The sequence below is a fragment of the Numenius arquata genome, chromosome 16 (genome assembly GCF_964106895.1).
Source record: "Numenius arquata chromosome 16, bNumArq3.hap1.1, whole genome shotgun sequence".
Lineage (NCBI taxonomy): Eukaryota > Metazoa > Chordata > Aves > Charadriiformes > Scolopacidae > Numenius > Numenius arquata.
This window is the reverse complement of record NC_133591.1, coordinates 14,625,707-14,857,458: the sequence shown is the minus strand read 5'-3', so window position 1 is coordinate 14,857,458 and position 231,752 is coordinate 14,625,707. Positions and strand designations below refer to the sequence as shown.

At 54.1% G+C, this 231,752-nt stretch overlaps 9 protein-coding genes and 1 non-coding gene across 29 annotated transcripts in view; 6 read left to right on the top strand and 4 right to left on the bottom strand.

The window, feature by feature from the left end:
- The first annotated feature begins 42,835 nt into the window (after positions 1–42,835).
- ASCC2 (activating signal cointegrator 1 complex subunit 2) lies at positions 42,836–71,578 on the top strand. Of its 8 annotated transcripts, none has more exons than XM_074159314.1 (19): positions 42,836–42,895; positions 45,810–45,909; positions 47,655–47,813; positions 48,257–48,427; positions 50,175–50,304; positions 52,189–52,256; positions 53,819–53,929; positions 54,999–55,111; positions 57,142–57,216; positions 57,760–57,867; positions 59,427–59,495; positions 60,382–60,456; positions 60,704–60,890; positions 61,431–61,645; positions 63,246–63,365; positions 67,593–67,817; positions 69,570–69,681; positions 70,241–70,317; positions 70,809–71,578. In XM_074159314.1, the coding sequence occupies exons 2-19, from the start codon at positions 45,829–45,831 to the stop codon at positions 70,975–70,977; spliced, it is 2,265 nt and encodes a 754-aa protein (XP_074015415.1). In that variant the 5' UTR covers positions 42,836–42,895; positions 45,810–45,828; the 3' UTR covers positions 70,978–71,578. The 8 variants fall into 8 exon arrangements, with proteins under 8 accessions (XP_074015415.1, XP_074015414.1, XP_074015413.1 ...); XM_074159313.1 differs by lacking the exon at positions 42,836–42,895 and adding an exon at positions 64,041–64,043 and having other exon boundaries at positions 45,829–45,909; positions 70,809–70,977; XM_074159312.1 differs by lacking the exon at positions 42,836–42,895 and adding an exon at positions 64,041–64,043 and having other exon boundaries at positions 45,829–45,909; positions 69,570–69,682; positions 70,224–70,317; positions 70,809–70,977.
- A 2,681-nt stretch (positions 71,579–74,259) lies between these two features.
- On the bottom strand, positions 74,260–75,813 carry UQCR10 (ubiquinol-cytochrome c reductase, complex III subunit X). The gene is made up of 2 exons (XM_074159682.1): positions 75,658–75,813; positions 74,260–74,540 (listed from the first exon to the last, which is right to left on the bottom strand). Exons 1-2 carry the CDS (start codon positions 75,796–75,798, stop codon positions 74,493–74,495), a joined length of 189 nt encoding a protein of 62 aa, XP_074015783.1. The 5' UTR covers positions 75,799–75,813; the 3' UTR covers positions 74,260–74,492.
- A 79-nt stretch (positions 75,814–75,892) lies between these two features.
- Positions 75,893–93,887, top strand: ZMAT5 (zinc finger matrin-type 5). The gene is made up of 6 exons (XM_074159703.1): positions 75,893–75,954; positions 80,463–80,695; positions 82,357–82,419; positions 82,631–82,711; positions 89,636–89,747; positions 93,354–93,887. The coding sequence occupies exons 2-6, from the start codon at positions 80,569–80,571 to the stop codon at positions 93,481–93,483; spliced, it is 513 nt and encodes a 170-aa protein (XP_074015804.1). The 5' UTR covers positions 75,893–75,954; positions 80,463–80,568; the 3' UTR covers positions 93,484–93,887.
- Positions 93,888–100,148: 6,261 nt separating this feature from the next.
- On the bottom strand, positions 100,149–107,086 carry CABP7 (calcium binding protein 7). The gene is made up of 5 exons (XM_074159702.1): positions 106,978–107,086; positions 102,743–102,886; positions 101,221–101,333; positions 100,419–100,572; positions 100,149–100,276 (listed from the first exon to the last, which is right to left on the bottom strand). Exons 1-5 carry the CDS (start codon positions 107,084–107,086, stop codon positions 100,149–100,151), a joined length of 648 nt encoding a protein of 215 aa, XP_074015803.1.
- An 11,484-nt stretch (positions 107,087–118,570) lies between these two features.
- On the bottom strand, positions 118,571–173,853 carry NF2 (NF2, moesin-ezrin-radixin like (MERLIN) tumor suppressor). Of its 4 annotated transcripts, none has more exons than XM_074159621.1 (17): positions 173,618–173,853; positions 159,854–159,979; positions 158,689–158,811; positions 156,288–156,371; positions 151,110–151,178; positions 150,202–150,284; positions 148,859–148,934; positions 148,444–148,578; positions 146,105–146,179; positions 144,077–144,190; positions 141,751–141,873; positions 141,189–141,406; positions 139,685–139,790; positions 133,684–133,811; positions 131,608–131,767; positions 129,690–129,734; positions 118,571–119,917 (listed from the first exon to the last, which is right to left on the bottom strand). In XM_074159621.1, exons 1-16 carry the CDS (start codon positions 173,729–173,731, stop codon positions 129,699–129,701), a joined length of 1,770 nt encoding a protein of 589 aa, XP_074015722.1. In that variant the 5' UTR covers positions 173,732–173,853; the 3' UTR covers positions 118,571–119,917; positions 129,690–129,698. The 4 variants fall into 4 exon arrangements, with proteins under 4 accessions (XP_074015722.1, XP_074015723.1, XP_074015721.1 ...); XM_074159622.1 differs by having other exon boundaries at positions 118,577–119,917; positions 129,675–129,734; XM_074159620.1 differs by lacking the exon at positions 118,571–119,917 and having other exon boundaries at positions 129,655–129,734; positions 131,592–131,767.
- A 6,183-nt stretch (positions 173,854–180,036) lies between these two features.
- Positions 180,037–183,148, top strand: NIPSNAP1 (nipsnap homolog 1). 2 transcript variants are annotated; one of them, XM_074159535.1, is made up of 10 exons: positions 180,037–180,104; positions 180,830–180,957; positions 181,084–181,129; positions 181,454–181,548; positions 181,709–181,779; positions 181,907–182,047; positions 182,199–182,230; positions 182,336–182,430; positions 182,518–182,601; positions 182,726–183,148. In XM_074159535.1, exons 1-10 carry the CDS (start codon positions 180,049–180,051, stop codon positions 182,788–182,790), a joined length of 813 nt encoding a protein of 270 aa, XP_074015636.1. In that variant the 5' UTR covers positions 180,037–180,048; the 3' UTR covers positions 182,791–183,148. The 2 variants fall into 2 exon arrangements, with proteins under 2 accessions (XP_074015636.1, XP_074015637.1); XM_074159536.1 differs by having other exon boundaries at positions 180,047–180,104; positions 181,730–181,779.
- A 685-nt stretch (positions 183,149–183,833) lies between these two features.
- On the top strand, positions 183,834–199,023 carry THOC5 (THO complex subunit 5). The gene is made up of 20 exons (XM_074159335.1): positions 183,834–183,879; positions 184,927–185,040; positions 185,715–185,858; positions 186,481–186,594; positions 187,254–187,351; positions 188,003–188,149; positions 191,081–191,195; positions 191,698–191,830; positions 192,742–192,819; positions 193,145–193,185; positions 194,067–194,166; positions 194,651–194,759; positions 196,244–196,345; positions 196,634–196,730; positions 197,031–197,145; positions 197,659–197,762; positions 197,846–197,933; positions 198,073–198,188; positions 198,390–198,580; positions 198,814–199,023. The coding sequence occupies exons 2-20, from the start codon at positions 184,945–184,947 to the stop codon at positions 198,875–198,877; spliced, it is 2,052 nt and encodes a 683-aa protein (XP_074015436.1). The 5' UTR covers positions 183,834–183,879; positions 184,927–184,944; the 3' UTR covers positions 198,878–199,023.
- Positions 199,024–200,545: 1,522 nt separating this feature from the next.
- NEFH (neurofilament heavy chain) lies at positions 200,546–205,719 on the bottom strand. The gene is given in 6 exon segments (XM_074159679.1): positions 200,546–200,701; positions 200,894–202,460; positions 202,814–202,938; positions 203,666–203,865; positions 204,931–205,029; positions 205,032–205,719. Coding segments are annotated over 6 exon segments (2,835 nt in total).
- Positions 205,720–213,892: 8,173 nt separating this feature from the next.
- The window catches only part of AP1B1 (adaptor related protein complex 1 subunit beta 1), a 21,872-nt gene continuing 4,012 nt past the window's right edge, over positions 213,893–231,752 (top strand). For 2 of the 9 annotated variants that reach the window (XM_074159270.1, XM_074159269.1), the window contains exons 1-17: positions 213,919–213,955; positions 214,974–215,079; positions 219,332–219,467; positions 220,213–220,458; positions 221,278–221,468; positions 222,036–222,257; positions 223,790–223,910; positions 224,142–224,237; positions 225,233–225,348; positions 226,183–226,348; positions 227,267–227,365; positions 227,746–228,005; positions 228,396–228,597; positions 229,481–229,501; positions 229,930–230,082; positions 230,580–230,725; positions 231,289–231,418. In XM_074159270.1, the coding sequence (XP_074015371.1) occupies positions 213,919–213,955; positions 214,974–215,079; positions 219,332–219,467; positions 220,213–220,458; positions 221,278–221,468; positions 222,036–222,257; positions 223,790–223,910; positions 224,142–224,237; positions 225,233–225,348; positions 226,183–226,348; positions 227,267–227,365; positions 227,746–228,005; positions 228,396–228,597; positions 229,481–229,501; positions 229,930–230,082; positions 230,580–230,725; positions 231,289–231,418 (2,448 nt within the window). Of the gene's footprint in view, positions 213,956–214,973; positions 215,080–219,331; positions 219,468–220,212; positions 220,459–221,277; positions 221,469–222,035; positions 222,258–223,789; positions 223,911–224,141; positions 224,238–225,232; positions 225,349–226,182; positions 226,349–227,266; positions 227,366–227,745; positions 228,006–228,395; positions 228,598–229,480; positions 229,536–229,801; positions 229,840–229,929; positions 230,083–230,579; positions 230,726–231,288; positions 231,419–231,752 lie in introns of all 9 variants that reach the window. The other 7 variants (XM_074159268.1, XM_074159272.1, XM_074159271.1 and 4 more) reach the window with 7 other exon arrangements.
- Positions 230,835–230,939, top strand: LOC141472721 (small nucleolar RNA SNORD125). Its single transcript, XR_012463543.1, has one exon. It is a non-coding gene; the product is annotated as a small nucleolar RNA SNORD125 (small nucleolar RNA).

Sequence of the window (231,752 nt, the reverse complement as noted above, 5' to 3'; positions counted from 1 at the left end):
TAAAAGATCTGATTTGCCTCATTCTTATGCAGTCCCTTCGGTAACTCACAGACGGGTGCTAGAGCATCTGAGCTGCTCCGACAGCTCCAGTCCCGCAGGACACCCGGTTCTATACTAGAATATCCCAACACCTAAAATTAAAGTTCCGGACTAAACCCAGCCATTCCTAGAGCACACAAACAGCCACACTGATGGATTCCCACTCCCTTGCACCCAGCGCAGCAGAAGATTTGCTCTTCACACTCACTTGGAAGCCACGGCAATAGCACACTGTGTATGTATGGGCCTGGGAACTCAAACTTACATAAACACACAATCCCGCTGCTCAAAATTGTTTGCTTGTGCTCTCACAGGCCACAACTAGTGGTAATTTTCACGTTCTGGTCCATTAAAAAAAAAAAAAAAAATCTCTCTTCTGCATTGATTATGTTCTTTTGTTTATGGCTTAGAACAGGAAAAAAATAAAAAATACTTCTAGTACAGAAAAATGGCTATATAATTTTAGGACCAACATAGTAGAAAGAAGTAGTTTAAAAAGTAAAAATGCATCAAGCAAAAGCAATTCTAATATTTCACACGCTGGACACCCTTCAAGGGAATCTCGTATGCATCTGCATTCAGATAGTATTTTAAAAAACCTGTGACACGAGGATGCTCTGCTTTAGCAGAAAACACCCCCTGCATGACCCCAGCTGTTAAAAACCTCAGCTGATCACAAGTCACGATTTTATAAAACAGTTTCTAAAAGCAACGTTTGGTTACCTGCAACAGAGGTCAACTTTTTTAAAATAATTTTCTTTTAAAATCTCTCTCAACCAACAAGCCAAATGCTGGTTCCAAAAGCTTTACGGGTTGATAACTAAACATGGCAGACGAAGCAGAGGACAGAGCTTTGCTTTGAGGTACCAGCTTGGTCACGCGATAAGTTGAATGTTAGAGCTGCTCGGGTGGGTAAAGTCACCTTTGATGGGGAATACTCAGCTTATTAAATAAAGAAAAAAAAACCCAACCCACGAAGGCAGACTATGCAACTGCAGAACGACTCTTCAGAGACACTTCTCTGGCCACGTCCTCGCTTTTAAAAAGGCAAGACACACATTTAGGGCAGGAGGAGGTAAATTTGTTTTGTGTATTTTAGGTCCAAGAGAAAAAAAAAAAACCTTCACAAAATCTGCAACAAGCTTTTTATTGAATTTAATGAGGTTTGGAAGAAGCCACCGAATCTCCGGAGTTTTGCAAAAGAGTTTTAAAAACAGGAGAAAAATGTTCCAATATAAGCATTAATAATTCCGCTGTGTTCCTGCCAGCATTCAGCCAGCACTCGAGGAGACGCTCATCAGCATTCCTTGCGCGAGGCTGCGGCTCGCAGATAAGCTCCTCCAATGTTATCGCTTCCTGAGTCAACAACGTGGGCCAAACTAAAATAAAAAAGAAAAAGCTGACTGCAAGAAGAAACATGGCTATGAATTTTACCGCCACCTCCAAAACTCTAATTCCTTAAGGGAGGCACGATCCCAAAGACTGGTGTGTGACTTTAATTAATACAGCTGAGCACATGGAAGCTCGCAGGCAATGCAGCCTCCCCCCATATGCTCCCCCCCCCCCCCCCCCCCCCAACTCCCTCGCTCTTCTCTTTGGCCCCCAAAGAGCAGATTCAGCACCGCTGGGAAAGCAAGGGGTCAGAGATGGAAAAGGGACCAGGACAGGACCCTTTTCTTTCAGTAAAACCTACAAACTCCAACGTGTCTAATAGAGGAACCGCCTGGGCACCATCTTTCTCATTAGGCTGTCACATCCTCACAGTTGGCTTCATTTAGATTTTTTTAATTTAAGCACAGGTGCTGAAGGACATATCGGACACATTGTCCGATTTTAAACATGTAAGAAGTTATTCTGCTACAGGGGTCCAGCAGTTAAGGTGATGTAAACAAGAACACCCCAACTAAGCTCTTACTTTGAACCATCTTCTTAGGATCCTTCTCTGTTGACTCCTTTGGGAACTCAGACATCAGCTGAGCACAACCAGCACATGGGTCTTGCCTCCATTGCTTTTTCTTAGAAGAGTGTCCAGAGAAGTACAGAATAGGCCAGGTTGGAGGGGGCTTGGAGCAACCCGCTCTAGTGGGAGGTGTCCCTGCCCAGGGCAGGAGGTGGGACTGGATGGGCTTTAAGGTCCCTTCCAACCCAAAGCATTCTATGATATATCAATCATTGGAAGAGTGAAACACAAGGAATATTATTGTGGGGGAAAATTCAGAATAAAGGTTGAGCGCTGCAACAGGTCCCCAAGCTGCAGAACCTCCATCCCTGGAGCTATCCTAAACCTGAGCAGCCCCTTAGCAACTCCATCCATCATCATAGAGAATCAATCAATCATAGAGAATCAATCAATCATAGAGAATCAATCAATCATAGAGAATCATAGAATGGTTAGAGTTGGAAGGGACCTTAAAGATCATTGAGTTCCAACCCCCCTGCCATGGGCAGGGACACCTCCACTAGAGCAGGTTGCTCAAAGCCCCATCCAGCCTGGCCTTAAACACTTCCAGGGATGGGGCAGCCACAACTAGGTTGGAATCATCCAGGTTGGAAGGTACCTTTGGGATCATCAAGTCCAACCATCAACCCAACACTGATAAAAACCATCACTAACCCATGTCCTCAGCACCACGTCTACTCATCTTTTGAGTATCTCCAGGGATGGCGACTCCACCCCTTCCCCGGGCAGCCTCTTCCAATGCTCGGTAACCCTTTCAGTGAAGAAATTTTTCCTAATATCCATCCTAAACTTCCCCTGGCACAGCATCAGCCAGCCCCTACTCTGAGCAGGGTGTTGTACATCACCCCCAACCTCACTGATACCATCAGTCTGTGACAATGTTTTTCTTGACATTTATTTAAATACAACATTGGCACATAGTTACGAAAAACACTCTTGAGAAGTTTTAATAAACATGTTAGTTTAATTAGAAGATTGGCAAGTTGTCACTTGATTTTCTCAGCTGAAAGGCTGTATCTAGCAAGAACAAAGCTAGGATTTGATAAGCATAAAGTGAGATGACAGGAAAGAACAGCAGCTTTGGAAAACAACAAATCCAAATTTTCTCTACCCACAGACAAAGCTATCTCATAGAGACGCAGACAAACAAAACCAAACTTGCTGCTGGTAACTATTTTTTCCTCCCTTGGCTGAAATACGGTGTTTCTACATTGCTTATGCCACACCATGGCACAACCTTCATGTTATGCAAGTGCAGCTTCTCATTATTTCTATTTCCATTTGCATTTCTAACTTCGCAACACCACCGCTCCCATGTAGCCCAGCTTTGCCGGGACTGGACCTTCTCTTGCACCATGTTGTCACACACTTACCATTTCGTCACCTTTTTGTTTGCCCACTTTCTGCTCAGCTTTAACTCGCATAGCGGCTCGTTCTTGTCCCCCTCGATGTCCTTCCTAGCAGATTTTCCCTTTTCTGTAAAATTATTTTTACCCTAAGGAATAGGAACAAGAGTCCTACTATCAGGTACCTCCCACTCGGGGTGACGCGGTTGGCTTGTGGCTGGAGCTAAAAGCCGCAGAGGGGATGAGAGCCCTGGGACTGGCCCTGCAAGGTTACTGCTGTCTACAGAAGTAGCAAAACAGAGAGAGCAGAAGGAATGCTGATTTTCAAGGAGGTATTTTACGGTTTCTACTGCGATGTGTCTTTATCATACACTTCCCCAGATTACGGCACATGATTTCCAGGTGGAAAGCATCCAGACTGACACTCAAACACAGGACAGAACAAGCAGAGCTCAACAACCGGACCAAACATCTCCTTTTTCCACAGGGAAGCATCCCACACAAGAGCATTTTGAAACTGTCTTATTCCATTTTCCATTCACCTGTGCTTCTGTGAGCGAAGAATAAAATTAATTATAAGAGTCCAAAGCAAAAATGTTTTGTCAACATCTGTCACCGCCCTGACTCATGCCTTAATGGTACGTAATTTAGTTTCCTGCGGTAGCCTTATGGGGAGGCACATTAGTTTCCTTCATCTTCCCACTCAGAAGAGGCATTAATCTGTTTTTAAAGCGGTTGATTAAGCCGATTATCTGTGCATACTAATTTAAAAAAGATCACTTCTCTTACACTCTTCAAAAATCAAAAGGCAGAAGAAACTGTTCAAAGTTGAAGTGAAAACCAGCTCAAACCGTGAGCACAGACTGCAAGGATGAAGAGTGCAGTGGGAAGGGCAGGAAAACATTCTCTAAGCAATCCTGCTCATTCTCTAAGCAATCCTGCTTCAGCAGGGGAGTTGGACTAGATGATCTATACGGTCCCTTCCAACTCTAAAAAAATTCAGTGAAATTCAGTGAAAAGCACTGCTGGGACTGCAGCTCTCCAGTAGCTAATGGGAGTAAAGAGAAATTGGATCTTGCATTAAGAAAGGTCCATTTCTCTAAAATTGATGTAAAGAATAAAAAAAAAAATAATCAGTGGAACTTTAGGTGGGATTAAAGCATTAATTATTCCAATAAATATGAGGGTTTTCTTAGGAAAGAGTGTGTCTGAATAGAAGATTATACACCTGTATTCTCCTTCACTGTCTCAAAACCACCCAGGCCAAAACACCACAGGAGGCTTGAAACCAAAATCTGAAGAAAATCTCACTTTTTCTTCTAAGATTTCAGGTTTTCTTTTTTTTTTTGAAATCTTTTTTTCATTTGGCTAAAAAACCCCGAGATCCAAACGCTGCAACTGTTCATACGTAAGCCAGGATACAATTTACCCAGAGATGGGTACAATTACCCATCTGATGAACGCCTAGAAGTTTAAAGCTCAAATTAATAACCCATTCCACTATTTTCCTTTTATTTCAATCACTCTGCGTTCCTCAATTATGTGCACAACAGGCAAGCAACATCTACCAAGAAGGATCAAGGAACTACATAAATCGGTCTGACCTGTGGAGAGATCTACAAGGATGGGATGGGATCCGAGTCTCTGAAAGTTGCCAGGACACAGGATGGTGACCGGAGCCCGAGCTGGTGGACACCAAGTAGAGTTGTGTAGGTTCTAAGCTAGAAAGGTGACCAAGTGTTGAGGAGGGATAAAATTATATCCAAAAGGTAACCAAAAAGCCATTAAAATAAGGCAATATTAGATTAAAATTATGAAATGGAAAAAGCAAGTGAGCAAGACTGAGAGTGGGCAGCAAAAGTTTCCATCTGAAATGGCAGAGCGGAGTGAGAAGGGAATAATTTCCTCCTCATACTTCCCATTTTTCCACTAAAGTCCTCACAGCCCATTTGCCATGAGTCACTCCCTCACTTATTTCTTCCTTTCTAGACAAAAGGCAACAAACAAACAAACAAACAAACAGGGATAAGAGGTTGTTAATCAAAATCTCAAAGGTTTTACTCATCCTCCCCAAACTCTTATTCCTCCCCTTTCCCTCCTCCCTTAGGGTTTCGCTTGAACTCGGTTATTTCTATTAACTGGCTGAGTAGGAGCTGCTGGTCCAGGAGAGCAGCACCCAGGGAACAGGCTCCTCACATGTATTTATTTTAATCTACTCCTACGTGTAGATTGGAGATCTACAAGCAACTAAAAAAGAAAGCCTTGAAAACAGGAAGAACTAAGAAGTAAATTTGATTTGAAGACACCTTTGGAGTTTCAAGTTCCACTCCCATGAGATTTTTTTCCCCACTGAACAACTTCAGGACAGTGTCCCCAGGGACAGCCATCAGCCCCCAAGTGTGGAAGGTGACCTCATTCTCACCATACTTTGTCTGGCACAAAGCTTTTAAAACCTCTAACAAAGCACCACTCAATGCTTTTGTCATAAGACATCTTTATTAAAATACCAAGTACCTGCTATGAATAAACATTTAATGTATGGAGAAATAAGTAGGTTCAGTTATTATAAAGGGTCAGTAGCAGGAAGGAGGCTCAGAGCAGTGGGGTCCATCAGCCCCACAGCCAGGAACGGGCAGGACACAGGTCTGGGCCCTGCTGTTGAAGCCTGTAACTAGACATCACTTTCACTGCACACCTTGCCCAAAGCAATTATGGGCCACTTAAGTTTTAATCCATTAATTCTTAAATTGCATTGAAAAAACGGTTCTGTCAAGGAGGCCATTTGGGCAAGATGCGTATCCACCTTCACTGGATTCATCGAGGAAGAGAAGGCCATGTGAGGCTGAGTGTTCAACGACTGACACGGGACTTCCTTACACAAGTGTGAAAGTTGATCACTTCTAACGGCCTAGCACTTGGTAAAACTGTGGCACACTCCTAAAATGCTTTTTTTAAACATGAAACCTAAGGTATTTTTACTTTTAAAATAGACTACATCTGCATTCCCTGAAACCTGGTGAGCCATCAGGAAGGGCACTGCTCCCATACTCCTCCCCAACAAAATCCTCTCCTTCCTTACCTTAAAGGAACTCTGATATTTCAGACCCCCCGTGACCTAATCCAAGCCCTAGATGCAAGACAAAGCCAATCCAGAAAGAAGTCAGGTTACAGCACCACTACTCTACAATGCTGCATACTTTGTTGATAAAAAGCAGAGCCTGAAAGCAACTGCATGACATCTAGCTTTTACAGAACCTGAGGTAGGTTATAAAATCACCTCAGCACCTGCAGAAGTGACACTTTCTTTACAGAACTAGTCACTCAGCTTTGCTCAGCTCAAAGTACTCACGTATTTATTTCTCAAAGCATTAAGTGGCCTAAGTTTCAGGGGGCAGAGTTTCCATTTCGAGCGGCAGTTGCCCTCAGAAAGCCCCGCTCTGCACCGGAGCTACGAGCACACAAGTGTATCCTGCACCACCAGGAACTGGAGCCAGCTTTGGGTCTAACACACAGCGGTGATATTTGTGCCAGCAGCAGTGAACTCGGGGGTGAGGAGCTCCTCTCTCCCAACCAACCGTGGCAGGGGATAAAGTATGTTTGATCACGGCATTAGTCCTACCGTTTGTTTACAATATAAACTAGTAAGTTAATTCAATACAAGAAAAACATGAGTTCGGGTATTCCTTTATCGGTACGTGCAGAACAATCCTGGTAACACAACTGAGCCAAGTCATCGTATTCAAAGAGCTGACCCGGGCAGAGAGCCAGCTTTAGTCACAAGAGACCCCTTTTTATGAACAGACCACCTAAATTTCACATTTCGGGAGTTAATCAAGGGTCAGGTTAGCTTTTCTAGGATCATAAAGAGCTGTTTTGTAGAGGGCAGTCCAAGTACTTGTTTGGGCATCATCCACAGAGCGCCAAGGCATCAACAGCACTCGCTACTCAACCACCCACTTCATGTGTAAATACTCAGAGGCAAAAGTCAAATTAGGAAGAGATAAAGCCATGTCTGCTCATGCATGATAAGGAGAGCAGCAGGAGCTGGGGAAGGAAACACCAGTAGCTGGAGTATAAGGAATTTTCTGCCAGCTCTTACTTAGACAGCGAGTTCCAGTTTAAAGCCAGACACCATTTATTGGACTAAGTTACTGCCTTCCTTACATTTAAGCAGTGAACCCCTTCCAGTTTAGAGCAAACAGGTTATTGCATCAACCCAGTTCCAGCTTCAACTTCTCCAAACTCCCAGCAGTATGGTCTGTTACCGGTCAAGTTTCCTACAGCAGGAGAGAAAGCTCCCACTGGCACTGCCCTCCAGCTGGGCACAGCCGGGAACCCGACATGAATTAAGACATAGAGAGAACTCGGATGCCTTCCCCAATTAAGGAGGCTTCCTATATTTAGATCACAAGGGACAAATAGACTGGTTTGGCTGATCTACCAGCACACTGCCTCCCCCCCGAGAACCCTGCTACTGGATGTCCTCCCTCCGGTCAGCTGAGCCAATTTCACTACAGAGAAAGTGCAGGAGAACAAATACTGAAGTGATTTTAACTATAGGAGAAAAGGTATCTCCCAAATATTAGAAGTTGTTTATTCCCATCTTTTTCCATTCGTGGAAAGACATTTCTACTACAAATAACTGAAACCGGCAAAATATTACTTTCCATTTGCAAGTTGCACTTAAAGACCTAAAATAAAAGGCAAGCAGAGCAAGAGAGCCTTAAAAAGGGACCTACAAACAGGGGGAGAAGGGCACTGAGCCACCTGCAAACTGAGCTCCAGCGGGGAGCTCGGAACAGCCCGGACTCTGGCGTGAGAGCTAATCAAACATCAGGATTTAAACAGCATCTGTACATGCCCTTCCTCAATGTACGAGGCACAACAAGTCATCTTGCATCTCAAAATCACCTAAAGAAATCTGAAGCCAGTCTTAATGTGTTTCAATTCCGTAACTGGTTTTGGGGATCAATTCCGTACATTATCAGTATCTAGTATTAAGTACAGAGGGCTTCAAACAGACTAGTTAATGTTCTCAAACTGCAAATTTATTCCTCTAAAGGCGCAACAGTGGTGTTTTAGAACCACTTGGCTCTATTATGTCCATTTTTTTTAAGCTTATTTACTTTTACATCCAGTACCCTCCAGTTACTAAACCAACATAATACGTTCTGTGACCATCTTGCCATACACAGGCTCTCTCGGCCACATTCCTCTCCCTGGGAGCCTGGTGCTCTCCCCACACCCACTTAGAATCATAGAATCGTCCAGGTTGGAAGAGACCCTTGGGATCATCGAGTCCAACCATCTACCCTACACTACAAAGTTCTTCCCTATATCATATCCCCCAACACCACATCTAAACGGCTCTTAAACACATCCAGGGATGGTGACTCAACCCCCTCCCTGGGCAGCCTGTTCCAATGCCCAATCACACTTTCTGTGAAAAATTCTTTCCTAATGTTCAGTCTAAACCTACCCTGCTGGAGCCTGAAGCCATTCCCTCCTGTTCTGTCATTAACTACCTGTGCGAAGAGGCCAGCGCCGATCTCTTGTCTTGTTCAGATCTTCAGCATCTCGGAGGCGGAACAATGACAATTTCTAAAGTCATGGCTCCAGACTGGCCAGGCAGGAGGGGTTCAGTCATGACAACTCTCTAAAATCTTTTCTCTATATAACAACTTCCATAGCACTGGAATTCCACAAGATTGTCGGTTTATATTGATAGAGCCAGGAAAGAATTTACTTGGATTAACAGAATATGCTTATTCTAAAAAACTAAACAGCACGAAGCCAAAGTTAAACATATTTAGGCATTTCAGAGGCACCAGAGAAGGTTTTGCGGTTGTTTTCAAGGCACATGTGTATCCAAACACTGAGCTTCAGTTAGAATTAAAATTAAGTTCTGCAATAGAGTGTGACTCTGCTGGTGAAACAAGGTTTGACGTATCCCCAGTCAATATTTACTAGCCACAGTCTCTCCCCCCCCCCCCCCCATATTTAGTTAAAAGGTTAAAAATCCATCAACCTAAACATTCAAGCTTCCTTAGGAGGGTACCAGCAGATGTTTGCCTTCTTTGCAAGGGGGAACCAATCCTATATGGTAACTATACCCCTCTGAAATCACTTTTTCAACATCCAGATCAGCCAAGGGGCACGAGTTTCTCCAGGGAACATGAAGATTTAGGTCTGGATTTCCTACCTGCTCACTTACATCAACCCACAGCAGGTTCTGTACAGTCCATTAATTTTTACCATAAAAGAGGTATTACTCCAGTATCACATTTTATACTAAATGTTCTTTAAAAAAAAGCATAACATTAGTAATGCAAGACAGTAACAAGTATCTGTATGTACCGGCAAATGCATTCCTACAACAATTCAGCCCTAGAAGCACTTCATCTACAGCAACCTCTGTTTCTAGCGTTGCACCCTGCAGGGCTGCATCTGCCTGTACATACAGACACCTCCGTCCCACTGGACTCCAATGGGATGATCCAGAACATACTTTTCCCCAAAATTTCTGTTGTGTGGATTCATTCAAGTCAGGCAAACCCTGACTGAGAACCTCTCCCACTTATTTTCTCTAGGAAACTCATTCCTATCAATAGGTATAACAAACCCCGAGAAGGACGAACACTAAAAATAACTTAACATTCTTCATATTTAAGTGTTCTGTCCTCTAGAAACCATCCACTCCTTCCCTCTGTGACTCAAGACAAACCTAGTATGCTAAAAAAGACTTGCTTGTAATTAAGGGATTAATCGCCTTTTTAAAGAAACAAAAAGTTTGGGCTCTTCAAGTTATCCAAACACAACATATCCACATCTTCTCCACAGGCACTGTAGAAGTGGGTACAGTTCAACAGCTAATTCTGTTACAGATGCATCAGGTAAGGTGATCTGCATTTTAAATATGGTTTAATCCCAGATTTCATAAAAATACGTCCATCAGGATGCAGGAAGCTTCAGTTACCCACTTCAGTTTTGTTCTCCATTTGAGTCATTATCAGCCAGTAAAACTTAACCTTTCTTAAAAAAAATAAAAAAAATATCTTTATAACCACCCCTACAGTAAATTTAGCACGTCCCCTTCAAGTTGTATTTTATAAAGACATGCAAGAACATGTGCATATTAGTCCACGAGCTTGCTTAAAGATATGAAAATAGCATGTTACACATTTGTAACAGTTGAATTCTTACCTGTGACTTGCGATATCAAGCCTCAATTAAATGCACAGAAGTAGCATTTCACAGTAAAAACTACGTAAGGTCAACTGAATTAGTACTTCTATCCTTTATGCTTCAGTTTGAACTGACTTAACAGCAACAGCAAGTCTGTACTTAGTGAACGTGAACTCAGAGACATCTGTCTCAGGAGAAAATACTCAAGTTGCCTTTGCTTAGATTCAAAAAGGAATGAGGAAAGTTTTGGCAGAAAAGTAGATACAACATAAATAAGGAGTAATAAGAGGTTTCGTACATAATTTTTGGGTCCTAATCTACTGCTTTGCACCTGATGAAATTAAATGACAAAACTTCCTGACCTCAACTGACAACATCTTGTTCCATGATGCATAAGCAGGATGAAGCTGCTGATAATGCATGAACCCAACACCGAGGAAGTCCGCTTGCTCAGGTACTCCAGGATCTCCTTAAAGACCTTACGTGGCAACCTTGGCCAAAGCCCAAACCAAAAATGGGCAGGAATTTCTGCCCTTCCTGTAACTACAAAAATCCAAGCTGCCTGCAGTAAAGCTTGCCATCAGGTCCAGGAGGACCGGACTTCATGGAAGACATCCCTTCTGAAAGAGGCTTCAATTCAACACCAGAGGTTTCCGTGCTGGTAAGTCACAGGAACAAGATTCAAAATTCAATTGCAAAAAAGCAGAAGTTACTTCTGCCCCTTTAAGTCCAAATGGAAAAGCGTAAAGAACCAGGATAGATACACACGCAAAAAGCTCAGAACAATTTGAGTTGAATGGGACAACTGAACACCGGTTAGTCCAAGCCCCAACTTGACCCAGTTCCAGTTAGATGAAGTTGCTCAAAGACTTGTCCAGCCAAGGTTTGAACATCTCCAAGCATATTCTTTCTAGACAGCTTTTTCCAACATCAAGGTTTGAATCTTAAAGTTCAGACAAACACTCAAAGGCAAAAGGAAGCCTTCACACTGAGCAGAAACAGGGAGAACAACAAGGGTTAGAATGTTCAGAATACTTAAGTCTACCTCACTTTTATTGTAAGCCTTTATTTCAAGAGGTTACGCAGTTGGTGTGACAAATTACATGTGAAGGCAAATCTAGAAGCAAATGCTCAGAGCCGAGCTGAAAAAGCATTTGCAATTTAGATAAATAACAGCTTGCCGTAGGAACAACCTCAGCATTCAGGTCTTGTATTTCTGACAGAGCTCGCATAGTTCTGTACAGCTAGACTCAAATGCCAAAAAACAGCCAAACACCTTTCCCGGATGAAAGATTAAGCTTTCCGAGTAAGCTTTCCCACATAAAGAGGTAAATTAATCTGTCAACCAAGTACAAGGACCCAAGGTATGTATGTTTTATTGCCAAGTTAATGACACAGATGTGGTATTTTTAATATAACTTCTCTGCATCAGCTTCAGGTCCAGCTGACAGAACTGTTCTGAAAGTCTTCCCTTAGGATAGAGGCTTCCAGGATAACCAGTGAAATCCATGAAGCTGCTCTTAGAGCTGAACTTCTGTGCTCAGTCTGAACAACTTAAAGCTTGACATGAGCTGAAGACGTCCTTTTTACCATTCCCATGGGTGCTGAAAGATGGATCTTCCAAGAACAAGGAAGAGACAATGGCCTGGTTTGGTATTTTGCTACTTTCCATACAGCAGCTCCAGAAGGCAGAGCACTGGTGTGTAAATGCCGCTGTTAAGGGAGAGATCCTGGGCAGGGCAGGCAGGCTCTGGGGAGGGAATGTTGGACTGGAGTTAAGGTTGTTACAGGTAGTTGCGCAATAAAGCAAACAAGGAAAGCAAAGCTGACAGCCAGAGACCTGGGTATTAGTGACACAGGAGACATTTTCACTGCTCACACACACCGTGGAAATCCACTTGTAATTGCATCTTAAAATCTCTCTCTATAAAAAGCGTGAAGAATCACACATTAGAAAGTGCAAGTGCTATGATCACCTGTGAGGCTTCAGTGCAGCTTCTCCTGGAATATGTACGATCCCCAATTCCCTTCTCCATCCTTCCCACCCTCAGAGAACTAGGTGGACAATACTCCCCAAACCCAGAACTTTTCCTTATATTCATTTTTATTAAACCCTGTAGTCAGTGTGGGGTTCTGAACCATGTCCACCTTTTCTACGCTGCTCATTCTATAGCACCTCTTCTGGTGAGATCCACAGCGCTTACCGCAGTTTGCGCACTCTCCCAGATAGGTAAGCGGTAGTAATGTATTTTTAAAAGGTTGAAGAACTAAAGAGTTCAAGGCATCAGAAGAATCTTCTAGTTTTGGTGCCCCAAACAGATGCCTAAAGTCGAGTTCTTCAAATACTCCCAATTTTTATAGTATTTTGCTCTGTATTTGGGAAATACAGCTCCGCTAACTGGGGGTCTGAGCTGCAGAGATGAGCACTTGGGCCCAGAGTTGTGTATTTGACACCAAACCAGTAACTCCACCCCCACCTGCAGAAGTTCCCAGTGACTACCAGCCAGCACCACAACCCACAACAGGGCAGGGACACATCTGGTTCTCCAGGATGGCAGCCACCTGACTCACCAGACCATCACCTACAACTTCTTCCCAGATAAAAATCGCTATTCCCTCACCCAGCACTTCTACAAATACCGGGTAATTTAAGATCTTACTGGACCACCTGGAAGTTCTGGATTTCTTCAGACATCCAAGGCTATTGCAGCCTCTGCTCAAAATGACCTCAGTTATTACCTGTGGGGATGAACTACTAATACCAGTGCACCCACAGCAACACTCAAAAGACCAGACAGTTCGTTAGGCATTTGAATATCCAACCATCATTCCTCCCACAAACAGCTTAATCTGATTATATCAGTTTATTGGCTCAATTGCACAGCCCAGATAAACCTCTTTTGGAGGGATGTGAGCTCCCTGGCAAGCCTTCGGGGCAGAACAGGCCTCACATTTGGTGTGGCAGCTCGATCAACAGCCACAACCATATTTAGCAGGAAGCCCAGGTCATTAAGGACTCACATTAGAGCCAAAAATGAGACAATATGCCTAATTCCCAAACCCTCCTTTAAAACGGTCAGCCCTAATGCTGGGGTAGAGTAGTCCAGTTCTATTATTTTGAACATATTAGTGAAAATCCCTTAGCAAATGAGGTAATCTTTCTCCCCTTCAAAGTCCTCCTGCAGCACAGCATATAGCAGTTTAAGCTGACAGAACTGCATATATCACAGAATCTTCACCGTTGGAAAAGACCTCTGAGATCACCGAGTCCAACCATACACACACAAAAGACCCCAACAATCTCCACCGCTAGAGTACGCCCTGAAGCGCCACGTCTACACGTTTCTTAAATATCTCCAGGGATGGTAACTCATGATATGAGGGAAAAGAGTGCACAACACTAGCATTTAAGAGATATTCAAATTTTACACCTGCTTAAGCTACATTAATGCTAAAACTAGAAACCCAACAAGGTTTGACAGGCTCTTGTAGCAACATTTTTATAGAAATCAGGAGCAGCTGCCCTTCACCAAGATGCTGTTCCCTCCATACGCTTTTATTGTTGCGGGTCTCCAGTTCATCTGTTGGTGCCCACACCTGATGCCCTTCAATGGGGGCTGAACACCACCTTTCCGTACAGCCAGCCTCCACGTTAAGGAAGACCATTTGGCTTTAGGCACTAGTTATTTCTCCAACAACTTTAAAGGCAGGCTATTTTCTTGAAACCACTAAAGAAAAAGCCATTAAATTAGTTTTGAAGTCAGCACGTGTAATATACCACATGCCACCTGCCTCATCGAGGCATCACTGCCATGCTTTAACTTGAGTCTGCCATAGCTGTAACTCTTGTTTATCTTATCAAAAGGATGTCAGAAGTCTTGTGCAAGTTCACCTCTAACGTACTCGTTATCCTCTTAGAAGCCACTGAATGAAATGGGAGTTAATGAATAACCCAGTAGGAATTATTTCATTATCCCCATGGTGAAAGAGCCATCTCATTCTTGGCTATGATGTCAGCCTTGAGAACCAGCCAGTGGTACTTACTCAGGCTTCCAGTGCTCAATCAGCGGCTGCACCAGTGGAGTTCAGAGTGAAACGCTCACAGACCGCCCCAACGGCTCAGGCACGGCTGCCAGAACATGAAGCAAAGCCTCTCTGATGGCAGCAGCCTTCAGAAACACCACCGCAACAGGAATGAGGAACTGAAGCCTGCTATTTCACCTCCACAGAAGGGAGCCGAGGAACAGGAGGTTTCTAGCAGTGTGCACTTAACGTCCAGGCCTTGCACAGGGATAGAAATCAATGCAGTAACAGCATGTCAGCTCTTCTCATTCCCCTCTGGCCTTACCTTCACCTTTACCGAGCCTCGACTCTCCCCTCTCCAAGTTACCACCACTCTTGCACTCCCCAAGTCAACCTGTCCGCTGCACTCCAGCAGAACGCCAAGGCGTCTTTGAAGGGAAGTCTGAAGCGAGGTCTAGATCCTTCAGCCACTGGCAGTCCTTTCAGGCATTCAAGGCTACTTCACTTCCACATTTAGTTAAACTAATGCTTTTCTCTCTAGAACCCGACACCTTATGACTTCAAGCAGATGCTCGCTCCCCTGTGACAAACACACCCACCTCCTGCTAGTCTGGGTAGGGAGGAGGACAACTGCAAGAAGGACTTTCTCACCCTGCAAAATTCCTCCTTCAGGTAATCAAGACATGTGCCTGCAATAAAAACCAAGCTTTAGGTGGCCTGAAAGAGTTTGTATGTTCAAAAGACCGCCTAGTTCTTCTAGGGAAGACCAGACAGTTTAAGAGTGTTTAGAGAGATAATATTTTACCAGAAGTCCATCCTCACTGATATCCAGAAGGCTACGCTGGGCAATGTCTGTCAGATAGTTTGACTCTTGGGATACGTGTTTCTTCCTGGTCAGAACATCTGTACTTCCTTTAAATTAAAGAGTTCAGGAGCAAGCCCAGAGACAGAAAGCAGCAGACATTTGAACAGTTCACACCAATCCATTACAGAAGCCTGTAAGTACTACATACCAGCTATTCCCCTCCAACAACTTGACTCAGTAAACCAGTACACGAGCAAGCAAAAAACCTAAGAGATAAAACCAGAAAGCCTGGGAGACCAGAGCTACAAGATGGACTTCTCATGCAGATGGAACAGCAGAACTGTCTTCCCGACATGTCATACCCCATAAAAGAGTGCAACACAAGCTTTGCAAGTGGTTTTCTCTAGATGGGACTGCAGGAATGGAGACACATTCATCCTCTTCTGAAAGAGGCAGCCAGCAGTGACTTCTGACCAGCCACACGTTACTGGCTTTGTATAACGCTTCAAAAAGCAAAGGCTAATTGTACCACACTCCAAACGAAACACTATCTTCAGGCCTAGCATGTGCTGTTCTGTCATTCTCACATGAGCGTGCACATGGAAGATGTATTCGAGTCCTGGCATCACAATTACTCTGTCAAGAATGCACTGCTGAAGTATATTTAGAATGGTTGTGTCAACAGGAGAGCCAGCTTCCATAGAGCCGCTAAGGTATCCTAGACTCTGAAACCACTATTGTTCTATAAGCATGCACCTTAAATTCTTCAATAATTGCTCAAAATACCTATATTTTAAGATACAATACTAATCCCATGGCAGTATCTGTAAAATTAATGGAAAATTCAGTAGGATATACTATCAAAAGTTGGCTTTGGGGCAAGCTTCTACTATACCAGAAGCTTCTGAACTGGTACAGAACAGCACCAACACCCAGTTCTGCCAGTAAAGAGCATTTCCCTGCATTTGAAGCGCACCCGTGTGCAGGCACTGCCTGAGCCTCTGAGTGACCATCTCCATGCAGGCACTCGCTGCCGAACAGAGTCTCAAGGCGCTTACCCAGCAGATAGCGCCCATTCACCGCCCAGCAGGTCACACAGCTGAAGCCCCAGAGAGCTGGAAACCAGTGCCCAAAGGTAAGCACGGTAATACAGAGCAAGGGAAGAAATAAGTTTTGGAGATGGTATGCAATTTAAAAGGGTAATAGGACAGAACCGATGCCCTCACTTGCGAGGGTGGAAGCCTTAACAATTCTGACTTGTACAGTGATACTGCTTCAAGTTTAATCACGTGCTGACGTTCCCCACTGAGTCAGAGCTGGCCTTACACAAGACATCAAGATAAAGCTCTTCAGAGAGGTCTCAAGAGGCTGTATCTAAGGCTATTTCTACAGCAGTGCTGCTTACCCAAGCTGCCATGCCAAGAAAACTGGCAGAGCCACCCACAGCCAGAAGAGATGGATCTTTACTGGAAGCATCCTTAGCGCCACGGGCTGTACACAAACACTGCCCTGGAGCCCTTAAGTAAGGTTCTTCTCACCTAAAGCCAGATCTGGTGTCTGACCTTGTTTCCTTTTTAAAAGGTCCACATTCTACTACTTAGTGGGACTCTTTGTCAGGAGATGTAGTGACAGGACAAGGGGTAGTGGTTTCAAATTGGAAGAGGGGAGATTTAGATTAGATATTAGGAGGAAATTTTCCTGTGAGGGTGGGGAAGCACTGGAACAGGTTGCCCAGGGAAGCTGTGGATGCTCCATCCCTTGAAGTGTTTAAGGCCAGGCTGGATGGGGCTTTGAGCAACCTGCTCTAGTGGAGGTGTCCCTGCCCATGGCAGGGGGTTGGAACTAGATGATCTTTAAAGGTCCCTTCCAACTCTAACCATTCTATGATTCTATTTTGGACACCCGCTGCAGGAGACAAACACATGCTTGATTCAACGGTGTGGTTTGGTGGGAGGACAAGACAGCAACATCCAAGTGTCCTTAACCCTGCAGTTTCCAGCTTAAATACATCTACACAGAATCACTAGAAGGAAGTAAACAATGTCATCCAGGCCGTCTGCGGAAGCATCAGTAATTAAAAAACTTAAGTGGATCCCACATTCTTTGGTGCTCAAACGCTAAGAGCGAGCAGCTCCCCAGACATTCCCTTCATTACCATAACAAACAGCTCCTATCCTCAACAGCTATAAAGCCACCACAGTTCTTCCTACACACCTCAAGCTTTTTGCCAGATTTAAGTAGCTGCCCCAGTGAGAGTCAGTTATCAAGCCGTCCTATCACCAGCACTATTTTCTCAAAGCTTAAAAATTAAATCAAGTATTCCGCTACTGGAATTTTCATGACCAGGAAGTTGCAATAAAGCTTATTGCATTATGGTTATTGGTTTGTTCTCTCAATATGATAACTCAATCAGTTCAATGCTTTGAGTTAATTATTATTGCTTAGCTAAGGTAAATGCAAACAGAAAGCTGAAAAGCATGAAATAAACAATAGGAAAACATGCTCAAGCACTTAAAGATGAACTGAATGCCTCAGGATTGCCTGCAAGTGCCAGGGAAATTCTCACACAGCTCTAATACGCATGAGAAATTGAAAGCCCTGATGATTAGAGCTTCAGAAAATGGCTACGTGAAAATTAGAGAGCGAGGTAAAGATTCAGGCTTTTTACTTTATCTAGACACTGGGGATTAGCAACAAAGAAGAAAGGTTTATCGTAATACATAAAAAGAGCTAGAACCTAGATGCAGCATTTCCAGGATATGCTGCCAGGCTCTGATTCTCTCAGCAATGAAGCATAAATAAAGCATGAATGGTTTTCTGGAAAGTCCACCAAAACCCCAGAGACACTGGTTCTCTAGAGCTGCTTCTGCACTGATCAAAAAGCACCTTCAGTCATACTTTTCTCTGGTTCGATTGAGGGAAAGGAGATACAGCCTCAAAGATTTGATGGAGGCAGCAGCAAGATTCAGCCCTGGCACAGCCTTATGTTACAGAAGGGCTACCCATTGCCAGAGAAGTTGCAGTTATTTCTGCTGACGAGGTTGACCTTGGAACTGTTCCAACGGGTACCTCATTTGAAATTGCCAGTATAAGATGTTCAACCTATAGATGAAAGCCTTTGAACACCGACAGCTGAAGTGACTTCTACAAAACCATGAGCTTCACTCAACAAGACCAGGGCGTTAAGGACGTAAGTGAATAGACAACCAGAAAGAGCGATTCAAGTGCCAGTCTTCAGGAGAAGAGCCAGGACAAAGTGCCTTTTGTTTCTACCTTGGAGATCTTGACAAATCAAGACTAGATTAAGTGTGCTGGCAGGCTTGCGTCTACCTTGGAGTGATACGTGATCTCATGGGAGAGACCTGCCAACCCTCTGAGGTACCTTACCCTGGAGCAAACCCAGCACTGCCAATGCAGATCTGCTGTTTTCCTTGCAAGAAGTTTGAAGCAAATCATGTCATTTCAGCTTTAGAGTAAGCTGACAGGTAATCATTTTGCTTACAGTTAAGATAAAATAAAACCTCAGAAATAAGAGCTAGAGGTGCTAAGTATATAGGCTTTAAACATTAATAACAATGTTCAGTCGTGTTAGAGCCAGGAGGAATATCTGCTCAAAGACAGTCACCAACGGAGGCTTTATTTCCTCTAGGAACAGGCTCTGAAACACGTACATTTGTGTTTTGTACATTTTTCATTTAACCTTGCTAAGTTCACCAGCGTTATTTCTTGCAGCTCAGTGACCAAAACAAGAGTTACTGAATAACTTTCCAGTAAGAAGTTTCAGGGCACTAGTTCTCACTGCTGAATAAAACACATCACCACCTTAACATGCACAAATCCAATAACTCACTACTCCGTAACCCACAAGGACGAAGCACATCTTATCTGCGGAAAACACACGAGAGTTTCTCAAGTAACATATCAAGTCTTACCACAAATACTGAACAAAATCCAGCAATTCAGCTGGTTTCAGTTAACAATTAATAAAATAGTTTGGAGAAAAAGGAATGCATCTGCTTCCACTTCCTGCATAAATCTCGAGTACAACCCGAGCAGCACCACAGGTTCCCAGCTCAGTGCTGGAGCTGGAGAGGCAAACCCCAGGAGAGCTGCGTGTCCTGCAGGAGATGCTTTCAAACCACAAGTGACTGAGATATGGAGCAGCTCCAGGAGTTCCATGTTTGAGGGATAATTTGAAGTCAGCAGTAATGGTTACCCTTGCAGCATTTAGGCTTTCCCGCACCAGAAGTTCAGCCCAACAGACCAATGCATCCTCGGCTCGAGTCACACGATGGCCAAAGCCCTGTCACTCTGTACCATCCTGGAGCGCAGCACACCAGTAACACCCCACCCAGGGAAGGTTGTTGTAAGTCCACAGCTTCACCATGGGATAGGGACCGGTTTACCCACAGCAGCAGGATAAAACAAAGGTTAAGTTGCAGATTTCTACCTCAAATCTGTCCACAGGGAAGGCTGTGTCACTTGTGACAAGGAGTTAAAACACTGGAAGGAGGAGAAAGAAGCACATTTGAGTTGTGATGAACTTAACTCACCTTAACTCCCACCCACCAGCCCAGTATGAGCAACATTTCTGTGAAAACTTTACACCAAGCTACTTCAAAATACTAAGAAAAGATACAACTCAAGCCTACTGTTTTACACACAAAAAAAAAAAAATCTCCTACTTCTCCCTTCGAAAATTCTGGGAGGCTTGAAAGTAGGGCAAACCTAACTAGACAAATCAGAAGACTTATTCCTTACTTCAAAATTGAGACCTTTGGACCCTTCCATTCGACCTACTTCAGCATCCAGCATTTCATTTTTAAGATAATCCATATATCCGGTATATGTGGATATAGGCAAGTATTCACCCTGCCTATTTTATGTAGATGAGACATTAGTAAGTGCTTTTCGTCATCCCTCCCCAAAAAGAAAGCCTGTAAAATTGACATCAGATACAACGTAAAATATATCACTTCCAAGACAAAAATGAAAACTCTTTATCTCAGGTGTATTTGAACAAGTCTCCAGGATTTCACAGGCAAAAACTTACCAGCAGAGCAACTCCTAAATCCTATTTTAGAAGTTGAACAGTGTATGTAAACAAAACAGAAGAATGAAAAAGGTGTAACAAGAGAGGCACAGCTGGTTGTTTGCTACAGGTCACATTTAGCTCTATGTTAAAGGAAAAAAAAAAAAAACCAAACCAAAAAAAACTTACCTACCCAGTAAGTTTAGAGTGACACACACCTTGGTATTTAAATAACCGAGATGGAGAGATGTAGGCCATAGGTGAATAAGCAGGAGCTAACTCCTGAAACAAATGCAGGTTTTAACAGGACAAACTCCTATTCTATACTTACAGAGTTCAAAGGTTACAAAAAGCTCTGTGTTGGAGGAACAGATCAGCACCAGGCAACAAGCTTTTTATAACGTGGCAAAGATGCTCTGAATTCCATTTAGAGGCTGAGCTGTCACTCACCCAGCACCATCTATGGATTCCCAGCTTCGCAGAGATTCACAACTTTCTCTTCCACATTCTTATAGGTAATAAACTACCAGTGTGTCAGTTAAACTCTTTACCGGTTGTGGTTAAAGTGTTATAAAAAAAAAATAAATCAAAGTAACCAAGTCATCGGCCTGACTTTTGAGGGGTTACAGGTAAAGTGCCTCTTTGGAGGCCAGCTAACAAGCAGCAGGTCCTCGAGACAAGTTTCAACCCATCATATTTGTTTCGACACGTACAAACTCTCTAAGTCAAGTCTTTCAACAATACTTCGCATAAAGTCACCTAGGGGAGAACACAATGGCAAAACCTGACTAATTGCTATTGAAATATGGTGCTGATCGGATTTTCTTTTGCTAACGTGATGGATGCACCAAGTTGTTTTACCACAATTCACCTTCATTCAGCTGCACAAGCCTTCTCCGAACTGGCCCCAGGGTATTCCTTCACCTTTTTGCATTTCAGTTAGTAATAGAGTTAAGCAGATCTTAACACCACCAACCCCTCACAGGGACCCTATTCTTCCGCCCAGGTTTTCCAGAGTCACAGGAGGCTTGAAGTCCCAGAAAACAGGTGCTGTAACACTAGTTTGAAGTCAGCAATTCAAAATTCAGTTCAAAAGCTGACCTTTTACAAGCAGTAAAAAAAACCTCAACCAGCTACATCTGCAACTTCCCCACAGATGTGCTGCACAGCAACCTCTTCAGCCTCCTAAAAACCCTTCCAGCCATAAAACTGAATTTCACTGAATTTCACTGAATTTTTTTAGAGTTGGAAGGGACCATATAGATCATCTAGTCCAACTCCCCTGCTGAAGCAGGATTGCTTAGAGAATGCTACTCAGGGCTGCATCCAGGCGGGTCTTGAAAATCTCCAAAGAAGGGGACTCCACAACTTCTCTGGGCAGCCTGTTCCAGGGCTCTGGCACCCTCACCGTGAAGAAATTCTCTCATATTCGAGTGGAACCTCCTATGTTCCAACTTGTGCCCGTAAAACCTCCGAGACCAACCCACCTGAACAGACCAGAGCATTCTCTGCACCTGCAGCAGCAGCCATCAGGCTCCAAACCCAGACCAGAAATTCAAACTAGCTCCAGGAATCCTTTCATTGTCTTGGCAAGAGTCAGTATAAAAACTGGTGAGTTTAAGCACATAAAATTAATTTTTGGAGGGTTTTTTGGCATTTAAACTGTAAACTTCACTAGATTCTCCCCAGCCCACCTGCTCACTGCTAATATGGTAATTCTTGCACAAAAACATTAAGTCCCTGCTTGCCCTTTTCATTATACAAGTCACTTAAGACCAACTTCTTTTGACAAGGCATGTTTTAACTTATCACTCCTTGCCCACAGCAAGTGAATTTGGTTTAGCTCAGTAACAAAGGTTACTGAATCCACAACGTATTTTTCGAAGAAATACTTCTTAACCAGTTCACTGCTTGGTCTGCTGGGACTGACACATGGTAGGAAGTGTCTACCATGAGGCTAAACTGAATTTTGTTGGAGTTGGAGGAACCAGAACAAACAGTAATAGTTATAAATATTTAGACATTGAAAAGAGACAAGATGAATTAAGCCATATTGAAATTCTAGGGCTCTTAAATATGTTCAAGTCCACGAGGCTCAGTCCTACTAAGTCTCTAAAAGAGACCTAGGAGCAAAAAGTATGCTAGAAGCAGTAAAGCAAGGGCTGGCCAGATAATCCCTACCTCTGCGTGAGCAGTGGCCCAGTCTCAGACAGCTGAACACGCTGCTAGGAGTTTAGAGAGCTGGAAAATAACTTGAAATAGTAACATTCAGAAAAATAAGCTACAGGGCACAGCAGCGTGCAACTTACTCTTCAGGGAGCTGCCCAACTGTTTCCTCCCCAACCAGAACACATCAAGTTGTCTTATGCAAGAGGAAAAGTCTTCATACCTTCGTGCTGAATGGGAACGTGGCGGTCTAAGCGATGATGCAATAGCACTATTAATTTTAATGGGACTGCTCTCTGGGTGTGACCCTCAGGAAGGACGGGAGCACCTCAACTCCTACCTTACACAAACAGCTTATTAAAAAACTAGTCTTAAAAAATGAAAGCGAGAAATAGCTCTTATTGTCCCTGTTATATCAATATTACACTTGTCAAATTAAGCAAAATCCTTCTGCCCTTTGTCCCCAGCTCCGCACGAACACCGCACCCAGCCATGCAGTGACAGCGAGGAACCACCCGCCGCAGGCAGCACCACATCAAGCGGGTTTCAAGATCACTGTTGTAATCAGCTTGCAGTAGGAAGCAGCTTCAGTATTGTTTTTTATCTCTTAGTGAATTACTAAAGAATTCCTACCCGTAGACCCTTCTTCCACTCTCAGGTTATTGCCAGCCTTTCAAGAGTCCATAGGAAGAAGTTCCTATGGGATAAAAATATTTCAGAGAGTCAGAATGACCCAGCAGTGGAAAGCTAGACAAGTCTTAAACCAACCAGTCAACACTTGAGAAGCAGAAGATAATTTGCCTGGAGTAATGAGCTAAGTATAGAGCCACAGGACTAGAGCTCCCAATTATTTTTGCATTTCTTTCGATGGGAGTGAAACAGCTCGGGAAGAAGCCAGCTTCGGCTGCTGGTAGAATTGGTTTATTGAAGCTACTTCAAACAAAGCAGCAGCGATCTGGTACTTCACACACCACATTCTGCAAATAGCACCAAGAGTCAAGATCAGCATCTTCTACAGCACTGGAAGTTTTTACAGTTTTCAGTTTATTAGCATATTTCACCATTTTAGGGAATCCTATTCTATTTTAGAAAACCCCAACAACATACTCATCTTGTCTAGCCCTCTCAAGAAATCAGTGTTTCACAGTTACCCTCGTCAAGAATCGTTTAAAAGCTAAAATTCCAGGTACATGAGGAAGATATTTTGGCTCCCGCTCCTAAAGGCTGTGGAACTGAAAGGGGAGAAAAAGTAATAATGACTGTGACCAGACACGACGCTACCATTGAGCGGCTACACAAGAAGCTACTATTTTCTGAAATTATGTTAATGAATATTTATTTTTTCTTTCACTTTAAGAAGGGTTTATGAGTATTACTTATACAGCTATATATCCACTGATGTCCCACACGGTCACAGACTCTGAAAGAAGGATCTATGATTAGCTGTCCCACCACAGTTTTCCTGCAAGGCAGTTTCCATACAAATACCCTAATTGGAGCGTTTGTAGGAATATTGACTGTACAGGTAAACAATCAGCATATTGAAGCTGTAGTCCTTTTTATCATGAACTATGAGTTTCAGGGCAGAAATCTGATCTCCTTACTTAGAAGTCTGACCAGATGCTTCCCCTTGGTTTGCCAGAACGCAATCCAGCAACAAAATATTAAGAACATAGATATGGATCACCAAACCTGAAAATTTCCATGTGGCTTCTCCCTGCAGCCCCGATTTACTCATCTGTTACATACAGGGATGCTCTGCAGCAGTGAAGTACACTAACCAAACACCTCCAAATCATGTGATACTCATGCTTGAGTCTGAAGGGATTAAGAGATTCCAGTCCAAAGTAAAAGAAAACAAGCAAGCTATTGTATCCTGCATTAGAAAACAACTACGCCTTGACCATAATCCACTAGCCAAACCTACAAGGAAAGCCTAGCAGACCTCAAAATATTTACCTTGTTCCATCTTCCTCCTTTTTCCTCAGAGAGCACAGATTTTCCCAAAGTGCAAAAAGGTGCATTCTTTTGGAAGTTACTCAAAGAAAGGTTCACTGAACATAGACAAAGATGAGCATTTAATTATAATGGGTATCCAACCAGAATATAATGTCCTGTTCACAGCAAATTCCTGCTACCAGCAGTGAGAGAAAATTAAGAATCTGAATTCTCAAATGTGCTCATGACTCATGATTAGTACGTCCACCAATCATCATACAATTAAAGAACAGGAATGCTTAATTTTCAAGATGAACACTTGTTTGATAAGGATTAGTCATTAATTTGATGAAAAGCTTATCCACTCTTAAACAGGCACAGTGTTTAGATGGAAAGCAGTAAACCATCTGCAGGCAGAGGCAGTAAACTTGCAAGTTTACATTAAGCACACTTCACTTGCTTTCAGCTTCCAGTTAGTAAAGGCAAATAACCAAAATTACCTAGAACTGCAATCTGCTTAGACACTGTAGTCGGGTTTTTGGGATCAAAAGTTTAACACTGGGTACATTACACTAACATATTTGTTCTCAGAAGTGAAAAAAAAAAAAAAGGAAAACTGAAGTAGAATAAAAGCAAAGCTATCAGCTCACAACACTTCAAAAAAGTGCTTCTACTTTATTCAGACCATAGCAAGCTTTCTTGACTGCAGAATGGCTACAGCCATGTGCTCACGTTGATTATCAAGCAAAGCTGCTCTGTGATACGGCAGATGAGCTTTCTTCTCATAGCTTCTCATTTTGGATCGTCTGTTCTTTGTCAGGAGATTGAGAAGTGTTTTAAAAGCCTAAACTTACAGAATCCACAGGACAGTAGAAGTCAGCTTTGGTAACAGCAGTTTTGAAAGCGGGAGGAGACGCTGAAGGCAAGTAAAACCGAAGACAGTTTTCAGCTGCAACAAATCCAGAACTAGGTCTGAAAAGGTCTCAGAGCAAACACCCTACCGAGGATGCAGCAAAGAGTATAATTACAAACAGCAGAACTTCACAGCATCTCATTTTATGTCAGGTCTAAGTTTCAATGATAGCAATTACAAGCTTACAGATAGCAAATGCAATAAGTAAAGCTTTCACAGGTACACATTTAGGTCAATTAGGGCTACAAGAGATGAAATCAGGCGGCCACAGCAACTACCTCACTCCCTTTCCTGATCTACTGGCAGAGAAAACAAGGAAAGTCAGGCTGCTGGTCCCTTCTACCAGATAGGAAATTCCAGGGAAATGCTTTCCACCCATTTCAAACCCAGCTGCAACCACCTCCATGAGCAGCTCAGGACTTAAACTCAGTTTGAAGGCACACAGTGGTAGCATAAGTGATACGACAGAGCTTAACACTAGACCAGCTCCTAGACTGGGTCATTCTAACATCTGCTGTACAACAAAATTGGGGCTTCACTTCAAAAGTACTGAAAGTTATCCTAGCCGTTAACATGGGCTGTAAGATGTTAAAGCATTAAGACTCTTCAGTCACTAATAATTCCACTGACAGTAGGTACAAATCCTTTTTTCTTTATCACTCTGGGTGCTCAGGCTTTGCTAGATTTCTTTAATTCCGTTTTACTCAACTCTTTGATACTTTCAGCTACAAGTTGTAGCAACTAAGTAACTGAAATCAAAATTCTAGTAGCCTTCCCCTTTCCTATGAGGTGTTCAACTCTACACAGAATAAAGACTCGAGGAAAGATCTGATTTTCCATCTATTTTCTGAAATCCTGCCACCAGCTGTACAGAAACCCCCCAAAAATAAGACAGAACAGCCAAACCATGGAGAAACAGAGGAGTCATACTCACAGGACTCGGGAAGCTTGTGATCCACATGCCCCCTCCACCAAAGGCTGCTGGCAGGGGTGAGCTGGGGAGACTGGAACAGCAACATGCCCTACAGCGAGTCCTGCCTTTGCTCTGCTCTCCAAGGGTGGTCAGGAAGCCAACCAAGGGCATCTCATCTTCACAGACCGGATTTCAACCCACACCTTTCAGCACGCAGACAGGCATTTCTGTCCTCTCCCCGCACGGGTGGCTGGGACCAGTTTCCCCCAGGCACCTCCACCAGTGGAGAAAGTAGTACTGGAGAAAACAGTCCCATTCTGTCAAGAGCCTGTCTTGTCCTGGTCGATAAAAGAGTCAAAACCTTCTTTTAAAGGCATAGGGAAAGAGAAACTATTTTTATTTCTTCCTGAAGCTCTGCCCTTTCAGGTAACACTACAGAATTAATGCTTTGATTATAGCCCTAGTTTCTAGTCCCAAAGTTGGAGAAGCAAATGAGGCCCACAAAAGGGCAACAGAAAACTGTTCTAACAGTGTTTCTATAAATAATGTCTATACCAGTGCATAAATCTCTGGTATTAGAAAGAAAAACTACAAAAACTTAATTATGGCAACGCAGCAGTCTTCCTGCACAAACTCAACTTGAAGTGCGTTAATTCCCCCCATTCTGACGATATATTCTAGGAACTAAATGTTGCAGAGTACCAGAACAGCCAAAAATACGTCAAAAGACTATTAGAGTTTTATGCACAAGAGGCCTCATGCTACAGACAGGCACCCTAGCTAGAGATCCCTATTTAAGCTATTTCGTTTTCACAAGTCTCAGTTAAAGCTTGATGTATAGCTTTTCACTGGTTTTCCCAAATGAAAACCTTTCCACATTCTTAAAATAGCATACGAAAGGCCATAAACAAGAGAGCCTTTAGTAGAAAAGTCTTATCCATGGGGATAGTGTGCTCACAGCACAGGAGAGGCACACACAGGTAGTGAGCTACTTTGCCAATCTTGTTTCCTTGAAAAGTAGGAAGCTAAGATTGACGTGAAAAGCATTTTCCAATTTTTTGTCCCAGTAAGGGCTAAATAAAGTAGGACCCAAGAGGAGCCTGCACATCTGTTAGGGGAGGCATCAGTAAAGAACAACTTTAGTTCTGAAGTTAAACCAATACAAAAAAAAAAAAGCTGAAGATATCCAACATTCCCTGAGTATCTTCAGCCTGGAGTTTGCTAGGTCCCTGCAGCTGTAGATCCATGTGTCTGCAGAACCGCCCCAGCTCAAGACACCGAGTACCCGAGTCCTGCTTCTGCCTGATGGGATGCAGTAGATCTGCTGGTCAGCCCATGCCTTCTCAGGGACGCCATCCAGCAGGCAGAAAAGCCCATTGAAATTGATTCTTCCCATAACCAAGTTAAAATGCAATCACAGCTTCTTATTTTAAAGCTCTGCCAGAAGATAAAAGAGACAGTACTGCAAGAGCTTTAACATTCATGTGCTTTCCCATGAAGCAGGAGAGCTTTCTAGCCCTCTGCACACTGGAGGCTTCCACTTATTCTGCCCAGAAGTTAGGCACCAGCCACACCAGAGGAGATGATGTGGAGAAGTCCTCTCCAGCCCTATGGAAATGCAGGAGTGATTGGACTAAAAATCAAATGGAGGGAGCCACAGAATATACAGCTTGAAATCAATACACGCAACAGTAAGGAAGACGACAGTTAAAAAAAAAAAAAAGTCAAAGCTCAGGTGGAATACAAGTCTTTCCTACACGGATATTCACAGCCTTCTGTGGAAGTTCAGAGCCCCGTGACAGCCCGCCTTGCTGCCCAGGCTCAGAAGTTCAAACATTTAAACATTAAAGCTCTCACTATTCGACTACACCCCAGTCAGGATGGTGGTGTGGTCTGGTCTGACTGCCCTTCCCAACACCCAGCTCCTTCTAAGGAGCCAAGGACCAGCACCAAGTTTCCGATTTCATTTCAGCATCAAGCTAATTCCATAGGCAACATGACCATCTTCCACGCTAAGCTCAGCCTTCACTGCTAGCACTAGTTCTAACGCCTCACAAGATACATAACAGCTAAAAACCCTGAAGTTGAGCCACTACCATGCTATTCCCACACTAGAGAATAACGCGATGAAGAACTGATGTCACAGAAGTCAGTGAAAGCATCAGCCAGATCAGCATCTCAGATGAGAGCCAACAGCACAGCCAACTTCATTTTCATCAGGGCTACTCAGTCCATCACAGTGACCACTGAAAAGGAGCGAGATGTGCTGAGGGGAGGCAAAGGACAGTTCACTTGGCATTCTCTAAGGCTTTGGTCTTTGGTGTTCTGTCCACTTTCAGCTAACACCGAACTGCAAAGTTATAATTTAAAGTCTTTGCAATTCAATATTTTTGGTTTCACATCTCTAAAAAGGGAGTTTAATACTTAAGATCTAGCAGCGTGTGTTACCAAGGACACTATTTAAGCTCTCGGTTCATTACTGGCATGACTGGTAGCTCATATGACAGTCTGCCCCCAAGCCATCCTATCAACGCTGCCTCACAGCCTTTCACTCCAGTCCTACTCAAGAGGAAGAACAACAAAATAATTTCTCTAAAAACTAAATACCACTAGAATCTTGTTCAAAGGATTAACTTTTGAAAAAGCGGTAATACTTCAGTACAGCAGCTCGTACAAGTTTAGCTGCAATATCGCAAAAGCCATCCAGCTTCAAGTCTTCTGAAACCCAGCTCTCCCAAGGAAGGGCGAGAATTACCTATTTAGGCAGTTCTTGTTCAGAGTTTTGGCTGGGTTGTTTTTTTTTTTCCCCTTATCAGAGTTTGGAAGGGTTCCACCAGCAACACGATAGCTATTACAGTGTCATTAGTTGCCTCACTCATGCATATATATATATATATATATATACACACACACAAGTTTCAGAAAAACTGCAAAGGGGATCATACCAAGCTTACTTTCTTGCAACTATTTTCATCATTAGCACCCACCAACACCTCCAAAGCATTTAGTTGCCCCCCAGTAAGACCTACAGAGGATACTTCCAGTTAACAGCTTAACTTGCAGTCACGTTCACGTGTTGAACCATTTCTGCACTTCAGATTAAGTTTCTCAGTCAGAGGTGTTTCTGACAACGAACTGAAGCAAAGTATCAGCAGCTGTATTTTAAGTTAAACCTGTAAAAACAGTGCTTTCTGATGGACATCAATGACTCCAGAAACAGCTTATCTGTTTCAAATAACATTCCAGAGAGCTGCCTTTGCTCTTCCCCGCCAGCTCACTCCGCACGGCGTGGAGCTGCAGTTCCACGCTTCACTTCTAGGCAAAACACTGCTACTTGCTGAAGAGAGCACCTCTAGCTCAGAGCAACACAATCCACACCCTCCACAACAGGCTAAAGGTGAGACACACTACTGCCTTCAACAGGATAACGCCACGCTCCTTCCCTGCTACTACAGGCTGTTCCTCTCGGTCTGATCAGGAGAGACCAATTTGAGGCTTTCCTTGTGGGATAAAACATTATCTCCCAGTATCACTACAGCCAGGTGGTGTTCACCTCCTTTACACCACTACCAGAAACTATTAAGCAGAGGAGGGGAAGAACAGGTTTAGGCTACTCATGCTGTAGATGATGATTAGATTTCTATGATACCAAGTACCTTCTGCCAGTCCTTCTCAACCGCCCACCCCAAAGCAAGGGGACAAAGTCTTGGCTGTTGCTGTTAGCTACATTCAGAATACAGACAGTTGACACCAAGCGATGCTGTAGTTTGTGCCTGCTGCTTGCGGGATGGGCAAAGGCCACAAGAAGCCAACATACATGCAAATCAGTAGCCCAGCCTGGCTACAGCAATCCGGCACCGGTCAGGAGTAACACGTCCAAGGCAGAAGTTGTAACGTTAGCACCAGGAGCTGAGGGCTTCAGTTCTTTACCAGACACAGCAAGCCTCAGCAAGGAGTCAATATTCCAAATTCCTGAATTAGTACTAACTTCAATTCTAGGTCTTTCACACAAGCCACTCGATCGCCCTGAAATTTTGAATCACCACAAAGATAAAGAAATAGTTATCTTTTAAACAATCCAGTTAATTCACACTAATTACAACATGAATTGAGTGCTAGGCATGTTCCTAAAGTTCTCCTGACAGCACTGGGAAACTTATGGCATCAATCTCTAGAAGAGGGGTGGAATTATGAATCACGAAGCTCATTTCTCAGCATTAAAACCCATATGGGATCCAAGAGACAGATCTTTACAGCACCAGCTACTCAAGACAGAGACAAATGCAGCACAGTTGCACTTTATGACTTAGAAGCTTATTTTGAAAGAAACAGAACTTAAGTGACTGTGATTCAGCCAATGAAAGCAACTATGAAACAAGTGTGAATTCAAGTATCTGGACTTTCCATTCTAGCTTACAATATTTGATAGGCAGTAATGCACTATTTGGAGCCACATGCTCTGGTAGACACCAGCAATATCAAGCAGAGGAGACTTATCTCATTATATCCAGTTCCACGCCCCATAGGAAGCTACCAGAGCAGGAACAGCCATCGCATCCCTTTGACCTCTGCAGGTAAAGGGATCTCAAACTTCGTGCTGAATGCTAACCCAGTTCCTCTGATTCACTCCATGGAGACAATTCCTTCTCCCTTGCTACAGCAGACTTGTCAGGCTTCTGTTCATTACTCCAGCAGCCTAACGATCCCCTTTTCCTTAAATTACTCCTTTTTTACAGGTTAATTGCCAGCAAAGCACTGCATAGCCATGTTCTTCCTACTCTTGAAAGGCTGACGCCATACTTCACCATCCTGGGTTGCATGTAGGTGGAATGAGATCTGAGATAGAGTATCCTCTTCACAAGCTCGGGCACGCTCCATTCCCATCTCCAGCTGCAGATAGCCATTTTTGCAAAAAAAAATAAAATAAATAAATGAGAGCTTATCAAGCTGACCTATTCCACCTACTTGGCATCACTTGTGGGTTGTACAGCATATTACTTAAGCAGGCTAACGTTGATACTTCAGTAATTTCTACTGTATTAACAGTACCCTAGATAGGTACATATAACTGCCAGCAAGAGAACTAAGCTTGGTTCTCAATATATCACTCCTATAATTTGAGGTAAGGCAAGAGCAACTTTTAGTGCAATCACTCAGAAAACCACCACTGCTCAATGTTACTGTTTCTGCACACTCGTCCCTCCCCAAACTCCAAAGCAGGCACGTAGAAACACTTGTCACTGAAGCATTTTAGAATCCCATGCCCCACCTTTACTTATCTGCAGAAAGTTTCAACACTTATGGTTCACAGTATTTCCTGTCCTGTGAAAGAAAGCACTTTTTCTATCTTCCAAAACCACTGTGATCAGTAACAGCTGAAGCAATGCAGATATCAGATGTCAGCCTCCTCCCCTGAAGTTATCTACAAGCCCTTCTTCAGAAAAACTCCTTCACCTCCACCAAAAAAGCTAATTTTCAAATACTACAGCACATGCTTTAATAACAGACGAAAGGCACTCCAGCTCTTTATCTAAAGTTCGGTGCATGACAGGTATAGCAAGAAACCTGCTGTAGTTCCTTCAGTCACACCACCATCCCTTCCCAATGGGCTCGCTGAGGCATTTAAACATGGCTTTATATTCACCATAACACCAAGCTGTACCTCTACACTCAGCACTACCTGACATGATTCACTAGACAAGCTCTTTCCCTCTAAAATAAAGCTTCATTGCACATGGTTACACGGGCTCATCAGAGAAGAAAACAAACAGGTGAAGCACACGGGAGAAGAGTGCCTATCAGATTTGAGCTCTGCAGGAGTTAAAAGCTCATACCCAGCCTTCCCCACAGTGTGCATGAAAAGGAAAGCAAGCAGTTTGCTGTACAGAGATGTGAAGGAACACAAGGTCTCATCTGCTGACAAAACAACATTCCCTAAAAGAATGAACAGGAGAGGGAACAACTCCAATGCAAAAACTTGAAACTCCATGTTGAGGGGGAACAGGACGGTGCAAGCCACCACTTACCAGAGAAGGGCAACCTCTGCTCAGATCCCATCAAAAGAATAGGGCTGTTAAGAGGAACATGGGGAAGAGGCACATTTAATGCCCCCAAACGATGTAAGTAAAAAGCCCTAACAAGCCCCACTTCTCGAGGGAAGCGGAATTTTGGCCCCCTGCACAAGGGCAGTTGAACACCAGCGACGCCGCGGCCAAAGCCGCAGGAGGAGCCGAGCAGGGCACGGCGGCTGCCAGCGGCGTGAGGCGATCCCCCAGCTGGGCTGTACGGGCAGCAGGGAGCCAGCCACCCCCGCGGCACGGCCGCCCGGCGCCAGGCGAGGCCCACAGGCCACGGACACCGGCCAGGCGGAGAGCCCACCTTCCCCCGGCCGCTCCGCCCGAGCCCCGCGGCGAAGGGACGCGCCGTCTCCCCGCGGCAGGCCCACGGCATCCCCGCCCGCCCCGGGGAGGAGGCCGCGGTGCCGGGCGAGCGCCTCAGCCCGCCGCCGCCTCCTCCTCCTCCCGTACCGAGCAGAAGGTGCCGGTGCCGGGTTGCCGCCGCTGCCCCTCACCCCGCGGGCCGAGGGGGCGTGCCGGGCCGCGGCCCCGCAGCTGACAGCCCGGCCGCCCTCCTCCAGGCCCCGGCCCGGCAGGCCGGCCCACCCCCACCCCCCCTCCCCGCCTCGCAAGACGCCGAGAGCCAGCCCGGCCGCCCCCCGCCGGCTCCTTACCGCGGGGCAGGGCATGGCGCGGAGCCCCCACACCCCCTCCCGGGGCGCGGCCTCCTGCCTGGGGCCGGGGTCGCTGGGCTCCGGGCTGCCTCCGCCGCCTCTCACAGCCACAACAACATGGCGGCCGCACGGGACGCGGGCACGGCGGGGCCGGGCGCGCTCCCGACGCCTCCTCCTCCCCCCCGCGGGGCGGGGCCGGGCGCGCGCCGTTCCCGCCCTCCGCGGCCCAGCCGCCGCCCTGAGGGGGAGCCCGGCCCCCCCCCCCCGCCCGCGCTCCTCAGGGCACCGCGTCCCCTCAGGAACCGGAGCCGCTGCCATCCCGGCAGCTGCTCCCCCTCAGCAGGTGAAGCTAACTCGCCCCTTCCTCCTTTTATAACCCCGAGGGGAAGGGTGCTTCACCCCCAGCAGCTGTCTGAGCTCCGCCCGGCCCCCGGCAGCCCAGAGCCCTGCTTGAGGCGGGAGGTGCCGTTCGGTGGGCTCAGGAGAAGGTTTTGCGGCCGCCTGGGCCGAGCTGTGAGGCAGGTGATGGGTGGGCTGGAGTTGGGTGCTGAGGGGAGGCGCGGAGCTCTGCCCCACAGCATCCTCCAGCAGCGGGGCCCGCAGCCCTGGGATCCTGCTTAGGAATCCTCCAAAGGCCCTGCGTCCCTTGGAGAAACACCCTGTCTGATTATAAAAGCGGCTCTTGCGCTCAAGGCCGCCTGCCCGATGCTTTCCGCCTTTGCTTTTGTGACATTCAGCTCAGCTGCAGGAACATGTGTGGCCCCATGCCACGGGTAGATGCACCGTCCAAGCCACCCCGAGCAGCCCGCAGCTCCTAGAGCATGAGGTAATGGAGAGCAGGGAGCCAACGCAAGGCAGGAGAGCCAAAAAATACATGGAAATTGAGAGACAAGTGATAAAGCAAAAGGGATATCAGCGTTAAGCTCATAGGGGACAAGAAAAAATGGCAGCAGTGTCAGAGGTAGCAGGGTATGGCTGGCAGGAAGCGTTGCAGCTTCCAAAACGAATCTTTAACTAAGCCTTGTGCAATGGAGTTCCTTTTCAGCAGCAGGATTTATATCTGGGTTCTGCTGCAAATGTGGATGGATCGTTAATGCTTTATTTTTATACGTATCTTTAATTTACAATGCCGTATGTAGGTCAGGTTGTTCTTTTGAGAGATATTTCCACCTGCTCCTCATGTTTGCCTTGATCTGAAATGAAATGCTTGCAAGTAACGACAAAATGCACTCCTAAATTATCCACAGGACTCTCCCTCTGAGTCCAAGGCTAGTCATTGGAACAGATGGACTTCAGTCTGTCATTAAGTCATATTTAAGCTAGAAGTAGCATTAGCGTTCAGAGAGAACAATACAAAATACAGGATCCCGTGTCTTTAAACTCAGATATAAGCCACGCAGTGAGTTGTTTTCTAGTTTCGCTCCCTTGGTCAGGGACAGTAAACATTTGAAAGGAAGTTAATCAGCCCCTCTAAAGGGAATTTTTCCAACAACAAGCCATCATCTGAATGCAAATGTGATCTGAATGTCAATATGTACCTTCAGAGGAACTCTGGAAGAAATACAGGTAACTGAAGGGAAAAACAGGATTCCCAGCCTGTTTATACCCAAAAGCAATGAAAAAATGTTCAGCCGGTCTAGCTGTATCTGGAAAGGGTATGTGTTGACAACATTAGGAAGCAGAATATGAATTTTGAAAGTTGCCTGTTAAATGGTTGCCTTTTGCAGCGTGCCTGGACAGGGATCAAATGTGACCTACTTCAGGAAGCTGAATCCTGGGGACCCGGGCCTTTTGTAGAGCAGAACCTGCTGGTTGCTCCTTCTGTTTTTTAAAGAGGGGGAACAAGCTGGAGTGCCGTCCCTGTGACAAGAAAAGCTGTGCACTTCCACCCGCTTATTTCAGTGACACAAATTATTGTCTTTGGCATTATATTTACCAATACGGTTAAACACATCGCATGGAGGCTTTCCACGTCTTGTGTTCTGAGTCTCTCCACGTCTTGTGTTCCAATCTTTTTTTTAATAAAAATTAGGTATAGCCCCATATTAAATGACTTTGCCTCTATTTTCTGTGATGACTGGGGCAAAGGATGATAATGAGAATTATTTTAAATGGAAATTACTGTACCCAAAGGAAGAGCAAGGCCAGTGAGAACCTGACACGCAGCTCAGGGAACGAGATGTTCCCAAGCCCATGGTTCTGACGGACCTGGAATGTATCCTCACTCATCCAGTCCAAAGTTTTTAATTTGTTGGGCTGAGGGTGGTAATAAATTACTGAGGAACTACCAAAGCACTATCTGTTTTTAAGCAGGAGGAAGAAAAGCAATCCAGTCACTTCAACACCTGCTAGTCTGACGTCAAGAACATTAAAAGCTTAGAAAAAATGTAAAGGAAAAAGTAGTTGGGGACAGAAAAGTGGAAAATAAAGTAAAATGTGATGTATCTTGACTAAAGATAGATTGCGTTTAACTAAGGGTATACCTTTGGTAATTGTTTTCTAGGCAATGGGTATACAATAGATTTAATAGAGTATATATAATATAATTGATGAGATTATTAATATATAATTTAGGTTATGTATTTTGTATATTAATATATAATTAATAAGATACAATGCCACGTGGCAAATATATAGTTTATTGGGGGGGAGCTATTGGTAGGTAAGAAGCTCGTTACAGACGGATGCCAATAGTTTGGCCGGAAAGGTGTGAGGGTGGAGCTGAGCTCCTTAGGAACGGACCTGGAGACTATGAGCAGGTTCAAAAATTGATTCAGTGAATGAATGGAGGGCAGATCCATAAAAAAATAGCCGCATGGAAAAGGCAGGGAAGTCACCTCAAACATACACCGCGGGGAGTGCAAGGGAGGAGAGAGCAGAGAGTGGCTGGGCTCCAGTGCTCTCCCTGGACAGCATCGCTCACTGCCCCTCTCGGGGACCGGCGACGGAGCGCTGGGCCACAGGGACCACCAGGCTGGCCCAGCGAGGGATGTCTTACATTCTTTTGATCTTGCACAATCTTTTTCAGTCAGGCCTTGGAACAAAAGGTAGGAGTGAGGTGATGGCGTTTGCTGATGGCACAAAGCTGGGAGGCGTCAGCACTACGGAGGGAATATCTGTATCTGGAAGAGTTGGATAAGCTTGAGTGCTGGCATGCTGGAAATGGGATGAAATTTAATAGTGGAAAGTACAAGGTCATGCACTTGGGAATTGCTAACAAGAATCTCTGCTGCAAGCTGGGAGCTCATCAGTTGGAAATGACAGAAGAAGAGAAAAATCTGGGTGTATTTGTTGATCTCAAGATGACAAAACTCCCAATATGAAGCAGCTCTGACGAAAAGCATAAGATCAACTGAGATATTTCCTGGAGAAGGGGAAAATGTTACCACCATTATACAAAGCTCTGCTGCAACCTTCTCTGGAATTATGCACGCAGCTCTGGTCACTTTTAATCAAGGGACACAAACTTGAAATGTGACTGGAGAATAATTACAGGGTAATCCTGATTTTTTTCTTACGTAAGGATCTTGAAATAATTTGTTTAGTGAAAAAAACTGAATGCTGAGAAGGGATACGGTTGTTCTCTGTGAAACTTCGGGGAGTAAACACAGAAGTAAACACACCTCCCTTAAGAGCAAGGGTAAGAGCAAACAAGTATCCGATGGCCATGAAAAGTCTGGGCTGAAACATGAGAACACCGGAGCTTCCAACGGTGCAAGTCCTGAGGCTCTGGGTCATCCTTCCCAGAGCTGCCTTACCGGGATGCAGCCCCCACCAACAGCCGAGGATTGACCCTAAAGACCCAACAAGTCCTTTCCGAACCTCTTTTGCTGTTTGAGACGCAGACACCGAGTTACTACTCGGCTTCTTGTGACGAGAAAAGGGATACCCGATGTGGAAAGGCATTCTCTAGGCTGCAGTCACAGCCCAAATGCCATCTGAGTTACTGGCTTTATTCAGTAAGGCTGCATTTAAAATCCGCATGTGGTGGCGGCGGAGGCTGATGGCATCCAGTTCTGGATCATCCCGGCCTGGTCCCTCAGATCACCTCCCCACAGAGCCCGGCTCTTGTGCCCACCCTCCACGGGAGCTGCAATCCTTGAGCCATCTGCGCCTGGCACGGCGAGAAATGGCAAAACTCAACGTGTGGCAGGGACTGTCCGGCCCCTGTTACCATCCGGTAACCTTTAATACACTTCACTCCTGTGATCCAACCAGCCAGACTCGGGCTCTGCGGGCTGTCTCTGTTACGATGAAAAGCTGATGGTATGGTCAGATATGTCTTAAAAAAACACAAACAAAGCACCAAATCTGTAGGAACAGTCAGGTCATGAAATGCAGGGTAGTTTCCTTTCTCAGGACTCCAAACTTCGGCCAGTTTTCTACCCAAAAGCAGCTCTCTCCATCCTTCCTCTCCCAGTTTGTTTCTTTTTTTCATCTTTCACCTTACCTTGATGTTTTACTAGTTTTACTCTGGTTCCTTTTTTTTTAACCAACACCTGGACATAGTGCTGCACCCAGACCCGTCTCTGACCACGGTATTTATCCTGTGTTCCTTTTGGTGTAGGTGCTTCCGTTCTTTCTGCTCCCACCAAACAAGCAGTAATTTCACCGTTCCTTTACTCCAAACGGCAAACGGTGAGGACATCGGGGACAGCACAGCGTGAGGCCACCCCTGATTAAAATATGCCAGGTGAGAGGCACCCACTCTCATCCCGGATGCCCTGACTCATTCCCTTGGAAAGTAGATGAATAATTTAAAAATAAGGAGATTTTTATTGCATACATATAATCCTTGTCAGAACATTTTCCAACAGTCTCATTTTAGGATTTTTTTTGGTCTTGTGACAACCCTGTTATAAAACAAGACGTGCTATTAGTGACACTTTGCTGAAGGGAACATAGCACAGTGTCTTGGCTACGGCTAGACGTCAAGATGATTATTACAGATCTAATCAGAGACCAAGTTTTGGGGGACTCTGAAAACTTCAGCTCCAGCGTTTTTGAGCAAATACTGAAAACGCTGTTTCCAGGAAGGAGGACAGCCGCCCGAGCCTGGCTCTGCGAGGACGCGGGAGCTGGTTGGGATGTGAGAACCCAGCTCCATCCAGCACTCGGCCGGAGACTCCCTACGCGCAGCACCTGTTATGGTTTGAGAGAACCCATAACAATCTATTGTCGTTAGACAATTATTCTATCACCCGATGACCCCTCCCCACCCGGAAAGGGGAATCGGGGAACACAAAGAAACACAAGGGTTGAAATATAAATAGATTTAATAGACTAAATAATTAACAATAATACTAAAGAACCAGTATTAATCCCGGTACTGATATAAGCTATACAGGAATGATACTCAGCCGACTATATCAGCAGGAGCTGTGCACTCCCAGCAGGGACAGCAAATGGCGGACACTGGGAGCGCAATGGCTTCAGGAGGAAGGGAAGGGCTCAGGGCTCCGGCACCGGGGCAAGGAGTTGTCTGGACCCGCCGCCATCAGGGAGAGAGCCCGCTATGCAGCAAACTTTTCTAATTTATATTGGCTGTGACGTTCATGGTATTATACTCCTGTTGGCCAGCCTGGGTCAAATGCCCAGGCCTTGCTCCTCCTTGTCCCTGCCCCTGGCAAGGCTCGAAAACACTAACCTTGAATCCCACAGAGCCTGGCTGGCTATAAAGTAAATATTTTCACAAATTCAGACACTAGAATCTTCTAAAAGTGCAATTTTCCCCAGCATTAGAAGAAAAGTTAGTCCTGTGTCTCTCAACCCAGGACAGCAGCTCACTCTACAGCTTCTATGGGCCAGCCTAGTCCTGCTCCTGCGCGGGTTCCTGAGCGAGGGCATCGCTCTGCGGGTGATGGACAACACCTTGTTTGCATGAGGCATTTCTGTACCTGGAATTACGAGCTGAAGACATTGATATTGAAGACACACCAGCAGTTCAGTGCCGTCTGTGTGTCTTATGTCTGCTTACCTTATTTTCTTACACTTAAAAAGGCCAATAATCCATATTGTTTGCCTAGTGAGCTAAACTAAGTAAAATGCTCAAAATATTTTATACCGAATGTGTCTTTTCTTTGGGAAAGTGAACTGACACAACTTTAAGCTGTCGTGTGCCATGTTGCTACAACAATGCTGCCTGAAAAAAATGCTTTTAATAATAAAGGATACTTATTTTTCTTAATAAGCGCACTTAAGATCCTTCCTCCTGAAGGTGGATAGTTGTTATTATCCTGTCATACAAAGGAGCGAGAGGCTAAGAAGCTGTCTGATCAGAGGAGCTGCTTCAAGCATCATTAAAAAACTGTATTATTTTAACTGATTATCTTAAGTGATAACTCTTTACTGTAGAAACATGCTGGTAACCCACCCCCGCTGTGGTGTGCAGGGGAGGGAGTTCCCACCCACAGGAACTTGCACCATTAAAGCTCTCCGAAGTTGAGCAATTCCTTCGTTCCGGCGGCCGGGCGGACGCTGAACCCGCAGCCTCGCGGAGGAAGAGGGAACTGGGGTTCTGGCCCTGCATGGACGCAACGCCGAGCAGAGAACGTGCTAAGAAGTATCTTGGGCCATCCCTGGTGTCCTTGGATAAACAATATCCAATGATGAGACTTTATGCTAGGAATGTACTTAGAGGAGGTTAATGGGAGAACGATGGAAAATGGAAAAAAATAGTTAATAAATTACTGTAGGATCCATCAGGTCCCCAGTTTGAGGCTGACACCTACGACTATCGAGAACATGCTGTGGAAGGATTACAACTCCCACTAGTCCTTGATAAGCTAATGTATATATCATCAAGATAAAATGTAAAAAAAAAAAAAAAAAAAAGGAAAAAGTAGAGCTGGGTTGAAAAATTGCAAAGCCCAGGGCTACACCAATTCATCATCATTACTGGGATTGCATTTCAGCTGCTTAGAAACTCTAATGGTCCATTTCCCCAACTTTGCACTTGAGCACTATCGCTGTGTCTTTCTCTAGATTACACTGACATTTCCCTAACTCTTTCATTTTATTTCTATTTTTTTAAATGTGTTTAGAAGTGACGGTCCTTCAGGGTGTCTTGTGCCCTCAGACCTGCGCTGTCTCTCAACCCTCCGTGATGTCCTTTGGGAAAGGAAGAGGGGACAGCAGGTCTGTGTGCGGGGAAGACGGTCGCTTGGGCCAGTGATGCTGAGACTGCTGTGTGAGGAGGAGGAAACCCACGGCCTTCCGTGAGTGCACAGAAGCGAGGCGGATCTTCTAACCGGCCCCCAGGCTGCCGTTTGGGATTTTCACAGAATCACAGAGTGCTATGGGGTTGGAAGGGACCTCTGGAGATCATTCAGTCCAACCCCCTGCCAGAGCAGGTTCCACCCAGAGCAGGTTGCACAGGAACGTGTCCAGGTGGGTTTCTAATGTCTCCAGAGAAGGAGACTCCACCACCTCTCTGGGCAGCCTCTTCCAGGGCTCCACCACCCTCACAGGAAAGAAGTTCCTCCTCATGCTTAGGTGGAACTTCTTATGTTCCAGTTTGTGCCCGTTTCCTCTTGTCCTGTCACTGGGCACCACTGAAAAAAGACTGGCCCCATCCTCCTGCCACCCACCCTTGAAGTATTTATAGGCGTTGATCAGATCCCCCCTCAGCCTTCTCTTCTCCAGACTAAGACTCAAGTCCCTCAGCCTTTCCTCGTAAGAGATGCTCCAGGCCCCTCATCATCTTTGTAGCCCTCTGCTGTCCCCTCTCCAGCAGTTCCCTGTCCTTACCACATTCCCACATTTTGAGGCGGAACGTGAGAAAACGCAGGAGCTGTGGAAGCCTGGGTGCTGCTCGGGAAGCAGAGTGCCGCGTTGCAGCGTTCGTGACAGACCAACAAAGCCAACAGACCGACCTCCAACGGCACATTCCCGGGACGGCTCCAGCCTCTCAATCCTCCTCTTGGTGCTTTTTTTTTTTGCGCTGCTTGAAATGAAAAGGCTGCTTTCGTGTCCTGTCGCTCTCCGAGTCGGGAGTGTCCTCACCGCACAGACAGCGTCCCGGAGATCAGTGGTGTGGATCTGTCAAAACACTGACAGCGCTACCGGAACCGCGGCACCCTTCCCAGCCTCGGACTTGTGACATCTGATGCTCCGCGCGGCCACATTCAGCGCTGAGCAACTTCCTCCCCCCGCGAGTCAGACCGAAGAAGGACCCTTTTAACAAAAGCTCCTTTTCCAAAAGCTTTTGGCTGGAGAAGTTCTCTGCTTCGGAACCGATCCGAAGCCCGCTTGCCCAGTAACTTCAGGTTACAGTAGCTCCGTATGGAACCTGGAGAGCGGGATTTTCCGGCGGAGCTCGGCGCTCTGCCAGCTTTTAATGCTTTGCCTTGTCTGCACGAGAGGGGCTGGCAGTGACCCTGCGCGGCCGGGAGAGACAGCCTGGGATTTGCCTGAGGACTTCAGATCTGGCTTCTACTGCCTTGAGGTGTGAGAGGTCTCTGGCGCGTTGCACACAAGCGAACGGATGAGAAATAGAAATAATAAATAATTCACTTCAAAATGAGCAATTCAAAAGGTATGGCAAAAAAACAAGGTGAAAACGGCAGGTTCCGAACAACCCATTGCGACATTTAAAGTGCAGATCAGTGGTGGCCCACCAGAAGTATAACCAGCACTGCCCTCCTTCTCAGGACAGCGTGCCAGCGGCCAGCAAGGGAATGCCGGCCGGGGCCACACCATGGGGTCACAGCCAGCCTTCGGCCACCCCCACATAACTGCTGAGTCCTCGGGTGTGTGGCCAGCTCCCTGCTCCCCTCCCGCAGCTGGAAACGCCGACTGTCCGTGTTCTGTGAGCATTGGATGTTGGGATCAGGAACCTCGTTACAGCCCCATTCCTCATTAGCCACACAACAGGTGGCACGGTGGGGGCTCAGGTTTAGGCTACTTAGAATCACAGAACGGTTTGGGTTGGAAGGGACCTTAAAGACCACCCAGTGCCACTCCCTGACCTGGGCAGGGACACCTCCCACCACACCAGGTTGCTCCAAGCCCCCTCCAACCTGGCCTTGAACCCCTCCAGGGATGGGGCAGCCACAGCTTCTCTGGGCAACCTGGGCCAGGCTCTCACCACCCTCACAGCAAAGAAGTTCTTCCCCACATCTCATCTCCATCTCCCCTCTTGCAGTGTCAAACCCTTCCCCCTCCTCCTACGGCTCCCCTCCCTGATCCAGAGTCCCTCCCCAGCTTTCCTGGAGCCCCTTGAGGGACTGGAAGGGGCTCCAAGGTCTCCCCGGAGCCTTCTCTTCTCCAGGCTGAACCCTCCCAACCCTCTCAGCCTGTCCTCACAGCAGAGGGGCTCCAGCCCTCCCAGCATCTCTGTGGCCTCCTCTGGCCCCTCTCCAACAGCTCCATGTCCTTCTGCTGTTGGTGGCCCCAGAGCTGGAGGCAGCACTGGGGGGTGTCTCCCCAGAGTGGAGCAGAGGGGCAGAATCCCCCCCCTCTCCCTGCTGGCCACGCTGCTGGGGATGCAGCCCGGGGTGCGGGGGGTTTCTGGGCTCCAGCGCACGTTGCCGGGGCGTGTGGAGCTTCTCACCCACCAACACCCCCAGGTCCTTCTCCTCGGGGCCGCTCTCTGTCCATCCTCTGCCCAGCCTGGGTTTGGGCTTGGGATTCACCAACTACACCCGGGCTCTGCCGCAGGTGTCGGCGCTCCCCGCGCTCACAGAAGGGACGAGGCCCCTCGGAGCCCCCCGCCGCTAACGCCCCTGCCTCCACCTCCCCATAGCCCCCCCCGCCCCGCTCCGTCACTTCCGCCCGGCACCGGAAGCGGCTGGGCTGCGGAAGCGTGGTGCCGGCGGCGGGGCCGCGGCGGGAGGCGGCTGCCGGTAACGAGGGCTCGGGGGTCGTGTGGGGGTGACCGGGCTGGAGCGGTACCGGTGGGGCCCGGACAGGGAGCGGTAGGGTGGGGACAAGGCAGGGGGGCAGTGGCGGCGGGGACTCGGGGGGTGTCTGGAGCGACAGGGCCTGGCTGTGCTGTGGGGGCCTGGAGCGGGCGGTAGGGCCTGGGCCCGGGGCCGGGTGACGGGGCTGGGGTTGTGTGGGGCTCCGGGAGGGGCTGGGCCTGGCTGCGGTGTGTGGGTAGAGCTGGGTTCGGTTCCCCGCTGGGGAGTAGGGGGTGCCTGCTGGTGTCCTGCTGGAGGTCCCCGGGGTGCAGGAGGTCAGGGCTGGTGGCAGTAGATAAGGAGGGAAGGCTGCCTCTAGCAGCACAGCCGGGGTGCGCTGCTGGGGGTGACGCTGAGGTGTGGGACCCTTCCTCTGCCAGCCGTGCTGTGGGGGCTGCTGTGGCCCTAACAGCGTGCACCTCACCCAGGTGCCCCCCACGTCCGGGTGCCCCGGCGGTGGGTGCCCCCCACGTCGTTGCGCTTCACCGGTGGGTGCCCCCCACGTCCGGGTGCCTCCACCCTGTACTGTCCCCATGCCTGTACGTGCACCTCGTACCAGACGTCCCCATGTCTGTGCTCCTTGTCCCAGGTGTCCCCATGTCTGTGCACCTCGGTGGATAGTGGGAAGCGTGGGAGCAGAGAACATTTTTGACACTGTAGAAACAAATTTCCCTGGCAAAAGTCTGGCTTCTTGTATTCTTTGCCAGGGCTGTTTGGTTTTCATGCTGCGTGCTTGAAATGACAGGGTACCAGCAATTAATCGTGTCCTTGTAGTGGAGGCCAAAGCCCTTGGGGGGGAAGAGCGTACGGTGGTGACCCGGGATGGTCCTCTGCATTGAGGGTGTTCCATACTCAGGTTTACGCTCTTCCCCGGATGAATAAGCTTGTTGTCATCTCTTCCAAGATTTTTTTGATTTGGACTGGAGAGTGTGATCCTTGGCAGGCTTGAAATGAGACACTTAATTTTTATTTTTTTTTTTTTCCTTGTTGCAAATTCTTCTGGGCTGGTTTTGGCTGGGATAGAGTTAATTTTATCCCCACTGAAAAACAGCAGGCTGTGTTTTGGGTTTGTGCTGGAAACAGTGTGGATAACACCAGGCTGTTTTCCCGAGCAGGGCTGAGCAGCCCTTACACAGCACCAAGGCCTTTTCTGCCCCTCACACCTCCCCAACACAGGAAGTTGGGAGGGGACAGAGCCAGGAGAGCTGACCCCAGTGACCAAAGGGACATTCCAGGCCATGTGGTGTCACGCTCAGCGTATAAACTAGGGGGAAAGTTAGGGGGGGACACACTCTGCTCAGGACTGGCTGGGCATCGGCCCTTTGGTGGTAAGGAGCTGTTTTGTTTGCATCACTTGTCTGTCTTGGGGCTTACTTCTCTCTTTTTTTGTTGTTGTTTTCATTATTATTATTTCAATTATTAAGCTCTTCTTATCTCAACCCAGGAGTTTTCCTGCTTTTACCCTTCCAGTTCTCCCCACACCAGTCCTACTGGGGGAGAGTGAGCGAGGGGCTGGTGGTGTTTAGTTGCCGGCCGGGGTTAAACCACAACCGCTTCTTCATGCAGTTTTGAGAATGCCACTAGGAACTCGGAGAGCCAAATTAAATACATGATGAGAACTGAAAAGCACCTTGGCTTATTCCGCTGAAAAGTGTGTTTTTCAAAGAAAGGGTTTATCATAAAAAATTTGAAAACGCTCTTGTCAACATTCTAATCTTTAAACTCCCTGGAAAGATGCAATTCTTTTAAGTTTTCTAAGCTGGTCAATACATTGGCATTGCTCAAGTGTCATTTTTTTCCAATTTTTTTTTTTTTTTTGGTGAAAAATCAAACTCTAAAATGTTAGCTGGCACAATTTTAGCCTAAATCTGTAGGAGACAAATTCTCTGGAACCAATAATGTTCCTCTTTCACTTGCTGTCTAAACTGTGAGCTCCTGAGTCAGTTTTGTTCAGCTGTAGAAACACTTCTCTTGTTTTCACTGCTGTTCTGCCCGGGCAGTGGGAATGCAATTAAGTACGGATATAAGGAGGCTTGTGATCTTAGATCTTAATTTTTTAGTATAGTCTTAGAATGTAACTTTTTAGTTCTTATAATGTAACTTTTTAGTACCATTTCACAGAAATCGTAATACTCTAAAACCCCAAGAAATGAAAAGCTCTGTTAACCTGCAGTTCTCATTTTTTGTTAATATCTGAACTGTTTGAACAGTGCACGTAATAAATTTCTTTCTAATTACTCTAAGGTTTGAATTACAGACAATTTCAGGAAGTTAATTGAAATAATTCTGAGTTTAAAAAAACGCTGTTGTAGAATAAAATGCTGGTTTGTGAGCAGGTGGGAAGTTGGCAGGGGAAGGGAGGGCTGTGTTTTGGAGACTCGCTCTGTGTGCCTTATCTGGATGAGGACCGAGTGATTCTGCCACGTAAGCACCAAAAATATTCTTTTAATAGTAATGTTGGCAGGATGTCTTTTGATTGCCTTTTCGGTTTGTAATGTCAGGAGAGAGACTGCAGGCACTAAAAGAGACTGCAAAAGCAGAGTTCAGCCCAGCTCTTCAGGAACCAGATTTAAATATTAAGCTCCTGTATTAAAATATATCCCCAAATGCTTTTTGTTGTCCTGGAAGGAACCGGTGGCCTCTTGGTAAGGAACAGGTTCCTTCTGAGGCATGTGCCGCTGGCTCTCGGGGTGTTCCCTCGAGGTTTGGCGTTTGGGTGATGTATAAATTGCTTTGCATAAATATATTTGCCGCCGCTGCGTGTGACGTTAAGGCTGTAGCCTCTTTTGTTACGCTTTTGGTTGATTGACCATGTAAAACGCATCTTGAGCTGCTTTTGTTTTCCTCTTTGCTGAAGACAGGAACAAGTCACCAGGATGCCAGCATTGCCGCTGGATGAGCTCCAGCTGACAGAAAGGGATCCCAAGACAGGGAAGCTGAGGACTTTACCGGCATTGGTGAGCTGTGTTTTTCCTGAAAGCCAAACAGGAGCTTTAACAAATAAATGTCATATATTTGGGGCTGGGCAAAACTAGCCCTCGGTCCAGGGTGTGATGAAATTTGGTTCAGGTTGCTTGTTAAAGAAATTGTTTCCTTCGTGCTTTAGTGCATTCGGATAGTTGAGAATTTTATTTCAGTGACGGGCGAATGAAAACTTCCTGTGTTCAACATCTATAGTAAACTGTGTTCTCCCAAACCTCCTTATTCTTTTGAGGAGCAGCCTGATAGCAATGTAAACTTTGCTGCGATAGAGAGAATGCTGTGGGAGTTTTTGCAGGCTCTGTGGGAATTTAGCTCTGAGCTGTAGCACTGGGATAAGTCCATCCACTTACTGCATCCCGTGACCTCCTGCCCTGTGGCTTCAGCCACAGCTTGGGGTAATCGGAAGATTCAACCCACAGTTAGGCTTTTCTCCCAGAAATAAGGCATGGAGAGAGCTGCCTTCTGGGTGTTTGTCGGCTGAACAGGAGCCAGCAGTGTGCCCAGGAGGCTAAGAAGGCCAATGGCATCCTGGCCTGTGTCAGGAACAGCGTGGCCAGCAGGACTCGGGAGGTGATCGTCCCCCTGTCCTCGGCACTGGTGAGGCCCCACCTCCAGTGCTGTGTCCAGTTTTGGACCCCTCATCACAAAAAAGACATTGAAGTGTTGGAGTGGGTCCAGAGAAGGGCAACGTGAGGGGTGAGGGGTCTGGAGCACAAGTCTTGTGAGGAGCGGCTGAGGGAGCTGGGGGTGTTCAGCCTGGAGAAAAGGAGGCTGAGGGGAGACCACCTCGCTCTCTCCAACTCCCTGAAAGGAGGGTGTAGCCAAGGGGGGTCGGTCTCTTCTCCCAAGGAACAGGCGATGGGACAAGAGGAAATGGCCTCAAGTTGTCCCAGGGGAGGTTCAGATTGGATATTAGGAACAATGTTTACACTGAAAGGGTTCTTAAGCCTTGGAATGGGCTGCCCAGGGAAGGGGTTGAGGCACCATCCCTGGAGGGATTTAAAAGCCGGGTTGACATAGAGCTTAGAGACATGGGTTAGTGATGGGTTTTTTCAGAGTTAGGTTGATGGTTGGACTGGATGATCTGAAGGGTCCCTTCCAACCCGGACAATTCTATGATTCTATGATTCTCCTGGGCCTGTTGCAGAAGTGGGACCTGCCGTTAATGCTGCCTGCTCATGAGGAGGTTTGCCCTGGGCAGACGTGGCCTGAGGCAGAGCTGGAAGCTGCTGCTCGCTATTCAATGTGATTCTTATTTTAGGTATTTGGGCAAAGCTGTTCAGTAACCCACGGGAAGGGCAGTGAAACGTCTCTTCCCTGCATTTGATGGCCATGTCGGTTTGAACTTCATGGAATATTGTGCAAGAACCAGTTTGGAGGAAAAAGAGAGAGTGCAGGGTGCATTTCAAAGGGATGACATTAAGCTCTTGCTGGTTTTTTTGAAGGTGTGGGAGGATTTTGCAAATCTTCTGGTTAATAGAGTACATGGAGCAACATCTACCAAATTCTGAGGGGCTGAAAATATTGCTGATAAATAAGGATACAAACCCACTGCTCTGCTGCCTTGAAAGATTAGAAAATGCGAAGTTACCAGGGAACTGAATGTCAAATTGTATTAAAGTATAATTTTGTGTTGATTTCCTAAAATACAGTGCCAAGGTAACTGGGCATTCCTGTCCCTTGGTCTGCGGTTTTAATCCAGCGTTCTGGTTTTCTGCAGCACCCAGAAATCAAAGCGGATCGGTCCTTTGTGCTCTACAGACCGCCACCTGTAGTCAGAGACCCTGCTTTAGTGGAAGAATTCTTGGAGCGAGCAAAATTCATTGCAGATGACCTCAGCTGGCTTCTGGCTTTGCCTCATGACAAATTTTGGTGCCAGGTAATAATTGTTTGGTGGACGCTGGAGAAAAAGCGTGAACAGTCTTAGGTGCTTGTAAAAGCAACGAACTTTGAATTGTTTTCATAAAGACTTGTGTACACTCCTTATGTCATTTGTCAAGCATTTTAATGTTAATTACTGCGCCTCAGAGTGCAAAGAAGGTAGTATTTCCCCAAAAATATTCCCCAAAAATTGGGGAGTTGGACTAGACGATCTATACGGTCCCTTCCAACTCTAAAAAAAAAAAAAATCAGTGAAATTCAGTGAAAAATTTTTCATTGGGGATTTTAAGAGTTTGCTTGTATTTGATGCACATGTGGAGCCTTTTAGCGCTCTGGAATGTCTTAGATTTGGTTTTAAATTTAAACTGGGCTGCCCGTGAACGCAACCGACGACTGTGTGACACTTTCTTCTCTCCGTTTTCTTGTCTTTCGTCGTGCAAGGTGATATTTGATGAGACGCTTCAGAAATGTCTGGATTCCTACCTGTGCCATGCCCCTCGCAAGTTTGATGCCTTCTTGGATTGCCATCCGGAGGTGAATAACATGCAGAAATGTCTTCATCGGAGCGTCTTCCTGACTTTCCTCAGAATGTCCACTCACAAGGAGTCCAAGGTAAATATTTCTTGGCCTTGCAATAGCTCCGGGCTGTATAACTTGGGAAAAAAGACAATTGGAGAAGTTAATCGTGTTTCTTACTTGCGTGTCCAACTGCGTTCCTCTCCCTGGCTGCTTTTATCAGCCTGTGTCTCCGTAGGGAGACGGTACCCACTCAGAGCTGAAGTATCCCAAGTATGCGGTGATTTCTCAAGGAAGGAGAGCCAGGCAAGCAGCTCAGTAATAGCGGGGTAGCCACGGGCGGTGGCGTGATGCATCGCTGTAAGAGAAAACAGAGCAAGTTGGCCTTTGGATGGCTGGATGGAATGGAAGCTCTTCAGGCCACCAGTAGCCAAGCACTGGCTCCCTCGGTGCCGCTTCCTCTGTGCCGTGCGGTGTCGCGTAATCTGTGCTAATACTTGTCTCTCCTTGAACTTTCCCCAAGTTTTGGACGCACAATGAAATTACTCTAAATTACTGTTTTCTTGGCGTCCTAATTGAAAGCCATCCTCGGCCCTAATTGTGTGAGTACAATCCCATCAGCAGCCGTGGAATTCTCACGAAGCCCTTGGGCAGGATGAGTGAGGCGCCTTGTGCTTTAGCAAGCACTCCCTTGATATCCTCACGTTCAGGATGTGTTATTTCGTGAGGTACCGATTCTTTTCGTTCCCGTAACGGTGACATTGAGGACGTTTTGAGGAAAGTTCTTGGAGCGGGAGCTGGAGGAGTGGGGAGGGAACAGGTAGAAGGAATGCTGGCACCCTTTCAGCGAGAATACGACACCTCTGTGGTGTCTTTCATTCCGGGATCTGATTAAATCCTAGCACTCCAAGTGAGGCAGACGAGCATTTGAAACCATTTTATAGTTGAGTAGTTTGAAGAGAATGAATAGTCTTTTGTCGTGCAGGCCGTCAGCAGGAGTTCTGGATATTGAGCCCAGCCAGCGCAAAGCCCTGTCCCTCTGCTTTGGCGGGGAAATGTGCAAACTGCCTTTCACTGAGATTGAAAGCATTTGCTGTCATGAGCGTATTTGTCTTCTGAAAGTCCATGTTTTAGCTCGCTTGCCTCTCGGTGTCAAAGGCAATGGAATTTTTGTCATTTCAAATTTTAGAAGAAATTCCTTCGGTGTTACGAGCTGTGTGTGTTTTTGACGGTGTTCAGCAGTCAGGGTACAGAGCTGCAGCTCCTGGAGTTTCTTCCCACTTGTCACTGATGTGGTTGTCCTTGGTGCCTTGATCCTGCTCTTCCAGGGCACCAGTAACCTCAGGCCGTGATCTCGTGTGTAGTTTTTCAGTGTCGGTGCCAGTTAAGTCGCTCTTTTGCCTGGTTACTCGTTCCTGCTGCTGAGCTGAGCCACTCCTGGGGCAGCTCAGCTCTTTATCTGGACACATGGCGAGCCAGGTCTGGGAACTGAATGAATCACAGAATCACAGAATCTTCTAGGTTGGAAGGGACCTTCAAGATCATCTTGTCCGACCATAATGAACTGTCAGAACCTTTTTTTTTTTTTTTTTTTTTTAACTTCTAGGTCGATTGGTTCATTTTGTGGCCAGTGAGTGGCCTGAGGCCAGTGGGGTGGATGGGGTAGCGGCAGGGGCAGCGTGGGGCTCTGCAGAAGGTGTGTAAGCAGAGTTGCTGCCTTCTCTGAAACAAAAGCTTTAACACACCTTCGAGAGATGACTTTACAGATGTCATAATGCTGGAGCTCTTGCAGAGTAAGATATGGATTATTCTTTAAGTTGCTTTCCTTTTTTCTCCTTTGTAGGATCATTTTATCACTCCCTCTGTCTTTGGAGAAATTATTTACAATAACTTCCTGTTCGACATCCCTAAGATTCTGGATCTCTGCGTGCTTTTTGGGAAAGGAAACAGTCTCCTGCTCCAGAAGATGATTGGTTAGTTCAGCCAAGGAACGGCTTGTTGCATTTAGAGTGGGGTTTTATACCAGTGTTACTGCTTGGAAAAAGAATTGTTCAGTAGCAATGACAATTTCTAGACCAATTTTTAGATTAGATTACTTTTTTTTTTTTTTTTCTGTTGTGAACTTCACTTATGTCAGGGAATGCTTAGCTGTCCTGAGCTGGGCTCGTGACCTTAGGCGTGAGCCAAGGCTCATGCCAGTGAAATGTGTCCTCAGCCACCATCAGAGGAGGGTGAGGGCTCTGTGAAAACCTGCTGGAGATGGGAAGGAGCAAACAGCTCAGTTCCTGGGCAGGGAGGGAGGAGGGTTCAGAGATGGGGCACAGTCCAACTGCTCATACGAGTGCTTTTGTTCCCAGAGCTAGGAGCCAAGTGAAACATGCAACGTGAAGTAATCACTGGGCTATGAAGTGGGAGGACTTGAAATTTCGATGCAGGCATTGATTTATATAGTGCCTTCAAACCACAAAGCGCTTCAGAGCGTTGCTCAGGCTGTGCTTATCCCTAGATTTCGCTGTCTGTACAGACAGTCTTAGTGGCAAGTGTGTGTTAAGAAACATCTTGGCCTTGGATGCTAGAACCTGTGTAATAAAGAGAGAACATACTGGTTTAGTTTCTGTATTTATCCTGTGCTCTTTTCATGAGGGAGCTTACCTGTGATCTTTAATATCCACCTGAGCACAGATAGAAGGAACCCAGCCTGGGGTTAAGTGAGCTCTTCTTCCTAAATTCTAACCTGCTTTATCTGCTGTTCACATAACGAAACTTTTTCCTTTCTTTGGTAGTTATTTTTGTCTTGTTTCCAAGTTTACTAACACAAGACACGTTGGGCATCATGGGACGCAGCCATATTTCCAGAGCAGAAAAGCTTAGATAAAACCTTTGCATTTTTTGAATCCTTTTATCCTTTTTCAGTAACTTCCACTCTAAATTCATGTCAAGCCTCAGAGGTGGGAAGAATGCATGACAAGATGGATAGTTCTCTTTTAGATGTGAAGCTTAGATATTCTGGGTCTTAAAATATTCTGAAGAAGACCTAAGTGTCTGAAACCTCATTTGAATTATACATGTGCTTTGGAGTGCGACACAATAACGCCGCATGCAAGTGACCAGTGATTTCTTCACCTGATTATTCGCATTACGTTGTGACAGGAATGGCATGAGCAGTTCTGGCATGTAATTCATAACTTGATAAACTTTAGGATCTTCTCGGGATATAAATTTTTCTGAAACCTGTCTCGTAACTCTTACCCATGCTCTGTCCTTGCTGGAGAACTCTGTTAATTTTCACCGTCTGAGCAGTAATTCACAGGAAAATAGGCAGCCTCTGTGCTTACTCGGTGAGGATTTATGGTGTGCCATTACTCAGGGGAGTATTTTGTAAAGATAATGAAGCCCTAGTAATATAATAGCAGGTATTACTAAAGCCTCATTACCTTTAAGAAATATTCCGCAGAACGTTTTCCAGTGTATGCTGAACTGTTATCAGTAATTAAAAGTCAACTCTGGTTGTCAAATAAAGGAACTAGGAATGTTTAGCGATAGTATTTGCATTATTCATTGATTCAGCCTCTGGGGCGTGAATCATCTAACATCTCGTTGGCTCTGCTCTGATGAGTATAATCTCATTACCAGTTCCCCGGTTGCTGTGAGGAGTTGATGGGCCATCTCTGTAGGAGTAGGCCCCGTGCATGAGTGGAGACGTGAAGCCTCTGCCCGTGTCCTACATGGTTATTAGCTGTCTCTGGAGGGGCTGGGGCTGTCACTAATAACACAAGTCCATCTTCTGGTGCGAATTTGCTTGTTGGCACAAATGTCTGAACTAATGGGAAGTGGTCTCCTTCCCTCTCTCTTCTCAGAAAATATCTTCACTTGGCAACCAAGTTACTTCAGTGACCTGGACGAAACTCTGCCCACCGTCCTGCAGGTACGGCTCTCCTGCTCGGCTCAGATTCCCTCTGGAAATGTGGCATGGCTTAGAGGGTGGAAGGAAGCAAACGTGATCTCAGGCAGGCAGAAAGTACCTGCTAACGCTTATTGTCTCTCTCTAGCTCATGCTAATGTGTGTCGGGTCATTTTTGAACCTTTATCTAATATTACTTGAGGACTATTTCCTGTTACCTTACTTCGGCTTCTGGCCTTCTCTGCAGTTAAGCTCAAGGAATTTTTGTTAGTTCAAAAAGTATTCTTTATATCCCCCCCCAAATTGAGACAGTGAGAGGTAGCCAAGGCTTGTCACAGTAGAATGGGGTAGCGTTAACACAGCAGGTTCTCAGGAGTAAATGAAAATCTGTGCATTGTTGCCGTACAAAAGATACTTGGCACCTCTCCGTGTCTAAGCTCTCATTTTCATAAGCAGCTTATTCATTCCCCAGACTCGGTTAAGCAGGATTCATGTTTAACCTGAGAGGGAAATCAAGGTGCTTTGACATCTTTGTACCCTGAAAATGTCAATTTTATGTCTTCAAAAAGCTCGCCTATGCACAAAATAAACCCAAGGTACCGTTTACCCCAAGACACCTGTAATGTCACTTGACTTCTTGAAAGCCCACGTTTTTCTTTTGGTGTGTTAAGAAATGATTAGAGCTAAATCTCAGGGATGATACCACATTTGAAAAAAATATTCTAGGATGCAAGACCAAACCTTCAAATGAATTTCTGGGGAGGACAGCGGAGATTCCCTTTGCTTTTCGTGATGTACCACATCGGAGCGGTTTCTCTGCGGAATAACTGCTCTCTTTACTGGGTGTTTTCGTAACCACCACAGGGTGATACCGGTGTTTCTCAAGTGTATGGATGTACAGCTCAAACAAAGATGTGTCATTACTGATCCCTAAAGTTATTTATGTGCTTACACTGTCACTGAAAGGAGTCGATACCTGTGCAGGTCCAGAAGCCCGCGTGCCCTGTAGAATAGTAATATTAACCCCACGTGTGCAATGTCAGCACCTTTAGCCCCCATTTACACATCTCTGGGAGGAGGATTTGACAAATCTCATCGGGTGCAAACATAGAGGAGTTGCTTTAAAGTTGGTCCTACAGCAGAGTTTGTTAACAATCCAGAACCTGATTCTTTGGTTATAAAGAAAAGCCACAAAATCTGTCCCGCTGCCCACAGGGGAGAAGGCAGGAAGGCTCTGGGACCAGCCCATAAGCAGGGGGTGGTGTCAACCTCCCAGTTATCCCACTGCTCCCTTGCTAATAGGGATCCTGGGTGGCTTCCCAGCGTTGCCTGGTTTTTTGGCATAGCTAAGGGTTGGGGTTAGCTGCAGCCCCTGTCTCTGTACCAGCACCGATGCTACAGTTAAATTGCACGCAAGTCACGTAGAGTTTCAGAAGTGCAGCGTGGCCCTTCCTCCTGCAGCCTGTGAGGCTCTGTTGCAGCTTTTATCTTGCGCAGCTGCGTGGAAATAGTCACCTATTGTGTATAAAGCGTGTCCCACCGCTTCCCCCTGTCTGTTTTAACACTCTTCTGTTCTCTTGGTCTAGGTCTTCAACAATATTTTGCACAAGTGTGGCTTGCAGTGTGAAGGAGCGTCTGCTGAACCCCAGAAACTGGAAGAAAGAGTGAACGTGACCCCAGGGAACATGCCCCTCCAGGTAGAACTGTGGCTCCTTCACTTCAGGGTTTGTAGTCGTGCAGACGGAACACTCCATGGAGCAGTAAGACCACAGAGGGTCATTCTGTTCCCAAATACTGGTGGCTCATAGAGCATGTGGTTCCTTGTCATTGTTTCACTGCTTGTCATATGACTTGATGATAAAGCCTTTCCACCAGGAGCTGGTTGCTTTGCTCGCGTGCATTTCAGCTGTATCCATTGTAGAATGATAGAATGGTCCAGGTTGGAAGGAACCTTTCAGATCATCCAGTCCAGCTGTTAACCCAACACTACCCAAACCATCACTCATGTCCCTCAGCACCACGTCTGCCTGGCTTTTAAATACCTCCAGGAATGGTGACTCCACCATTTCCTTGTAGCGTGGGTTCTTTTTAAACCTGGCTTCTTTTTTTTGCTTAACCAGCTTATAAGTAACGTAGCAGAGCATCTGACAGAGGTCTCCAAATAACCCTCACAGCGATCAGAATTGATCCTTTCTTCAGAAAGGTTTGTTTAGCAGCAGTGTACTTTAACTTCAGATAATAAGAAAGGTTTTTTTTTTTTGTGCTGAGTCCTGTGCAAAGACGGGCCCCGTCCCAGTGAGCACGTTCTTCTGCAAAATCTTAGTCATTCAGTCTGTATGTGGGAGTTGTTACAGCTACCCTGGGAATGCATCTTGCCCTGAAATGGACCGCTGAAACGACCCCTGTAATTCCTGTATCACTGCTGTGCAGGGCTGCCCGGCAGCTGGGGAAGCATAGCGTATGCAGAGGATGTATAGAGGGCAAAGCCACACTCCAAACCAGCAGCCGATGAGGATTCTCATAATTTCAGAGAACTATTTGTGAGAGTGAGTGGTTGGGATTGCATTATAGATGTTTAAAGGATAGAAAATTTAGTAGAGACACCTCTGCCTCTAGACTCAGTGATGTGTAACGGGTTTATGACTGATAACAGACTCTCTTTGTGCAGCCAGGAAAAAGGCTTGGTCTGAGCGTGCTGTGTCCCTGCTTGTGTTCACCCAAAAACTTCTCTGGCTTTTCTCTCATTAATTGCTCTTTCTCTCTCAGGAGCTGAAGGATATTGTGCTGTACTTATGCGACACTTGCACGACGCTCTGGGCATTTCTTGATGTCTTCCCGTTGGCTTGCCAGACCTTCCAAAAACATGAGTTTTGCTACAGGTACATGTTGGGCTGCAGACAGAGCTTGTCTTGGCGAATTAAAAATACGGGATGTGCTGCTGTGTCCTGTCCCGGTGCCTTCATCATTAAAAGAGTAGATAGATTTAATGCAGCTAGAGACTGCTAGGTTCACACTGACAGGAATACAGAGACTCCCAGTAAATAAATTAATATGGGGACGTCTAGAGTTTGTCTGTTATATGTTCACCTTCATCATTATCTAGATCCTAGAGCCAGGCAACCGTGACAGTAAACAGTACCCGCTGTGCTTTGGAAAGGGTGGAGAGGGAGGAGCGGGAAAGAGTTGCGGACAAAAAGAGCTTCCCTGCTTCCCCAAAGCAAGAGAAGTAGAAAGTCTTGTGGAGTGATAGTCCATTAAACCTTTTTTTCTTTGCTGTTACGCCTAAGTTTTATGGTAGAGAGTATTATTGAGGTTTGGCAGCAGCGGAGCGCCTGGGAGAGGGTGACAGCCAGCACTGTCACAGCTGGGCTGACACATTCCCTGTCCCACTCTGGATCATGGTGGCGATGAGTCAGGATGGTCTGAAGGACCAGAACAGCCCAGCGTGTTCCCACAGGGACTGCAAGTCCTTGAGTGGGACTTACCGGGCTCGCTCCAGGGGTGTTGAGCCCCCAGATCACCTTGTAGAGACTTTCCATAACAGCCTTTCCTTAGCACTGCCTGAAGAGTTAATTTATTGACCCTATTTCCTCTGGTTTGTTTGCCTGTTGGTGTGAACAAGCGCGCTTTTGTGTTTTGCTTTTGTTTGCAATCGTGTTACAAACCTCTGAAGTCTTAACAGCTGGCAGTGGTTTATGGACCACAGGCTGAGTAACGCTGCGCCGGGGTGTGTGGGTTTGTGTCCTGTTTGGATGTTGCCGTTGAGTTGGTTGTTGAAGGAAGAGCAGATCGGTGGCTGTTTGGGTTGGCAAGCGGCGCTGCTTACACGCTTGGTTACTCAGAGGAGGAAGGTCTTTTGCTTTTAATTCTGCTGTTGATGTCAGAGATGTGCTAAAATAGTCTCGATCTCTGTGCAGTGGGACCACAGCAACATTTTCGTTCCTTTTCAATATGGACTAATGACTGGGTCTTTGGAGTGTGGGGAGGGAAAACTGATTTACGTGTCATCTTTTTGGAACCTCTGTGAGTCTGAATCGATCTGCCGGCGCTCCTAATTTCTCTCCCTGACTAATAGTATCAACCAGCTTCTGCTCCATTTGCCTCAAGGATACTCATTTAACATATTTGGCTCTTAATATGAGACATGGACATAATGTTCCTGATGGAGCCTCTGCTCCTCGGCTCAGCAGACCTGGCTTTTGCGCCAAGTGCTGGAAACCATTAGTTGTAACATCCAGCTACTGGTGCAGCAGCACTGGCTGATACTCTGCGAGGGCGTTTCTCCGCATCCCCTGGTGCCCTGTCCCTGAAGGAAAGGGTCTGCGTGGGCTGCCTGGCACAGAAGATGTGAAATTGGACCAAACTAACTTTCTTTGTTTCCTCCCTGCCCCATCCTACTGAAACGTCCTCTTAGGCTTTCTGCATATGGGAATCTTCATGTAAATGCCCACCTAGAGCAGAGCCGAGTAGCGAGACCAGTAAGACTTTATTGGAAATCGCATCCTGTTTCATACCCGGTGTTTAGCATACAGCAAGAGAGGGCCTCAAGGATATTGGAGGGGGGTGTTTTGGGCTGGACTGGAGCATTTCAGCTCTTTGCAGACTGCAGGTTTGTGTTTGGGATGTTTCTGGGTTGGGCAGATTGTTCTGCTCAGTGGCATGATGCTTCTCAGATGCTTTTCTTTGCCTCCGTCTTCAAAGACACCTTGATGGTTTCCTGAGAGCACCGCTCTTGTCTAGTGCCCATTTGCTTGCTTCTGTTCAGGGAACAAATACCAAAATGGGGTAATGCTAATGAGTACTGCTAGTGAGGAGAATTTAATGAAATTAACCATTTGATTTGCCTTTGAGCAGATGATTTTTGAAACCTCGGTTGACAGTTCCTATTTTGTTGCCCCTTTCTCTACAGATTAGCTTCGTTTTATGAATTGGCAATTCCTGAGCTGGAATCCGCAATTAAGAAGAGGCGTTACGAGGATAACAGGTGAAAACGGCTGCAAAAGCTTGCATTTTCTTTTCAATAAAAGTCTTCCAGGGCTTAGTGAAAAATTCCCTTCATGCTGCTTTGCCCACCTCTGTGGAGTCTCTATCTTTTTTTTTTTTTTTATGCTGCTCTGAAGAACTCTGAAGAGATGGCTTTTCTAATTTCAAATTTTCCTGGGCAGTGGGGTGACTAACGATTTCATCCGCCGCCGTCTAAGAACAAACTCGATGGGAGATGGCATTCGAATTGCAACAAAGTGTGATAACGTGAGCGATATCTATGTATAGATGGCCCTCGTTTTAAGGCGCAGATGGGATACCATGTGTCTGGCTGTTGGGGCAGTTGGTGATTGAGACCAACTTGCTTTAGAGCGTGGATTTTCCTTAATGACTGTGAAATGGCTCTAATCTCTGGTCCTTGCAGCAAAGAAATGATGCTGCTAATGAATTCCCTCCTCTAGAGAGTTAACTCTGGAGTCAAGGTGTGTTAAAGATTCCGATTTCTTATGCTGACACTAACAGTGTCTTTTTACTCTCTCTGAAGTGTTTTTGCTGATTTGTGGAGGAGAATTTCACATTCCAGAAAGAAGATGATCGAAGCTTTTCACATCCTTATAAACCAAGTCTGCCTGCAGCCCATCTTAGAAAGCAGGTATTGGCACTTGGGCGCCGTGGTTCCGGCCAGTTGTTTGATGGGCTTTATGGGGGAGATTGTTTCCTCGTTTTCAGAATTACTGGAGAAAATGAACAGAAACTGCAGTTGGGGTTGGGGTTGTAGCTAAAGACTTTGGCTGAGATCAGAAGTCAGTTGTCCTGCATAGCAGGAGTGTTCCAGATGAAGCTGTGTGGCCCAGAACTGGTGTGGTGAGCTGTGTGCTGACCCCACTGGAGTGGGATAACGCTGTGGTCCAACGAGCTTTCTAAGCCCGGTTTATGGCTAAGTTACAAATTCTGATGGTGTGTGCAGACACCTGGACTGAGGCACCGTAGTAAGAGTGATGCAGAGGTATAGATCACTGAAAACAGTCGATTTAAATCTAGATACTGGTGCCTTTACCTAGTTTCCTCCCCCCTGCTATTGTGAAAATTGTTAGCTGATAGCTCTGTGAGTAATCTCGCAACGAAGGCAGGTATAACTATCCTAATTTTAAAATAGAGACATGAAGTGACGTGAAATGACCCAAAATCGTGCTGCGGACTGGGGACAGAGCCAAGAACCTGGATCTTGACTGGAAGACCAGTGCCGTCTGGGGGTGGTCTCTCTTTGCCTGTACTCGTTATGGGTTTTGTAGATGGCTGGTGTCTGTGGCTCCTGTTTGGCTTGAGTATTTTCCCTGGTTTGGTATCAGAAGGTTGTTGTCCCAGAAGGTGAGGATGGTCTGTTGGTGCAATTTCTTCTGAGACCCCTGGGTTTGCTTCCTGGACTCTATCGCTGTGTCTGTGCTGTAAATCCAAACCTTAAAGGAGCAACAGTGACCTTGCCTTACCCTTGCTTATCCGGGCAGTGCCTTTCGGTCCCCACCGGAATATTGACAGCATAAACAAACCAAAGAGTGTACCCTGTTCAGATTCCACGCTATTAAGGACTATATATACTTCAGGGCTAATAAAGGATGGCTCTAAAAACTCATTCCCAGTTTGACTAGAGCTGGGGCCTCTGTGAAAATATGTCCAGCGTCTAGAGAAATACCTTTTTGTAACACTGGTGTCCTGCAGAGAGCGTTCTGTCTGGCTGCGAGGCTCGATGCCTCAGCAGCAGTGGGAGGTTCAGGCGTTGTAACAGAAAGGCTGCAGTAGGAATTTGCTTGGCGTGTGTTTCTTACGTACTTTCTGGGAGGTTCACTGCTATAATCCCGAGACATATAATAAGAGTGCAATTACCAAAGCGCCACACACCCTTTTCTGCGCATTGCAAGTCTGAGGCATCGAGCTATGATTTGTACAGTCTCAGAAGCCTTGTAATTCTAACTGCGATACAGCTTTAGCCTGAAAGGTTTGCAGAAGCCATAAAAGAAACTTGTTTCCATTTGACCCTTTGCTCCCATGAAAGCCAAAAAGTGGTTGGAATTCTATTTTCTAACGGGATTTTCCCTTGATGTAGGAGTGTGACTAGTGTGGCTAGTGAGGCAGAATGTGGAGATTGCGGTAGGCTTGTGTTAGGTCCCACTTGCCACTGAGTTTTTCACTCTGTTGTGCCATTCTTTTCCATAGCTGTGAGAACATTCAGCCTTTTATTGAGGAATTTCTCCAGATCTTCACTTCGGTGCTTCAGGAAAGGAGGTGAGTCTTGCTGAAAGAGGCCCAAGGGGAGGGTCAGCTTCCCTTCCTCTTCCATTCTTTACAACAAAATTGCCCGAGACATTATTATGAGGCATTACGATGCTTCTGGGAGTTAGAAATCATTCTAACTAGTTGGGAGAAGCGCTGCGATAGGATTTCAGACTGCAGTGCAGACCTTATTGTAAAGGTGAGGAGGATGTTGCATGACGCTGGAGAATGTTATTCTTCACTCTCTTTAATCCAGGCTGTCAAAGCGGAGGACAGCAATTTAGCCATTAGCTACTTTGACAAGTTAGGCTATTAGTAATAATCTGTGCTTTTCAACTGGGGTGACCAGACCAGGAAGATACTAAGTGCTAATGGTGAAGATGCAGAGTGAATAAGCGGCAGAACTGGGAGTTCGATGCTGTCGTTCCAATCATCTGCAAGTCATAAACCACATTTTCTCTGTGATGTGGCACTGGGTTACAGGTCTCAGCACCGTGAGGGGTAGAAGCGTAGAATCACAGAACGGTTTGGGTTGGAAGGGATCTTAAAGCCCACCTGGTGCCATCCCCTGCCCTGGTCAGGGACACCTCCCACCACACCAGGTTGCTCAAAGCCCCCTCCAACCTGGCCTTGAACCCCTCCAGGGATGGGGCAGCCACAGCTTCTCTGGGTGTTGTAGCTGGCTCTGGTGGCTCGGGAGGAAGTGTTGCTGCAGCGTAACGGGGGCAGAATCAGACACGGGAACCCACGCTGGAATTCAGTGTTGAGTGAGAGGTTGTGCATGTTCCTGCCTGAGCAGTGAGGAAGTCAAAGTGACATCACGGATGGCAGTGAGTGACAGGTCTGCTGATAATTCATTCTTGAGTTCCACTGATTGAACTTGTTACTGTGATTTCAGATTTCTCCGTGACTATGACGAGCTGTTTCCTGTTGAGGATGATGTCAGTCTGCTTCAGCAAGCATCCTCCACGCTGTATCCTCTGCTGTCACCGGGGGGTTTTGCAGACCTGGCTGCTCTTAGATTCCTTCATGCCAGTGGCATTTCCAGTGTGGCTGCCTCTGGTTAAGCCGCACGACTGGCAGTGAGTGATGGAAAGGTTTTTTTTCTCTTAAAAAAAGAAAGGGGGAAATGTTAATGTAGGCACAGGCTTGGGAGCTGCTAGAAGTTGCATAGGGCTGAATGTGCACATCTAGAAATGTCCTTAATGCTGTCCTCTTAGAGACGAGACCAGGACAGCCTATATCCTCCAAGCAGTGGAAAGTGCCTGGGAAGGGGTAGACAGAAAAAAAGCACAAACTGTTAAAGATCCAACACCACCAGCAACATCTAATGGAGCATCAGCCGTAGAAGAGGGCACTGCTGAGGAGGTGGAAGAGCTCGGGGCTGCCTATGCGTCAGAGGATGAGGTGAGCAGAGCTGTGTGGACGTGACTGGGCTCTGCTCTTTCTGTCCTTGCTTCATTGGTCCATGAAGAGAGGATGGGTTTGCTCGGGTTTGGGGATTGCATGAGACTTACTCTCATTTCTTACCTTTGCTAGATTTCAGTGCAGCCTCGTGTGCCTTGTGAAATGAGAAACAAAACTACGCCTGAATCCCAGCGTTATCTCTGAGCAGATTGCTTCTGACTCCCCTTGGCTTGGCTTTCCTGCTCCTGGGGTTTATTTAAATACTGTGCTTCATGCATATCTTTTAAATGCACGATTCATACCTTATTTGAGGAAGGGATTCTCCAGAACTTTCTTGCTGACTCTGGGGCAGACAAAAGTAGTCCTGTGCCCCAGCCAATGTCACCGACCTTGGGTAGCTTAAGCAACTTACCTGATTTCTCTTCTTTTGGCTTCAGTCTTTGACTTCTTTGTGTTTTGCCTTTCATAATGTCCATACCCGCCTTCCCCCAGCTGCTGGCTCTTCCCAGTAACGCCCCCCATTCTCTTTGGTACCTGCAGTGTGCTGGTGCGGCTGCTGCGCCCATTGCCAAGGTGTCAGGGGTGGAGCTGGACTCTCTGATCTCTCAAGTGAAGGACCTGCTGCCAGACCTTGGCGAGGGCTTCATCCTGGCCTGCCTGGAAGAGTATGGTTACAGCGCCGAGCAAGTCATCAACAACATTCTAGAAGACAAACTGGTGCCGTACTTGGATAAGCTGGACCGAACAACGCAAAGGTGTGGGACAGCTTCTGGCGCGGCTTTCATGCCTTCTGGTTTTTCGTTTGTGGGTTATCATTTAATATCATTCTTATTGAAGGTTAGACCCTTGCAGAGCTCTAAGAAGTCGGCTGTGCGTTTTCTTGGGGTAGGTAGCTGCAGTGAGAGCTTCTCACTGCCATCTGCCACTAGTTTTCTGTCCTCGTGGTGTCCCGGCAGAGGACTGGAACGTTCACTGTTCAGCGTTTCAATAGAGCAGGTGCTGGGTCGTGTTTTGTGATGGGGGGACAAAAATACTTGTACATTAAACACTCAAATTAGAACCGTTAAAATCCCATCACGGGGACATGGGCTGAACCTGGGCTGGGCAATAGAACATGTTGCCTTCAAAAGTTATTTTGCTGCAGAGAATGGGGTTGTAGGTGTTAAAATCCCAGCTGCCCTGTGGGAAAGGACATCTTCAAAGCAACTAATTCAGCTGAAATTCAACCTGCAGAGTCAAATTCGGTATTTGAAAGGCTACTGTTTTGTGACTGAAGATAAACCAGAGAGAGAGTGGAAATGGCAATTTAGATCCATTTTTATCTACCCTTTGACAAGCCCTATGTGGGATGTAGGGCTCTGGCTGGCAGCGGGATGGAGTCGGTTTAGTTTGCAGCTGGTGTAGCATCTGTTTGTGCTGCAACAGCAGTTTCTGCCCGAGCGGCAGGATGGGAATGTGCTGTTTGTTCACATTTCATGGAGGAACGGGCAGACTGTCTCGTTGTTGCATTAAAAAAGGAAAGCATCTTTATCAGAAAAAATGATGTAAAAAAAAAAATCTTAGTTTTGCAACAATCTTCATGCTTTCACAGTCGGATCTGCTGACTGGGGCACAAGCGATGTGGGGTGGGCTTTTGGAAGGGGTGGTTTTTTCTGCAGAGCCAGCAGCTACAGAAGATAGGGCTGGATTTTTGTGTTTTTTCCCTGCCTCTTGCATCTTCAAACAAAACTGCCGGTTCAATAGCAAATGTAGAATTTTGATCACTGCTGATTTTAGAAGTGAGCACAGCAGCCGTTTCGGATGCCCAGCTGAGCTAACGGCGCCAACAAAATGAATGTAAAAAATCACGGTCTTTTGACTTAAAAGTTGAACAAATGTAAACCTGGACCCCTGTGAAAGAATTAAGAAGGAACCATAGGGAGATAAATATCCTGAAATCAAGAGCAGCAAATTATTGGATTTTTTTCCAGCATGTAATTCATCATACTTAGTGTTTGCCTTGTTTTGAGACTAGGCAGGCTGAATATTCCGTGCTGCGGTACAGTTTTACTTAAATGAAGAGGAGAATATTCTTTCTGCTCTCTGTAAGTTGTTTTAGCTTCCCCACAAAGAGAAGCTTTGAAAACTCTGCCTTTCATCTTAGACCAATGCCATGTAGTGATTGTGGGCGTACTATAGTGTGAAATGAAGGAATAGCAGCCTGTGACCCCTTCAGCCAGTGCCACGAGGAGGAGTGTGGTGGGCTCTGGGTGACTCTGAGACTGAGAATCCAAAGTCTTGGGAAGGAGAGGACTTGGTTTTCCTCAGCTCACCTTTGTTTTTATTCTCTCTGGCTTTTTTTCTTTTTTTTCACAGGCAGCTGAAGCCAGACCCTACCCCTCTAGTCACTTCTCGCTATAATGTTTTCCAGAACGATGAGTTTGATGTTTTCAGTAGGGATTCGGTGGATGTTTCTCGGATACAAAAAGGCAAGCGGTGAGTATCGTGCGCCCTTAATTAACCCTCTCCGTCAGGAGGAATAAATACCTGCAAACCTGTAAATTTATTTCAAACCTCCTGCAGGAATTTGTTGGCAGGGAGTAAGGCCCTATCAAAAACGTTTCCCACCTGTTTCTTCTGTTTCTCTGGGAAAGTAAAATGAAATCTTATTAGGGGGTTGTTTTCAGTTGGTGTTTTTCCTAATTGGTTTTCCTCCGTGTGCTGCTGGAGTTTGCTCTGCCAAGCTCATTTCTAGTGTCGGGCTCTTGCTTCTTTGTCTTAGTTCTCGGTGTTAAACCTGACCTGAGCAACAACCCTTGAAAAGCAGCCATCTCTACGAGCCCTGGATTGTGACCCCAAACTGAGAATAAATAATGGTTCGGTTTAGACCCAAGCGAAGCTTCGATGTCCAGCTAGTTCAAAATCTCATAACGCTCAGTGACTTAGACTGCTTTTGTTGTTTCTGCTGCTGTCAGCGTCCTGCAGAAGGGCATTTCCTTTGCTTTCTGCCTGCTTTGGCGCGTTGGGCTGTGCCCCGCTCCAGGCAGGTCCTGCTGGCTCCCAGTGATGTCAGCTGTACCTCCAAATATGGTGGATTTATTTCAGATTCTTCTTATCCTCTTTTTCTAATCTGCCAAGTCTGAATCTTTATGTTGGTATCTGTTTACACAGAACGTAAAGATTGAGCTGCGTGGCCCTGGGAGCTCCTGGTTAAGGTTTTGCTTGCAAAGCTGCATCAAAATCTCAGGAAGAAACCACTTTTGTCCCAAAGTCCAGTCCAGCAGCAGCGCCGTAGTGCTTATATTGGCTCAGCTAGGCAAGAAAATTATTTCTTTTCTCTCTGGCCAAGGCAATGACTTCTGAAGTGTCCGTAGCGGAGAAATCCCAGGCGTAATCTCTCTCCTTCCTCCTCCTCGTGTTGCCTTGCTCAGAGTGCAGGCAGAGGCCAGAGAGCAGTGTCCGAGTTCAGCGCAGTGCAGCCAGCGTGAAATAACCCTGCCGGCAGTTCCCTCTGCAGATCACTTGCAGAGCTTTGGAGGTTGTAATTCATCCCTGAGCTGGGTTTCGGGACCCTCCTCCCATGGCGTTGCCCCCTGGCTGCTGCCGGGGAGGCCGTGTCTTCTCTCTGCTCCTTGAGGAAGGTGTCAGCTCTGCTGCTGCTCTGTTACCTGGCCTCTTGGGATTATCCTCTTCCTGCTGCCGTTCCTGGTGTCTCTTGGCCTCCCTCAGGCTATGTCTTCAGTTCAGAACAATTCTTACACTGAGAACGCTCTCTCTGCAGGGCTCCAGACACGTTTTGTCTGTCTTGAGTGGTTTTTGAAACCTGGAGGTAACTAGCTGGGCTGAGCAATGCTGACCCCTATGCCCAAAGTTGGGGTAGTTGGACCATATCTAATTAAATCAAAGGATAAGATAAGCTAGAGTACGTTGTTCTCTAGGATTTAACACTCAGAACTCCATCAATATGAAGAGTGTGTCCTTTCAGCACTAAAAGTGCAACTTAGTAGTCTGTGTTCCACAAGCGAGAAACCTTATTCTTTACCCAAGTATCTGGGTAACAGGGCTCCCCTACCCTAGCTTGGGATCTGCTCTGGATTCGAGAATTGTAGCAATATTTTATTTGATTTTCTCCTTAAAATCTTTCACTCACCAAATTCTGCCCGGGCATGATGCTGCAATAGTGTTTGAAGAGCCAGATGAGGTTGGGTCCCATTGCACCGGCTGCTGTGCGGATCCAGAGAAGGGCAACGGAGCTGGTGAGGGGTCTGGAGCACAAGTCTTATGAGGAGGGGCTGAGGGAGCTGGGGGTGTTCAGCTTGGAGAAAAGGAGGCTGAGGGGAGACCTTCTCGCTCTCTCCAACTCCCTGAAAGGAGGGTGTAGCCAAGGGGGGTCGGTCTCTTCTCCCAAGGAACAGGCGATGGGACAAGAGGAAACGGCCTCAAGTTGTGCCAGGGGAGGTTCAGATTGGATATTAGGAACAATGTTTACACTGAAAGGGTTCTTAAGCCTTGGAATGGGCTGTCCAGGGAAGGGGTTGAGGCACCATCCCTGGAGGGATTTAAAAGCCGGGTTGACATAGTGCTTAGAGACATGAGTTAGTGAAGAGTTTTTTCAGAGTTAGATTGATGGTTGGACTGGATGATCTGAAAGGTCCCTTCCAACGCAGACAGTTCTATGGCTCTACGATTCCATAAGCGTAAGCAGTTTAGGGCAGGGACTGTTAATGCGAAGGAGAAAGCCACACCGGGGTGAGGAGAGAAACAAGCACGAGGAAGTGAATGTACCGGCGTAGACGTGATTCTTTGCTGATCCTGAAAAGCGATCTCACCTGTCTCTGCCTGTCCAGCCGTAATTGCTAGCTGAGTCTGCCTCTTGAAGTCAGAGCGTGTCCTGAACACCGTGGGACTAGGGGAGTTATCCCACTGTTTTTCCTGGAATTGGTGCCCGGAACGTTTCATTGCAGCTCTTCTGCAGTCATCAGACCAGCTCAACGGGAAACAATTACCAAATCCTTAGCTCAGTCTCATGCTGAATACCAACAGAAGATGTTATCCCAGCCTAGGTATGTGCGAACTAACCACATGCTTTGTAGGGCATTTTGCAGCTAAATGCAGGCATGTACCAGCGTGAGTCACGTTAGAGAGGGGAACCACAGCGCTCTGTAATGTTCCTCTGCTTTGAGATTCCTAATGAAAATCAGGCTGCTTAGATCACTTCCCCCCTGCTTGCCTGGTCTAAGTCTCTCCATTCTTGAGTCACTGACAGTCTGTGTCTTCTTTCTCTGATAATATCCAGATGCCAAATAGATCACTGATGCATGTTCCTCCTAGGCTTTGAGGGCTGCAAGTTCTCCTGCGAGTACTTGACAGTGGAATCTCTTGCTGCTTTGCTGTAAGCAGCTACTGGGCTGGTCTGAAAAATGGCACTTCAAGGAGTTCATGCTTGTGCAGCGTGAGACGCAGCATCTCAGTGGCTGCTTTTTAACACATCTGTCAAAATTCTATTTCTTGGTCTTCATAGAATGGTAGAATCACGGAATGGTTTGGGTGGGAAGGGACCTTAAAGCCCACCCAGTGCCACCCCCTGCCCTGGGCAGGGACACCTCCCACCACACCAGGTTGCTCCAAGCCCCCTCCAACCTGGCCTTGAACCCCTCCAGGGATGGGGCAGCCACAGCTTCTCGGGGCAACCTGGGCCAGGCTCTCACCACCCTCACAGCAAAGAAGTTCTTCCCCAGGTCTCATCTCCATCTCCCCTCTTGCAGTGTCAAACCCTTCCCCCTCCTCCTATGGCTCCCCTCCCTGATCCAGAGTCCCTCCCCAGCTTTCCTGGAGCCCCTTGAGGGACTGGAAGGGGCTCTAAGGTCTCCCTGGAGCCTTCTCTTCTTCAGACTGAGCCTTCCCAACTCTCTCTTCCATTCTTTAAAATGACTGTCATTTACTTGCCTTCTAAATTTTTGTAGAAATTGTACATGCAGAGCTTTGCGAGAGGTTGGATCAGAATCACTAGCCTCCTCTGGTTTGTCCTTTTCGTTCTTAGTGTGATTATTCTAATTTTTATTTGCTGCATTGGTAATTTTTTGGCTCTTCCCATCTACATCCATATTTTGCATCTCAGGTTTGGAGGCTGAGGCTCCTGGCTGCAGGAACACACGTGTCCGTGCGGCAGTGACTCTGTTGCGGCCCTGGTGGGTGATTTGCAGCCACGCGTGTTACCGCAGTGAGACGATGCTGCAGCGGGGTGTTAGAGGGCACTCTGGGCCCGGCAGCGCCGTCTCCCAGACTGGAGTCTTGGAGCCGTTCAAGATTCATGGGGCTTTTTGTGTTATTTGGGTCTTGGCCAAATTTCAGCTTGAGTATAATTGCATTTGGCCTCCTGGAAAAGCTTCCTTTCTGTCTTGAGTGACAGTGGCGGTCTCCAATTCCTTGTTCTTATCTGCTGTGTGATCTTGCTGGGCTTCTGTTTAAAAATGACTTTGTTCTAAGCCAGGAGTGGCTGGTTTTAGTAGCCGGACAAACAGCCCTGTTATAAATCAGAGGGGAAATAGGTAGGCTGAAGTGTAGTGCTTGTGGAGTTTGAGATGAGACTTCTGTTCCTTCAGCTTCCCCTTGCTAACAGGAAAAACAAAAAAAAAAAAAAAGAAATAAAAAAGTAACTTATAGAGAAGATCTTCACATTGCCTTTCTGTGTCTGCCTTTCCCTCTCCCTGCTGTGGGGCGCAGGAGGGAGAAGGACACCACCCGGAGTTTGCTGAACGACAAACGCCTGGTTGCCGAGCAGAAGGAGCGGTACAGCCAGTACAGCGTGATCGTGGAGGAGGTTCCCCTGCAGCCAGGAGAAGCCCAGCTCTACAAGGAGGACTACGAGGATGAGTACGATGACACTTACGACGGAAACCAAGTGGGGGCAAATGATGCTGACTCAGATGATGAGCTGATCAGTCGGAGGTAGGTGTTGGGGCTCCGGAGACTGGGAGGTTGATGGGAATGGCCACCTGGGGTTGTCTGACCCAAACCTGTTCATCACGGGGGTTTGGTTTCCCAATGAGGACGTGCGTTGCTTCAAACCACCTTTTTTTGCTGCTGCTTTCTCTGTAACGTGCCAGGAGGGAGATTGGGGTCTCTCTTCTCCTGTTGGCGGGGAGTGCTGCCGTGGCGTGCACCCAGCACCTCCTCGGGCTCCCGCTTTGTGTCTGCAGGACTCGGCCATGGCCTCAACTCATCAACAAATCTCAGAGGGGGTTTGCTGTTGTGTTGGAACGTTGCACTCAGCGGTGCCTCTGCTTATAGAAAACCATCCTGCAGCGGGGGCAAATGGGCTGTCTTGAATAATCGGGATCGAGGGCAGCTGGGCAATGTAAAATGAGTCTTTAGCAAAGGAAAACTTCAAAATTTGGAAGATCATCCAACCAGGCTTCTCCTTGTCAATCCCCTCTTGAGTGCTGACACTTGGAATCCAGTCCCTGATGGACTGCACAGCACTCTCCGCAATGACGGACAAATAGCTTTTAGGAAGCAAAGGGTTAGTTTGGGATGAGGGTTGTAGAATATTTCTTTTAGAAGTAAGAGCTAGAGAGAGAAAACGTGTTTTAAAAGCTGGTTTAACGTTTCTGAAAGTGGCCTTTTAAATTCTGATGTGTTGTGAAGACGTCACCATTTCTAACCTCAAACCAAAATGCATCTTTGGAGTTCATTTTTCCCTTTCGCTTTATTTTTTTTCCCCGCTCCTAAAGCGTGGTGAGGCTTCAATTTAAATCCTTTTTGTGGTTTGCCTGTTACGCTGGGGCACTCGGGTCTTTTCCCCTGTTTCAGGTGCTCAGCACTCGCTGCTCCTAGAGAGGCAGCAGGAAGAATTAGTGGATGTTACTGCTGAAAACTAGATCTATAGGTTTGAAGTACCAAAGGCTTTTCTGGTTTTACATTTATTTCTTTGACAAGTGGGATGGTGGATCTGAATTCCGTAGAATTTAAGCATGCACACACACATATATTATATATAATATATATTAAAGAAGAGCTATAGGCATGTGGTAAATTCTGCCTCCAGGCCCTCTGCTGCTCTGCCTCTTGGGGGTGATTCATAAAGCCTGATGGATTTCTCCAAGTGTTTCCCCCCAGTATGAAACTGGGGCACAGCAATGGAACTGGGGCTCCGTGGATAATCACTGACCAGTCATAGTGGTTTTAGAGCAGGGCGCTTTCTGAGCATTAATGTTTCTGAGTTTGCGTGTGAGTTTTAGGGGTTTGTCTTTGTACAACAGACGCTCCCTGACTGGTGAGCTAAAGCCGAGCACAGCATCCTCCTCGCTAACGCCTCGTGGCTGGGCCTGGATCCCCTTCTCCCACAGGAACCAGTCGTTTCCTTGGAGAAATTCCTTGTGAGGTTTCAGGTTTTTCCTGACCTGCTCCTTTTTTTTTTTTTTTTTTTTTTTAAACTATTACTATTTTCAGTAACAACTTCATAGTGAACATTCCCCAGTGAAGAACATCTGTGTTCGTTAATTGCCCGTGGCAAATGTGTCATTACCTACTGGGTCTCTTTCTTATTTTTTTTCTCATTTCAGGAAAAAAACAAGTCGTAGATTCTCGTTTGTTTTTTTTTTTTAAATATATGATGCAAAACAAAAGGGAAGTGCTGCTCAGTGAAATATTTGTGGCTGTGCCGTCTTCACTGCTGACTGTTTGTGTCTGAATTCTCAGGCCGTTCACAATCCCTCAAGTCTTGAGACCTAAAGGGCAGGAGGAAGGACAGGAGGAGGAGGAAGAGGATGACGAGGAGGAAGAGGAGGAAGCTGAAAAGGAAAGAACAAAGGTGATATTTAGTTTGTGGTTGGAGTTGCATTAAGATTTACCCTATGTTTTATCTGCTTCACTGGCAGAGTGATGTGGAGCAGGGTTTCCTTTTTCAGAGAGTGAAGCTTTCAGCAGCAGCACAGAGACCGAGCTGCTCTTTGGAGTGGCTCCTTCTGTGGTCTGCTGGGCTGTGAAACGTCCCCTGAGTACAGCCACCCTCTGCTTCCTGGGCTGGCCACACCGGAGCAAGGACACTTACTCCGTGAAGAGGCTTAATCTCCTTTAGTCCATAGCCCGACGGTGCCAGGAGAACACTTTGAGGGTCACTAATGCTCCGTTGTCATGGATATACTGGAAGCAGTGACGTGATGGTGTTGCTGGCAGAGGCGGGATGCGGGAAGGAGTCTCGGTCAGGTTTTGTGTTCAGAGTCACTGACCCCAATCCTGCTGGCTCAGCCGGAGAGAGAACGAACAAGGAATTGACTCTGTTCCACGGTCCAACAGAATCTCCTCCTGCTCTAGCATTTTGCGTGATGCTGATGAGTTTACTGACTTCTTCCCTTCCTTTCCCACGGCAGGACCAGTTTGTGCAGGATCCGGCTGTGCTGCGGGAGAGAGCAGAAGCCAGGCGCCTGGCTTACCTTGCCAGGAAGGGGTAAGGAGGTGTTTCCCTCTGCAGGGAGAAGCCGGGGCTCTGCAGTTAGCAGATATTTTACTGGTGACTGGAATTGCTGAGGGGATATACCTGTTCCTTAACATTCCCGTACGACACGGTCGCTACCACAGTGGTGTTTGCTTTCTCGCCCAACTTTTACTTCACTGCTGTTTGTTCTGTCCTGTCACACGGGTGGGCACGACAAGCAGGAGAACCCTGTGCAAGTAGTGTCTTGGAGAGAACAGCTTCCCAGAGCTGGATCAGCTCCCTCGGGAATTCCAGGACAGTTTAATGGCTGCCTTTAGCTGACAGACTCGGCGTGTAGAAGGACACCGGTCACTGTGTGGCTGATGCTGATGCTCAGCCCTGCAGAGCGGGGGTTCAGCTGGGGGTTGAACTCCTCACACCCGCTTGTTTCTTGGGATTGGGTGTATTTTGTCCCCCGAGTGTGCAGCGTGCTGATTGTGATGTCCTTCTCCTCTCTGCTCCAGGCACAAGCATGACAGCTCTGCTGTTGTTGGGAACGTGAAGGGCCACGGGCAGAACCGGGAAACAGTGCAGGAACGGAGGAAGAAGGAAGCAAACAAAAGCACAAGAGCTAACCATAACCGACGAGCCATGGCTGACAGAAAGCGGAATAAAGGCATGATTCCTTCCTGAAAGACTCTCGGCGCTGCGGTGTTGCATCATCCCCGGTTCTCCGCTTTAGGAGGTGGCGGTCGTGCTCCGTTCCCTCGGCGCTCCCTCCGCTCGGGGGACTGGATGTCGTGGTTTAATACCTGGCATTTCAGCTCACGCGGAGTCGCACGCCCCGCGGGAGGGCTGTCGCTGAAGGAAAGGAGCTGCCCTCCACGCAGCCCCTGCCTGCTTTTCAATTTACAGAGCCGCATGGCTCCGGGACGCCTCGCACAGGCTGCACCAGCCGCTCCTTTCCTTTTTGTACTATTTGTAATTCTGAGAATTTTATTTTCATACTGGCTCCTTGCGCCCTCTCCGCAACTCCAGCGGGTTTCCAGGCTGCGCAGAGGGCAGCTCCGAGAGCAAAAGGCTCCCTGGGACCAGCCCTCGCAGCTTCTTGCGCCGCTGAAATGCCTTATCCCGAAGTACAGCTTGAAGGTCGATGGGGAAAAACGCTCAGGCTAATTCCCACTGCCGAGGGACACCCAGGAGTTCAGGTGGATAAGACCTTACCATAAATTTCTGTCCCTTGAGTGAGGCGTGTGAAAAAAAAGAACGTGCAAATAAATGATTTGAACCTTTTAGTTGGTGTTTTAGGCTCTTACAAACCGTATTGATTTTTTAAGTTGGAGGAACCTCAACGAGCCTTTTAACGTGCTCTGTCTGCAGGCGGTGAAATTCAGCTGCTGGTTTGTGTTGGTTTAGTGTAATGAGATCCAGCCACAGCCAGGGAGGCTAAAGATATTTGAAAATGGGGATGGAGGCATCCTTAGCACGATGACAGTGGTGCGGAAATCGGAGTTGAAGGCCGTGGGGTCGGAGCCTCCCTGGGGAGCTGCCTCCTCAATAACCACGTGTCACGCTCCGTGGAGCAGAACTGCCCTGATCGTCTTTGCTGTTGGGAAGGCTGGGAGCTAATGGTAAACAGCGGTTTGTAGCTGCTGAAAGGACTTCTGAGGGCTGTCTTTTGTTAGGGAGGCAGGGAGACGCAGGAACTACAGGGAGACACACCAGTCACCGCCGTCGCTGTGGAACCTGGTTGTAAGGTGCCTCAAACGCCGTGGCAACGGCTGCTACACCGTGCCTGGGCGAGCCTGGAGCATCTGCCGGCAGCTGGGGATGAAACTCTTCCAGTTGCTGTTGTCACCGAGCATTAGCGCGTTTTTGGAGTGCCGTCCTCGTCGTGGAGGTAAACTTACAGGTAAACAATTAGGCTTTGCTTGGTTAATGAGCTCCGAGTGCCATCTCCCCGCTGCCACGCTGTGTTTTCTAGTCCCGCTCTATGAAGCGGAGCAGGGGAAGGTGCCGGGGGTTCTCACCACCTGCTGGGGACACCAGGGGTGGGTTGTGTGGCATGAGAGCTGCCTTCCGGGGTACATCCAGCGCTGCAGGAGGAGCGCTCTGGTGTCGAGCTCCGGAGGCACGTAGGGCGCTGCCAGGATTTACGCAGAGGGCGGAACTGCGGGGCTGTGTGATGAGTGCCGCTGCCACACGCCGTTGTGCTGGGGCTGTTTTCAGAAAGGGTACAAACAGCTCTCACCGTTACGCAAATACGATGAAATCCCGAGCGCTCCGAGGACGAGATTTCCCTTTGCCCGAACCCCCTCCTGACAAGGCATAGGAAAAAGGGAATTACATTTACCAACTTCCCCAAATGCGCTGTCGGAAATCACCTGCCGGGGGGAACTAACTCTCTGCTCCCCTACAGCTCCCCTTCTCCGGGCTAATGGCTCCGTTTATTCCCCGCCAGCCCGCTCCAACGCCGCCTCCCCCGTCCTGATACCGTTATTCATCTTTAGTCCTTCCTTCTGAGAAGCTGCAACTCTCCATCGCCTGCTCAGCGCAGCGTGAAGCTGTGGGCACTGCAGCCAGAGCCGGCAGGAAAGCAGCCAGTCCCACGCTGGGAGATGATCCCAGGAAAGCTTAAACCAACTCCTCTTGAGCACCTCCATAAAAAGCACAGCTGGGACCGGGAAACCTGGAGTTGTCTTTTTGCTCAAAAAAAACCCAACCAACCCACAAGCACAATGTTGTTTTTTAAGTCCTCTTTGAGTAAATGTTTTACTCCTGACGCCTATTTGCAAACCCAATAAAGCGTCTTTCATTAGCGCTGGCTCTAATTTGCTCTGCCTCATCCATCGCCTAAAATCCCTTCTTATTAGTGGAAAATATAGCCAGGAGGGAGAGATGTGGCCTCCGGGCTGGGAAAGTGGGAAGAGCAGGAGTTGCTCAGCCAGATCTTCCTACAGCTGCCCCGAGTAATTAACTGTGAAGTTGCTGGGAAGGGAATCGCTCCTTCTCCTTCCCCTCCTGCAGCACCTGAAGGCTCCTCCCGGAGCTCAGAGACCCCCCTCCCTTCCCAGCAGCTCCCCTTTGACCAAGGAGGCTTGTAGGGTTCTGCCCTCAGGCCACTCGAAGAGCCAGAAGGCGGGGAAAGAGCTAGGAAAGAAATCCCTTTCCTGGGGGTTCTGGATGAGCAAAAAACTACAGGCTGTCCCCGTTTCCAGCCCGGCAGACTGAGGGGTGCACACCAGCACCCCCTGCTCGAAAGGTCCAGGGGTGAGGAAGATTCCTCGCTAATTAAGGCAAGGAGGCAGCTCTAAAAGGAGGAGAGGCCAAGAACCCGCACAAGAGATGTGATTTTAAGTCCCTTCTCTTTGAACAAGGCTAGAAGACAGCCCCTTACCCCTCAAAGCTCTCCTCGGGCAGCAGCCCAGGGCACTGCCAGCAGCGCCCAGCCACATAAACGCTTCCAAGTCTTTCAAACCATTTTTAGAACTTCCTGGTTTCTTACAGTGTCTTGAAACTAAGGTGCAGGGAAGCCTAGAGAAGAGAAGGCTCCGGGGAGACCTTGGAGCCCCTTCCAGTCCCTCAAGGGGCTCCAGGAAAGCTGGGGAGGGACTCTGGATCAGGGAGGGGAGCCATAGGAGGAGGGGGAAGGGTTTGACACTAAAAGAGGGGAGATGGAGATGAGATGTGGGGAAGAACTTCTTTGCTGTGAGGGTGGTGAGAGCCTGGCCCAGGTTGCCCCGAGAAGCTGTGGCTGCCCCATCCCTGGAGGGGTTCAAGGCCAGGTTGGAGGGGTCTTGGAGCAACCTGGTGTGGTGGGAGGTGTCCCTGCCCAGGGCAGGGGGTGGCACTGGGTGGTCTTTAAGGTCCCTTCCAACCCAAACCATTCCGTGATTCAAGCATTCTCCATCCCCTAGACAAGGAGAAGCCACAAGCAGGCCAAAGGGTCACTCAGGTGAACACAGAGGCACGAGACATGGACCAACATCTTTTTTTTTTTTTATTTTAACAGCGTAAGTTTGAGTGCAGCAGCAGAACTCGTTGAGTCCATCGTGGTTTACATCATATCAGTAGGTGGCTGATATAATCTGGCTCGGAGTTGTTCAATCAGGAACCCATTTCCCTTTTGATACAACCAGTTTCAGGAGGCCGAATCCTTCTCTGCAGCGTCTTTTGCCACCCCAGGCTGGATCCTGCTGCCGAGCGTTTCAGTCATCGCTCGTCTCATACTTGTGCTTGATGTGTTTCCACAGTTTCTGTATGTAAAACAAACCAGAAAAAAAACCCATAAACAGTCATCTTAACCAGCTTTTCAGTGGTCCTGGGGTCAAGTTTAGCTTTAAAATGCCAAGTTCTCATGAAACTAATCCACAACAGCAAGAGGGGAGCTTTTAATGACTATTGCAAGAAAGGAGGAGACGGGGACTCTCTTGCTCTTTACTGTATTCCCTCAGCTCACCCAACCCCTTCAGGGCAGGGAAAGCATCACTTTGTGCAGCATCAGTTTCCAGCTGGTTTCGTGGCCTGGTTCAGGAGGCCAAAGAGCAGACACCGCGCTGTCAGGGAAGGCGCAGGGCAGAACCATGCAGATGACCTGGCTGTGCTGGGAATCCACGCCCCGGGTGCTCCCAGAGACCCAGGACACACCAGCGCCACAGGGCAGGGAAGAAGACCCCTGTGCTGCAGACAGGAATGTGCAACACGCTGAGTTTTTTTGTACTTGGTGCAAGATGGAAATTACAGCACCTCTTGCCTTTCCTTAGGGCAAACATTGCGTCACCTCACCCCGTCCAGGAAACTGTTATATGTCCCATCCATGTCACTCAGTCCCCAGGCAGTTATTATCCCACCACAGCTCTACCTTGAAATATTCGGATGAGTTGACCCATCTCATCTAACCTTCATGCCCAGGACTGCAGATTCCACTGTCCCGGACACCAGCCATTATCCCTCTCTCTGCTAAAGGCAGACCGTGAAAGGCAGGGGGCTGCAGACCTAGGGAGCGCAAAGCAAGCTCAACCCATTTCAACCTTCCCGCATCTCACTGCCCTTGACACCCGCTGCCCAGCTGGAGGAGCCCAAGCACAGACCGAAGCCCCTGCCTGCCGAGTGCTGCCACACCAGCAAAACCCTCCACGGACGGGGCAGCTGCCAAAGGGCTGCGCCGAACTCTGGCCCCGCCGCCGCCTTGGGGCCCTCGGAGCCTCCTCGGGGGCAACCAAGGTCGCACTGCAGCCGGGGCACCGCCAGCCGCGGGCCCGGTGAAGGCGGGGGCAACCCGGGGCCGGGCCCAAGCCGGGCCTAGCCTGACCTTCAGGGCCCAGGCCTGCGCCCGGGCGGCCCCGCGACGGGGCACCCCCCCCCCATCCTTACCCCCTCGTTGAGGTGCTCGAAGATGGCGTCGGCGCCCTGGTCGAAGGCGCGCTCGAAGAGGACGGCGCCCAGGACGATGGTGAGGGCGAAGGTGGAGGTGCGGCGGAACAGCGCGCTGTACGCCTGCCGCAGCAGCGCCATCTTGCCCGCCCGCCTCTGCGCATGAGCCGCGGGGCGCGCTGGGGGATGTAGGCGCCGCCGGGCATGCTGGGGGATGTAGGCGTCGCCCGCCGCTAGGCATGCTGGGAGATGTAGGCCGCGGACGCCGCGCGGCCTAGGCCCCGGGCCCGGCGGGAGGTGAGTGCGGGCCGGCGGGGGCGGTCGGGCCCGCAGGAGGCGGTCTGAGGGCCTTGGGTCCCTCTCATTCCTTTTAGCGGCGTCCGCTGGGCAAGGCCGGTCGTTGTTTTCCGCTATTTTTTGAGGTGGAATCAGCCGGGTTAGGGCGGGCCGGCGGGCTGGAGCCCTCGTTCCGGCTGCGGCAAAACCTGGCGGGTCTGGGTGAGCCCGTCCCCGGCTGGGAGGTGGGCCCGGCGGCGGCTTGGGGGCCTTGCTGGGGGGCAGGAGATGCGTACTGCCAGGGGTGACACGGGGAGGAAGGAGGGTTTTGCGTTAACGGCCCCTTCTGCTCCCCGCCCTGAGGACGCCGGGGGTTCCCATGGCGTTGGGGCTGGCTGAGGAGGGCTGCGAGCGCCCTCAGCGTGGTCTGAGCAGGAGATGGACATTGTGGCCCCCAACAGCTGGGGACGCTCAGGTGGCTGCTCCAGAGGCCTCGGGAAGAGGTGACGTGGCCCCAGGCGGCATAACTGATGTGGAAACGTGCCCGTGCGCCTTCTCTTCGCGTTTGTTTTTGTGTTTAACCTGTTTTTGTGTTAATCGAGGGCACAGGAGCCCCAGGATGGGTCGGTCGGTGATGGGAAGGAGAGGTGGATTTGGGTTTGGGAAGGGAAGGCAGGCAAGGGGGGTGGGGGAATCTTAACGCTGAAGTCGTCCCACGGCAGGTTTCTTGTTAAACGAGCATCTACATTAAATTTCAGAACAGATCCTCAAGCGGCGTTCGCTCTATAGTTTCATTTGTCTCGGCCGCTCAGGAGGAGCACAGGGTCTGGCTGCGGAGTCATTTATTTTAATTTATTTATGTTTGGTTCCCTGCGTGCATCTACTGTGGAGATCCCTGGGGTTTCTGAGGTAGGGCAAACCTCTGCTTGTGCTGGAAGCCCTTACAGAGCCCGGAAGGTGCCTAACGAATTCCCGTGCATGGTGTTATCCCTTAGGCCGGCCCTTTGAAAACCTCCGTTATTGTTTTTCAAAGTTAACAGCTAGGGATTGTCTCTAAGACGAGTCTCCCCAGTCGCCCATCAACTGCTGCCACTGGGATGGGTTTGTGTAACGCTCAGGTCGGTGGCGATCCCGAATCGAGCTCCCTATTTCTGCTGGGCGTAATGGAAGTCGGAACCTGTCCCTCCGTCGTTGTGAAGGTGCTGGCAGGCTCTGCCGGCGGTTTGCCTGTTCCCGCAGAGATACCAGCACATTTAAATTGGCGTCTGAGTATCATAAGCTCGACGCTTGGATTTAATTAACTTCACATCTGCCTGGGTACCCAAAGTGGCCGAAACGGCCCCGAGCCTGGGCTATAAGAAAGCAGGAAATTGAGGTCAAGGCCCGGCAGCGACTCTCAGGGTTCAGCGTGGAGAAAAGCAGTTACACCCAGACGAAAACAAATCCTGCCATACGCCCGTTTCTGGGTCACCTTCTTCCCTCTGTCCACGGCTCAGGGAAATGGCTGAAAGAACCCCCGGAGAGTCCTAAATAAAATCTGTAGCCGGTAGAGCGCGACGGGGGGTGTTTTTGGCAGCAATTTGAGAAGGGAAAATGTAGGAAGGTGCACGTGAGATCTCGGCTGGGGTTTTACCAAGCACCTCAGCCGGACGAGTGCGACACCCGGGAGGTGTCTTAGAACGTGCCATTTCTTACAAACCGTTGCTCCAAGAGGCTTACAGCGGAGGATTTTATTGTTAATAATTTTAAGCGTGGAGATACAAAGACAAAGCCCTGGGTTTTTGGGTTTGGTTTGTTTTTTTGTTTTTTTTTTGGATTTGTGCAGAAAGACTTTTAAGCTGGTACAAAGCCTGTCTGAAGTCCTTTATGGCTGTCTGCGGGTCCAGGGGTCTGTTCGCCTGAATTCAGTTGCAAATTAGGGTCTAGAAATGTTAAGAGGAAATGGCCGAGATGAAGCAGTTCTTTATAAAGCAGCTACATTTGCTTGATTTCATAATGACTAACGTGGGTTTAATTAGAAAACATCTCTGTTTTCGACTGAATAATGCTCTTTGTTTACTGTTTGAGCCGTTTGGGAGAATGGAAATAGGTTAGCCAGTGTTGCTCGGAAGCAGCTTTTATTCCTGCGTGCTGGTTGAGCGCAAAGCGCTGTGGATTGCTGGTACTGCAGAGAGTTGTCAGAACCCAGCCAAGATAATCCACGCAATCGAATTCTTAAAAAAAAAAAAAGATGGAAAATAAGTCTTCGGTGTAATCTTTGGAGGGGGCGATCTCTGGGAGAATCCAATGCTCCTCTAATTGCTGTTTTTATTCCGTTCATCCCCTGCAATGGGAATTGCCAGGAGAAGTCGGGAGCCGGCACCTCTGGGGTGCGGGATCTGGCTGCCTGAAATCTGGAGGAGCTTTGTAGGGGAAGGAGGGGGAACGAGCTTCTGCAATTATTGCTGTCGGGGTGATGAAAGGAAAAGTTTGAAATACGATTTCAAAGGCTGGCTGCTGCTGGGCTTCTGCAGGCTGAATTCCCATGGAGAGCTGGGGAAACTTGTGTGGGACCGCTGCAGAATCTCATTTGTTTTCCCCGTTCACCGCAGCCGCTTCTGCAGAGACAGAGTGCAGGAGCCAGCAGCTGAAGCAGGGAAGCTTTTATGTTACCAGAAACTTTGGGAGACGATGGCATAAGATGGAGAAAGGGGGATTTTTCAACACTTAGAAGCGGCAGCAGAGCCTGCCAGTGGGCCAGGCGCCGAGGGGAACAGCCTTCTCCCTGGATTCCAGCAGCCCCACCGCAGCGTGGCAAAGCTGGCTGCTTGCAAAACTCTGGAATAACCTAAAAGATTGGAGGGAAATTATGGCTTAGTGTTGATTTAGCAGCACTTGGGTTTGGTTTCTTGGGCTGGAGTGGGACAATTTGAGACCTGAAGCCCTGCATTGCTGAGTTACGCCTCCCAAGCAGGAGCCAGGTCCGATTGTGTTTGCAGGTGAAGGGGTTTGCTGTCACGTCAGGGAGCGATGGCTGGTCAGCACCACCTCCCAACACAGTATTTCGCCTAAAGAACAAGGAAAGGACCTTAAAACAAAGAGATTTCCAGTTCAGTTGGGTCTCTGAACCTTTTCCCCTCAGCGTGAAGGTTCGCGAGCCCGTTCAAAACAAAACGAGATGATCTTTCCATTGAATGCAGCTGGCTGGAGATGGAGGAGAGAGACAACATCTCAGCTTGTGGCGTGAGGCCGGAGAGGTTTCCAAGGAGCTGAAGCAGGGAGTGGGGGAAGGAAGGGCGTTTGGCAGGTGTTGCTTGTGAGGTGCTGGGATGGATGGTTGGCAGGAGGGCTTGGCAGAGCTGCCGTAGCTCAACGTGCTCAGCTCTGAGGGATTGCCCATTGCTGCTGCTTTTCCCGCTGATTCTGAGGAATCGGTAGGGAAGCTGTGATTAATTCTGACCCTGTTTTATTTATAAAATCTTTATTTCTTGCGCTGGTCTCCGTGCCATTTTTTAAACCCATTTGGCTGTCAAGGTGTCAAAAACTGGAGAATTGCTTTTGGAGTTTATCTCCCAATCCATCCATCTTTGGCATTTATCAGGTATCTTGATATTACTCAGGAGAGAACCTGCAGCTCCTGCAGGGTGAACTGCAAGGACAGGCGATGGGGACAGGGCTGCCTGTAACCACAAAGCCCCCCGTGCCCTACCAGGGTCTGAGCTGCTCCAGGCCCAGCAGAGGTGAGAGCACCCAAATTCTGTCCTGTTAATTCTCAGTATTCCACAGTAGAGTCTCCACGCTACAAATACCCGCGGGATAAAGCCCCTCTTCCCTGTGGGAGGAGAAGGACCGGGCATCTCCAGGTTGCTTTCAGTGGCCATGGAGTTGTAGGTTCTTTCTTCCTGCCTGTAAGGCTGTTGTGATCTTAGTTATTGCGAGTGCTGGACTGGGTGAAGCAGACACATCTCGCAGCTGTAGGCTGGGGAGGATGAGGAGGGCAGTCCTTGAAGTACGGGAGTAAATAGGTGGCCAGGTGAACTGAACAAAATGTTGTGTCCTTTAGTAATGCAGCCTCCCGCTTGCAGTGCAGGTGAGATCAGCTTTATTTTCATCTTTGAGGAGCTGTTGAGTTTCTTCGTTACCTTGTAGAGGTGGACACGGGGGAATTTCCTTCCTCTTGCTTGTGGAAGTTGTCTGTGGTTTGAGGTTAAAGTCCCGGTGTAGGGGACCTGTAGCTCCTCCTGTTTGCACACTGGATGGTTTCTGCTGCACCTTCCCGTGGTGCAGGTGGTGGCTGGGAGCCGTTGGCTCTCTGAGGTCTCTGTGTGACCTGAACCCAGCACACTCAGGGAAGGAGAATTCTTTCAGCAGAGACACTGTTCCTTTGGGTAACGGAGGTAAGAAATGCAAATCTGAGCCTGTTCTCCCATGTACATGCAGCAGATGCCGCCTTACCAGTCTCTGATGGACAGGAATATATACTATTGGGTCTCACCTCTTTCTGTGTCTGCCAGCCCTAAATGATTTGAGTTCCTCTCCTTTGGAAGCAGGCGCTGTAAATCTTGGATCCTCCGTCCCCAGGGCGGGCATGGCTGGGCGCCGAGGATCTGTCTGATGGTTCCCAGGCCGCGCTGATGCTGCTCAGCCAGAAGAGAGATGGGGAAAAGATACTTCTGTGACTACTGCGACAGGTCCTTTCAGGACAACCTTCACAACAGGAAGAAACACCTCAACGGAGTGCAGCATCTCAGGGCTAAGAGGCTCTGGTACGACTTATTCCGAGGTGGGTACTACCAACTGTCTGCCATTCCCTTTCTGGGACTGGGGAGGTGATGGATGAAGTGGGAGGGGCGGAGGAATAGATAAAATAAATCAGCACTGATGATTTATATTCAGATTGTCTGTGCCAGTGAATTGCAGACTTGATACTGTTGCTGTGAAGCGATCTCAGAGGCAAAACCCTCATGTGGGAAGAGGAAACCCTCTGGATGTGGGAAGGGGAAACTGTAGACGTCAGCTGGGACTTGAAATGAGGTGGAAGAGGTAGGGAGGTTGTTTCTGAGAATAGGAGTTGCAGATAAAGCTCTCTTGGCATCATGAGCGAGTCTGAGACAGGAGACCCGAGAGAACAAAGGGAGTTACAGTCTCTGAAGGTGAGTTAGGTGCCTTCTGCAAACCAGAGCTGATCTCTGCCGCGCAAGGAGTGAGGAATATGGGTGTTTTTGTGGAGAAAGCGGGCTGGAAGGCAGGCTGTACGCATGCAGTGGGTGAGTGGGTGGGAAGCTGGGAGCAGTTCTCTGCACTGGGCGGAGATGTTGGGTCTTGAGAGTTGCTGTGGGGGAGGCTGAGGATGCGACTGGAGATCCCAGAAGGGTGACGGGGCTGGCTCAGAGGAGGAGGACTAGGTACACCGAGGTTTTGACAGAAGACAAGTTGGAATTCTGGGGCTGGAGGCTGCATCAGGACGTGCTGGAGGAAAGCCCTGTGTCCTCTACCCGTTTAACAGGCCTCTTCTCCCCCAGCTCAGCGCTCTGACCTGGCTTACCGTGCAGTTACGTGTGTCCTAGTGCCAGCCTGAGGAATATGGTGGGAATGTGTGTCCAGGGTCTGAGAGAGGGAGCAGGACTGTGTGTTTGGCAGTGGCAAAGACTTAGTTTGGGTTAAACCGATTGTGAAATGACTGCCTATGTGTTCCTCGGCTTCTTTCTGGTTCCTCAGGATCAGGAGCTGCAGACGGTGTCTGTCTCCTGGCTAGCAAGGTGAGGGGTACCCTGCGGAGCTCTGGGGGGCTCTGCTGGCTGCTTAACTGTAGGTGGAAGCTGGAAAGGCTCTCAAGTGTGGAGAACCAACAGCCCAGTTGTAGCTGGGGCAGTGATGGTGAGGCAGATTGCCTAGAGCTTTTCTTCTCTCCAGTCTCACCCTTGATTTCCTGATAAAATTCCTCGTCCTGATTCATCTCCTCTTGTCTCCAGACTCTGTGGCCTGTGCAAGTTCTTCTACGATCTCTGGGAGCTGCTGTGTTTTTGGGGCTCACCATCCCCAGGACATCTCTGGGAGGTGAAGGACCATTTCAGTGGTGTCCACTGGAGACTCGGCACAGGGTTCTGTGAGGTCTCGCACAGAGCTTTGCCGAGAGCTCTGTGAGTCTGCCTGGTCTTTCTCCGCTGCACAGAACTGCTGCAGAACCCTTGCTTTTCCGTCATGCTTCTTTTCCCTGACTGGCGTGGGGAAAAAGCATGAAGCAGAAAGCAAAGAAGGTGATATTTATAAGCCAGTGAGAAGCTGAAGCCAGGGGTGCAGACAGGGCCTGTTATCCGTCAGTTTGTCTGTGGCTTAAGTTCCTGGTTGTCATGGAAAACACCAGAGAGCTGACCCGTTTGGGACCATGGTACAATGGGGTATTGCTGTGCAAGAGACCTGTACCCTGTCTTTTGTCTCCCCTAGATGCTGCTGCTATCCTGCAAGAGGAGCAAACCAAGAAACCTTGTCGGAAGTTTCTGCAAACAGGTGAGTTCTTCTGAGGCAGAAATAACTGCCTGAGCTCCAGCAGCTCCTTCATGAGCCAGCCCAAGGCTGTTCTGGAGAGCCCTGGTGTGTGTCTTTGTCTTGGAGGGGGTGAAGGGCTTGGGGCTTTGTGCCCGGCATGTGGGTGTAGTAGATCTTGTGTTTGCATGCAAGAGTGTGCGGCTCTCATGGAGCTCCGTGGCTTTTGTTCCAGGGCAGTGTGATTTTGGGTCCAACTGCAGATTTTCCCACATGACAGAGCAGGACCTGGAGAAGCTGAGTGCCCAGGTTCAAGGTGAGACATACAATCATAGAATGGTTTGGGTTGGAAGGGACTTCAAAGACCATTTAAGACCATGTCCCTGCCCTGGGTAGGGACACCTCCCACCACACCAGGTTGCTCCAAGCCCCCTCCAACCTGGCCTTGAACCCCTCCAGGGATGGGGCAGCCACAGCTTCTCGGGGCAACCTGGGCCAGGCTCTCACCACCCTCACAGCAAAGAAGTTCTTCCCCACATCTCATCTCCATCTCCCCTCTTTCTGTGTCAAACCCTTCCCCCTCCTCCTATGGCTCCCCTCCCTGATCCAGAGTCCCTCCCCAGCTTTCCTGGAGCCCCTTGAGGGCCTGGAAGGGGCTCCAAGGTCTCCCCGGAGCCTTCTCTTCTCCAGGCTGAACCCCCCCAACTCTCTCAGCCTGTCCTCACAGCAGAGGGGCTCCAGCCCTCCCAGCATCTCTGTGGCCTCCTCTGGCCCCTCTCCAACAGCTCCATGTCCTTCTGCTGTTGGTGGCCCCAGAGCTGAAGGCAGCACTGGGGGAAGGGGTGTCTCCCCAGAGCGGAGCAGAGGGGCAGAATCCCCCCCTCGCCCTGCTGGCCACACGAACAAGAAAGTGTCCAGGGGTCTGTGAGGAGGGGGAGTTGCTGCAAGGAGTGTGGGCTGCAAAGAGGAGTGTGAGGGGTTGTGCAGCAGGAGCCTGTGATCCCACGCTGCCCGTATGCGGTGAGCCGAGCGTGGATTCCTCCCACCTGCCTCTCCGTGCGACATGAGCCTGTAGCGCGGCTGTAAGTGCTGCAGTTTTTCATATGCTTTCTGCTCAATCTGCTGGCAGAGACACAAACGGAGAGTTGAGCAATGCTGTTGCTACTTAGCAGCGGGCATCTGAAGCAGAGAGTGGGCTTTCTGAGCCCTCCGGGTTTTGTTCAGTCGGGGAATAAAAGCTGTCAGCAGCAGAGGGCACTGGTACATCACTTCCCCTTAGATTTATGGATTTGATTTCCCCCCACCTCTCTGCTCTTACCTGAGAGCTGCTGCTTCCAATCCTGGGAAGAGCCAGCCTGCTCTCGGTTGGGTTGTCCTGGGGTCTTGAATCCAGAAATGGCCTCTGCTCACGTGCCTTTGGGTGGAACTGGAGTTTGGGCAGAGGGTGAATGGCAGCTGCTCCCCCGCTGTGAGTCTCTGGAGCACTTTGGAACTTTCTCATTCTGGTGGAGCCACCTCCTTGCCCTAAAAGGGGTGGCAGCTCTATTTTCTCTCTAGGGTTCATTGCTGTGGTGGTTAGAGACAATGTGAGGGAGGTGTTGGTGAGAACTTATGGAGCAGTTGAGGTCTCCACTGGAGATGGTTTAGTCCCAACCCTACCTTGCTCAAAGCAGGGTAAACCAGAGCAGGCTGCTCAGGACCACATCCAGTTGTGTTTTGAGCATCTTCAAGGGTGGAATCTCTACTTAATCTCTGTGGGCAACCTGTCCCGGTGTTTGACCACCGTTTGCAATAAAAATGTTTGGGTTTTTTTAATATTTAAATGGAAATTCTTGTATTTGGGTTTGTGTCTATTGTCTCTTGCTTTTGCTGGGCTCCCTCCAGTATGCCCCTGTCTCTGTGGTACTGGGGAGCCCAGTACCTGCTGGGCACAGGACCCAGAGACAGCCTCATCAGTGCGGAGCAGAGGAAGGATCACGTCCTCGACCTGCTCTTCCTAACGCAGCCCAACTTCTGAGCAGATCTGGTGCCCACACTGCTTGCTGGAGCCAACTCTTGTTTTGCCAATAGTCTGGCAAAAACAGCCTTAAGTGTTGAAAGTGCGTGTGTGTAGGTGCATGCATAAGTGTGAGATTCGGGGCGTGCATGGGGTAGAGCCTCTCCTGGCCTTCAGAGGGCTGGGATTTGGCGCGGCAGAGCTCTGGTGAACCCGGGGGAGCGGGAGGAAGGTGTTACAGAGCTATTCCAGTCCTCGCCGTTGCTGAGTCAGTCTGCCAGTCCCCGCGGCGACTCCGTGAATCAATCGCTGAACAACGCCGGCAAGTCAATAAAACCCAGCTCCTCGGGCTGCGCGGGAGACGGAGTGCTCCCGGGAGCTGGCACTCGCTCTCCCCGTCCCCTCTGCCAGCCCACAGCCTCTCCCCGACCCTTCTCTGCTGCTCTGGGGTTTAATTCGGGGCTCCCGAGAGGTGGCAAGAGGATGTCAGCCTATTTGCAGGAACCTGTAGTGTTTCCAGTCAGTGGAGGCCGTTTATTGCAGGGGAAGTGAAAGCTCTTTGGAGCAGAGCGGAGCTGCAGGGAAGGGCTGGCAAGCACTGGGGCAGGTTTCATTGCCAATTACACTTGTTATTGAATATTGACTTCTGTCAAATGGGTCAGTTGTAAGCGGAGAATTGGCTAGTGAGAGAGCTGATTCCTGGGGGATTACTTGGAAACCTTGCATTTGTATTACCGAGTCAAACATTTAATTAAACAATTAGAGTTTGTGGAGCGATTGCCGGGGACAGCAGGCTGCCTTGTCCTTGGCTGTGCGGCTCTAACACAAATGGCTGGTTGTAGCATTAGATCCTGCTCACCTCTCTCCTGGTGTTGCTCCGTGGGAATCCCCTGTGAGCCGAGAGAGCAGGCTGAGCCTCGCACAGACCTCAAAATCTCATCACAGGATCTTGGAGGGATTTGGTGGAGGGAAGGGCTCAGCAGGACTTGGTGGAGAAGAGGTGGAGTCCATCACGCTGTAGACTGGATGGAAGGAACAGCTACAAAAGCCAAGCCGCCGTTTGGTGTGTCGTGGGGACGTTCCACCGCTCCTCAGGCTGCTGAAGCATCCGTATCTCCGATGTGAGGCTTAGGGCAGTTTAAGGTGGGATAGTGTGATGGCAGGTTGGGCTGCAGGTTGCGTTAATCACACAGGAGACTTGATCCTTGTAGCACGTCTGTCCGGCACCTCCATCAGTAATTAGCACCTAGTGACCTCGGAGACTTCCCATCTGAACCTGCAGCATCAGGGAGATTTTTTCGGGCTTGCAGCCTGGGGTGGTCAGGGATTGGAGGTGAGAACTGGAGGCTCCACAGCGCTCTCACCGTTTTCTGCAGAGCCTTGTGTGACCGAGCTGGAGACGGCCACGCTCTGCCTCTGGTGGGACAAACGTGGATGGTCTCTTGGTAGCTCTACGGTGCTGCTTCGCTCCGCTTTCCTCAGCTCGGGTGTGAGCGTGTAGAACCCGAGGAGCTTTGGGCTGTGTGGAACCCGTGTCTCCCCCTGTCCGGGGGCAGATGCTTCAGAAAAAGGTGCAAAGAAATCCTGGAGTGAAGTGGTGTAGCCCACTAACCCCGTTCTCGGGGGTGGCCTTGCATCCTAAACCACAGCAAAACCCTTTCCGCCTTGTTTTTTTAACGCTGCTAAACCCTGATGGCACTTCTTTGTCACGGAAATATTGAACCCTGTGAAGTGTTTGGTGTGTTGGTAGTTCCGTGTCAGTGAGCTCTCCTTCCTAATGATGCATTTTCATTACAGTCAGAGGAAACGTTATATTATTCTTCACATTTGGCCTTTTCAATGCAGGGAATTCACCCTGTTGTTTGTGTTAGTCTTGCGGGTTAAGGAGCGCCGTTTCTGGACGATTCGCTCTTCCGTAACAGCTCAGAGCCTGGCCTAGTTTGGCTTCAGCATCTCTACACCCCGTAGGACGTGCTCATCAAGAAGCAACAGTTTCCACCTTCAGCAGGGCGGGAGGCATATTCCCAGCTGTTACCGCATCAAAGCATTAGCCTTCTGCATCTGCTGCATCATTCATCAGCCAGACACTTCCAGGCTGTCATTTTAAGTACGGTCGTGTCAGGAAAAGTCACTGTCAAATTGCCGTCTTCTTGCTGGAAGTTATTGGCTCCCCGCTAATCTGCGTCACTTCTGCTAGTGGTATTGACACCAGCCGGCCTCTTTGGTGAGCTCCAGCCAGCCGGAGCTGCGAGGGGAGAGTCCGGGTGAGTGTTTGCAATATATTGATTGAAGGAATATGAGCGTCCCTGCTGGGGGTGGCTGCAGTCCGACCAGTTTAACTTAGGGATGAGGAGGAGAAGGAGCCGCTCTCACAGTCGGCTGCCGCTTCTTGGCTGCAGGGTGGTAACTTCTTCAGCTGCTCGTGTTGCAGGGCCTCATCAACCTCATCTCCCAGCTGCTGTTCCCGTGTTCTGGAGGAGTCCAGGCTGCCACATCTTCCTGCCCGGGGAGGGAGATGAAGGATTTCACGTGGATCTCTTTGCTGGGTGACCTGCTCGGTGCTGGTGGTTACATCTCGCTTACGGTGGCACCTCGTTCAGGAGGAAAACTCATGCTAGAAGTTGCCTGGGGAGAGAAGATAAATCTGGACTCCCACTCTGGCATCATTAGAGAGGCACTTCATGACTACAGCCACTCTTAATTGGCTGTAATTAGACTTTGAAGCAAACACCCCAGTGAGGAGGAGGGGGGAAGCACCTTCACACCCCTCTTGCTGCTGCCATCTGGCTGGCTGTGCCATCACGTATGGGGAGGAAGGGCTGGTAATCGTGTGTGAGGTACATCTTGGAATACCTGGTGACATTCAGGGGGTTTTTCCAGTCTCATGGTGGTCCCCGGATGGGACGTGTGTGCTTTAGAGGAAGAAGAGTCAAAAAATGTGCCTTTTTGATGGGTGTGTGTCAGGGTGGGCAGAGCCAGGCGGTTGCCCGTACCTGCTGCCTTGTTTCTCAGCCCGAGGGCTGGAGCGCTTTGGAGCAGTAACTCCTGGAGCTGCGTGAAGAGGGAGCCAGCTGGATGTCTTTCCAATCTGGACACCTGGGGCCTCATTTAGGCCAGCGTGAATCTGGAGTTGTTCCACCACAGCCGGTGAGCTTTTCTGGAGGAGACAGTTGAGGCTGCTCGACTCCCTGGGCTCCCACCGGTTCCTGGTGTGACACATCAGGGCAGTGGTCCGGGGGCTCCCTGCTCTAAACAGAGAGGCTTTGGCAGTTTTTGGTCTGCGCTGTGCTGGGGGCTTGGAGTGGGATCAAAAGGAAATTTTGGTGGGAGGTAGAGGTGGGAGAGGTTTCTCTCTGGGATTTTTCTTCCCTTCTTCATCAAAGCCTCTCTGCTTGTCCCCGTGCTGAGGTGGGATGTGCTCAGGTGCTCACTGGAGATGGAGAAACTTGGAACAAAGGGAAATAAAGTGGCTGTGGCCAACACTGCCGGAGAAGTCTCATTTGGGAGCTGAATTTGGATATCCTGAGTCTGAGCAGTGCCCAGCTCACCAGGCTGAGCTTCTTGCCCCCCCAGGCTGTTGGGTTGTCCCCAGATGGCTCCGCTGGGGCTTTGCTCCTTGGGAGCGACTATCGGAGACGTGAACAGTCCCGTCTCCGACCGTATCCTTATCGCCAGGCTGCAGAGCAGCACCTCGACATCAGGACCACAGCAGGCTGTCTTTGTGGTGGCAGCGAGTACATCGTCACCCCTCCCAGCAGCAGCAGATGAAAAGGCTGGATGACAAATTATCCATCTCCGGCTGCTCATTGTGTAGCACATTTCTGCCATCCTTATTAATATTCAACAGGCAGATGAATAATTGGTTGCCACCACTAGGATGAAGTGATCCTTCACTCTGCCCAAGCAATATTAATTTCACACCCTGTCTGGAAACGTATAATATTTTCCTTAAACGTGTGACATATGGTGGGAAGGTGTGGAGCAGGCTCCTGGGGGGCACGGCTGCAGGTGGCTCCCGCCGGGGTGGCGGCTTGATCTCTAAATGGGATCAGGATTCCCCCAGAGCCCTTGTTCCCGGAGAGTTAGATGAAGGGGGGCAAAGAGGACTGACACACAGCTGCCCCAGCTTCCTTTTTGTTATTAACAGTGTTTGGTTTTCCAGTGTCACGTTCCCTTTTCTGTGAGGTGGGAACTTTCCACTGGGCTGAAGATCTAATAGCTCTGAGCATCTCCTGAGCCTGACGTGTCATCAGGAGCATGACTGTGTCAAGGACTCGTGCGAGACCCTGTTCTCCGCTAGCGTCCCTTCCTGCTTTGTCACTGCTGCCGAGGGGGGAGCAGGGAGCTCTGCTAACTGGGCAGATGAGGATTTCTGCCCACTGGGAGGGACTGGTGAGTGCTGGGCTGCCCCGCTGGCTCTGTGCCCTTCTGCCTGGAGAGGACAGTGTTGCAGGATGGGACGCATCTGCCCCACGCACCCCACCCTGGAGTGATGGAGGGGTTGAAAGCTTGAAAGGACCCCAGGCTGCCCTGCCACTTGGTAGACAGCAGAGGTTTCCTACTGGTTTCCTTGCTCGTTCCTAACTCACAGGAGAAAATGCAGGAACTTGTTCCCCTCCCTCCCTCCCTCGGCCGTGGTCTGCTCTGGTTCTGCACCTCGGCTGAGCAGGGCTGGGTGACAGCCGCCCGCCCCGTCTCCGCAAGGGCTCGGGATGCATCAACGCAGCCTGTGCCTTAAGCAGAGCTGACAGCGTCTCTGAACTCCCCTCCCCTGGTTGTAGGCACGCTCTCAACCTTTCCCACTCTCGCGGCCTGCCAAGTCCGCATCGATCCGGACAGACGTCCCTGTCACTCCCACCAGAGTGGGCAGAGGTGGCAAAGTCCCTCCTGCCAGTTGGAGGGACACGTCTTTGGAAACGGCTCAGGGCTCAGGGCCAGCAGAGGCTGTTTCAGGCGAGGATGTGGACGATCTACCCCGGGGGGAGATGTCAGACTGGTGTGACTCGCCCTGCTCGCTGGCTTGGGTCTTGTTCCCGGCTCTGTCTGGCTGGAGCTGTCACCGGTGAGGAGGCCAAGCATCAGATGGCGGGTGGACAGTGGAGGAGAAGGAGGAGGGGCTGCCACAGGCATATTGCAAACTCTCCACCATAAGAAACTACGCGGGGTAATGAGCGGTGGGTTTAATGGAGTGAAAGGACTGCAGCGTGAGCATCTGATAGCCCTCTCCCTCTCTCTCTCAACCAGGGGAGCAGAGATCAAAGGAGCTGCGGCAGGAGGGAGCAGATGTCCCACCTGGTGCCATCGAGGACTGGCTGGAGAAGAGAGCAAAGAGACTGAGCGCGGCTCAGAGCAACAGGTACGGGTGGCCAGGGGGCAACCGTGTGAGGGCTGGCTGCTGCTTCTGGCCCACACGGTGCCGAGGAGGGGTCCCACGAGGAGGAATGTGAGTGGGACAGGAGAAGGCACAGGTGATCAGAGGTCCCCACTCGATGGAAACCTCTGAGCTGTCATTTAACACTCAGTGACACCGGCACTGTGTGTCTGCTGATGGCACACGCTACAGACACACGTATGGATCCAGTCTTGCACGCCCACATCAGAGATGCATGGACGTGTCTCCCCGAGTGCAGGAGGAACAAGCCAGGCCCTGCTGCCTGCAGCTGCTTCCCCGAGGTTCTTCTGCGCTCTCTGCAGAGCGCACAGACGTGCCTGGAAGGACAGTGACACCGCAATGCTGAGTTATTCATGCCTGGAGTTCAGCGGCAGGAGCCCGGTCTCATCTGTTGACAGCTTCCCCATCCTCTGCCTGTCCTGTCTGCACCGCTCTGCCTGTCCCTGCCAGTGAGAGGGTGGAATTAGCTCCTCCTCGCAGCATTCATTCGGATTCGGATGCCTACCGGTGCCTGCTGTTTCCTTGCTCACCTGACTGTGCCGCAGGCTTAATTGGATGACATTTGGGCAGGTGCCAAATCTCTCTTTTGTTCTTATTCTGTTTGCTCCTGTCCTCTCTCTGTTTGGTCTGGGCAGGATCTTCCTTCTGGTGCTTGTCTGGGCTTGTTGCTGTCTGTTCGCTCCATCCATCACCTTGGTTGCTCTTAGCCCTGCAGTGGTCCTCGCTGACAGCCATAATCTTCCTACCCCGCCCCGTACACTTCGCTTACCCCATTTTGCTTGTCCTGCCCATGAATCCCTTCATCTCAGGGTAGATTGTCTCTTACAGAAGACAGCCATCGCTGTACCCAGAGGAATTTCCAGACCTTCATAACTATTTGGTCCCTGCTGCCTCCAAAGATGCACCAGACCTGGGATTTGTAGGGTTCTTGCGTCCTACCCAGCCTCTCTGCCTCTGCCGGCCCAGAAACCATCTACTACTGGAACTAAACACCAACCATTCGAAGCTTCTCTTCCTCTCTCTGGCCTCGCCGATGCCTGTCCTTGTCATTTCTCTTCTCCCTTTGTGCTCTCCAGCCCCAGCCTTGCCCTTCTGAGCAACGGTGTGTTTTGCTCTGTCTGCCAGAGAAGTTATTTTGCATCGCCAGGGAAGAGGGGTTGGTTTAGGCAGGTCCCTGCGCTCCTGGTGCCTGGGGAGTCTGTGTTCCTCCTGAAAATGCTTTTAAGGAAAAGGAGCTCCCTCTCCCTCCTGCGGTCCTCAAGGTCCCTGAAATGTGGCAGAGTCTCCTGCAGTGTCTAACACTGCTTTGGGGAATTTGTGGGTTTGGATTTTAACCTGCCCAGAGGCTGCTTTGCCTGGCTGGTAATGTCAGTAAAGGCCATTAGTCTGCACAAAACAGTAGAGAAAATGCTCTCAAGAGCAGTCGGCTCCAAAAGGAGATGCTGGCGACACACCTCCATCTCTGCTCTGAGTAGGAAGGATTCAGGCTGGGATGGAAAAGGTCCTTGGAAGCGTGGTGCTGCCGAAGCATAGTGGGAGGATGTTGAGCCCCGGCCTGTGAGTGTAGCTGAGTTTCTCTCCCTGCCTTAACGGGGGCTTTCTCGCAGGATACCTGGCAGATACTTCAGCAGGATACCTGGCAGGCAGTCACAGGTGGAACTACTGGTCTCCAAGTACACCACAGTGCAAAGAAAACACCGTGCTGGACTAGAAGTTGCCGTGTGGCCAGGTACTGCCTGGGCTGAAGGGTAGCCCTTTCTTAAAGGCAATAACTTGAGCACCATTTGTGACCATCACCTGAATTAGCCCCGTGGATGGAGAGCTGCCACCCTGCCTCCCGCCTGTCGTCCACGCAGCCGCTCTCCCAGCGTGGCCGGGCTCGAGGGGACAATCTTCCTTTGGAAACCTCCACCTGATGCGTATTTTCAAAGTCAGGCTGTGTCGTTGCTTTCTGGAGAGCTGGGGTGGAGTTGGATGGAGTTCGTGTACTTCTTCTGACCGTGGAGCTCTGCCAGGGTGTGATTGATTTTTAAGCTGAATTCCAAAGGAAACGGAGCATGTCGGCGCATGTGCGTGTGTGCTTCTGCCATAACTGTGGAGTCCAGTTATTTTTTCCATCAGAAAGGGGTCTGAGGCCTCAAAGATACTGAGATACTACAGGTTTCATGCACATGGAAGTGGGTAGAGGAGAGGGATCCCATTAATGCTTTCAGAAAAGAAATATTCTTGACCCTTGCTAGAATCCCCAGGGACAGCCATTCGGAACTCTCCAGCTGTAGGTAAACTTTTGATGGCGCTTGTATCTTATGAGACCCCAGGGAATTGAGTACCCAGACAGCATCCTCCTTATTGATTAGTTCTGCTGCTCGCAGAACAGCTCATTAGTTGATAGCTGGGCTGTTCCCCGCCCCGCTGCCGCTGCGGGGGCTCCTGCCTGCATGAGCCTGGCCGTAACAAAAGCTGTTCCTGCCCGAGAAGGGCTCGGTGCGTGTCCTGTAGGTCTTGTCTCATCCTTGGCTCTGGAGAATCCCCATCAAGGGGAGAAGCATTAGGCCAAATGACTTTGCTCTGTGCTGGTTGCCTGGAAAACGCCGCACTCGACTTCTTGTAGCTGGCTTTGGGCCACCTCGTCAGCCCCGCGGGGAGAGGGGGGTGCTGCTCCTCGGGAGCATTATGTAAAGGAGTTTGATTAGATTTCTTCTGGCACAACAATTAAAAAGATTCATCAGGATCGGAGGTAGAGGCCTGAGAAGCTGGAAGGCTGCTGTCAGGGCTGGTGCTAAAGAACAAATGAGTTTCCCTGCACTCAGGAATTAATGGAAAAGGTGCGTTTCCCATGAATTTAAACCTTCCCCGGCCAAGCGCTTTCTTCAGCTGGAGAGAAGGGAGCGATGGCTTCTTGCTTTTGTCCTTCTTCGGTCAGGTGTGGTGTTTGCAGCGGCCCCGACTGGTGAACTTGAGGGAGAGAGACAGGAGAAAAAGTGTTTCTCGGGCTGTGAGCTGGAGGAGGAAGCCTGTTCCCTCGGCTGAAGGGTGCTTCTGTGAAAACGCCCTGGCGTTTTGGCAGTGTCTCCGTTTCCGAGGGGTCCTTGTCCTTTGGGAAGCGCACAGCTGGCCTGGGCTTGGGGCTGCTGGGAAAGAAACAGCTGCTGATTTCCTTCCTTCTTCTCAAAACTCAGCTGTGGTGAGAGCCGAGAGCAGCTGGGGATGGGAAGGGAGGAGACCAGTGCTCCCAGCACGAGGCCTTTCCTCCCAGCAGCTGTGCCTGGGCTGGCTCTCGGGGGGGCTGGCCTTGCTCTCCCCCTGCAGAGACCCCCTTACGTGATTGTTCCCACCTTGTTTTTCAGTAGCGTGTACTACGTTAGCAAACCCCAACCGCTTGAATGGGCCGGGGGGTGGTTACACGGTGGCTTTGGGGGCGGGGGGGTGAATATACCCTGCTTATACCACACACCCCCTCTGCTGGCCCCCTCCTCCTTTGGGGGCTTGCGGAGGGGTCGCGGGACCTTGCTATCAAACTGAGATGGCCCCATCTTACCTCTGCCCCTCTCCATCTCCTCGCCTCCCCAGTGCTCTGCCTGAGAAACCAGCGCCTTTCCAGTACCCGCCGGGCTGGCCGCCAGTTCAGGATCTACCCCCATCCCTGCAGGCCCCCCCACCGGGAGGCTGGCCGGTCCCCCCCAACCTGCAGTGGGGCTGAGGCACAGGGACACCTGCAGGGGCTGTGCTGGAGATGGACTTCTTCCTCGCCTGCTCTGGGAAAGGGACGGAATTATTTATATACACTTTTATATCAATAAAAGCCCCCCCCCCCCCCGCCCCAGCCCGTTGCAGCCTGCGTGTGTGGTGTTATTTCTCGCCTGGCAGCCTGCCGTGGGCTGAGCCGCTCGGGCGGTTGTCTCGCTGCCACTGGGACTGGGGTCTGCTGTCACCTGGAGCTGACAGCCCCCCTTTCCCCTGGCAGCATCCGTCCCCTCGGACCCCCGCTGTTCGTGCTGTCCCCACTCTCAGTCCGGATCCGCAGCCGGGCTCTACGCGTCTGATTTAGTCCGGGGAAGGAAGCTGTAACCAGGCTTTTAAAATTGATATTTAATATTTCCTACCATGTTTATGACTTTACCTTTGCTTCCGTTAAATTCAGTGTGTAAAACTGCTTCAGTTCAGGTGCTGCAGCTCCTAATGAAGAGCTTGGGGAGCCCCCTTAATCCCTCTGCTCCTGCTCCCGCTGCGCTGAAGGTGAAAGGCAAGGAGGAAAAAATATCCCAAGGTTTCTCCTTCTCCAGGAAACTAACTAAACAGTGAGTGCCAGCGGGGAAAACCTGGGTCGCTCCCTGCTCTGGGGGGGCTTGAGCTGGGAAGGGGTGAGGAGGGACTTGAGGCCCTTCTGCTTGCTGGGAGCCTGGGGCCTCCAGCTTCCCTTTACTGGTCTGGAAGGGCTGACCTGGAGAAGACTATAGGGGTGCTTTCAGAGCGCAGCTTTGGTACGGCCAAGCCCAGCCGCGTGGTAGCCACAGTGAGTTTTATGGCATCAGCTCTTCTCACCGGAAAAGGGAGGCATGAACCCCTTTCCTGGTGGGAAGCCCTGGCTCAGCTTCCTCGGGAGGGCGGGTAGGTGGCCGGCGTCACTGCGGAGCCGCCGATGGATCCCGGCCAGCAGCGTCCAGGGCGAGCGTCTCTCCGGCAGCCGCTCTGCCGGGGCGGCTGCACCCCCTGCCAGTGCATTTCAGGTTTGGCCAGTGCACTTCAGGTTTGGCCGCGCGCGGCGGCGGTAGCTCCAGATTCATGAAGAGCACGGGCAGGAGCCAGCTGCCTGTGGCCAAATCCCGCCTGGATCAGGGCAGAACTCGGCTGCCCAGGAGCTTCCACCTCGGGGTGTACGGGCAGACGGACACCGGGAGCCGTCACCCGTCCTGGGGCTGGATGTGACCCCAGCGGGGAAACCGGTCTTGGTCGGAAGCTGCTGCAGCTTTAATCCAAACTAAAGGGGGGTTTTATCCTGCCCCGGTGTGACGTGCCCTGCCGAGCCCTCCGCTTGCCCGGGGCTGGGCATCAGCCCCGTGTCCCATCCTCGCCTCCCCCTGCAGGAGCCAGCTTGTGTGGGCAAACGAGCACTGGTATGGCACCTGTCTGGGGACAAATTGATGTCCCCTGGAGGAAGGGGACCCCTGCCCTGAATGTGGAGGTTGTGCAGCTGCAGGAGGCCAAATAGGGGAAAAAACACCCCCCGAAGAGGCTCTGGGATGCTCTGGAGCAGGGGACGAGCTGCCAGCTCCGCTCTCGGCCACCCGCGGGAGCAGCTTTGGCCGCTCCCTCCGTCCCGCTCTATGCGTGTCCCCGTCACGGTGTGGGGACAGAGCCCCGGGCAGTCGGGGGCTGCTGCGGGGGGGCTCAGCCCATCGCCCCCACCGCTCTGCTGGCTTCAAAGGTGACAAATGGCTTCAGTGCGAGTGAGTCGTGGCAGTGGCAGCGTGTGGCACCCTCCTGACGATGCCACGGCCGCCGCCAGCAGAGGAAATCGAAGAACGACCGCTCCCGACGTTTTGAGGACGGTGGCGAAGCCTGTGCCGGCTGTTTCGCCCTCAAAATACTTCACAGTTCCTCGCCCGTGTTTGGGGACCCCCTTCCATCAGCCCCCACATCCCCTCCCTGCTCCGGGTGCTCCGCTCCCGGTGTGGTTTTGGGTCCCAACACCCACAAGTTTCACGGCTCCCAAACTGCTCCCCGGATCCGGCTTAAATCTGGTGGATAAACAGGTCTCTGCCCAGGCAGCTCCCCGGGCGAGCGGCAAAACCCAGCGGTAAATTAAAATTACAGCGTAAAACACAGGTGGCTGCTCCGCGCTCTTCCTCGCTGCCCCGGAGACGAGCTGCTCGTGATGCAGAAACTCCCAGTAAAGCCTAAAAACCGAGCACCGGAGCGTTGCCCGCCTCTCCGGGGGGAAGCTGAGAGGGGCTGGCGATGGGGGGGGTGTTAATTAAAATCAGGTTTTCCTGCAAAACCTCCTGCGTTCTCCGGCCGCCGGGGCCGAGCCGAGCACCGCTCGCAGGGTGTCATCGTGTGCTCACGGAGCCGTGTAACTCCCAGGTGCTTGTCGGAGCCTGTAAATTCCGGGCGTTTATGGGGGTGTATTTTACAGCGCGGTGTCAGGAGATGTCATGGGGAGATGTATCACCGCCCGGGGGGGGGGACGGGGACGGACACGCAGCCAGCGCGGCGCGGGGAGAAAGGCCGTTTGCGGCGGGGAGGAGGGCACCGGAGCGGGACAGGGCTCCCGGCCCCTTCCATTGCTCCCACCCAGCGGTACCCAGCTCCCCAGGGATGCTGCGGGGACATGGAGGGCCCCGCGGGACTCGGCGTCCCCGGCAGGTCCCGGGGTGGGGGGGTGAGGAGCTGTGGCCCGACAGCGACGGCAGGAGCCAAAGTGCCTTTTATAGAGCGGGAGTAATTTATCGGGAAGCTTTTAGGGAAATGAGCAGCTCCTGGGCCCCTGCCAAGGCACAGCCCCGCTGGGCTCGGCCCCGTGTCCTCTGGCAGCTCTTACTGGGAGAGGAGGGGGGACTGGGACAGGGACAAGGTGGGAAGGGGGATGGGGACAGGAAGGGGATGGGAGTGGGGACAGGGATGAGGACAGGATACGGACAGGGTTGGAAATAAGGATGGGGATAGAGGTGGGAACAGGGATGAGGACAGGACAGGGATGGAAATAAGGATGGGGACAGGGATAGGGTGGGAAGGGGGATGAGGTGGGGACAGGGATGAGGACAGGACAGGGTTGGAAATAAGGATGGGAATGGGGACAGGAATAGAGATGGGGACAGGGATGGAGATAGGGACAGGGATGAGGACAGGGATGGAAATAAGCATGGGAATGGGGACAGGGATGGAGATAGGGACAGGGATGAGGACAGGACAGGGATGGAAATAAGCATGGGAATGGGGACAGGGATGGAGATAGGGACAGGGATGAGGACAGGATGGGGAAGGGGACGGAAATAAGGATGGGAATGGGGACAGGAATAGAGATGGGGAGAGGGATGAGGACGGGATGAAGATGGAAATAAGGATGGGACTGGGGATGGGGACAGGGCAGGGTTGGAAATAAGGATGGAAATGGGGATGGGGACAGGGATGAGGACAGGACAGGGATGGAAATAAGGATGGGAATGGGATTCAGGACAGGGATGGAGATGGGGACAGGGATGAGGATGGGACAGGGATGGGGCTGAGAGCATCCCACGCTGCTTGCAGCACCAGAGCGAGCGATAACCTTTACCAACTTCTTCCCTTTCTCCCCCAAACCCACTTCTCAGCGCCGTGACAATCTCAGCCCTGCAAACCCTGCCGGTTTCGCTCTGTCCGGGGCGGGGGGGGGGACACGACACACACCGAGGGCAGCACCCACGCAGGGTCCTTCTCCCTCCCACCTCCCCCCGCCCACGGCAGCCCCGCGCCTCCCTTCATCCCGCTGCAGCGCTCGCATGCAAAGATTTATTATTTATTATTTATTTTTTTTTTCCCTTTCCTAGCGAGCGTTTAATTAAATTAGCGGGGAGCGGGGCCGTCTCGCAGCAGCCGCAATGAGCCGTCCCCGGCTGCGGCAGCGCGGCGCGAGGCCGGTGCGTGGGGAACGTGGCCGGGCCCCCGCTCTGCCCTGAATCGGGAGCTGCCATCTCCGAACCCGCCTGAAGAAATCCGTCCTCCCGCTTCCCATTAAAATTAATCGAGCAGCTTTGAAAAGCTGAGCTTGGGGGATCACATTATGCCTTTTATCTAAATTTTCTTTTATGTTATTGTATTTTCTAGCAAATTAAATTGTCCTCTTTTTCTTTTTGGCCCCCTTATGTTTATTCACGGCATCTATAATAGACCTGGTTAAAAATATATATATATATATATATGTACACACGTATCTCTGAGGCCACGTGGCTTCCTTTGGAAATGCCGGTTCATAAAAAATCAAAACTTTTCTGCGGGGAGATGGATGCAATTTCATTACGGGCGCGGAGCCTCCCCCACTTTGCGAGGCAGCCGAAATGATTTCATTGCCGAGGAGCACTTCCCATTTTCATTTCTCATTTGGACGTTCGGTTCAATTTGTTTGATAAATTATACGAGATCCAAAAAAAAAAAAAAAAAAACCCAAAAAAACCCCAAAAAACCAACCACCCCCAAATCCAAACCCCCCCCAATCAATAAAACGCAGCCGATTCTTCCCGGCATCCCAAAAATGGGGTGTTCCCCCCCCTGCCCCGTCCCGGTGCTGGGGAGGCCCGTCGGGAGGGTGGGGAATCCCTGGAAATGTGGTTTCCCCGCGTGGGGATCAAACAGGGCTCTGGGGAGATGAAGCTGGGGTTACCCCAGCCCCGACGCCCCAGGGATTGTCCCCTCCAGCCCCATTCCCCAATGGAGGGGGGGGGGGAACCCCCCTCCCAGCACCACCCATGGTGGGGGGCAGCAGCTTTACCCGCTACGCTGACGGCACCGAGAGCTTCCCCTGTTTTTATTTATTATTTTAATCTATTTGTCATTAAAAATGCATCGTTCGGGGGCTCGGGGAGGGCGATCCATTAGCCGCCCCCCCCCCCCCAGCACACGCAGCCGTGGTTGCGTGAGCGTGGCCGTGTCTCCATTAGCGGGACGGCGTCGCTCAGCACTGGGCAGGGGGGAGAAATTACACCCCTGGCCGGGTCCCACCGTGGTGTAAATCAGGAATAACAGGGATGCTCCCCTCCCTGCCGGCCTCGGGGCAGGATCCCCAGCCCGGCTCGGGGATGCTGACACCCCCCTGCCCCGCAGAGCATCTCTGAGCCCCCCCGTGCCCCTCTCCACCATGGACCAGATCCTGGTTCCCCCTAAATTTGCCATTAAGGTGGGGGAAGGCGCTCCTGGGAAGGCGCTTACGCCGCGTGTTCTCCCCGTCAAGGCACTTTTTAAGGCAAATGGTCTTAAAACATTCATCAAATGCTGACATAAAATATCAGGGCAGGGAGATGAAGGGGGGGGCGGGGGGGGCGCAGAATAAAACCACTCGGTGCTCGCACCCACCCCCAGGAAAGGACGGGATCCACAGCCCAACCAGGGTAGGAGACACGGGGGTGTAAAGCCCCCAGAGCTGGTCGGAGCCACCGGGAAGGAGCTGGGTCCCTTCCAGCCCCAGGTTTGGGGCTCCAGCCCCTCCAGGATGCTGGGGGGGGGGGAGAGGGGGTGTCACAGACCCCCAGCCATTGCCCCCCTCCCTTGTCAGGACGACTCAACCACACGTTGACAGCGGCTCAGCAGCACCCATGGGCGCTCCCATGGCCCTACACCCGCCTGGCACCCATCGTCCTGCCCCATCGCATCACCCCCCCTCCCCCCCCCCGGTGACACCCCCCCCCCTCCCCTCCCCAGCATCGCCAGGAGCCCCAGCAGCCCAGAGCACTTCAGAAATCCCAGTTTTATTTCAGATCGGAAATAACCAACCAGGAAGAAAGGAAAAAAAAAAAAAAAAAACAACAAACCAAATGCAAAACCAACTCCAAAGAACGAGAAACGGCCCCAAATCCGAACCAGTCCCGTGCCCAGGTGGGTGCTACATACAGGCTGGGGGGGCTCGGGGTGTGCAGGGCGGGGGGGGCTCCCCATCCTTGGGGTCGCTCTGGCCCTTCCCAGGGGTGGGGTCGGCTCAAAGTGCATCAAGCGGGAGGTCAGCGTCGTCCCCCCCCCCTCCATCGGGCAGGTGGGGAAACTGAGGCACAGCACAGGGATGGGGCCGGGGGGGGAGGGATGGGAGAAGGAGGGGGGGGGAAAATCCAGCCCTTGGCAGCCAAGTCCATGCAAACGCTCTCATCTCAGACTAGAAACCGTCTCAGGCGCGTGTATTGCTTAGGGATGATTTGGTTTTTTTATCATAAATATAGAGCTATAGACGCTAGTATCGGTGTATCCGACGGGATCCTGCGCCCCGGGGGGGGGGACGGGGACGGGACAATCCGCCCCCCGGGGCGGGGAGGGGGCAGCACACGGGGCTCCATGCACGTTACATGCACTTACGGTTGGGTTGTGGGTTTGGTTTTTTTTTTCCAGCGAGGGGTGGTTGGTTTGTATTTTTTTGTGGGTGTTCGTGTGTCTTTATCAAAGTGTCCATGTTCTGCAAACAGCCATGCGATCCCATCGCCCCGCGACAGCGGGGGCCCGCCGTGGGTCCTCCCCCCTCCTCGGGTTTGCCCCCCTCCCGGTGGCGGGGGGATACTTGTGTCTGATTCCAGTATATGTGTGTGTGTATATATATATATATATAATCTCTATACTCCCCGCTATCGGTGTGGCTCCCCGTCGGTGGCCGGAGGCAGGCGCTGAGGGGGGGGGGGGGGGGGGTGGCCCCCGCTACTTCATGCCGCTGCGCAGCACCTGGTTGGCGGCGATGAGCATCACGCTGATGATGAAGGCGATGGCGAAGGCGCAGATGAGGCTCTTCCGCACGCAGGTCTGCCGGATCTGCTGGCTGGAGCAGGCTGGGGGGGCAGAGCCGGGGGGTGGGGGGTTACCCCACGTTCCCCCCCCCCCCATACCCTGGGTACCCGCTGCCATCCCCGTGGCGTCGGGGCTGGGGAGGGATTGGGGGGGTGTTTGGCATCCCCGCTGCCTGGCACTCACTCTCCACGTCGACGGGGCACTCCTCGGCCGTGCCCATGTGGCTCTCCTCCTCCGTCATGATGATGTTCTCGATGTCCTTCATGGAGAGGTGCTCGCAGAAGGTGTCGTACAGCAGCCGCTTCAGCTCGTCCACCGTCAGCTTCTGCATGTCGCACTGCGGGGAGCGACGGGCAGGGGGCTGACCCCACGGGCAGGGGGACACAGTGATGCTGTGGGGTCCCCCTGGCACCCTTGGGTGTTGCGTTTTGGATGGATCTCCCCCGTTTTTGACGGGGAAAGGGCTGGTCCCCTGGCAGAGGGGAGCTGGTGGCTCCCAAGGACACCCAGTGGGTGCCCACCATCACACTGTCTGCCACCCCGTGCCACGGCAGGGACAGAAAAGCCTCAGGCTGGTGTCACCCTGACCCCGACCCCAACCCTGACGTGAGACTAAGCCTGACCTTTCCACTAACCCTAACCTGGAGCCTGAGCCCGATCTTCGCCCCTCACCCTAATCCCAACTCCAGCCTTGAACCTAATCCTAACCCTGACCCCAACACCAAACCTAAACCTGACCATAACCGTGATCCTAAACCTAACCTTGAGCCCAACCCTTGGTCACCTTACCCTGACCCTAACCTGGAGCCCGATCCCGACCTTCACCCTCACCCCAACTCCAGCCCTGACCCTAATCCTAACCCTGACCCTGACCCGACCCACGCCCTGACCTTGACCCCAACCCTGACCTGTGCCATCCCCTGCTGCTCTCAGGGAAGCAGGTCCGGAGGTGCTGGCCCCCAGATGGGAGGTGGGGGTCCCCTACCTTCCAGAAGACAGTGTCGAAGTCCGTGCCGTGGAACTTCTCCGGGATGCCCGAGGTGGACAGCTTGGGCCCCAGTAACGTCACGAACTCCTCAAAGTCCACCTGCCCGTCGCCTGTGGGACACAGAGGCTGCTGTCACCCCCTGCCCGGGCATGGGGATGTGTGTGACACCCCCCTATCCCCCCAAAGGGTCCCCATGGGGCTGCCTGGGGGTGGGGACACCCTGCCTGGACTCGGTGACGCTGTTACCCACCCCTGCGCGGCTGTGGGTGGGACCCTGCTCCAAGCCTCAGTGTTTTCTGGGGGGGCCTCCCCTGCTGGGCTTGGTGACACCCTGCTCTGGGACCACCTTGGGGGGACCCTGCTCCTGGGCACAGCACTGTGGGGGCTCAGGCAGCACCCAGAGACCCCCCCATCCCACCCAGGGGTCACTAATATCCACCCGCAATGGCACAGAGCAGCAGTCGGTATTACGGGACCTTGGAACTTCACCAGCCAGGGACCCCCAAACTGGCAGGGGACCCCCAGTACCAGCCAGGACCCCATGGCTGGTCAGGCACCTCCAACACCAGCTGGGGACTCGACTCCAACACCAGCTGGGGAGCTCCAGCAAAGTTAGGGGGTCCCCCAACATTGGCCAGGATGCCCGATGCTGGCTGGGGTCCCCAGTGCCATCTGGGGACCGGCTGTGTTGACTGGCCCCCCCCACCGACCCACCCAGTGCTGGCTGGGGACCCCCAACACCATCCAGGACCCCCAATACCAGCTGGAACCGCAACTCCAGCTGGGACCCCAATGGCAGTTGGGGACCCCCGTGGTGGCCGTGGTGCCGGGGGGGGGGACACACACTGGGAAGGGACGGGGTGCTGCCGGGCTCCTGTGGCTGCGGAGGATGCTGGTGTCGGGGCTGTCAGGCCGGCACTAACGATGAGTAATGAAGGGAGCAGCGGCTTTGGCAGCGCTGCCGGAAAGGCTTTTAAAGGGGGGAGGAGTGGGGGGGGTGGGTGGTGGAAAGGAAACCAATAAATTAACGAGCTCTTTAAGGTCCCGATGAGTGCGGGAGCGACAGGGAGAGGCTGCTGATGGTGGCGGCGAGCGCTGGAAGCACACGGCCAGCCCGGCCTGCTGGGTGGTGGGGGCATGGCCCGGGGTGCAGGGTCCAACCCAGGGTGCAGGATCCGACCGACCCAGGGTGCAGGATCTGGCCCCAGCAGCTGGGTCCCAGCAGGTTTGTGGAGCCGGGAGAGGTGCCCACTCCCTCCTGCAAGTGCTTCAGGATCGTTAAATCCTCCTGAACAAAGCTGTGGTGGCGATGATGATGATGATGATGATGATGACAGATGAGCAGGAGGCTCCGACCACAAGGGAGAGCCTGGATCGGGCCCTCCCGCATCCCACATCCCACATCGGGTCCAGCAGCCACCAGCCAGCGGGGCGGGAATTGGGCAAATGGGCTGTTTCACCAAAGGGAGGGTGTCGGTGGGGGGGGTCCTGTCCCCGTCCTGGGACGGCGGGGTCCTACCGTCCATGTCGAGGCGCTGGATGATGACTTCCAGCTCCACCTCGTTGGGCATGTAGCCCAGGGAGCGCATGGCCGTGCCCAGCTCCTGCTTGGAGATGAAGCCGTTGCCATCCCGGTCGAACACCTTGAAGGCTTCACGGATCTCTGTGGGGGGAGGATGGGGATCAGTCCGGTCAGCGCCCCCCCCCCCCCCTCCCCAGCCCCGGTACCCACAGAGCCCCCATGGGCATCGCTGGTGGCCCCAAAATGAACCACCCATCCCTCCGGGCACAGTGGGGTTTCCCCTTACAGAGGGGAAACTGAGGCACGGCAGGAGGGACTGCCACCCCTGCAGGGACCACAAACACCCCCCCAGGTGACACTCTGTGTGTGTGTGTGTGTGTGTGTGTAGGGAGGGGTCCTGGTAGGGGGGTGTTATGGGCTGGGATGTGATGGGGGGGTGTAAGAGGGTGTGAGTGGATGATGGGTGTTTTGGGGTGGTGGTTGTGGGGGGGGGGGTACCAGGAGGGGTGTGCAAGGTGGCATGAGTGTCTGTGCGCACACACGCACACACAGAGTGTCCCCATCCCCAGCAGCTCACACCCCCACAACGCCCCCCGAGAAGGGTCAGACCTCCCCAGGGGGACCCCAACGCACCCCAAGACCTTTGCTCCAGCTCCAGCCACCCGCTCGCAGCGCCCACCCTGCCTTCGTCACCGCAGCCGAAACCCCACCGCCCTGCCCCAAAAATGCCCTCCTGGGACGTGCTGGAGCTCAGGGTCCCCACCAGGGTGGGAAGACCACCCAGTGAGGACCATCCCTGTGCCCCGGCTGGTGGCACTGGGAGGGTGCTGGGTGCTGTGGGTGCCAGCACCCACGTCCCCCCCCAGGGGACCCTGCACCCGTCCCAGGGTTACAGCTGCGCTTCGGCCAAAAATAATACCAACTCCTGCCAGGGTCACTTCGGTGCTCAGCCCTCTCCCCTGCAAAGGGAGATGGGGAGAAAATGCCAGGATTTGGGGTTTCTGGCTCAAAAAGAACCCCGGGGTCGGGGGGCGCGATCCCTGCGGGTGGCAGGGAGAGGCTGCGCCCAGCTGGGAGGGCAACAGGGAAACTGAGGCACGGCGATGCCACGCCGGGGGGTATCGCCCACCCCAAAGCCTCCCGGTGCCCAGCGGCTCCATCCCTCCTCCCGCTGCGCTCGGGGGCTTCGCTCCTTTTTGGGCCCATTTCAGCCTTTTTGATGCTTCCCGGCATGCAGAGCTGGAACCAGGCTGGTGGGAAAGGAAGGACCAGGCGAGTTTGTGTCGGGAATGTCGGGAAGCCAGGCCGGGATGTCGGTGCCCTCTCCCTTCGCCAGGCAGCAGGAACGGGCAGGGCTTTGCCGGAGGGGATGGCGCTGGAGGAGCCGGGCAGGAGAAACAGGGGCTGAGGAGAACAGCTTTTTGGGAAAAAGAACCCCACATTGGGTTGTGCTATCGATCCCCGGCACTTGGGGACGTCCCCGCCCGGATGATGGCCCATCGGTGACGTATTCCAAGGTGTTTTGGGGGAGTTTTGGGGTTTTTAGGCTTCCCAGCCTGATGGCTAAAGCGTCTCCGTGGTTGGAATCACTGCCTGAGCCAGGGGGGTGCTCCCCCTCCGGCCCGGGCACCCCCAGAATTCATCCTTCGAGGATGTTCATCCCAGATGGTGGTTCCCCGTCAGCCAGCTCAGGGTGCTGGGTGAAAAGCAGGGACATGTCCCGACAGTGGCCATCCCGATGGGATGTGTGTGTCCCCCCGCCTTAGCTGGGGCACCCCAACCCTCCCCGGTCGAGCTGGCAGCTCCCAGCCCCACCGCGGAGCCGCGGGGAGGCAGCTGTGGGGCCGGGAGGGCGGCTGGGTGTCACACAGGTCCCCCCAGACCAGAGGGTGACCCCCATGGGGAGGTGGGAGCGGGTGGCAGCACGGCCCCCCCCCCACCTCCGCCACGGCGCAGGTGTCTGGCGCCCGGTGGGGTCACCTTGGGGCTCCCGCCGCTGCCATCGATCCCTGCGGCGCCGCGGGGGGGCGGCCACAGGTGGGGTGCTGGGGGGGAGCCCCGGGCTGGGAGCACCCGGGGGCCTGCCGGCACCCCACAACGTGCACACACAGGCGGCGAGTGTGAACACACACAATCACACGCGCTGCAGTGAGGCTGTGCACACACACACACACCCCAGTGATGCTGTGCTTGTGCGTGCACACACACGGACTCACACACAACCACCTTGCAGTGATGCTGCGCTTGTGCACACACACACAGCCACCTTGCAGCGATGTACTTGTGCACACGCACACACACAACCACCTTGCAGTGGTGCTGTACCTTTGTGTGCACACAGGCAGACACACACAGGGCCACAGTGCAGTGATGTACTTGTGCACACACACACAACACCCCCTCGCAGTGACGCTGCACTTGTGTGTGCACACACATGGACGCACTTACAACTACGGTGTAGCGATGCTGTATTTGTGTGTGCACACACAACCACCTTGCAGTGATGCTGCACTTGTGCGTGCACACACATGGACACACACTCACAACCACGGTGCAGCAATGCTATATTTGTGCTTGCACACGCTCACAACCACCTTGCGGTGATGCTGTACATGTGTGTGCGCACACGCAGGGCCACAATGCAGTGATGTACTTGTGCACACACACACCTTGCAGTGGTGCTGCACTTGTGCACACACACACACACAGCCACGGTGCAGCAATATACTTGTGCACGCACACATAGCCACACAACCGCCTTGCAGTGACGCTGTACGCGCACGTGTGCACACACGCAGACACACACACAGAGCCACAGTGCAGTGATGGACTTGCGCACACACACACAACCACCTTGCAGAGATGGACTTGTGCACACACACACAGAGCCACATTGCAGTGATGTTCTTGTGCATGCACGCACACCCCTTCGCAGTGCTTCCGTACTTGTGCATGCACACACACACACTCCCTCTGCAGCAGGGCTGTGCGTAGGAACCCGTGCTGCGCTGACGCTGTACGTGTGTGCACACACGCTGCAGCGGGGCTGTACATGTGCACACACGCGCTGCAGTGATGCTGCCCATGTGTATACACACACACACACACACACATCCCCCGCAGAGAAGCCGTGTGAGTGATAAAGCCATGTGAGCACACACGCAGGATGTGCAGTGGGGCTGTACAAAGGTGTGCGTGTACACACTCGTGCACACACACGCACACACAACCCCTGCAGTGAGACTGTAAATGGGCGCAGAAGCGCACACCAACACAACCTGCAGAGCTGTGCACACACACCTCCTCTTGCACACCCAGTGTGAGCCCACGTCCCTGCCTGCCCAGGGGTCCCAGCCAGGCTTCGGGGCCAGGCCCCCCTCACCCCTCAGCCTTGGGGCTCCGTGCCTCAGTTTCCCCACAGGGAGCTCCCAGGGGAGCCCCCTCACCCTCTCCCGAAGGCGCAGCGGGGCCGTGTGTGGGGTCACCCCGTGCCTCAGTTTCCCCTGTGGTGCCGGTGCCAGGGGCAGCGATGGGGGCCGGGGTTGCTGCAGCCCCTTTCCCCCCGTGCCCAGCAGAGCGGGGCTCCCCGGGGACACCCCGAGCCTGGGGGGTACCGGTAGCACCCATCCCACCGCCCCGGCAAACTTTTGGGGTGGAAAAATCCATTCTGGCGACAGCGAGCTGAGACCGGCCCCGCTCACGGCACGGGTGGGCAGAGCCCCGCCGCCCGCTCCTCCCGGCCGGAGCCCGGTGGCACCGGGACTGCGTGGGGCCGCCGTGACCCGGGTGGGGTGACGCGGGTGACAGCCGCCCCCGGGGCCCCCCGCTCCGCCAGCCACTGTCATATTATGACAGCGGGGAGGGTGGCCCCGCCACGCCGGGGCGGGGGGGGGGTCCAGCCCCGCTCCGCCACCGCCGGTCCCTGCTGTGTCATATTGTCACAACGGCGACACCGGGGCCGGGACCCCCCCACACACACCCCTTTTCCCCCCCGCCACCCTCTCCCGCTGCCCGGCTCTCTCCCACGCTTTCCTTCCTCCCCTCCTCCTCCTCATCCATCCAGCCGCATCCCGCTCGCCTTCAGCCTCCCCACGGCGCCGGGTGGGGGGGGGGGGACACACCGCGCACCCCGACCCACCTCCCCCCCCCCGCAGCCCGTACCCCACCATGGGATGGGCACCCCCCACCCCGGTCGTCGTCGTCCCCCCCCCCCCCCCCCCCAGCCCGCTCACCCTCCAGCTCGTCCTCGGGGATCTCCACGGGGTGCTGCTCGGCGAGGATGTTGGGGATGGTGTAGATCCCCCGGTACATCAAAGCCGCCGTCACCGGGTGGAAAGGCATCTTCGGGGCTCCCCAAAAGCCAAAGTTTAAACCCAAATCTCCTCGGAAGGGGAGCCGGTACCGGGGGGGGACACGCTAAAAAACAAGTTACCGGTGCCCGCCGCCCCCCGCCCGGCACCCACCGGCCAGGGTGGGCCGGGGCTGGAGGGCGCTCCCCGTCCTCCGGGGCCGGTGGCGGGACGGGGCTGGCGGCGGAGCCCCTCACCGGGGAGTCAGGGCGCGGGGGGGCTCCGCGCCGGAGGAGGCTGGGGGCGGCCCGGTTCCCCCTGGCACATGCCCGCCCGAAGTGGAAACGGGAGGTGAAAGCATCCAGGCACCGGCTAAATCCCGGCGGCGGCGGCGGCGGCGGGGGGGACGGGGCTGGCCATGCCGCTCCGGGGCCCCCCCTCCGCCAGCCCCGGGCCGCTCACAGCCCCCGGAGGACCGCTGCCACCGGGCCACGCTCCCCGGCGGGGCCCGGCATGGCGGGGCCGAGGCCGAGGGCGGCCTCTTCTTCTTTCCTCTTCCCTCCTCCTCCTCCTCCTCTTCTTCTTCCTCCCCGCTAAGTGTCCCGGGCAGGGCCGGGGCTCGGCTCCCCGCCGCTGGCTCAGCCCCCGGCGCCGCGCACACGTTCCCCCCCCGCCGCCGCCGCCGCCGCCGCCGCCGGCAGACGGAGCATCCTCGGCCGCGGCCCCGGGGAAGCGGCGGCGGAATCCAGGGAGAAACGGCGGGGCCGGGCGGGTTTTGAACGGTCCCGCCTGGCAAATGGGGCTGGGGGCGGGGGGGGTGGGTGGGTGGTGGTGCCTCCCCCTCGGGGGGTGGGTAATGAAGAGGGGGGGGGGTGGGGAGGTGGGGGGGAGTTGCGACAAAGAGGGTGTCACAGCCACCCGTCAGCGTCCCGGGCCGGATCCTGCCCCGGTGCTGCTGGGGGGGCTGGGGCACCCGGCCGGGGGGTGCCGGGTGGCGGAGAACGGCAGCTCCTTGTGGCACCCCGTGTCCGGGCAGTTGTCACCCCGGGGTCCCCGCACACAGCACCCCAAGGCTGTTATCACCAAGTCCCCGGACCGGCGCAGCCATCACCCCGAGGTCCCTGCACATGGCGCCCTGTTCCTGGGGGAGCCATCAGCAAAGGGACCCCACGCACAGCAGCCCGAGCTGCCACCACCCCGAGGTCCCTGCACATGGAGCCCCGTGCCCGGGCAGTCATCGGCCCAGGGTCCCCATAATGGGCACCCCAGGCTGCTGTCACCCCGAGGTCCCCACATTCAGCAGCCCAGGCCATCACAACCCCGAGGTCCCTGCACGCAGCACCCTGAGCATCACCCCGAGGTCCCCAGGGTGCTGCGGGTGGCAGGGACACCAGGGACCTCCTGCTCCCACACCGGGGCGAAGAGGAGCCATGGAAGAGGAGCAAAGCGGGGCCGGGAACGAAGCCCTCCGTCCCCATTTCCAGTCGCCCCCCACTTTCCTCCAAGCCCCAATCACATTTTTTTGCCTCATTTCTCCCTTTGTCATCAATTAATCACGGTTGGGCTCATAAACCGGGGCAGGTCCCCGCTGTGCCACGTCCCCATGGCACCCATGTCCCCATAGCATCCGTCTGCGCTCTGGTACCTGGGCTGGGATGCTGCCCAGGACCTGGGACTTCTCTCCCACGTCCCACCATCTGCCTGGCATGGCTTCTCTCCCTGGGGATGGGGATGGCCACAGCAGACCCTGGCCCACCGGGAGATGGGGGTCACGGTGTCCCCCATACCTTGGTGGCATCTCTCTTACCGGGCATGGCAGCGTGGGGAGGCTGCCAAAGCCCCTGGTCCCCACCAGAGGCTGCTTTGGGGGGGCTGTGGTGGGAGGGAAGGGGTTGTGGGGGGAGAGGGAGAACATCCCCAGAGCCGTAAGGGGGTGGGAAAGAGAAAAGGGGGATGGTTGGCACCTCTCAGGTGCTCATCCCAGCGCCGAGGATGCTGGAGAGTGATAGGGAAACTGAGGCACAGCTGGACAGGCTCCAGATGTGCTTCTCGCGTTGGGACTCTCACAAGAACCCCTAAAATTTTGGAATTGGGTTCCTGCCGCTCCAACCCCTTCATTAACCGCCCCCCGCCCTCCCCCGAGGATCCCCCGGCCACCTGCTCAGCCTCGGCCGTTGCCTCATTCGGTTCAAGGCTGCCGGGAATTTGGGGGCAGACGGGGACTTGGTGGCTCCAAACATCCACCTCCAGCGGGGACCCAGCACCGGGGCTCCCCAAAAACCCCTCGCCTGTCCCCAGCCGCCTCCCGGCAGCGCTGCCGGTGCAGCCGCCGTTGGTTTTAACCAGCTGGGGTCCCCTTTAAGCTATTTTTTAGCTGGGAGAAATTTCCTTCTCCGGCAGCGGAAAAGCAACCCCAGCCGCGCTCCCGAGCTGGGGAATTTCAGGGATAATCAAATCCCCGATGCTCCCAGGTGTCGGCTCCCGGGGCAGGATCCTTCCTCCTGGGATGTCACGGCTCGGAGGTGGCTTTTTCATCCTCCCCCGAGGCTCGGGATGGTGTTGGGGCACATGGGGAGTCTCCGGTGTCTAATACTGCGGTTGAGCTCACGGCACGGCCCTGAAGGGGAGGGTGGTGATAATAATAAGGGACTTTTGGGGAGAAAGAAGCCCCAAAAGGCAAAACAGCCTAATTGAAAATCGTCTCCTTTTTTCTTAGGATCAATTTCCTCCTCAATGTTAATGAAGTCGCCCTCCCAATTAATTCTCCGTTTGCCCACCGGAGGCCCCAGGGTGGAAACTCATTAATTTCTCACCGCCCAAACCCCGGCAGGAATAATATGGCAGATTTCTGGGCTTTTCCCCACACCCCACACCCCTCCCAGGAGATCTCCATGCTCGGCAGCATCGGGGACCTGTGGGAGCATCCTTCCCCGCGGAGGGGGGGAACGCAGCCGCTCCGTCCCGGCTCCGCTGCTTCATCCCTGGGGATGGAGGGCGTGAGCGGGCGGCGGCATGGGGGAAAAGCGAGAATTAAACAACAGCTTAATGGCATTTGAAGTCGTGATTGGTTTTTTGCTCATTAGGGATCCTCAGCGGAGCGGTTTCGGTGTTTCTCCGGAGCCCGACTGGAGACCCCCATCCCGCTCGACCGCACCACCCTCTTCCTCGCGGGATGAAGGCTGGGACCTTACTCTGGTACAGTCTGCGCCGTCACCCACCGCTCTGGCCCGCAGCCCCTTTGCTTCAATTTTCTCCCTTATTTTGGGGCGAGAAGTTCTGAATTAGTTTCCTCGGCTCTCAGTCCATCACTGCGCACTGTGATGATGGGATGGAAGCAGCAGCCTCCCCAAACCCCTGGGATTCCAACTTAAAATCCCAGCCACAGCTGAGTGATTTGCACATTTCCCACACCGCTGGGACGCTGCAAACGTTCCTCTTCGTAATTCCTCCGTTATTTTATTCTCCCTTTATTTTACCAGGGGCTGGGGCCAGCGGGTCAATGCCACCTCTCCTCCTGTCCCTTCGTCCCTCCCATGGTGGCAGCATCTTCCTGACACTCGCGGGTGGTACCCTAATTAGCTGATCCTGCTAACGAGGCAGGAGAAGCGCAATCCAGGCCTGGTGTTTTGCATCTTATTTGCAGCTTTGCGAGGATCTTGCTCTCCGGAGTGCTTGCTCCCGGGTTCGCATCCCGACATCATCCTCTTTATTTCTCTCAGGAAGATTTGGCGGGGGGGGGGGAAATTAAAAGGCATAAAGCCCCGCTGGCACAGAGGCGGGGCTGGTTTATCTTTAATTTAATCTTCTCATCCCCGTTTATAACTGAGCCTGCTTCCTCAGCCTCCCCTGGCAGGGCTGAGGTGCTCTCCTCGCTCCCCGCCATCCCCCTGCCCAGCAGAGACTCCTCTGCTGGATCCTCTCCCTGCCCGGAGCGTGTCCTGCCAACTCCATTTCTCCGGGCAAGTCTGGGCTCTGCCACGTTCCCCAACTGAAATTCCCCAATTGTCCTTGGTGAGGAGAGAGGGAATGTGGCAGGGATGGGATGGGGATGGAAGAGGATGGGGATGGGGATGAGGATGGATGAGGATGAGGATGGAGATGGAGTGGGGATGGGGACAGGGTTGGAGATGGGATGGGATAGGGATGAGGATGGAGATGGGATGAGGATGAGGATGGAGATGGGGTGGGGATGGGGACAGGGTTGGAGATGGGATGGGATAGGGATGAGGATGGGGATGGGATGGGGATGGGATAGGGATGGGGTTGGAGATGGGATGGGATGGAGATGGGGATGGAGATGAGGATGGAGGTGGAGATGGGATGGGGATCTCTCACAGGGGTGCGGACCAGAAGGGATGGGGATAGGATGGGATGGAAAAGGATGTGGATGGCATGGGGATGGGGACAGGATAGGATTGGGATAGGGATGGGGATGAGGACCCCTCACAGGGGTAGGAAAGCTCTCAGGGATGAGAAAACCAGGCAGAGATGGGGATGGGATAGTGCAAACCTGGGCTGGGTGCCCCCAAATCCCCCAGGACAACCCCATGGATAACTCACCCTGTGGCAGCGTGAGGATGTTGGGGTGGGGACAGCACCACAGTGTCCTCCGGGATATAACGTCGCTCACGCTGAGCACAGGGAGGGGACGTGAGTGGCCCAGGGTGGCCGTCGTGTCATTTTAAAGTCACCCGCTGGCACCGAGCCCTCGGAGACGCCGGAGGCATCAATCTCCCGGGGCCCTTGCTGTCAGCTGGGTATTTAGTGAAATGTTTCTTAAATGAACGCTTGATGGAAGAAGAGGGATGGCTGCATCGTACCCAGCCGCAAGGTTATCCCTGCCGCCGTGCCGGCTGCCAGCTCCCAGCGCCCGCCGTGAAACCCGGGGAGGGCGGCTGCGATAACCCACCGGGGGGGATTTGGGAAGCGCTACCTTGCAGAGCCCTGGCCGTTCCTGCACCGGGATGTATTTCGGAGCAAATCACAGCCACGATGGGGGAAACGCCGGGCGAAGCTCTGGGCAGCTGGTGCAGGATGGGAGGGAAGGGAGAACTGGAAGGGCTTTTAGAGCCCCATTTCATTTGGGAGCCCCATTTAATTTGAGTTCTCAAGGGGGAAAAGAGCCCCTCCGTGGGAAGAGGCAAGACTTCTGCTTTCATAAAGTTTTCTTTATGAAAGCTGGGAAAAATTGAAATGAGCCTGTTGTTAGCATCCCTCCGAGCGGATGCAGCCCGGGATGCTGAGGGCGGCAGTGATGCCACTTGCCAAGAGACGGACTGGGGAGACAGCTCCCAGAGACCTCAGTCAAGGACTTTCTTAAACTCATTAACGGCATAAAAAAAGATCCGTGGGAAGCGCAGCCTGCCCGGGAAAGAGTGCGGTAGCACAGGGCGGGATCAGGGTTTTTGGAAGCAGCACATGAGAGGGGAGCAAAGGGCTCTGGCAAAGCCGTGCTCGGCCCCAGAGCCACCACGTGAGGGTGAAGCCATCCCTGACCCCACCTGGCCGACCTCCAGCCCATGCCCTCAGTGACAGCGGCAGGAAAAGGAATAAATGCAACAAAATCCACGTTACAGCGCCTGCGTGTCGGTGACACGGGTGGGTGCTGGCACCGGGCAGGTCACTGAGCAGCTTTTCTTCGCTACAGCCAACGCTGAAGTCAGATCCCAAACCGAAACCCTTGGCCGAGCATGAAGACCGTTGAGAAATGGCTTCCATGCCTCCCTTGCAGCGTCCCTGCAGCCCTTTCCTCTCTGTACGCGGCACACCAGTGAATCTCCTTGCAATGAGCTTTGCCTTCAGGACGTGGCTGTGCCGGGCCAGGCTCTGCTCCCATCCCGCTGTTGGCACACAGGTGATGCTCACCAGGAAACACGGGCAACCAGCCGTGCCACACCGGCACAGCGGGCTCAGGTAGCGACATCGGTTCCATCTCTCCAGGATGCTGTGAGCTGCTGCCCTGGCATGGCCTGGCACAATGACACCAGGGGCTGCTTCTGCCCAGTGCCAGGATGCCAGGACCTTGTGGCACCCAGTGCCAGGATGCCCCAGCCAGGCGGTGCCCTGCAATGCCCAGACCAGCAGTAGGCAACATCCCGGCAGGACCATGAAGATGCCCAGTGTCCTCACAGCAGATGATACTGTGTCCAAGTGGGAGAAGGCGATGGGAGCAGGATTCCAGTGATCCTGTTCTGGATCCGGCCCCCAGGATCCTGAGCAGCGGTGGCAGCAGATGCCTGGGGAGACTGGGAGGGATGATGTTGCCCAAGGTGATTACTAGGGAGGGAAAATTAATGGTGAGGGTGAAGGGCTGGGATCCTGGCTGGTGGGATCTTGGCCGAGGTGGCATCTCCTTCCCCAGGGCCATCTCCCTGTCAGGGCCATGCGCTGGTCGGCAGCGCTGGCTCACACTCCTCCATTCCTGGAGAAATATCAGCCCTTGTGCTCTCAGGGCAGCAGCTCCCGAGCTCTGCTGGGCAACGGCTGGTCCTGAGCATGTTTTATGGTCCTGCACCAAACCGTATGGTCTTGCACCCCACGACATGGTCCTGCACCCCATGGCACGGTCCTGCGCCCCGTCACACCTCGCCCAGCATCCCCCTGCTCAGCTCGAGCAGCCTCTGGCGATTCATCCTCCGCTCGCAGGGAAACTGGTGGTTGGAGCAGCTCCACATGCTTTTTATTTTATAGCATCCATACATTATCCCCTCCCCTGTGCTCTGTCTCGGTGGCTGAGGGGGCACCGCTGGTACCAGCTGGAGGTTTCGGCTCTGGACTTGTGGCTTCCCTGCCAGCAAATCTCCCTCTTAGCCCGTTAAGCCCCTAATTAAGCTGACAAGACACACGTCGGGCTTTTAATTACAGCTTTGCAGCAGCTGCACCGGAGGAGGCGTCGGGGCAGAGGAAGGTGCACTGAGCTGGCCAGGTCTCTGCCATGCTGCCTCTCCCCTCCCCTCCCCTCCCCTCCCCTCCCCTCCCCTCCCCTCTCCTCTCCTCTCCTCTCCTCTCCCTCCTCATTTCATTTTCTTTCCCTTTTTTCTCCCTGGAGGACAAAGGGCCAGGAAGAGGAAAGGGTGGAGGGACGCAGACGGCAGCACTGTGCCGGCCATCAGCCCGTGCCAGCAGGGATGGATGAGGATGGATGAGGACGGCGCGGGGCTGGCAGCTGCTGGCAGAGGGAGGAGTAAGGTCCCCATGTCCCCGAAGAGCAGGACCTCAGCCAGCTTTGCCCCTGGGGAGGAGTTTTATGTTGCCGTCCTTCAACCCAGAGCCGAACCACGCGGGGCCTGAGCCCCCATGGGTGCCCTGAGCTCACCAGGGTGCCCAAGACCAAGGATGGAGTGTCCCACGGGCTGCTCCCCTAATTCCCACCCTGTGCTGGCTCCCATTGCCCGTGGGCAGAGGGTGACCCCACAGAGCCACCTGCAGCCCTGGGGTGCCCCAGTCCCCCCAGCTCCAGCCTGTGCCTGTGGTGGCCCGTGGCCAGTTGCCCACCGTGCCATGCCATACCATACCATGCCGTGCCGTGCCAGCCCGCATCCATTAAGCGGTGAGTCAGAGCCATCCTGGTGCTGACTAACGCCCGTGTGCCGGCTCCGAGCACCCGTCCTGTGTGCCAGGGCACCCGCTGAACCCCGACATCGCTGGGGCACAGGAGTGCACTTCCCTGCTTCACCTCCCCATGGAGTACACCTCCTGGGCACGCACACCCCCATGTGGATGCCTGTCCCCTGTGCAGACGCACTTTCCCTATGGAAATCAGAGAATCCTAGGCTCATAGAATGGTTTGGGTGGGAAGGGACCTTAAAGACCACCCAGTGGCACCCCCTGACCTGGGCAGGGACACCTCCCACCACACCAGGTTGCTCCAAGCCACATCCAACCTGGCCTTGAACCCCTGCAGGGATGGGGCAGCCACAGCTTCTCTGGGCAACCTGGGCCAGGCTCTCACCACCCTCACAGCAAAAAAGTTCTTCCCCACATCTCATCTCCATCTCCCCTCTTGCAGTGTCAAACCCTTCCCCCTCCTCCTACGGCTCCCCTCCCTCATCCAGAGTCCCTCCCCAGCTTTCCTGGAGCCCCTTGAGGGACTTGGAAGGAGCTCCAAGGTCTCCCCAGAGCCTTCTCTTCTCCAGGCTGAACCCCCCAACTCTCTCAGCCTGTCCTCACAGCAGAGGGGCTCCAGCCCTCCCAGCATCTCCGTGGCCTCCTCTGGCCCCGTTCCAACAGCTCCATGTCCTTCTGCTGTTGGTGGCCCCAGAGCTGGAGGCAGCACTGGGGGGGGTCTCCCCAGAGCGGAGCAGAGGGGCAGAATCCCCCCCCTCTCCCTGATGGCCACGCTGCTGGGGATGCAGCCCGGGGGGTTTCTGGGCTCCAGCGCACGTTGCCGGGGCGTGTGGAGCTTCTCACCCACCAACACCCCCAGGCGCTTCTCCTCAGGGCCGCTCTCTGTCCATCCTCCGCCCAGCCTGGGTTTGGGCTTGGGGTTGCCCCGACCCACCTGCAGGACCTTGCACTTGGCCTGGATGAAATTCCCTTGTGAAGCCCCCTTTATGCAAAGCATCCCTCATCCAAAAGTAAACCCCTTGTGCAAATGCCCATCCTATGTGCAAATGCCTTTCCCTTGTGCACACACACTCCCCATACGTGCCCCCCTGCTTCTCTCCTCACCCCCCAAGGCACCCAGAGCCAGGGCATCACCCCAGGGTGGAGGGGGGTGGCTGGGATTGCAGTTATGGATGGGGAGAGGCCATGCTGGTGCCATCCCTGCCTCAGTTTCCCCATCTTTCCTCTCTGCCCCCCCACTAGAGGCCTTTCCCTGGCAGGTTTTGCCAGCCAAAGCTGTGCACATTTTGGGTGGGCACTCAAGCAGCACCTTGACCCCTCCAAAGGGGTCCTGGTCCTGTCCTGGCCACCCAGGGCCCCCCCCCGCCTCCTCCACAGGCACCGTCCTGCTCACAGCCACGGCTTCTTGGTGTTTCATTCTTTTTCTGAGGGTATTTAATGGTTTGAAAGTGGAATAATGGGAGTCGAGGAGGCTTTGGGGACAGGGTCACTCACACATAAGATGGCCCTTATCTGAGCGCTGGGCACGAGCCCGTCCCCAAGCTGGTGACAAAGCCACCCCCAGCGCATGGAGAACCGCTGCCAAAACGCTCAGGTACTGTTTTGGGTTAGCTGAAAAAAACCCCTCATTTCCCTCCCAAGGAACCCGCGGCAGGAGGAAGGCGCTGGGAGAGGGACTTGGGAATCGCCGTGTGATGGGCTTTTTTTTTTTTTTTTCCTTGGGCAAAGCCATCAGAAGCCAAACCCCCCCCCTCCCCCCCCTCCACCGCTGCCCCCGCTCTGATGGGTTTCATTCTGCTAAAAAGGGGAAAAAAAAAAAAAATCAGAATGAGATTTCCTTTGAAAGCGGAGGAACGGCCCAGCCTGCGCCGCGGGAGGGCAGGCAGGGAGCCAGCACGTGTGCCGGGCTGTGAGTGTGCAAGGCCCCGAGCGTGCAAACAGGGAGCATGGGAGGCTGCGAGTGTCGGGTTGTGAGTGTGCAAGGCCCCGAGCGTGCAAACAGGGAGCGTGGGAGGCTGCGAGTGTGCCAGGCTGCGAGTGTCGGGTTGTGAGTGTGCAAGGCCCCGAGCGTGCAAACAGGGAGCGTGGGAGGCTGCGAGTGTGCCAGGCTGCGAGTGTGCAGTGCTAGGAGTTTGCAGGACTCCAAGTGTGCAACGCCACGAGAGTGCAAGGCTGCATGTGTCAATCCTGTACACTCGCAAGGCTACCAGCGTGCAATGCCGTGAGCGTGCAACGCTGCAGGTGTGTGTTGCTGCGAGTGTGCAATGCCGTGACCGCGTGGGATTGCGAGTGCGCAGTCCTGTACACACACAAGGCCGCGAGCGTGCAATGCCTGGAGCGTGCAATGCTGCGGGTGCACGGCGCTGCGTGGCTGCGGTGCTGCGTGGGTGCAAGGCTGTGAGTGTGCGATGCTGCAAGCGCACAGCGCTGTGAGCGTGCAGGGCTCCCGCTGTGCGTGTCCCCTCCGAGGGATCAGGGGACCCCCCCCCCCCCCCCCGCACTGGATGCGGCACCGGCCGCAGCCGCTGCATCCCCCGGCTGGGCTGGGAACAGCCCCTTTGGCTTCGCTTGGGGGGGGTTAAATCGCTGGCGGGGGGCTCTGACTGCTCCCTGTGGGCAGTGCAGGCAGCGCAGGCAGCGCAGGCAGCGCAGGCAGTGTAGGCAGTGTAGGCAGTCAGGCAGTGCAGGCAGCGCAGGCATTGTAGGCAGTGCAGGCAGCACAGGCAGCACATGCAGTGCAGGCAGCGCAGGCAGTGTAGGCAGCACAAGCAGCACAGGGAGAGCAGGCAGTGTAGGCAACGCAGGCAGCACAGGCAGTGCAGGCAGCATAAGCAGTGCAGGCAGCACAGGCAGCGCAGGCAGTGTAGGCAGCGCAGGCAGTGTAGGCAGCGCAGGCAGCATAAGCAGTGCAGGCAGCACAGGCAGGGCAGGCAGCACAGGGAGGGCAGGCAGTGCAGGCAGCATAAGCAGTGCAGGCAGCACAGGCAGTGCAGGCAGCACAGGCAGGGCAGACAGCACGGGCAGTGCAGGCAGGGCAGGCAGCACAAGCAGCACAGGCAGTGCAGGCAGGGCAGACAGCACAGGCAGGGCAGGCAGCACGGGCAGTGCAGGCAGGGCAGGCAGGCAGCACACCAGCTGCATTACCAATACCGGGGGCTGCAGGCAGCGCTCCCACCCCAGGCGTGGGAAATCGGGTCACGCTCCGCTTCCCTCACCGATTGCCTCCCCAAAATCCCTCCCTCTCCCCCCTCAGCATCCCTTTGCCAAAAAAAAACCCCAAACCCATCCCAGCGCCCTCAGCCCTGCTTAAAACAACAAAAAGTGGGAAAAAAACCAAACCCACACCCCCCAGCCCACCCGAGGACGACCCCTCGCCAGGAGCTGCGTTTCATCCCCTGGGGTTTTTGCTGCCGAGAGCAGATAAACAAGCGCATCCATCCATCGCCGAGCGCATTCCATCGCGGGGGGGGGCCGTGAGCAGCCCCCCAAGTTGGGTCTTGCCCGGCCTTGGAGACGTTCAGCGCTTGGGGGAAGCCCCACCGGCAGCTCCGGCTCAGGGCTGGCAGCTCAGCTGGGTCCCCAAAGGGGTTTTATCAGCAATTAATTAAAAAAAATGAGGTCAATGCAGCGTATCGGTTATTTATTCCAGGCGTGCCAAGATCAGGCAGCCTCGGACAGAGCCCCAGGGATGGCAAACGCAGGGCTCAGCCCCCTCCCCCCCGCCCCGGGCACCCCCAAACCCCAGGAGAGAAACGGGCAGCGGAGGAGCCCATGGGATCGGGGACAGCAGGACCCCCAGAGTGACGGGGAGGGGGGACGTCACCCCAGCCCCACAGGGAGCTGCCGGAGGGATCCCAGGGCCCCGTCCCATTCAAATCTTCCCATTAAATCCTCCCCCTGCCTTTAACTGCAGCAGCCAAGGGCTTCGGGAGGTTTTTCCCAAAGAAAAAAGACCAAACAAGTCCCAGCTCCCCCTCTTAGTGCTTTGAATTTTTATTAAAACAAATGAGAAAACGGTTATTTCTTCCCAGTACAACAGTCCAGGGGATGGGAAAGCGGCTGTGCCGGGCCAGAGCCAGCCGAGCCGCAGCCACGTGCGGGGAGTCCACCCCAGGCAGAGAGGTTTTAAATAAAAAATAAGGGTTCAGGATGTGATCTCCGAGCCCCGGGCTGAGCCTCCGGACGACTGCGGGGCGGCTGGGGGTCCGGTCAGGTTGTGAGAGGGAGGAATTGGGGGTCCCCAAAGGATACGGGGGATGCCCGGGGCAGCACCGGCTCCGTTACAGGGTAAATTGCAGCTGGAAGAGGGGGGGGGGAGGTGTTCCCCTCCACCCCCCCGAACGGAGGGCAGGATTTTGGGACGGAGACACGAAGGAAAGGTGGGGGGCATCCCCGTGTCCCCCACGGCCACTGCTGGGGGTGGGGTCAGAGCTGCGGGCGAAGGAACCCACTTAAGGACAGTCAGGAGCGGGCAGCCCCAGGAAGGCTTGGAGGAGCTGGGGGGGCCCACACCGTGTTGGGGGGCTACCGGAACCTGGACAGCCAGCGAGACCCCTGCCCTGAGTCCCCAGAGCCCCCCTTGGCCTCAAGCTGCCCAGGTTTGTCACAGTTTGCAGGAAAATATAATAAAAAGTAAAGGTTTCATTTGGTTGGCACTAGCTGTTCTCCTGCTCCTTACCCCTTGCGGAGAGGAGGAGGAGGAGGAGGAGGAGACCTTCCTCCCCACCTCCTGCCCTAATCCCCGCAGCCCGAGGTCCCCCCCTGCCTCCCACCTCCGCTGGGCGCCCGGAGCCGACGCGACGGCCCCTGATTTACAGCACTCCACTAGGACATGCTCTGCCTTCCTAATGGAGCTCCGGGAGCCGCCGGAGAAGGCTCCGGGGCCGGCAAGGAGAAGGACATCCCCACCGAGGGACACCCTGCGGCACGGCTGCCAGGCTGGGGCGGGGGGCACGGCCGTAACCCCGACCCTGGGTGGGGGGGAAGCCTGAAGGGCCGAGCCAAAAAATACTAGGCGAGGAAAAATCACAGAAAAAGGCTGGAAAACAACAAAAAAAAAAAGAGGGGGAGGGAAGAGGGTGAAGGGACACTAAGCTAGAGAATGTCACACAGTCCGTGGGCACCCAAGTCCGTCTGTCGGATGGCAGCACCCGGGGAGGACCGGGGGACGATGCCCGGCTCCCCGGCACCAGTTGGGACACGCCGGTGCTGGGGGGGGATGCTCCGGCCGGGGGGCAGCAGCGGTGGCGGAGCGGCTGGTCGCATCCTAGAGCTCCTCGAAGAAGGCCACGCGGGACTTGGTGCTCTGTAGGGTGAGCTGCAAGAGAGCAGAGGGGGCGGCTGAAGGGGGACAGGCACCCAACCCCAGATTCACACCCCCCCGGGGGGGCTTCATTCCCTCCTGGCCCAGACCCTGCCCCTCCGAAAACACCAGGGAAGGCAGAAGCGGGGATGTCGTGCACGGCCTCAGCAGCCCAGGGACCTCCACCAGTCCCCAGCTGCAACAAGCACAGCCCGAGGGCAAAGCGTGGGGCAAGGGGGGGCAGGCTGGGCTGGGGGACAGAATCACGGAATGGTTTGGGTTGGAAGGGACCTTAAAGACCACCCAGTGCCACCCCCTGCCCTGGGCAGGGACACCTCCCACCACACCAGGTTGCTCCAAGCCCCCTCCAACCTGGCCTTGAACCCCTCCAGGGATGGGGCAGCCACAGCTTCTCTGGGCAACCTGGGCCAGGCTCTCACCACCCTCACAGCAAAGAAGTTCTTCCCCACATCTCATCTCCATCTCCCCTCTTTCAGTGTCAAACCCTTCCCCCTCCTCCTGTGGCTCCCCTCCCTCATCCAGAGTCCCTCCCCAGCTTTCCTGGAGCCCCTTGAGGGACTGGAAAGGACTCCAAGGTCTTCTCGGAGCCTTCTCTTCTCCAGGCTGAACCCCCCCAACTCTCTCAGCCTGTCCTCACAGCAGAGGGGCTCCAGCCCTCCCAGCATCTCCGTGGCCTCCTCTGGCCCCGTTCCAACAGCTCCATGTCCTTCTGCTGTTGGTGGCCCCAGAGCTGGAGGCAGCACTGGGGGGGGTCTCCCCAGAGCGGAGCAGAGGGGCAGAATCCCCCCCCTCGCCCTGCTGGCCACGCTGCTGGGGATGCAGCCCGGGGTGCGGGGGGTTTGTGGGCTCCAGCGCACGTTGCCGGGGCGTGTGGAGCTTCTCACCCACCAACACCCCCAGGTCCTTCTCCTCGGGGCCGCTCTCTGTCCATCCTCCACCCAGCCTGGGTTTGGGCTTGGGATCGTGACTGCTTTCTGCTGCCAACACCACCTTCCCCCCAAGCAAAGGCTGCTGAGGGGCCACAGATTCAATTAACGCAATTAGCATGGCTGCAGCTTTCAGGTTGCATTTGTAGAACACCAAGGAGCCCTGACCGAAGGTGCTGGTGCTGCAGCATCTCATCCTGGCACAGTAAAACCTCTCAGGTGCAACGTGCTCCTTCCTTCCCTTGCCCTGATGATGGAGGAACACATGGGGCTCCCGCAAGGCTGGAGGAAAAACAACCTCCATCAACTGAGGGCAGAAGGAAAACCACGTTCATCTCTCAACCTACAGCTCAACCTACAGCTCAACCTACAGCTCCTCCAAGGGCTCTGGGCCAGCCGGGTACGTGTCACCCTCCGCCACCCCAGTTAGGCACCATCCTCTGTCCCACGCTCGTGTCCTACCCCAAACCACCACCTGCGGTGGGATGACCATGAGTGCCCGGCTTGCCCCACGGTGGTCCAAGCTGCCACAACGTGGCTCGCAGCTACCATCCCTGCACATGTGTGGGGGCTGTCACCTTCCCCTGCCCCCGGGACCTCACCCCGGAGCCGCTCCCTCCATCCCACAAGGAGGATAGAGCTAGAGAACCCTCTGTGTCCTTAGATCCCATCCCACAAGGAGGATGGAGCTAGAGAACCCTCTGTGTCCTTAGATCCCATCCCACAAGGAGGATGGAGCTAGAGAACCCTCTGTGTCCTTAGATCCCATCCCACAAGGAGGATGGAGCTAGAGAACCCTCTGTGTCCTTAGATCCCATCCCACAAGGAGGATGGAGCTAGAGAACCCTCTGTGTCCTTAGATCCCATCCCACAAGGAGGACGGAGTTAGAGAACCCTGTGTCCTTAGATCCCATCCCACAAGGAGGATGGAGCTAGAGAACCCTCTGTGTCCTTAGATCCCATCCCACAAGGAGGACGGAGCTAGAGAACCCTCTGTGTCCTTAGATCCCATCCCACAAGGAGGACGGAGCTAGAGAACCCTCTGTGTCCTTAGATCCCATCCCACAAGGAGGATGGAGCTAGAGAACCCTCTGTGTCCTTAGATCCCATCCCACAAGGAGGACGGAGTTAGAGAACCCTGTGTCCTTAGATCCCATCCCACAAGGAGGATGGAGCTAGAGAACCCTCTGTGTCCTTAGATCCCATCCCACAAGGAGGACGGAGCTAGAGAACCCTCTGTGTCCTTAGATCCCATCCCACAAGGAGGACGGAGCTAGAGAACCCTCTGTGTCCTTAGATCCCATCCCACAAGGAGGACGGAGCTAGAGAACCCTCTGTGTCCTTAGATCCCATCCCACAAGGAGGATGGAGCTAGAGAACCCTCTGTGTCCTTAGATCCCATCCCACAAGGAGGACGGAGCTAGAGAACCCTCTGTGTCCTTAGATCCCATCCCACAAGGAGGACGGAGCTAGAGAACCCTCTGTGTCCTTAGATCCCATCCCACAAGGAGGATGGAGTTAGAGAACCCTCTGTGTCCTTAGATCAGGACTTGGAAACCCAGCCCAGAAAAGCTTTCCACAGCACTAACGAGGCTATCTGAAAAATAATAGCCCCCGTCCGGAGGAACCACGAGCCCAACAAGATCCTGAGCAGCGAGGAAGAAACCACAGTATATAGAGAGAAGCACCCGAAGGAGCGGGGTGGGAGAAGTGCCACCTTCCAAGCAGCTGCTGAATCACCGCAGGAGTTTGCCAAACCAGCCGGCTAATTGCGAAGGCTTCGTTTCGGCTGGATTAAGCAGCGGTGCCTTCCGCCGGGGCCGCCGGTTTTGCTGAAACAGGGATCCCAGGATCACGTTTCAGCGAGTTAAGCCCCCGCAACGGAGCTGCCAAGCGCTCCCCCCTCTCCCCCCGCCCCCCTCCCAGCCTCTCCTCGGTAATTCCTTCACAGCTCTAATGCCATTCGGGAAAAAAAAAAAAAATAAAAATCTGTATTGCAGAGGAAATTTCTGCAGGGGCTTAATACCCTTTGCTGGCAGCATCTCCTGGGCCAGGGCTGGCTCTCCTCCTCCTCCTCAGCATCCCCTCCAGAGCTGGATGGAGGGTGGATGTGATGGAAAAGGGGTTCCATGTGCTATGGGCAGCTCTTTTTCTCTCTTTCAAGGCTGGGAGGGTTGGGGGGGGGGAAGGAGTGGGCAGCCCCAGCCTGCTGCCAGCCCCACCGACGGCTTCATTTCGGCTCTCCCAGCAGAAATCCCACCTGTGACCCCCAGCAGACACCCAGCCGGGAGAGAACTCGGTGTAGAAAACCCAAGTGGACATCGTGGTGTGCAGGATGGTCCTTCCCCTGGAGCAGAGGGGCTGCTGGCACCTCACCACAGTGACCGGGTGCAAGGACGGGGACTGCGGCCCCCGGCAGAGAAGGGGAGACCTCGGAGAAGCCGGACAACCCCAAGGAGGAACATTTACCTGCCAGCTACCCACCACCCAGCCACTGAATCATCTCATCCGCAGGCTGGATGGTGAATCAAAGCATCCCACCGCCTCTCCAGCCCCGTGGCAGCTCGTCGTGCCGCTCTGTTACAGCACAGCGAGGGGAGATGCCCCCCAGGCCCCCCCCGCCAGCAAACTCCGTGCTCCGGCGGAGAAATGAAAGGAGCCCGCTACAACCGCTGATGAGGCAGAGAGGGAAGATGTTTCCCCCAGGCTGCTGAGGGAGGTTGGATTATTTGGAGCCTGCTCTGCCTTTAGCTACAGGCAGCTCCCCGTTAATCCCCCGCGCGCTTTCGCAGTCCTGGGGTACCTCAAAGCGCGGCTTTTGCGCCCAAAGCTGTGCTCTCCTTAACCAACGCTGCGCTGGGGGAAGCACGTGGAGGCAGAGCTCCGAGGGCATCCAACACGGGCACGAGGAGGAAGGGGAGAGGCAGCCCTGCTCTTTCACTGGGGGCTTTCATCCGTGACCTTCAAAGGCTCCCTGAGCACACCGACTTTCCACCACCACGGCTCCGCTGTGCCTGGAGGGAAAGCTCTCCCCGCTTTCTCCCTCTTTCTTTCTTTTATTCTTCTTTTTCTTGCTGTTGAGCAATGGCAGGCGGGGTGATCCTTGCTCCCATCGCAGGTGAAGCATGGCGGGAGAGCTCTGCCGCCGGCCGGTGCTGTGGGCTCGAGAGGGAGCACGGCAGGGCTCGGCACAGCAAAACCCCAGGGACACAACTGGAGGCAGAGGGACAGAACCGAGGGCCAAAAACCTGAGGTACGCGCTGGAGGCAGAGGGACGGAGCTGAGGGACAAAACCAGAGGGATGGGCTGGAGGCAGAGCAAAGGACAAGAATCCCAAGGGATGCACTGGAGGCAGAGGGGCAGAGCCAAGGGATGCTCCTCGGGGCAGCCTGAGAGCCCACCCAGGGCTGTGGGGGTACCCTGGGGTGCTGCGTACACCGGTGGGTGCAGGGAGCCCCACAGCCGAGCTCCCTCGTCTCCCTTCAGCTCCAAAAGCACAAGCCCCAAACAGCTCTTTGCAGGGAAATCCCACTCCCTCACGCTGGGAGGAACCGGTTTTGCTCTTTTCTTTTCCACACCGGTCCACGAAAGCACAGCCCTGCTCCAGCTTCTCCACCATCTGTGGGAGGGGGAAAGCCCCAAGGTGTCTCTCCAGCACCTTCCCGACCCTCTGCACCCTCTGCCTCCCCTTCGCCCGGCCAGGCAAGGAGAAATAAATATATATATCCGAACCGTAACACTGTGCAGGGGAGGCAGAGTGATTAAGAGCGAGTTACATTCTCGTCAGTGCGGAGAGGGGAAAAAAAAAAATTGATTTACAAGCAGTATTATGATAATCTCCTTCCTGCAGGAGGGAGGGTGGGCTCCACAATGCACTACCAGAGTCATCAAAGAAAATTTAGAGAGAGAGGGAGAGAGAGAGAGGGAGGGAGGGAGGGAGCGCAATTAAGCGGCCAGAGCTCAAATGAATCAAGATAGGAGAAAAGGAAGAGTCCCGCTCCCTGCATTCCTGCGCTGGGGATCCTCTGGGTTCTGCTTTTACCCAGGGCTGCTGGACTGATCTGATTTCAGACAAAAAAACAAAAGCAACCCAATAAGTCCCTCATAGCAGAACGTGGTTCAGAGCGGCTAACCCAATAACTGCGGGCACGGAACTCGTGCCGGCCAGGCAAACCGAAGGGAGAGGAGCCGGCCGGGCTCCCAGCGAGCCCACCAGAGCCCTCCCCACATATCCGAGACAGGCACGGGCAGGAGAAGGGAGCTGCAAATCCCATCAACCTTCCCCCATCCTCCCAGGTCCCGAGGAAAGGTTTAAAATTTCTCATTTCCTTGCCATTTCCTCGTTTACCCTGCAGCCTGGAGGAGAGGGTGACCCGTGCCACCCCCAGCAGCATCACCTCACCCCACGCCACGCTGGGAACATCTTCCTGCTGCTGGGAGGGAGATCCACGGTCCCTGTTAAATCACCACCCTGCTCCATACAGTAAATCCTCTTTATTCCCCTCCTCATCCCCTGAACGTCTTTCTCCACCCCTACCCACCCCCCACCGGCCAGGTGGACCTTTCAATTCCCACATTCACTTTGCAAACCAAAACCTTCCTATTTTTCCCCTCCCCGTTTTCTGTCTTACTCCCACGCTGCCGTTTATTCTCTCCCCAGCACAACTTTCCCCCGGCCTCCAGTGCTTTGATGAGCGCGTTTAAAAGAGAGAGGATGACGCTCCATTTGAAGGAAACGCTTTTCAAAGGCTGCCACAAAAATAGCTGATAGGCCTGACGTTTCCTAGTTTCCTTTCGCTCCTTGTAAACAAGGAAAAGAGGCTGCCTTGCCCCAGTTTAGCTGCCAGGGAGTTTCACTTCCCCGCTCCGAGGAGAAGCGGGGCAGAAGGAAAATGAAGCCAGCAGGGACACGGCCTGGCACACACGGGTGTGTGTGGGCAAGACCCGTGTGGGATGTGACTCCGTCTCCTCCTGCGCTTGGAAAACATGTGCGCGGAGGCGTCTAGAGCTGCTCTGCTCACTGGGCATCTCCTGGCTCTCGCCTGCATCCCAGCCGGTGCCAGGCAGGGCGAGGAGCCAGCATCCTCCCTCATCTCTTCTCCCTGCTCTCCCGAGGGGATGGGAAATGCCGGTGCTGCTTCTCCTGGGAAGGCCCTCGCCGGTGGCTCTGCAGCACACAGCCTTCTCCTCTCCTGGTGGGAGTGGATTACAGAGCGACGCCACAGCAATGCTGCAGCTCGGCATGAGACCAGGGAGCATCTCATTCGTGTCCGGGTGTCACAGCATCCACAGGAGAGGATGGACCCACCTGGGTCCAGCTCAGCCTGCTCTCTCCCTCCTTTTGCCCTTCCCAGAGCAGAAGTAGTTCTTCTGCTGGTCCCCTCCCTCTGCAGAACGAAACTCCAGAGGCATGATAGTAACGTTCTCCTTCCTCTATCCCCCCAGCAAAGCAGACCCATTTCACGCAGGGAGGGTCTGCAGGTCCCAGAAGGGGAGAGGCGAGAAAGGCAGTCCCCAGGAGATGACAAAGAGACCCCAAAAAGATTTGCTGAAGCCCTCAAGAGAGACATTTCAGTGATCCCTAGCAAGATGTTAGCCAGCACAGCTGGAAAACAGGCAGAGAAGGCGTCTGCCCCAGCGCCAGCCTCCCGGAAACCTTCAACCTGTCCAGATGATTAAGCAGCCTCATGACACTTGGTGATGGCACAGCAGTTTCCTGTCTGCATCACGAGAGACTGGGATGGCAGTGCCCATCACTAACTCACCAGTGTCCTTGCACCTCTGTAGAGGACAGACCACAGCCTATCTCGAAGGTGAGAGGAGCAAAGAGAAGCTCAGAGAAGTCCATTTTCCTCTGCCTCACTCGGCCCTCCGTGCTTGGCTTGCCTAAACCCGAAGGGTACGATGCTGCGTCTGTAGGAACGTGGTAGGACACACCATTCGTGGCCCAATGATACAAGAAGCTCCAACTAGTCCACTGGTGACAAATAAGTAGATTTGCAGCAGATTATCCACACCCCGAGGGCCTCAACAAGAGAAAAAAATCCTGCATTAGCCAAGTTGAGGGCAACGCTGCACTGCAACCGGGATCAGCCAGGAGAGGAGCTGGCAAGAGCATCATCTGCACCAGCTCACCCCACCAATGTCCACACCATCACCCCAGGCACATAAAGTGCCGGCCCCCAAGGAGCTCGAGCCCCAGAGAACCAAGAAAAAGCCGAGAGCTGCCCGAGAGCCCGGCAGGGAAAGGCCAAGCCCATCCGTGGAAGGACCAGAGCCCTGCTCAAGGACAAAGCCGCTTGTCTGGGAACAGGCATGGAGATTTGCTCCTTGCCTGGATACTTCAAAGGGCTTAAATCCCAGTAAATAAGCATGACTGTGCAAGAAGAAAGCGACTGGAATGAAAGAGCCGATTGTGTTTCAGAGCAGCAGCCTGTCCTGGGAGCTTTCCTACCCCAGAGGATGCGAGGAAGAGGTGGGTTTTTTCATCTTCTACCGCAGCCTGAGCGGCAAACCCTCCCGAAGCCGAGCCAGCTCGCGGCAGAGTGCACTCCGGAGAAGGGAAATGGCTTTCCAGATGAGGTGCTTGTGCTTGTGCCGTGCCCACAGAGCTCGTAAAAAAGGATTAGCATGTTAACCACGTAATTAAACATGAAAAACTTAGCAGGCGTCTTCAAAGGCAGGCAACAAAACCCAGAGGTCACACCGCAGCACTTGCTGTGCATCTGGTTTAATTATGGGGGCTCCTCCCAGCCGCCGGATCTCCCCCAGCTGCTGGATTGGTCTTTTCACAAACTGCCAGGGCTTCATTTTACCTCCTCGTGCTGCAGCCACAAGTGGATTTTGCCCCAGTTTCACCTGCCATGGAGTTTCTCAAGCTAGCCGAGATGGGACAGTGGGTTCCAACCATGGCCAGCCTGCCCCAGAGACATCCAATGGTGTCCCGGACCTGCAGGGTCACCCCTTGACTTCACAGAATCATAGAATGGTTTGGGTTGGAAAGGACCTTAAAGACCACCCAGTGCCACCCCCTGACCCGGGCAGGGACACCTCCCACCACACCAGGTTGCTCCAAGACCCATCCAACCTGGCCTTGAACCCCTCCAGGGATGGGGCAGCCACAGCTTCTCGGGGAAACCTGGGCCAGGCTCTCACCACCCTCACAGCAAAGAAGTTCTTCCCCACATCTCATCTCCATCTCCCCTCTTGCAGTGTCAAACCCTTCCCCCTCCTCCTACGGCTCCCCTCCCTCATCCAGAGTCCCTCCCCAGCTTTCCTGGAGCCCCTTTAGGACTGGAAGGGGCTCGAAGGTCTCCCCGGAGCCTTCTCTTCTCCAGGCTGAACCCCTCCAACTCTCTCAGCCTGTCCTCACAGCAGAGGGGCTCCAGCCCTCCCAGCATCTCCGTGGCCTCCTCTGGCCCCGTTCCAACAGCTCCATGTCCTTCCTTTGCCGTGTCCTCCCTCTTCCCCAAGGAATGCTTAACAACGAAAGCAGTCCGTCTGCACCTCGCCAAGAACGCCCAGGTTTAGGGTTTAGCACGAAACCCTAAATTTGAGTGATTTACAGCACTGCCTGCAGTCTTGAAAGAGCTGGTCCGTTCAAGAACAGCACAAACCCATGCTGATCGTGTCTGGGTAGCGGCCAGGGAAGAGTCTGCACCTAAAGCTTCCTCCTGCTTCTGCTACGGAGCTCCAGAGATGCTGGGACACTGCTCTGCAATCGGCTGTACGTTCTCCCCACGCAGGCAGGGCCGCGCAAGCCCTCGGAGGAACTTTTAACGAAGCCTTTTCCCGAGGCGGTTACCACCAGGTTTGCCACCCGCCTTCCCGAGCGCTGCCGCGCAGCACCCGCCCCGCTTCTCCCCGCCGCGCTACCCCTCAAAACCCGCTAAACCCTGTGGGTGTGCGAGAACCACGGTGCAGGAAAGAGCAAAAAAAAGCTTCCCCAAACTTATCCTCCCTGCAGAGGCGAGGGCAAATCCTCGGAGGAAAGGAGGCTCTGGAAAGAACTGACGTGGTATTAAGGGAGCAGGAGTCACCAGCGCGCCGAAGGAGGCAGGGGACGGGCAGAGGCGTCGTCGCAGGCGGGAAGGAGAGTGGCTCTGACAGCCGGTGTCCCCAGGGGTGACGGTGACCAACAGCTCTCCCTGCATCACCCTGCCCAAGAGCTACCTGCAGATACCTTCCTGCCATGCTTTTACAACAGGCAAAACACCGATAACGCACCCACGTGCCGCTCCGCTCCAGGGCAGAGGTGTGCGTTTTTAGCCCGTTAGACAGTTTTGGCAGCAAGGAGTAGATGGGGGTTTGTGTTTGGTGGTTGCTTTTTAAATCCTGAATTTCTTTCCGCAGCAAACAAGGGGGAAGGTCCTGGTTTACTTCATTAAAGGAATCTTCAAAGGCCACCCTGCACCTCCAATAGATTCCCAGCCACCGGCAGCAGCGCAAAAACAGGCATGTTTAATTATTTAAGCATCTACGCCTGCACTCCCCCCCCACTGATGCTGCCAACTCAACTTCTGCCAAGAAAGATGCTTCCCAGCGCGGAGGATCAAGTACAAAAACGAAGGCAGGGAGGCTGTGAATGCCACGGAGGGAGCGACAGGGAGCCAGGCAGGGTGGCTGCCCGGGATGTGGGGACAGGCAGGGTGCTGCCAGCCCGGTGTCACTGGCACCGCACCCCGCGGTGGTGCGTATGGAGCGGTGTAGGGATGTAGGGGTGTAGGGCAGCAATGGGAGATGGATAGAGCGGTGCGTGTCGCAGGCAAGCTCATGCATGGGTTAGTATTACAGCCGGTGATCCCATCAACCCACGCCAAGAGTACCTTGGAATAACCTACTTTGAAGTCTCAAATGCAGATAGGTCTTCTGCCCTGGGCTTGAGGCTAAACCAGCAAAATAAAATGAACAAAATAATAAAATAAAAAAAAATAAAATAAAATAAAAAATAATCCTCTGTGATACGAGTAACGTCATTTGTGCAATCTGTACAGTTTGCCCGGAGCGCTGAAGGGATCAGCGGCTTCCAGGTGGGACAGAGGGCTGGTGTTATTTAAGTGTTGCTAAACATCTATCCCATTGCCAGAGTCTTGCCTTTCCCCTTCCATCACAACCGCAAAGACAAAAGCCCTCCTGACTTGCCGGTGGCAGGAACAAAAGCAGGCTGTAATTTTATTCTGATGTGCTCCGCTAACAGGCTGTTCTTTAAAAACCTTTGCTCCTCCGGCTGAGACGTGGGAGCTGGGCGGCCTCGGTCCCCTCCTGAAGGAGTGTGTGTGGCGAAGGGGGGGGGACACAGGACACAACTCCAGCTTCACAGCAACGAGGACGGACTGCACAGCCCCAATTACAGCGATGAGCCCTGACAGCCGTCGAAATGATGGCCCCGCCACCTTCTTTAAGTGAGACAAATGGGACCATCAGCTCTCTATGAACTCCTCTCTGTCAGAAGTGAAAATTTAGCATTTTCCGTTTAAACTGAGGACTCTGAGCACGGAGACAAAAACCTACCGGGACCAGAAACGGCTTCAGATTCTACAATGACAAAAGGGTTCTTGTGAAGATTTTTATATTCTCCGCTCTGGAGGGACAGAACCCGAATAGCTCAGGGCTAGCACGGAGAAACCGGGAAGTAAGACCCGCCAGATTCATTTTCCTGCCCCAATTCAGCAATCATAAACCCCCAGCCATGAAAGTCGGCGTGAACCGAATATTTTCAAACCCTTTCAGATATAACTCTCAGCAGGGAGTAGTAAAGAGATAAGGATTTGTTTGTAAAACCTGGATTTGTTACCACAACCTGCATCCTGTGCCATACAGATTTCCCGATTTTTTTTTTTTTTTTTTTTACAAGGACATAAAGCCAGCCGGGGAAAAGCCTTTGCAGGCGAGCGGAGTGGACCACTACATCCCACCACGGATGAGCCCCCAGCCCCTCGTTACGCTGAGCCCAGCTGGGAAAACAGCCGAGCTACTAAGCAAAAGGAAAAGGACTGGATGTAAAAATAAAGAAGGGGGTTTGTTGTGACATTGCAGGTGTGACTCCCGGGCTAGCAGACCCCACCACCCGAATTTTTTGGCTGAGTTATTCGTCTCAACCACCAAAGCTTCCTGGGGCTGGAATGAAATGCCCCTGGAACCCAGAGGGTGGTTTATTTTGCCTCTTTATTGAGCGGTTCCAGGGTCCACAGCCCAGGGAGCAGACACCCCACACAAACCCTGCTAGCGAAAGATTTTGCTGTTAGTATTTGAAGCTGCGCTACAGGTTACTTGAGAACAGATTAAAAAAATAAGAGGATGAGTTTTTTGGCTTTTTCCATTAAAAACATGTAAGTCAGGAGTATTTTTGCCCTTATTATTCACCCGCCGAGCTCAAGGCTGCGTCCTTGCAGCGCCTGCAGGGAACAGCTGCAATAGGCAGGTGGGGCTTTTCCTGCTCCTGGGTGGCCAGGGCAGCAGATTCTTTCTAACAGCATCCCTGTACAGCTTTTGTTAAGGTTCAGCAAGACACTGGAACCTCCAGACCTTCCCATCCCTTCACACAGAACCGAAAAGACAAGGTTTGGTTGTGGCAAATATCAACCAGGAGCCACCAGAAGCTGGAACTCCTTTCCACCCCGGTTCAAAGCTAAGCAGCCGGGGAAAAAAACCTAGATCAAACAGTTTTATTATAACAACTTGTGCAAAAGTTAAACCAAACGGAAGGGTTGGTTTTAAAGGATTTCATCAGGCGAGATACAAACTGGAGCCCTCCGATACCTTTTTAATAGTGTTGTGCTTGCTGTTGCCTCGGCTGGCGTTCTCGTTGTGCAATATATCCAGAGCCGTCTCTCTCTCCTTGAGCTTCAGCGCCTCGATTTCTGTCTTCAGCTCGTTCAGTTGCTCCTGCAGGTGCTTGCTTTTCTCCATGTATTCCACCCTAGCGCACACAAAATAAAGCCCTGGGTTAGTACCGGCACGTGGTGACACGATCCGGCGGCAGCCGGTACCGGAATTACAACAGCAAAACCTTATCTTCATCATCTCTAGCAGGTGGAACCGACAGCGTTAGTTTACAGCACACAGTAAAGTATTCGAGCAACGATTTGTTTGCTATTAAAAAGAGGACCTGGAGAGCTGACCCAAGAACAAAACTCGTAAGTTATGTTACTATAAAAAAAGTAAAGCCAAACTAGAGCTGCTGGCTGATATTTGTAGGTCTCCCCAGTTTTGGAGTGAAGCTGCGCCGTGACACAGGTCAACATTGCACAGTTTCAGCCTACGAGACACCCTTTTAAGCAGCCCTGCTCTATTCCAATTCTATTCTATTCTCTCTCAAACCCAGCTCCCAAACTCAAAGGCACAAATTCTTCCAGGAAGGAAGGACCCCGATGTACTGAATTCTCACGTTTTAGAGGGATTTAGCTTGTAAACTGTGTGGGAGCAAGCACTGCCCCCAAAACATCAGGTATCTTTTAGACACACAGCATCCCTGGGGGAGGGAAAGGTCTTCCAAAAAAAAAAAAAAAAGAAAGAAAGAAAGAAAAATACCCAGACCCAGCCATTCTCAGGATTGCCTTCCACGATGAAACATTGACCGGAGAAAACTCACACGGTGCCAGCCTTGCACTAGTGATTAAACACCGAGACCCGGCTCAAAAGTACCAGCAGACTAACGAGAACCTTTTCAGGGTGCCAGAATCCGTGGCGAGGTTTATCTCAGCACCCGAGGAAGGCGAACAGTCCCAGAGAAGTCAGGAAAAGCCCACTATTGCTCCCAGCGTTTGGCAGAGCCAAGCTCCTCCTGCTGAGGAGAGCGGGATGACCTAGTTAGCAACCTGGGGACGGAACCCGGAATTATCCTCTTATTTTCGGCTTCTATCTTTTCCCTTCTGGCTTTAGGAATAGTTTTTAACTTCTGCCTTTAGCATTAGCGGTCTGTTATTTCATCCGCGGGAGAGGGCACTCAGCAGAGGCAAAATAAAGCACCCTCTGGGATCCAGGGGCGTTTCATTCCAGCCCCGGGAAATTTTGGCCGGAGCGCTATGGCAGAGCCCTTCTGGCTTTGATCTACCACCCAATCAACGAACAAAGCACGTTATTACTACTGAGATTAAAATCTGATCTGCTTTGATTTCGGCTAAATTTGTAATTTTGAAGCCTGCACTTACACCCTCAGGAAAACACAAGATCAAAGCTCATAATCACATCCAAACTTGCTTGCGCACACTTTTTATATATAAACACGACACAGATTCCAAGAAAAAGGGGTTAAAGCCCTAATGCGGGACCTTAGCACAGACTCCTTTACGTTCCACATCAGGATATATAGCTGCTCCCCAGCTATCTTTATGTTCTCTGGGCACTCTGCAAATGCACAAGCGCAATGGCTCAGTGCACCAGCAGCCGGACTGCCGTTAATTCTTCCTACAACACGGACAATTCAAGCCTAAGCAAGAGCGGGGTCAGCCACACGGAGAGGAACCGGTTGGTGCGGGGCTCAGGGTGCTTAAACTCATTGTCCAGCAGGTCCCCACCCAGGGAAACGGTCAGCCGGCAGTTACAGCTCTACATTTACCAATGACCCGGTAAACACGAACCTAAAAGACTTTCACCTCACACCGATGCTCATCTGGAAGGCAAAATTCACACGCAGCCCCGGGGCGATTCCTCCCGCTGCGAGCGAGGCACAAACATACCTCTTTCGCTCAGGGAAATGGGTTAGTGGTGGGTTTTGTCAGAGTTAGGCTGATGGTTGGACTCCATGAACTAAAAAGTCCCTTCCAATCTAGATAATTCTGCGATTCTACGATTCTACATCCCAGCCCTGGCCCGGCCTGGACACACGCCACGTACTTCTCCTTCTCAATTTCCATCGAAAGCCTCTTCATGTCCGTATCCTTGAAGTCAAAGGACAGGCTCTCGCTGATGAGGTTGAAGCTTGGCAGGTCGGTAGGCAGCGCCGTCGTACTCGAGTTCATGGACTGCTAAGGAGAGAGAGTACAACCTAATGACTTTTTGGCAACACAAGTGTTCCTGTAGCAAATGTTCAGTAACACAGGGGTAAAATCAGAGCAGCACCAAGCACGCAGGACGAGATGCTAATTACTAAACCTGTAGTAAGGTCCTGATGTGCTCCTCACTCAGGTAACAGCACACTCCTCTTGGAGTTCACAAAATCATAGAGCGGTTTGGGTTGGAAGGGACCTTAAAGATCACCCAGTGCCACCCCCTGCCCTGGGCAGGGACACCTCCCACCACACCAGGTTGCTCCAAGACCCCTCCAAACCTGGACTTGAACCCCTCCAGGGATGGGGCAGCCACAGCTTCTCTGGGCAACCTGGACCAGGGTCTCACCACCCTCAGAGTGAAGAATTGGGTGTGTTCTACCTTGCCACGGCGCTGAACTGGAAGGATCTCATCACTTGCATGGGGAAAGCGAAGGGGTACCTGTGTTCCTCAAGCCACACTACTCACAACCTCATTTTTTCTGAACCAGCCTCAAACTTTCTGGAGAGTAGATGATGAGGTTCTTTTTCAGCTGCTGATCTTTTAACCCAGAAGACCCCCAAGCCCTCCAAAGCGCTGCAGAAGCAGAGCAGCAAACAAGCTTGGTGTCCCAAGCACCAGCTCAGCCTGAAGATCTCCTTGCTCCATCCCCAATTTGCTCTTCAACTCAGAGCCGTTGCTGCTCCGGGACCCTGCTCTTGCTGGTAGTAAATAGAAGACAAAATAACACCTGCCTTCAAAACCTATTGACAAAACTTTGTAAATTCTAGGTTTTATCACTGCTGCACCACTCAAAACAATGTGGGACAGAAGCTGCCTCTTGGGAGACATCTGACAGCTATTTAACATTAAATCAAATTTTAAAAGTATGATCTGTGAGCAGGGGCAATGCGAGACCCTGCCTGAGAGCAGAGTCCTGCGCTCCGCTGCACCCCAACGCGTGAGCAACCGGGGGTTAACGTGGGATGCAACTTCAGTAAAGTCCAGGGACACGCACCGATACATTTTTCCTCTTCACAGTAATTTACAATTCAAAGCGTTTAGGAACCACCGCTGGATTCAGTTGGAAATGCAGAGCGAACACAGGGAATCGCTCATATCGCACCTGAAAGAGGATTTGGGACTATCTTCCTCCTGCAAAATGCTGTGATACCCCCTGCTGCTGGGCCCTCAGATTTTATCTTCCCCTAAAAAAAAAAAATGACCCTTCTCTCAGTCAAAAATCCTGCCACACCTCTAATAAACGGGCTCATTAGCAGTAGAGGAAAAGCTAATTCCTACTCTAATCATCACTCCGCTCTTGCGATACAGGAGGAGGTCACCAGCAGTGGCACAAGGATGTCAAGGATGGCACAGCAGCTTCAGATCTGAGTCAGAACTGCTGGCAGTGTGCTTAGCCCTCATTTTAAATACGAAAACTCCAGCCCAGCCTCCCAAAGGTCACCCACCTCTCTGCTAGACGCTCCTTCTTGCTTTAAGGAATCCCTGTAATGAAAAAAACATCCCCAAACCAGCCTGGACCCGGGGATGGCAGGAGACGGTGCGGCAGAGACAGGATGGGATGGTTCTAGAGAACCTGCCCCAACAAATGAGATCCTGAGCTTCATCTGGCTCTTTCTTTCTTTCCCTCATTTCTTCTCCTTGGGATACTCCGGGGATTGTGGGCAGCCAGCTCTGCTACAAGGACCGCCAGCACCAGGGGTGGTGACAGATTTACTCCGCACAATAACCTGCCTCTTTCCTCGCCGCCAGCCCGGAATTCACAAACAGCCGGGGCTCAGCCCTGGCTGGACAAACCCGAGAGGGCCAGCATTTCATTCGCCCTGCAGAGGCAGAACCGGGACGCAGACACACAGTACAAGCCCAAACGAGGCAGAAACACAAATTGCACTGCTTGGCCTGAGCATTACGGGTAAGTTAGACTCACACAACAAGAAAAATGTGATTTCTTACTCTCCTTCGCGATCAAGACAACCCTGTTAATTCCGGAGCAGGCGCGAAAAGGGACGGCTCAGTACCTAAATTGCAGGCTCGAAGGAAAAGGGACAGGTCTGCCAAAGCATTAAACCGATTTAAATACTTGCATCCCATTGACATTCAAGTCTCTTCCCTGTAAGGCACACAGGTGTCGGCAAAGCCCTTCCCATGTGAGGTTCTACCTTCTCTGCTGTGCAGGGCAGTCGGGATCATCAGAACCAGCCTGATGGCCTTCAAACAACCGCCAGCTTTTTTTTTTTTCTTTCAGAACAAGCTGGTTGGGTTTTCTTTTAAAAAAACCCCAAACAACAGCAGTAACAGTTGAGCAGGGATTTCAGTTGCTGCAATCATTAAGTCCAGATGCCAATTTGTCACGGTTCCTACAGCCACCTCCTTGCCTTTCCCCAGCAGTGCTCGTTCGTGAAGCGATGAAAAAATCGGTGGAGAATTCAGAGAGCAGCAGCAGTGAGGAAGAGTAAGGAAAGAGCAAAGAGGAAAGGCATGGGAGCAATGCATTTCCCTGCCATTTGCAATAATCCTGGGTAAATCTTGCACAAGGTGCAGAGATTTTTAATCCAGGGGACATGGGGTGTCACCAGGACATGGGATGATAAAGGAGACACAGACCTTTTCCCTTACATGTTTCCTCACCCGGAACAAACTGCATAATCCTGTTAATGCATTAAAGCAATTTCGTGAGTTAATAGAGGCAAGAACCACGCTGAGAGCGGTCATCCCTCTGGAGAAGAGAGCGAGCGAGACAGACGACACGGAGGAAGCACAGAGCAAGTCATGTCACGAGGCTTCCCCCGCAGGGATTGCTCCTCCTGGCCCTGCCGCTGCCTTTACTCCGCTGCTCAAGAATTTGGGCAATCCTGAAACAGTCACTGACTGCTGCAAGAGGATCAGAGGAGAGATGAGAGATTTAAGTGCTGGAGCGTGTCCAGAGGAGAGCCACCAAGCTGGTGAGGGGTCTAGAGAACAAGTCGTATGAGGAGAGGCTGAGGGAACTGGGCATGTTTAGTTTGGAGAAGAGGAGGCTGAGGGGGACCTCATTGCCCTCTACAGCTACCTGAAAGGAGGTTGCAGAGAGGTAGGTGTTGGCGTCTTCTCCCAAGGGAATAATGACAGGACCAGAGGAAATGGTGTAAAGTTGCAGCAGGGGAGGTTTAGATTAGATATTAGGAAGAATGACTTTCCTGAGAGAGTGGTCAGGCACTGGAACAGCCTGCCCAGGGAGGTGGTGGAGTCGCCATCCCTGGAGGTGTTTAAGAAACGTGTAGACGTGGCACTTCAGGGCATGCTCTAGTGCCCGAGATTGTTGGGTTGGGTCTGTTTGTGGGGTTGGGTTTTTTTGGGGTTTTGGGTTTTTTTTTTTTTTTTTTTTTTTTTTTTTGTGGTTGGACTCGATGATCTCAAAGGTCCCTTCCAACCATGAAGATTCTGTGATGACTGCTTTTAGCCTTGCCACGAGTGGTACCTGAAGGGCAACAAAGGAGGCAAAGAGCCATCACCAAGTCAGTAAAGAATGAATTGTTCTCCCAGCCCTGACGGCCTGAGACTCAGATCCACGTCTTATTTCTCATGCATCACCTATCAGTCACATCACAAAATCAGCCTGGGCTTCAAGGACTAAAAAGACACCGAAACAAGCTTTAAAGAATCAGGATTGGAGACTGGAAAGTTAAGAAATACATATATATTTAACTGTTTTTTGCTTTTCTGCAACAGAGTTAGGTTAATGGTTGGACTCAATGATCTTAAGGGTTTTTTCCACCCTAAATGATTCTGTGGTTCTATATCCATCCACTCCCCGCTTCCTCTCCTGCTCTTGTTCCCTAGAGGAAAGTCCTGCCTGGCTCTCAGTGCCAGGGGACGACATAGTGCCAGCCCTGGGAGCGTGGAAAAGAACAACCTCAGCGTCACACCCTCATTAAGGAAGAAAGGAGCCAGGATCCTGCACCGTTCGGCAGAGCTGCCATTCGCCTGAGGGACACGAGCCTCCCAAGAGCAGCTTTTGGAATGGCTTCATCCCTCGGGCCGCTCTGGGCTCCATCCCTAGGGCTGCACTTGCCACCGGGCCCCTCTGTGTGGTGGCAGGGGAGAGGGAAGGTGGGCTTGCCCCAGCCCAGCTCTTAGGAACAGGATCGCAGCACATCCCACCCGCCTGCCCCACACATGGAGGCAGCAGAGAGTCCATAGGGGCAAGGAGAAGCAGGACAGGCGTAAGAGGGGATGGAAGAGCCCAACAAGGTGTTGTCACCTGAGTACGGGCACAACGGTCACGCTTGCCTCCTCCTGACACTGGAAAACAACAGCCGTGGAGGGGCAGGAGGAGTGTAAGCTGCAGAAGGAGACCCTGCCACCTAACTGGGAGGAAAAAAGCATGTCCCCTTCCCTCCTGGAACCGGTGGCCATGTCAGGAAGGCCAAAGCTCTTTAGGGGAGGGAGAGGACGCAGCGCCATGTGTCCAGAGGCAGCAGTTCTTCGTGGAACGTCTCCAGGCTGATGCAGCTGGAGGGGTGGAGCTGAGCTCCAGGCAACCCTACAACATTCCCGCTAATGAGGCTTTAACTCGGCAGGCAGGAACACAGCCACACAGCTGCCCACCTGCACGGGGATTCACACAGAAGGGCCTAAATTCCCTAGAAGGGTTCTGCTGGTTTGACTGGGAATGAACACAGCAGCACGAGGGAACACGGATGTGGAAGAGCTGCCCAAACGTCAGCGTTGGGCCGATGCAGCCACGCAGTAGAGTTTCAACGGGGACACTCCACCCTGTGCACAAGTTAAACCCAGAATTAAGGAACCCCAGAATCCTAGAGACTGTAAAATAAGGAGCACTCCAAAGCTAAGCTTCATCAAGCACCGAGGTAGCCAGCACTCGACTGAGCGTCCCGTAGCTGAGAGCACCTGACTATTTTCCACCACTGCCATTTGAAAAAGCTTCTGAACATTTTTGCAGGGAACTTCAGAGACTGGGGATGAAAAGTGACTTCATCTCAAGCCCTGCTTCAACCTGCTCCTCAACAGTTTCCAGAGAAGGCAGGAAGGAGCCTGCAGGTACAAATTAAACCTTCAGTACGAGGTTGGTTGATAACTCCCACGTACGGTATGTCTGTTGAGTCTGCTCCTGAAGCTGCTGAGCTCTTTCCCCTTCACCCCTGAGGACAGCGAGGAGCCGAACCGGCCGCTGAGAGCTGCGGGGAGGAGAGCACTTGATGGGTTTTTCAGGCCCCGCAGCACAATTCGAGAAGTGGAAGAAAGGAACTGCCAGACGGATGGGAGCGATGGTCACTTCGTCTGGCGTTTCAGTCCCCGGCAGCAACCGGGACCAGATGCTTCAGAGGAAGGTGTGAAATCCTCTTAATGGGCAATTATGGAATAATCTTCCTTCAAGGAAGTCTTTTTTCCCAGCAGACAGAGGCACAGTGTCTGGTTTATGCCCAAAGAATGAACTGACAGGTTCTGAACAATGTTTATCCCACCTAAAAAGAATAAGGACATCCTCCGTTTCGGAAGTACCGAACCCTATTTTAAAGGCTGTGGCTGAGCTGGCACACTTCACAGGTGCCAGCAAAGTGAAAAACTCAGACATAGTTGTTAAATTGGTTTAAAATTTGCTGCCTTTAATTTCACCAAAGGCTGCCTTGCTCTTGTAGCATGAGGCAGGGTAAGTTGGGGGAAAAAAAAAACAACAGCAAAGTGATGGTCTGTTGGATGGGGTGACTGGATGAAAAGGTCACTGCTACGGGCTTCTGACCAGCTCATACCCCTCTACCCATGGGATGGTGACATGAGACTCCTCCGGGCTAGAGGAGGGCACGTTTATGGGCTGGGAACCGGGGACTACCTTACAGATCACTCTTACTGTATAGGACGACTTGCTGGTGATCTCCAAAAGCTTCTGCTTTGCCCTCCGCTCAGACTCGCGAGCCTCCTGAAGGTCTTGCTTGAGCTGATCAGCCTCCTTCGCCCTACGAGGAAAAACAGCAAATGGCAAATATCAGATCGATGTTGAGAAAGGAACGAGGTGGTGGAGAAACAGGATTACAGCGTAGGTGTGGAACAGACTGAGATTTGTCCCGCAACAAGACCTAAACGCAGCAATCATTTGAGAAAGGGAAATGCCAGAACCTCTGACATGGGGGATGCTTTAATTAGCACAAAAATCCAAGCCGTGGAAGGGCAGCTCTGCCACGGGCTCCGTGTGAGCATTAGTGAGCAAGGCTAAGGGTTGGAGAAGCGTGCTAAGATGCCAGGGCAGGGAGAACTTCAAAGGTTAAGCTCAGACTTACAGCAGGAGAGGCAGTTTTCTGACAAGTCAGCCTCTACTAACGATTATTTATTACATTCAAAAAGGAAAAAGCACCCAAGACTGCACAGCTTTGCCTGCTCGCAGGGCCCAACAACCCCAGAACTAGTATTTACCCTCGAGGTTCAAGGAATCCCCACAAGGAGAAAGCCAAAGGAGGGAACACTTTCTCTGCTGGATTGAATTTGAGTGGAGGCTCCAAAAGACAGAGACCAAGGTAAGAAGAGATGGACAAGGGGAGCTTACATCCAAGCAGAAGGGCTGACACCAAGCAAGCTCTGTCACGGAAAGGAGTAATCAACCGGAAGGAAACAAGGATGATCTTTTACTTGCTCACTACCAAATGCACCACGGGACCTGGGCTCTGGTATCAAAGGATGGAAACACGAGTTTTCCAAGGACTCGTTTTGTTCCGAAACAAAACTCGTTTTGTTCCGGGACTTTTTTGTTCCGAAACAAGAAGCAAGGACTCCAGGAGGTAGGGAGACCTCACGGCTAACCTGAAACAGACCTCTCAACTGATAAGGAGAACTCAACAACAGAGAGGTAAATAGAGGAATAAAGAGACAAGAGGGATGTAGATCTACCTTCTGGAAGAAAAAGTGTTATTCATGTTGTCAAATACTTTGGGGAATGCAGAGGGTGTTTGCAGAAATCACCCTGAAGTAGAGCTGGCTTCCGCTGCTGCCGTCGGTGCAAGAGTGCCAAGGACCACAGTTCTTTCTGCCCCGGTAGCCGACAGCCCTGCTGCTCCCACCACAGTGTCTCTCCCAAAGAAGACTTCAGAGAAGGGTCTCCAGCTCCAAGCCAGGAAAAGATCAGGGCCACCACTGCTCTACCAGCACTGTTTCCTACTTGGGGACAGCCTGGCTGTGGCAAACAGCGAGATGGGGAGAGAAACCAGCTGAGCCTTGGGGCCCTTTGCTGTTGTACGTGCACGGGAGGCCGAGGGCTCACTGCAAACCCTTGGAAGGACTAACTCAAGGCACGAACCGCTCTCAGCTGTCAGAAGGGGGTTGGAAAGCAAAGCAGAGGCAGCTGCAAGGTTGTACCCTCTGACCTCCTCTCCGACTCCTCCGCCATTTTCAGTGCCAACATCTCTGCCTCTAGCACCTTCTGTTCCATCAGCCGCTTCTCCTCCTCCGTCCGGATGGCCGTGGCTTTGATGCGTTGCATCTCCTGTTCAGCCTCAGCCGCTTTCTGAGCCAGGAGCTTGGCCTCCTCCTCTGTGATCTGAGCCTTCTCAGCCAGCAAGTCTGCTGTCTCTTCAGACCTCATCTGAGAATTAAGGCATATTAAGCCATTAAGCGCACTGAATGTCTCCCCAAACGTGCTGACCAACCCCCAGAGCAGGATCCCGAGCTGCTCACAGCCGCTGTGGCCCACAGAGTACCTCCCTTCCATGAAAGCCATCTGTGGCCAAGACCTGGCTGTACCCAGGCTCCATCCCAAATCCTCCTCCTTTGTGCTCCTCCCATAGCAGGATGAAATCAACCCCATCCAGCCTCCTGATCACCGTCCACCAGCAGCAGTTTGAGAATAGCCATAGGACGGTCACAGTGTGCCTCCTAAAACCCGTCAGCAGTGGAAAGAGTGAGGAACACAACCTCCTGGAGACTTACCAGAGCCTCGTTGGCCATCGTTGCCTCTTCCTTTAACTGCATCAACCTTCTCTCCAGCTCGTCCCTTGTCCTCTCAGCCTCTTCTCTCATCTGCTTCTCTCGGGCCAAGCGCTGCCGTTCCATCTGGGAAAAAGGTATTGGGGAAAGCAAAGAGAAATAACACACATTAGAATGGCTTTCCGTAGGATGGATGCTGCCCACAGGTGACTATGTCCCATGACAGCACCCTCCTACGCCAACTCACAGGGCAGACTCAGACAAGGAGGCTCCCAAAAGCTTAAGGGCTCTCAAAAGTTTCTTATGGCAAGACTGGGCTTAAGTGCAGTCTGAGGGCACCTTCAAAATGTCAAATACAGACCCACCGCAAGGCAGGAGTTTGAAGGCTGTCGATAGCTGCTACTTTTGATCAGCCATCTAACCCAGCACACTGGAAACTGCACTTCCACTCATTTATAGGGGAGGTCACAAAGAGTTCGACCACCTCTATCAATTCCTAGAAACAATAAACTCTCTCCTTCCAGCTCGGTCTGCAGGAAATAGCGATGTTTCTCCAGGAGGGGAAGATCCAAGCTGTGCTGAGACAACCCACCAGAATCTGCCACCTCTTCCCAGAAGACGCTGAGAGCGTCGTGCAGACAAGAGCGTCCCCAACAACTGCCTCTCTGCCAGCCAAGCGCCCGAAGGGAGCCATTGGGCTAATTAACACACCTAGTTTAAGCACTCCAGTGTGACAGAGATGGGTGCATTATAAATATCCACGCTGAAGCGAGGACTCGCAGCACCGCACAGGCCACCCGCTGGGTTTAATAAGGGAAAGAAGTGTGACAAGACACATTTCCCTGCTCCTTGCACACCGACTGCGTTCTGAAAGCGGGACACCCACTGCTCTAACGGCTCTGCTTCCTTCTATTAAAGGTTCCCCTCATTAATTATCATTACAATCTGCATCCCACTCAGGACTTCCATTAAGAAGAATTCCCGCTATAAAAGGACTATGTGGAACCAGTTAACAACTGTGGATCCTGGGGAGGGAGGGGAGAGCGGGCGAGACAGCATGGTGGTAGCTTGGGAGAGGGCGACCAACCCCAGCAGAAGCCTGACCTTTCCCGTAGAGCATAAGAGCTCTGGATTTGAGAGCTCATGGAGACGATAAGCTCCTCCTCGCTCCGTGCCCTCACCTCTCCCTGCAGCCCAACTCAGCACAGGATCTCGGGTCTTGCTGGCGTTATTCAAATGCCTCAAGAACTCACAAGACTGTAAAACCTGTCCCTGGAGCCACCACCGCTTGGACACCACGCTGCTCCTTCCAAGGAGGACCTTTTTCTCCACTAATGCCAAGTCCTTACTGACCAGAGGAATCCCCGTGGGAAGCAAGAAGCCCCCTTTCCCCAGAGGAGCCGGCCTGGTTACACACGTAGTGACTCATGTCCTGTCCTCTCCTGCCACCCCACAAGCCCCAGGAAGGAGAACTGCTCCAGGAGATGCCTACAAAACAAGCCACGCCACACCTCCAGGTCAGTGGAGCACCTCACCACCAAGCCCAGCACCACGCAGGCACCTCTGTGAACACGCTCAAACCCATTAACTTAGCAGTCCCTTGAGCGTAAGACCCTCCTGGGTGCAAGTGGCTGCTTTGGGTTCTTCTGCTGCTATCTAGCGGCTTTATTGCAAAAAGGGACATTTATATTCTAAGCACCAGCACTCAGATTAGCCGTGCGGGTTTCAGTGAGTAGAAAAGGTCTACGAGCAGAAAACAATGATTCATACAATCCAATTTGCTGATATGTGCTCATCGGCTACACGCTGCTGCCTCCAAAGAGGCGTTTTGGCTGCCTGGACTGACCTGCGGCAGATAAAGGAGGCCAGCACCCAATTAGCATGCAGGCTGCACCCCCCGAAACGCCGGCACGCATTCCATCACCCTGCAATTAGAAAACGAGGTGACGAACTACAGCAAAGCACAGCTCCCCCTTCACAGCCCCTGCTTTAGTCACAAGCAACTGCCCCAACGTGCTACATCTCTCCAGCTACGGAGCCCAGGCATAAAGCGAGGCAGATGCACACACGCTTGTAGGACTCTCAGATCAGCTCTTCCCTCCTCTCCTCCCAGTTTCGTTCCCAAATTTAGGGGCTGGACATGGGCTGCCATCAACCTGCAGAGCCAAGTTGAGAGCGACTGGCAAGGTGAAGCAGGCTACTATAAAGAAATGTTGGGCTGGACCTTCCCTCAAAGCTGCTCCGTGTCATTCTGGAGACCATTCCTTCCCAAGTTCATTTGCATTTCTGATTTTGGCTGATGGTTCTAATTATACGAGATGTCTCTCACCTGCTTCCTGGCTTTCTCCTCCCTGGCCTGTGCTTTCATCTGCTGGACCTCCAAGGAGTCTGCCTTCCTCCTCCTCATGAAGAGGTCGTGGTTTCCAATACACAGCTGGAGAATCTATTCCAGTCAAGGGTGAAGAGCGGAGAGAAACAGCTGTACACATGATGACGATGAGGTAGTTTGTATTCTCGACACACAAAACCACTAGAACAGCTTTGGTTTGGTGCTTCTAAGCACTTCCACCCACGGATCTCAAACCCTGTGAGCTCTCATACCTATCAGAGGGGCAGGGAGCCAAGGCACAGCCAAGCCCCGTTCCAAACGCCAGCTCCTGGGCTGGTGAGGCTCTTTCCAGAAACCAATTTTCTGTTTTCTGTGCAGCCAGCACAGCACGGTTCTGGCAAGTTTTATACCAGCCCCAAAAAGGCATTAGGCCAAATAACAAAACAAAGACTTCTACAGCCCCGGCTGGTTCCCTGGTTCTCACCGGTCCCTTTCTTTAGGTTCAAGATGAACTTGCACCTCCTCCCAACTGCATGTTTAAAGCATTGAGATTAAAAAAAAAAAAAAAAAAAAAAGAAAGAAGCACTTTCCATCTTGGACAAGACTACACACAAACAGGAGCCTTATCAAAAGCTTCCTTGGACACCTTCAGGTACCTTTGCTGAAGGGTTTTGAGCACCAGTGTGGTTTCCTCTGGTGCTCAAGTAGGAAGACAAGGAAGGTGGCAATACTAGAGGAGGGTTAGCAAAGGGGTGGGTACAAGGACTGAAAGCTCTCTTCAGCAATAAAAGCAAGTTTCTAAACTCATTCTTTTCTAAAGGACTGATTCACATGCCTGTCTTCTATTTCACAAGTCATGAACGACTTCTCTGGAGTCAGAGGAGCTACAGCACTCAGAACCTGAGGAGTGCCCTGAGGCCTTTGTTAGGAAGCCCCACTTCCCTACCTCACGTGAAGTACAGGACAGGCTATAACCAGGACAGCAAAGTTCCCCTCCCTCTCTTATAAGAATGGAAAAAATATCCCCCTCTGCCTTCTGCAGGTCCCTTGTGCGACTTAACACAGTGCACAGCTAGTACAGACTCTGGATCAAAGCTCCTCCAGATACCAAATCCAGAACAATGGCTAAAGCTGGTCTCTAACACGGATGCCGAACAGAACAGCTCAACGTAGCCCCTTTCATAGAATCGTAAGATGGTTTGGGTTGGAAGGGACCTTAAAGACCACCCAGTGCCACCCCCTGACCTGGGCAGGGACACCTCCCACCACACCAGGTTGCTCCAAGCCCCCTCCAACCCGGCCTTGAACCCCTCCAGGGATGGGGCAGCCACAGCTTCTCGGGGAAACCTGGGCCAGGCTCTCACCACCCTCACAGCAAAGAAGTTCTTCCCCACATCTCATCTCCATCTCCCCTCTTGCAGTGTCAAACCCTTACCCCTCCTCCTACGGCTCCCCTCCCTCATCCAGAGTCCCTGCCCAGCTTTCCTGGAGCCCCTTGAGGGACTGGAAGGGGCTCCAAGGTCTCCCTGGAGCCTTCTCTTCTCCAGGCTGAACCCCCCAACTCTCTCAGCCTTGTACAAGGAGAGTTTCCTCAGAGGGGATCAGCCTAGGAAAAAGCCAGGACTGCGACTGATAACAGTGCATCCCAAAACAGGGAGGCCTATGTCACAGGGCAGAATGAATCTGCAGAAGAAAGGGGATCTGGAGCAAGGATGAAGGTGACGAGAAAGTTCTACTTACTAAAGCGCTTCCGCCACGCAGGTCAAATGTAACCCCAGAGCTCAGAAAGGGAGCATAAAAAACAGGAGAAGGGGAAGAGGTTCTGTGAAGGAGCTTGACTTGGTCACCCCCACTTCTCTTCACGAGGCTATGACCAAGTAGCAACTGCTGAACCAAAGCATATCTACAGTCCAGCCAGGCCAGCTCCCTCTGACTGCTCGAAGGAAAAGCCCCAAAAAAACATTGTCTCGTACCGCCGGCAGAAACTACTGCTGCAGGCAATAAAAATTACTCTGTCTGTAGACTTACCAGCTTATTCACACGCAGCTTTGACGAATTGAATTTAAAAACATCAATCTTTTTGTCCAATGGCTTAATCGTGAACTGAAAAGGAAAAAAAAAAAGAAATAAAGAGGGAGAGAGTTATCAGAGAGCGGTGCGTTTAATAAAAACGCAGCTATAAAAGTCTTACTGAAAGCTTTGGCTCGGGGGAGGTCAGCGGTGTCAGACAAACAAGGCTGAGAGCTGTCCCCGTGGCTTTTAGCCAAGCGAGAGAACTAGGATCAAAAGCAACCGAGGAGACAACCGTTCCTCCGGTCAGAGAAAGGCAAGTGCCACGCAGGAGAGTGCTGTCCACCCACAGGCTGCCGTGCCCGACAGCCGGCGTCCCCCGCAGAGCACCTTGCCGAGGGCAGAGACAGCTGAGCACCCCCCGAGGAAAGGCGAGATGCTGCTCTGCTGGCAGCTGCAGAGAAGAGAGAAGGTACGGCAGAAACTCCTGACGCTTCTGAAGGGAGGAAGAAGCAGCTCAGCTGCCCCATGGATGGGTGGGAGGGTTGCATTAGGAGCACCGAAACAGGAGCTGCTGTCCTTCCCGTTGACACCTCCACTCGCATGGGGTCCCCGAAGGGATTTTCCATGCATTTTGCTCTCCAGAAGTCAGCCACGTCACAAGGCTGCTCTGAAATTCAATGTATTATTCCCTCTGTGCCAACTCAACAGCTCCAACCACGGCCTGGGTTTACCCTCCTCAAAGACCGAATTTCCCACAGAAGGTCTCTCAAGAGGACGTAGGTGGCATCGCCAGACTCGAGGCTTTGGATAAGGCAGAAGACTCTGAGCGAACCAAAGGGTACTTGAAGAGACGGAGCGCCCCGCAACGCCGCGTTTTTTTCCCAAGGCGTGCACGTATTCCATCGCTCCCCCAGACGCTACAGAAATAACCCGCTGAAGAGGCAGCGCTCAAGCAGGCAGCCTGTGTCCATTAACGGAGCTCTATTTGTCAATACATCCCACCGCCTGAGAAGGGCTCAGCCCAACCGGCCCTGCCAGCGTTGCCTTTTGTCAGTTTAAGAGCCAATTTTTTCAGACTTTCACACAGGCAGACGTGCGTGAACATCCCCGGACTCGGGCTGCAGCAGAACCCCCACCAGTCACTGAAAGCAACGGCAGAAATACACCAGGAGAGGAATTTCAGTGCCATGTAAACAGTCAATCTTCGTTAGGACGGGTTAAACCCCTCTGTGGTGTCGACGTAGCTGTCATACCCCGCTATTAAGCCTGTTTACTATCACGTCAGGTCTACTTGTGGTCATCTTGTTACCCAGCTGATTGACCTGATGGGAAGTGGCAGTCCTTTCTCCCTGGAGAAAGCTCTATTACAGTCTCGTGTCAAGGTCTGGTTGCGAAGGCTTCAATCCCAGATTTCTGAGGCAGTGCCTGAGCAGAGACAGCTTCCACCGCACTCATCCGTCACGGGCAGGAACGCCGCCGAGAGGCACCAAGTGCCGGGCTCTTCGGCAGAGTTGTGAAGCTCCTTTTTTTTTTTTTATAAGGAGTAAAACAAGCGGAGAGAATTCCACCACGGCTTTACTCCTTATAAAACTTCACAACATTCGATAAATGCAGCTGACGAGAAACCTTTAGCTTCTACCCTAATCAATATCATGTTTAGATTAGAAAGCAATTTTTTAATTAAAAAGTCCATTTTCCTCCTTACCATGAAGGCAGCTGGTTTTCTTTGAGCAGCTCTCACAGACTGAAAATCGAGCGGCTCAGTTTCCCCTCCACAGCCCATTTCACCGCTCTTCTCAACTAGGTTTGGCGGCCAATGATTCAGAACATTCATATTTACGCTCTGGATTTAATAAATATCCATCCAATAGCGGTCTTAAATTACTTCGCCTCCTAAAAAGATTCCAGCTGTTACGCCAAGCCCAGCAGCCTGAAAACTCGAGATGATGTAACGATATGGCAAGAGCTCTCTTCTCGCCAGGAATACATCTCACCAGATTTCATAACACGCTATATATATACAGGGTAATATATACTGCAATATATACAGTAGAGATCACATTTCTGAACTTTGATATTTGGGCTGGGCACACCGACAGCAAATCTGGGTTTTTTTGAAAAAAATTACGTAGAGGCTTTGAATGTACTCTAAAACCAAATGGGAGAATAGCTCCCAGTTGACCTCTTGGACGCCCACTCCTGGAAGGTTTCGGGAAGGCTTGGAATTAAGGTTTCAATCGGAGAAGCTGAGCTGAGCTTAGCTAAGCACAGCAGACAGAGAAGCTGAGAGAAATCATTTTAAATCACAACTGCGTTCGTACTGCTCTCAGGGAGGAGGGGAGACGTATCCATACCTCTTTATCGCTGTATGAGATATTCCGGATCTCGTTCCACGGGAAAGAGATTTTAGGGGTCAACCTGTTGTCTGGGTCGTAAATGTGAAGACCCAAGGCGTCAACTCCAAGGAGCAGTTCGGTGCCCTTCTTGTTCTACGAGAAGAAAGAAAAGAAGCAGAAAACCCTTTTATTCCATTCAGAGGGTCTGAGATGAACCACTGTGAGCTTCATCAACCAGCCCCGAGCAGTGACCCACCAGCACGGTGTGTTAAAAGAGCCTCTGTCTCCCAGGGACTCCCACCACCGCACCCCAGCCCTCTCCCTGCTGGCTCTCCCAGGCTCCGCTCATCCAATCTCACACCCACACAGAAGATGAAGACTAACACAAGAGCTACGCCGGCAAGAAAAACATGACCCACAACCTACCACTCACCCTAATCGCAAAATAGTTCACTCCGTACATCTCCAAGTCCTGAGCTATCTTCAAATACTCCATTTCAGCTTCATCTCTGTCAGAGAATAAAAAAAAAAAGGCCAGTGTTACGATGTTTGGTAGGATCAGAGAGAGGGGGATGGCTTCTTGTTCCGATCCTAAGCACACACAAGGCTTTAAAGCCCGGACTCTCTCTATCGCACAGGTCAAGCCGCTCTTTGCCGGCAGGATCAATAAAGTCCAACAGCAAATCCCACTCTGCAGCTTTGCTGGCATCTTAACAGCCAGCCCAGCGAGATGCAGCACTGCAAGCCTTGCTTTGTCCTTCTCCCAATCCCTTAAGCACGTGTGAGAAATCCCTGGCTGGGAGGTCCCTGTTTCAGATCCATCTGACTTTAAGCCTATCCCCCACAAGGAGAATTTTACCACCCGAGGCAGCAGTACACAGAATCATCGGATGGTTTGGGTTGGAAGGGACCTTAAAGACCACCCAGTGCCACCCCCTGACCTGGGCAGGGACACCTCCCACCACACCAGGTTGCTCCAAGACCCATCCAACCTGCCCTTGAACCCCTCCAGGGATGGGGCAGCCACAGCTTCTCGGGGAAACCTGGGCCAGGCTCTCACCACCCTCACAGCAAAGAAGTTCTTCCCCACATCTCACCTCCATCTCCCCTCTTGCAGCGTCAAACCCTTCCCCCTCCTCCTACGGCTCCCCTCCCTCATCCAGAGTCCCTCCCCAGCTTTCCTGGAGCCCCTGGAGGGACTGGAAGGGGCTCCAAGGTCTCCCCGGAGCCTTCTCTTCTCCAGGCTGAACCCCCCCAACTCTCTCAGCCTGTCCTCACAGCAGAGGGGCTCCAGCCCTCCCAGCATCTCCGTGGCCTCCTCTGGCCCCGCTCCAACAGCTCCATGTCCTTCTCATGTTGGGGATTCCAAAGCTGCACACAGTACTCCAGGTGGGGTCTCATGAAAGTGGAGTAGAGGGGTAGAATCACCTCCCTCACCCTGCTAGCCACATCTCATCAGTCTGAAGCCCCAGTTCTTTTCCTGGCCCCAAAGGCACCCTGACCCCCCCGGGCAGGCCAGGGCTGCCCCTTTGGTCTCCCAAAGGTCTCCCTGCCCCTTTGCAGGTTACTGAGCATCAGTCCTAAATTCTGTAGTGACCAGGGGACAGCAGGGCACATTTAGAGCAAAGAAAGCCCTCTGCCCGTCGTTGACTCTGCTCCAGAGGTGTGCTGGATTAACCCTGCTGCCACCAGGGCTCATCTGCCACCTGCCCAAGCTCCCCAAAGCCCCCCAGGCGAAGGGACCGACCCTGACTCACTGCTCTAGCACGCACTCACCTCGCTCTGCCTCGGTGCTCTGCGTACCAGGCCGTTATCCTTTCCTCCCACATCTCTGGAGTCATCTGGTACAGGTTTATTACCTGTGATACGTGGGGAGACAAAGACCAGGTCACACCGCTGCTCTTGTCACAGTTCCCTTAGCCAGCAAGCAAGCCAAAGACACCCCAGCACCAAGCCACCCCTCCCCAGCCCCACGTCCCACCCCAAGACAGGGGACCCTCAGCAGGGCACGCTCAGCCCCATGCCCTGTGATCGCCCCCTCAACCCTCCCAAGCACAGGCAAGCTGTCCCCAGGCCACCCCCATGCAGCTGGGGGGTCGGTCTCTTCTCCCAAGGAACAGGCAATAGAACAAGAGGAAACGGCCTCAAGTTGCGCCAGGGGAAGTTTAGGATGGATATTAGGAAAATTTTTTACACTGAAAGGGTTATTAAGCACCGCAACAGGCTGCCCAGGGAAAATGGTAGAATCCCCGTCCCTGGGGGTATTTAAAAGCCGGGCAGACGTGGGGCTGAGGGACATGGGTTAGTGGTGGGTTTGGTAGTGTTGGGTTGATGGTTGGACTCGATGATCTGAAAGGGCCCTTCCAACCTCGACAATTCTATGATTCTACAATTTTATGCAGGCAGGATGAAACCGTGAAAAGAAAAAAAAAATAAATAAAAAAAAAAATCACCGTTTGCTCGTTTGCTTCTGTTTTTATTAAAATATGAAAGACAGAGACTGAATTCTCCTCCCTCAATACATCTTTTTGGTCGGTTTGCCTTGGTAAGGACGCCCAGGGAAAGCCAGGCGGGGTGCACCCCGCAGGCAGTCCCACACAGACTCCCTCTGCAAAGGCTTCTGTCACGCAAAACACCACCAGGCTTGGAGGAAACCTCCTCCTCCGCTCGGCTGAGCTCCTTACCCGCTTTGGAAGCAGCTCCTCTTGCGCCAAGAAGCCTCGCTTGTGGACGTTGGGATCGTAATCGCCGTACTGGAAAGAAGCACAAACATGGTGCCCACCCCAAGTTAACAACACCGGCAAGTAAAACTCTTCAGCCCTACACATCCACCCCTTGGGGAGACAGCACACACAGACTGCTTACACCCCTCACAACACGATAGAGCAGGGAACATGCACTGCTCAGCAAATTTAATAATCATACCATCTCATTTGATTACTAACAGAAACTAACATCCTCCTCCTATTCGTGCAGAAGCAAAACAAAACTTCCCACCATCAGTTGACGTTCACCATCAGTTGTTGACGTCCACCATCTGTCCACCAGCTGGACAAGATGATGGTTGTAAGTCCCTTCCAACTGAACTGTTCTATTTTACTCTAATTACCGTGGCCAGAAAACACTTCCTCCGATGCAAGGAAAGACTCACTCTACAGCAGAGAGGTCCTTGCCCTCCCACTGCTAGTGAGACAAGGAGTCAAGACACGGACAAAGACCTGTCACCCCAAAGACTGATCGATTCCAGTAATTCGGGGGAGGCGGATGGCGGTTTCTCTGTCGCTGCTCACCACCTTAACGAATAAATATCAAAAAATATATCGCAGGAGTTTGACAGATTCCTCTCGGGTAGGTATGGGCTTCTCTGCCGCGGGGTCTGTCGCTCAACTGGGTTGTGGAATCCAATTCAGAGATTTGTTAAGTGCATCCAGTAATTACCAGTATTTGTTTAGATTTACATCTTTTTGAGCAGCGTATAAAGTGACTGAGAAACAAAACCGCTTATTAGCGGATTGAAAAGCCGAGTGTCCCCGCAGTGCATGTGAAAATGAATTTACCTCCCGTACAGCTTAAGAGGGCAGGAAGCCACCAGAAAACGGCACCTCAAATAACCCCGCAAGTTCAAGGGAAGAGGACGATGGATGTGAGGCACGTACACGAAATGCAGCGATTTTTATTCACCTGGCAAACAGGGCTCTGCGGTGACATTGCCCGATTACACCAGACACGGCGACGTTTGCTCGAGTCGCTCGCTTTGGGAAGGAGACGGCCCTTCCCTCCCTGCTTTTTGAAGGACCTCAGCTCAGAGAGTACAAAACGGGGACGGTTTTTAAAGCCAGACCGAGACGCGCACACGGTGGCCACGTACTAAGTCGGGAAGCTTTCCATCTCAGCCGCCTTTTACCGAGAGAACCATCACGTCGGGTGCTAAAACCAGCATCAAAAGCCTCCACGTACATCCTCTCCGCAGCCCGGCGAGCACCGTCTCACGGAGACGGCAAGCGGGGATTAAGGACGCAAATATTGATCCGGAGCCAATGCAGATGCGAAGGAAGCGTGCAACGATCAACACTGACTCAGACTTCAATTAACACAACAAAACCGCCACGGGTTGCGTACAGGAGGGTGCTGAGCAGCGGCAACTGTCTGTCTTCCAAGGTCTGGAGATGCTGGGAGCTCCTCAGACCCACGCGTGCCTCGAAAAGGGAACAGCGATAAAAAACACGGCCCCGGCAAAGGAAACAACTCCAATAACCTCGGAGAGGCAGAAAATAAATCACTTTTAGGTGATGAAAATAATAGCAAATAGGATTAAGGCGATTATTTTTTTTTTTGCTGGGATCTACCGTGGAGATCCAAGACTAAGTATGGATTAGGTGATTTTCCTGTGGTGAAAAATACTGCCGCATCCCAAAGGAATATTTGTACTGAGAGGGAGTCTGGATGAGAACATTAATTATTCACAAGTCAAAAATCAACAAATGGCTTAAGTATTGCGGTATATGTTGGCTCAAACGATTCGGCAAACATACTTCTAAAGACCTTTCCAATTAAATCATTACTTCAAAACTGTCATGGAATTTCAGCTCCTGTTAATGGAACTCTACGATTAATATTCATGGCGACACATGTGTCGTGGTTTCGGCCGAATTTACCAAAACCAGACCGACAGATGGCCCTTCCCCCCCCTTCCTCCCCCCCCAAAAAGAGGAGAGAGGAGGAGAAAGAGATGGAGATTCAGAAGTTTAGAATGAACTAAACTACTTTAATGAAGAATTAATATTAAAATAAAAATAAAGAAGAAAATAATGAAATAGATACAATATATACAAAACCATATGGAGCTCCCAGGATGACAGTCACGTCACCAGCAGGCACTGGGGAAGTCCCAGACTGGAGTCAGCGAGAGGAATGGGAACTGGATTCCAGCTCTGGAGTCAGGAACACACGGATCGGGATCAAAGGCAGATGGACAGACAGAGTCCTCTCTGGACGTTGGCCATCGCAGGAAGGGGCTGACCCTTTGATCCCTCAGCTTTTATACTGAGCGTGGGGCAGATGGGATGGGATACCCCAGTTGGTCAGGTTTGGGTCACCTCTCCTGTCCCCTCCTCCCCACCGATGTGACCCCTCTACGTTTTCTCCGTTTCTGACCCTCTAAGGGGGCAAATAACGAAATGGGCTGCCCTTGGTTGTTACAGCAATAAGGATAAGCAAGGGCCTCCCTGCACACCGTTCCTTGGCACGGGGCACAGACATTGGGCTGATCATTCTGAGAACCAGCAGTTTTCTCCACAATACGCCATTAATTTCAGAGAGTCAGAGGAGGCCTGGCCGGGATGTAAAGTTACAGAACAGAAAATTGGTTCGGTTTTACTTCAAGCCGGGAGATTATGGAAGGTGCCTTTACCTCATTCCTACACCTGGCTTACCTCGTCCTGGGTAAACACGGGCACGTTCAGCTTCAAACTATTACCACCAAGTACTTTTGATTTGGGGAAAAAAAAAAACAAACAAAAAAACCCAAACCCAACCCAAAACCAAAAGAGCCCTCTGAGATTTTTGAAGTGCTGAGAAGCAGCGACCCGCGTTTACGGGGCGAGAAATGGAAGAACCTCCCGGACGTTACCACCTTCTGCCGGGACGTGTTTTTCAGTAGATCCCACATTTCTTCCCGGCTTATTTAAAACCTCAACCGCCTCCAAGCTCCGAAAGCAGCGTGGGTGGTTTGAAAGCAGCAGGGCTAGAGGGGAAAACACACAGTAATTCCCCAAACGAACACAATGATTTAGAAATAAATAAGCTTTTTATTTTTATGACCCACACGCGTGCTTTGTTATTGCAGGTAGGTGTGCAGCAAGACTACAAACCACCCTGGCCGTCAATCAAATGGCCGCAAACACACCGCTATGTCAGGCCATTATGCCCTTAATCAAGCAAATCAGCACGTTATTAACGAAATTACTGCGCTCAGTGGCCGCTTCCTTGTCCAGAGAGGACATCATTATCCCGTTTAACTGGAAGGAGATGACCTGCGACATCTTTCTTCCCGGTTCGGTACCAAAGATGCGCTTTCAGCTTTTCTCCTTCGCTAAAAAAAAACAAAAACCCAAACCCAATAAGCAGAAGGGGGAAACCCAGGCTGGAGGTCGGCGGCTGCGCTGGGAGAAGAGAAAGGGGACGGTGGCACAACAGCCCTCTACCAAATTACAGCCTGTTCCCGGTCGCGCCAGGAGAAGCTGCCAGGGCCAAGAATTAACAATGCTCAATATTTACCCGACGGTTGATTCACTTTGGCAACAGGAAAAGTCATCCCCTGTGTATCCTCAGCTCAGCAGGTCAAGGCAGAAAAAGCCAAGGAAGTGTTTACTCATGCACTCTAATAAGAGTGATGAATGTTTCGCGCAAATACAAACATTTCTAAAAGCAACTCGCCTTTCTCTGGCCGATGAGTCTCCCAAACAAAATATGGTTTCATCAATATTCTGACTGTGAGGAGAGAACACCTTTTTCTAGTAAATTCAGGCATTCATCATGAAAATAACAACAGCTGCACGTCACTCGGGGCTGCGGTCAGACAAAGCGGGCACGGACTAAAGGGTTATGAGGAAGATTAGCCCAGAGAAGCTGTGGCTGCCCCATCCCTGGAGGGGTTCAAGGCCAGGTTGGAGGGGGCTTGGAGCAACCTGGTGTGGTGGGAGGTGTCCCTGCCCAGGGCAGGGGGTGGAATGAGATGGTCTTTAAGGTCCCTTCCAATCCAAACCATTCTATGATTCTATGATTATACACGCAAAAAGCCAGGGTGAAACACTGAGGACCGGCCTCCGTTCCAGCCAGCCTGGATCAGAGAGGTCCTCTCAGGCCTGTCCTGCTCCTCAAGGACACACAGACGGGCCAGAGCCAGGGCACGGCCACCTGCCTGTGGTCCCACGAGCCAAAACGCCTCCCAGACTCGCATCCAGAGGCAGAGCTGACTACAACCACGAGGCTACAGCCGTAACGTGGCCGGGCTGTGATCGGACTCCAGTCACTCCTCTCCTTTTCCAAAGACATTATCTTTACACACATAAACTGGAGATTAGCTAGAAGACTCGTTAATTGAGCTGCAGCACACGTTGTGCCTATACAGGGAGAAATTACTTCCCCTCCTGCGAGAGCGTCCCCACTCCTGAACCCTGGGCTGTTCCCTCTACCCCAGGAGTCCCTCTGCTGCAAGCTGTCAAGGCTGCAAAACAGCGTTCTCTTAAATAAATCCTCTTAAATAAATCTTAAAAAAAACCACCCTGGGGTTCCAGAGCAGAATTCAGCTGAGGAACTGAGGGGAACTTAGTGACCATTGACTTCTTCCTCTGTCTAGGGAGGCCAAACACCCAATATCAAACCCAAGACGAAGGGAGAAGCCAGGAAGAGCCCTTTAACGCTGCAATCACATTTAGGTGGCAAGCTGTAGAGCTCAAAATAAAGTAGTTATCATGATGACAAGTGTTCTGGGGAAGCAGCCGAGCTGTGAGTCCCATGGCTGGCTTGCCTCTGGCTACAACGACAAGAGCAGGGAGGAGATCCAAAAAAGCAGGGGCTCGGGGGATTCACCTGCTCCAGCAGTGAGCCACACTTGAGCAGGCACTGAGAACCTGCTAGAGAGTCCTGGAAAGAGAAAGCAAAAATCTGTCCAACGTCTGAAGGCAGCCAGAAACCAGCCGTGCGGAGAAGGCAACAGTGCTGGTGTAGTTCCCTCGCTTCCCAAGTTTTATCAACTTTCCCTGCCTTCCTCTTCCTCAGGATGTGGGTCCATCACTAAGCTCCTCGCTTCCCAGAAGCAACGTCGACACATCACCAGTCCTGGAGAATCCCCCCGTGCCTACCTTGGCTTGGACGGCGTAAGAGGCCAGCAGGACAGAAGCTTCAGGAGGACAGTAGATCTTCTCATCCAGAATCTGCTTCTTCACCTGCACGGAGCAGTAAAGGACACGTAACACGCATTTAGCGGAGCAGCGCAGAGCACGGCTGTCACAGCAGATGGTTGCGGTTTGTTTTAACTCGAGCTGTCAACCACACAGTTAACAATTTTCCTAACGCTAATTACAATTCAGGCCCGGGAAGTCTCTGGTGGCTCAGAAGGGAAGGGCTCAGGCTTTCGCCGGCCACCTTTTTCAGACAAGTTTGTGAGAAAAGCTAAATTTATACGCGGAAAATGACAGAATCTATATCCCATTGCTAAAGGCAAGGGGGGGCGGAAAGTCTTGTGTGTAAACAGGGAGATAAAAGCTTTGAAGGCATAAGCCACGGATTCACACAACATCTATAAGAAGCGCTGAATTAAAACCAGAAGTTTGCAGCCGAGTCTCTGAGCACACAAAGGTTTTGCTCTGGGATATTCAGGCCCCATTACAAGTCAGCGCTCACCTCCGCCGGAGGCTGATTCCTCCCCAAACCCCCCCCCGAGATGCTGGGAGAGCTGGGGTTCCCCTCCCCGGCAGGGCTTTTAGCAGCGGGCAAAGCCCTGCGCACGCTCCCAGGAGAGGCAACCTGCAGCTCGCAAAAGCCACAGCTTCGCGTTTCCCGGCTTCTGTGCATTAAAAAATTAAACCTGTCATGTTCGATTTTTTGTGGTTTTGCACACTTAATTTTCCTGAATAAAAATAGGGGGGGAAAAAAAAAAAAGCATACTATTTCCTGGGAGACTTAAATGGATTGTCACAGAGATGCAGTAACATCAATTTGAATTTATGACATGCTCCAAGTCCTCAAAGTTGGTTACAACATAATCACAGAAGATATTCTCCTGCATTAAGATAAACACAGGAGGGTTTGCCAGCTTATGTGTGCTCCCGTTTCCCAAAAGCCTTACAGGAGCCCAGGCTCCTCTCATCATCAGAAATCCTAGTAGAAAAGTCACGGTCTGCATTTATAAAATGCAGCTTTAACTGCTTTTCCTCCCCGATTTTCCTTTTCAAAGATGCCAACAGCCCTTTTCCTCATCAAGGATAAAGCCCATGGCGAATCGGACATTTAAAAATAGCCCTACAGAGGCAGGAGCGCAGAGACAGACCTTGGAAATTAACAGCAACACTTTGCATTTAGAAGTCCCTTAGCTCTGAAGAACAAAGATGAACTTTGGAAGAGCGAGGAGCACCACGAAGGCGGTGAGCTCACTTTGATACCCGTTAGAAAGGACAGGGCGCACCTGCAGCGTATAATAAATACCTACAGCGGTATTTCCAAGAGCATCCGAACGCAGGTTGCCTCAACTTTGGTGTGACAAAGGTAAGGATGAGTGTCTTTTTTTTTTTTTTATTATTTTTACAACTTATTTATTTTAGAAACTTCAAATTAACAGCCCCAGAGCAGCTGAAACATCCCAGTAAGTACCTAGGGGTGTGACTGGGACTATTCCACTCCCTGTACAGTTGACACAACCCTTCGTAGGACATAGCTTCAGAAAATCGATCTTGGCTGAAAGAGAGCTCCTGTGACGGAAGCTCTTCCTTCCCAGCCATGCAGCAACTGCTACAACAGCGTCAGCTGAGCTGGTTTCTCAGGACACAAAGTTGTGTAGTGGACTTGAAATAAAAAAAAAAAAAAAAAAGAAAAAAGCCTGAAGATGCATTCACCAGTTTCCAAATTCTTAACATATGGGCAGGAGTTACTGGGCCAGGTGAGAGAGACCATTAGGTTTCCCCTTCTCCTCTGCTTTTGCCACCGGCGTCTGACAGGGCTGTGCTGCTGGGATTTTCTTCTGCTCCAGTTACTCGGAGGCTGTTTCGGGCAGAGGTGAACCTTGCTGTACAGCCTGAACATCAAACAGGTTGCCGGCGCTCTGGTTTTGAGGATGAAATTCCCCTGCTTCCCCTAACGAGGCTATCGCGTACAAAGGCAACCGCCATCCCTCAGCACAATGGATGCCAACACCCTGCAGAGAGGTGGGCGCCAAGGCTGTGTGTGTCGTTCAAGCCCTCGTCTGACTGATTCATCTCCCCTGGCCACCACACACTAATATTACAGATCACCTAATCACTCCTGACAGCCGGCTTACGAGGTCTGCCAGTCTGGCATCTGTGACTGCTTCGCCCAGACAAACCGGCTTTGACCTATTTTGAGAAGTTTTTGTTGTTGAAGACAACTCCATGGTTCTGTTCACACCTCGCTGAAGGAGGAGGCACACTCTGCCGACCAACTTTCTGACCCTGGAGCCTTCTCGCCCTTCTGCTCATCCTGGCTCCTTCTCCCTCGGGTTGGGAAACAGTGCACTGACAGGGCTCCTACCTGCAGGAAGAACAAGTGCTGGGTGATTTCCTGGACCAGTTCCTCCTCTGCGTTCTCAGGGTAAAATTTGGCCAGGAAGTGAAAGGTGACGGGCTCCTCTGTTGGAACATCGTGATCCAGAACCTGTAGGATACAAGAGCCATTCAGCTACTCTTCCCAGCTTCTCCAACGCTCCGTCTCATGGAGCCAACAGCTCCCTCCTGCTCAGATCGGCACATCTTCTGTCAAGCCCTTTAGACATCTAGAACAGACGAACCAACCTAAGTAGTTCAGAAACTGCAGTTAAAAAAAGAAAACAAACAAACATTTCTGACACCCCTAACGATGTAGGAAAACAAACAAGGCAGAAACAAAGAGCATGCGAAATGAGACAGCCAAGGTTGATCCTGATCTGCTGCGCATACGTTGCCTCTTCTGAACCTCGCAGCAGTGCTACGTCCTGCTACGCCACCATCCGACTTCCTCATTGTCTCCCTGCACTGCCTCCTCCTCTATTTCAGTGTTATTTCTTGCTACCTTTCTGTTGTGCTGGCACCGTCCGGTTCAGATTCAGGCTGGTTTAAAACCTTGGCATGACACCCGAGACACCCAGACCTCCCTCGCAGTCTCGATTACCGTCTGGTTTCAGCCTAACGTCCTCTGGATGCAAACACAACCACATCTATCGCTTCTCCAACCCACCCCTCAGCAGCCTGGAGGCTCACATATTTGGGAAGCGTTTCCTCCCTTACCTACATCTCCCTTCCACTCCTCTGGTTCTCCTCCTCCCCAGCTCTTTGCGCATCTCAACAACAAAAGAAGCCAAGATGCAGCTTCACTTTTCCTCTATAGGTTTTGTCATTCAGGGACAGAGAAAAAAGACTTTTAGGTTTCATTTACATCACCCTGAAGTCCAGCATCCCAGCATGGCTGCCTCCAAAAGAGGGGATTCACCGTGCACGGTCCGAGGTTTCACAGCTCAGAAGGAGCTGGGGTGGGGTATCTCTGCCAACTCTTCCCTGTTTGACTTACAGATGTCACGGGGACCAGATTTAAATACACTTCACCCCATTCGCTTTGATACCACACACAACACAACCTCGGGTAATCAAAGAAAGAGGGGGGGAAAAAAGCACATTCTCCTTTATTATCCCACACAACCCTTCAAGGGGAATTCGGTTCCAACCTTCTTGTCCATTTTGAGCCAAGCCACCGTATCCTTGATAGTGTATTGAAGCCCGAAGAACCAGGTTTCTCGGAGTCCTAGTGTCCTGCACACGAGATCGAACAGGTCCTTCCCCTTCCACTTCACCTGCAGGAAAGCAAACAGGAAGCAGAGTTATAGAGATGGATTTCGGAACTTCATCTTTAAAAGACATGTTGACATAGTGCTTAGCGACATGGTTTAGTGATGGTTTTTATCAGAATTAGGTCGATGGTTGAACTACATGATCTTTAAGCTCCCTTCCAACCTAGACAATTCCATGATTCTATCTCCGTTCAACAAAATCCTTTCTTTTTTTTTTCAACGCACGATGCCTTTGAGAGTGTGGAGAAGGCATCTGGTACAGATAAGGAAACGTCCTAATGAAGCAGACTTTATAGCCTTCCATCTGATCTCATCTGCCCATCGGCAACTCTTCCCTCACTAAGAAACTGAGATGTGATTTTTTTTCCGCCCCTGCAAACATCACCGTAAATAAACCCCCCCGTTTCTTCCACCAACATTCAACAGAGGACCTGAAGGTCCCTTTGAGGTTCCTTTTGAGCCGTGTGCTGCTACGAGCAGCCCGTTTCCAACAAGAAATAAAAATCCCTCTTAACTGCCCCTTAGTGGCTTTAACGTCTCTACCTATAGCCCCAGGAAGCCCCACACAAACTCCAGCATCATCAGCGGGGTTTCACAGACAAGGGTCCAATGTGCCCCCCCAAAACCACAAGGGAAACGAGCTGTGCATGAAGCGGGTTCGTCCAGAGCTACCGACCCCACCCAGGAAAAAGGGAAAAAAAGAGCTCAGGAAAAAAAAAAAAAAAAAAAAAAATTATCCCTGAAGTCAGCGTTTCTCCCCGAGCGCATTTTGATAGAGTCAAATTGCATTTTCTGCTGAAAATGTTAGTGACAAAAGCAGCTCAGGAGCGGAGAAAATCGGTCCCGCTCAAAGCCTGTGTCCTTCGAGCAATCTTGCAGCTGCATCTATGTTGCTCCTGAAGTTTGCCCATAAAAACAGAAGGTGTTGGGAGGCAGAAAGGTGAAGAGGGACATAAACCAGATGAATCTAATATGCCAAAGCCACTTCGGTCTTCCATCTGCACGGTGGAAACAATTGCTGGACCCAGACATATGGCCATTACTCTAAAGCCCTAGGGCAAAAGGATCTCGGCACACTCTCTTGTCACTACAACTCAATCTTGGTGCCACCTGGACGGCATCAATATTAATGCTCAGGCACGGCGGGGACCGCTGCTGCGGGTGACAACGCCGCTCCCGCTGTCACCCACTGCCGCCTTGTGGGCAAAGCCAAGGAGGACAAGCTTCCTGCCATTCCGCTGGCTTTGATTAAACGACTATATCGTTATTTTTCTCCCCCTCCCGGGGCACACACACGCACAGGCTGACAGTCCCGGAATAGAATGAAGCCGCCGCTACCCTCCCAAAAAAACACCACCCCCGGATGGCTCCGCAATTCCTATCAAGCGCCGTCAACACCTCGAGGTCAAAAACACCAGGAGGAGCAAGTTTTGCAGCGTTGTAATTATCCAACCCTAATTTCGCACATTGAGCTAGCCTCCAGTCCCCGTGACGGGCTCCAGCTCGGGGCAGGATGGCTCGGATTGCGGGAGATCTTTTTCCTGTCTATTATTTTACGAGGGAGGTTAATTCGAGGGTTCAGACAAAACAGAGCGAGACGCATTTAAACAGCTATTTTGTACCATTTCTGTAGGCACATAAAAACAGGCTGCCATCAAAGGGCTATTTCTTAACTGGAATTAAACTGCTTTGCGTAAAGAGTTACTGGCTTCTTTTTTTTCCCTTTTTTTCTGCAAAGACCACATTTCAGCCTCCGGAGGAGCGATGGGTGCCCTGCACCAAATCTTTCCCAGGACAGGCTCCTGCTCCAGCGACCAGCATTAAAGCAAGAGCTTTGTGTGGTTTTCCCTCTCTCCCCTTCCACAATTTTAATTTGGTGATGGGAATATTTTAAGCGATGGCTTCTGCTGCTAGATTTTACACCGCCGCTCTGTCACCGCACGTGGGAAATATGGCAGAAATGTATATTTAACATTCCTGGCTGCACGGTGGTGCTAAAGTCTCCAACCATAACCTCGCAGAGACATCCTCCCCGACTGCGCTGAATTACCTCCATTAAATATATAGACGGAACGGCAGCCACCTTTATTTCAACATACATGATTTCGTTCCACACCTCGGTACTTAAAATAACGATCTGCATTCAAGTGGCATCTTTTGACAGCTGAACTCCAACTGTTTTACGCACCTTCAGGACCTCAGCCCTCCTTCCCCTTCCTTGATAGGCCTCCTATCGTTAACTGCTACATTTCCTGGCCATAAAACACACAAAAAAAGCTCCCCCCAGGCATGGGGAGATGGAGAGAGCTCCAAGAGAGCCAGGGGAGGCTGGCAGCTCCCCATCCCCTCCTCTGCCTGTAATGCCGTTCCCCTGCTCCGCACTAAAGCGACACCTGAAGCACAAAGAGGATTTTGCAAGCCGTTACCAGCTCCCGAAAACATAACAAAGTGGCTTCGAGCAGGAAAAAAATAAAAAAAAAAAAAATAAAAAAATCCCCTTCTCAGCCATATGGCAGAGAGGCTGGCGCGATGCTGAAATAAAGCTCAATCTCCCAATAAAAAGCTCCACCAGGATAACCTCAACCTGACGGAGGAGGCTGCGTCACCCCCGCGTCCCCGACCATCATCGCCTCTTACACCGTCGGGTGGTGAGACACCGACGGGGAGCGGCCGAAGGAATAGGTGGACGAGCTGCTTTATGAACAGGGCAAACGCCGCGAGGCCGTTACTCTGCAGAGCTGGAATTCATGTCCTTTACTAAGTACGAGGCGCCTACAATTTATCAGCGAGAGCTTTTTAAGTAAACGGCACTAAACACTTAGAACTCAGCAGCCAGTGGCTAGAATAGAGCGCTCCCAGAATGGGTTATTGGCATCATCTTTTTCTCCAGCGGAGACATCGCATTTGGCATCTATTTAACAGGGTTTGCATTATTTATTAACCTGCACCAAGAGTCATTTCCAACTAGCAGGCAACCGGACAATTTATTTCGGCGCAGAACCTTCCTGTCAGGTTTCCACCACCCCACCCCCCCCCTCAGCTAACGAGCCAATAAACCGGCCGCAAAACCGAGCAGAAGGGTTACGAGATGCCCCTCGTCACGGGGTGACAAGGAGGGAGGGCAAGCGCTACGAAAAATGGGCACACGAGGGTGCAACCATCCCACACGGAGAGGGCTGAGCAGGGGGTCTGCCGGGAAAAGCGATTCCCAAAACCCGCTGGCACAGGCCGATGCTATTCTTCCAATGAGGTCAAACTGAATTTTCTCCAGCTACGTGGAAAAAGGGGGGAAAAAAGGACATTTTTTTAACCATTTAAGATTAAGGTTCCTCACGCGAGAAGCTCTCCTCGGACAACAGGGAGGTGCCCGAACTCCAGGGGACAGAACGTGGCTGTCTGGGGACAGAGACCCGGCCTCCTTGTTGTCACAAACGCAAACCACCGGAGCTTGAGCCGTCCCTGGGGGTCAGGCTGGGGAATAAAGGCACCAACAAGTGAGGGGAGGAGATGAAGGCAGCGCTCACCAGCTCAGCCCGGGCACCCAAACCCATCGCAGCATTCCCCCCGCACCCCACACCACACAACCACACGGCCTTGAAGAAACGACTAACATCTGTAGAATCTATTACCGCATCGATTTATCCTTAAATAATAATGCAGAAAATGGCTTTTCACCTCAGCAGGTCGTTTTATTAAGTGTTAGTTCTGTGCTAGGGATGGGAAGAGAGCGCAGAGCCCCGGCTGCGATGACACGACAGTCTCAAAGACCACGCAGAAAAGGGGCCCCGAGCGCCAGGAAAGGTGCTCAGCTTCCACCCCGTGGAAGATTTAATTTAATTTCCATTGAGAAGAAAGCTTCAACAAGAGGATGTGACACCCCTGGACTGAAAGAGGGAAGGAGATGGCAGAAGGGAAAGGGCAGGGGCTGAGCAGAGCATCCCTGCCCTTCTTTAGAAAGCAGCCCTGAGGAAAGGGACTTGGGGGTGCTGATGGAGGAGAAGCTGGACATGAGCAGGCAATGTGCTCTCGCAGCCCAGAAGGCCAATCACATCCTGGGCTGCATCAAAAAAAGTGTTGCCAGCAGATCCAGAGGGTGATTCTGCCACTTTGCTCTGGTGAGACCTCACCTGGAGTACTGTGTGCAGGTCTGGAGCCCTCAATATAGAAAGGACATGGACCTGATGGAGCGGGTCCAGAGGAGGGCCACCAAAATGATCAGGGGGCTGGAGCACCTCTCCTACGAGGACAGACTGAGGGAGCTGGGGTTGTTCAGCTTGGAGAAAAGGAGGCTCCGGGGAGACCTCATAGCGGCCTTCCAGTACCTGAGGGGGGCTACAGGAAGGCTGGGGAGGGTCTGTTTCCAAAGGCCTGCAGTGACAGGACGAGGGGCAATGGCTTTAAGTTGGAGAAGGGGAGATTTAGATTGGATATTAGGAAAAAGTTCTTTACCATGAGGGTGGTGGAGCACTGGAACAGGTTGCCCAGGGAGGTGGTTGAGGCCCCTTCCCTTGAGATATTCAAGGTGAAGCTCGACGAGGCCCTGGGCAACCTGGTCTAGTTGGGGGTGTCCCTGCTGACTGCGGGGAGGTCGGACTAGATGACCTTTGGAGGTCCCTTCCGGCCTGGACCAATCTATGAATCTATGAATCCCTCCACTACAAAAACCTGGGCAGGCTCTATCTGTTCCTCACCCCACCAGGAGATGCCCAAACAAACCACCCAGGACAGCTTACAACTGAAACAGAGATAACTTTGAGACTGTCGACCGCATTTATTTCTCCTTCTGGACTTGAATGATAACAGCAGTGCCACAGACAACCATTTATTTGGATTTAAAGCCCATTTGGAGCAAACGGGGAATCAAATATGCAATATTCTTCCATTTTTTAGCAAATAAAGTGATGTCAAATGCTTTCAATTGCCACTAACGGAGCCACAAGACAGGGCTATAAAAGTTATTTTTATTTACTAATGCTACACGACAACTCGATAATGAGCTTTTAATTAAAATCTATTTCTGTTAACCACCAAGGAGGCCAAAAACGCGCCCAGGCGGAACAACGCAGATGGTGCAGCCCGGCACATTTCGTGGTGTCTGCCCCAGACAGAGACAGAGCGGGGCACACAGCAGAACAAGCTGCTGCGACGGCAGCGGGAGAGGCGGAGGGGACAACAACCGATCATGTCCCAAAGCCTCACCTCTCCCCATAAGCTGGGGTCGAGCAATTTAAGAGGTAAAGGGCCAAGCAGCAGCTCGACGCGGGGGAAGAAGCTCCAAGAGGCCGAGAGAAGGATCTTGTTCCTGCAGGGACTTCTGTCCTTCCCAGGGATGCTGTCATGGTCTGAGAAACCCACAACAATTTATTGTCTTTTAGACAATTATTCTCTCACCTCATGACCCCTCCTCACCCAGGAGAACCACTATTGATCCCGATACCAATATAAAACACACCAGGACTGTCCCCAGCCCATTCCCCAGCAGAAGCCATGCACTCCCCGCAGGGACAGCCGATGTGGGACCCTGTGAGCGCTGCGGCTTCGGGAGGAAGGGAAGGGCTCGGGGCTCCGGCACCGGGGCAAGGAGTTCATAGAATCACAGACTCGTAGAATGGTTTGGGTTGGAAGGGGCATTAAAGCCCACCCAGTGCCACCCCCTGCCCTGGGCAGGGACACCTCCCACCACACCAGGTTGCTCCAAGCCCCCTCCAACCTGGCCTTGAACCCCTCCAGGGATGGGGCAGCCACAGCTTCTCTGGGCAACCTGTTCTCAGGGTGGCAGCCACCAAGGGAGAGAGAGAACTCCTCAGCAAACTTTCTAATTTCTGTTGAATGTGCCATTCATGGTATGAAATAACCCTGTTGCCAGCTTGGGTCAAGTGCCCGGGTCTCGCTCCTCCTTGTCCCCGTACCTGGGGAGCTGGAAAACACTGAAAGCTGGCTGTAAAGCAAGTATTTTCATTAATTCAGACACTAGAGTCTTCTAAAAGTACAGTTTTCTTAATCACTAGAAGAGAAATTAGCCCTGTGTTGCTCAAACCAGGACATATGCATAGACGTATAACATTAGTGATCCCAGAGCCGAGCCTTCCCTCTGCACAGGACCTGGCTTTGCTGACGGACACGGGGAATTTCACCACCCTGACCTGCTCTGATGATCTCTTGCACGCTGAGAACAGGCAGCTTAGCCAAGGGAAAGCCAAGCTCGGCTTTAAGAAGCTTTAGGAGAGAGGGCTGGCCTTGCCCCGGCAGTAGAGAGTTTACCTCCGAATGAAGCGAGGCTCAACCACGTACGCTGTCAAATGCCTCTCTGCCAGCCTTAAGGGCTGCGTGATTTCCTAACAAAGTGCTGCCTCCCAGCTTCAAGTAGATGTTTCCAGGGCTGCTTCCCTGTTCGAGCACTTTTAATTTCAAAAACCAGCTACTTGAAAGCCACTGCCTGTACAAAAGGAAAAAAAAAAAAAAAAAAAAAGAAAAAAGAGGTATTAAATGACGTCAAATCTGGAGCACACACACCAGAAGAGAAAGATTTTCTGTTCCAAATGCCTTCCCCTCCGCATCAACACGCCTCCTCTGGATTAACCATGGAGACTGAGGACTGACAGCGGTTTTGAACCATCTTTGGAAGGAAATGGATAACACAAGAGTTTCCTAACCAACTTAAAAGAGGTTGCAGCGGGACACGAGGGACCCAGCGAGCGTTTCAGAGGCAGGGTGCAGGCAGAGGGAAGCCACAGAGGATCCGTGTTCGTAATTCTCATCTGACTTGGGCACAGCTTAAGGCAGAACCGAACCGAGCAGGACATCTCGGAAAAATTAATTCCCAAGTGACACTGTTGTGAAGCAGAATTTCGGCCTTTTTTCGGCATAAACCCCTCCAAGAGATGAAGTGAGAAAACGGCCCTTACCTGCCGCCTCTCATATTCAAAAAGAAACCAGCAGCAAGCGAACAGCCCGAACTCCTGAGCGCTCGCAGAGAGATGACGCGGGATCGGGGCAAATGAGCGCATTAAGGAACCAGACACCGACTTGACAGCCGGTATCCCAACAATTTACTGCAGATCATTTGGTAGCTGAGGAGGATTATTTGTCGTGGCTTTTTAAAATAGCTGTTACTGCCCCCAGACTGGTCTTTTCCAGTTAACTTTCTGCCTGCTTGCAGAAGCTTAGCGGCACCAAGAGAGGTCACTGCCCCTACCAGCATCACCGAGCTGCTGCTAAACCCTTAGCTGGGGACGGAAGGATCTTTATAAAACCCCTTCCAAGTATTCAGCAACACAGAAGGAAGCTGGGGGCACTCTGCTGCCTGCTTCCCTTCTCTTGCCTTTTTATTTCGGGGCAGCGACCGGACAGAGCTCAAACCTCGACCCCGATTTACTGCGCCAGCTCTTACTCCAAAGCTTATTTGGCCCCAGATTTTCACCCCACCGAATCTTTGCTTGCTCCTGTTCCAGAGCTTTTCCAGCTCAGCTACGTGACTCCCTGCCTCTGTTAACAAAGAGACTAATGCTCGGCCACAAGCTGCTGAAATTGGGTCTCGTCTACTTACAAGCCAACAGAAAAGCTTTACAACCAACCTCATCCAACTGGGCTAAAAACATCCCTCCCAACCAGGATTATTCTCTGGTCAGAGAGGAAGAGCTCAAGCACTGAAGCAGTACCAGGACGCACATTTAGACCAGCAAATACGTCGGTCCAAACTTGCCTCTTCTTGCTGCTTGAACGTTTAAGCTGTTCCTCTAGGTCGGTTGTAAAGCTCTTCTACTCGTTTTTGACTCAAGACCCACAGAAGGATTAAGGTTCGGGAGCAGCTGGGTGCACCTCGCTGGGGTAACCACCCCTGCAGGACCTTCAGGCCCAAGATCACAGGCACGAAGGGCTAAATTAAAAAAAAAAAAAAACACCATTACGGAAAGGTGCTGTGGCTGCGGAGACGGAGAGTCGCTAACCTGACCAACCCCTGCAAGAGGGAAAAATGGGCAAAGCCATAGAATCATCTGGGTTGGAAGGGATCTTTCAGATCATCTAGTCCAACCATCAACCCAACTGATAAAACCCATCGTTAACCCGTGTCTCTAAGCTCTATGTCAACCCATCCTTTAAATACCTCCAGGGATGGTGCCTCAACCGCTTCCCTGGGCAGCCCATTCCAAGGCTTAATAACCCTTTCAGTGTAAAAATTGTTCCTAATATCCAATCTGAACCTCCCCTGGCACAACTTGAGGCCGTTTCCTCTTGTCCCGTCGCCTGTGACCTGGGAGAAGAGACCGACCCCTGCCTCTCTACACCCTCCTTTCAGGGAGTTGTAGAGAGCAATAAGGCCTCCCCTCAGCCATGCAGGAGACCAAAAGATTGATGGGTTCTCCCCATCAACCAGGGAACTCAGTTCCTGGAGGGCAAAAACCTGCACACAGGAGTGCGTGAGACCAACCTGACAGCGGCCACACTACGGCACCACCACGATGACTTGGAAGACACGGACTCAAAAATTCTGCGGGGTTTTAAGATGTTTTGCCAGAGATAATGGATAACCGACCGCCTCACCTAGAGAGGCACCACCCGAATCACATCAACCGGTGCCACATTGACTACTTTAATCTGGTTCGGGGCCACCACCAGCAGGTTGCACCATCAGGGGTGGCAACAGGAGAGGAAACTGTCAGCCACGGCAGCCTCTTGGCGCTGCTCTCCGAAGTGACATCAGGCCATTACTGCGAGTACCACGCCCTGGCAAGCTCTGCTTTACGCTACCCCTGCTTAAAATAGCTTCCCGAGTCATTATTTAAGCAGCGTACCCCCCGTCACGGCGTTAATTGCAGGAGAACATCAACGTTCAATGCCTTTCAGCAAGGTTTCTCTCGCGCCGCTCTCCAAGCACACAAAGCCGAGGGACCGCACGGGCGATTTGAGGGTGTTCTCAGGAAGGTGAGGGAGCCAGGGATCGGCTTAACGCGGGGATTTTAAGAGCTATGCAAATGCCTAGCCTTCCTCAAGATGCTATCAATTAATTAGGTACCAGGCTCAAACAGCTGCGGTGGAAGTAACAAAAAGGAAGACACTCACTTTGTGCCTTCAAGATTTCCCCAAACAAATTATACCTCTTTTAAAGTGAAACCCCAACTGTGATTATTAAGCTTCGTCGCCGTGTTAGAAAGATTAAGATTTCATTTCTATGAATTATTTTAGATTTAGGCTCAATTTAGAGACATCATTTGCAGGTTTAACAGATGCAAAGCAGGTTTAATCTCTTAAAACACACAGCTGGGGATTTCTACAAGGCAGGTTGAAAAACTAGCACAGAAAATCGAGGGTTTTTTTCCCCAGTTACAGTGGTGGCGGTGGGGTCAGAAGGGGAGGGATGGCTGGGACCGGAGCTGGGGCTATAGGGCAACCTTCAGTCCAGCCATCAAGCCAGAGCAGGTTACGAATTCAGATCTCTCAGCCCTCTTTCCTCGAGGCCCCGGGACAGACCTCACTAGCCCCAGCTGCTTGCCACACTGCCCGGTCTTATAGCCCACAGCCTCTGCCATGTCCAGCTGCCTGGCCAGCCTCGAGGTCTGGGGCCTCCGCTGTCACTGCCTCCAGGCGAGGACGTCACCCCTGTCCTGCACGGCGGGGAAGTCTATCACAGAGCACACCTTGAGAGCTCTGGAACAAAGTTTAAAGAAAAAACATCAGTTGGATTAATATCGCACAGAAAAGCTGCTGCAGCAAAGCGCTGATTGCTCAGGCGTCTTCACCAGTTACACAATCAACACCATAGACTCATAGAATGGTTTGGGTGGGAAGGGACCTTAAAGACCATCCAGTGCCACCCCCTGACCTGGGCAGGGACACCTCCCACCACACCAGGTTGCTCCAAGACCCATCCAACCTGCCCTTGAACCCCTCCAGGGATGGGGCAGCCACAGCTTCTCTGGGCAACCTGGGCCAGGCTCTCACCACCCTCACAGCAAAGAAGTTCTTCCCCACATCTCAGCTCCATCTCCCCTCTTGCAGTGTCAAACCCTTCCCCCTCCTCCTAGGGCTCCCCTTCCTGATCCAGAGTCCCTCCCAGCTTTCCTGGAGCCCCTTGAGGGACTGGAAGAGGCTGCAATACTGGTCCACAAAGCCACCACTTAAGCTATGCCAAAGACCAGCAGACGTAGCAGCAGCCCTCCCGGAACGGTGACACACAACCTGGACCGCTCACCGGCCAGGCATCCAGCCCCTGGAGAAGGAAAAGTGGGAAGAAAGCAACACGGCAGCGCTCAGAGAGCAGAGGCAGGGCATGGAAACGAGCGGTGGTGATTTTCAACAATGGTGGAGGGAGAACAGGAGCTTCGGGAATGGACAGGACTGAGGGTGTGACAAGATGGCATGGCAGGATGGGAGAAATCAGCCTGCTCTGCCCAGACCACAACTTCTCCTCCCTGGGGACCTCCAGCCCCAGCAGGAGGGAGCAGGAATTTCCCACTATCCCATCCAGCTCCCAACACCCACCTCACAGCTCCCGAGGCTCCAGCAAACCGTGCTCCCCAAGAAGACCATTTGGATGGGCAACCTGGGGTGAAGCCGAGGTGTCAGCATGGATTAGGCAGGAAAATATTCCTACGGTCCTTCCCCCGCCGGCTCAGCTGCTATTTATGGTGGGGTTGGAAGCTCGAGGCGGGAAACTGCCTCCAGCACACCAGGTACGCAACAAAACCCAACCTGAGATACAACACCAGGACCACTGGCCTTGCAGAGGAATTGCTGAGCCCCCAGCTCATTCCCTCCATGGAGCCAGGAGGTGGCCGTGGCCGGAGAGCAGCAACGGCACAAAGGGAAGGGATGAAAGGCAGGAGAAGCCAAGAGGCAGTGGTGGTTGCCCCTGCCCGGCTTGGCATGTCCCCAGGAGCAGGCTACAGATGAGATCTCCACCAAGCCACCAGCTCTCCGTCCCCGACAGCGTGAGGTACCATTCGTGGGCCGCAAAAACACATCTCAAGAGCTCCCCAAACAGCACGACAGCAAGAGTCCGACTGCACCTCCTTCCACTAATCGTCTAAAGAGCGCGTGGCAGCCGAGGTGTCACCCTCCGCAGCCTCCTGCTCAGCTCAGCAGTCCTCCTGGCCACCTGAAGGAGCCCATCGCATCGATGCACACAGATATTTGGGAAAAAATAGCTCTGCTCACTCCTCTCCCATCTTGCCCAGCCCGGCAAACCTTCAGACAGGGGCCAGATGCCTTCAAGGAGGAGCGTGGTCCTCCCCAGACCTTCGATTCTCCCACCCCTTTGACTACCAGGAGGGGCAGCCAAGACTACCACGGGAGCAAGCTCTGCTCCTGGCTCCAGGACTCTGGGCCACCGTCCCATCCCCCTGTCACCTCAGCCCCAGCGACTGGAGGCCACAGGGTGTGCCTGACCCATCTGCAGCGTCAGGCGTCGGGCTCGGCACGTTTCTGCGGAGTCAGCGAGGCAAGGAACCTTCCCCAGAGCCCCGCAGCCACGAGACAGAGACACGGAGCTGGGCTCCTTGAACAAAGCCTGAAGAAAACTCACACCTACACCAATGTTTGAGCAACACAGGGCTGATTTCTCTCCTAGCGATTAATAAAACCGCACTTTTAGAAGTCTCTAGTGCCTGAATTTGTGAAAATACATACTTTATAGCCAGCCATGCTATATGGGATTCAAAGTCTCAGTGTTTTCCAGCTCCCCAGGTGTAGGGATGAGGAGGAGCAAGATCCGGGCACTTGACCCAAGCTGCCAACGGGGTTGTTTCATACCACGAACAACACATTCAATAGAAGTTAGAAAGTTTGCTGAGAAGTTCTCTCTGCCTTGATGGCTGTGATTCTATGAACTCCTTGCCCCGGTGCCGGAGCCCCGAGCCCTTCCCTTCCTCCCGAAGCCGCAGCGCTCACAGGGTCCCACATCGGCTGTCCCTGCGGGGAGTGCACGGCTTCTGCTGGGGAATGGGCTGGGGACAGTCCTGGTGTGTTTTATATTGATATCGGGATCAATAGTGGTTCTTTAGTGTTATTAATGTTAATTATCTAGTCTTATTCTATCAAATCTGTTTATATTTCAACCCTCGGGTTTCCTTATTTTTTCCCAATTCCCCTTCCCGGGTGGGAAGGTGTCATTGGGTGAGAGAATAATTGTCTAAACAACAATAAGTTGCTGTGGGTTCCTCAAACCGTAACAGCTAGGCACGGTGTGAAACAGCCCCATCACCCACCTGCACCCAGCTATTTCCCTTCCCGCTGCCCGAGCGCTCTGTGCCGAAGGACGACACCGCAATTCCCTCGTGCACCGGCTCCGTCAAGGCACAGGGGACCCCAGCAGGACCATACGTTCCAGCTCGTGAGCTCCTTCCTGCGCTTCCAGAAGGACTGGAGAAGTCTTATCTGCAGCGACAAGCTCTTTTGGCAGGAACCTCCCCGAAAAGTCATCTGGAGATGCACAAGTTGCAGGGTCAAATCCCAGCCGCGAGCGTTGCCTTAGCGCTGCGCAAACACCCTCATCCCGACACGAAACAACAAGCGGCTGCACCATTTAAAAAAAAAAAAATAAAATAAAATTATTTACTTTTCATCATAGGTTATTACTGGCAGCCTCGGAAAAGCATGCGAGAGCTGAGCCAGGACACTTAAACTCTCCTGGCACCGTAACGGTGGGAAGCTCGCACGACTACCGTCTAAAATAAATCCTTAATCCCTGGGAAAGGCAGAAAGTTCTGCAGAGCTGACAGCAAACTTCAAGAGCAAGACCATTTACGACGACAAACACCCCTCGGTTTAAGGGCCCTGGAATTCCATCAAGATTTGGATCAGAATAACGAGATATCAGCTATTAAATTAAGAAGTTAAACCGGGTAGAGATGGTTTTCGATGTTCGCGTGTCCAATCCCTACTAAAAAAGCAGCAACAACAAACCAGACCCCCGGGGGGGGGGGGGGGGGGGGGCTGACAGCCCAGGGGAGAGCAGCTAAGAAACACCAAGGGCCCAAAAAAGGATAATATCGGAGAAAAACCAGGCACGGCGGGAGCAGGCACCGGGACGCAGCCCCCCCCCCCCGCTCCAGGAACACCCCCCTTTTCTGCAGGACTGAGCCCATAAACCATGAAAACGGGAAAATTTCATCCACGTGCCTTTGGCCGAGCGCTTCCAGCGGGATCCTGGCGGATGGGAGCTGGGGATCCCGGGGATACCCCGGCCTCCTGAGAGCTGCCGGGCGACGGGCGGCTGTAGCTGTGGCGGCAGGATAAAGCGGGATTATCAGGAAAATAAAGCGGGATTATCAGGAAAATAAAGCGGGATTATCAGGAAAATAAAGCGGGATTTTTTAACCCAGGCTAAAGGGGAGTTTTAACCCGGACAAAGCGGGATTGCAGACGCCCCGCTGCCCCTCCCATGCAGCCCCCCAGGGTCGCTCCGTGACCCCGGGGGGAAGTGGGGACCCCCCTAAACCAGGCCCGACCCCCCCTAAGACAGGCCCGACCCCCCCACACCGGCACCGGGCCGCACCCCCTCGCTCCCGCCGGCAGCCCGGCCCCACACCCGGCCTCAGGCCCGCTGCCGGCCCCGGGGAAGCCGCTGGCCGGGCGGGAGAGGCCGCGGGAACCGGCGGGGGCGCGGCCCACCTCAGCGGGGGCCCCGGCCCGGCCCTCGCTCACCTCACAGCTGAACTCCATCTCGGCGTCCATAGTGGCGATGCGCACGGTGAAGGTCTTGGGCTGCTTCCTCTTCAGCGAGCTGAAGCTCATGCGGGACGCGATGGCCCCGGCCATGGCGACGGTGGGAGTTGGGGGTGAAAGGGGGGGGGGGGGGGGGAGACAGGCGGCTCAGCGCGGCGGCAGCGCCATGGCGGCGGGGACGGCCCGGGCCCCCGCCGCTGCGGGACGCGCCGAGCTGCTCCCGCCCCCGCCGCTCCGCCATTGGTCCCGCCATGGGCTGAGCCCGCCCCCACCATGCGTCGCAGCCAACCGGGAGGGCTGTGATGAAGGAGAGGGGAGAGAAAGCGGCTATGATTGGGGAAAGCGGACGTCGCTCGAGGGAAGGGGGCGGGGCGGAACCGCCTCTCAGAGGGAGGGGGAGAGGAGCGGGGTAGGGGCAGTGGCGCCCCCTGGCGGCGGACGGAGTGGGGGCCCGCCAAGCGCATGCGTGAGAAGGGGTGGGCGGGGACGGGCACTAGGACCCGGCGGCGTCCGAGCGCCCCGGGTTGCCCACGGTGCCGCGGGTGTCGGGGGGACGCGGCCGTGACTCGGGGGTGTCCGTGACCCGGGGGACGTGTCCGCGATCTGGGGGGTGGCCGTGATGCTGCCGGGTGGCCGTGCTGCCCTAGGGCGTCCCCGGGGCTTTGGGACACGAAACCTCCCGTGGGGATGTCCCCACTCCCGTGGGGGTGTCCCCCCTCCCGTGGGGTATCCCCGGTGCCGTGGGGGGGGGGGGGGTGTGTCCCCTGCCGTGGGTGTCCCCCGCTGCCATGGGGGCGTCCCGTTCCTGCGGTGTATCCCCCCTGCCATGGGGGGTGTCCCCGCTACCGTGGGTGTCCCCCCTCCCGTGTATGTATCCCTTGCCTTGGGGTGCCCCCCCTCCCGTGGGTGTCCCCGGTGCCGTGGGGTGTCCCCGCAGGACGGGCTGTCCCGGATGACGCGGGGATGGAGTGCGCTGCCCCCCCGCCCCGGATCCCCTGTGGCCGTGCCGGGGGCGGGGGCTGCCCGGGCGGGGGGACCCAGGCGTTCCCGGGGGGGACCCAGGCGACGGGGCTCCTCCCGCCCCGAGCGGGCATTGCCCAGTTCGGCCCCGGGGCGGGCGGGGGAGAGACCGGGACCAGTATCGGGATAACAGGGTAGGACCAGTACCGGAACAACGGGACCGGGACCAGTACCGGAACAACGGGACTGGGACCAATACCGGGATAACGGGGTAGGACCAGCACCGGGATAACGGAACGGGACTAGTACTGGGATAATGGGACCGGGACCAGTACCGGAACAACGGGACTGGGACCAATACCGGGATAACGGGGTAGGACCAGCATCGGGATAACGGAACGGGACTAGTACTGGGATAATGGGACCGGGACCAGTACCGGAACAACGGGACCGGGACCGGTGCCGGGACAACGGGACAGGACCAGCACTGGGATAAGGGGAACAGGACCTGTACCGGCATAACGGGACTGGGACCAGTACCGGGACAACGGGAGAGGACCCGCATCAGGATAACAGAGAGGGACCAGTACCGGGATAATGGGACCGGGACCTGTACCGGCATAACGGGACTGGGACCAGTACCGGGGCACCGGGACTGGGAGTGGGGGTCCAGGACCAGCACTGGGATAGCGCTATGGGACTGGGATTGGAACTGGGACTGGGACTAGCACTGGATAATGGGATGGGACTGGGAGTAGAACCAGTGCTGCCATAAGGGAACTGGGACTAGGGGATGGGGACCGGCACTGGGATAATGGGACAAGGACTCTGACTGGCACAGGGATAATAGGGTAATGGGACTGGGACCAGCACTGGGATAACGGGACGGGAACCGGGACCAGCACTGGGAAAACTGCATGGGAACCAGGACCCGCACTGGGATAATGGGACGGGGACTGGGACCAGCGCAGGGTTACTGGGACAGGAACTGGGACCAGCACGGGCTAAGGGGATGGACCTGACCCCCGGCAGGAGCAGTGGGAGGCAAGAAGCCCCCCCGGACCCCCCCAGCTGGCTCCCTCGCCTGTCCCCGGAGGGGACCCAGGCGTCCGGGGAGCAGCCCCCGCCCCCGCCGGCCCCATCATCCCGGGCGCCCCCGCAGCGGGAAGAACGGGGCCTCTGTCCCCGCGGGGACAATGGCGACATTGACAGCCCCCCCCCCCCCCCCGGTCTCCGCAGGACCCCCATGGCAGACGGCAACGAGTCTCCCCGCCGGGCCCCCTCCCCCGCCGGCACCGGCGGCCCGGGGACCCAGGTGGGGGCGGGGGGCATGTGGGGGGGCGGGAGAGGGGGGGCATGGAGGGGTATAGGGGACGTGGGGGTGGTAGGAGGGGAGCTGGGGCGGCATGGAGGGGGAACTGGGGGGGGGGCAGAGGGGCATGGGGAGGTATGGGGGCTGGGGGTGGTATGGGGAGCTATGGGGGAGGGCATATGGGGGCTGGGGGTGGTATGGGGAGCTATGGGGGAGGGTATATGGGGGCTGGGGGTGGTATGGGGAGCTATGGGGGGGGCCATGGGGGCTTGGGGGCTCACAGGGAGCTATGGAGGGGGAGGGCATGGGGCACCCAAAGTAGCCCATGGGGAGCTGGGGGGGGCAAAGGGGGCCATGGAGGACCCAAGGGAGTCCGGGGGGACTGGGGAAGCTATGGGGGGGGACATTGGGGGGGCAAGGGAGCCCAGGGCTCCATGGGGACCTATGGGGCACAAGGAGGGGGGTGCATGGGGTTCCCAGGAGAGCCCTGGGGAGCTGTGGGGGGTCGCTGTGGGGTGTACGGGTGAATTGGGGTAGGGGGGCTGGTGGGGATCTTGACAGCCCCGGGGGAAAGGGGTTCGGGGGGGCCCCCCTCGGAGCCCCCGCCCTGGGTGAAGCCCCTGCCCAGCCCTGCCGGGCCGTGCCGCGGGTCCACACCTTCGGGAAGGGGGGGCAGGCGCTGCGGAGGGACCCCCGCGCCCCCCCCGCCATGAGGGGCTGGCTGTACAAGCAGGTGGGGCTGCTATGGGGCTGGGAGAGGGGGGGAAAGGGGGGTTGTGGGGTGGGGAGTCCGGGGGATGTTATGGGGTTTGGGGGGGGAGTCTGGGATGGGGAGTGCTGGGAGGGTTACGGTGTTCGGGGGGGTTTGTGGTGGGGGGAACCCTGGGAGGGATTATGGGATTTGGGGGGATCTGAGGTGGTGGGGGGTGCTGGGGGGATTGGGGGGTTTAGGGGGTCGTAGGGAGGTGGGGGATCTGGAGGCATCAGGGGGCATCGAGGAGTCCTAGGGGGGTTATGGGATTCGGGGGGGGATCTGAGGTGGGGGGTGCTGGGAGGGATTATGGGGTTTGGGGAATCAAAGAGGAGGGCCTGGGGGGTGAAGGTCCTGGCGGGGTGGATATAGGGTTTGGAGGGTGTCTGGAGTGGGGGGAGTCGTGGGAGAATTGTGGGTTTTGGGGGACAAGAGATGGTTGGAGGGGTTGTGGGAAGGGGTTTATGGGGTGTGGGGGATCAGAAGAGTTGGGGGGTCTGGGGCAGCAGGGGGTCCTGGGGGGGATGATGGGCTGGGGGGGCACTCAGCCCCGTCCCGCTCCCCCAGGACAGCTCGGGGCTGCGGCTCTGGAAGCGCCGCTGGTTTGTGCTGGTTGATCTCTGCCTCTACTACTACCGCGGTGAGGGGGGTCTGGGGGGGCACGAAACCCTGGGGGCAGAGGGACTGGGGGACGAAGGGGGCGCTTGGGTGACCTGGGATCCCGGGGGGGGTCAGGGGTCCCTGGGAGGAGTCAGGGATCCCGGGGGGATTGGCGTTCCCTGGGGTGGTTGGGGATCCCTGGGGGGGTCAGGCATCCTGTGGGATCAGGGTTCCCTGGGGTGGCTGGGGAGTCCCTGGGGTGGTCAAGAATCCTGGGGGATCGGAAGTCCCTGGAGTGGTTGGGGGTCTCTGGGGACCAGGGGACCCTGGAGAAGTTGGGGGTCCTTGGGTGTTTGGGGATCCTGGGGGGCACTGGAGTGCTTGGGGTCCCTGGGGGCATCAAGGATCCCGGAGGGATCAGGGGTCCCTGGGGGGCTTAGGGAGCCCTGGAGCAGTTGGGGGTCCCTGGGAGTTCAAGGCGGGGGGGGGGAGTCAGAGGTCTAGGGGGGCTTGAGAGGTTTGGAGGCAGCCAGGGGGACTCAGAGGGGGTCCCCAACATCCCCCCAGTGGTGCTGGGGCTCTGTAGAGGGGGAGGGCTCAGGGTGCCAGGGGCGTCTCTGGGGGTTCCACCCCCCCATGAGCCCCCCTCTGCCCCCCCAGACAGCAGCGAGCAGCGAGTGCGGGGCGGCCTCCCCCTGCCCGGCTATGAGATCCGCGTCCTGCCCCCCGCCTCCCGCGCCCCCCGCTTCCTCTTCACGGTCAGCCCCAGCCCCCCGAATCCGGGGGTGTCCTGGGTTGAGGGGGGGACACAAAGCCCAGATGCCTGGGTCCCCTCCACCATGGCCCCCCCATCCCCAGGCTGAGCACCCCGGGATGCGAACGTACTGCCTGGGGGCTGAGACCCCCGAGGAGCTGAACGCCTGGGTCTGCGCCCTGCGGCGGGGGGCAGCGCCCCTGCCCGGGTGAGCAGGGTATGGGGGGGGGGGAGGGCACGGGAGGGGGGCACCGGGGGGGCTTGTGTCCATGGGGGGGGCACGGGGGCCTGGGTAGTGAGGGGTTTGGGGGGGATCCTGGGGGGCAGGATGTGGCTGGGGGCGGGTCAGAGAGGGTTTGCGGGGTCTGGAGGGGGTCACAGAGGTTTTTGGGGGGGTGTCCGGGGGGCAGTTAATGCTTTAACCCCTGTTTTCTTTCCCTCCCAGCCCCCCCCGCTCCCTCTCCCTGCGGGCACCCCAGGAACCCTGGCGTGTGGATCCCCCCTCGCCCCCATTGCCCGCCCGCCCTCCTGACTGGTTCTCCCTGTGCCCCCCCAGTGAGGAGCTGGGGGCCCCACCCACACCCCCTCCTCGTCACCCCCCGATCCCTCCGCTGCCCCCCAGCAAGGTGAGCTCACTGGGGGGGGCTCTGGGGGAGCGACCTTCCCAGGGTGACCCCCAAACCACCCTCCTTCCCCCCCATTTCGTGGCATTTGAGGACCGGGGGGCGTGGAGTAGGTACCCCCAACCTGACCCCAGGTGCCCCCCAAGCTGCTCTGACACCCTCTGCCCTGGGGTCCTGTAGGTGCCGGGGTGCCCCATACCCCAGGGATCCCCCACAGTGGAGGGATTCTGGGGGGGGGGGGCCTGTTACCCCCCCTCCCAGCAGAGTACTTGGGGGTCCCCACACACCCCAGGGCAGGGCACCCCAGAGAGCGATGGAGCAGGCTGAGGGGCCTATGGGGCAGGCTGGGGAGGCTATGAGACGGGAGGGGCTATGGGGCAGACTGAGGGGGCTATGGGATGGGAGGGGCTATGGGGCAGATCTGGGGGGGCTACGGGGAAAGTCTGGGAGGCTATGGGGCAGGCGGAGGGGGATGTGGGGTGGGAGGGGCTATGGGACAGAGTGGGGGGGGCTATGGGGCAGGTTGGGGACGCTATGGGGCGGGAGGGGCTATGGGGCAGACTGGGGGGGGCTATGGGATGGGAGGGGCTATGGGACAGAGTGGGGGGGGCTATGGGGCAGGTTGGGGACGCTATGGGGCGGGAGGGGCTATGGGGCAGACTGGGGGGGCTATGGGGTGGGAGGGGCTATGGGACAGACTGGGGGGGCTACGGGGCGGGCCGAGGGGCTCTGGGGGGGCAGCCGTGGGGCAGGACGGAGCGGCGGGTCCCCTGTGCCCTCACGGCGGTCGCCTTCGTGGCAGGAGGAGGCCGAGGCCCCGGCCCTGGGGGGGCCCTGCGGGACCGATAGCGCCCGGGGGCGGCCGCAGGGACGCGCAGTGGGCGCGGCAGAAGGTGGGTCCCGCCCCGCCCTCTCCCCGCCCCGCCCTCTCCCCGCCCCCATCGCCGTGACCCCGCCCCCTTCTGACTCCGCCTCCCGTAGGGAGGAGCCCGCGGAAGCTCCGCCCCCCTGGAGCGGAGACCAACCAGCCGCTGCACGGCAGGGGGCCGGATGCGGCAGAGCGACACATCGCGGCCAATCAGACACTGGCTTCTCCGACTGGCTCTTTTGATTGGCTGCTGGCAGCGGAAGGCCCCGATGGGGCCCCGCCCTTCCGAGGCACCGCCTCTCCGTCGGCAGCCAATGAGACCTCGCTCTGGCGGCGGGCGGGGGCGAGTGGGCGGGGCCGGGAGCGCGAAGGAGCGGCCGCCCGCGGGGCGCGCCGGCCAATCAGAATCACCCTTCTCCAGGCCAGCTTCTGAGGGGAGGGCGGGGACGCCACGCCCCCAGGTGGGCGTGGCCGGAGTGAGGAGGGGCGTGGCTTTGTTTAACCCCGCCCCTCCGCCTGGCCCCGCCCCGCTGCGGGGGAAGATGGCGGCGGCGCTGCGGAGGCTGCGGTGGGGCGGCGGCGTCCCCGGCGGAGCGCGGTGAGCGGGGCCGGCCAGGGTCCCCCCCGCCCCCGGACACCCCCCGCCCCTCATTTTCCTCCTCCCCAGGCCCCGGTTTCCCTCGGGGCGGGCGGGTCCCGGGCCCTGGCGCGGTGCCGGGCGGGTCGAGGGGGGGCCCCCGCGGTTAATGCATCACCCGGCGGGCAAAGGTCCGGTCGGTAGCGCGGCCCCGGGGCGGAGGGGCCCTGTCTCTCCCGCTCTGCCCTTCCCCGGGAGGGCCCCCCCGCCCCCGCTTCTCCGGGGGGGCCGTGGGGCAGCGGGTCTAGGTCTGGGGAGGTCCCTTGGGGGTAGTAGGAGGGCTGAGGAGGGGGGGGCCGTCCCCCTTCCTTCCTGTCCGCCCCCCCCCGGGGCCGTCCCCCTTCCCTTCTGCCCCCCCGGGGCAAGCCTGGCTCCCTGGGTCAACTTCATCCCCCGGAGCCTGGGAGGGGGCAAGCTGCACCTTCATTTTCCCCACGCACCCCCAAAAAATGGGGGCAGGCGCTGCTGGGCCCCATCTCGTGTCTCCCCCCCCCCCCCACCGAGATGAACTGAGTGAACCCCAGTGGAGCCCCCCAAGATGGACGATGCTCCCCTGGAGCCAGGAAGGCAGGACTGGCAGCGTGGCCTCTAGTTCCTGAGCCATCTGTGTCCCCCCTGCGGCGCGGGGGCTCGGTGTCTGTCCCCCAGAGCCCCCCCCTCGCCGGGGCTGACCCGCTGTCCCGCAGGGGGTACTCGAGGGATGCCGAGGGCAGCTGGTTCCGCTCCCTCTTCGTGCACAAGGTGGATCCCCGCAAGGACGCCCATTCCAACCTCCTCTCCAAGAAGGAGACCAGCAACCTCTACAAGATCCAGTGTGAGTGGTCCCGCCATGCTGGGGGGTCCCCCTCACCTCGGGGACACCCCCCACCCCCATCTGCTCTGCCTTGAGCCCTGGGGGCTTGGCTCCCACCCTGACAGCCCCCCTCTCCTCTCCCCGCAGTTCACAACGTGAAGCCGGAGTGTCTGGAGGCCTACAACAACCTGACGTGAGCCCCGCCACACGTCGGGGGGGGGCTGTCTGACATCCCAGAGGGGTGTTGGGGTGCTGCTCTGGAACAAGAGGGGTGGCAGGGCTTGTGCAGAGCTCCTCAAGCCCCTGAGTGGATCTGTGGCCCTGCTCCTTGCCTCAGTTTACCTCCCTGTGAAATGGGCGCGCTCCCCCGGGGCTGATCCAGATCCCCATTAGGGCAGACCCTTCTGTGCCCAGACCCCTCCTGCTGGGCTGGGAGGGCAAATTGGGGTATCGGGAGTCTTTTGGGGTGGCTGCCTCCCCCTCACACACCCCCCCCCCCCACCGTGTGCTCCCACAGAGAGGAGGTGCTGCCCAAGCTCCACTCGGATGCCGACTACCCCTGCGACCTGGTGGGCAACTGGAACACGTGGTATGGCGAGCAGGACCAGGCAGGTGAGGGCAGGCAGGCAGCGGTGAGGGGCTACAAGCGAAGGCGAAGACCTCAGCTCGTGCAGGGGGGGGGCTGGCTGTCGGGCAGGGGGTGTCGGGTGGGATTTTGGGGTGCTGCCCACCCCCCCTTCCCTCTTTCCCAGCCCCGTGTTCTCCTTCCCAGTGCATCTCTGGCGCTTCTCAGGCGGGTACCCGGCCCTCATGGACTGCATGAACAAGCTGAAGCAGAATAAGGTACCGCCGGGATCGGGGCGAGCTGCCTGAGCTCTGCCCCTCGCCTCTGCCTGTCGTCCCCCCCCCGTCCCCCAGCCCGGGTCACGCTCGCCCCCACCCCGAAACCCCTGGCTGGGGCTGTCCCCAGGAATACCTGGATTTCCGCAAAGAGAGGAGCCGGATGCTGCTGTCCCGCAGGAACCAGCTGCTCCTGGAGTTCAGCTTCTGGAACGAGCCCCTGCCCCGCCAGGGACCCAACATCTACGAGCTGAGAACCTACAAGCTCAAGGTGAGCAGCCTTCGGGGGAGCAAAGGGGTCCTGCCTGGTGTTTTTGGGGGGGCAGCCCCCCAAATTCCTCCCTCCTCGGGGAGGAGACCCCGAGCAGGGGGAGCAGATGGGACTTGGCCGCTCACTCTGGTTTTTAATTCTCTATTTCCAGCCAGGGACCATGATTGAATGGGGCAACAACTGGTAAGCGACTGGTTTCCCAGCACGAAGGTGGAAAAAGGTCCTTCTGGAGCAGGGGGGGCCCCTCGGACAACTCCCCCCCACCATGTTTCTACTGCTGTGTGCCAGGGCTCGGGCCATTAAGTACCGGCAGGAGAACCAGGAGGCTGTCGGCGGGTTCTTCTCCCAGATCGGGGAGCTGTACGTCGTGCACCACCTCTGGGGTAAGCAGGTGTCCCCCCCGGCCCCGTTCCCCCACCCGTGGGGGCTTCGGGGGGACCCTGGGTGCCAGCCCCGTCCCCTCCCCGCAGCCTACAAGGACCTGCAGTCCCGGGAGGAGACGAGGAACGCGGCCTGGACCAAGAGGGGCTGGGACGAGAACGTGTATTACACGGGTGAGTGGGACCCCCGCCCGTGCCAGGGACCCCCACCCACATTGGGGACCCCCTTCCTGCACTGGGGACCCCCACCCATGCTGGGGACCCCCTGCCCTCACTCCTCTCTGGCTTTCTTTTCCAGTGCCGCTGATCCGGACCATGGAGTCGCGGATAATGATTCCCCTGAAGATCTCGCCCCTGCAGTGAGGGGGGGTCCATGCCGGGGGTCTGCCTGCACCCCAGGGGGGGCTCACTCCCTGCCCGCGCCCCTGCCCTGCTGGGGAAGGGCTGGAGGGGTGTGGGGGGGGAGTGTCTCTGCTCCCCCACAGCGCCCAGCTCTCCTTTCCCTGCCACCCCGATTTGGGGTGCTCTGTGGGAGGTGAGAGCAGGGAGGAATCTGCAGCCGGGAGCCCCCCATCCTGCGGCGTGTCTACCTGGAGTGGGGGGGGACAGCACTGCCTGGGGGGGGGGCTGGGCAAGCTGCAGAGCTGGGGGGGGGTGTGTCTTAATTATTTCTGATGGGACCAGTGGGTGCCTTTCCTGCCAATTAAATATTTAATATGCCAAAGCCTGGCCCTCTCTGGGGAGAGGGAAGGGGGTCTGGGGGTGCTTGGCCCCCCTGGCATGGGGAGCAGACCCCCCCCACCTTCATCACACCCAGGGGGACACCCCACTGCATGCTGTGGGTGCCCCCTGCACCGAGAGGGGGGGACACCCAGCACCAAAAGACCCCCACCCGTGGGTGCCCTCATACACTGAGTTCCACCCCCCAACCCCTCTGTGCCCCCAGCCCCATTGGGGACCCCATACCGTGCCCCCGAGGCTCCTGTGTGACCCCAGCCCCACTGGGGACCCCATAGTATGCCCCCCCCCCAGCCCTTCTGTGCCCCCAGTGCCACTGGGGACCCCCACACCGTGCCCTCCCCAGCCCATGGATACCCCCAGCTCTACTGCCCCCCCCCCCCCCCCCCAGCCAAGGGCCCCGCTGTGCTTGCGGGTGCTCTCCCGCACCAGGACCCCCCCAAGGCCACGCGTGTCCCGGTCGCGGGGGGTCCCGCCCCGCAGCAGGGTTTGTGAATGGGGGCGCTGGCCCCGCCCCTTTACCCAGGCCACGCCCCCTCCCTTTCCCAGGCCACGCCCCCCCGCCGCTCGTTGCTCGCGGTCCTCCGGGGGGGGCAGCGTCCGCCAGGGGACGCCTTTCCCGCTCGGGTGCTCCGCCGACGTCATTTCCGGGCGGCGCTGAGGCGAGCGGGACGGTGAGCGGGGGGAACCGCCGGCCCGGGGGAACCGAGACGGGCAAGGGGATGGGGCCAGGGCCGAGCCGAGGAAGGAGGGAGGGACGGGAACGCCCCCAGGGGCCTGGGTGGGGGGCTACGATGGAGTAGAGAGCCCCGGGGCCTGGTGTGCTGGGGGTCTGGGGGGGCTCTGGTAGGGTAGAGGCCCTCGGGCCTGGTGTGTGCTGGGGGGCTCTGGAGGAGCGGAGGCCCCCGGGCTCGGTGTGCTGGGGGTCTGGGGGGGCACTCCGGAGGAGTAGAGGCACGCACGCCCAGTGTGCTGGGGGTCCCGGGGGGGGCTCCGGTAAAGCAGAGGCCCCCGGGCCCGCAGGCCCGGTGGTATGGCGGGGGGGGGGGGGGCTCTGGACCAGCGGAGGCCCCTGGGCCCAGTGTGCTGGGGGGTCCGGTAGAGCAGAGGCTCCTGGGCTCGATGTGCTGAGGGTCGGGGGGGGCTCTGGATGAGCGGAGGCCCCTGGGCCCGGTGTGCTGGTGGTCTTGGGGGGCTCCAGTAGGGTAGAGGCCCCTGGGCCTGCTGTGCTGGGGGTCTGGGGGGGCTCCGGTACAGTAGAGGTCCCCGGGCCCGGTGTGCTGGTGTTCTGAGGGGGCTCTGGAGGACTTGAGGCCCCCGGGCTCGGTGTGCTGGGGGTCTGGGGGGGCTCTGCTGGAATGGAGGCCCCTGGGCCTGGTGTGCTGGGATTCTGCAGGGGCTCTGGAGGAGCAGACGCCACTGAGCTTGTGTTGGGGATCTATCATGTGGCTGAGAGCTGGGATGGGGGAAGCTGGAGAGGAGAAGGAGAAGGCCTGGGACTGGGTGGGTGGGCAGGAATCATAGAATGAATCACGGAGTGGTTTGGGTTGGAAGGGACCTTATAGATCATCTAGTTCTAACCCCCCTGCCGTGGGCAGGGACAAGGAAGCTGGGAGGTTTAGGGTAGGGAGGAGGCACAGGGGCTCGCTGGGCTGGGAGGCTGTGGAGCCCAAGGCAGGCTGGTGGAAGGGAGCCCGGGATAACCCCGATCCCAGGCAGCTTCTTCCCCCATGGACAACAGCTTTGCCTCTTCTCCCCCAGTCCTTGACTGGCAGCACCATGTCGTCAGACTCCAGCAAGAAGAGGAAACCCAAAGTGATCCGCACAGATGGGGGTCCACAGGAAGGCAAGCGAAGCAAGGCCGATGCCGACCAGGTAGGGTGCCCTTCTGCCTCTCCCTGGCCCCACGGGCACTGGCAGAGCCTGCTTGCTGCAGCAGGGTGCTTGTGTCCTCCTGCCGTACAGAGGGCTCTTCGCTGGCCTTATTCTCCCCTTTGGGAAGTTGTGGGACTGTTCCCCCAGAGCCAAGCCAGCTCCCAATGTCTCTGAAACTCCTGCTTTGAATTTCTGAACCTGCTCCTGTCTCCTTCAGGAAAACACTGCGCTTGAGGCATCAGATGTTCCTCTGGAGACATAGGGAGAGTGAGCACAAGACTGAAAGATCCCACGGGGGTTTGCAGGTTGTCTTAAAACTCTCCCACAAGCATCAGGGTAACTGGGGTTCCACCAGTTGGGGTAGGGATTGAAGAACTAACCACCATTCTGGTTTATCCTCTGCAGTCATGTAGACATATCAGTGCAGGACAGAATGCAATCCAGTTTAAATTTATAACAACTATATAAAAGCCAACCTGAACTTCCCGGGTGTTTTAATGCCTGGTGGTGTTTGTCTGGGATTGTTAACTGAGTCCTCTCCCTGGTGTAAAATCTCCTTGGCTGTGGGATTAACGGACAAAGCCAGGAATTGGGACCCAGCAGTTTGTTTCCCAGTGGCCTTTCCAGGGAAGGTGGAAGGAAGGAGCCACAGAAGGTGCTTTCTGCCTTTGCAGGATGGTCGGTACTACAGCGAGGAGTGCGAGGTGGATCTCCGCGACCCTATCAAAGACTACGAACTCTACAGAGAGACTTGCCAGGAGCTTCAGAGGCTGATGGCAGAAATCCAGGAGCTGAAGAGCAGAGGCATCAAGGACAACGTAAGGAGAAGCCTTGGTGCTTGATTTAATGTGTTCTGTTCTTTGATGTTTTTCCTTAATCCGAGCGAAATGGGAGCAGAAGCCGCGCCATCTTCTGGGGAGAGTCTGGAAAATGGAACAGCTTCCCTTAAATGAAGTAAAATGTGATTATCTGAGGCGTTGGGCTTGACTGAGCAGATGTTATGCAGAGTGAGTTCTTTTAAAGCATGTCTGGACTCCTGGGGAGGAAATTGAGCCCCTCCTGACCACAGTGGGGGTGACTGGGCTCTCGCTGTCCCGCAGAGGCCTGGCAGCCCTGGCCGTGGCTGCGGAAGGTTTGCACTGAGACTGCCTGCACTGTCCTTTGCGTGGCGTTATGGGCACTTTAGGCTCAAACACCTCTGTCCCTACTGCCATGAAGTCACTAGAATGAGCCCAGACACCCCCCCAATTATTTCTAGCAAGTGACTTGTGAGTCTGGCAGTGGGAGGCTCCCTCGGAAGCCCTAGGGACATTATTTGTGGCTCTAGAGCGAAGCACGGAGCCCCTTTTGTGACAGGACTCACAGGAAGTCTCCGCAGCAAAGGGGCTTTGTGGTGCGAGTCATTTCTCCTGCTTCAGACGCCTCTCTCCTGCCACTCAGGCTTCAGAGATCGACGAGCGGCGGATTCAGAGCTGCGTCCACTTCATGACCCTGAAGAAGCTCAACCGACTGGCTCATATTCGGCTGAAGAAAGGGAGAGATCAAACCCATGAGGTAAAGAGGGGCTGGGGGGGAGACGAATACGGGTCAGGATTTGGTGGGATTGGAGATGGTGCCATATTTGCCGGGTCTGTGTATGGATGTGTGAGAGGAACTGAACACCGGCCAGGTCATGGGTTTTGAATTAGGGCTTTATCAGGAGACTCTACTGCGATGAAGTGGAAGCTGTAGTCAAAACGAGCGATGGAGGAGTGCTATCTGTTTCTGCCTCAAATATAACGGGGAGTCACAAAGCTCTGTCTCAAGAGTCTGGTGTGCTGCAGGCCTGAGAAATGTGTATATGGTTGGCCCTGAAGCTCCTAACCCAGACATCTCGTAGAGCTTTTCACAGTTTGGGAAGAATGCTCATTTTCTTCACACCACTGAGGCACGGGGACAGGAGGGGACTCGGCCTGTGTGCCCCAGCAGCTCTGCCCTGTTCTGTGCCTTGTCCCCAAAACGTGCCACCTCCAAAGCAGAATCAGTTTGCTGTGATGAGGATTTGCTTTCCCAGTCCTTGAAAATGTCTTTTTACTCCCCAAAAATTGTTGCATGCCCTAAACCCCGCCATCCCTAGCTGGTGTTGTGAGGGGAGAATGTATTGGCAACTCTCCTGCGGGTTGTGTTTGTGGGGAGGGAGGTAACAGAGCTTTATCCCCTGCTGTGTCTTTCAGGCAAAGCAGAAGGTCGATGCGTATCACCTGCAGCTCCAGAACTTGCTCTATGAGGTGATGCACCTGCAGAAAGAGATCACCAAATGCCTGGAGTTCAAGTGAGTTTGGCTGGGGAGGAGAAGGAGGGAGGGTGTGTCTAGGATGGGGTGGAGGCCTCGAACGTTTGCAGTCTCTTGTCTCCTTGCCTGAGCCCGCTGTGGGAGGAGAGCGGGTGCTCCAGATGCCACCACGCAGGAGAGATGGAGTGTTCCAGAGTTCTTGTGCTGGGACATGGGGAAGGAGGCTCGTGTAGGGAGAAGGGAAGAAGGTATCTGTCGTGATAGAGGGACAGTGGAAGAGAAAATGGGTAAATGTCAAAGATGTGGCCATGCTGGTCTCTTGAAGGATTCTCTGGCCTCCATATATCAGGAGTTTTCTTCTGAAAGCCAAGCCTTCCATCGTGCCCATTGCATAGGCAGCGCTCTGAGCTGCTGCCAGAAGGACTGTATTTACACTGATGCCTCAAACAGCACTTTGGTTAACTCTGTGGGGAAGGTGGCTCTGTGAAAGGAAGGACCCTGTTCAGACCTTTCTCTCCTCTGCTGAGCTCTGTTGCAGTTCAGCTCACTGATGCTGTGGTGTTTAATGGGGCAGAGTGAAGCCAGGGCACAGGACATCGGCAACAACTGCTCTCCTGTGAGACAGGGTTGAGTTTGGCACTGCTGCAGCGTTTCCCACCCTTCCCTGACCTGATCCTTCTGTCCTTGCAGGTCAAAACACGAGGAGATTGAACTGGTGAGCCTGGAGGAGTTTTACAAAGAGGCCCCCCCTGAAATCAGCCGACCTGCCATCACCCTGTCTGAACCCCACCAGCAGACCCTGGCCCGCCTGGACTGGGAGCTGGAGCAGCGCAAGAGGTGGGTCTGTGGCGTCTGGATGTGGTGTCAGCCTGTCCTTCTGCTCTTGGCAGACCCCAGGAGCGAGCTGTGCTCACTGTGGTGGTGATATAGAATCATAGAATGGTTAGAGTTGGAAGGGACCTTAAAGATCATCGAGTTCCAACCCCCCTGCCATGGGCAGGGACACCTCCACTAGAGCAGGTTGCTCAAAGCCCCATCCAGCCTGGCCTTCAACACTTCCAGGGATGGGGCAGCCACAACTTCCCTGGGCAACCTGTTCCAGAGCTTCACTACCCTTATAGTAAAGAATTTCCTCCTAATATCTAATCTAAATCTCCCCTCTTCCAATTTGAAACCATTACCCCTTGTCCTGTCACTACATCTCCTGACAAAGAGTCCCTCTCCGGCTCTCCTGGAGGCTCCCTTCAGATATTGGAAGGCTGCTATGAGGTCTCCCCGGAGCCTTCTCTTCTCCAGGCTGAACAACCCCAGCTCTCTCAGCCTGTCTTCATAGAGGAGGTGCTCCATCCCTCTGATCGTCTTCATGGCCCTCCGCTGGACCCGTTCCAACAGGTCCATGTCCTTCCTGTGTTGAGGACTCCAAAGCTGGACACAGTATTCCAGGTGGGGTCTCACGAGCGCAGAGTAGAGGGGTAGAATCACCTCCCGCAACCTGCTGGCCACACTTCTCTTGATGCAGCCCAGGATGCGGTTGGCTTTCTGGGCTGCCAGTGCGCACAATGTGGGTGATATGTGGGTGATGAAGGTTTTAACACCCTCTTGAAATAACGAGAGTAAAACAAGTGACACATTTATTGTGTAACTGAGCCCTTGGTGTGGAGCATCGCTCTTTGTGTAGAGCTGGCCTTGGTGGGATCCTTGTTTCATAGATCACAGAGTTGTCTTTCACGTGGTTGATGAAAGGGGATCCTTGGGAGCAGAGCAACCTCCAAACCAGTGTGAGAGAAGCCCAGAAACAACCGCAGCCCCTGTGAAAGAGGAGTTGCCTGTCTGGGACCGTGCCTTGTGCTCTGGGTGATGACAGCAAAGGCCTCTTGGCTCTCCTGATAAGCCCACATACGTTCCCTCACCAAGGCAGCGAACATCAGTGCTGGCTCTTGGGTATCAAAGGAGGAAAATGAATTTTTATAGCTTGACATTTCCCTGGTGTCTGCTCGGAGGCTCGTGCAGCAGGGAACGGGGACGCCGCCAGCCGCAGGGGTGATATTGAAGGATGGGTGGTTACGTGCTTCCATCCAGAACCTGCTTCTGCAAGATGTGCCACGCAGGGCGAAGCCATCCCTGTTTTGTCTTCTGTGCTGTGGTGCGAGGAGCGAAATTAAGCCAAGCTGGTGCTGCTGCTCTTCCTGCCTGCCTGTGCTCCTGACGCTTGCCACGGTGGGGAGCTGCCAGAGCAGCCGAGCTGTGACCAGCACTGTTCTGGTGTTGTCCTGCTCCATCGACTTTTGCCCCATGCGAAAAGCAAACCTGCCCAAATATTCCTGTGTTTTCATAATGGCCAGCAGCTTTTTCAGCCAGAGACCAACCTTCTGGAAGGATCAGTCTGAACCTGCTGGTAGGTCTGCATGAGCAGAGCAGACTGGCGAGAGGTGCTGTGGGTGGGTGCTGGGTGGCTCTAACGCCTCGTGCTTCACCTCTCCCAGACCCTCCACGTCAAACCCAGCTGCTTCTGCCTGGTGGAAGGCACCCGTTGGTGCTGCAGCCCAGATCCTCCAGATGACTCTGCCTACAACGCACACTGGCAGAGGAGCGTTCAATCTGGAGATCTCCTGAGGATTCTCCTTAAAAATGATTGCTCGTTGTCAAGAGGGCAAAGATGAGCTGACCTACAGTTGCCTGTTGAATTGCTGAGAAGCTTTGCAATTCCCAGTCCTCGCCCCGCAGTATCTAGGGAACGCCACCATTCACCTCTTACCACTGTTGTGGTGGGAAATGGCCACTTCAGCTGCCTCAGGAGCAGATGCTGGTAGTGCTTTGGGCACTTCCTGATGCAGGTGGCGTTATTAGTGTCCACCTATATCCATCACGTTGCGGAGTAGTGGATTTATCTTGGACTCTACTCGGAAAGGTGCCTCTTGAATGGCACTACAGGGATCTTTGCTGCCCTCACAAGCTCAGGGATCTCAGTAGAGATGTCTGAAAGCTGGACGGTAAAACTCTGTTGTATAGGAGCCTGTTGGGGGTATAGTTTTTTCAGTCCTGCAGTGTCGGGGCTGTTGTTCCTCCTCAGAGAGGGTTGCTCTGCACTGCGGGTGCTCTTGTCCAGTGGGGAGCAAGGTCCTGAGAGTAGAGTCCCAAACCGCTCTCCTGCTGCCGTGGTGGTGGCTTCTCCTGGGCAGCTTTCCCTGCTCTATACCCAGCTTTCCCTGCTCCTGCTGGGCAAAAGGTTGCCATCAACAGCAATAAGGAGATATTCTCCCTAAACATGAGCATATCCAAGGCTCGGAGGGTTGTGGTGAACTTGCATTTTCCTGGGCTTTCTCCCCAGTTACAGAGGAGCACTTGCTAGTGTATTAAATCTCAATTTTCATGAGTTTAACTAAGGAGTTGATGTGACGTGAAGTGACTCTGGTGATACGAAGTGGAAAAGCCTCTTCAGAAGCTTGATGGGGTCGGCAGGGCTCTGCTGGTGTGGCTGCTGGCACAGAGGCTGGCGTGGGGAGCGGGTCTGCTGAGGGAAGATCCAGTTGCTGTCCCGTCTCGGAGTGCAGCACAAGGCTAAGCTTCCACTTTCTCTCCCTGTTCATTTTCCAGCTCTATTCAGTTCTTTTCTGCCTCCACTTGCCTTTGACATTAAGAACTCTTTGTTGCTCACCGTGTCTGAGCTCTCCTGGTTCCTGCAGTGACTTACCAGCTCTGGGGCCCCAGGTGGACCCCGGCAGGCTTTATAGCTGTGATGTGTGGCAGTAACCGAATTCCCACCCTTAGGCTGGCAGAGAAGTACAAGGAGTGCCTGACCAGCAAGGAGAAGATCCTGAAGGAGATCGAGGTGAAGAAGGAGTATCTGAGCAGCCTCCAGCCTCGACTCAACAGCATCATGCAGGTACTCGAGCTCTGCAGGGAGGGGAGAATGCCTTCGGGGCTGAGCTGGGGTCACACTCTGAGGTGTTAGAGAGGTGCAGTGTCTGGGCTGATTCTACTTTGGAGGCGTTTCGCTCCCGAAGCGTGGGCGAGAGGTAGATCTGCCTCGTGCTGAGACTCCTCTGGAGTCTCCTTGTTTATGCGGCAATTCCTGCAGAACTGCGGATGGAGGCATCATTAAATGGGCCTTTCCCTGGAGAGCGCTAACGCAGTTCCAGCCCCTTGTGATTGCCTTGGGAGGGAAGAACAGGAGAAGGAACTGGGTTATTTTCAGATCCAAAAGTTTTCCAGCAAAGGAGAGCTGCCAGCCCTTCCCTGGGGGCTCGCCGGGCCTGTGGCTGCGTTTAACCCTGCACCGGTGCCGCTGTGCTGGTTTCCAGTCTCCCGCTTGGGGTGAAGGAGGGGGTGAGGAGGGTGAAGTGTTGTGTTCCCAGTGATGAAGGTTAGCCCTGTTCTTCCCCCAGGCCTCCCTGCCTGTCCAGGAGTATCTCTTCATGCCTTTTGACCAGGCGCACAAGCAGTATGAGACAGCCCGACACCTCCCACCGCCTCTCTATGTTCTCTTCGTTCAAGCCAGTGCCTACGGTCAGGCCTGTGGTGAGCACCGAGGGGAGAGCGCAGTCCTCGGTCCTGCAAGGGACTTGGGAGGCACAGCTCCCCCCGTGGGCCGGATTTCACTCAGAACCCTGTTTTGGGGACGCTTTGGGAGGTCCTTTTTGTCCCGTTTGGTGGATTTTGCTGAGCGCATAGCAGCAGGGTGGCCCCATGGCCAGGTGTAATGAGGCAGCAGGATTTGAAACCTTGTTTGCTCAGCTCCCTCGCTGGAAGAACTGCTTGGGAAGCTCCCTTCCCGTCTCTGCCCCCCCTTCTCAAGGTCAGCAGGGATGTCCCTCCAGCCTGTGAACTGGCTTGGTGCTGATGTGACCTCCCGAGAGCTGTCACCCCGTGGGGTGGGTGTTGTGTTGTGCCACCCGTGGGTGGTGGTGACTCCAGAGCAGGCGGTACCTCTGCCTTCACCACAGCTCACCTGAAAGCCTTCATCCCCTATGGCAGCTTTGCATTTTGAGGGGCTTTCTGAAGAGCGGGCGGGCTCTGGGAGTGGGGCAGGCTGCAGAGCAGCATGGAAGGACCACACTGTGGCACTTGGCCACACCAGGTCCCTGCTAATAGCAGTCTGTGGCCATGGTGACACAGCTCCTCACTCCCTGTTTGTGCCAGCCATACCCCAGCCCCTCTTGGCTCTTGGTAAAGATTTGGCCTTTATGATTTCCAGGGACAGTCCTTCAAAACCCAGTGTTTTCCCCTCTTCAGACCTAACCAGGAGATCCAACACTGTGGTGGCCCCACGGAGCCCTCTGGACAACTGCCTTTTCCCACTGACCCTTCATTTGATCTTCCTCTGCCTCATGCAGCCATGAAGTGGAAGCTTTCTGGGGCAGGGCTGCTTCTAACTGCCTTTCCCATATACAAGTGGGCTTTGTAGCTTAGTTTTCATGTCTCCTCTGTAGATAAGAAGCTTGTGGTGGCCATTGAAGGGAGCGTAGAGGAAGCCAAAGCCCTGTACAAGCCGCCTGAGGACTCGCAGGGTGAGTTGGGGTGGTGTTGCAGGGCGGTTGGGTAGAGGAGTGGGTGCTGAAATGGTGCAATGCCTGGTGTCTGCGCTGGAGACCCTGGCAGCTGAGTCCCTCTGTCCCCGGTTCCTCCTTCCTGAGAGATGTTCACAGCCCCCCTCATCCGTTGGGAGTGACCCCGGTAATGGGGACATGTTCCTGTGTGTCTGCACTCTGCTTATGGGGGGACGGTGGTGTCTGGGGAAGCTGTGGCCTTGGAGAAAGGGCTGGTAGTCCCGCTGGTTGTGGGAAAGCTGCTGAGCCCCAGGGGGTCCCCGCTTACACCCCTCTCTTTGCACAGATGATGAGAGTGATTCTGACGCGGAGGAGGAGCAGACGACGGTAAGACATAGCGCTGTCTCCTTCTGGGTCTTCACCCATCACAGTATCATGGGCAAACTGATCTGCACCTGACAACTGGGAAGAGCTGGGCCCGAGTGGGTCTGGGAACTGGTCCCTGCGTGAGAAGATGTGCTGACGTTAAACCCAGCCATTTCTTGGGAGGAGAGAGGTGCCGTTTCCAGTTTCTGTCCCGAATGCAGGAGAGCCATGGTACAAATCTGCCCCGCTCGTGTCCCTCTGTGCTCACATCCCACTCAGCAGCCGCCTCGCAGCTCCCCGGCTGGAGCTGTTCCACTTTGTATAAATAGCCCTGGGCTGGGGAGGCTGGCTGGAGGCTGGCGTCCGGCGGGGAGGGATGTGTGTCCATCCCCTGCTGTCTGCCAGAAATGCTGGGCTGAGCTCTGGGGATTGTTCAGTGCTCCCTCAGTGGCCTTGAGGTCCTACAGGTTGTACCTTCTGGGTGCTGGGGAGAGGCTGTAGGTGCTGGAATACCTCAGGAGGTGCCACCCCTCCCCACCAGCAGCGCCTGGTGTATTGGGCTGTTGCTGTGGGGAAGAACAAAGGGAAGGACCTCAGCTTCTGCCCCTTGCAGTGGGGAAGGTTTTGGGGCCAGGAGGTTCTTGGCCTTGTCTCACAGGGGCAGGGTCACTCCTCGGAGCGGAAGGAATGACAGGAGCCAGAGCTGGTTTGTCCTCGCCCTGCAGCAGGGCAAGGGTTTCCTGCTCCCATCCCTTTCCAGAGCTGTTCTGTGGCTGCTGTGCTGGGGGACTGGGGAACTAGACTGGTGGGGAAGGGAAGAGCAGTGGGAGAGAGGAGAGTGTGGACTGAGGGTTCCCGAGGAGCAAGAGAAAGGTCTGACAGCTCTGTTTTGCCCTCCCCAGAAGCGGCGCAGGCCCACCCTGGGCGTGCAGCTGGATGACAAGCGCAAGGAGATGCTCAAGCGGCACCCCTTGTCTGTCACCATCGACCTGAAGTGCAAAGGTGAGCGGGGTTTGGTGACCCTTGGTGGAGAGCGTAGAAGGGGGTGTGACAGCAGGTCAGGGAACAACCCAGCAGCAGCTTGGGATCCTCAGGGAGAGCTCTGGATGCAGAGAGGCTTTCCTGCCCTCTGCCCTGCTGCCCCAGCCGGGATGACCATGGCCTTCCAGGGGAGACTGAACAAGGTGGTTTATCAGCTCTGTCTCCCAGAGCTCTTCTCGCCCATGCGGGTGGGATGACCTTGCTCTGAAGCTTTCTCCATCAAGATGGGAACTTTTCTCTTTTGTGGCTGGTCTTGGGCCTGACAGACACAGCCTGGCAAATGCTGATGGGATGGCGTTGGAGATTACGGTCCATTGGTTGGCAGTTACTCTACATGCTGCCTCTTTGCCTCATTTGCTCTTGTCCTAGCAAGGGGGCATGTAGATTCTGCAGAGTGCTCCAAGCTAGAACAGACAGCAACGTTGCCCTTTCTCTTTTGGCGCAGATGAGAACGTGCTTCACCTGACCTTCTACTACCTGATGAACCTCAACGTCATGACGGTGAAAGCCAAGGTGACCACTGCCGTCGAGATGACAACTGCCATCAGTGCCGGGTAAGCAGAGCCCTGGGGGCACAGAGCCCGGAGCTGACTGCGCTCTCATAACTAGCCCAGAGCTCATCTGGCAGCAACCCCTCTGCTTGCCGCGATCACCCTGCCCTGGTGTCCTGCCGTACTCTGTGCGCAGTTACCCATTGGTAGAGCGACGTAGTGCCAAGAGCAGGATGCGGTGGCAATGTCCCTCTGCTGAGCCATAGCTCCTGCGCCAGCCCAGGCACTCCAGCTGCCTGCTCCCAGTGGGGGAGGTTTTAACCCTTGTCCTGCCTTGCCTGGGGGGACCTTTCTGCAGAGCTGGGGTTTCCAAGTCCTGTCTTGGCTTGTCCTTTGACGGCTAAAGGACACCCCAAAGAGCACAGCTCCATCTCTCTCTCAGGGGAGCACACAAGGTGATCCACTCCCCTGCCCTGCGGTATCCTTCCCCTTAGCTCCAGGGCCCTGCCAGGCTGCTGCAGCCCAGACAGCATCCTCCTCCTCTCTGTCGTGACAAGCCAGGGGCAGGGAGGTTGGGAACCGCTTAGGGGAGCGGTGCCAGACCCGTCAGGAGCTGGGGGAGAACCTCTCCTGCTTGTCACATTCAGTCACCCTCTCGCAGCTGAACCGCTTTCCCCCCTCCTGCAGGTTGAGCCTGGCAGCTCCCTTCACCCGCTTGCTCTGCGGGTCACCTTGTCTTGAGTGCCGGAGATGCGGCTGCCTCTCCCTGGGCTCCTCAGAGACCGCTGGAGCCTGATTTGTGTGAGGAATAGCTGAAATGGCAGCCCTGGGAGCCTGCCCAGGGAGTTCTGATCAGTTGCCAGTTCTCTGCTGGCTCTCCCCGGACCAGGAGGAGGTGTCTGAGGAAGAGGGAGGTGGGAGGAGCTGGTCTGGGCTACCTGGAAGCAAATGCTGTCTCCCAGTTTGTCCCATGTGAGGCCTCCTAGGATTCTTGGGGTTCTTTTTCTCCCTGCAGGTACCCAAACCCCTCCGTGACAGCAGCCAGAGCCTCTCTGCAGGGTGTCCCCTCCCTCACAGCTACCCTTGGCTGTCATACCCCAAACCAATGAGGCTCTGGCTTGAGCCAAACCCCAAATCCTACAGCCCTTTTTGCTTGGTCGGGCTTGTGAGTACGGTCAGACATGAAGAATTTTATTTCATTAAGCAGAGTTCCTCTGCTTAAGCTCGTTGGCTGGCAAACAGCCATCAGCCCGTGCCCTGCTTACACTGGCAGTGTTTTCTCCATCAGTAGGTTTCAGAGTTAATGTACTGGAGCGAGCAGCTTCCTGGGAAAGACGGGGGCTGGTGCCCTGTGATTTCTCTCTATACAACCAGGGAGGAAACAGATTTCCTTTTGGAGTTTAACTAGGGGAAAGCTATTCTGGTCTTGAAACCCGACTTGTGGAGGTCACAATCCCCTCCTCTGGGCTCGGAGCCTGTTAGTGGCTGTCCCAGAGAGATGTGGAGCCCAGGCTGCTGCTGATTAATCCCTTCCCTCCTCCTGCCAGTGACCTGCTCTCCCCGGACTCCATCTTGAACTGCCTCTATCCAGGAGACCACGGGAGGAAAACGCCCAACCCGGCCAACCAGTTCCAGTTCGATAAAGTGGGGTGAGTGGGACGCTGACCCACACACCTGGGGCAGCTTCGCCCAGGCGGTTGGTGTGACTGACCTGCTCCTGGCAAGGCACATTCCTCCCCGGCTTGTCAGGGAGAGCTCGGCACCCGGGAAACTGGTATCTGGCCAGTTGGCACTGGGAGGCCTCATTGTGCATAACTTTGGGTGCCCAAAGAAGAAGTAGTACCTGGTTCTTCTGGCTGGCTTGCAGGCCGGGTGGTTGGGGGGACGGGGAGGGGGAAGTTCTGGGGTGGCATAACCCTTCCTCGTTGTCCCCACAGCATCCTGACCTTGAGCGACTACGTGACAGAGCTGGGGCACCCCTACGTGTGGGTGCAGAAGCTGGGCGGCCTGCATTTCCCCAAGGATCAGCCTCAGGCACGTCACACCCCCTCCCCTCTCCACCAGAACAGTGAAATGGGGGTTTGGGGAGGCTTTGGGGACAGTTGTGTCCCGTCCTTCCCCCCCCCAGACCCCAGATCTGGCACCAGCCCCTCCCAAATCACAGCCCACCCTCGGTTGGGACAAATTTGTGCCGTGGGGCCACGCCAACGTTTTTTGTCTCCCACGTGTGGTAGTTTAAGCCCTGTTACAGGCACTGAGCTGTACCTCGAGTGTGTGCCTATCCATGTGGCTGGGTGGGGTGGCTTCTGTGGTGACAACCCCTCCTGCCCACAGCACACGGTGACCGCGGACAACTCGCTGAGCGCCAGCCATATGGAGCTGACTGTGAAGCTGCTGCGGACGAGGCTGCAGTCCCGCCTGGCTCTCCACAAGCAGTTTGCTTCGCTCGGTGAGTGCCAGGCTCCCCATCCCATGCCTGGGGACAGGGAGTGCAGCAGCAGGGTCCCCTTGCAGAGGAGAGCTGACTGATGTCACCTTTAGTGCTGCTACGGATCTGCAGTGCCACCTTCAGCATTCCCAGTCGTTCCTTCTGTCCTCGGTGGTAGCGGGGCTGCGACACCTGCCATGTTTTGGGTGGGAGAGGAAGGCTGTGCCTCCTCTTGATGCCCAGCACCCCTTTGGCACTGGCCATCCCTGCACTGGGGACTGATTTGGGCCATGGTGGGAGGTGAACCACACACCCCCGTGTGTCATGCGCCCTTTGAGCAAGCCAGGCATGCGCTGCCAAGGCTGTGAGCTCCCGTGGGACCGCAGCCGAGGCCTCCCCTGCTGCTCTCTGGGTACCTGATGAAGGACGAGGATGTCCTCAGGTCCTGGTTTTGCAGCATCCCCACCCGCAGGACAGCGACAGAGCTCTGTCCCCAGCCCTCCCCTGCTCAGGTGGCCTTGTCCTTGGTTTCAGAGCATGGCGTTGTGCCAGTCTCCAGCGAATGCCAGCATCTCTTCCCTGCCAAGATCGTCTCGCGCCTGGTGAAGTGGGCTGCCATTCCCTATGAAGACTATGCGGTAGGTGCCGAGCGTGAGGCCGTACCCCTTCCAGCTCCCGCACGGTGCCGGCACCTGCTGACTCCTCTTGTCTCTCCTCACAGGAGCTGCCCTACACCAAAGATGTGATAGAGGCCGGCTTGGCTGAAGACACTCACCTCTACTACATGGCCCTGATAGAAAGGGGAACAGGTAGGCACGTTTCCTCCCCCTGGCAGTTGCTAATTCCCACACTGGACACCCCCCAGGGCAGCTTCTGGGGGCGTCTTCATGGAACATCCCTCCTGCTGGAGACCCTGTGGGCTGTGGGTGATGTTTCTTCCCTACTCAGCCAAGCTCCAGGCCGCCGTGGTCCTGAACCCTGGTTACTCCACGCTGCCGCCCATCTTCAGCCTCTGCCTGAACTGGAAAGGAGAGCGAACCAGTAGCAACGATGACAACATTCGGGTAACCTGGGGTGGTGGGAGAGGAGTTGGGAGAAGCGCTGGCTTTTGGAGGGGTGTTTCCAGCGGTTCTGTGTTCATACTAAGCAAGCCATTGGGGCGGGCTGGTGGCCAAGCAGCTCAGGGCAAGGCCCCGATGCAGCAGCAGGTCCTGGGAGGGCAGAGCAGAGACCCAAGATCTGCGCCGTTCTGTTCCTTCTGCCAGGCCATGGAGAGCGAGGTCAACGTGGAGTACAAGGAGCTGTGGGGACCCAAACCGGGCTACCAGCTCCTCACCAACCAGCTGCAGCGCCTGTGCATGGTGCTGGACGTCTACCTGGAGACGGAGCCCCATGACACCAGTGTGGAGGGACCCAAGGAGTTTCCCCAGGAGAAGATGTGTCTGCGCCTGGTCAGGTGAGACCCTGGGGCAGTGAGGAGCTGGCTGGGGGTGACGGCAGGGAGCCTGGTGGCACCGATATCCCTGGGGCACCAGGTCAGAGCTGTGCTAGCCTCAAAGCCTCTCCTTATCTGCCTGTGGGGATCTGTCCCCCACAGTTGGGCTAGTACCCCAGGACCAGGCCCTTTCTGTGGGTGCCATGGGCTTCCTGACCCCTGTGGGTCACCCTCTCCCTCTTCTCCTCTTCCAGGGGGCCCATGCGCCTGAAGCCCTTCAAGTTCAACTATCCTCAGGGGTTCTTCAGCCATCGCTGAGCGTCCCCCCCGGGCATCTCTCTGGGATGGGCCTCATCCTGTACACGGGAGGAGTGTCCCCATCCCGCTATTTCAGTTTCTTTTCCGAGATTTGGGGTTTCATTTGAAGGTTTTGTAGCTAAAGGGATTAAAAGCTGAGCTGAAGGAAAAGCGTGTGCGTGCCTTGTCGGTGCAGAGGGCTGGGATGGGGCAGGGGGGGCCTTGGGGGGGCTGCAGCAAGCCCTGCCCCATGTCTCTGGGCTTTGGGCGAGCATCTCGCTGCTGCTACATGCCCTTGCCTGGGGCGCTGCCTGCCTCCTGCCCTCCCTCCCCACCGCAGGGCCTCGAAACCAAGATGGCTAAAAACTGAAATGGCTAAAAATAGCCCCTTTCCGGAGCCCGCACTGCAGCCCCAGCCTCTCCTTGCCTGCGCTGGCCCCCAGCCAGCTGACTCGGCACAAATCCTGCAGCGAGGCGGGGGGGGGGGGGTCACTGCTTCCCCGAGCTCGCAGTGGGGGAGCAGGGCGGTGTCCTGTAAGAGGCAGGAGCTTGTAGCACCCTGCCAGGGGTCGGGGTGGGAATCTCAGCACCCCAGCTCTCCCTTCTGGGTGGTGGTGGGGCTGTGAGGGGTTCTGGGGTGGTTCCCACCACCCTCTCCAGCATCACCCCCCTGCCGGGGTGGCAGAGTCAGGGCTCCCAAGGTCAAGTCATTTTCCTTCCTGGCCCCCGGCCTCTCAGTGTGTCCCCTGTGGGTGATTTCCCCCCTCCCCGGGAAGGCTGACAGACCCTCGCCGTGCCCCCCCGTGCAGCCAGGGCGGTGCTGCAGCGCTGGGGTTAAACCAGGCCCTACCAGCCCCCTGGGAAAAGCACTTTAAAAAGAGAAGGAAGGAAAAACAAGACTGAAATCCTTTGCAGAGCAGGGGGGGCGGGGGGGGGGGCTGGCCCCGTTTCCAGCCCCTGCGCAGGCAGGGGTTGGGAGTCCTTTGTACCTGCCGTGGGGTGGGCTCACCCCAAGCAGGAGCTGGGCTTTCCTCCCGCAAAACCTCCCCCCCCTCCCCAGCGCTGGGTGACAGATCCCTGCCCCCCCCCGCCCTTCCTCTGCCATTTCTTCTTCCCCCTCCCTCCGCGTGCCCCAGAGAGGAGACCAGCAGAGCCAGGATGTCTCCGTAAGCACTTTATTTGGTTATTGCACAGAAAGCAAATAACAGTGGGCTGAGGTTCCTAGTGCACCGTGTGTGTCCGTGAGCATTCCTGCAGTGCCCAGCCTCTCCCACCCAAGCCAGCTGCAGCCTGGGTCACCGCTGGGAGGGACGCTTGTCACCCCCCAGGCCGGGGAGGGACCCTGCCAGCCCCCCTCCCAAGCAGCTAGAGCTCTGCGTTGCATTCATCCATCCATTGCACATACATTAAATAAATGCACTTATTGGAGAAGGGCGGGCGGTTCCCCCGGGGGGGGGGGCCCTTCTCCTCGGTTATAATTCAAGTGTTTACATGTGGCGCTCGGGGTATATCACGTTCTGCTGGGGAAGCTATTGGCCAACCCGCCGGGGGCCGCGTCTCTCACACGCACATATTGCTAAGGAAAAGCCTGACCCGGCGGGGGGGTCCCCACCACAGGCCCAGGCTGTCGGAGGGGGGAGCGGAGCAGCTCCCGCACCCAGAGGTGCTCTTGGGCGCCCGGGGCTCCGCTCACTTCTTCCCCGCAGCAGGCACTGGCTCCGGGGCTTTGCCCTCCTTGCTGGAGGGGGCCTCGGCCTTGGGGTGCTCTTTACTGGCTTTGGGCTCATCTTTGGGTTTCGCTTTAGCTTTGGGCTCCTCCACCTTCTCCTTCTTGGGCTCCTCCACCTTCTCCTTCTTGGGCTCCTCCACCTTCTCCTTCTTGGGCTCCTCCACCTTCTCCTTCTTGGGCTCCTCCACCTTCTCCTTCTTGGGCTCCTCCACCTTCTCCTTCTTGGGCTCCTCCACCTTCTCCTTCTTGGGCTCCTCCACCTTCTCCTTCTTGGGCTCCTCCACCTTCTCCTTCTTGGGCTCCTCCACCTTCTCCTCAGCCTTTGGTTTCTCAGCCTCCTTCGCAGCTGCTTTGCTGACCTGTTGAGGTTTTGGTGGGGCTTCCTTCTCGGCCTTTCTGTCTTCTGCAGGTTTGGGGCCTGGTTTGGAGGCCTCCTTCACCTGTGGGGCTGGAGGCTCTGGCACAGCAGCTGCCTTCTCTTTGGGCTTCTCCTCCACCTTGGCTGGGACATCTTTCTTGGGAGCTTCCTCTTTCTTGCTCTCCTCAGCTCCAGGCTTGGAGGGAGCCTTGGCCTCCTTGGGCTGCTCTTCCTTCACAGGGGCTTTCGGCTCCTTTGGAGGGGAGGGCGTGGGCTCCTTGGCAGGGGTCACTTCCTTCTGCGGGGACTTGGCCTCCTCCTTCACAGGAGATTTGACTTTCTCAGGGGACTTCACGGTTGGGGTCTTGGCCTCCTCCTTTGAGGGAGTTGAGGGCTTCTCTGGGGACTTCACAGCTGGGGACTTGGCCTCCTCTTTAGAAGGCGTTGGGGTTTTTTCTGGGGATTTGACAGATGGAGTTTTGACCTCCTCTTTTGAGGGGGGTGCAGGCTTCTCTGGGGACTTCACAGCCGGGGTCTTGGCCTCCTCTTTTGAGGGGGTTGCAGGTTTCTCCGGGGATTTGACAGCTGGGGGCTTGGCTTCTTCTTTTGAGGGGGTTGCAGGTTTCTCCGGGGATTTGACAGCTGGGGGCTTGGCTTCTTCTTTTGAGGGGGTTGCAGGTTTCTCCGGGGATTTGACAGCTGGGGGCTTGGCCTCTTCTTTTGAGGGGGTTGCAGGTTTCTCTGGGGACTTCACCGTTGGGGACTTGGACTCCTCCTTCGAGGGGGTTGGGGGCTTTTCTGGGGATTTGACAGCTGGAGTCTTGGCCTCCTCTTTTGAGGGGGTTGAGGGTTTCTCAGGGGACTTCACGGCTGGGCTCTTGGCTGCTTCTTTTGAAGGGGTTGCAGGTTTCTCTGGAGACTTCACGGCTGGGCTCTTGGCCTCTTCTTTTGAGGGGGTTGCAGGTTTCTCTGGAGACTTCACAGCTGGGGTCTTGGCCTCTTCTTTTGAGGGGGTTGCAGGTTTCTCTGGGGATTTCACCGTTGGGGTCTTGGCCTCCTCCTTTGAGGGGGTTGGTAGCTTTTCTGGGGACTTGACAGTTGGGGGTTTGGCTTCTTCCTTTGAAGGTGTTGGTGGCTTTTCTGGGGACTTGACAGCTGGGGTCTTGGCCGGCTCCTTTGAGGGGGATTCGGGTTTCTCTGGGGACTTGGCCTCCTCTTCTTCACCCTCTGCTTCAGCTTTCTCCTCCTCTTCTTCCTTCTCCTCCTCTTCAGCTTTCTCCTCTTCAGCCTCTTTCTCAGCCTCATCCTCCTCTGTGACCTCCTCGGTCACCTGGATTTCCTCTGTCTGCTCCTCCACAATCACTGTCTCCTTCTCAGATTTTTCCACCACCTTGATCTTCTCTTCACTCTTCACCTTGATGTTGGTGGTGATGCTGGGAGCCTTGGGGAGCACCTCAGGGAAGGAGACCATCCCAAAGCCAGACTCGATCCGATATTCCTCCCCTTCCAAGAGCTTTCTGCCAGGAAGAGACCAGAGCAGGGCAGTCAGTGATTGCTTCTCACCTCCTCTCATGACCAGGAGCTGCTATGCCCTGCAGCTCCATCTCCCTCCTTGCCCCGCTTTGAATGTGCTTGGCTGACCCTCCTGCTCCTGCACCCTGGGCTGTACAGGTTTCCTCACCCTTTTCTCTGCAAAGCCGTGTGCAGGGCTGCCTCACCCAGCTGGATGTTGCCCACCATGGTCTCGGAATGGAAGTGTCTCACCAGGAAGGGCCCGGGTGTTAGCGAGGGCCCTCGAGGAGCATCCACCGAGACCCCAGCACTAGAGAGCGGCTGAGACCCTCCCACCTTTCCCTTGCCCACCCCTTACCTATAGGCAGCAATTTCAATGTCCAGGGCCATTTTGACGTTGAGCAGATCCTGGTACTCCCGGAGCTGAGCTGCCATCTCCCACTTGGTGTTCCTCAGCTCGCTGTCAAGCTGCTGGATGGTTTCCTGCGGCAGAGAGAGCGCAACTTGGTGACATGGGGGGGGGGAGGTGGGGTGGCAGTCCCCAGGAGCAGGGTGACACAGCACCCCTAAGCAGTCCCCTGGTCTCCAGAGGGACAGACTGCTCACCCAGCACTGGGGTGCCCTCACAGAGGGATCTGCACCCACCTTCCCCTTCAGACACAGAGGGAAGGTGACACTTCCAGGGTTTCAGTATGTCCAGATCCCTTGGGGGAACTGTCAAGAGCCTTGGCCCACTTCCAGCCCCCTCCCACAGCTCCTTCCAGCAGGGATGAGCTGTGGGAATGTCTTTAGGACTTGGGTGAGTCTGGTGGCCACCAAACCCCAGCCTGAGGCTGATGGGGCGTCACCCTGGGAACAGCGTTTCAGTCCATGGGCACCACATTGTGCAGCAGCTCCTGGCCCTGGGACAACAGATGCAGCCTGAACCCCAGGCGTGGTTCAGTGGTGTCACGGGCAGCTCAAAGTCAGGCAGAGACGTGGGGCAGCTCCGCCATGGGTGGAGGAACACAACAGCATGGATGCAACCTCAGGCTCTGGGTACCCGATCACCAGGAGCTGGAGAAGGCCAGCTCTAGACACAGCCCTGAGTATTTCCCACCGGTCATCACCATCTCTGAAGCCAAAGCACCCAGTAATGCTCCTCCCCGGCAGCTGGATGGTCCCTCCCCACCAGATGATGTCTGGGCCACTGCCCACTGCACCACGTTACCTGGTAGGACAGGACATCTGCATGATGGCGCTCCTCCGAGTCCTGTCTCTGCCTCTCCAGTGACTCCTGGGTCCCTTTGAGGGCTTCGAGCTCGGTGGTCTTGGACTGGAGCTGGCGGCGGTACTCGCAGATCTCCTCCTGGGCCAAGCGGATGGCGTCCGTGTTCACCTTGGCAACCTCCGAGAGCTTGTCCAGCCTCACTGCGACAGGGGAAAGGAGAAGCTGCAGGGAGGGAGGCTGCAGCCTCCCCTTCTTGGGGAACCTCAAATCCTTTTAAGACTGCACATCCCCTATATTTACATCCTCTGCAGAGCCAGGACCAGCAGGGGCTCCCTGGGTGTGCCGGCTTCACCAGCCCTCGCTGGCGCTGTGCCGGGGCGGGGGGTGTGAAGGTGCCCGGACCGGGGGAGGGAGGAGGAGGAGGAGGAGGTTGCCACCTTGGACTTTATCCAATGCAAACCCACCCTGCAAAGCTCCCTTCTCCCCTTCAGCTCCTGTCGCAGCCCCGCTGATGCAAGGAGCCGCCTGCTCGCCCTGCGCACACCGCCTTGCCACGCCCGGCTCCGGTCCGGGGGGCAAGCGGGGTGTGGGGGGGGGGGGGGGGCGGTGGTGTCGTTTGCCGCAGTGGCCACCCCGGGGGACGGGGACAGAGCCCGCTGCTCCCGGGGGACAGCGCGGCTCACGGGGTAAGCCGCGCCTGCCGCTCTCCAGGGTTCTGAACCGCCGCTGATCGTGGTGCTGAATTGCCGCTCTCCATGGTGCTGAACACCACTTCGCCCATGGGTGCTGAGTCCTGGGGTGTCGATTCTCCCCCCCCCGCCCCGCCGTGCCCCCACCCAACAGCGCAGCGGGGACACTCCCTGTCCGTCATCGTTCCCCCCTCCCCTTCTTCCCCCCCTCACATCAGGGGATGCGACACCCCCCCACCCCGTGCTGTAACCCCCTCCCCGCAGCGCACCACAAACACTCCAGGCTTTGCTTCAGTTGGGGTGGGGAGGGGGGGGGGATTGGTAGGGCATCCCGCAGCATTAGCGGGGGGCGGCACCCCGAAAACTTTCCTGGTGGTGGGGCAGTCACTGCGCCACCCTCCCCCTCCCTGGGAGCTCATCAGTGTTCCCACACCGGGGAGCTGGTGACAGGGGTGGGGTTACCTTAACGCCCTCCCGGAGCCCTGGAGATATGGGAGGGTCCCTACTCCCCCCGGGGAGGGGGAAAGGAGGGGGGAAGGGCTGCCAACGGAGCCCTCCGCGGGATGCGGAACTCACCGCGGAACCACTCCTCGGCCTGCAGGGTGCTGCGGGCTGCCGTGCCCTCCAGCTGGGCGCGGAGGTCGCGGAGGGCGGCGGTGACGCCGGGGCGCAGAGAGGAGGCTCGGCGGGGAGTTCGGGGCGGGCCCCGCGCAGCAGGGCTCCCACCTCGGCCCGGTGCTGCCGCCGCAGCAGCTCCGCTTCCTCCCGCAGGGCTCGGGCTCGCTCCTCCAGCGGTCCCCGCGCCCGTTCCGCCTGCGCGGAGCGCTGGGCCAGCCCGCGGGCCGCCGCCTCCAGCTCGCTTCGCTGCCGGGCTTCCTCCTCCAGCCGCCCCCGGAGCGCGGCCACGTCCTCGGCCAGGCGCGACCGCTCCAGCCGCAGCTGCCCCTTCTCGGCCCCCAGCCGCAGGACGGTGCCCCGCATGTCGCGCAGCTCCCGTGCGTACAGCTCGCCCATGGCCGAGCGCCCGGCCTGCTGCTGCCGCAGCGCCGCCGCCTCTGCCGCCAGCGCCCGGTTCTGCTGCTCCAGCGCCCGCACCCGCTCGATGTAACCGGCGAAACGATCGTTCAGCGCCTGGAGCAGCTCCTTCTCGTTCCGCGCCCGCGGTTCGCCGTTCAGCGAGTCCAGGCTCTCGGTGGAGGAAGCGGCCGCGCTGCCGCCTCCCCCCCCGCCGCCCCTAGCCCGCCCCACCGCCGGTCCCGGCCATGAGTGGAAGCCGCTGGAGGCGGCGGAGCGCGAGGGAGCGCGGCCCGGCTCCTTGCGGAGCCCCCCCGGGGGCCCCAGCAGCGTCTCCAGCATCAGGCTCATGACGACCCCCGCCCTCGCTGCGGCACCTTCGCCTCCCGCTTTATAGGGCTCGGGGCGGCAGCTCCGCCCCGCCACCGGCAACGGGGATGGGCACCGGCACCGGCACCGCCCCGCGCCGCAGCCTCGCGGGGTGGGGGGCACCCCACGGCCACAGCCCAGTGGGGAGAGGAACAGGGACCAGTCAAGACGGGAGCGAGGACCCCCCGAGAGGAGTATAGGAGCCCCTAGGGCGGAGCAGGACCCCCGGGAAGAGAGTGGGGACCCCCAGGAAGGAAATGGGACCCCCATGAGGAGAACGGGAGCCCCAGGAAGGGAGCGGAGACCCACCCGGAAAGGAATAGGGACCCCCTGAGAGAAGAACTGGATCCTCCAGGGCAGAGTAGGACCCCCGAGAAGGGAGCGGAGACCGACGAGAAGGGAGCGGAACTCCGGGAAAGGAGCGGGGACCCCCAGGAGAAGAACGGGAGCCCTCGTGGCAGAGCAGGACCCCCGGAAAGGGAGTGGGGACCTCCGGGAAGTGAGCGGGACCCCCAGGAGGAGAACGGGAGTCCCAGGAAGGGAGTGAGACCCCCGGGAAGGGAGCGGAGACAACTCGGAAGGGAACGGGGACCCCCTGAGAGAAGAACTGGAGCCTCCAGGGAGGAGTAGGACCCCCGAGAAGGGAGATAAGACCCCCAGGAAGGGAGCGGGACCCCCAGGAGGAGAACGGGAGCCCCAGGAAGGGAGTGGGACCCCGGGAAGGGAACGGGGACGCCTCAGGGCACAGCGCGGCCCCGCCGCGGGGTGAAGGAGAGTGGGGGGGGACCCCCCGTGAGGACACGGGCACCCCCTCCCACGGGTGGAATGTCAGGGCAGGGACCCTGGGGGGGCGCTCAGCGCCCAGCCCCCCCCCCCGTTCCGTGGTCCCCCGCAGGCCGGGCACTGCCCCTGTGGGGTCCCCAGGGGGCTGGGGAGGGGGAGACGATGGGGGGGGAAGTGCTGGGTCCGCCATCCCGGCTGGGGGGGCTCCCCCCAGCATTGACCCCCCCCCAAACCCCCACCCCCCTTCGCCCTTGGGGAGGGGGGAGCCCAGCCCCGCCCACCCGCATGCACCGCCCGCCCGGCCAATCAGCACTCGTGGACCCCTCGGCCAATCAGCAGATGCGGAGAGCCTGGCCAATCAGAATCCGCGGGTGGCCTGGCCAGTCAGCACACGTCGGCAGTGCCCGCCCCCAGCCCCGTAGCCCCGCCCCTCCACGCGGTAGCCCCGCCCTATCCTCGCCCATCCCTTCCCTAAGCCCCGCCCCTACCCCGCCCCTCCACACAGTCGCCGTGTCCAAGCTCCGCCCATCCCTGCCCTAAGCCCCGCCCCGGAAGCGCTCCCCCGCTCGGCACTCACTTCCGCTGGGCCGGTGGCAGCGGGCGGCGGCGGCAGCAGGTACGGGCCGGGCCGGGGGCGATGGGGCCGAGCTGGGCCCAGCCGGGGCTGGCGGCTGCTCCAGGTCGCCCCCCCTGCACCACCCTCCCCGGCGGTGGGGGCTGCGGCCGTGCGCACCCTGGGCCGGGCTCCCTCTCGCCGCTGGGCCCTGTTCTGGGCCCTTCCTGCTCCTCCGCCCCGGGCCGGGGCCGCGTCCAGCCCCGCCGTGGGTACAACCCCGGTGGGCGCCGCGGCCGCGCCTCTCCCCGGGCCCTCCTGTAGCTCCGTGTCCCAGCCCTGCCCTTCGGCTCCGCACACGGGGTCAGCCCCGGGGCCCGCTACCCTCCGTCAGCTCTGCCCCCTCGCAGCGCCCGGGGCACCGGGTCCTCGTCACCGCCGGGCACGGCGCCTGGCGGGCAGGACCCGTTAGGAGTGCGGGTTTCCCCGGCTGGGGTGGCTCCCAGGGCCGGGGTGGCTTTGGGGACAGTCGGTGGCCTCTTCTTGGGTCCCCTGGGGCCTGGCCTCCGTGCAGGCGGTGCCGTGGGTCAGGGCACGGTAAGGTACCGTGTGGGTCCGTGGACGGAGGTTGGTACCGGGCCCTGCTGAGACGTGGAATCGGCTGGGAACGGGGCACAGGTCAAACAGGGAGGCACCCGCTCTGATATCCTGTGCTTGCTGCCTCCTCCATCGAGGTTTTAGGGGGGAACCCCCTAAATTGGATAAAATGGAGTCCGTGAGCAGCTTCTGCCTAAAGGAGATGCGTTACAGTTTGGGCTTAAGGGTATTATAGGTCTTCTCCTTCTGCAGGTGCTTTACGTTGTATGGAGTTTGCTAGAATTACAAAAGCTGTCGGGAATACCATCCCCGGTAGAGGTGGGGGCTCGGGGGCGGTTTGCCGTCTGCTCTTGCTTGGGGTGTGGGATGTTAAGGGGGTGCCTTGCAGAAGCAGGTGGTTCAACCTGATTTTCTGCCCTCCCCCCCCTTCCCCCCCCCCCCCCCCAAACCTGGCCGTGGGCTGCTTCCAGACTGAACAGATCCGACACTTGGGGACCCCAAGGGGATTTCCAGAGGTGTTGGTCCTTTCTGGGATCAAGCCAGGCTGGGAACTCCGTAGCAGGAGGTGGTCGGCTTCAGACTCCTGAAGAGCCTGGCTTTCCTGGGAGAACATCCCCTCTGCTGCGGGAGGCTGTCGGTGGGGCTGATGCCGCAGGTCAAAGCTCATCTGTGTGTCCCTACGCCTCCAGAATAAGGTCCTCGGCGCCTCTGAGGGCGCTCGGCTGGTGTTTTGGGAGCGATATCAAAGGTATTTTTGCCCCTCGAGGTGATCTCTGGGCTTATGCTGCTCAAAGTCCCCCCCAGAGCCAGCTCTACGGAGCACGACGCTTTGGGCCCCGCGGTGCTGGGATCCCCGTCCTGCTTTGCCCAAGCAGTGTGTGATGCGGGAGACGCCTCGAGACTGTCCTTTCTCTGTTTGTGGGCTTTATTCACCGGGTCCTGGATGATGGGCTGTGTCGGTTGCGACTCGTTAGATCTGCGTACGGCCGCTCTCCCAGCCCTTCTGCCATCTGGGTTAATTAAGAGCCAGGTGCTGGCACTTCAGGGCTTCTGGTGGCTTCAGCAGTGGCTCCGCAAACAAATCGATCTGCCACCACTTTGGGCAACTTGCTAACACGCCAGTAGCTTTTAGTTGTTAAACTGGGGCACCTTCATCGGTTGGTCGATGGGAAACAGACCCCCTTGGGAGGTGTGTGGGTCACTCAGGAGCTCAGGTTGGCAAGAGGACACGCTGGTTGCCAGCCCACTGCGTTCACAGACCTTCGTCTGCGCTGCTGTTAATCGGGGCCTTTTATTCTAGAAGGTGTGGGATAATTTGTGGCACTCGCTGGCTTTGGGGGAGGACACCGGCGGGGGGGTGTGTGTGTGTGTATATTTACAGCTTCGGTGGGAGCACAGGGTCTTGCCAACCCTCGGGTTCTGTGGCACGGTGTAGGGGGGTTGTTTCGTGGCCGGGCACAGCCGGATGGGATGGTCCTGGTCCCTTCGGGGAGGTGTGAAGGTTTGGGGACACGATAACAGGCGTGTTGCTGCGTGCTGCAGGGCTGAGCCTGAGCTTAGACCGGCTTGTTAGGCCAGTTCTTAGGGAAAATGTCTTCCTAGGGAGCATGTATGGGGCTGGTGTGAGTCCTTGGGCTGTGGGGAGAGGTGTGGGGCAGAGGCAGGGAGGGGCACGGGGATGGGAGCTGTGCCCGTGACTACGCACCGTCTGCAGGACGGGATAATCCATGTAACTTCACTGCTGTGAGTTAGGAGGAAAAAATAATGGGGTTCAGCGGGAGGCTCCTCGGCTGCTGGCTCTCGTACCCTCAGCTGCTCGTGCTCCTCTTCCGTGCTTTGCTTTTCATCTTCCCCCAGTGGTGGCTGTGCCCGGTCTGGGGGGGGTTTATTTGGGGAGTCTGGGGACACGCAACGCTGCTCAGCTGTGGGGGCTGTCACTGCCTCGTGCCTGCCCGGCCTTTTGCCTTGGCCTGAAGTTGGTTCACATCAAGGAGAGTAGTCGTGTGAAGTCCCCGCAGCTTCAGTTACCCTCTCCATAGTCAGGATTTTTTTCAGTCTGCCTTAAGTTTCTTTAATTATGCCGACTTGCTGGGTTTTACTGATCCACCTCCTGCCCTCGAGCGCTTTATTTGCAGCTGCGAGAAGCTGCCTTGCTTGCTCAGAGCTTTCTTTCCCTGCTAACCTTCAGCTGACCCTCTGTTTTCCACATGAGCTGTTTCCTAGAAGCTTGCCCTTTGAATTCCTGCTCCTCTTTGCTTCTCCCTCTGCTTCAGGTGCCATCGTACACCCCCCTGTGCTCAGGGGACGCGTGTTTGCGTGGGGCTGGAGCGGATGCGTCTCCCTGCATTTGTTTCCTTCCTTCCCTCCCTCCTGAAGACACACGTTAGGCTGGGTAGATAAAAACTTATTTCAGGCAGTAAACTCCTGTTCTGGGCTGTCACGGAGTCTAGAAAGATCAGCGGAGTGGCAGCGAGTCCTCTTGCTGTGATAACCAGGGAGCTGGGGTGCCTTGGCCATGGTTTAAATGCTCGTGTGGTGCTTCGATGGCTCGTTCCTCTGGAAGAGCGGCGGCAGCAGCATTTTCCCTGCATCCCTTCCCAGGCATCTCTGCCGTTAGAAGCTGAAAAACTCCCGTCAGTGGCATCTCAGCCTTCAAGGATGGAGGAATTGGCCTAAAACAGACTGGTAAGAGTAGCTGGAGGTCACTAATGAGTTCTTATCTTCCACTCTTGATAAGAGGAAACGAGTGGTGCAAGCGATAGATTATTCAGCGTCGGTGTTGTCCCCAGGAACCTGCTGGCTTCAGCCTCAACGTGCTTCGTGAGCGGCAGAAAATCAGATGCTCTGGACCACGGCCCTTCTTCCAGCTGGGCCACGGGCTCCTTGGTGCTCCATCGCAGGAGCAAAATAACCTCGTTAAAGCTGTGCCCATCAAGGAAGGTGTCTGTAGCAGGACCCTTCTGCTGCGTGTTGGGTGGATGTGGAGGATGTTTTCCACCCCAATGCAGGTGGAGGAGGAGTGTGGGAGGTAGATTGGCGTGGCCACCATCACACCGGGGCTCTCAGGAGAACAGCATTGCTCTGGGTCTTCTGTAGCTCTTGAATTTACTTATCCTGGGTGAATAAGATGAAGGGTAAAACACTTTGGGGAGCCCCTTTCCTCCTAGAAGCTGGCGTGGGGGGCTGGGCGGCGCTGAGCTCCCCAAATCTCCATCGCTGAGCCTTGTCAGTGCAGCCTGGGAGGTGGGAGGTAGAGGAGGGATGGCTAGATGGCATGTGTCCTGGTTTCACCAGGAAAAGGGCTTTGAGAGGGGGGTCCACCCCAGAGATGGGTGGGAGCCCTCGTGCCCTGGGGGACGGCAGGTCCGGCGTCTCAGAGAGGATGCAGGTTTGTGCCGCTACAAAGGCTTGTCCTCAAAACGGACCCAAGGAACCCAGACCAGGTGTGGGTGAGCTCTGGGTGCTCCCCTCCGACACCCAGGTGCTGGTTTGCTGCCAGGTCTTCGCAAACGCTTTAAACCCCTTGGGTCTGGTTTGCGAGACGGGCTTAAGATAAGTTGGGCGAGAAGATGGGGTGACGTTTGAGCCGCCTCAAGGTTCAGGGGCTTTTTGTCTTCCTCGTTTCTTTGCTGCTGCAAATCTCACATCCTGCTTTTTCCGAGTGCCGGCGCCGCTCCCAGCAGATCAGCGAGTGCCGGGATATTATTCCCAGCCTGGAATTGCTGGAGCCTGGGGTGGGGGGGGGGAGCAAACGCCTGCGCTCGGTTCCCGGCTCTGCCACGCGGCGAGTGCTCGCTGCCACCTCCCTGCCTGCGGGTGAGCTCCCGCCGCCCGGTTTCCCTCGCTGGGTGGAGGGTGTTTAGCAAGGGCAGAGTATTTGCGACTCGCAATAACGACTCTGAACGATCGGATCTGTTCAAATGAGGTGATGGGGGCTGTTGGCTCCAGTTCTGACTCCAGAAATCTGCCTTATTTACTGTCGGGTTCCAGCTCAGGAGAAGGGGACCCTGCCCCATCCATCCCTTTGCCCAGTTCAAGCCGCGCAAAGCCGTGTGTAGCGGGAGATGGGGTAACGCCAGAGCTGCTCTGCAGTCCCCACGCCGTTTCTTTTCCCTTCCTTAAAACTGGAGCCGGGCAGCAGCGTTGGACCCTGCCCAAGGGCTGAGTTCGGGGGAGTTCACCTTCAGCAGGGCTGGTCGCATCCCCGGGCTGGCAGGCAGCCCTGCCTCCTCACCCTTGGAGGGGGGGGGGACGGACGACGAGGTGCTGAGCACCCAGGTTTGGCCTCTCATCGTCCAGCTTGAGGCGCTGGGGATGCTTCAAGTCTGGTCCTGCCGCCGGGGAGGATGAGGTGTTGGTGTTGGGGGGGGCGAGGGGTGCGCCTGAATTAAGCTGGAGAATTCTCCAGCTCAGGCTGGAGGAGGAGCCCGGTTTGCTTTGTTTTGCAAAAAAAAGCAGTTTGGTTTTTGGAGGCTGCTGTGGGCGCCCGCGGGGCTTAAAGGGGTGGGGGAGATGGGTGGCCCTCTCTGTGTCTGAAGTGACTTGGGGTTTTTGGATGGCTAAAACACAAAACCGCGGTGCCCCGGGGGCTCTGGGAAACTGCAGGAAAGCAGCAGCTCCATGTCTCCGAGCCGGCTGCAGAAATTCCCTGGTAGGCTTCAAGTTTGCTTTCCAGGCAAAATTCTGCAGAGCGGGGCTGACCGGGAGCCAGGTCAGGGAAATCGGAGGGACTGCGGTAAATCCTCCATCCTCCCCTTCTCTCTCTCGCAGGACGGGAGCTGCAGTCAGGCGCAGAGAGCTGCTGCGGCGCAGCCTGGGAGCTCCCGCTGGTCGCTGGAGAGCCGTCCACCCGGGGGGGAATAAAAGGCTCTGAATAAATCCCAGGTAACCGAAGCAGGGAGAGGAATGTCGTGTCTTACACAAGGCTGCCCGGGAGGATGTTTTCCCACCCTTGGCGGGGGGCGGGGGGGGAGAAACACGCTGGCAGACTTGTCCCCTCTGTAACAGCATCGGGACCGCGCTGCCGACACCCGAAACGAGCCCCAAACTGATGCAAACTCTTTTTTTTTCTTCTTCTTTTTTTTTCCTCTTACTGCCCGCCAAGCTGGCTCTGCCTGTGTGCTCTGCCCGGCGGGTTCAGCCCCCAGATTTTATCCAGATTTTCTTTTTATCCCTGTTGGAGATCCCTATCCAGCTTGGAGAGGGAACAGAGGATGCAGTTTCTCTGCCCGCATCTCCTCTGCTCGCCGGGGATTGCTGCATTTGGCTTTCAAGATGCTCATTTACATTTTGAAACCATTTGTAAGCTTTTTTTTTTTTTTTTTCCTTTTTCCTGGCTTGGCTTTGCTTTCCGTGCTCCTGCCCCTCCAAAGCAGCAAGGCCACTGCAGGGTTTCAAGGACGATTCTCTGGTTTCTCTGCTGTTGAAGGAAAGATGGGTGAAACGGCCCTAAGAAACAAATCCCCCGCTGACCTTGAAGAAGGGCTCTCTGCTGCCTTGCCCGTCGGGTTTCCCCAGCCTGCCAAGCCGTAAAGCTGCCCTGAAATGCCTGAATTGTATAATATAGCCCCAAGTGCTGGACGGGAAACCTCATAAATGTTTAAATTTAAAGCCACGCTGCTGGAGCAGGGATGGTTTCTGTCAGAGGCTCCTTTTGATGCTTGGCTGGGCGCTGCCAGCCTCCTGCCTCCCCCCCCCCACCCCTTGCTCTGAGCCTTGGGTTTTGCTCGGTTCCTCTTCCCACCCCAGAGCTGTTCCCTGTGTGGGTGCGAGGGAGGGCTGGGGGTGAATTTTCCCTAGCAAAGCGTTTTTTGGATGAGGGGATGTGAACCCGGGGGAAGGTCACTGAGCCCTTGTGGGGGCTGCCCAGCTCCGTGTGGGATGGGGTGAGCGAAGCGGCCGCTGCTGGTGAGAGAAGCGGATCGGGGCTGGAGCCTGAGCAGGGGTGAAGGCTGGTGTTTTCAGTGACTGCTTTCCTCCTCCTCCACATCCTCGTTAGTGAACCACCTGATTCCCCACTCATCGCCGGAGCCTGTGGTGTGGCTGCGAGGCGCTCACCCTCCCCTGGGGAACGGGCTCCTCCGGGTGCTTCATCTCCTTGTGATGCTTCCCATGAGATCCCAAGCTCTTTCCCTCCTCTGGCTTTTCCGTCCTGGATCTCTCCATTAGTGACCCCAGCAAGGAAATTATCAACCCTTAACCTCTCTGGTCTGCCTCCCCCAGGGACCTGCTGCTAGCTGGAGACCACCATGACGGACTCAAAGTACTTCACCACCACAAAGAAAGGTAAGGGAGAGGGATGGGGAGGCTCCCACAATTTTTTCTGCAGGTTGTCCCTGCGGTGGGAAGCTGGTGGAGGATCCCGCTCTCATGGGAGTGCCCTGAGCCCACGCAGGACGACCCCCTGCTTCTCGCTCCAGTGCAGCTGAGGTGGCTCCTGGGGTACCATGGGGGTCAGAGCACCTTGTCACCAGCCCCCTGAACCCAGACAAGGCTGTTGGCAACTGGGTTATGGGCTTTAGCGGCTCAGGAGCGGCTGCGGGACACGGCCCCCCGGCTCTGAGCTCTCCTTGGCTGGGACAGAAGCCCTTGGGGCGTTCAGCTTAAGCTCTTTCCAGACCAAGGAATTAATACAGAAGGAAGCCGTGTGGCATCTTCCTCTTCAATCTGCTTGCCCAGGAGTGAGTAAAGAGCTCAGGGTGGGAGCCGTTGCCCTTGGGCTGGGTCCAGAGCTTCCTTGTCAGCCCCAGCAAGGCGCTGGACGGGGGGGTTGCTGCCACATGCGGGGTAGGGTTTGGGAGCCACCATCCCTTGCATGGGCTTGAGGAGCAGCTCCCAAAATCTACCTGCGTTGGCAGCGGTGGGCCCTGCAGGTAGGGGAGGGTCTCCCAACAGCCATTTGTGGGGCTGGAACTTCACTGCGCGCTGTGATAACTGCTCCCACAGCCAAAAATACCCACCAAGTAAACCCCGCGTCCTGTGCTAGAGGTGTGGGGTTCTCGTGCTCACCATCCCTACAGCATCTCCCATCCCTAAAGCCCTCTGGGGCTGGAGAAGCTGCAGGGATGCACCATCTCCATTTCCATGGATGAGAACTGAGCCCCCGGAGTGGCCCTGACTCTCAATGAGACATTTGGGAAGTTAAATCCCCTTTTCCAGCTCCTGGAGCACCCAGGGTGGCAAAGGGGCCCTGGCATGCAGCGGGTGGAAGCTGGGATCGTCCTCCCCTGGGAGCAGCACCCAGTGGGGGCGGTGGGTGCCCCATCCCATAACCCCTGAGCTCTCTGTTTTCCCCTTCCTCCAGGGGAGATATTCGAGCTGAAAGCTGAACTCAACAGCGACAAGAAGGAGAAGAAGAAGGAGGCCGTGAAGAAGGTGATAGCGTCCATGACTGTTGGCAAAGATGTCAGGTGGGTGGCGGTGCTGTCCTGGTGGCCAAACCGTGCCGGGAGGGTGTCCGGATGGATTGTGGGCTCCCACTTTCTCCCAGGGGTTTTTGTGGTGGTTTTCATAGAGTCATAGAATTGTTTGGGTTGGAAGGGGCCTTTCAGATCGAGTCCAACCATCAACCCAACACTGACAAAACCCACCACTAACCTGGGCAGCCTCTTCCAAGGCTTTTGACAACCCTTTCCGTGAAGAAATTTTTCCTTCTATCCATCCTAAACCTTCCCTGGTGCAACTTGAGGCCGTTTCCTCTTGTCCCATCACCTCTTCCTTGGGAGGAGAGACCGACCCCCCCTGCCCCCGGCTACACCCTCCTTTCAGGGAGTTGTAGAGAGCGAGAAGGTCTCCCTTCAGCCTCCTTTTCTCCAGGCTGAACACCCCCAGCTCCCTCAGCCGCTCCTCACAAGACTTGTGCTCCAGACCCCTCACCAGCTCTGTTGCCCTTCTCTGGACACGCTCCAGCACCTCAAGGTCTTTCCAGTTTTGAGTGGCCCAAAACTGGACACAGCACTTGAGGTGGGGCCTCCCCAGTGCCCAGTCCAGGGGAACGGTCACTGCCCCAGTCCTGCTGGCCACGCTGTTCCTGATACAGGCCAGGATGCTGTTGGCTTTCTTGGCCACCTGGGAAGGCCACCTTCTCATCTCGGGCAAAGACCGAGCGAGCTCCTGGCCACAGCTCTGCCTCCTGCTACGGGAGGGAAGTGTTTGTGTAAGCGTGGCCGTCTGGCGGGTGGGGGTTTGCCTGGCTTTGGTGCTAATCTGGCTGAAAGAGGATTGATCTGGCTGCCAGATAAGTTTGTTGGGATTATTGCTGCTTCCTTCAGGTGTTACTCAAAACAAGCAGAAACCCTCCCTGAGCCTTTATGGCAGGGGGTTGGTGTCTCCGCCTCGGCGTCAATAAGCCTTTTGCAGCCGTTCCAGTCCAAAAGGTTGAGTGGATGCTTTTCTGTCTTAGAATCATAGAATGGTTAGAGTTGGAAGGGACCTTAAAGATCATCGAGTTCCAACCCCCCTGCCATGGGCAGGGACACCTCCACTAGAGCAGGTTGCTCAAAGCCCCATCCAGCCTGGCCTTGAACTCCTCCAGGGATGGGGCATCCACAGCTTCCCTGGGCAACCTGTTCCAGTGCCTCACCACCCTCACAGGAAAGAATTTCTTCCTAATATCTAATCTAAATCTCCCCTCTTCCAATTTAAAACCATTACCCCTTGTCCTGGCACTACATCTCCTGACAAAGAGTCCCTCTCCGGCTCTCCTGGAGGCTCCCTTCAGATATTGGAAGGCTGCTATGAGGTCTCCCCAGAGCCTTCTCTTCTCCAGGCTGAACAACCCCAGCTCTCTCAGCCTGTCTTCATAGAGGAGGTGCTTCATCCCTCTGATCGTCTTCATGGCCCTCCTCTGGGCCTGTTCCAACAGGTCCATGTCCTTCCTGTGTTGAGGACTCCAAAGCTGGACACAGTATTCCAGGTGGGGTCTCACGAGCGCAGAGTAGAGGGGTAGAACCACCTCCCGTGACCTGCTGGCCACGCTTCTCTTGATGCAGCCCAGGATGCCCTCTCTTGATGCAGTCCAGTCTTCTCCTTTATCCGTCCAACCGAGCAGCATGTGGCCCCTCTGTCCCCTCCTCCCTGCACCATCCTGTCCCTGGCACACCCTTGGTGATGCCAGCGCTTTGATTTTCGTGGTGCATTTTGAGAGTAGATGGAGGAAAACCGCCGTCTGAGCTCTGTATTCGGAAAACCAGCGTCTCCCCAGCTCCCAGAGCACTCGCAGCTCTGTCCTGGGGCCACCGCGGAGAAGACGACACCAGACGAGGCAGGGACTTGCCCGAGGCTGGTCAGTGCTCGGCAGAAGCTACATCGATTGGAAAGGAAATATCGGCTGTGGCAGCCCATTTTTTTGGGGGTGTCTGCGCATTTTCGGCTGCGGGAAAGCACTTTACTAAGCTCAGCCCGCCCTGGGAAGTGCTGGGAGAGCCTGGTTTAGCCTGGGGTGACAGCAGCGGAGGTGGGTGACAGCAGGAGCTCTGCCAGAGAACTAGCAAAGCGCCTGCCCCCTGGGCTCGGGAGGGGGGCGCTGGGTCTGATCCTGTAAGCGATGGCTGGGTGTGCGGTGGTGGAGAAGCTTCCAGGAGCCAAGGGACATCTGTCGGGGTGGGATAACTCCCTCGTTAGCCCTCTGATCTTGATTGCCTCTCCTAAGGTGGTATAGTAGTCTTAATTGGGCTGTCTGTATCTTTAATAGTCTAACTGGGCTGTCTTTATCGTCTGTGGTCTCTGGCATCCCGCAGCTCTAGGGTGTTTGGGAAGGAGTAGCCCCTTCCACAGCTCCGTGAAGGCAGCTCTGATCCGTCCTGGCAGAGCATCGCTCTGCTGCAGGGCTCGCCTGGGGGGAGCGGGGCTGCTCCTTATACCCAGTCCTGGGTGTTCCCTTCACTAACGTGATGTTTCTAGCGTAGGACGTGGGGCGAGCGCTGAACAGTTTATGGCAGGACAGGTTTGACATCCGCAAAAGCCGAGGATGGCTTTGATAGGGCTGTGCAGGAGGGACTGGGCAGAGGCTGAGGGGGAAATGGCTCAGAGAATCCCAGAATGGTTTGGGTTGGAAGGGACCTTGAAGCCCGTCGAGTGCCACCCCCTGCCCTGGGCAGGGACACCTCCCACCACACCAGGTTGCTCCAAGCCCCCTCCAACCTGGCCTTGAACCCCTCCAGGGATGGGGCAGCCACAGCTTCTCTGGGCAACCTGGGCCAGGCTCTCACCACCCTCACAGCAAAGAAGTTCTTCCCCACATCTCATCTCCATCTCCCCTCTTTCAGTGTCAAACCCTTCCCCCTCGTCCTGTCATCTCCCACGTCCTCTCACAGGCACCAGAGGCTTTCGCACCATCCTGTGACACCTCCTCCTGGGGCAGGGGACACCCACTGGAGCTGGGATGCAGCAGAGCCTTGTAGGGGAGCTCAGTTTCTGTCCATTAGGGACTGTTTGGAGCCGCTTTTGAGGGTGAGCCGTAAAGAAAACCCCACTGGGGATGGGGGATTTAGCCACATCACTCACCCTCTCCCTGCCTGAGCTGCTCTCGGCCCCGGCGTTTCGCTGTTCTGTGGTTTCTCCCTCACCACCACCATCATCCCTTCCGGTTTTTTTTGTATCTCAACACATTTTTCCACAGTGATCAGTGACCATTTTGGGGAGGGCTGAGGAAAGGCGCCCCATTTCCCTATTGCCGTCATCTCTTCTTGACTCCTGGCCTTTTTCCTGCCCTGCTCCCACCAGCTCCATCCCCAGGAGCTGCCATTGCCTCCTCCTCACCCCATTTCCCCAAGACCTTGCAGAGCGGGCTCAGGTCCTGGGAGAACCTGAGGGTTTCTGGCTTCAGGAGTGGGTCGAGCCATGGGGAAGGGGATGGCCATGCTGCCGGGGGAGTCCCATAGGAGCGGTGTCTCCTTCCCCTGGCTCAGCGGTGCTTTGTGTTTCACTGAATTTCACTGAATTTTTTTTAGAGTTGGAAGGGACCATATAGATCATCTAGTCCAACTCCCCTGCTGAAGCAGGATTGCTTAGAGAATGCTACTCAGGGCTGCATCCAGGCGGGTCTTGAAAATCTCCAAAGAAGGGGACTCCACAACCTCCCTGGGCAGCCTGTTCCAGGGCTCTGGCACCCTCACGGTGAAGAAATTCTTCCTCATATTCGAGTGGAACCTCCTATGTTCCAACTTGTGCCCGTTGCCCCTCGTCCTGTCACTGGGAACCACTGAAAAGAGTCTGGCTCCCTCCTCCTTCAACCCACCCTTGAGATACTTATAGGCATTGATAAGGTCTCCCCTCAGCCTTCTCTTCTCCAGACTAAAGAGTCCCAGCTCTCTCAGCCTTTCCTCATAAGGGAGATGCTCCAATCCCTTAATCATCTTTGTTGCCCTTCGCTGGACTCTTTCCAGTAGTTCCCTATCCCTCTTGAATTGGGGAGCCCGGAACTGGATGCAGTATTCCAGTTGTGGCCTCACCAGTGCAGAGTAGAGGGGGAGAATGACTTCCCTCGACCTACTGGCCACACTCTTCCCTATGCAGCCCAGGATTCCGTTGGCCTTCCTGGCCACAAGAGCACACTGCTTGCTCATTGTCATTTTGCTGTCTACCAGGACCCCCAGATCTTTCTCTTCGGAGCTTGGCTCCAGCAGGTCCACACCTAACCTGTATTGGTGCCTGACATTTCAGCGCTCTCTTCCCGGATGTGGTGAACTGTATGCAGACGGACAACCTGGAGCTGAAAAAGCTGGTCTACCTCTACCTGATGAACTACGCCAAGAGCCAGCCGGACATGGCCATCATGGCAGTCAACACCTTCGTGAAGGTGAGAGGCGAGGGCTGGGTTCCCGAGAGCCGGGCTCCCCGGTTTCACACAAGGCCACCGAAGGAGGGACCTTGGGCAGGTTTCCAAAGCCTCTCCCTTCAGGAGCGGGAGCTCCCTTAGCTCTAGGTGACTGAGCAAATTTGTCCAGTAATGCAGAATTCAAACCGTTTTCCTGGCAGCCGTGCCGTGCCACTTGCTGTGTCAGTGGCAGCTTCGGTTGTGGGCAGCTCCCGTGATGGAACGACCGTCATGTGAGCTGACGCCCTGAAGTCTCTGCAGCCCTCGTGATCTTTCGAGTTGGAGTTGGGAACTGAGGAGCGTGTGTGTTAGGAGCCAAGGTGTTGCCAAATCACTTTGTGAAAGGGCTTGGTGGGCATTAAAAGGAGTTCTGGTTTTTTAGGAAGAAAAAATAAACCCCACACAATAAACCCGAGAGATGCCTTTCCCAGGTCTGGTGGCCATTTTGCTGGGTGGCAGCTGCCTTCAGATGCTTGGTTTAAGTGACAAGACATCAGATTCCTGGAGGTGTGTTTGAAGTGATGGTGTGAAAACTCTGTGGGTGGCAGATTGCAGAACGAGAAATCAAAGCTCTCTCTCTTGAGGGGCTTGTTCTTGAGAGCAGAGTGTTAAAACCTCTAGACTTAAGGAACCCAAAGGAGAATGGAGGTCCCGAAGCCACCGCTGATGCCTGTGATTCAAGGAGAAGAGGCCCTGGAAACCTAACCTCCTCCTCTCATCCCCGCAGGACTGTGAGGACCCAAACCCTCTGATCCGGGCTCTGGCTGTGCGGACCATGGGCTGCATCCGCGTGGACAAGATCACGGAGTATCTCTGTGAGCCCCTGCGGAAGTGCCTGAAGGACGAGGACCCTTACGTGCGCAAGACGGCAGCTGTCTGCGTGGCGAAGCTCCACGACATCAACGCCCAACTGGTGGAGGACCAGGGCTTCCTGGACACCCTTAAGGACCTCATCTCGGACTCCAACCCCATGGTGATTATTTTTTGCCTTCTCCATCCTCTCTTCTCTTCATCTGAGTGGTGGTAAATGCTCTCCCTTCATCTTTACGTGCTCACTTCTTTCCTCCCGTGCTCCCCTTCGCTCTCTTTTTGGTGCTTAACAGACCAGTTTTGGGGACAGCGGTTTCTGAGGGTTGCAGGCTGTGTTCTTTGTCCTCCTGGATGGAAGGTATCTCCAATTCCTCGGCAGTGTGTTATTAATGTTCCCAGTGTGGAGGAGGCAGCCCCAGCCAGCTTGGAGCAGGGGACGGTGGCAGAGGGGAGCTGATGCTTGGCTCTGGTACCATGTAGCTGGTGGCTTTTGCATCTGGGGAGGGTTTTCTAGCAGCTGGGCTTTGGCCAGCATTAGTCTCTCTGCTTTTCACCAAGCATAAGAAATTTTAAAGCCTGCTTTCCCCAGGGTTTCTCTTCCCCCAGCCTTTGCTGCTCTTCAGATCTTGCCACGGGCACAGCGGCGAGCCCGGGACAGTGATGGTGCTCTTCAGAGCTGCCCTGAGAAGGGGAGAGGGAGCGGGTTCCTCTGTGCCAGGCACGGGTCCAAGGATGACTCCCAGTGAAGATGTGGGAAGTGCTGGAGATGTGGCGTGGGTGGTGGGACCGTGCTGGCGGTGATTGCTCATCTCCCGAGGATCAGCTGCTGGGGAGGGAGGGAGGGAGAAGCTGGTGCCCAGATGTCACTGGGATGCGAGATGCTGATACTCGAGGATACAGCTCATCCGCTTTCACCAGCTTTCCCCCAGGCTGCTGAAGCACATTTGCTGTCACCTAACACGTGTCCCGTCCCCTCTGGCAGGTAGTGGCCAATGCAGTAGCGGCTCTGTCGGAAATAGCGGAGTCTCACCCGAGCAGTAACCTCCTGGACCTCAACCCCCAGTCCATCAACAAGCTGCTCACGGCCTTGAACGAGTGCACGGAGTGGGGCCAGATCTTCATCCTGGACTGCCTGGCGAACTACATGCCCAAGGATGATCGGGAGGCCCAGAGGTGAGGGAGGCTCTGGGTACTTCTAGGGCAGTGGTGGCTTCAGGGCATCACGGATTGGCCGGAGCGGGGCCGGGAAGGGGGACAGGCGGGTATCGATGCTGTTCTCCAAATATCTTCATCCTCCTGACCTGTGGGAGGTGGGATAGCAGGCACCTGCCAGCCACTGTGCCTTGGGCACCTGCAGGCCACCATGCCTTGGGCACAGCCACCTGGGGACTGCCGTGGTCCCGAAGTGAGCCCTGTCCCCTTGCTGGCACAGGGATTGTGCTTCTTGAGCCGCTTCAAAACGTGGCCTTACCATGCAGCAGGGGAGAACGGGCACTAGGGAGCTCGGAAAGGGGTCAAGGCAATAGGGTTTTGTAAAGGCTGGGAAATAACCATCATCGGGGTGTTTAAGAGCCGGTCCAGCATCTCTTGGGAAGGTCTTGAGTGCTGCTCAGGTGTCCTGCTCCAAACTCTGCCAGTGCCGCCTTCTTCATTGGTACTAGCAGCAATATTTAGGCAAGAAGATGGACTGCGATCATTTTATTTCCCTTCTCCTTCCCCCTCGTCCCCCAAACCCCCCAGCATTTGCGAGCGGGTGACGCCCCGGCTGTCCCACGCCAACTCAGCGGTGGTGCTCTCGGCGGTGAAGGTGCTGATGAAATTCATGGAGATGCTGTCGAAGGACCTGGATTATTACGGCACGCTGCTGAAGAAGCTGGCCCCGCCGCTGGTCACCCTGCTCTCTGCGGAGCCCGAGCTGCAGTACGTGGCTCTCCGCAACATCAACCTCATCGTGCAGAAGAGGTGGGTGCCCCATCACGGCAGGAGGGACCCCCTCAGGCTTTCCCTCTTCTCTACGGGCGCTGCTTCCTGATGCTTCAATCCCTCTGACTGCGGCGGTGTCGGGGTTTATGCCGACACAGCCTATCATGTGGATTTTATTTCTTCTCTAATGTTTAAAATCCAAGGCCTTGATGTGAGGCAATGGGCAGGGAGCTAAGCTGGGATCTCCAGGAGGAGTTTATTTTATCATAGAATCATAGAATGGTTCGGGTTGGAAGGGACCTTATCATCGAGTTCCAACCCCCCTGCCCTGGGCAGGGACACCTCCCACCACACCAGGTTGCTCAAAGCCCCCTCCAACCTGGCCTTGAACCCCTCCAGGGATGGGGCAGCCACAGCTTCTCTGGGCAACCTGTTCCAGTGCCTCATTATTAAACTTTAATTATTGTTTATTTAGGGGGAGTAAAGGATGGAAAGGCAAAAAGCCGAGACTTTGGTTGAGTCTTAAAATGTCTAGTTGAGGACTTTCTGTGAGATCAGCTTGTTTCTATGTAGTTGTCCTCTTAGCACAAGTGCTGGGAGTCCTTTTGTCCCTTGGCTGATCTAAAATTGCTGGTGGACAGGAGGTGTCCGAGGCCCCACACGTGTGCCCCGGGCAGAACTGGCCAGCTGGAGAGCCACGTTCTGCGGTGACAGCCACAATCAGATGATCTGCCGTCCCACCAGTTATCGCCATAGTTAGCTATTAAAAATAGCAGCAACTTCTGGGAGAAGTGGAAAGCAATTAACGTCCCTGGGAGCGGGAAGGTGGAAGGCAGGTTGGCCCCTTGGAGCTGTGGCCCGTCCCTTCCCCAGTTTAGAGAGAGGATGATGTGGTGAGGAAGGTCCGGCCCAGCCCTGTGCTCTGGGGTTGCGGCCCGGCTCCCCCCGAGATGTCCCCTCCAACCTTGGCAGGACAAACGTCCCCTGTTGCTTTTTCATCTGGTCTTTGTTTGCGGCAAGGTTGTGCCCTGTCCCCTGCATGCCAGCGAAGGGGAGCCAAGGGACAGAGTCCTGGGGGGGGGATAATTGTGGCATTTTGGGTTTCTTGGCATTGAACAGGCTCACAGAACCTTGTGTTTGTGGCCGAGGAGCCTCATCCTCCTGGCCCAGAGCTGTTTGCTCTCTTGGGTTTCCCCAGCTTATGTCCTTGGTGTCCCCAAGTCCCCACCAGCCCGGCCTGGGACTGATGATTCACGCTCGCAGCTGGCTAATGGAGTAATGAATCTGCAAGGACTCAGGCATTAGCTGGCTGTAGGGTCAGGCAAATGAGTCCCCATCCATCTCCTGACCAGCGTGAGGCTTTCTGGGGAGGACAACTCCCTTTCTGCCCTGCTTTGCCTGCTGGTCGCTGCTTGGGAGGTGGGAGCAGAGCTCAGATCTTGCTTCTGCCACTAGAGAAATCATCCGATAGCAGTACTGGGTGTCCAGAAAGCTCTGGAGAAAACCATGAAGGATTTTTGATGTCTTTGTGGTCAAAGTGAAAGAGCGTGTGTCTTCTCGTTGTCCTCCAGGCCCGAGATCCTGAAGCACGAGATGAAGGTGTTCTTTGTGAAGTACAACGACCCCATCTATGTCAAACTGGAGAAGCTGGACATCATGATCCGCCTGGCTTCCCAGGCCAACATTGCTCAGGTCAGGCTCTGCTCGGCCGTGCTGCTGGGCTGGTTGGGCACCAAAGGGGATGTCCAGGGGGCTCCCAGCCCCACGGGCAGGGGATTTGCTCAAGGAATCCTAGATCCAGCTTTGCAGGACGCTGGTGGGAGCAGCTGTACCACCCAGTCTGCTTCTGCTGGCTCACGGTCTGGCTTTTCTGGTCACTTTTTCTTGCTTGCTGGGCTCTCACTGTCGTGTCCCCTCTGGCAGGTGCTGGCGGAGCTGAAGGAATACGCCACGGAGGTGGATGTGGACTTCGTAAGGAAGGCGGTTCGAGCCATTGGCCGCTGTGCCATCAAGGTGGAGGTGAGGACTGAGTCGCTTCGGGTCCCGATGGCAGCTGGGGCTGGGCAAGGCATCGCTCTGCAGCGCGTGGTGGATGAGCTGGAGGTCATCCCACCCCCAGGAGATGGCACTGCCCCAGCACCCTAGAGCCTTGGTGGGCCTGGGGATGTTCTGTGGGGGACGTATGGGGTATCTCATCCCCTTACCGTTTGCCACTGGAGGAGGCACGTGCTCCAGTACAGACCCAGTTGCCTGATGTTAATGCAGCAGATGACCCAAGTGGCTTTTTGGGGGGGCTGGAGGGAGCTAATCTCTTACCGAAGGGAGGCTTTGCTTCTCCTGGGGGGTGATTTGAAGAAGGGGATTATTGAAAGCCTTGCTGTGGCTCTGCGTAACCCAGACACACAGGGAAGGTCGTGTGCCTTTGAGCCAGCTGATGTCACACCGGGTTTACCACGGAGCATCCTCGGTCACATGAGACAAATGGCTGGACACCAGCGAGTCGGGCAGGAGGAGATGGGCTGAGGCTGGCTCAGGCTTCGCTTCCCACCGGGAGCCGAGCTCTGCTGTTCGAGCGATCCATCCCCTCCACAGTGTAGCCAGCCTTTCCCGGGTGGATTTATTGCCACGATATTAGCTGTTTTCTTCCCTATTACTGCTGAGCCGTGTGGCTGTGAAGCTCCAAACTAAAGGTGCCCCAGCAAGCTGAGATCTGGGCTCACTGCTGCACTCCAGCACCCGATGGTCTGAAATGCATCCCGTGGGAGCAGGGAGGAAGTGGTGTGGGAGGAGAGGAGGCTCTGGGGGCTGGGGGGGGGGGGGGGGGCGGTGAGGAGGAGCCAGACCTGGATGGGAAGGGGAGACCATGCTTGTGTATCCTCCATTCTGGTCTGGGTTGGGTTTGCGGGAAGTACGGAGGGGATAAAGCAGCAAGGAGGGGGTTTGGGAAGGGCAGCAGAGGCTTTGGGATGGGGACATAAAAGCGTTACTGCTGACTGATCGTGTCCCTCCCACAGCAATCTGCCGAGCGCTGTGTCAGCACCCTGCTCGACCTCATCCAGACCAAAGTCAACTACGTGGTGCAGGAGGCCATTGTCGTCATCAAGGACATCTTCCGCAAGTACCCCAACAAGTGCGTGGTGGATGCTCCTGGTCCTAGATGGGCTCTTTCTACCCATCTGTGCTTGGGGGGGCCCTACAAAGATCCAGGGGTGGGTGAGGGATGGGTGGCTGCACCCTCCTGGTGGGACGGTCGATGGTGAAGCTACCTGGAGCCTCCCTGCAATGAAGGTGGCTTTGGGTTTTTTGCCATTTGGAGTTGTGATCACCAGTCAGTGCTGCCCGAGGAGTTAAGCTGGGGGCAGGAAAGCTGTCCCCAGCCCTGGGGACATCCCCAGCCCCCTGATGGCAGTCCCAGGTCCAGACACCCAAACGGACAGGAGCTACCAGAGACTTTGAGGTCCGTCAAGTCACCATAAACCACGTCTGGCTCCTAATTCAGTGCTCCTGATGCTGGAACAAGAGCAGGAGGAGGAGGGTAGTGTTCCAGCTGAGCCAGGATGAATAGGCAACTGTGTGATCAGGAAGTCATGCACTAATAGCCTTAATATATACTAATGAGCTGAATTAATAACGAACAGGAACTCTGCACAAATAGCCGGTGACTCGGGGCTGCTGCGGAGAGGAGGGAGACCAGATGAGCGCGGCTGAGAAGTTCATTCAGTAGTGGGGGTGACAAGCAGGGGAACATGCTCTGGGACTGGAGAGGGATCAGTGTGGGCAGTGTCACGCTGTGTCACAGCCCTGGGGAGAGGGGACAACCCCAGAAATGTGACAGGGGCTCTTGCCAGTGCCCCTGGAGATGTCCTGGTTCTGCTGAGGGTGGATGGGACGTGGTTTGGAGTTAGAGCGGAGCTGGGACTTGGGTTTCTTGCTTTTGCTGAACACGTTACCTCTTCTTGGGAAGGTACGAGAGTGTCATCGCCACCCTCTGTGAGAACCTCGACTCCCTGGATGAACCCGAGGCCCGGGCTGCCATGATCTGGATCGTGGGAGAGTATGCCGAGCGGATTGACAACGCCGACGAGCTGCTGGAGAGCTTCCTGGAGGGATTCCATGATGAGAGCACCCAGGTGCAGTGTCTCACCCATGGGGGGCAGCCCCCCATGGGATGCAGGGGTCTGACCACCGGCAGGACCAGCTGGTTGAGGGGTGACACTGTGGAAAAAGCTTGTGCTAATCAGTGTAACGGAGCAATTTGCTCTAGAAGCATCATGAGGGTGTTTTGCTTCCAGGTGCTTGGGGCAGTGATGTTCCACAGCAGCTTTGGGTGAGAACGTGGCGCATAAAGTGCCACCATGGTGGTGTCCCAAACACTTGCCTGCCTTAATAGCTGGGAGGGATCACCCGATTGCTTGGTCATTCCTCTGTGTCAGGACAGGATCAGCCTTTTGGAGCTGGAAAACAGAGTCAGGCAGCTGAAATGAGCAGAGGGAAGTGCCCGCCCCTTCTGCTGAGGCAGCTGAGGCCGGTGGTTTTGCCTGTGAAAACTTTGGGGGGGTTTCCATCTATGGGAATTTCCTACCAACACCATGAAACTAAGTCGTGATGAATAGAGGAAAGTCTACAAATGCAGAATAACAAAGCCAACCATCCTGGAGGCCCCATCTCGAGTCTAAAGGGGTTGTTTGTGGGTAAATCACTGCTGCTGATCCTCAGAAAAGTCAGAGGATGCTCTGGCCTTTGCCCTGGTGGGACAGTGTAACCCACTCCTGAGATCTTGCCCAGTAACCTCGGTGTCAGCCTGTGGCTCTGATGGGCCCGGAGTGCGGTAATCGGCTTGAAACAGGCTGCAGACCCGACTGGGAGCCGCACAGGGTGCCCTGACACTTGTCACCGCCGCTTAAGCGGTCACTGTGTGATCGGTCCCTTGAAAGGCAGGTTGGGCTTATGTCCCAGCAGCACGTACGGGGAAAAATCTCGTGTTCCTGCACCGAAATGGTGTGGTCGGTCTGTCTGTCCCTCCCTAACCCTGTTTGTCTTGTCTGCAGGTCCAGCTGCAGCTGCTGACGGCCATCGTGAAGCTCTTTCTGAAGAAGCCCACGGAGACGCAGGAGCTGGTGCAGCAGGTTCTGAGCTTGGCCACGCAGGTGGGTGACGGCTCCTTCCCAGAGGAAGGGCTTCCCATGGATTTCACATCCCCTCCCAAGGCAGCGGGAATGGCTTGGGAATGCAGCACCCATGAGAGCAGGCAGATAATTGGAGCTTGATTCTGTTAAAGCCGGTAGTTAGTCCTGGAGAACGGGGACACCATCTCCTGTAGCGCAGGAGGGCTGTTTCCCTGCTGAGGCTGGTGCAGCAAAACGCTGTGGCCTCTCCAGCAGAGGTGTGACATAAATAGCTCTAACTTTTTATCCCTCTAATACTACAGCGAGACTTAGATGTGGCTGGGATGCTCCGAGTTGCCCTGTAGTCGCTGCAGCTTCCCCTTGCCCCATGGCTTTGGCACTAACCCCCGTGTTTCCCAAAGGACTCCGACAACCCCGACCTGCGGGACCGTGGCTACATCTACTGGCGCCTGCTCTCCACCGACCCCGTGGCCGCCAAGGAGGTGGTGCTGGCCGAGAAGCCCCTCATCTCCGAGGAGACGGACCTGATCGAGCCCACGCTCCTGGACGAGCTGATCTGCTACATCGGGACGCTGGCCTCCGTCTACCACAAACCTCCCAGCGCCTTCGTGGAGGGGAGCAGAGGGGTCGTGCACAAGAGTTTGCCCCCGCGAACGGGCTCGTGAGTATCTCCTCCTCCGGGTGACTCCCCACCCCACTCGGGGACTTCCAGGGCTGGATCTGTGCGATGGGCAGGTTGGATGCTGGGCCAAGCGGTTGCCATGGCCATGCGGAGCTGGCTGTGTCCCCTAAAGCCACCCCGTTCCCAAGGGGAGGTTCCCCATAGGAGCAGGGCTGTGCGGATTCAATACTGCCCTTAAAAGCTGAAGGATTGATCTCAGACCGAAGTGGAAGGTGATTTCGATGAGTTTTGGGAGCCATGCTGTGATGGGGTGTCTTTTTGATCGCTTGCTGCAAAGCCCAGTTGGGTGAACTGGTGTCTCCAGCGAGACCTGGCAGCTCGGCCAGAGCTCTTCAGGATCTCATGTCTTTCCCTTGCCATTCCCTTCAGGAGCGAGAGCGCCGAGAGCCCCGACACAGCCCCCTCGGGGGTGCAGGCGGCGGAGCAGCCGGCCGTCATCCCCACTCAAGGCGACCTGCTGGGTGACCTGCTGAACCTGGACCTGGGTCCCCCGGTGAGCGGGCCTCCCATCGCCACCTCCTCTGTGCAGATGGGCGCCGTGGACCTCCTCGGAGGTGGCTTGGACAGCCTGGTATGTCACTAGCCCTGCGTGGTCCTTCCCCATCGTGCTGGGTTTGATGCTGGCTCCTGTCTGGAGCTCCTGGGGATGGGACAGGCTTGTTGCCCGGAGTCCCCTGGGCTAATCCTTTCCTTCTACGGCTGGTGAAGATGGAGGGGCGCTGCACCCTAATTTATCTTGTCATCGTTGGATGGCTGGAGCAGGGCGGTTAGTGCTCCTGAGTGCCTTTTTCTCTCAGTGCATGAGGTCTGTGTAGATGCTCCCGCTGTCCGTGCTCTGCTACGGGGGTGGCTGCTCTTCTTGGGTCCCCCTCTGACCCCCACAGCTGTGTGAAACGGGGATGTGCCCCAAGCTGCTGTGGGGCTGGGCTGAGATGTGCCAGCTCCTGGCCCATGGGGTGCTTTAATGTGTGTCTCCTGTGCTGGGAGATCTGGAGGTGACACCTTGTCTCCCTGGGAATGCAAACCGGGAAGCGGTTTGGCTGCAGGGGAAGGAGGGGTGGAAATGTCCCTGGTGGGGACCGCCTGCCCCACAGGAAAAGCCTGGAGTTTTCTCCACTACTCATAAAATCCAGCAGATATTCCCTGAGGAGAAGCAGCATCGCTGTCTCTTTGCCTGCTGCCTCTTCTGGTTTGTCATCCAAGTGCCACCCTGGCTCTTTACTGGGTGTCCAGGGTTTGGTAACGGGCTGGCAATGAGTGTGGGGACGAGACACCCCGGTCACGCTCTGTCCCCTGGCCCTGGGACAGCCACGGACAGATGGATGGGTGGGCAGCGTGGCGGGACTAACCACTCTTCCCTCCTCTCCTTCTCTGTTTTTTGTCTCTCTTTCTCTCCTGGCTTGTCTCTGCATGTGGCTGGCTCTTCTCTCCGCCTTGCCTGCTTCTGCTTGGAGATGGGGGACGAGTCGGAAGGGGTATGGATCAGCCCTTTTCTTAGCCCTCTAGTCCGTGCGTGTAGCCCCAGCGCCTGTGCCCCACCCCCTGCTCCCCCCACACAGCCTGAGCTGTCCTTTTCGGTGCCCCAGTGACACCTCTCTTCTTTTTGGGGACAACCAGGCCCACTCTGGGACCACTGGAGCATCCCTGCTGGCTCCGGGCCCTCGCTAGCCCACACTGATGCTTTTAGAGAGCTCTTGGTGGGGCCTTTTGTGGGACCCCTGTGCCCTCGGCGCGCTGGCCCCTGCTCCTGCTGATGCCCCTTTCTTCTCTTGCAGCTGCGAAGCGATGTGGGAGGCAGCCCTGCTGTGAGTGTGCCCTCTGCATCCTCCTCCTCCTCTTCCTCCTCCTCCTCTCTCCGGCCCCGCTGTGCCCCTCATAACCCGCTCCCTTGTTCCCCCCACAGATGGGTGGTGGCAGCGGCAGCAGCTTCACACCAGCGCCCAGCACCACGATGCCGGCGAACATGGGGGCACCCCTGGGCAGTGGCTTGGGAGACCTCTTCGACCTCACCGGTGGGGTGGGGACCCTGTCGGGATCCTACGTGGCACCCAAAACGGTGAGTGGGACAGCTGAGCTCCAGTCACTGGCTGCTGTGGCATTAAAGGGGGACAAAGACCCTCCTGTGCCTGCTCCACGCTGCGGGGTCTCCTCAGGGGGAGGTGGAAGACACTCTGCATCTTCCTAGTGTGGTAGCAAGATGGGTGAGGGTGGTGGCCTGCAGATGGAGAGGGCATTACGGTGCTTGCCCGGGTGCAGGACAGAGTGCCATGTTCCCCTGGGTGGCCCAGAGCCCTAAGGAGAGGGGAGAGCAGGGATCTGGCAGTTCATGTCTCTTAATTTTGGGGCTGTGCTGGTTCCCAGTATGTGGGATGGCGTTTGGAGGACTCAGCCATAGCGTCCCCCAGCTCTGGCTGGGGTGAGGGTGACTTTGTGATGGTAGCCATGAAATGCTTCTGGTTTACAGACACCCTGCGTGGCTCTGCCAGGCTGGAGAGCACCAAAGGGTTCGATTTGGGTCAAAATCCCAAGGGTTTCTTGTCTCTTTAACCCCAGGTCTGGCTCCCTGCCATGAAGGCCAAGGGGCTGGAGATCTCCGGCACCTTCAGCCGGCAGGTGGGCTCCATCTCTATGGACCTCGTGCTGACGAACAAGGCTCTGCAGGTCATGTCTGACTTCGCCATCCAGTTCAACCGCAACAGGTGAGGTCCCTCCTGGGGCTGCGTTGGTGGTGACCAGTGAAGATGACGGGTGACACCTCTGAGCTCAGCGGTTGCATGCGGAAAAGGGTGGGAGGAAGGGGGTGCAAGGGCTGGGAACAGCCTCACGTGATGACCCTTCTCTCTCTGATGGCTGTGGTGGTGATGATCATCAAACCAAAGCCTCTAAGAAGTTGACTGAAGAGGCTGTTCCTCTGGGGTCTGACCCCATTATTTGTCCTCCTGGTGAACCGATCCCTCTTTTTCCCTCAAAGGGAAACAAGGGATGGCCCTGAAGGAATAGTGCAGGAACGTTAAAAATGGGTGTAGGAGGAAGGGGTGAGATTTTGGGGCTACCTGTTATTGCCCCAGGGTGGGCAGGGCAGGAGCCAATCTGGTCCTGGACTATGCGGGGACAGCCAGGTGAGCTGGGGAGTTCCTGGGGCTGGGGTGGAGGAAGGCAGGGAGTCCCCTGGTTGGCCTGGAGCAGGTGGGCAGTGCCTTCTGCCATCATCTGCTGCCCCCAACGCTTGACCCCCTGCCCTCTTTGGATGTCACCCCTCCAGCTTCGGCCTGGCCCCAGCAGCTCCTCTCCAGGTCCATGCGCCTCTCGCCCCCAACCAGTCTGTGGAGATCTCCCTTCCACTGAACACCGTCGGCTCGGTCATGAAGATGGACCCCTTGAACAACCTCCAGGTGGGGAGCGCTCAGGGGTCTCCTCCCCTTCCTGGGGAGCTGGGGATGGGGTAGGGGCAGCCCCAGGATGAGTGTGCTCCCTCGGGAGGGAGCCGGAGGGAGACAGCAGGAACCGGGAGAGAAGAAAAGCTCAGCTCATCGTCTTGTCTGCTGTCAGAGCTCAGTCTGGCTCCGATCTGACATCCAGCTCCTCATAGAGTGTTTCCTCTGCGGAGGAAGATCCTTGCTGACAGCAGCAGAGCCGAGTCGTGGCTGAGCATCTGTTTGTGGTGTCCCGGCCTGGGGGGGAGACACGCTGGAGCTGTAGATTCCAGGAGGGAGCTGGGAGAGAGGG

Coding starts and splice junctions, on each gene's coding strand:
- ASCC2 (XM_074159312.1), top strand. CDS start 45,829: ATGCCAGCATTGCCGCTGGATGAGCTCCAGCTGACAGAAAGGGATCCC. Junction 57,868..59,426: donor CAGCCCATCTTAGAAAGCAG/GTATTGGCACTT, acceptor TCTTTTCCATAG/CTGTGAGAACATTCAGCCTT. Junction 59,496..60,381: donor TCGGTGCTTCAGGAAAGGAG/GTGAGTCTTGCT, acceptor CTGTGATTTCAG/ATTTCTCCGTGACTATGACG.
- UQCR10 (XM_074159682.1), bottom strand. CDS start 75,798: ATGGCGCTGCTGCGGCAGGCGTACAGCGCGCTGTTCCGCCGCACCTCC. Junction 74,541..75,657: donor TCGAGCACCTCAACGAGGGG/GTAAGGATGGGG, acceptor TTTTACATACAG/AAACTGTGGAAACACATCAA.
- ZMAT5 (XM_074159703.1), top strand. CDS start 80,569: ATGGGGAAAAGATACTTCTGTGACTACTGCGACAGGTCCTTTCAGGAC. Junction 80,696..82,356: donor CTGGTACGACTTATTCCGAG/GTGGGTACTACC, acceptor TGTCTCCCCTAG/ATGCTGCTGCTATCCTGCAA. Junction 82,420..82,630: donor TCGGAAGTTTCTGCAAACAG/GTGAGTTCTTCT, acceptor CTTTTGTTCCAG/GGCAGTGTGATTTTGGGTCC.
- CABP7 (XM_074159702.1), bottom strand. CDS start 107,086: ATGCCTTTCCACCCGGTGACGGCGGCTTTGATGTACCGGGGGATCTAC. Junction 101,334..102,742: donor CCAGCGCCTCGACATGGACG/GTAGGACCCCGC, acceptor TGTGTCCCACAG/GCGACGGGCAGGTGGACTTT. Junction 100,277..100,418: donor GTGCCCCGTCGACGTGGAGA/GTGAGTGCCAGG, acceptor CTGCCCCCCCAG/CCTGCTCCAGCCAGCAGATC.
- NF2 (XM_074159620.1), bottom strand. CDS start 173,731: ATGGCCGGGGCCATCGCGTCCCGCATGAGCTTCAGCTCGCTGAAGAGG. Junction 159,980..173,617: donor AGATGGAGTTCAGCTGTGAG/GTGAGCGAGGGC, acceptor GCTTTCCTGCAG/GTGAAGTGGAAGGGGAAGGA. Junction 148,579..148,858: donor TGAACTATTTTGCGATTAGG/GTGAGTGGTAGG, acceptor TTCTTCTCGTAG/AACAAGAAGGGCACCGAACT.
- NIPSNAP1 (XM_074159535.1), top strand. CDS start 180,049: ATGGCGGCGGCGCTGCGGAGGCTGCGGTGGGGCGGCGGCGTCCCCGGC. Junction 181,780..181,906: donor ACAAGCTGAAGCAGAATAAG/GTACCGCCGGGA, acceptor GGCTGTCCCCAG/GAATACCTGGATTTCCGCAA. Junction 182,602..182,725: donor CGAGAACGTGTATTACACGG/GTGAGTGGGACC, acceptor TTTCTTTTCCAG/TGCCGCTGATCCGGACCATG.
- THOC5 (XM_074159335.1), top strand. CDS start 184,945: ATGTCGTCAGACTCCAGCAAGAAGAGGAAACCCAAAGTGATCCGCACA. Junction 186,595..187,253: donor GGAGAGATCAAACCCATGAG/GTAAAGAGGGGC, acceptor TGTGTCTTTCAG/GCAAAGCAGAAGGTCGATGC. Junction 197,934..198,072: donor CCTGATAGAAAGGGGAACAG/GTAGGCACGTTT, acceptor TTCCCTACTCAG/CCAAGCTCCAGGCCGCCGTG.